The sequence below is a fragment of the Oncorhynchus mykiss genome, chromosome 32, assembly GCF_013265735.2.
Source record: "Oncorhynchus mykiss isolate Arlee chromosome 32, USDA_OmykA_1.1, whole genome shotgun sequence".
NCBI lineage: Eukaryota > Metazoa > Chordata > Actinopteri > Salmoniformes > Salmonidae > Oncorhynchus > Oncorhynchus mykiss.
The window spans coordinates 33,412,956-33,668,730 of NC_050572.1; the positions used below are offsets into that span (position 1 = coordinate 33,412,956).

Sequence of the window (255,775 nt, forward strand, 5' to 3'; positions counted from 1 at the left end):
AGCACTTTGAGATATCAGCTGATGTACGAAGGGCTATATAAATAAATTTGATTTGATTTGAAATTTGATTCATGATGCTCTCTGCGCTTTTAACGGACCCCTGAGACTATCACAGTGCAGGTGCATTTATACGGAGACTTGATTACACACAGGTGGATTGTATTTATCATCATTAGTCATTTAGGTCAACATTGGATCATTCAGAGATCCTCACTGAACTTCTGGAGAGAGTTTGCTGCACTGAAAGTGAAGGGGCTGAATAATTTTGCACGCCCAATTTTTCAGTTTTTGATTTGTTAAAAAAGTTTGAAATATCCAATAAATGTCGTTCCACTTCATGATTGTGTCCCACTTGTTGTTGATTCTTCACAAAAAAATAGTTTTATATCTTTATGTTTGAAGCCTGAAATGTGGCAAAAGGTTGCAAAGTTCAAGGGGGCCGAATACTTTCGCAAGGCACTGTAAATTACAGTAACACTTACTGAAAACATTTAAAACCTGTTAAGGATATGGCAGACAATCTCTCTTTGGAGAGATTGGGTACCCCTAGTAAACTGAAAAAAAAATCTGTCAAAAATTGCTAATATATGCAAATAAAAATTATTATTGGATAGAAAACACTCTAAAGATTCTAAAACCGTTGGAATTATGTCTGTAAGTATAGCAGAACTCACAGGGCAGGCATTCTTCCAAACTAGTTTTTGTGGCCATGAAAGTTGGAGCAACTTTGACGTCATGGCCCCCACCCTTCCCAACCAGTTATGATTCTGGGGACACTTTCTATCTCTTCCGCTAGATGTCCTCTTTCAGTAGAGCTTTGAATCGTTCAAATCCCGCGAGAATTGACCCTATGGGAGTGAAATTAGTGCGTGCCACGAGAGAATAGGCTGTGCATATGGGCGCGAATTGGTCCCAGCCATTCCTTTGTTCCAGCACTCAAGAGAAGGGCAGACGATGACCGATTGAATTGAAGTTTGTTTTGCGTGTCTAAAACATAAAGCTTGCTTCTGCACTTAGTTTGACCTGTTTAGTCGACATATAATATGTAATTTTGAAGTTTTGATGCGCAACTTTTCCGGACCAGAGGACGTTTTGGGTGCATTTCAGCTGATGTTATTAGCAGTAGCTAATACAAAGACGCAAGACTTGAAACCAAACGATGTATTGGGTAAGTATGAAGCCTTCCAGAACATTCTGAACGAAGACCATCGAAGGTAAGGGAATATTTATGCTTAAATCTGTGTTTCTGTTGACTCCAACATTACGTAGAAATGTAGCTTGGAACTGAGCGCTGTCTCAGCATATGGAATAGTGTGCGATTTCTGTAACGTTAAAAATAAATCTAACAAAGCGGTTGCATAAAGAAGCAGTGTATCTTTCTAACTATATGTAGAACATGTATATTTAGTCAAAGTTTATGATGTCTATTTACGTTATCTTGCCGCGCTACATAGATTTCCTGCGGGCATTTTTGAGTAATTTCTGAACGTGAACTCACTGTAAATGGACATTTATGGATATAAATGGCATATTATTGAAAAAAAAAAATATGTACTGTGTAACATGTCATATTACTGTCATCTGATGAAGATTTTCAAAAGGTTAGTGAGCGATTTATTTTTTAATCCTGCGTTTGTTGATTGCATGTTTTGGCTATTCAAATGAGCTGTGTCTGGTGGTGGTTTTACATATATATGTGCTATGTTTTCGCCATAAAACATTTTAGAAATCTGACTTGCTGGCTAGATGAACAAGGTGTTTATCTTTCATTTGAGCTATTGGACTTGTTAATGTGTGGAGGTTAAATATTTGTAAGAATATTTTTGCGTTCCACGCGCCACCGTTTCAGCTGAACGTGGGAGGGTTGATCCCCAATTGGGAACCAATATCTTAGACAGGTTAAAAAAGGCCCAGTATGGCACTTTCCTTCAAATGTGTAGAGCATTCATAAAGTACAAAGTAGAAACAAAACACTTACAATACATGTTGACTTGCCCCATCACCAACTACAGAAGGTACAGTCAAAAATGTGTTATGCCACATCGGGAGTGGTTCTATGCCCTCCCAGGCCCACCCCTTCCCAGTCATATGAAATCCATAGATTAGGCCCTAATGAATTCATTTCAAATTGATCAATTTCCTTATATGAACTTCAATTCAGCAAAATCTTTTAAACTGTTGCGTTTATATTTTTGTTCAATATATATGGAGTGTGTTATGTTATATGTGTTATATGTTATGTTTTTGAGAAGTTTGTTGCTTCCTAAAACACATGAGAAAAGAGAGGTTACATACATAAACACATTCCAAACAGTAGCAGTATGTTCCAGTGTGGTAGTAGTTGTATCTCTAGTTTGGTCATTAATATGAGGACATCTTAAGTGACTTACTCTGATGTTACAGAAGTGCAAAGGTTTCTCAAATCTTCAGGAGACCTTTCCCAGAGTTGTCAGTGTCAGAAGCTAAAACAGAAATAAAACACCAATGTTAGATAGAGACTGATTGAAAGATATGAGTTCAGGTTAATTTACAACTTCCTAATGCATGGTTCACAGTAAATAAAACCATCCATATTAACTAAGTAGCTACATCAATTAACATCCAAGTTTGAACCCGCATCACAATCTACAAGGAAAAGAGAACCACAAATGGATACAGTCAAACACAAAACAAAAATATGTGATATTTTCAGAATAGTGAACAATATGAACTGAGACACTTACTGCTGGCTGGAACAAACCCTGAAACCGAGATAAACATGACGTTATTATTGACTCTGATAACTTGCTTTATTGGAATACAACAAGAGAACATATTTGACAGTATCCTGAATCCTGTATTTCTTCTGCAGACCTGACATAAGCCTACAGTACGTGACAAGATTGATATGAAACAGATTCAAATCAAACAGACTGTACTTCTACCATCACTACTATACTAATGATTTTAAACCAGTACTATGACCTGTCTACTACTTCTAAACTACTAAGTGAATCACTGCTGATACTATCTTTCCTTCTTTCCTCATTCACCTTTCTTCTTCTTCTTCTTCCAAATGACGACCACAACAACAACAACAACAACAACAACAACCAGGAGGAGAGCTACCATCCCTCCAATGATGGGGACAATGTTGGGGGCTGGGTCACCTGTAATCATCAGAACAGAGCAGTCAGACTACAGTGCAAGATAACACATTTCCATCTCAAATGAAATCCAAGCAGCATTCCCCTACATGTAAAAAACAAATTATAATAACAATTCAGGAGGTCAATGAGAACATGCAGTCAGACAGGTAGCTTTACTGAGCACATGAGGGAACTTAAATGAGGAATATTGGGTACATTTAGTAAGAGGGTTAGGTATAGTGTGTATTTTAATCTCTCCCTCTTACTCCAGTTGGTCTGGATCTCAGACTCAGTCAGAACCTTGATGAAGTCCTCCTTGATACCAGTGACCTGAACCACACACTGATAATTTTTGTTCTTCCTCTCCTCGTGCATCACTGTGAGGTGGGTGCTTTTCTGGAAGGTTCCATCATCGTTGAAGAGAATCTCTCCATGCTCCACATCTTCATGGTGATCTTGTCCGTCTTTCTGCCAGGACACCATGACTCCACTGGGGTAGAAACCTGTAGCGTGGCAGGTCACTGGAGAGGAGGGGGTCTTCTGGAGCAGAGACACTGAGGGAGGGACTGGAGGGAATGAGAGTTCAGACATTTCAGTGGTGATATTTTGAAATGAGCGCAGACTAAAAGCATCTACATTTATCCAAATGATACCATAAATGGTGATTTCTGTAGATAACACAGAATCAGTAAAGATAAAGGATGTTGGTGGTACAGATGATGTCACACCAATATGGTGCATTCTGGATCATTAACCAGACATATTTCACTGTTGTTCCAGAACCACTCAATGTTCCTAAGTGACACATCTACAATTATGTAGTACTGGACTGAATTCACAAATCAAAAGATATATGTCAAGTGTTGCATAAACACAAGGACAAAAGAAAAATAAGTGACATTTCTGAATGTTTACCTGTCCTCCTCAGAGTGCGCTTCCCATTGTCCACCTGCTTCTTCAGACACTCAATGCAGGTCTGGGAGAAGTAGATCTTCCAGAAGCCCAGTCTACTGATGTCACTGTTCCACTCATCCTGCATGAAATTAGCTTGCTGTTTACGAGATTTCCAAGTTAATGTCTTCATGTCGTACTCAAGGAAGTTCTCCCCATTATAACCCAGCTGTCCAAACCCCTCTGTCTGTTCAGTCTCATCATCCCGTGAGCAGCCATACATGTACTGGAGAATGTGGACTCCTGAAACAGAGAAAGACACTGTGCAATCTGTTCTCCAGATTCAGTCTGCCAGTGGGATCTCCATCATCATGTATTAGTTGTTCAACCAGACAGGAATAAAACAGATCAGCTCAGACTCTATAGTGTGATGATGTCACACCTTCACCACAGAGACAGAGGTGATGAGGAGACTCAGAGTGTGGCTCTATTCTACACCAGCTGATGTTGGCTTGGTTCTATCTACTGTGTTGAAGATAAACATTGTGTTCAGTATAGTAGTGTTATTCTAACAAATGGATGTTGTGTAGAACTGTAGTTCAGTGAGGTGTGTAAATGAATAAAACACCGTTGACAAATGAAGACTGTCCTCTAGTGATGATGTCAGAGATAAATAGAGGACGTGAGAGAGGATCCTCTGTTCAGTCAGGAACAACAGGAGAGAGATGGAGACTAACATGAGGAAGATTATCTCTCAATAACATAAGACTACTGGAGCTGTGTGTGATCCCCAGATCATGAGGGTGACAGGTGAGTGAGTGTCTGTAGAGAGTAGAGGTCGACCGATTTAAATCGGAATGGCCATTAAATTAGGGCCGATTTCAAGTTTAATCGGAAATCGGTATTTTTGGCTGCCGATCTGCAGATTATTTTATATATGTTTTATATACCTTTGTTTAACTAGGCAAGTCAGTTAAGAACACATTCTTATTTTCAATGACGGCCTAGGAACGGTGGGTTAACTGCCTCGTTCAGGGGCAGGACGACAGATTTTCACCTTGACAGCTCGGGGGATCCAATCTTGCAACCTTACAGTTAACTAGTCCAACGCAATAACGACCTGCCTCTCTCTCGTTGCACTCCACAAGGAGACTGCCTGTTACGCGAATGCAGGAAGCCAAGGTAAGTTGCTAGCTAGCATTAAACTTATCTTATTAAAAACAATCATAATCACTAGTTAACTACACATGGTTGATGATATTACTAGATATTATCTAGCGTGTCCTGCGTTGCATATAATCTGACTGAGCATACAAGTATCTAAGTATCTGACGGAGCGGTGGTAGGCAGAAGCAGGCGCGTAAACATTCCTTCAAACAGCACTTTTGTGCGTTTTGCCAGCAGCTCTTCGTTGTGCGTCAAGCATTGCGCTGTTTATGACTTCAAGCCTATCAACTCCCGAGATGAGGCTGGTGTAACCGAAGTGAAATGGCTAGCTAGTTAGCGCGTGCTAATAGCGTTTCAAACGTCACTCGCTCTGAGCCTTCTAGTAGTTGTTCCCCTTGCTCTGCATGGGTAACGCTGCTTCGATGGTGGCTGCTGTCGTTGTGTTGCTGGTTCGAGCCCAGGGAGGAGCGAGCAGAGAGACAGAAGCTATACTGTTACACTGGCAATACTAAAGTGCCTATAAGAACATCTAATAGTCAAAGGTTAATGAAGTACAAATGGTATAGATGGAAATAGTCCTATAATTCCTATAATTACAACGTAAAACTTCTTACCTGGGAATATTGAAGACTCATGTTAAAAGGAACCACCAGCTTTCATATGTTCTCATGTTCTGAGCAAGGAACTGAAACGTTAGCTTTCTTACATAGCACATATTGCACTTTTACTTTCTTCTCCAACACTTTGTTTTTGCATTATTTAAACCAAATTGAACATGTTTCATTATTTATTTGAGGTTAAATTGATTATATTATATTAAGTTAAAATGAGTGTTCATTCAGTATTGTTGTAATTGTCATTATTACAAATACATTTTTAAAAATCGGCCGATTAAATCGGTATCTGCTATTTTGGTCCTCCAATAATCGGTATTGGTATCGGCGTTGAAAAATCCTAATCGGTCGACCTCTAGTAGAGAGTTCTCATGAGAGGCCTGATCAGCTCATGCAGCAGAGCCCAAAGGGAGTCACTGGGAGCTTTGGTCCAGAGCAGAGAAGCCAAACACATCATCATCACTAACATCATCATCACCATGTTCTGCTCCTCTGCTTCTCTCACTGTCCCATCAGATTAGAGAGACACTCAGAGACTGAGGAGACTACAGCTCTACTGTGGGGGACAGCTGGGCACACACACACACAGCATGAAAGCCCAGGGAGCAGACTAGAAGGACTGACTGAGGTATTGACTGACAAATTAAACTAGCACATGCATCTCAAGCAGAGATCTGACATTCACCAACCTGCCATTCGGGTAATTGGAGATTGACCGTACCAATGCATAAAGATGCTTATAGTTTTATTCCATTTACAGTAGTGGTTTGGTCAGTCATCTGTCCTTCACACACTTAAAGCAGCACACAGTAGTTTTTAAAATGAATGCTGTGCTGGTGTCCAGGAGTGGGACCATACATACAGTAAACATAAGCTGAAAAACAAAGGAGTCCATGCTAGATGCTTTCTAATACTGAAGTCAGCTAATGATGCTGTGTGGTAAGTGTGTGAAGGAAACAGAAAGGAGGAGCAGATCTGTACATCCCTGATATTCTAGATCTGTAACTTTACTGATCACTTCTCTAATCCTGATTCATTATGGTCTCCTAGAATAAGGGATTTTGACAGTTTATACAAACACAACTGATCAGATGAGGTAAAGATGAAGGACTTACCTCCACTTTGGTTAAAATGCTGCTTTAGAGTAGCGACTTCAGCTTTGAATGACTGCTGGGAATAAAAGAAATTCTCTCTCTCCTTCTCCCAGAACTCTGCGTCTGTCTGCTTCATCCAGTCCTGTTCGGGCACCGCTTTCTGGCTGTTGCTGTCATAGTGAACCATCTGAACACCATCCACCATCCCCACAACCATAAACTCTGGGAAGTTATAAACTTCAGAAGATGCGGTGTAGAAATGCGTCAGGGAATGAGTCACTAGAGGAAAGAAAGTACATGTTTATGTTGAATTCTGAACAGATCATCGTTTTCCAAAGTCATGTAGACTAGACAGAGGTTTACATTTTCTCTATATTTCACTTTTTAGTTTCTCCACACTACTCTTTAATAAACTGGTTGTTTATTGAATATTACTTCGAACAAAATAGGTGTTTTTGTTCAACTGCAGGATGACAGTTACAAAGAGTTTCAAAGACAAAATGCAACCCCTCGTTATTACACATTTTGTGTATCAGGCATGGAGAACCAATTTTCTTGATTATTGTAGGAATAACACTGCAGAGTCCATGTGCAAAACCTGTCATTGTTCACAGTCCTCTGGGGTGTTGCTGACATCATATTCAGAGAGGAAGGTAAATGGTCAATTCTGTTTCTCAAAGGTGGCAGAATGGACTTTTAGCCTCTTTTATGAATGTCAGTAGCGCTCCAGTGCTGTTACTGAGAAAGCTATAGGCCGATGTAAGACTTTTAAACAGGTTTACACTTGCAAGGCCGCTAGGCCAGACGGAATACAAAGGTACATTCTCAGAGCATGCGCAGGCCAGCTGGCAAGCGTCTTCACTGACATTTTCAACCTCTGCATGTCCCAGTCTGTAATCACAACATGTTTTAAGCTGACCATTGTTCCTGTTCCCAAGAACTTCAAGGTAACCTGCCTAAATGACTATCGTCCCGTAGCATGAAGTGCTTTAAAAGGCTGGTCATCAGTACATCGCTGGGGCCGAGCCCCCTGCCAATCAGGTTCTAACCTGCTATATTAATTATCCTAACATGCTATTGTAACAGTATAACTTTAGACCGTCCCCTCGCCCAAACCTGGGCGCGAACCAGGGACCCTCTGCACATATCCACAACAGTCACCCACGAAGCCTCGTTACCCATCGCTCCACAAAAGCCGCAGCCCTTGCAGAGCAAGGGGAACTACTACTAAGGTCTCAGAGCAAGTGACGTCACCGATTGAAACGCTATTTAGCGCGTACCACCACTAACTAAGCTAGCCGTTTCACATCCGTTACACTATGAAAAAGTCATAACTGTATCAAAGTGCTGAGTTTTTAGGGAATCTCTTCAACTAATGACAGGGCTGTAGCTGGAAATGCATGTTGAAGATGGGAGATTGTGTGGTCTATTCATTCTTGAGGTTGACCGGTTATGATTTTTCAATGCCGATACCGATTATTGGAGGACCAAAAAAAGACGATACCGATAAATCGGCCGATTTTATACACACACACACACACAGTGGGGCAAAAAAATATTTAGTCAGCCACCAATTGTGCAAATTCTCTCACTTAAAAAGATGAGGCCTGTAATTTATCATAGGTACACTTCAACTATGACAGACAAAATCAGAAGAAAAAAAAATCCAGAAAATCACATTGTAGGATTTTTTATGAATTTATTTGCAAATTATGGTGGAAAATAACCTTTGACTATTGGATGTTCTAATAGGTACTTTAGTATTGCCAGCCTAATCTCGTGAGTTGATAGGCTTCAGGTCAAACAGCGCAATGCTTGAAGCATTGCAAAGAGTTGCTGGCAAACACAGTAAAGTGCTGTTTGAATGAATGCTTACGAGCCTGCTGCTGCCTACCATTGCTCAGGCAGACTTCTACCAAATCATAGACTTAATTATAATAAACACACAGAAATACGAGCCTTAGGTCATTAATATGGTCAAATCCGGGAAACTATCATTTCGAAAACAAAACATTTATTCTTTCAGTGAAATACGGAACCGTTCCGTATATTTTCCGTCTTTGTTAGGAAGAAATAGTCTCCACACAGTTCGCAACGAGCCAGGCAGCCCAAACTGCTGCATATACCCTGACACTGTTGCACAGAACGCAAGGGAAGTGACACAATTTCCCAAGTTAAAAGAAATTCATGTTAGCAGGCAAAATTAACTAAATATGCAGGTTTAAAAATATATACTTGTGTATTGGCGTTGATGTTTATGGTTAGGTTGACATTGGTGCAACAAGTGCTTTTTTCACAAATGTGCTTGTTAAATAACCTGTTTGGCGAAGTAGGCTATGATTCAATGATAAATTAACAGGAACCGCACCGATTATATGCAATGCAGGAGAAACTAAATAAACTAGTAATGTTAAGATGGATTGTTTTTTTATAAGATAGGTTTAATGCTAGCTAGCACCTTACCTTGGCTCCTTGCTGCACTGGCATAACAGGTAGTCAGCCTGCCACGCAGTCTCCCTGTGGAGTGCAATGTAATCGGCCATGATCGGTGTCCAAAAATGCAGATTACCGATTGTTATGAAAACTTGAAATTGGCCCGAATTAATCGGCCATTCCATTTAAATCGGTCGACCTCTAATTAATTTTATACTATTCCAATCTGACAGTCATATTTGATCTACACAATGCATTTCTACCTGAACATTTTGTAAATATCCATTCCCCTGAATGGCCGTTGCCCCAAATGTACATAATCAAGTCAAACCAATTAACCAATTATATTTTGTACAGAGAAGTATAAATAAGTTGAGATGCTCAACTACTGTATGACTCTTTCAACATGCCACTGAAAAGCTTGAAAGCTGCAATTCATTTGATGATACGTGTAAAATACTGTAGAGTAATTCAAAGCCATTTGCAAACACCAAATTGGATTCTTAGCATAAATAACTTTGAACCTCATTGTCCATCTGAGCACAAGTGTTTTTGTTTCAAAACACACACTATACCACTTGGGCTCCGGGCTGTATCACAACCGGCTGTGTTCAAGAGTCCCATAGTCACACTAGTTGCCCAGCGTCGTCCGGGTTAGTGGACAGTTTGGCTGGGGTAGGCTGTCATTGTAAAATAAGAATTTGTTCTTAACCGATTTGCCTAGTTAAATAAAAGGTTCAATATTATTTATTATTATTAAAAAATGTAAAAAATTATCTTAAATACCAAAGGGATCATTTACTCAGAATACAAACTACATTGATCATTACTAGGCATGCACAATATATATTGTTTGAGTCCAGTAGGTCACATGACCAAGGAGCTATTGAAATGAGAAAGTTTGAAAAATTCATATAAAAACGTGTGAGATGATAATGGACAATCTAAAGGGTGTGCAATGTGTAGGGCCACTGAGTGGACATTCCGAACCTTGTTTGAAGTCAGGAGGTCACATGACCAAGGAGTTATTGAAATTCGAATGTAAAAAAGTTTGTTCTTTGTTTATGCTCCCTAACTAACTCAACTAGGAATACAAAATGCTGCTTCACATTTCCACACGTTTATTAGCTTTGGAAAGCAAAGTATTGTCCAAATCGTGAAAATAAGACCCGTGCAATGTTGTGCACAATTTTTCCAACATGACACTGATTTGGAGTCTGTGGCTCAAGTAGTTTGAAAGCTATTGAGGTTTGAAAGCGTGAATATCTGTAAAATATCCAACTTGAAACTGTCTTTACCTCAGTCCTTTGATAAACATTTACTGCAATTCTACTACACTTTATATTACTGGAGACATTAGCAGAATATGATTTAATACGATGGTAGCCTAGGCCGACTCTACTGACAACAAAAACGACATTGTCTTGAATGCGACCATGTAGTCTAGGCCTATGTAAATGAGCCCAGGCAAAAAGGGATCCAGCTTTAGTAGGGATCCAGCTTTAGTCAATATCAAAAGTTATTTTTTTGCATTTTAGCTAAGACTTACCCTTTTCCTATCCTTAACCTAATTATATTAACCTGCTGCCTAAATTCTCATCTGCTACTAAATGTCAAATATGATGTAAATTTGATAAGAGCTGGATCCCTTCTAGCCATGACCATGAAATTGTACAATGACGTCCATTTAGCCTGGAGGACATTTTTGTCCAAAAAAACTCCAATGATTATCATACATTCATATGATAACCAATTGATAATTTGTTGAGAACTTTATTCATAAGAGGATGGAAAATGTTACATTACTGCCTAGGACAAAGGACTTAATGGGATAGTTAACACAGCAAGTTGTCTAATTGGTTGTTCCAGCCCAACAATAGATAAAGATTACATGACACTAAAACACCTGAATTAAACACAACCAAACAATTAAGCTATCAAAGTGTCACCAACAAAAAAGGTAAACAATAGGCCTATAGAAAATGGCATTCATTTTTCACATGTAAAATAGCACTTTTCAGTAGTACTTCAGTGACCGAAAGGTTGTTTGTTTGAATCCCAGAGCTGACAAGGTAAAAAATAAAAAGGTCATTCTGCCCCTGAACAAGGCAGTCAACCCACTGCACTGTAAACTGTCATTGTAAATAAGATTTATCTCTTAACTGACTTGCCTAGTTAAATAAAAGGTAAACAAATTCTCTAGCTGCTCTTTTAAATAACTGTCAGTAAATATTTCAGAGGCGTTTATCCTCATTCAACTGCCCATGTGTAGTTTATTTCCTGTGATTGGTCCGGACCTCTGCCGAGCAGTGTTCTCATTAGTAATAAAACGCACCATGGCACACTTGGGAAAGGACAGACACCACCCTTTTGGAGCGAACCACGGTACGGTGTTTGGTGAGCACTCGAGCGCGGAGTGTTCACAACAGTCCAAACGAACCGAACTAAATTGTTAAACGCACCAGAATTCGGAAAATAATCGCACCAAATATTGGTGTGAAAACCCCCTAAGAAACAGTAGATATGTTCCATGTGCGCTATTGCTATGCTTTACGGCTCAATATTAGTTTCTGCGTCATTTACTTTCGGTTTTGGTTGTACACCAGTTTCAAACAGATCAAAGTACATTATTTTTGATTATAGAAAATATATTTCACAGCGGTTTAGATGGTACAATGATTCTATACACTATAACGTTACTTGCTTGTTTTGCCACGAACTAAAATTGGGTGAACTATTCGAATTTTTGAAACCAGGAAATGGCGTAACGTTAGCGATTTATGCATTGTGCATCTTTAAATTATAATTGTTTTATCCGTCATTGATTCGGAAGAAAAAGCTTGTGAAGTTTGTAAAAGTAGAAAGCCTAATTTGACGATAAGTAATTGCATAGGCCTATTTGGCCTTATAACAACTAACGTTAAATAGTCCAGCTAAGAAAAAAAAATATCTTCCTAAATCTATAAAACTTTACACTTACCAGCAAATGCTTCATAAAGGTGGCCTATTCCCATGAACATAAGCATAAAACCCTTCATGTTGACGTTGGTCTGTCAATTACGGATGTGTTTGTTGTCTCTCCCGATGTTTCCATCTGCGGTGTCCTTGAACAAATGACCTGAAAATAACGTTGTTGAGCCAATGAGAATTTAGACAGCCCAAGCATCAGTAAAATATGGGTGGAACCAAGCAGCAGAGGTTGAAACTAAAGGAAGCCTAAATGGTATCAATTCTGATTGGGCCTGGAGCTGGGGGTTGAGATATAGGGGTGTCACTTAGGGGTGTTCTCACTTTTGTTGCCAGCGGTTTAGACATTAATGGCTGTGTGTTGAGTTATTTTGAGGGGACAGCAAATTTACACAAATTTACACTGTTAAACAAGCTATACACTCATTACTTTACATTGTAGCAACGTGTCATTTCTTCAGTGTTGTCACATGAAAAGATATACTCAAATATTTACACAAATGTGAGGGGTGTACTCACTTTTGTGATATACTGTACATAAGTATTCAGACTTTGCTAAATTGAGCTCAGATGCATCCTGTTTCCATTGATTATCCTTGAGATGTTTCTACAACTTCATTGGAGTCCACCTGTGGTACATTCAATTGATTGGACATGATTTGGAAAGGCACACACCTGTCTATTGTATGTAAGGTCCCACCGTTGACACTGCATGTCAGAGCAAAATCCAAGCCATGAGGTTGAAGGAATTGTCTGTAGAGCTCTGAGAAAGAATTGTGTCGAGGCACAGATCTGGAGTACGGTACAAAAAAATGTCTGCAACATTGAAGGTCCCCAAGAACACAGTGGCCTCCATCATTCTTAAATGGAAGAAGTTTGGAACCACCAAGACTCTTCCTAGAGATGGCCACCCAGCCAAAATGAGCAATCGGGGGAGAAAGGCCTTGGCTAGGGAGGTGACCAAGAACCCGATGGTCACTTTGACAGAGCTCTAGAGTTCCTCTGTAAAATGGAAGAAACTTCCAGAAGGACAACCATCTCTGTAACACTCCACCAATCAGGCCTTTATGGTAGAGTGGCCAGATGGAGGCCACTCCTCAGTAAAAGGCACATGACAGCATGCCCCTTGAACGTCTACATTAGAGTATGCTGATTCATTTTCATGGTCATTAGCACCAGAGTTTGAGGCTGTTGTTCATCTCTGTTCTATTCCTCCTTCTGTTACACTGAGATCATGTATCTAAACAGAGCAGCGTCCCAACCAGCATCACCCCAGAACGGATATGAGTTTGTAGGTTTCAGTATCAATACGTCATGAAACACAGCACATGTTGCAGGGGCAAATGAGAACGGACAGACAGAAGATTGAGACACGCAGACAAGCAAACTAATTGAAAACTGCATTTGATCTGAAACAGAAGAACATGGTCTATAACAGTCATACTGTAATTATACCAAGTCTATGATAGACACATGGTCTTAAAACAGAAACATACAGTAAGGGTCCACCACCTCACTGAGAGGTCCTTACACCCTATAGAAAGACCCTGTATTATAACCAGACTTGTGAATGAGAAGCCATATCTTCATTTTTGCTGAGTACATGTAATTGCATTTTCCCCATCACTGAAATTCACCACCAAGTGTTGAAAGGTCATTGTTTGGCATATACCAAATTTATTGGGATAACGGAAACAAGCCAGTTTAGATAACCTGCAAGTGTATTGTGGTAGACCTAAATACAGGGAGGTCTTTATTTATTTATACTTAACCAGGCAAGTCATAAGAACACATTCTTATTTACAATGACAGCCTACCCTGGCCAAACCCAGACAATACTGGGCCAATTGTGTGCTGCCCTATGGGACTCCCAATCACAGCCAGATGTGATTCAGCCTGGATTTGAACCAGGGACTGTAGTATCACCTCTTATACTGAGATGCAGAGCTTTAGACCGCTGCACCACTCGGGAACCAACTAGGTCTTGTAGGCCTAGTTCTTACAATGGCCTTGACTCAAATTAGGAGGGTGATTACTTTGACATGAAAGAGGAGAAAAAATGTATTATTTCTATAGTATTCCCAGAGGGCTTGTGGTTTGGGAGGATGACACAATTGAGCTATCTCAGGCTAGGGTCTATGGAGCTTGATTTGAGGTACTCTATATTACCCATTGAAGGACGTGCATCATGTTGGATCTAGCTCCATGTGATATTAAATTGTTTTATATCATCACACTGAAAAACACAGCAACAAAATAATACAGCATAGAAATGCAATGGAAAGTACAGTGCACACACACACACACACATATAGAGGAAGGTGGAGTCAAACACTGTTGAGGTAAATCCTACACCCTTTCCTGTAAGAGCGTCAGGATGCAGCCATCTTGTGTCTATCTGCCCTCAATCGTGACATGTCCGACACACTGGCACATCATCTAGTTCTAGGAGCCTGTACAGTACATGGTTTTTCATACCCAAACTGCTGTGTGGGATGTTGGACTATTACATTGACACATTATTTGTTTGTTAGCCTACATTATTTTCTGTATTTTTGTGTCACAACGACTTCAGGTTACTGAAAGAACTAGAACAGAGCCAGTGCATACTAGCTGAAACTCTTTGACCATAACTACAGTAACAGGCCTACAAGTAATCTATGGTCATATTTTCTCATTTTTTTCTCCCCAATTAAAATGTGTTCTGGAATTGTTGCCACTCCCACAGTGTGTTCTGGTATGTGAAGGGGATAAACAAATCAGGTTCAGTTAGTATATAGCACTTGGGTGGACTTTTGGTTGTCTTTGTAACTCCGTGGAAAAGTTCCCTCAAGGTACTAGGATCAGGTTCTCCTCCCCCTAATCTTAACCATTGTGGGGAAGATTCTAAACTGACCTAAGATCAGCGTTTTTAAGACAACTTCACCATACTCCGTCACGTAGAAGCTGCCTGTCATCACAAATCTGGGTGTGCATGCGTGACATGAAATAGCTCTCTTGAGCTATGTACTCTTCCGTTTGTTGTCCTCAGATTACCTAAATCCTTGTTTCTAAGAAATCATGTGATCTTGACCATTCTGGTGAGCGGTGTAGTGTTGGAGCGCCATCTTGTGTTCATTGTGCACTCTGCAATGTGTGCACAAGCTCTCTGAGTTTGGAACTCAATTTATTTTTCACGTTTTTGCATTTGTCCCTCATAAAATCAGTGTGCTGACTTAGTTTTACCACGGAGTTTCTTTATTTCTTCACAACTTCTTCCAGGTCCTAATAGGCCTACTTATAATCATATGGTTATTATGTGCTAAAAGAGACAACCTCATGCATTTCAACGGTGACGCGCACAGCAAAAGGCAGCCAGGGAGACATGCATTTAACCAAATACCCTGTGCTAATATTGAAATAGAACTGCGACTTTATTCTAAACATTTTGACTTTATTCACGAAATTAAATGTCGAGTTTATGCTTGAAATATTGCCACTTTATTTATGAAATGTAATTTCGATTTTATTCTCGAACTTGAAATATTGCCACTTTATTCTAGAAATATTTCCAGTTTTTTAAAGTACTATATTGCAAAAAATAATAATCCAAGTACCACCTGTCACTGATTTTTTTTCTCTTCACTTGGCCCTAATACTCTTCCGTAGTTTCTAAACCGTACATACTGTACTATTTTTGGTTTTACTGTATACCATGGTGCTTTGTCTCTGCCTCGTCTGGCTATGCGCATGTCAGTGTCTGTCTGCAAAATGAAAGTGAAAGTAGAGTTTGCTGTGGGGAGTTACAATGGAACTCTGAAGACATATTTCTCCATATTTGTTCTCATCCATCAGACTACAGAATAGTCGAGGACACTGTCGAAAACTAACATGACCAATATATCAATAATATTGCAATCCTTTCTTGCCTTTAGTTACGTTATGCACGGTAAATTGGTCAGCTTTTCTTACTGCACATTTTATTTGGTGGTGGATGTGTTACTGGTGGCACAGTTACTGTGTCTTCTGTATACTCAATTAACCTTAGGTTGTAGCTAATTACAACAAAAACACTTTGTTGAGTTAAAGGGGCAATCAGAAGATGCTACGTCCATTTCTGGACTTATAAGTTAATGACTATGATCTAATGACTACTACTCATTGACTCTTGAAGAGTGTCATTTATAAATGGATCGTGAGCTTAGTTCAACTGTCTTATCCCATCAGAACACAAAATATAATCTTGTTTTACTCCAATGTTTGTAAACAAAATTAATGTAAGCAAACACTGTATAGCCTAAAAAACATGTACAACTATAATTTTTGTTATCATGGATGGTCAGTCCTTGCATCCATAACTCTGTCTTTGAATTTGAGTGGTCGCATTTCTCCAGGCCCATTCCCCTGAAACAGTGGTGGGGAGGTCCCTTTGTTATTGGTTTAACTGCTGATATAAGAATATATACTTTGCATAATAGTATATACCTTGTAAAAAATGCACACGGGGAAAACAGCCCTACATAAAGCTATAGAGATTTAGAGTCATTTCCACAGTCTTAATGCTAAGCGTGTATCATTGTTCAAGAACTAGTTTCTATTCTGATTGCCTTTTCATACCCATCCTTATTCTACAGTAGTCTACATCACTTCACTCATGGAGCTACCGTTTTGTTCTATTTCATTCTGTTTTTTCACATACCCACGTTGGTTGGCTTCACGTTCACACAGCTCCCTCATCCTTCTCTCTTCCAGTCTATGGAACAAGTTGTCCAGTTCTGGAGTGCTGGTTTGTCCAGGAGAAGCCAGGTGGGGGCTTCCATGCTGCTATGAGCCAGGAGAAGTCACTACTTTACATCAATACAGACCCAGACAGTGAAGAAACCAGGTCAAAGCAGGGACCACCTACAGACCATGATAGAGTCTACTACGTCACTGGTCAGTACTTATTGTTATATATTAAATAGAACAATCTCTTTAGAAATTATGCCTGATTTGAGTGACAAACCAGTGGCTGTTACAGGTGCAGTCAGTCAATTTGGTGTGACACCAAGCCTGTCATTTAAATTATACAAGGCTACAAGAGCGTTGCCATTTTAGGCAGAGCTTTTCAGAAAAATAAATGTTATTTAATCGAAAAGATAACTTTGATAGACAAATCTCCCCCTCTCTCCTCAGACCCAGCAGCTACCCTCTGCAGTTCTTCTCTGCACCCACCAGAAGGCTCAGTCCAGAAGTCACAGTGTGAGATCAACCCCTTCATGCCTCAGCCATCCACTGTCCAATGGACAGTCCCACTCACGGACTCTGCCCACAGTCCGATCTACCTGCAAGCCGACTGGTACACTGCTGCCTTGCAGGGCTTTGACGGACAGCTGCGCCTCTCCAATGTCTTGCGTGCTCCCACGGCAACCAAGGAACCCAAGGGTATGATTGAAAAAGGAATGACGTTCTTCTTGAGCAAGGGTTGTAAACGTCAGACAGATTGTCATATATAACCATTACAAGTGATGACCAACACCACAGTGATAATGAATTATTATTAACCATAATTGAAATGAATGTCATACACCATGAGGAAGTATAGCAACCTGTGATGTTTATTACCACGTAATGTCACAGGTAATGTAGTGTTAAAAGTGTAACGTCTCTCTCCTACCCCTCTCTCCCAGTGGTGCTCAGTGTGTCCAGTAGAACCTTCATGATCCGTTCCAGACTCGGGGAACCAGTTGTTCTAGACTGTGGGTTCTGGGTGGATGCCTCTTCTCCTCTCTCTGGCTCTGGCTTCGCCGTGGAGTGGCGCTACCAGTTCAGGGGCGATGGCCGTCTGGTCCTGGCCTACGACGGCAAGAGTGACCGATTTGCAGAGACCCAGGAAGAGGGAGTGGGGCTAGACTTCACGGCTCTGCACGAGACAGGAGATGCATCACTGATCCTGCAGGAAGCTCAAGTGCGCCACTCAGGAACCTACATCTGCACGGTGTACTTGCCCTATCTCTTGGCTCAGGTGGCAGTGGAGCTGGAGATTGTAGGTGAGGAGAGATGAAAACGCTTTTTTAGTCGGCCAATACTAAACCATTGCAATGTTTAGAATCTCAACCCCTTTGTCTTTACATATTTATTCACTGAAATAACTACTGCAACTCCTTATACAGTAGAGTCTTATAATGGTATGTCATGGTCAACTTAATGTCATTAGATTACATGCCATAAGTGTGTTGTCGTGTCTTTGGCTATGTCGGATTAAGTGATATGACATGCTATTCTATAAAATAATTTCTCCGTAATTAATATTACCTTATTGAGCTAATCATGTAAATGTAATTAACTAGAGAGTCGGGGCACCACAAAATAATATTTATAGAGCTGTATCTTCTGAATAAACTCTTAAAGACCTAGTAATATTTTACATCAATAGCAGCCAATATTAATCGTCATCCTAATTCAGTCTCATCTGAAAGTTGTAAATTCTTGGTTATCTGCACGAACCCTGGCTAACAAGTTGAATCAGCAATACAAAATTGGGTTTAATTATTTATTTACTAAATACCTAACTAATCACACAGAATTACACATAATTAAATCGTAACTTGATTATAAATGATTTCATAAAGGAAAACGTCCCTAGCGGGTGGAACCGATATGACAGCTTGTTACACAAAAGAAAAGGGCTGGGTTTGTTGTGAAAGAGCGGGAAGACTGAGGAACAAAGGGCGAAGCTGTGCTATCGTGAATACAGTATCTTATGCATTCTAAATTACCGCCCATTTGGAAAAGGAAACTGCAATAAATATTTACTCTGAGCTGCGCTTCAGTAGGTTGGTGGTAGATGGAAGACCGTGTTGCCAAACCGAGTCCTCTGTCCTTTGAAGAATGTCTCTGGTGGTCAATTGGATAAGTTGTAGTAACGTCGTTGTGTGAAAGACAGGATACTCTGTCTGTTCCTTCCTAACCCTCGTTTGCAGCAGCTGTTGCTAACTCAACGGCTAGGAGGTATCACTTCTGTAGTGAATAAGAGTTCAAAGTTCATACCATTCTCAACCAAAGCTCACGCTGATGTTGGCTTCGTTCTGTAGTTATTATCTGAACCATTCTGACATCGGACCGTCGTCCTCACGTCCTCGGAACAGGAGGTTACATTGTCGTCAAGGCTTTATATAGGAAGGGAGAGGAGGGCGTGTTTGAAAAGTTTTATAGCCCATGTCCCTTCACAGGGGCGGGCCACTGATTGAGCAGAGCCCTACCTTATGAAATCTCAAATTTTAGAAGCTAAAATTACATTTCATCCCATCACGAATAATTTTATATTCAAACATTTAAATTGAACAACAATTCCATGTGAATCCGATAACTCTGATGTGTAGACTTTCCACTGTAGAGTTTATGTCATCTGAGAATGTCTCAGATGACAACCAAACTGACATCATATTCATTAAGTACCACCGCATATGTTCAATTGGTCGGATTACCAGAATATAGTTCATTTCCCACCACCTTCTGATGTTTCCAGAATCTCTATGTTAACCAAGGGTTTTGCAAATGTAACATCAGTAGGGTAGATAGAGGAAAGGGGGGGGGGGGGGGGGGGGGGGGGGAAGAGGTATTTATGACTGTCATAAACCTACAGGCCAACGTCACCCTCTGAATGGCACACATACACAATCCATGTCTCAATTGTCTCAAGGCATAAAAATCATTATCTGTCTCCTCCCTTTCCTCTACACCCAAAGGACATCCAGCCAACTTGACACAACTGTGTGAAGCATTGGTCATCATGGGCCAGCATCCCTGTGGAACGGTTTCGACACCTTGTAGAGTCCATGCCCGACAACCTGATGCTGTTCTGAGGGCAAAAGGGGGTGCAACTCAATATTAGGAAGGGGTTCCTAATATTGTGTACACTCCGTTCCCAGCTAACACTGTCTTGCCCAAATATTTGTTTATCTCAATCTGTGTCCCTCTAGTTAAAACTCCAGCCCTTGGATACTATATAATATGATGACATGTTTTATGTATTAGTGAATTTTGAATCAGGTATTTATATTTCTCCCTGTGTCTGTTCTTGTTAGTTACACACATTGGGCTCATCCTCATCCTCTCTCAGTTACAGGAAGTGAAGTAAATATGGTAACACCTGGGATTTCCAGGTGAAAGTGTAATGGAACAAAACTGGAATTTCAGGAATAAAATGTTACCATTGTGGAAGGTGGTACATGTACAGTATATCCTGAAAGAAGATATTGAATGTCTGACAGCAGTTGACAATTAATCATCTGACAAAGGATATATGAATATGAGACCGATTCAAATATTGACTAATTAAAACACTTGTCTGTTTGAGAATTCATCTCTAGAGGAACTCAAAGGATGTGTACATGAGCGTGTGTATACTGTAGGTAGACACAGATCATTTTGTGTTGCGTAATTAATGATTATATTGGGTTAATTGACAGTGTAACTAAAGATTGAACCCTGTCATTACATGTGAGTATAAGACAAAATTCAATTGGAATATAATTGTTTTCATCAGAAAATGTGTTGTATTTATAGAAATTCCATGGACATACAGTATGTGTATATACACTGCTCAAAAAAATAAAGGGAACACTTAAACAACACAATGTAACTCCAAGTCAATCACACTTCTGTGAAATCAAACTGTCCACTTAGGAAGCAACACTGATTGACAATAAATTTCACATGCTGTTGTGCAAATGGAATAGACAACAGGTGGAAATTATAGGCAATTAGCAAGACACCCCCAATAAAGGAGTGGTTCTACAGGTGGTGACCACAGACCACTTCTCAGTTCCTATGCTTTCTGGCTGATGTTTTGGTCACTTTTGAATGCTGGCTGTGCTTTCACTCTAGTGGTAGCATGAGACGGAGTCTACAACCCACACAAGTGGCTCAGGTAGTGCAGCTCATCCAGGATGGCACATCAATGCGAGCTGTGGCAAGAAGGTTTGCTGTGTCTGTCAGCGTAGTGTCCAGAGCATGGAGGCGCTACCAGGAGACGGGCCAGTACATCAGGAGACGTGGAGGAGGCCGTAGGAGGGCAACAACCCAGCAGCAGGACTGCTACCTCCGCCTTTGTGCAAGGAGGAGCAGGAGGAGCACTGCCAGAGCCCTGCAAAATGACCTCCTGCAGGCCTCAAATGTGCATGTGTCTGCTCAAACGGTCAGAAACAGACTCCATGAGGGCGGTATGAGGGCCCGACGTCCACAGGTGGGGGTTGTGCTTACAGCCCGACACCGCGCTGGACGTTTGGCATTTGCCAGAGAACACCAAGATTGGCAAATTCGCCACTGGCGCCCTGTGCTCTTCACAGATGAAAGCAGGTTCACACTGAGCACATGTGACAGACGTGACAGTCTGGAGACGCCGTGGAGAACGTTTTGCTGCCTGCAACATCGTCCAGCATGACCGGTTTGGCGGTGGGTCAGTCATGGTGTGGGGTGGCATTTCTTTGGGGGGTCAAACAGCCCTCCATGTGCTCGCCAGAGGTAGCCTGACTGCCATTAGGTACCGAGATGAGATCCTCAGACCCCTTGTGAGACCATATGCTGGTGCGGTTGGCCCTGGGTTCCTCCTAATGCAAGACAATGCTAGACCTCATGTGGCTGGAGTGTGTCAGCAGTTCCTGCAAGAGGAAGGCATTGATGCTATGGACTGGCCCGCCCGTTCCCCAGACCTGAATCCAATTGAGCACATCTGGGATATCATGTCTCGCTCCATCCACCAACGCCACGTTGCACCACAGACTGTCCAGGAGTTGGCGGATGCTTTAGTCCAGGTCTGGGAGGAGATCCCTCAGGAGACCATCCGCCACCTCATCAGGAGCATGCCCAGGCGTTGTAGGGAGGTCATACAGGCACGTGGAGGCCACACACACTACTGAGCCTCATTTTGACTTGTTTTAAGGACATTACATCAAAGTTGGATCAGCATGTAGTGTGGTTTTCCACATAAATTTTGAGTGTGACTCCAAATCCAGACCTCCATGGGTTGATACATTTGATTTCCATTGATAATTTTTGTGTGATTTTGTTGTCAGCACATTCAACTATGTAAAGAAAAAACTATTTAATAAGAATATTTCATTCATTCAGATCTAGGATGTTATTTTAGTGTTCCCTTAATTTTTTTGAGCAGTGTATATAGAGAGGCTCATCAGCTTCAAGGTCCTTGTGTCCACATCACTGAGGACTTCACATAATAGTCTCACATCAGCAGTCATGAAGAAGGCACTGCAGTGCCTCTTCTCCCTCAGGAGACGAAAACGATTGGCATGGCCCCTTTGATCCTTGGGTTGTTTTACAGCCGCTCCATGGAGAGCATCCTGACTGGTTGTATCACCATCTGGTATGGCAACTGCTCCACACTTGACCGTGAGTCCATACAGAGCGTGGTGCGGACGGCCCAGCTTCCAGGACGTACATGCCAGGCAGTGTCTGAGAAAGGCCCCAAAAATTGCAAAAGGTTCCACCCATCAGAGACATGGACTGTTCTCAACGCTACCATCCGGTAGACGACACCTGTGAACCAAGGCTCAGACCAAGACTCCTAAACAGCTTTTATCCACTGGCCATAAGACTTGTTAAATGACTAACAACTACTGCTCCCCCTCACACCTACACTGCTGCTAAATGTATTATTGATTACCTTTATTATTACAACTACACAGCTGTTCATTGATTGCCATTACCATAAGTATCTATTTATTCTGCTACTGGTCAATATTACTCCTGTTGATATGTATATATTACCTCTAGTATTCAATCAGTTAATCCTGCTACCTGTCACTTTTCTGCCCTGTTTACATGCATATCTGCCTATCACGACTACACAGACACCTAAATTATTGGAATGAATTTGCCATAAAACCTGAAGAAGCCTATTCTCCCATATTATGTTAATTTTCTCAGGTTGATAAATGAGTCACTGTGGATATGAATAGCGTGGCAGTAGTTACATGGGAGGTATTCTACAGTTCCCAGTGGGTTATTATAAAAGAGAATGACATCCCCAGAAACTACATTACATAAAATAGTCTTCAGCATCAACAGTAGCCTAACATGTATGTCATCGGTGGCATGGCAGGATTCAGGTTTGGATAGCACTGTTCATTTCATCCCTAGAGGGCCAAAGTACTGCTAGTGCCATTTTCTGCCTGGCTGTTTATGATTATGTTTAGAGTACTGAAGAGACAGTGCAGAGATTATCCCTCGAACTTAAGAAGCATTTTATTCAAACAGTTACATTCGGCTTTTAGTAGACAGTCTCAAGAGCAATTTGTGTTAAGTGCCTTGCTCAAAGGCAGATTTCGCACCTAGTCGCCTCTGCAGTCAATAGTGCAGTATAACCGCAGCACACTTAAAAAAAATACTAAATGCAGTGTAACTGCAGTCACAGTGCAGTTCAACTGTTCTGAAATGACTGCATCCAAAATCTAAGTCAACTGCAGTTGCAGTGTTAAAAAATACCTAAGGCTGGGATTCAAACCAGCAACCTTTTAGTTACTTGCTCAAAGCTCTTAACCACTAGGGGACCTGCCGCCCCATCAACTTCATACAGGTCATCAAAATAAATACCTTCTGAATATTGAGTTGCAACCCCCTTTGCCCTCAGAACAGCCTCAATTCGTCAGGGCATGGACTCTGGCCCATGTTGATTCCAACGCGTCCAACAGTTGTGTCAAGTCGGCTGGATGTCCTTTGGGTGGTGTACCACTCTTGATACACACGGTAAAGTGTTGAGCATGAAAAACCCAGCAGCATTGCAGCTCTTGACACACTCAAACCAGTACACCTGGCGTCTACTACCATACCCTGTTCTAAGGCACTTAAATATGTTGTCCATTCACCCTCTGAATGGCACACATCCCTCTCTCAATGATCCATGTCTAAAAAACCCTCTTTAACCTGTCTCCTCCCCTCCCCTCCCCTTCACACTGATTGAAGTGGATTTAACAGGTGACATCAATAAGGAATCATAGCTTTCACCTGGTCAGTATATCATGGAAAGAGCAGTATATTATATTATTTCTTAAACCCATATACAAACGTATTGTTTCACTTCAAATCCTTTGCTGTTTAGAACAGATCTTACTGAAAACAAAATAAAGGTCCAATATGGCACTTTCCTTCAAATGTGTAAGGCATCAATAAAGGTACAAAGTAGAAAACACTTACAATACATGTTGACTTGCCCCATCACCAACTACAGAAGGTACAGTCAAAAATGTGTTATGCCCCCATCGTAATCAAACGTCTCATAAAATCAAAACCGCTAGAAAAATACCACCACTGTCGGTAAGAGAAAAATGTACAAACGGAACGTGGACAGGCCTTGTCTGACTTATAGCCATGCAATTAAACAAGTTAGTGTGAGCAAAGTTATAACACCACCTGCGCTGCTACACATTCAAACAAAACAATGTCGTTTTTCCCAGTTTAAATAAATATATTTTAAAATGTGATTGTTTTGATGACTTCAGTTAGAATAACAGATGTTCAAATCTTAATTCAACATCTCACAACAATCTAATGCTTTCCAGAAACACACTTTCATGGTGTTCCATTGATTATAACGGTAAGACTGAGATAAGTCTATCACACAGTGGCATTATAACATTTTATAACTTAAAAAAATGACAGTACAGCACAACTTTTAAAAAGACAAACCAAGGATTAAATGAAAGTAAAACTGTTCACCGAAGAATATTTTTGAAACCAGATTTTTTGACATTCATATACACAACAAAAATATGAACACAACATGTAAAGTGTTGGTCCCATGTTTCATGAGGTGAAATAAAAGATCTCAGAAATGTTCCATGAGCACACAAAGCATATTTCTCTCAAAATGTTGTGCTCAATTTGTTTACACCCATTAGTAGGGAGTATTTTTGTTCTGTAATAAAGCCCTTTGTGGGGGAAAATTCATTCTGATTGGCTGGGCCTGGCTCCCCAGTGGGTGATTCTATGCCCTCCCAGGCCCACCCCTTCACAGTCATATGAAATCCATAGATTATATTTCAAATTGACTGATTTCCTTACATGAACTGTAATTCAGAAAAATCTTTGAAATGGTTGTATTTATATTTCTGTTCAGTATATATGGAGTGTGTGTGACTGATGTGTGTAAGTATATGTTATGTTTTTGAGAAGTTCAGCATTTGGTGTTTTTATTTCGTTACTGTCTTCAGCTGCTTCCTAAAACACATGAGAAGAGAGAGGTTACACACATACAGTGGCAAGAAAAAGTATGTGAACCCTTTGGAATTACCTGGATTTCTGCATAAATTGATCCAATTTAATCTGATCTTCATCTAAGTCACAACAATAGACGAACATAGTGTGCTTAAACTAATAAAACACACAAATGATTGTATTTTTCTTGTCTATATTGAATACATAATTTAAACATTCACAGAGTAGGATGGAAAAGTATGTGAACCCCTAGGCTAATGACTTCTCCAAAAGCTAATTGGAGTCAGGAGTCAGCTAACCTGGAGTCCAATCAATGAGACTGGAGATTGGTTAGAGTTGCCTTGCCCTATAAAACAACTCAAAAAATTTGACTTTGCTGTTCACAAGAAGCATTGCCTGATGTGAACCATGCTTTGAACAAGAGATCTCAGAAGACCTAAGATTAGGAATTGTTGACTTGCAAAAAGCTGGAAAGAACTTTTGCTACTCTCCCTAGGAGTGGCCGTCTTGCAAAGATGACTGCAAGAGCACAGCGCAGAACACTCAATGAGGTTAAGAAGAATCCTAGTGCCAGCTAAAGACTTACAGAAATCTCTGGAACATGCTAACATCTTTGTTGATGAGTCTACGATACATGAAATAACCACGGAAGAAGCCACTGCTGTCCAAAAAAACATTGCTGTATATCTGAAGTTTGCAAAAGTGCACCCGGATGTTCCGTAGTCCTACTGCCAAAATATTCTGTGGACAAATGAAACTACAGTTGAGTTGTTTGGAAGGTACACACAACACTATGTGTGGAGAAAAAAAAGGCACAACACAACAACATCAAAACCTCATCCCAACTAAAGTACCGTGCTGCTTTGCTGCCTCAGGGCCTGGACAGCTTGCTATCATCAACGGAAAAACGAATTCAAGTTTATCAAGACATTTTGCAGGAGATTGTTAGGCTGTCTGTCTGTAAATTGAAGCTCAACAGAAGTTGGGTGATGCAACAGGACAACGACCCAAAACACAGAAGTAAATCAACAACAGAATGGCTTCAACAGAAGAAAATACACCTTCTGGAGTGGCCCAGTCAGAGTCCTGATCTCAACCCGATTGAGATGCAGTGGCATGACCTCAAGAGACATCCCAAGAGTATTTCTGAACTAAAACAGTTTTGTAAAGAGGAATGGTCCAAAATTCCTCCTGGCCGTTGTGCAGGTCTGATCTGCAACTACAGAAAATGTTTGGTTGAGGTTATTGCTGCCAAAGGAGGGTCAACCAGTTAAAGGGTTCACATACTTTTCCCACTCTGCACTGTGAATGTTTACACGGGATGTTCAATAAAATACATGAAAACATAATTGTTTGTGTGTTATTAGTTTAAGCAGACTGTTTGTCTATTGTTTTGACCTAGATGAAGATCAGATCACATTTTATGACCAATTTATGCAGAAATTCAGGTATTTCTACAGGGTTCACATACTTTTTCTTGCCACTGTAAACACATTCCAACCAGTAGCAGTGGTTGTTTCTCTAGTTTGCTCACTGACATGAGGACACCTTCAGTGACTTAATCTGATGTTACTTACAGAAGTGCAGAGAGGACTCAAGTCTTCAGGAGACCTTCCCCAGAGTACGCAGAGTCAGTGTCATTAGCTAAAACAGAAACAAAACCCCAATGTTAGAAAAACAAGGTTTTCAGGTTCATTACCAAGTTCCTAATATATGGTTCACAGTAAATAAAACCTTCCATATTAATTAAGCAGATACATCAATTCACATTAAGTTTGAACCAGCATTACAATCTACAAGGAAAAGAGACAACCACATTCTAAAATGGATACAGTCAAACACAAAACAAAAATATGTGATATTTTCAGAATAGTGAACAATATGAACTGAGGTACTTACTGCTGGCTGGAACAAACCCTGAAACCGAGATAAACATGACGTTATTATTGACTCTGAAAGCTTGCTTTATTGGAATACAAGAGAATATAATGTTTGAGATGATGCTGAATCCTGTATTCCTTCTGCATATCCTACTGCAGACTTGACATAAAGCCTTCGTGACAAGAGTCTTTATTTACATGAAACAGATTCAAATCAAACAGACTGTACTTCTACCATCACTACTATACTAATGCTTTTAAACCAGTACTATGACCTGTCTACTACTTCTAAACTACTAAGTGAATCACTGCTGATACTATCTTTCCTTCTTTCCTCATTCACCTTTCTTCTTCTTCTTCTTCCAAATGACGACCCCAACAACAACAACAACAACCAGGAGGAGAGCTACCACCCCTCCAATGTGGAGGACAATGTTGGGGGCTGGGTCCTCTGTAATCATCAGAACAGAGCATTCAGACTACAGTGCAAGATAACACATTTCCATCTCAAATGAAATCCAAGCAGCATTCCCCTACATGTAAAAAACAAATTATAATAACAATTCAGGAGGTCAATGAGAACATGCAGTCAGACAGGTAGCTTTACTGAGCACATGAGGGAACTTAAATGAGGAATATTGGGTACATTTAGTAAGAGGGTTAGGTATAGTGTGTATTTTAATATCTCCCTCTTACTCCAGTTGGTCTGAATCTCAGACTCAGTCAGAACCTTGATGAAGACCTCCTTGATACCAGTGACCTGAACCACACACTGATACTTGTTGTTCTTCCACTCCTTAGGCGTCACTGTGAGGTGGGTGCTTTTCTGGAAGGTTCCATCATCGTTTGGGAGAGTCTCTCCATTCTCCACATCTTCATGCTGTTCTTGCCCATCTTTCTGCCAGAACACCATGACTCCACTGGGGTAGAAACCTGTAGCGTGGCAGGTCACTGGAGAAGAGGGGGTCTTCTGGAGCAGAGACACTGAGGGAGGGACTGGAGGGAATGAGAGAATTCAGACATTTCAGTGGTGATATTTTGAAATGAGCGCAGACTAAAAGCATCTACATTTATCCAAATGATACCATAAATGGTGATTTCTGTAGATAACACAGAATCAGTAAAGATAAAGGATGTTGGTGGTATAGATGAATGTCACAACAATATGGTGCATTCTGGATCATTAACCAGACATATTTCACTGTTGTTCCAGAACCACTCAATGTTCCTAAGTGACACATCTACAATTATGTAGTACTGGACTGAATTCACAAATCAAAAGATAGATGTTGCATAAACACAAGGACAAAAGAAAAATAAGTGACATTTCTGAATGTTTACCTGTCCTCCTCAGAGTGCTCTTCCTATTGTCCACCTGCTTCTTCAGGCAATCAATGCAGGTCTGGGTGAAGTAGTTCTTCCAGAATAACAGTCTACTGGTGTCACTGTTCCACTCATCCTGCATGAAATTAGGTTGCTGTTTTAGAGATTTCCAAGTTAATGTCTTCATGTCATACTCAAGGAAGTTCTCCCCATTATAACCCAGCTGTCCAAACCGCTCTGTCTGTTCAGTCTCATCATCCCGTGAGCAGCCATACATGTACTGGAGAATGTGGACTCCTGAAACAGAGAAAGAGGGTCAACAACACTGTGCAATCTGTTCTCCAGATTCAGTCTGCCAGTGGGATCTCCATCATCATGTATTAGTTGTTCAACCAGACAGGAATAAAACAGATCAGCTCAGACTCTATAGTGTGATGATGTCACACCTTCACCACAGAGACAGAGAGGTGATGAGGAGACTCAGAGTGTGGCTCTATTCTACACCAGCTGATGTTGGCTTGGTTCTATCTACTGTGTTGAAGATAAACATTGTGTTCAGTACCGTAGTGTTATTCTAACAAATGGATGTTGTGTAGAACTGTAGTTCAGTGAGGTGTGTAAATGAATAAAACACCGTTGACAAATGAAGACTGTCCTCTAGTGATGATGTCAGAGATAAATAGAGGACGTGAGAGAGGATCCTCTGTTCAGTCAGGAACAACAGGAGAGAGATGGAGACTAACATGAGGAAGATTATCTCTCAATAATGTGAGCATACTGGAGCTATGTGTGTGTGTGTTCCCCAGATTCTGAGGGTGAAGGGTGAGTGTGTAGAGAGTTCCCCTGAGGCCTGATCAGCTCCAGCAGCAGAGCCCACAAGGAGTCACTGGGCACTATGGTCCATTAGAGCAGAGAAGCCAAACATATCATCATCACTAACATCATCATCAACATCATGTTCTGTTCCTCTGCTTCTCTCTACTGTCCCATCAGATCAGAGATTTACTCAGAGAAGCTGAGAAGACTGCAGCTCTACTGCGGGGGACAGAGGGCAGCACACAGCTGGGCAGTGTGGATAACACACACACACCATGAAAGCTCCACAGAGCAGACTGGAGGGACTGACTGAGGTCTTGACTGACAAATTAAACATGCAAGTGTATTCCGAGCAGAGATCTTTTTATTTTTATTTCACCTTTATTTAACCAGGTAGGCTAGTTGAGAACAAGTTCTCATTTACAACTGCGACCTGACATTCACCAACCTGCCATTCAAAGTAATTGGAGAGTGACCGTACCAATGATATTCGTCCATAAAGATGCTTATAGTTTGATGCCATTTACAGTAGTGGTCATCATCATCTGTCCTTCACACACTTAAAACAGTACACAGTTTTAAAATGAATGCTGTGCTGGTGTCCAGGAGTGGGACCATACATACAGTAAACATAAGCAGAGAAACAAAGGAGGCCATGTTAGAGGCTTTCTAATACTGAAGTCAGCTAATGATGCTGTGTGGTAAGTGTGTGAAGGAAACAGAAACAGGAAGGAGGAGCAGATCTGTACATCCCTGATATTCTAGATCTGTAACTTTACTGATCACTTCTCTAATCCTAATTAATTATTGTCTCCTAGAATAAGGGATTTTGACAGTTTATACAAACACAAATGATCAGATGAGGTAAAGATGAAGGACTTACCTCCACTTTGGTTAAAATGCTGCTTTAGAGTAGCGACTTCAGCTTTGAATGACTGCTTGGAATAAAATAAATTCTCTCTCTCCTTCTCACAGAACTCTGCGTCTGTCTGCTTCATCCAGTCCTGTTCGGGCACCACTTTCTGGATGTTGCTGTCATAGTGAACCATCTGAACACCATCCACCATCCCCACAAACACAAACTCTGGGAAGTTGGGAATGTCAGAAGATGCGGTGTAGAAATGCGTCAGGGAGTGAGTCACTAGAGGAAAGAAAGTACATGTTTATGTTGAATTCTGAACAGATCATCGTTTTCCAAAGTCATGTAGACTAGACAGAGGTTTACATTTTCTCTATATTCACTTTTTAGTTTCTCCACACTACTGTTTAATAAACTGGTTGTTTATATAATATTACTTTGAACATTTCCAAGACGGTATGTAACCCCTAGATATTACACATGTTGTGTATCAGACATGGAGAACCAAGAATGCTTTATCAAGAGAATGATCTGGAATCAGTGTCTGATATATAGATGGTCTGATATATAGATGGACACACTGAACACTAAGAACAGTATTGTGAAATGGAACTGTGATATTCCTAGACAGATATTTCAGTAAATATATTACATGTGATAAACACAAGTGAAAACATTGCATTCCTTCCAAATGTACATGACATGGTCCCGTGTGGCTTAGTTGGTAGAACATGGTGCTTGCCACGCCTGGGTTTGGGGTTGGAATCTCACTGGGGACCAGTACAAAAACATATGCACTCACTACTGTAAGTCGCTCTGGATAAGAGCGTCTGATAAATTATGTAAGTTCATCGATAACAAGAAGCCCAAGACCACTCTCACTGTAAGACTGATAGATGACACTAATCTTTAGCAACTTTACATTTGACCTTATACTGTATTTATCCTGATAGGAACTACCAAGTGGTTTATATTGATTCAGTTCACACTCAGCTAAAGGTAATATGGCATCCAAATAGACTTTTATGAAAGTCTATTAGTGGATTATATTTCATTCAGGGGAGAAAAATCCAAAAAACACAAACATTTTCTCGATTTTTGTAGGAATAACACTGCAGTGTCCAGGTGCAAAACATGTCATTGTTCACAGTCCTCTGGGGTGTTACTGACATCATATTCAGAGAGGAATGGTCAATTCTGTTTCTCAAAGGTGGCATGTTTTGCCTCTTTTCTGAATGTCAGTAGCACCCCAGTGCTGTTACTGAGAAAGCTATAGGCCGATGTGAGTGAGACTTTTAAACAGGTTTACACTTGCAAGGCCGCTAGGCCAGACAGAATACAAAGGTACATTCTCAGAGCATGCGCAGGCCAGCGTCTTCACTGACATTTTCAACCTCTCCTTGTCCCAGTCTGTAATCAACATTTCAAGCTGACCACCATTGTGCCTGTGCCCAAGAACTCAAAAGGTAACCTGCCTAAATGACTACTGTCCCGTAGCACTCACATCTGTAATCATGAAGTGCTTTGAAAGGCTGGTCATCAGTACATCGCTGGGGCCGAGCTCCCTGCCATCCAGGACTTCTATATCAGGCAGTGTCAGAGGAACGGATGAAAAATTGCCAAAGACATCTGCCACCCAAGCCATAGATTGTTCTCTCTACCACCGTCTGTCAAGCGGTACCAGAGCATCGGCTAGCAGACCAACCTACTCCGAGACAGCTTCTATCCCTAAGCCATCAGACTGATATATATATATATAGTTAATCAAATGATTACCTGGACTATCTGCATTGAACCTATTTTGCACTGACTCTAGGCACATACTCACACCAACACTCACATACACTACATCCCCCCTACAAGCACTGTCCCCACACACACCAGATCTGGGACTATAGTTTTAACTCTAATTTATGGAAAGTAACTATTTTTTCAGGGGAACAAATTGTTTGTATGGAGGTGACTTCAACTATTTGAATACAGACCCCTCAAAATTACTACTTTTTTAAAAACTATTTGAATACAACTCTCATAAAGTGACAATTTTTAAAAACTATTTGAAAAACGATCTCATAAAGAAACTACATTTTTAAACTATTTGAATACAGATCTCAGGAAGTGACTACTTTTCTGAAACATCGGATTGACTGCCCACACCTAATAGGTCATCTTAAAAACATGCCACTTTGATACAAGTGACTTTCCATAGCAGATTAGGAGAGCATTTTCACTAACCCTATCCTAGCATTTTCATAACCTTACCCAATTTATTCTAACCTGCTATATTAATTATCCTAACAAAGTCATAGCTGTATCAAAGTGCTGTGTTTTTAGGGAATCACTTCAACTAATGACAGGGCTGTATCTGGAACTGCATGTTGAAGATAGGAGATTGTGCGGTCTATTCATTCTATATTATTCCAATCTATCTGACAGTCATATTTGATCTACACAATATATTTTTTTATCTTAAGATTTTGTAAATATCCATTCTCCTGAATATCAGTTGCCCCATGTGTACATAATCAATTTAAACCAATTAACCAATTATATTTTATACAGATAAGTATAAATAAGTTGAGATGCTCAACAGCATGCCACTGAAAAGTTTGAAAGATGCAATACATTTTTTCATACTTGAAAATACTGCAGAGTAATTCAAAGCCATTTGCAAACATTGGAAACAGCAAATTGGAAGCGTAGCATAAATAACTTCGAACCTCTTTGTCCATCTGAGCACAAGTGTTCTTGTTTCAAACACACACACAGCAGTATAAGGCACTGCATCTCAGTGCTAGAGGCGTCACTACAGATCCTGGTTCAATTCTGGGCTGTATCACAACCAGCCATGCTTGGGAGTCCCATAGGTTGGCGCACAAGTTTCCCAGCGTCGTTCCAGGTTAGGGGAGGGTTTGGCTGGGGTAGGCCATCATTGAAAATAAGAATTTGTTCTTAACTGACTTGTCTAGTTAAATATTATTTGTTATTGTTTTTTTAAACACCATCTTTAAAGGGATAATTTACTAAGAATACACTGAAAAAATAAACAAACACAACATGTAAAGTGTTGGTCCCATGTTTCATGTGCACAAATTTGTTTATATCCTTGTTAGTGAACATTTCTCCTTTGCCAAGATAATCCATTCACAGGACAAGTGGGGCATATCAAGAAGCTATTTAAACAGCTAACAACGGCTAGTAGCGTTTCAAATCGGTGACATCACTCGCTCTGAGACCTTGAAGTTGTTCCCCTTGCCATGCAAGGGCTGCGGCTTTTGTGGAGCGATGGCTAAAGGTACTTTGAGGGTGACTGTTGTCGATGTGTACAGAGGGACCCTGGTTCGAGCCCAGGTAGGGGCGAGGAGATGGACGGAAGCAACACTGTTACAGATGCACAACCAAATTTCGAACTTGCACGTTCGACTATTCTAACTCTCAACAGTAAGTTGAGACCCAGACGGAAGAGTTTGTGCATTTATTATGACGACATTTTGTTTTTGTTCGTTTTGCACTTTGATTCTTGAAGCAAGCCGAAGCCGGTAGCGGAAGTCTACTCCCCTTCATCGGTGATACGTCAACAGTAGGGATTCTTCAATAAAGTCTGTTGTCATTCAACAATAGACGTCGTGTTTTCATACACATTTTTAAATTGAGAAATAGCAATCAAAACATCTTAATTCGATGCAAAATTGTGCGACTAAGATGTCCTCTGCAAAAACGTCAAAATGATTGACAGACTAAAGATATCTTAGATGACTTCTGACTATTTGGAGGTTCCTATATACACACAACTTGAACCCCTTTTCATTCTTGCTAATTGGAGTCTCAGAGGCTGATTTAACAATTCGATGTACATCATTACTATGAGGCAAGACACCTAGTACACCTAGTAAAAAACTGCGACACAGTGGTAGGAACGTTAACGTTATATCGGCGATAACAACTAGACTGACTTCCGTTCTATAGGATACGCCGGTAGGAAGCATGTTCAGAACGTACGATCATGGAATGTGCATAAGGGCTACTATTTTATCCGTTACTGATTCGGAAGAAAACGTTTGTAAAAAGCCTAATGTGAAGATAAGTAAATGCATAGGCCTATTCGGCCTTATAATAACTAAAGTTAAATAGTCTTGCTACGGGGAAAAAATACATATCTTCCTAAAACTACAATACATAAAACTTTATACTGACCACCAAATGCTTCATGAAGGTGCACTATTCCCAGGACCATGAGGATAAAACCCTTCATGTCGACGTTGGTCTGTCCAACTACCCATGTGTTTGTTGTCTCTCCCAATGTTTCCGTCTTGGGGTATCCTGAACTAATTACCTGAAAATATGGCTAATACAGTATGAAGATAGGCTTAGACTGCTTATCCAATAGAAATCCCCAATCACATTTGTAGGAGATAACATGGCGACGTTTGCTCGTTAAACTCATGCGCAGAAATACGTCATCGGCTGTCTCGCATCGAACTGCGCACGTGCAGGTCGTCAACTCAACGGCACTCCTTCAATATAAAGTTGTTTTTCACGTAAATAAAAACGTCTCAGTTTGTCACTTTAGCGAAGACAGAGTAATAACATGTTCAAATACGTAAGAAATGGTCTCGAATATAGGTTGAGCCTTTGGATTTTGAGAAAACTCACAACTAAGGAAGAAATGTTCACTTCTCTAATTGACTTCTCAAACGCCAAACCCCGGCCTGGTCTACTTAGTATGTTTCCCCAAGCGTTCCCGGAAGTCTCGTGCTGTTGCATCTCTGGGTTGAGAAACTCTGAATATAGTTCGCACCAAGATATAATGTTTGTATAACTTCGTTGAGCCAATGAGAATTTAGGCAGCTCAAGCATCGGGAAAATCTAGGTGAAACCAAGCAGCAGAGGTTGAAACTAAAGGAAGCCTAAATGGTATCAATTCTGATTGGGCCTGGAGCTGGGGATTGAGATATTTTAACTAACTTGGATGGGTTAGTCATTGCAACACTACTATTTGACTGAAATTATGCAATCAACAAAATTCAAGTGCAAATTGGGGCGGCAAGTAGCCTAGGGGTTAGAACGTTGGGCTAGTAACCGAAAGGTTGCTAAATCAAAGTCCAGAGCTGAACAAGGCAGTTAACCCACTGTTCCTAGGCCGTCATTGTAAATAAGAATTTGATCTTAACTGACTTGCCTTATTAAACAAAACAAAAATGGACAGCAAAGATGTGCATTCAGAAAGTATTCAGACTTTTTCCACATTTTTTTACATGTTGACTTATTCTAAAATTGATTAAATAAATAAAACAATCCTAATCAAAGCTAGAACAGGTTTTAGATTTTTTTTGCAAATGTATAAAAAAAATTAAAATAGAGATAACTTATAAGTATTCAGACTCTTTGCTATGAGACTTGAAATTGAGCTCAGGTGCATCCTGTTTCCATTGATTATCCTTGAGATGTTTCTACAACTTCATTGGAGTCCACCTGTGGAATATTCAATTGATTGGACATGATTTGGAAAGGCACACACCTGTCTACTGTATGTAAGGTCCCACAGTTGACACTGCATGTTAGAATTGTCCATAGAGCTCTGAGAGAGAATTGTGTCGAGGCACAGATCTGGGGAACGGTACCAAAAAATTTCTGCAACATTGAAAGTCCCCAAGAACACAGTGGCCTCCATCATTCTTAAATGGAAGAAGTTTGGAACCACCAAGACTCTTCCTAGAGATGGCCGCCCAGCCAAAATGAGCAATCAGGGGAGAAGGGCCTTGGTCAGGGAGGTGACCAAGAACCTGATGGTCACTCTGTCAGAGCTCTCTCTATAAAATGGGGGAAACTTCCCAAAGGACAACCATCTCTGCAGCACTCCACCAAACAGGAATTTATGGTAAAGTGGACAGACGGAGGCACTTCTCGGTTTAAGGCCCATGAAATCCCACTTGGAGTTTGCCAAAAGGCACTTAAAGACGCTCAGACCATGAGAAACAAGATTCTCTGATCTGATGGAACGAAGATTGAACTCTTTGGCCTGAATGCCAACCATCACGTCTGGAGGAAACCTGGCACCATCCCTTCAGTGAAGCATGGTGGTGACAGCATGCTTCACCGCATGTTTCTTGTGGAGATGTTTTTCAATGGCAGGGAGACTAGTCAGGATCAAGGGAAAGATGAATGGGGCAAAGTACAGAGAGATCCTTTGTCATTATGGGGTATTGTGTGTAGATTTATGAGGACATTTTTGTTTTAACCCATTTTAGATTAAGGATGTAACATAACAAAATATGGAAAAAGTGAATACTTTACGAATGCACTGTACAGTGCATTGCGAAAGTATTCGGCCCCCTTGAACTTTGCAACCTTTTTCCACATTTCAGGCTTCAAACATAAAGATATAAAACTGTATTTTTTTGTGAAGAATCAACAACAAGTGGGACACAATCATGAAGTGGAACGACATTTATTGGATATTTCAAACTTTTTTAACAAATCAAAAACTGAAAAATTGGGCGTGCAAAATTATTCAGCCCCCTTAAGTTAATACTTTGTAGCGCCACCTTTTGCTGCGATTACAGCTGTAAGTCGCTTGGGGTATGTCTCTATCAGTTTTGCACATCGAGAGACTGAAATTTTTTCCCATTCCTCCTTGCAAAACAGCTCGAGCTCAGTGAGGTTGGATGGAGAGCATTTGTGAACAGCAGTTTTCAGTTCTTTCCACAGATTCTCGATTGGATTCAGGTCTGGACTTTGACTTGGCCATTCTAACACCTGGATATGTTTATTTTTGAACCATTCCATTGTAGATTTTGCTTTGTTTTGGATCATTGTCTTGTTGGAAGACAAATCTCCGTCCCAGTCTCAGGTCTTTTGCAGACTCCATCAGGTTTTCTTCCAGAATGGTCCTGTATTTGGCTCCATCCATCTTCCCATCAATTTTAACCATCTTCCCTGTCCCTGCTGAAGAAAAGCAGGCCCAAACCATGATGCTGCCACCACCATGTTTGACAGTGGGGATGGTGTGTTCAGGGTGATGAGCTGTGTTGCTTTTACGCCAAACATAACGTTTTGCATTGTTGCCAAAAAGTTCAATTTTGGTTTCATCTGACCAGAGCACCTTCTTCCACATGTTTGGTGTGTCTCCCAGGTGGCTTGTGGCAAACTTTAAACGACACTTTTTATGGATATCTTTAAGAAATGGCTTTCTTCTTGCCACTCTTCCATAAAGGCCAGATTTGTGCAATATACGACTGATTGTTGTCCTATGGACAGAGTCTCCCACCTCAGCTGTAGATCTCTGCAGTTCATCCAGAGTGATCATGGGCCTCTTGGCTGCATCTCTGATCAGTCTTCTCCTTGTATGAGCTGAAAGTTTAGAGGGACGGCCAGGTCTTGGTAGATTTGCAGTGGTCTGATACTCCTTCCATTTCAATATTATCGCTTGCACAGTGCACTTGTTCTTCATGATGCTCTCTGCGCTTTTAACGGACCTCTGAGACTATCACAGTGCAGGTGCATTTATACAGAGACTTGATTACACACAGGTGGATTGTATTTATCATCATTAGTCATTTAGGTCAACATTGGATCATTCAGAGATCCTCACTGAACTTCTGGAGAGAGTTTGCTGCACTGAAAGTAAAGGGGCTGAATAATTTTGCACGCCCAATTTTTCAGTTTTTGGTTTGTTAAAAAAGTTTGAAATATCCAATAAATGTCGTTCCACTTCATGATTGTGTCCCACTTGTTGTTGATTCTTCACAAAAAAATACAGTTTTATATTTTTATGTTTGAAGCCTGAAATGTGGCAAAAGGTTGCAAAGTTCAAGGGGGCCGAATACTTTCGCAATGCACTGTATATGCTGTTAAGATGGTGCTGACATTGGATCTAAGGTCGACCCAAAACAACATCGCAGCAGAAGAGGTAGACGGAGCGGCCTCCTGGTCAGACTTCGAAGGCGTGCACAACAACCACCACTTCCTAGTATACTACTCACCAATGTCCAGTCTCCAGACAACAAGGTGGATGAAATTAGGGCAATGGTTGCCTTCCAGAGAGACATCAGAGATTGTAACATTCTCTGTTTCACAGAAACATGGCTCTCAGCGGGTTTCTTCATGCGTTGCGCCAACAGAAATAAGTATGCTTAATGATTAACGACTCATGGTGTAATCATAACATAAAGGAGCTCAAGTCCTTCTGTTCACCTGACCTAGAATTCCTTACAATCAAATGCCAACCATATTATCTCCCAAGATAATTCTCATCAGTTATCATCACAGCTGTGTATATACCCCCTCAAGCAGATACCACGACGGCCCTCAAGGAACTTAACTGGACTCTATGTAAACTGGAAACCATATATCCTGAAGCTGCATTTATTGTAGCTGGGGATTTTAACAAAGCAAATTTGAGAACAAGGCTACCTAAATTCTATCAGCATATTGAATGCAGCACTCACGCAGGCAATACACTGGACCACTGCTACTCTAACTTCTGCGATGCATACAAGGCCCTCCCACGCCCTCCCTTCCGCAAAGCTGACCATGACTCCATCTTTAGTTGATAAGGAAGGACATTGGAGATGTTGTACCCACTGTGACTATTAAAACCTACCCTAAACAGAAACCGTGGATGGATGGCGGCATTCGCGCAAAACTGTAAGCACGCACCACCGCATTCAACCATTTAAAGTATAGTTATTCCCTCTGCAAGGCAATCAAACAAGCGCAATGTCAGTATTGGGACAAAGTGGAGTCGAAATTCAACGGCTCAGACACAAGACGTATGTGGCAGCGTCTACAGGCAATTATGGACTACGAAAAGAAAATCAGCCACATCACAACACCAGCATATTCAATCGCTCCCTATACCAGTTTGCTGTCCCCATATGCTTCAAGATGACCACCATTGTTCCTGTACCCAAGAAGGCAAAGATAACTGAACTAAATGACTATCGCCCCATAGCACTCACTTCTGTCATCATGATGTGCTTTAAGAGATTAGTCAAGGATCATATCACCTCCACCTTATTTGCCACCCTAGACCCACTTCAGTTTGCATACCGCCCCAGCAGGTCCACAGACGATGCAATCGCCATCACACTGCACACTGCCTTATCCCATCTGGACAAGAGGAATACCTATGTAAGAATGCTACTCATTGATTACAGCTCAGCATTCAACACCATAGTACCCTCCAAGCTCATCATTAAGCTTGAGGCCCTGGGTCTCAAACCCGCCCTGTGCAATTGGGTCCTGGACTTTCCGGCGGGCCGTCCCCAGGTGGTGAAGGTAGGAAAGATCTCCACTTCGCTGACCCTCAACACTTTGGCCCCACAAGGATGTGTGCTCATCCCCCTCCTGTACTCCCTGTTCACCCATGACTGCATGGCCATCCATGCCTCCAACTCAATCATCAAGTTTGCAGATGACCCAGGGAGGAGGTGAGGGCACTCGGAGTGTGGTGTCAGGAAAACAACCTCTCACTCAATGTCAACAACACAATACGGATGAGTGATTCTGTAAGGTTCTGGGTGTAGCTGATGCAGAGGAGTCAGGCACAGGACAGCAGAGATGAGTAACACAAGGAACTTTGCTCAAAATTTCCAAATACATGAAGTAATACCAAGCCCACAAATATCGGACCGAACTTACAAAAACAATCACAAAAAACCATGGGGAAAACAGAGGGTTAAATAATGAACATGTAATTGGGGAATTGAAACCAGGGACGACCTGGAGGATGAGGTGCAGGGCGATCCGGATGGAGACAGTGGAACTCCCGCAGCAACGAAGGGTCCAAAACGTCCTCCACCGGCACCCAGCATCTCTCCTCCGGACCGTACCCCTCCCACTCCACGAGGTACTGAAGGCCCCTCGCCCGACGCCTCGAGTCCAGTATGGCTCGAACAGCATACGCTGGGGCCCCCTCGAAGGGGCGTAGGAACCTCCCGCACCTCAGACTCCTGGAGTGGACCAGCCTCCACCGGCCTGAGGAGAGACACATGGAACGAGGTGTTAATACGGTAATCTGGGGTAAGCTGTAACCTGTAGCAAACCTCGTTCAGTCTCCTCGGGACTTTGAATGGCCCCACAAACCGCGGGCCCAGCTTCCGGCAGGGCAGGTGGAGGGGCAGGTTTCGGGTCGAGAGCCAGACCCGGTCCCCTGGTGCGAACACCGGAGTCCCACTGCGGTAGCGATCGGCCCTCGCCTTCTGATGCCTTATGGCCCGTTGCAGGTGCACATGCGCGGTGTCCCCGGTCTCCTCCGAGCGCTTAAATCAGTCATCCACTGCAGGAGCCTCGATCTGGCTCTGATGCCAAGGTGCCAGAATTTGCTGATACCCCAGTACACACTGGAAGAGGGAGAGGTTAGTGGAGGAGTGGCGTAGCGAGTTTTGGGCCATCTCTGCCCAGGGGATGAACACTGCCCACTCCCCCGGCCGGTCCTGGCAATAAGACTGCAGAAACCTACCCACATCCTGGTTTACTCTCTCCACCTGCCCGTTACTCTCAGGGTGAAAGCCCGAGATGAGGCTGACCGAGACCCCCAGACGGTCCATGAACGCCCTCCAGATCCTTGACATGAACTGTGGACCTTGATCAGAGACTATATCCTCAGGAACCCTGTAGTGCCGGAAGACGTGTGTAAACAGGGCCTCCACAGTCTGTAGGGCCGTAGGGAGATCCGGAAAAGGAAGGAGATGGCAGGACTTAGAGAACTGATCCACAACGACCAGGATCGTGGTGTTACTCTGTGAGGGAGGAAGATCCGTGAGGAAATCCACAGACAGGTGCGATCATGGCCGTTGTGTAATGGGTAAGGGCTGTAACTTCCCTCTGGGCAGGTGCCTAGGGGCCTTGCACTGGGCGCACACCGAGCAGGAGGAAACATAAACCCTCACGTCCTTGGCCAAGGTGGAACACCAGTACTTCCCACTAAGACAGCGCACCGTCCGACCAATGCCAGGATGACCAGAGGAGGGTGACGTGTGGGCCCAATTGATCAAACTATCACGGACAGAATATGGAACGTACAGATGCCCAGCTGGACACTGGGGGGGAGTGGGCTTCATACGTAACGCCCGCTCGATATCCGCGTCCAGCTCCCACACCACCGTTGCCACCAGACAAGAGGCCAGAAGTATGGGAGTGTGATCTATGGACCGCTCCTCTGTGTCACACATCCGGGACAGTACATCTGCCCTAGCGTTCTGGGAACCTGGTCTGTAGGACAAAGTGAAAGAACATGGCCCACCTTGCCTGGCAAGGGTTCAGTCTCCTCGCCGCCCAGATGTACTCCAGATTGCGGTGGTCAGTCCAGATGAGAAAAGGGTGTTTAGCCCCCTCAAGTCAATGTCTCCAATCCTTCAGAGCCTTGACAACAGCCAACAGCTCCCGGTCCCCCACATCATAGTTTCGCTCCACCGGGTTGAGCTTCTTCAAAAAGAAAGCACAGGGGCTGAGCTTTGGAGGCGTACCCGTGCGCTGACAGAGCATGGTTCCTATCCCAGCCTCGGACGTGTCCACCTCCACTATGAAGCCAAAGAGGTATCCGGATGAGCCAGCACGGGAGCCGAGGTAAACAGAGCCTTCAAGTGACCAAAAGCCCTGTCCGCCCCAGCCGACCACTGCAGTCGCACCGGTCCCCCCTTCAGCAGTGAAGTTATGGGAGCCGCTACCTGACCAAAGCCCCGGATAAACCTCCGGTAGTAGTTGGCAAACCATAGAAACCGCTGCACTTCCTTTACCGTGGTGGGAGTCGGCCAATTACGCACGGCTGAATTGTGGTCACTCTCCATCTCCACCCCTGAAGTGGAAATGCGGTACCCTAGGAAGGAGACAGACTGTGCCTGGTGTGTTCCTTGTTCTTCATGATGCTCTCTGCGCTTTTAACGGACCTCTGAGACTATCACAGTGCAGGTGCATTTATACGGAGACTTGATTACACACAGGTGGATTGTATTTATCATCATTAGTCATTTAGGTCAGCATTGGATCATTCAGAGATCCTCACTGAACTTCTGGAGAGAGTTTGCTGCACTGAAAGTAAAGGGGCTGAATAATTTTGCACGCCCAATTTTTCTGTTTTTGATTTGTTAAAAAAGTTTGAAATATCCAATAAATGTCGTTCCACTTCATGATTGTGTCCCACTTGTTGTTGATTCTTCACAAAAAAATACAGTTTTATATCTTTATGTTTGAAGCCTGAAATGTGGCAAAAGGTCGCAAAGTTCAAGGGGGCCGAATACTTTCGCAAGGCACTGTACAAAGCATGTAGAAGTCTGTCATTTTTATAATAGGTACATTTCAACTGTGAGAGACGGAATCTAAAACAAAAATCCAGAAAATCTCTCACAGTTGAAGTGTACCTATGATGACAATTACAGACCTCTACATGCTTTGTAAGTAGGAAAACCTGCAAAATCAGCAGTATATCAAATACTTGTTCTCCCCACTGTATATGCCAAATCGGCATATTCAGAGGTGATGCGCACGGTGGAGACCTGGTCTGGACTTTCCACCGTAGTAGCACCGACGGAAACTCCTAAACACCTCCCTAGCACTTTCGTGACCACCCCTTGAGAGCCCTCTGTTGCCACGAAATAGCGGGGTCATGACAGGCCCACCAGGGTAGGCCCAGCACCACGGGAAACGCAGGAGAATCAATAAGGAAAAAACAAATTCTCTCCTTGTGACCCTCCTGCGTAACCATGCCCAGTGGAGCGGTGGCCTCCCCAACTATCAAGGGCGTGCACAGGGATGGGCATATCCACAGGAACAATGGGGATCCCTAAACTATGGGCAAATGCTCTGTCAATAAAATTCCCAGCTGCACCTGAATCTACGAGCGCCTTATGCTGGGAATGCGGGGAAAACACAGGAAAATGTATAAACAAAAACGTGCGCAACAGGGGGCTCTGAGTGAGCCTGGTGCTGACTCACCTGGGGTGACATGATAGTGCCCTGTCTGCCGTCTCCACTCCCAGAAGAACCTCCACAGCACCGACCAGCAGTGTGCCCTCTGCGGCCACAGATGGTACAGGGAATGGCCCTTCCTCCGGTCGCCCTAAGCACAGCTCCTCCCAGCTCCATGGGCGTTGGAGCGGTGTTGCTGGGGGATGGAATTGACAGACCCCGATCCGGACGTCCGCGGGTAGCCAGCAGGTTATCCAGTCGGATGGACAAGTCCACCAGCTGGTCAAACGTAAGAGTGGTGTCCCTGCAGGCCAACTCCTGACGGACGTCCTTGCGCAGACTGCACCGGTAGTGATCGATCAGGGCCCTGTCGTTCCATCCTGCGCTGGTGGCCAGGATCCGGAAGTCCAAGGTGAACTCCTGTGCGCTCCTCGTCCCCTGTCTCAAGTGGAACAGACGTTCACCCGCTGCTCTACCCTCAGGTGGGTTGTCGGGGTGAACTCTGCGTAATTGTCCAACACCGCTTTTCCTTCCCCCCATACGGTGTTGGCCCACTCCAGGGCTTTCCCTGAGAGACAGGAGATGAGGGCAGACACACTCTCACATCCAAAAGGAGCCGGGTGGATGGTTGCCAGGTATAGTTCCAGCTGGAGTAGGAACCCCTGGCATCCGGCAGCTGTCCCATCATTCTCCCTCGGGAGCGCGAGCCGAATCCCACTGGGACCGGGTGAAGGAGGGATGAACTGTGGTGCTTGTTGTAGTGGTGGAGGCGCTGGCAGAACTCCTACTCTCTCCCATTGGTCCCTCGTCTGCAGCACGCGATCCATGGCGGTGCCAAGATGTCGCAACATGGTCGCATGCTGCTGGATGCGATCCTTGACCGCAAAAGGGGGGTTGTCTGCCATTTACCGACCCCTCCTGTCTCAGCCTCCAGTATTTATGCTGCAGTAGTTTATATGTCAGGGGGCTAAGATCAGTCTGTTATATCTGGAGTATTTCTCCTGTCTTACCTGGTGTCCTGTGTGAATTTAAGTATGCTCTCTCTAATTCTCTCTCTCTTTCTCTCTTTTTCTCTCTTTCATTCTCTCTTTCACTCTTTCTTTCTCTCTCTTTCTTTCATTATTTCTTTCTTTCTCTTTCTTTCTCTTTCTTTCCCTGACCTGTTCACCGGACATGCTACCTGTCCCATACCTGCTGTTTTCAACTCTCTAGAGACAGCAAGAGCGGTAGAGATACTCTGAATGATCGGCTATGAAAAGCCAACTGACATTTACCCCTGAGGTGCTGACCTGTTGCACCCTCAACAACCACTGTGATTATTATTATTTGACCCTGCTGGTCATCTATGAACATTTGAACATCTTGGCCATGTTCTGTTATAATCACCACCTGTCACAGCCAGAAGAGGACTGGCCACACCTCATAGCCTGGTTCCTCTCTAGGTTTCTTCCTAGGTTCTGGCCTTTCTAGGTAGTTTTTCCTAGCCACCGTGCTTCTACACCTGCATTGCTTGCTGTTTGGGGTTTTAGGCTGGGTATCTCAAATCAAATCAAATCAAATGTATTTGTCACATACACATGGTTAGCAGATGTTAATGCGAGTGTAGCGAAATGCTTGTGCTTCTAGTTCCGACAATGCAGTAATAACCAACGAGTAATCTAACCTAACAATTCCAAAACTACTACCTTATACACACAAGTGTAAAGGGATAAAGAATATGTACATAAAGATATGAATGAGTGATGGTACAGAACGGCATGGGCAAGATGCAGTAGATGGTATCGAGTACAGTATATACATATGAGATGAGTAATGTAGGGTATGTAAACAAAGTGGCATAGTTTAAAGTGGCTAGTGATACATGTATTACATAAAGATGCAGTGGATTATATAGAGTACAGTATATACATATACATATGAGATGAATAATGTAGGGTATGTAAACATTATATTAAGTAGCATTGTTTAAAGTGGCTAGTGATATATTTTACATCAATTTCCATCAATTCCCATTATTAAAGTGGCTGGAGTTGAGTCAGTGTGTTGGCAGCAGCCACTCAATGTTAGCGGTGGCTGTTAAACAGTCTGATGGCCTTGAGATAGAAGCTGTTTTTCAGTCTCTCGGTCCCTGCTTTGATGCACCTGTACTGACCTAGCCTTCTGGATGATAGCGGGGTGAATAGGCAGTGGCTCGGGTGGTTGTTGTCCTTGATGATCTTTATGGCCTTCCTGTGACATCGGGTGGTGTAGGTGTCCTAGAGGGCAGGTAGTTTGCCCCCGGTGATGCGTTGTGCAGACCTCACTACCCTCTGGAGAGCCTTACGGTTGTGGGCGTAGCAGTTGCCGTACCAGGCGCTGATACAGCCCGACAGGATGCTCTCGATTGTGCATCTGTAGAAGTTTGTGAGTGCTTTTGGTGACAAGCCGAATTTCTTCAGCCTCCTGAGGTTGAAGAGGCGCTGCTGCGCCTTCTTCACGATGCTGTCTGTGTGGGTGGACCAATTCAGTTTGTCTGTGATGTGTACGCAGAGGAACTTAAAACTTACTACCCTCTCCACTACTGTCCCATCGATGTGGATAGGGGGGTGCTCCCTCTGCTGTTTCCTGAAGTCCACAATCATCTCCTTAGTTTTGTTGACGTTGAGTGTGAGGTTATTTTCCTGACACCACACTCCGAGGGCCCTCACCTCCTCCCTGTAGGCCGTCTCGTCGTTGTTGGTAATCAAGCCTACCACTGTAGTGTCGTCCGCAAACTTGATGATTGAGTTGGAGGCGTGCATGGCCACGCAGTCGTGGGTGAACAGGGAGTATAGGAGAGGGCTCAGAACGCACCCTTGTGGGGCCCCAGTGTTGAGGATCAGCGGGGTGGAGATGTTGTTACCTACCCTCACCACCTGGGGGCGGCCCGTCAGGAAGGACGATATGTACAGCGCTTTGTGACATCAGCTGATGTTAGAAGGGCTTTATAAATACATTTGATTGATTGATCACGAGTCACTTTAAACAATGCCACTTTAATAATGTCAACATATCTTACAGTATATACATATGAGATGAGTAATGTATGTATCTTATACCATCTACTGCATCTTGCCTATGTGTTAAAGGAATTAAATTTCTCTATGTTTTAATACCTAATTCAAATTAAACACTCTGTCAATTCATAAAGATTTGTAATTCCCTTATTTTATAGTAATAGACAGAGCCCAGTCTTAAAGTCAAACAGCAGAGTTTATTCACGAGAGTACTCCCTACGATACAGTTTACCACAGGTTATAAACTTAAAATAACGTCATTAGTTCCAACACCAACCCGTGCCATCTCCGTTTCTAGTACAAAGGCTGTATCTCAAGCTTTCCCACATCCGCCTCCCTACCAATTTAATATAATTTACGAGTCAAGGTTTTCTTGTGTAGATAAGCATTCTAGCCGGTCTGAAGATATAGTTAATTCATTTCTACCAAGGAACAGACAGTCATTGTTCTAAACTCTTGACCACATTCACACACATTATATTCAGTACTGGGATCAAGAAAGAAAACTCATACACATACAGAATAGTATTCTGATTAGTACATATACAGTAACATAATAGTATTCGGATTAGTACATATACAGTAACATAATAGTATTCTGATTAGTCAGTCCTGATTGAAATGTATACATAATTAGTCATCATTGATAAAAGTTCCCTTAACACTATGCTGCTTGGCCATTGCTCATCCATATACTGTATTTATATGTACATATTCTTATTCCATCTCTTTAGATTTGTGTGTATTAGGTAGTTGTTGTGGAATTGTTAGATTACTTGTTAGATATTACTGCACTGTCAGAACTAGAAGCACAAGTATTTCGCTACACTCACATTAACATCTGCTAATGTCTAGATAGTGATGCAAATCATTTTTCATGGTCAGATTAGTCATCACTCGGTTTGAGGCTGTTCTCCATCTTTACTCTGTTGCTGCTGTCTCTCTGTTACATTATATGAGTGTATCTAAACAGAGCAGCGTCAGGCAGAATAGAAACATACAGTAAGTGTACAAGCATGTGAAATATGAGTTTGACCTGTATAATCAGTTTTGGAGTTGCAAAAAATAATTGCCAACATAATTATTTTGAGAATAAATGCAACAACACTTGCAAGGACATAATGGGATGTGTGAATAAATTAAACACTTGCAAACATGTAACTTGATGTGTGAATAAATTCAATAAGATTTTCAAGAATGCAACTAAATTGTATAATGAATGCAAGTCAAATTTGACTAAACTTGTGAGTGTTGAATGTTCTTTTGTGAATCAAAACAACATTTGCCGATGTTGACGCTTTCAATTTTGTCACTAATTTTAAGTTGCAGGAAGATGGCGGTGAGTGCAGACGCAATTAAAGCTTGTTCCGAGTAACCTTAACTTTTATCCCTGTCCAACTTACTTAAATGTAACAAAACTCAGTTTATAGTAAATACAACAGTTAAAAAACACCTTATGGAACAGCGGGGACTGTGAAGCCGCACAAACATAGGCACAGACAGATGCATACACACGATAACATGCGCACTATACACACACGTACACATGGATGTTGTACTGTAGATATGTGGTAGTGGTGACTCCTGGAGAAGAAATGGAGGAATCTGGACATTTGGTTGATTCAGAAACTCCAGTCCTGCACCCAAAAAGACACAGAAATAATTTTCTTTGCGCGAACTCCAGTTCAACATAATCAGTGCTGTCTCTGCAAAGATAAATGAAACTGCTTGTTCTGCGTGATTTCCTGCGAGGCAGGAATGTCAGTGTCCGGCCATGGCCAGCGAAGAGCCCGGATCTCAAACCCATTGAGCACGTCTGGGACCTGTTGGATCGGAGGGTAAGGTCTAGGACTGTTCCTCTCAGAAATGTCTGGGAACTTGCAGGTGCCTTGGTGGAAGAGTGGAGTATCATCTCACAGCAAGACCTGGCAAATCTGGTGCAGTTCATGAGGAGGAGATGCACTGCAGTACTTAATGCAGCTGGTGGCCACACCAGATACTGACTGTTAGTTTTGATTTTGACCCCCCCATTGTTCAGGGACACATTATTCCATTTATGTTAGTCACGTCTGTGGAACTTGTTCAGTTTATGTCTCAGTTGTTGAATCTTGTTATGTTCATACAAATATTTGCACATTAAGTTTGCTGAAAAAAATGCAGTTGACAGTGAGAGGACATTTCTTTTTTGCTGAGGTTACATCTCAATTGTCAGTAGAAACCACATTTGTTTAAGCAAGTCAGCCATATCAGCTATGTTTTTTATAAAGGCAGTAAATGAGGCGGTAAATCCAGATTTTTTTATATTTTAAAACATTTTTTATTTCACCTTTATTTAACGAGGTAGGCTAGTTGAGAACAAGTTCTAATTTGCAACTGCGACCTGGCCAAGATAAAGCAAAGCAGTGTGACACAGACAACAACACAGTTACACATGGAGTAAACAATAAACAAGCCAATAACACAAACAAGTCAATGACACAGTAGAGAAAAGAAAGTCTATATACAGTGTGTGCAAAAGGCATGAGGAGGTAGGCAATAAATAGGCCAGAAGAGCGAATAATTACTATTTAGCAGATTAACACTGGAGTGATACATGAGCAGATGATGATGTGCAAGTAGAGATACTGGTGTGCAAAAGAGCAGAAAAGTAAATAAAATAAAACCATTATGGAGATGAGGTAGGTAGATTGGGTGGGCTATTTACAGATGGACTATGTACAGCTGCAGTGATCGGTTAGCTGCTCAGATAGTTGATGTTAAAAGTTGGTGAGGGAAATAAAAGTCTCCAAATTCAGCGATTTTTGCAATTCGTTCCAGTCACTGGTAGCAGAGAACTGGAAGGAAAGGCGGCCAAATGAGGTGTTGGCTTTGGGGATGATCAGTGAGATATACCTGCTGGAACGGTGTGCTACGGGTGGGTGTTGTTATCGTGACCAGTGAACTGAGATAAGGCGGAGCTTTACCAAGCATAGACTTATAGATGACCTGGATGACCTTTATTTAAAGTATTGACAGAAACAAGGCCACAGCACAAGAGTGCACTAAACAAAACATAAGGCAACCAGGTGCACAGAGAAGGTAATCAAAACCAAGTAGAACCAATAAGTAATAATTTGGGCAACCTGGAAACTAGAAAACATGGCAAAGGTGCCTTCCAGTGGTCACCCAAGGGAACAACAATCAAACAAACAGAACCTGTGACAGGCCCTAACAATTTGTGGGCACCTCTTGTCACCCTTATAGTGCAATTAATTTATTGTTTATTGTTGTGTTGTGTAATGTCTTTGCTGGTATGCATCTCAAACATTTTTGAGGAGTTTGCCCCACCAAGATGTACATGCTAAAATCACCACTGCTATTTTGTATATATGGGCATTGGTCTAGTAACCGGAAGGTTGCAAGTTCAAATCCCCGAGCTGACTAGGTACAAATCTGTCGTTCTGCCCCTGAACAGGCAGTTAACCCACTGTTCCTAGGCCGTCATTGTAAATAAGAATTTGTTCTTAACTGACTTGCCTAGTTAAATAAAGGTTAAATAAAAAAAATTGTCCTCCAAATGACTTAGTTCTGGAGGAAATTCTTAAAACTCTTCTGAGAAAATATACATCCAGTCAGATTATAGTTGGGGATTGGAATATGGTTTATTATAATGAGACTGATAGATTGCCACATAGGCAAAACAAATCAGTGAATTTCTGCCAAAGCCTGGACTTAATTGACATATGGAGAGTTGAAAACCCTGGAGAGAAACAGTACACATAGAGTAACAGAGATTGTTCACTACAATGAAGAATTGACTTGTGGGTGATAACCTCTCGTCTTGAGTCCAACACAGTAATACTTCCTCCAGTCCTGATGGATCATAAAGTCATATGGCTGACTAAGAATGTGCAGTAATGATAAGAAATACTCAGGTGGTTAACTCATTGCATAACTGTTATTGCATGATGATTTAAAAAATGTGATTAAGAATCAAATTTCTGTTTACTGGAATTTAGCTACCTCTAATGCAGAATATGGTAAATACTGGGAACTGCTGAAATGTAAAATCGCTCAGCCTATATTACTTATGGGATACGGCTTTCTTTAAGAAGGATATGTGAGGCAGCTCTCTAAGAAAATTGCGGATATCACAGAGATGGAGCATCTTTATCTTAATGAGAAAGCTAAATTGAATGATTTACAGGATCAACTAGATACATTTTATGAGGGAAGGGCTAGAGGAGCCTTCACAAGATCCAGAAAACAATGGCTTGAAAAAGGCAGAAAAGAACAGTAGATACTTTTTTAATTTGGAAAAGAGGTGAGGGGAAACTACAATGAAATTGTAGTGAAATTGGCAGCTTTTCACAAGCAGGCTTTAATATGGTGGGCTTTGCTGTATAAACACAACTTTTCACCTCATAAATGTTTTATATGGAATAATGGGTCAATATTGCATAGAGACAAGATGTTATTTTACTGTAACTGGTTTTCAAAAATGTTGTCCCTGTCAGCCAATTAGTTAGTATTAGTGGGAATCGTAGAGATAATTTATGGAAGGTTTCAAGCAAAGAATGACAACTTCTTAGGGCTACAATTTCCAGTGAAATTGGAGGGCAGGCAATTCAAATAAATAATCATAACAATTATGGATATTAAACATGTAGGTACACACAAGTGTCTTATATCGGTTAAAAGCTTAAATTCGTGTTAATCTAACACGGAACCAAAACCAGTTGCGCGCATGCTCCATTGTGCATACATTTATTTTGTCCCCCCCACACCAAATGTGATCACGACACGCAGGTTAAAATATCAAAACAAACTCTGAACCAATTACATTAATTTGAGGACAGGTCAAAAAACATTAAACATTTATGGCAATTTAGCTAGCTTGCACTTAATAGCTAATTTGTCCTATTTAGCTAGCTTGCTGTTGCTAGCTAATTTGTCCTGGGATATAAACATTTAGCTGTTATTTTACCAGAAATGCACAAGGTCCTCTACTCCGACAATTAATCCATACATAAAACGGTCAACCGTTTCTAGTCATCTCTCCTCCTTCCAGGATTTTTCTTCTTTTGACTTTATATTGCGATTGGCAACTTTCATAAATTAGGTGCATTACCGCCACCGATGGGCGCTCAAGATGGCGGCATGAGAGGGTGTAACATTTCTAGCTGAGGAACAATTTTATGGTTTTCTCACAAAGTTTATAGTTTAATACTGCAGTTGCAATTTGTTTAAAAAAAAAGATAACTATACAATGTAGCTATTTTGAATAATTTTGTATATACACAAATATTTTTTTTAAGTGACCGGGATTACACAATAAAGTTGGGGATTTATTTCCATTGTTAGCCCTATTTTTCACATAAATAAATATACAATTACATAGATAAAGTACCTTTATAGAGATAGAGACAAAAAATGCTCAATCTCCAGATGAATATGAGGGGGGAGTTTAAGTACAATTTTTACGAGCTTGTTAGAATGGTAGTTTATTCTTTAGATGTTTGGGACTGCTGGTGAACCATGACGTGCAGGCATAATCTGTAACGGTCGTCGTGGCTGGAAGAAGGTGAGGGCCAATGCGCAGCGTGGTAAGTGTCCATATTTTTAATAACAAAATAGAACACTGAACAAAAACAACAAAGTGAACGAACGAAACAGTTCTGTCTGGTGCAGATACAAACACTCAACAGAAAACAAATCACCCACAACCCAAGGTGAAAACAGGCTACCTAAGTATGGTTCTCAATCAGGGACAATGATAGACAGCTGCCTCTGATTGAGAACCATACCAGGCCAAACACAGAAATCCCAAATCATAGAAAAAGGAACATAGACTGCCCATCCCAACTCACGCCCTGACCGTACTCAAACAAAGACAAAAACAAAGGAACTAAGGTCAGAACGTGACATAATGAAAGTAACACTGGACTAGCGCACTTGCCAGAGTCTTTTGGGTGTCTATAGCTAGGTTTTCATCCAGTTGGTGACAGATTTTCATGTGAATATTCTAAAATCTTTATAAAAACAATATGCCACTTCAGAGTGTCCTTTAGGAAAATTTGGTGCCGGACAACATGACCGGTTAGATTTTAATTTAATGAACATTTGAGAAATTCTATGGACATCCATATGCAAACGTTTGTAGCCTAGTTCTTAGGGGGGGGGGGGGGGGGGGGGGGGGTTAGGCTAAATTCCAACCACAGTAATTTATAAAGCTATACCAATTTAACAAATCACAAAAATCATTAAAATAAACAAAAATGCTATTTCTTCATGTGGAATAAGTTAGTACACCGCTACCTTTGCCATCACATTAAACATAAAAAATGTGAATCCAAACAGGTGCAAATGATTAGAAAATTATTAGAGAGAAACTTGGGGAGGATCCAGCCTTCCATAAAGATTAGAAACTTGTTCTGGTTTGGTCTTAACCATATGGATGTGTGGTAACACATCATGACAAACTCAAAAGACCTATCCGAGGCCCTCTGAGGAAAGATTATTGATGCCCGTGAGTCTGAAAGGGGTCACAAATCCATTTCCAAGAAATTCGAAGTACATCCTTCCACTGTCCGACAGATCATCTACAAATGGAGAAAATTCCAGACCACTGGCAATCTACCTAGGACAGGTTGATCCCACCAAATTCAGCCCAAGAGCTGATCGAAAGATGCTCATAGAAGTCTCTAAGAACCCCTGGGTAACATCAAGGGATCTTACAGGCCTCTCTGGCCACAATCAATGTCAAAGTGCACGAGTCAACTGTCAGAAAGAGACATGGGAGCAGGGGCGTACATGGGAGCATACATGGGAGCAGGGGCGTCTATTTATAGATGCCAAGGTAAGCCAATTTACATTGTAGGATTTTTAATGAATTTATTTGCAAATTATGGTGGAAAATAAGTATTTGGTCAATAACAAAAGTTTATCTCAATACTTTGTTATATACCCTTTGTTGGCAATGACAGAGGTCAAACGTTTTCTGTAAGTCTTCACAAGGTTTTCACACCCTGTTGCTGGTATTTTGGCCCATTCCTCCATGCAGATCTCCTCTAGAGCAGTGATGTTTTGTGGCTGTTGCTGGGCAACATGGACTTTCAACTCCCTCCAAAGATTTTCTATGGGGTTGAGATCTGGAGACTGGCTAGGCCACTCCAGGACCTTGAAATGTTTCTTACGAAGCCACTCCTTCGTTGCCCAGGCGGTGTGTTTGGGATCATTGTCATGCTGAAAGACCCAGCCACATTTCATCTTCAATGCCCTTGCTGATGGAAGGAGGTTTTCACTCAAAATCTCACGATACATGGCCCCATTCATTCTTTCCTTTACACGGATCAGTCGTCCTGGTCCCTTTGCAGAAAAACAGCCCCAAAGCATGATGTTTCCACCCCCATGCTTCACAGTAGGTATGGTGTTCTTTGGATGCAACTCAGCATTCTTTGTCCTCCAAACACGACGAGTTGAGTTTTTACCAAAAAGTTATATTTTGGTTTCATCTGACCACATGACATTCTCCCACTATTCTTCTGGATCATCCAAATGCTCTCTAGCAAACTTCAGACGGGCCTGGACATGTACTGGCTTAAGCAGGGGGCCACGTCTGGCACTGCAGGATTTGAGTCCCTGGCGGCGTAGTGTGTTACTGATGGTAGCCTTTGTTACTTTGGTCCCAGCTCTCTGCAGGTCATTCACTAGGTCCCCCCCGTGTGGTTCTAGGATTTTTGCTCACCGTTCTTGTGATCATTTTGACCCCACGGAGTGAGATCTTGCGTGGAGCCCCAGATCGAGGAAGATTATCAGTGGTCTTGTATGTCTTCCATTTCCTAATAATCGCTCCCACAGTTGATTTCTTCAAACCAAGCTGCTTACCTATTGCAGATTCAGTCTTCCCAGCCTGGTGCAGATCTACAATTTTGTTTCTGGTGTCCTTTGACAGCTCTTTGGTCTTTACCATAGTGGAGTTTGGAGTGTGACTGTTTGAGGTTGTTGACAGGTGTCTTTTATACTGATAACAAGTTCAAACAGGTGCCATTAATACAGGTAACGAGTGGAGGACAGAGGAGCCTCTTAAAGAAGAAGTTACAGGTCTGTGAGAGCCAGAAATCTTGCTTGTTTGTAGGTGACCAAATACTTATTTTCCACCTTCTTGGTAAAATAGCCCTTACACCACCTGGAGATGTGTTGGGTCATTGTCCTGTTGAAAAACAAATGATAGTCCCACTAAGCCCAAACCAGATAGGATGGCGTATCGCTGCAGAATGCTGTGGTTGCCATGCTGGTTAAGTGTGCCTTGCATTCTAAATAAATCAGACAGTGTTACCAGCAAAGCATCCTCACACCATAACACCTCCTTCTCCATGCTTTACGGTGGAAAATATACATGCAGAGATAATCTGTTCACCCACACCGTGTTTCACAAAGACAGTTGGATCCAAAAATCTCCAATTTGAACTCCAGACCAAAGAACCACATTTCCACCGGTCTAATGTCCATTGCTCGTGTTTATTGGCCCAAGCAAGTCTCTTCTTATTATTGGTGTCCTTTAGAAGTGGTTTCGTTGCAGCAATTTGACCATGAAGGCCTGATTCACATAGTCTCCTCTGAATAGTTGCTGTTGAGATGTGTCTGTTACTTGAACACTGTGAAGCATTTATTTGGGCTGCAATTTCTGAGGCTGGTAACTCTAATGAACTTATTCTCTGCAGCAGAGGTAACTCTGGGTCTTCCATTCCAATGGTGGTCATCACGAGAGCCAGTTTCACCATAGCGGTTGATGGTTTTTGCATCTGCACTTTAAGAAACGTTCAAAGTTCTTGAAATGTTCTGTTTTGACTGACCTTCATGTCTTAAAGGGATGATTGACTGTAGTGTCTCTTTGCTTATTTGAGCTGTTCTTGCCATAATATGGACTTGGTCTTTTGCCAATCAGGGCTATCTTCTGTATACCCCCCATACCTTGTCACAGCACAACTGAATGGCACAAAAGCATTAAGAAGGAAAGAAATTCCACAATTCACTTTTAAAAAGGCACACCTGTTAATTGAAATGCATTCCAGGTTTTACTTTTTTGGTTACTACATGATTCCATATGTGTTATTTCATAGTTTTGATGTCTTCACTATTATTCTACATGGTAGAAAATAGTAAAAATAAAGAAAAACCCTTGAATTAGTAGGTGTTCTAAAACTTTTGACCGGTAGTTTATATATAAATATATAGGAATATATATATATATATATATATATATGTATATATATATATATGTGTTATTATAATATTTTATGTTAATGCTATTAATATGCATCTTGTCAGTCTCAGAAACATAAAAAGCTGACCGGCAAATGGAGACACTTTGGACAAAACACAAGTGAATAGCCAATGATCGACGACGTTACTGAATGACAACCAACCAATGGTAGGCATGAATGTTCTCGCGCTGGGAGAAATTTCGGTGTCGAGCGCGTAAGTTGACTATCATTGTTTTGTCCATAGCTAACCGTATAACCACTGTCTGAAAACAGTAGCTGTATTATATACATCTGCATTTCATACATAAAGATAGTCAAAGTATTTGTTTACATGTTGTCTTTGTCACACCGATACCATATTACCCAGAGATGTTGGCGCTTTCCTGACCAGCCAGCTAAAGTTAGCTTGTTGCTAACTAACGTTAGCACGCTAGCTAGCTAGTCAACAGCACACACAACAATGGTTTTTGGAGTGTTGCTGCAGTTGAGGTTGACAGTAAACAATCTGGTAAATGTGGTATTTTCCTGATAGGTTTCAATCAGCGCCTTCTCGTTTAATCACATAATACTTCTCCACTTTAGCTGTTAACGTTACGCGCTAAGTAATTAAGTTAGCTAGCAAGAGTTCCTTACGTTTAGCTAGCTAAGTTAGCTAGTTCACGTTACTGACTGAGCTGATGGTCCGTGTACAGTCTATTTTCGTTGTAGATAACGTAAGCGTACAAACAATGTTTGTTATATTTGTTGTGATTCGGGCGTGTGAAAAAAAGAAAGGGGTGGAGATTGCATTGGATAATGTGTAGCAAGCCCTGGCCTAGCCAGAGCTATCCAGGGGTGTTTGTGACTGCGCCTGATCCTGTGTCATTCTCATATTGTAAAAATGGTTGACCATAAATGTAACAAAACGTTGAAGGGCGTATGCCTTGCATTAGATAGACTCACTAAACCAACACCTTGTTATTTGAACTACAGTAGGAATCACTGAACAGAGCAGGATATAGGCCTAGGTTTCAGATAGCACTGTTATCACTGTCATGCAATGTTACTTTTGAATTTGCCTGAGGCATCATTTTAACACCATTGTTTTTGCCTTTCCTCAGCAAATAATAGTCCCTATCTGATGGCGGTTGCCTCAGCAGCAGTGATGGACAGTATTGTAATCCTTGATGATGATGAAGAGGAGGAGAGGCCTCAGCCTTCTTCCTCCACCACCTCCTCTAAACTCTCAGCCAATCAGCGCACTCCCCCCAAAATCCAGCAGCCCGCTCCTACTCACATCACCCAATCTCCTTTCGCCATGGTGAAGAAAGAGAGCCATGTTCTTCAAGCAGAGAACCAGAAGCTCTTTACTGAGGTAAGAGGGTACATTAATGGATGGATAGTGGGGATGATTGGTACGGTCACACTACAAATACATGAGTTGCGCTGCAACATTGGCAAGCAACACTGCTAATGTGACTGAGTCTTTGCTGGCTATTAGTTAATCACAATGTTGTCAGATCACTGAAATCATAACGTGATTGTGCGTGATACTCTCGAATTTGGAACTTCTTAATCAGTGTTTTTCGAATCCCATCGTGGGTGCAAGCTTCTTTTCCAGCCCAGCACTAACACACCTGATTTATAACTTATCCACTAACCTTAAGCCCTTGTATTGAGCTGGAACAGAAGTCTGCACCCACTCTGTGGGTCCATCCTGGAGCCCCCCGCTCCGGCCCCGCCCCCTGTCCCAACCAGTGCAAAGATTGAAGAACACTCCTCTAAACCTCTCTCCCTCGTTCACTCCCCTGCCTCCATTTGTTCAGTTTGTAGATTACTGCTCGGCCCAAACGCAGGACTGCCCCGAGGTCATGACCTTCCTGCACGCAAAGCACTCCAAGGCGTCACCGGACTTTCTGTCCTCGGTGGAGTTCCGCAACACGCTGGGCCGCTGCCTGACGCGCGCCCAGGCCAGCCGCACCAAGACCTTTGTCTACATCAACGAGCTGTGTACCGTCCTCAAACAGCACTCGGACAAGAGGAGGCAGAGTGTTGTGAAGTTGGGGCCTACCGCTGGGGAGAAGAAGGAGGAGATGGAAGAGGAAGCACCGACAGAGGAGCTACCGTCTACCTCAGGGCAGCAGGAAGAGAAGGAGGAGGAGGCGTTGGAGGACGAGAAGGAGAAGAAGACGAAGAAGGCTTCCCGGAGACAGGTCAGCAGTACCATAGATGGACAGTGTCCATGAGTTCTCTATAGCTTTATCCCCATTCCTTTTCTTTTGAAAGTGTGCACTTGATCACCCTCAAGGGTTTAAAAGCATTGTATTGGTCTAGATGAAATATACCAGGCATACCTCCATCACTCTCGGTCTCTCAGATTGCGTACCTGGAGAACCTGCTGAAGATGTACAATGATGAGATCCGGCGGCTGCAGGAGAAGGAGCTGAGCGTCAACGAGCTGGAGGAGGAGGACTCCAGCTATATCCAGGAGCACAAGCTAAAACGAAAGGTCAGATCACCAAGGCCAATCGCTCAGTTGGTTGGAGTGTGGTGCTTGTAAAACCAGAGGTTTGTTTGATTCCTGCATGAGCCACATAGTAATGCATGTGTTAACTGTACGTGGCTTTGATAGAAGTATCTGCGAAACAACTGTTTTTTGAGTCACTGAAAATCTCTCTCTCTGTCGTATAGATGATGAAGATCTATGATAAGCTCTGTGAGCTGAAGGGCTGCAGCAGTCTGACAGGCCGAGTGATCGAGCAGAGGATCCAATACAAAGGGACACGCTACCCTGAGGTCAACAGAAAGGTAACCAACACGTGACATAATCAACTGACTCATTGTTTGACAACCCAATGCTTTTTGACCACTGTTCATTTAGTTAAATAGACTACGGGTGAAAATTAGCTTTAGAACTAACCAAGTAGGAGAGAAATCAAGGAAATAAGTATAACTAGGAAATAAATGCATGAAAACATAACGATATACTCTGACCCTTTCCCACCTCCAGATTGAGCGTTTCATCAATAGTCCCGAGGCTCAGCTGAATCCCCCCGACTACACGGACATCCTGCAGCATGTCCGTCGGGCCAACGAGCGCCACGGCCTCAACCTCAGCAGAAAGCAGCTGACCCAGATCTCCCAGGATGCCTTCCGCGAGACTGGAAACCGACTGCAGGAGAGACGCCACCTCGACATGGTCTACAACTTCGGCTCGCACCTTACAGACCTCTACAAACCCGGTAAGAGAATGTAGTATACACACATCTCTACATTCCTGGTTGGGTGTGTGTGTGTGTGTGTTATTCTGTCTTTCTGTGTCAAAGAATAAAGAGAATTACACACTAGGGCTAGGAATTGCCAGGGACCTCACGATACGATGTCAAATCAAAGTTTATTTGTCACGTGCGCCGAAATACTACAGTGAAACGCTTACTTACAGGCTCTAACCAATAGTGCAAAAAATTTATTTGGTGAACAATAGGTAAGTAAATAAATAAAAACAACAGTAAAAAGACAGTGAAAAATAACAGTAGCGACGCTATATACAGTAGCGAGGCTATATATAGTTCGAGGCTACATACAGACACCGGTTAGTCAGGAAGATTGAGGTAGTATGTACATGTAGATATGGTTAAAGTGACTATGCATATATGATGAACAGAATAGCAGTACTGTAAAAGAGGGGGTGGTGGGTGGCGGGACACAATGCAGATAGCCCGGTTAGCCAATGTGCGGGAGCACTGGTTGGTCGGGCCAATTGAGGTAGTATGTACATGAATGTATAGTTAAAGTGACTGTGCATATATGATAAACAGAGAGTAGCAGCAGACAAAAGAGGGGTTGGGGGGCACACAATGCAAATAGTCCGGGTAGCCATTTGATTACCTGTTCAGGGGTCTTATGGCTTGGGGGTAAAAACTGTTGAGAAGCCTTTTTGTCCTAGGCTTGGCACTCCGGTACCACTTGCCATGCGTTAGTAGAGAGAACCGTCTTTGACAATTTTTAGGGCCTTCCTCTGACACCGCCTGGTGTAGAGGTCCTGGATGGCAGGCAGCTTAGCCCCAATGATGTACTGGGCTGTACGCACTACCCTCTGTAGTGCCTTGCGGTCAGAGGCCGAGCAATTGCCACACCAGGCAGTGATGCAACCGGTCAGGATGCTCTCGATGTTGCAGCTGTAGAACCTTTTGAGGATCTCAGGACCCATACCAAATCTTTTTAGTTTCCTGAGGGGGAATAGGCTTTGTCGTGCCTTCTTCACGACCGTCTTGGTGTATTTGGACCATTCTAGTTTGTTGGTGATGTGGACACCAAGGAACTTGAAGCTCTCAACCTGCTCCACTACAGCCCCATCAATGAGAATGGGGACGTGCTCGGTCCTCCTTTTCCTGTAGTCCACAATCATCTCCTAAGTCTTGGTTACGTTGAGGTATAGGTTGTTATTCTGGCACCACCCGGCCAGGTCTCTGACCTCCCTATAGGCTGTCTCATCGTTGTCGGTGATCAGGCCTACCACTGTTGTCGTCTGCATACGTAATGATAGTGTTGGACTCGTGCCTGGCCATGCAATCGTGGGTGAACAGTGAGTACAGGAGGGGACTGAGTACGTACCCCTGGGGGGCTCCAGTGTTGAGGATCAGCATGGCAGATGTGCTGTTACCTACCATCAGCACCTGGGGGTGGCCCGTCAGGAAGTCCAGGATCCAGTTGCAGAGGTGAGCTTTGATGGTGTTGAACGCTGAGCTGTAGTCAATGATTAGCATTCTCACATAAGTGTTAGTTTTGTCCAGGTGTGAAAGGGCAGTGTGGAGTGCAATAGAGATTGCATCATCTGTGGATCTGTTTGGGCGGTATGCAAATTGGAGCGCGTCTAGGGTTTCTGGGATAATGGTGTTGATGTGAGCCGTTACCAGCCTTTCAAAGCACTTCATGGCTACGGACGTGAGTGCTCCGGGTCTGTAGTCATTTAGGCAGGTTGCCTTTGTGTTCTTGGGCACAGGGGCCATGGTGGTCTGCTTGAAACATGTTGGTAGTACAGACTCAATCAGGGACATGTTGTTAATGTCAGTGAAGACAACTGCCAGTTGGTCAGCACATGCCCAGAGCACACGTCCTGGTAATTCATCTGGCCCTGCAGCCTTGTGTATGTTGACCTGTTTAAAGGTCTTACTCACTTTGGCTACAGAGAGTGTGATCGCACAGTCGTCCGGAACAGCTGATGCTCTCATGCATGCCTCAGTGCAGCTTGCCCCAAAGCGAGTATAGAAGTGATTTAGCTCGTCTGGTAGGCTCGTGTCATTGTGCAGCTCGCGGCTGGGCTTCCCTTTGTAGTCTGTAATAGTTTGCAAGCCCTGCCACATAAGACAAGCGTCGGAACCGGTGTAGTATGATTCGATCTTTGCCCTACATTGACGCTTTGCCTGTTTAATGGTTCGTCGCAGGGCATATCAGGATTTCTTGCAAGCTTCCGGGTTAGAGTCCCGCACCTTGAAAGCGGCACCTCTACCCTTTAGCTCAGTGCGAATGTTGCCTGTAATCCATGGCTTCTGGTTGGGGTATGTACGTACAGTCACTGGGGACGGCGTCCTCGATGCACTTATTGATAAAGCCGGTGACTGATGTGGTGTACTCCTCAATGCTGTCGGAAGAATCTCGGAACATGTTCCAGTCTGTGATAGCAAAACAGTCCTGTAGTTTAGCATCTGCTTCATCTGACCACTTTTTTATAGACCGAGTCACTGTTGCTTCATGCTTTAATATTTGCTTTTAAGCAGGAATCAGGAGGATAGAGTTGTGGTCGGATTTACCAAATGGAGGGCGAGGGAGAGCTTTGTACGCGTCTCTGTGTGTGGAGTAGAGGTTATCTAGAATTTTTTTCCCCCTCTGGTTGCACATTTAACATGTTGATAGAAATTTGGTAGAACTGATTTAAATTTCCCTGCAATAAAGTCTCCGGCCACTAGGAGCGCCGCCTCTGCGAGTGGTTTCCTGTTTGCTTATTTCCTTATACAGCTGACTGAGTGTGGTCTTAGTGCCAGCATATGTCTGTGGTGGTAAATATACAGCCACGAAAAGTATAGCTGAGAACTCTCTAGGCAAGTAGTGTGGCCTGCAATTTATCACAATATACTCTGCTTCAGGCGAGCAAAATCTAGAGACTTCCTTAGATTTCGTGCACCAGCTGTTGTTTACAAATATGCACAGCCCCCCCCCCCCCCTCGTCTTACTGTGCTGTTCTATCTTGCCGGTGCAGCATATATCCCGCTAGCTGAATATCCCTGTCGTCATTCAGCCACAATTTCGTAAAACATAGGATATTACAGTTTTTGATGTCCCGTTGGTAGGATATTCGTGATCGTACCTCATCTAATTTATTGTCCAATGATTGCACGTTAGCGAGTAATATTGACGGTAATGGCAGCTTTCCCACTCGCCTCCTGCGGGTCCTCACGAGGCATCCCGCTCTGTGTCCTCTATCTACGTCTCCTCCTCTTGCAAATAACGGGGATGTTGGCCCTGTCGGGTGTTTGGAGAAGGTCCATTGCTTCCTGCTTGTTGAAGAAAAAATCTTTGTCTAATCCGAGGTGAATGATCGCTGTCTTGATATCCAGAAGCTCTTTTTTTCCGTAATATACGGTTGCAGAAACATGTACAAAATAAGTTACAAATAACGTGATAAACTCCCACATAATAGCACAATTGGTTGGGCATAAAACTGCTGCCATTTCTTCCGGCGCCATTTTCTTTTTCTTCCGGCGCCATTTATGTATTGCAAGAAGATACTGTGTAATAAAATCAATCTGATTTTCCAAACATATTGTTCACCATCTGTCTGCAGCAGAGGGACAAGAGAGAGCCACGAGAGAGTTTTGATCAGTCATGGAAATAAGTGCTGAAAACCAATTGGCTATTTAAAAATGAGATTGAGAACCAGCTAGGATGGAAAAATACTGGAGTTTTAGTGCAGGTACAGCCAACTAGTGCAAAAATAATATTGTGATATTGCCAAAACTATACGATATAACGTTAAAAAAAAATGGTAATATCCCGATATGTTGCTGTATCGATTTTATTATTTAAAAATAGCTGTAACACTCTTCATTCACCAAGCTGTGAAAACCTGGTAGTTGATACAGTGACAGCAGTATGCACCAGTACGTTGTCTCTACCTTCTTGCCCTTTGTGCTGTTGACTGTGCCCAATCATGTTTCTACCATGTTTTGTGCTGCTAACATACTGTGTTGTCATGTGTTGCTGCCTTGCTATGGTGTTGTCTTTAGGTCTCTCTTTATGTAGTGTTGTGATGTGTTTTTTTTGTCCTACATTTATTTGAATAAAAAATAAATAAAGATCCCAGGCCCCCGTCCCTGCAGGAGGCCTTTTGGTAGGCCATCATTGTAAATAAGAATTTGTTCTTAACTGACTTGCCTAGTTAAATAAAAGTAAAAAACAAAAATGCATTTCGGGTCGAACGTGGGAAAACTATTTAGGAAGATTTGATTACAAAGTTACTAACTCCCACCATTTTTTGTCCCTCTTTCATTTTGCCCACTCTTACCAGCTACTGACCCTGCCCTGTTGGACCCCACGTTGGCCCGTAAGCTGCGCTCTAACCGGGAGGTGGCTCTCTCCAGCCTGGAGCAGGTCATCTCCAAATACGCCTTGAAGCAGGATGACACGGAGGAGGAGGAGAGGAGTAAACGGATAGAGAGAGACAGGCAGAAGAAAGAGGTAAGAGATGTAGAAGGAGAAGTGTGGTGTCAATTCTGTAGTGGTCACCTGTTATTATCAGCCAAAGCTTTTCCACATCTGCTTTAAAAATGATTTTTCCAACAATTGATTAGACACATTGAGTTATAAGTGAAATAATCTATCACAATTCCAGTGGGTCAGAAGTTTACATACACTAAGTTGACTGTGCCTTTAAACAGCTTTGAAAATTCCAGAAATGTATGTCATGGCTTCAGAAGCTTCTGATAGGCCAATTGACATCATTTGAGTCAATTGGAGGTGTACCTGTGGATGTATTTCAAGGCCTACCTTCAAACCAGGAAGTTGAAGCTTGGTCGCAAATGGGTCTTCCAAATGGACAATGACCCCAAGAAAAGTTGTGGCAAAATGGCTTAAGGACAACAAAGTCAAGGTATTGGAGTGGCCATCACAAAGCCCTGACCTCAATCCTGTAGAACATTTGTGGGCAGAACTGAAAAAGTGTGTGTGAGCAAGGAGGCCTACAAACCTGACTCAGTTACACCAGCTCTGTCAGGAGGAATGGGCCAAAATTCACCCAACATATTGTGGGAAGCTTGTGGAAGGCTACCCAAAATGTTTGACCCAAGTTAAACAATTTAAAGGCAATGCTACCAAATACTAATTGAGTGTGTGTAAACTTCTGACCCACGAATGTGATGAAAGAAATAAAAGCTGAAATAAATAATTCTCTACTATTATTCTGACATTTCACATTCTTAAAATAAAGTGGTGATCCTAACTGACCTAAGACAGGGAATTTGTACTCAGGTTAAATGGCAGGAATTGTGAAACGCTGGGTTTTAATGTATTTGGCAAAGGAGTATGTAAACTTCCAACTTCAACTGTAAATAAATGACTTGTGTCACCCCTCGGCACCACTCACTGTCTGTTCTGTGTGTCAGTCATTGGCGCAGGAGGCCACCACAGCCGATGACAATCCCTTGACGAAGGGAGAGGATGATTGTGAGGAACAAGCTGAGGAAGAGGATGATGAAGACGATGAGTCGTCTGATCCAGACATCGAGGAGGAGATCCAGGCCAGCAAAGCACAAGCAGGGCCAGGTGATGATGATCATTTGCATTTACATAGCACCTTTCTCAAATTGTTTTAACACGGTTTGGCCTGGGTTTTGGCGACAACATAGATAAAATAAAAATCTAGTTTCAACTGATTTGAGTTTTATTTTTTTCAGAGGAGGAGGAGGACAACAAGGTAGAGGCAGCAATCGAGAGTGAAACCGAGGTGGATGGGGGGAGTGACGGAGACCAGGATGGAGGAGAGAAAGAAGAGAACGCTGAGGAGGACACAGACTCTGTGACGAGAGGAATCAGCCCCGTCTCCCGGGGTGACACCCCGCGGGTATCCTCCTTAGTCGACCAATCCCCCACAGACAGCCCCAGCCAATCGGAGGCGATGGAGGCCGACAAGGGGAACGAATCATCCGATACCAACTTGAGAAAGGAAGACGTTGTTTCCTCCAATCACATTTCGGCTGTCTCTGTAAGCACTAGTGTGGAAACTAAGGACTCCTCAGCCTCCCCCATGGTGGCGAATCAGGTCTCTTTGCCTCCGTCACCAGTGCTGATTTCGACCAATGAGGACTCCTGCACGGTCATCACTGAGACGAGGTCAGCAAATTGCAGCCCCAGGCCACCCAGTCCCAAAGACACCTCCAGAGGCAGGAAGAGAAGGAGGAAAGAAGAGGTGGAATCCAGGAAGCTTCACAACGGGGATCTAAGGCACCACAATGGGAGGTGAGTCTAGCACCCACATTTAATTATGTTTAAATAAAGTCCATGGACGATATCTATCCATCTTCAACTGTAGAGACTTGAATGAATGAATGAATGAATTATCTCTCTCTCCATCTGCAGTCAGAGTGACATCCCTCTGGACATGGGCGTGGTGACCAGTAGCCTCCTGCAGGCAGACTCCACCAGGGCAGACACTCCCACCCAGGAGATGGTCACCAGCTCCCAGTCCACCCCGCCACCGAAGAAAAACAAGGTGAGAGTAAATTATATCACTACACATTTTTCCCCACGTATGCTCAGCACATCGTACCCTTGCACTGAAACACGTCTCGCCCCTCTAAAAAAAAAAAATACATCTGTCACCTCTGTGTGTCATGCACATGCTCCGCAGCCATGACATGTCACTAAAAACCTTTGTTTGTACAGTATGCAGACCTCTTACCAACGTCCATTTTGTGTCATTTTCAGGTCAACGTGGCCACCCAGTGTGACCCGGACGAAGTGATCGTCCTATCGGACTCGGAATAACCTCTGCCCCCATCGTTCTGGGTGTTCACGCTTCCCATTACTAGTCTGAAACCAGGTCTGTTTATGCTGCACAAACAGATCTGAGACCCGGCTATCCCACTTGACTTCCAAACTAGTGCCTGCTAATGTGAACTCTTGAAAATGTACGCATTTTCAGACGGGAGAGGGCAAACCTTTCACTACAGATTTTAAACTGGCGACGGACGTGGTAGTTTACCGCCAATGTTTACATTCATATTTATATGCCAATTTTATTTCCCAGTGTCTGGATTGAGCAGGGAGGGAGCAGCATCACGTCAGGTATTTTTTTTTATTTTAGCTGTAAAAATGAGTTCAATTAGATATTATTTTACCTGTTTTCTTTGATTTTTTTTTTTGTGTCTATTATTTTAGATGGGTGAATGAATGGGTGTCTGGGGTTAGTATGCTAGAATGCTGGCAATAGAAGATGAACGAGTTGAACACAGGAGTACTGTAAACTTAGATTTATACAAGGCCAATACAGGATCTACATCAACTTTGTCATGGATCATTTGTTGTACATTTGTTGTTGCTGTGTCCACATAGTGACACCTAGTGGCCTGAATGCCGCTATTTCACCCAAGTAATATGCAATCGCAATATGTTGTCAGACTGGCCGTCAGTTTAATCGTGTTCAAGATGCCAAACGAATACAATTAAGCAGATGCGTTGCCCTAAATGACCAGGTACAGCTTTGCATTAACGTGAACTGTAGAGCGGTGTCCTACTTAATGCAGACATAACCCCCACATTGACTTTGCAGAAATAGTTGTGTTCAGGGTGATGGACTACACCTCCAACAATGCCCATCTCAGCATGTAGTAAGGTGGTGTTTGGGTTGGTTTGCATCCAAGGAACGTTCAGAATCGCTCTTGCTTGAGACTGCAAACAGTGGTAATGATTAATCAAACTCAATATTTTTCAAATCTCCCTAAGCTGCTTTGGTTTGATTCCCTTGTTTTTACCAATTCAAATAAGATTACGGGGGAAGACCGCTTAATTGTTATCCATTTTTCCTTTTAGTACACTGAGAAGCAAAGGGCACATTTCCTTTTAAATAAACTTTGATAACGCTCACCAGGTGCTTTGTGGGTAAAGGCATAAGGTAAAGAAAAACATGAATTGTACATTTGGAAAACAAGAAGAGTGACATGCTAATACAGATTACAGAAATGAACTTTGAAGACAATTTTTTTATTGAACCTTTATTTAACAAGGCAAGTTAATTAAGAACAAATTCTTATTTACAGTGACGGCCTACCGAGAGCCAAAAGGCCCCCTTGTGAGGACGGGGATAAAAAATGTAGGACACATCACGACAAAAGTGACACTACATAAAGAGAGGCCTAAGACAACACAACATGGTAGCAGCACAAACATTGTTAGGCACAGACGACAGCACGAAGGACAAAAAGGTAGAGAACGCATCACGGGAAGCAGCCACAAGTGTCAGTAAGTGTCCATGATTTGAATGTAGCAATGGAGATAACTGTCCAGTTTGAGTTTTTTTTGCAGCTCGTTCCAGTCGCTAGCTGCAGCGAACTGAAAAGAGGAGCGACCCAGGGATGTGTATGCTTTGAGGACCTTTAACAGAATGTCACTGTTGGAATAAGCATCAACCAGCGGGGTCTTGTGATGGGTATACGGAGATGGCCAGTTTAGAGTGCAGTGATGTGTCCTATAAGGAGCATTGGTGGTAAATCTGATGGCTGAATGGTAAACATTACATCTCTGTAATCTAGCATGGGTAGGATGGTCATCTGAATCGGAGTTGGTTTGTCAGCTGGGGTGAAAGCGATTTATTATAGAGTAAACAGTCTACATTTAGCAGCTTTTGGTATTTTATTAGGATTCCCATTAGCGGTTGCAAAAGCAGCAGCTACTCTTTCTGGGGTCCACACAAAACATGACATAATACAAAACATTAATAGACAAGAACAGATTGGATATGTGCTGAGGGGACAGTACCGTCTAGCCATACTCCCAAGTACTTGTCAAGCTTTACACCCTCAGAGGTAGTCATCACACCAGTGGGGAGAGGAGCATTCTGACCAAACCACATTACCTTTTGTTTTGGAGGTGTTTAGAACAAGGTTAAGGGCAGCGAAAGCTTGCTGGAGACTAAGACAGCTTTGTTGTAGATCTGAGGGGCCAGCTGAATATAAGACTGTATCAAGACAACTGAAGGGCTTTAAGAGAAGTTGAGATGTTTTTTTCTGAAATAGATCACACAAGCACAGCTTGCTAAATTACACCAGTTTTATTTTTGCCTTTTGATACAGATTAGTAAAGATAACATTGATGTACTTAGACATTGTTACCGTAGGCCAAGAAAGACAACTCCGGCTCTATAAGCATATGCAACAACAATCGTGTTCAATATCAAATAAAATGTAACCCAAAATATGCACTATTCAGAAGATGCAAAGAACAGTAGCGTTGTGTCAGACCTAGTGTGCAGCAGCTACAAGCTTCCCTTGATGAAAAAGGTATTTGTCCTGCCATAAAGATGACAACTGAATAACGGCTGCTAAGCCTCAAACAATGGTACGAACTTTGAGATTTGATGAAAAGGTGCTACAGTACATGAAGTTGAATTCCTTGTGTGGTGTAAATGCTATGAAATGCAGCCAGGCAAGTTATTGAACAGTCAATGGAATTCCCTTTCAGTCCCACACAAATAGCAGCCAACTTGACTATTAACAGGGAGTCTAGACTTCTTTCTTTTGAGCCTGGGACTCACACCTGTCAATATAATACTCACTATTGACCAGAAGCACTTTATATCTATATACAGTGAAGTCTGAAATTAGACAACCTTGATAAAGATCAGCAAAAATTACAATTAAAATACTGAGCTATATTGTATGTAACAAGAAATGGAAATTATTATTTTATACTAATACAATTGCTCAGAGAAATTGCTTTTTGTTTAATACATTTTTTACCCTTACTTAGAGAAAATAAAGTATACCTGTTTTCAATACCTCACCTTGTGGGGATAATGGCACTGAGCTGTTATCAAAAAAAATGCTATGAGTTGGAGAACACATTGGGAGGGATCTTAGACCATTCCACCTTCCAGATCCTTTGTCTGCATTTATGGACTGCCCTCTTCAATACAAACCACAGGTTTTCAATGGTTTAAGTTTGGAGACAGATGGCTGTTGAAATTTTTAAAAATAAATTAACCCTTACTTTGTGGATTTTGATGTGTGCTTGGGGTTATTGTTTTGCTGGAAGAGCCACTTGTGGATAAGTTTTATATTCCTGGCAGAGGCAACCAGTGGTGGAAAATATCCCCAATACTCATACTTTAGTCAAATTAAAAATACCTGAAATATGAAAATGACTAAAGTGAAAGTCACCCAGTAAAATACTACTTGAGTAAAAGTATTTTGTTTTAAATATAAAGTAAATGTAATTGCAAAAATATACTAAGTATCAAAAGTAAAAGCAATTTAAAATTCATTATAATAAGCAAACCTGACAGCACCATTTTCTTAAACAAAAAAATGTATGAATAGCCAGGAGCACACTCCAACATAATTTACAAATGAAGCATTTGTGTTTCGTGAGTCCGCCAGATTGAGGCAGTAGGGATGTTCTCTTGATAAGTGTGTGAATTTAACAATTTCTATGTCCTGCTAAGCATTCCAAATGTAATGTACCTTTGGGTGTCAGGGAAAATTTATGGAGGTAAAAGTACATTCTCTTTAGGAATGTAGTGAAGTAAAAGTTGTCATTGTAAAGTACAGATATTCACAAAAAAAATACTAAAGTACTTTACATCACTGGAGGTAACCAGGTTTTTGGCATACATTTCCTGGTTCTGGGTAAAGTTCATGATGCCGTGTTACCTTAAAGTCTGTCTCCGGACTTGACATAAGCACAGACAACGGATATCAAGGATTTGTATGGAGGAATGGTCCAAGATCCCTCGTAACGTGTTCTCCAACTCATAAACCATTTTAGAGAAAGGTTCAGTGCTGTTGTCCTCGCAAGGTACTGAAAACAGGGGTGTCAATAAGTTTGAGCCCTACCTTTTGAGAACGAATACTACTTGTTAAACAAAATCTCTCTCTGAACAATTGTATCAGTATGAAATCATTTCCCAATTATTTGTGGGGGATACAATATAGCTCAGTATTTCAATTACTTTATACAGTCATTTGTTGCTCATCTTTATCAAGGGTGTCAATTTCTAACCTTACGCCCACTGTATGCTATAGTAAGGCAGTCAAATGACATAAATTAGAGTTAAATAGTTCTATATTCCCTATTTGATAAATCTAAACATAAATATCTTTATATACACCTAGTTTAAGCTCACTTCAAATCAAATTTCATCCATCAAACTGCTGCAAACACGAGCTACATCTTTCATACATTTTACCAATCCTGACCTAACAGATAAGTATACACTGAAAACAACACGTCTTTCTCTTGGATCCAGACCAGTTTTTTTCTCCTGCAGAAAAATACATCCAGAGCCTTCATAGAAGGTAAAACCTGGGTTAAAAACATACAGAATCACAGTGGATACTGCTTTGTTTAGCCACCCTACTGTTAATAGTAGTCATTGTCTCAAGGCAAGCGTTGGAATTTGGCAGTTTGAGTGAGGAAAGATCTGTAAGAAACCTAATCTCCAGACTAATGCTTTTGTCTACCATCAATACTTATGAGGATTACTTGTAAAAACGCACTATACACTGTATAGTTTTGCACCTATCGTAATGGTAACAGATTAGTAACTGATAATAGGATTATATTTACAGTAATACTGTACCACAACACTGAAATTGGATAGTGGACACATCACCAGTGTGAAACAAGATGGCAGTACTGCAAGTGTCTTCTTCAGACACTTTTACTTGAAATGCACATTCTCTGGCAGAAAAGGCGTATAATATCATAGGACACATCACTTACAACAGCAACTTTCCTCTCGAACTCTAGTTAACATTTTGCCAAAGCTGTCATTGGTGAGTTATTATCTCTTGATTTTTGGTTTTCTTGACATAGAATGTGCCACTAAACAGTCATACAGAGAATAAACTTGAAATGTAAGAGTATACTGAACTAACTGTACAATGGTCCCAAGCCATTTGCCAAAGGGGGCACTTTCCAATGGTCATTGGAATGCCTCTTCAAAGCCTCTTGTCTTAACCAAACGGGTGAACAACACGAGTGTTTAAGTGACACTATCATTAGCACCAACTTCACACACTTCCTCCTCACACCCACCTCGGCTGACCCCCAGACCAAACACAGATGAACCTTGACCCTGCATCACGCTCTGAGAGTTGACCCCTAAGAGCACTCCAGAACTGGCCATGGTAAGGCAAGAGACCGCATTACTGCTGCTACCTGTACTGGAATGATGTGGGGACAAGACAGAGTTCCCATTCCTGCCACCAACGACACCGTGACCGGCCTCGCCGGTCGAGAGAGGGAGATGAGGGAGATGCTGTGGGGAGATCCCATCAGCGCGGTCGGACCCTCCCCCATCCTCGCTCCTGCCAGCCGCTCCGCTCCGTCCCTCGCAGTGGGAGCGGTGCCGCATGAAGCTGTCACGCCACATGAACTTCTTGCCGCAGCCGTGGCAGTCGTAGGGCTTGAGCCCCGTGTGGGTCTTCATGTGCTCCGTCAGGTGGTGCTTCATCTTGAACTTCTTGGCGCAAACCGGGCAGTTGAAAGGCCGCAGGTCCAGGTGCATGTTGATGTGACGGTCGCGCATGCTCTTGTGGGTGAAGGTCTTTCCACAGTGGCACATGAACACCTTCCCTGAACTCCCGCCACCACCCCCGTCCAGTCCATCTAAGCCACCGCCCAAACCCCCCTGTGCTGACAAATGGACTGCTCCATGCTCCAGGTTTGGCCCTTTAAATGGTGCCCCAGCCATACCACCTCCCATTCCTATGGGTTGAGAGGAATCTAGAGAGGATTGTCTGTACATGAGGATCTGGTTGCCTTGCATGTCTATGGGAAAGAGCTGAGCTCTAGCAGCAGCAGCAGACTGGACTTGGCCTAGTAGGGCTGAGACGGTTCTGCCACCACCCTGACCAGCGCTGTCATGAAGGTGCTGTGGGGGAGTCTGGTCCATCAAACCACTATCAAACTTGAGGTAGTCTTCAGAAGACTGGCAGTAATCCATCTATGAGAGAAAGGGATTCAGTTTGGTAACGATACAAAAATACAGAAACTGACACTCATTCCAAATGCACCAACCAAATACAGTTGTCCTCCTGATAAGTTAGAATGGTAATTAGCCACGTCCACTGACAAACATATTTTGCATCAAGGGTTTGACTAACCTGTGTCTCCATCTCATGGTCCGCTTTGCTGCTCAACTCTCCAGACAGAGTCCTAATGTTGGATATGTTGAACGTCCTCTCCCTCTCCCTCAGCATCTCCAACTCTCTCTCCTCTTCCTCATCTGGTCCTTCCTCACCCGACACCACGATCAGGTCATCGTCCTGGGGCCTCTCCGTTTTTACCACCACCCACTGCTTCCGGGGCATGATGCTGGGCTGGCTGTATGTGGGCCGCTTCTGGAGAGGGGAGGCGTCCCCGTCTTGGTAGGACGACACCCCGAAGCTGTCGCTGACTCCAACCTCTTGGTCTGAGACAGAGGCCGTCGGCTTCCTCCTGCTGCTCCCTCGCTTCCTATGGTATAGGAGCTCTTCTTCCTCTTCTTCATCCTCTTCTTCGATGAGGAAAGCCTCTTCGCCCCCAGAAGGGGTGCAGTAGCTGGGGGTGGAGTTCACGCCTCCCTCCCCTGCAGCTCCAGCGGCCGCCGCTCCCCCTCCGAAGTTAGTGTCTCTGGGGCTGAAGTAGTTGGTGCTGCTGGGAGACTGGCTCTCACTCAGGGACGGGCGGCTGGGAGGGGGAGGGGCTGGCTGGGTGTTGCTTCCCCCAGCTTGGGCACTCCCAGCCCCTAGGGAGCTTTCACTGCTACTGCATCCAGGGTTCCCCTGCGCTCCCCCAATGACACCCTGGATTGCACTACCACTCCCCGTCACCCGCCCCTCTTTGAGGAGCTCTGTGCACTTGTCCACGATGTGCCACATCTGCAGCACGCTGCCCACGGTGAGGTAGTTGACGATGTCTTCGCGGAGCATGCGCAGCTGGCCCGTGTAGGCACAGCTCAGGACGCTCTCGAACGCCAGTGGGTCCATGACGGCAGGGATGGAGACAGTGGACATGTTCTTCAAGAGCACCTGGGGGGAGGGGGTTGATGAGACCGTTAATGATGGTTGGCAACATCAATGCACAGGATCAAAGTTATTGATGTAAACTCTCACGTCAGTGTAGCAAGTTGCAATCGGCCTTGGATGAAAACCATCTAGATGAGACACAATCAGTGGCTGTTAGAGTTCAACTATACTGAACAAAAATATGCAATATGCAACTATTTTACTGAGTTACAGTTCATATAAGGAAATCAGTCAATTGAAAGCCTGGCTCCCAAGTGGGTGGGCCTGGGAGGGTATATCAGAGTTTGGCACCCCTCCTCAGCTCATAAAACATGGGACCAGCACTTTGCATGTTGCATTTATATTTTTGTTCAGTCCAGCTATGCAACGTCCCAGCAAACAAAACGACACACACCTGGTCGTGAAAGTAGGGTGAGGATGCAGCTAGCACACAGCGGTGGGCCTTGAACACCTGCCCCTGGACCTGGATGGAGAGGTCACAGAGCTGGCCCTCCTCACGCTGCCTGTTCAGGCTGTCCAGTACAGACGCCTGGGAGCTGGGGAAGCACACCTGTACCACCGAGCCAGAGGGGGCACCTGAGCTGCTACTGCTACAGCCCTGCCCCATGGACAGAGAATGCATCTAGGCTTTTGAAGAGATGGAAAATGTAGTTTGTGAAGGAATAATTCATTACAAGACGTGGTGGATGAATAGTGTATATCCTTTCATTTACTTACACAAGTAGCTAACCGTTTTCCCGAGATTAACCCTTAGTGCTTATTACTGCCTACAAAAACAAAAAAAAGTCAACCACATTCCCAAAACAGTCATATGAAATTGCTCTAGTTGGTCAATCAACCAATCAAGACCCCTTTTATGTAAGCTTTAAAAATCACTACTGATGCTTTCTTATAATGCACTGACTCAAATGTATCTGAATGACAGACACCACCTTGCTTGAGACTCAAAAACATTTACGAACACTGGGGGAAAAAACAATATTGTTGATAAATAATGCAACAGCCTACAGCAACTGGCAGTAGACAATTAAAACGTGATGCAGTAGTCTTTATTTTGCCACATGCATAGCATATTGTAATGCAATTAGTTAACGTTAGGTAGCTTAGCACATTCTTGCAGTCAATCAATTCTGCTAACCAGCCAGCATTTGTAGCTAAATATAGCGAATAACAAAGCAAGCTGGTTTGTCAGCAGTCTGCGACGGTGGACATGCATTGAAAAGGCAGTGTTGTGAGTTTCTCTCATGACAAAGCATAGATAAGTAGCTTCAAGCTCTCTATCATGAGAGCATAATTTAGCTACAACTAAAAACTGCCTTAAATGTCTCTCTGGCTAGCTAACGTTAGCCTGCTAAAACGTATCTAGCTAGCAAGCTAAACACCACTTACCGTTTTAGAATGTGCACCTTTGAAACAATTACGTAAAGCCAGACTCTCTCTCTATCCCGACAAGCTATCGTCTCTCCGTTGATTACATATACATTTCCAATGATATGATTTGTTTCCCATCATATTTGGCAGACAACCCGTCATGCACCGCCTTTGACGAAATGTCAGACATACTGACCAGCCGACTAAAACCAAGCTATGACAAATACGACCTCTTGTGGCGTTTAGTCAAATTGGTAAAATGTTTATTAAACCATAGAGGTGTATATAATGACGAGATGCTCATGTCTCCACCATAGACGGGAAGGTAGGAGACAAGTTTAGGACTGCATATTAAACCCAAAGAAATGTATTGGGCTTATTCTAGACATAATTTGGCGAGAGCGAGCGCTCTCGCTTCGACTTTTCCACTAGGGCGGCTCACAATTGGCCCAGCGTCGTCAGGGTTTGGCCGGAGTAGGCGGTCATTAAAATAAGCATTTGGGATCGGCGTTCTGCTTGGCGGGACGCATAAACTAACATAGGCTACTGTGATTAGCATGAGGTTGTAAATAACAAGAACATTTCCCAGACTTATTTGGTATGGGCATAAAATGTCAATTATTGTTAAACTACACTGTCCAATTTACAGTCACTATTACAGTGATAGATTACCATGCTGTTGTTTGAGGAGCATGCAAATGTATGAATTTGAAAATGTATCAATAAACCAATTAGGCACATTTGGGCAGACTTGATACAACATTTTGAACAGAAATGCAGTGGTTTATTGGATCAGTCTAAAATGCTGCATACAGTAGATGGCAGCAGTGTACAAAATCTAAATTGCGCCTAAACTACTATGTGATTTAAATGGCCGTTCTCTTGCCTTTCAAAGATGGAACAAAAAAAAGGTATGCTTTTTTTTCTTTGTATATTTTACCAGATCTAATGTGTTATATTCTCCTACATTAATTTCACATTTCCACAAACTTCAATGTGTTTCCTTTCAAATGATTTCAAGAACATGCATATCCTTGCTTCAGGTCCTGAGCTACAGGCAGTTAGATTTGGGTAACTTTCAGAGAATATATTTTTTAAAGGGTCTGATCCTTATTAACCGACTTACCTAGTCATTTAAAAAAAAAAATGTAATGAAGTATTTCAGTTTAACAGCTTAACATCTGCAACAGATCTGGAATGCAACATTATCAGGGGTGGCAGGGTAGCCTAGTGGTTCTAGTGGTAGCCTAGTTCAAACCCCCGAGCTGACAAGGTACAAATCTGTTGTTCTGCCCCTGAACAGGCAGTTAACCCATTACACAGGCTGTCATTGAAAAGCTGTCAAAGGACATCAGAAACAAAATTGTAGACCTGCACCAGGCTGGGAAGACTGAATCTGCAATAGCTAATAGCAGCTTGGTTTGAAGAAATCAACTGTGGGAGCAATTATTAGGAAATGGAAGACATACAAGACCACTGATAATCTCCCTTGATCTGGGGCTCCACATGATCACAAGAACGGTGAGCAAAAATCCCAGAACCACACTAGTGCTAGTGAATGACCTGCAGAGAGCTGGGACCAAAGTAACAAAGCCTACCACCAGTAACACACTACACCGCCAGGGACTCAAAATCCTGCAGTGCCAGACATGTCCCCCTGCTTAAGCTGTCAAAGGACATGTCCAGGCCTGTCTGAAGAGCATTTGGATGAGAGCATTTGGATGATCCAGAAGATTGGGAGAATGTCATATGGTTAGATGAAACCAAAAAATAACTTTTTGGTAAAAACTCAACTCGTCGTGTTTGGAGGTCAAAGAATGCTGAGTTGTATCCAAAGAACATACCTACTGATGTTTCCACCCCCATGCTTTTGGGCTGTTTTTCTGCAAAGGGACCAGGACGACTCATCCGTGTAAAGGAAAGAATTAATGGGGCCATGTATCGTGAGATTTTGAGTGAAAACCTCTTTCTATCAGCAAGGGCATTGAAGATGAAACGTGGCTGGGTCTTTCAGCATGACAATGATCCCAAACACACCGCCCGGGCAACGAAGGAGTGGCTTCATAAGAAGCATTTCAAGTTCCTGGAGTGGCCTAGCCAGTCTCCAGATCTCAACCCCATAGAAAATCTTTGGAGGGGGTTGAAAGTCCGTGTTGCCCAGCAACAGCCCCAAAACGTCACTGCTCTAGAGGAGATCTGCATGGAGGAATGGGCCAAAATACCAGCAAAAGTGTGTGAAAACCTTGTGAAGACTTACAGAAAACGTTTGACCTCTGTCATTGCCAACAAAGGGTATATAAAGTATTGAGAAACTTTTGTTATTGACCAAATACTTATTTTCCACCATAATTTGCAAATAAATTCATAAAAAATCCTACAATGTGATTTTCTGGAAATTTTTTTCTCATTTTGTCTGTCATAGTTGAAGTGTACCTATGATAAATTACAGGCCTCATCTTTTCTTGCACATCTCAACTTGCACAATTGGTGGCTGACTAAATACTTTTTTGCCCCACTGTGTGTGTGTGTGTGTGTGTGTGTGTATATATATATATATATAAATAAATTACCTCAATAGTGGTTAAGTGTCCTACATGTCAAACACGGGAGGTAGAGCAGTTCTCTGATAAACCTGTAGTGGAGGTTTAAATCACTTTGCAATATATGTTTTCTTGTCCCATACACCAGATACGTGCAGTGAAATGTGTGTTTTTTTACAGGGTTAGCCATGGTATATAGTACAGCAATACTGGTATGCATTTGTACACACTAGTGATGTGCAGTTTTAACTACTTTTCACAGACTTGAGTCATGATTCATTTTTTCTGACTGACTCGTTCATTTTAGTCGGTCGTTTGACCTGCTAGTGCTGGCTGCAGCGACTCCAACAGCAGGGTTGATACACCCTCCCCCAGCTCAGAGGCTCAAGACGTGCTCCGACCACCAACTAACAGTCTGTCATATGCACGCAGGAAAATACATCATGAGCGTAGAGAAGAAAAAAATACATGTTTAGAACTGGTAATGCGCCGAATGGTGTAAGGATGACTGCAATTAATTGATTATTGAATGTTATAATGGACACAACTCCGTTCAACAAACTCAAAACAAATCCCTGGAGGGGCTGCAGTTCGCAAATGACTGTGTCCGTCACCTTGCATGGCTGCCCAGACTCCTTGAGCCAGCCAAATGCTACGCCACGCCCACAGACGCTAGTTTCTTTTCGGCATCATGAGAAGCATGTTGAGAACGACAGAGCGGCAGAATAATTTAGTGCGAGTCGTGAGATTACTTTTCACAAGCAATGCATTCTGCCAAGAGTGGTTTACAATATAGTCCGGCTGCGGCCAAAACTAGACCTCGTTTCAAATGTACCAAGAAATAATCATATTTGTATGCCTAGCAATCAAAAAATCTACATTGTTTAAAGCACACATTTACAAGTCAGTCACAAATGACAGCTCCAATAAGCTCCCTATGGTGAAAGACATATTGAACGAGAATCTCGTGGAATCATGACTCATGTTCAGGTCATCATTCGCCATTCGTTATTTTACGGAACATTTCGAAATGATCCAGTCGTGAAAACATCACTAGTACATACCTATACATTAATTCTAGACAATTATCCATGTCTCTCTGGATAAATCCCATCTAAATGAGGTAGACTCAGCAAAATTACATTGCCACAAGCAGCACCGCAGATATTGTGATGAGTGAGATGCACAACTTCGCTTTCACACAGCATCTGCGCATGTGCATGGGCTCGCTTCACGCTTTTACAACATGGTAGCCACAAGACCAAAACAATTGACCCCCTAGGAGGGTTTTTTTCTGCATCATATTGCTGAGTCTACCTTTAAATCTAAAATGTACAAATACAATACATCTAACAGTCAAATGTAGGCTAATATGAGTGTTGAAATGACCACATGTTCAGAGTTGACCTTCTGGTAGGTCAGATTGGTGACAGTGACCTCGTTGTAGGCACTTTTGCGAATCTCATGCTCCGGTCTCTTGTCAGCCTTGCCAGTGTAGAGGAGATCACGCAGAGTTCCATTGAAGATCAATGAAACTGGCACTAAATGTAAACTGGAAAAAATGAACAAGAATCCAGTCAAAAAAGTGAAATGTTGCAAGTACCATGCATTCACACCAGCATCAACTCATTCCACTTCAATGGGAAATACATCATCTGAAAAACAGAAACGCATTGATACAGTAAATGTCAAATGAACAAGTTCAAATTCCGTGCTCAGTGTAATAGAACTGTTTCAGCTGAAGAGACAGCTACCACGCATACTGATGAAAACCAACGGTATCATCACTACCTGCCATCCCTGCTCCCGTAATTTCTTGGAGGCCTGGAAGATCTGCTGCACGGCCCGGGGGATGACCTCACGCATGTCCTCCATGGTGTAGGTTTTGTCACTGCCCGTCTGGCCGTAGGCGAAGCAGCAGACGTAGCCGTCCAGGGCTGTCTGCACCAGGAGGTAAATCTCCTCAAATACATCCTGTTGCTGTGTGGAGGGCCCAAACGCCCGGTGTGAAGTTGTTGCTCTTCTGGGTGTCTCCAGAGCGCCCTATGTGAGACTACATGGAAATGGGGGAGTGATAAGGAAAATAAATTCTGCCGTCTTTGACACTTGCAAAATAAGATTAGAGGACCACACTGAAAAACATACCATACCAAAAAACTATATTATATAGTGACTTATTTCAAGATTGTGCTTCAGGTGTGTCATTGTTACCTCCACAGTCCTGGCCAGTGTGAGGGCCTTGTTGTCGTGGGACGGGAGCTGAATATGGTCAATCTGCCCACCGGTCTGCAGGGGGCGCACTCTGCAGAACACTGATGTTTCCCTATAGAAATAATAGAGTGGTTTTGTTCCTATTTAGAGCTGAAATGGACAGGGGCCTATCCAACGAGAACATACAGTATGTTTGAAGCAGAAATATAAGAGAAAAAAAACTAATTCAATAGGCTCGGGAGATTTACAATTTCATTGTATGCAATCCTATATTCAGGGCATTGAGCATTCACCCTACTGTATGACCCACTTGCCTTGCCTTGAGCTCTTGGATTGCGTTGTGGAGCTCCCTGCGATCCATCTCTCCACAGTGAATCACCCCTGTTTGGCGGGTCACAGTCTCCTCCAAGTTGCAGACCGTGTCCTGGGTCTCCCTCAGGGTTGTCTGGCAACGGGAAAGAGTGGAGCCCTGCAGAGAGCTGGGTCTGGTACGAAGAGAGAAGTCAGACATTGATCCAACAGATGCACATAAAATATATATATATATATATAGGGCTGCAAAGGGGGTTCTGGCAAAGAGACGTAATGGCAGTGGGTTTGAATGAGGCTGGACAAAATGATTATGCCAGACTTCCTTCCTATTTCTGACCAAGGAGCAGAGGCAAGACTGCCTCATCCAATACAGCTATACACCATTCATCTCATGTCACAGCAGTCAAGGTGACCAGTTGTCACAATGAGTAGGCCTGCGTGCTATTTCCCTTCTTGTGTGGGAGAACAAGTTCTGTCAATGTGTTTTTTGATAGCTTTATTTTGGCTGGATTAAGTATGTTTATCCTGTCACGTACGGGATTTATAAATATATTTTTCCCCCCCTTGTCCAGTTGGTCGGGGCATTACACCTTTTTGGGTTGTAGTCTGCCATAATATTCCACCGAAGAAGATGTTCTACCTGCACATTGTGAAGCTCGGCCTTCAGGCTCTTTCTCAAGCCCAGAAGAACATTGTGCTCCTCAGTGAGGTTGTATAAGGGTCTTCTCCAGGGAGGCCTTCTCACTGGCTACAATGGTCAGCTGCTCTTTGACACCAGACAGGGTAGCCAGCTCCTGCTCATAGTGGCTGCAACACAGACCAAAACTGGCTAAGATTGGCAAACACACCAAAGGGACCAAAAGTGTAACATGTAGTGATACTATCATGTTATTATTACTTCACTACTGGCTAAATGTATGCATAAAGTTATGACTGGTATAGGACTCAAGAAAGGTGAGAAATCATGTCAGCTATTCGCCCACTTGTTTTGCTAAATCAACGCTTGCCTCTGACGTTCCTTACGCAAAATAAGTCACTCTTTCCTATGTGGTTACAATGCCCTTTCCCATGCCACTACACCCATTTTCACATAATGGTCCACCCTATGCATGCTCCATGGTACTGCTCCATGTACCCGAGCTGAGTGTGGAGTTCTTGTAGCTCTGAAGTCATCTGTACTTCCTTCCGTCTGCTTTTAGCTACAGACTCCTTCAGACTCTCGTTCTCCTGGTCTACCGTTTTGACTTTGCTCTGGTAGTAGGACATCTTGCCCGCCCTGTCAGTAACTTTTCCCTTGAGGTCCCATGCAGGCCGCCGTGAACAGCTGCTGTTGGTGCTAAGTAAACACATTCAACACCCTCATGTCTTAAGATATGGAAGGGAATGTTTGTGGATACAAGATACAGAAAATGTTAAGGACTATGTGGAAAAAACAGAGACTAGGGTAGTTAGTTACCTGTTATAGTGGCGGATGCAATGGGCGGCTTCTGAAAACCTTTTTATGGTATAGGAAAAAAAATATATATATAAATCTCTCACACACACACACACACACACACACACACGAAATGATAGCAAATACGTAGAGCTGTCCCAGACTAAAAAAAATCTTGGTCGACCTAGAGTCGTCTGTTATTTCTACCAATCATGTGGTGTATTTTTCCATATATAGACATCCTATGTGTTTTAATCAAGTCAACTATATTCACTGAGTTTGTCTGATGCTTTAAGCAAACAGGTGGATTAAATCATTCAAAAAGACACACAAATGACTAGCTGGAGTCCGGCCTGCAATTTATTTGATTGTGCTGGGCCAGGCATAGACTTACTGCGCTGTATTGAAATGTAAAAAGACACAGCGAGTGTCAGTGACTAGCACCTGTTGTCTCTCTCTGTGCTGCAGCGACCACCACAGAACATCAAAGTGTTTATCACTCGCTGTCCATTTTGCTGAAGCTGCAACATAATTGCAGCCATTTCTGACTGGAAAGTTCTGTTTCCTAAATCCCTCATTTGTTTAGAAAAAAACATGCCCTATTCCCTCAACACTTGCTCTCTTTACGTGACACCTGTATGCATCGTATGCACCAGACCAAAGCCCTAGTCACACGGGACTAGTGTTAATAGAGAACGTTGGTTGTCATTATTACTCCAGAATGTCCGTTATTCCAGAGGACAATTTGGACGGGATTCGTTTTTTTTTTTTCCTTCTCCAAAACTGCCCCATGTAATCCTTTATTTTCCCCCAATAAATTGACAGTAATGACGGAAGCCTGGAGGTTTTTATTCTAGGCGTGAAGATACAGTATTTCAACATTTTCAGGTGATGGGGCCACACTGATAACTCCAGCTTGAATCCCAAGTGTCTAATCTAAACCATACCAAACCATCTTTCCTATAGTGTCGCCATAATATTTGAATTGATGAAGTGTGATCATAATCATTGGGATATTGTAGCGATCTACAGTGCGTCCTAAATGCCCCCCCCCCCCCCCCCCAGCCTTCAGATGTGAGCTAAAAGGTACGTCCTAAATATCCCCCCCACAGCCTTCAGATGTGAGCTAAACAGTGTAATTACACTTGTGATGAGCCAAGGTAAGGTGCTTGCTAGCATTAATCTTATAAAAACAATCAATCTTAACATAATCACTAGTTAGATACACATGGTGGATGATATTACTAGTTTATCTAGCTTGTCCTGCATTGCATATAATCGATGTGGTGCCTGTTAATTTATCATTGAATCACAGCCCACTTCGCCAAACGGGTGATTTAAAAAGCACTGTTGTTGCACCAATGTGTACCTAACCATAAACATCAGTGCCTTTCTTAAAATCAATACACAAGTGTATATTTTTAAACCTGCATATTTAGTTATTATTGCCTGCTAACATTAATTTATTTTAACTATGGAAATTGTGTCACTTCTCTTGCGTTCTACGCAAGCAGAGTCAGGGTATAGGCAGCAGTTTGGGCCGCCTGGCTCGTTGCGAACTGTGTGAAGACCATTTTTTTATATTTAAAAATCGACCGATTAATCGGTATCAGCTTTTTTTGGTCCACCAATAATCAGTATCGGTGTTGAAAAATCATAAATTGGTCGACCTCTACCAGATACTGATTGTTACTTTGATTTTGACCTCCCCTTTGTTCAGGGACACATTATTCCATTCTGTTGGTCACATCTGTGGAACTTGTTCAGTTTATGTCTCAGTTGTTGAATCTTGTTATGTTCATGTTATGTTCAAATATTCACACACATTAAGTTTGCTGAAAATAAACGCAGTTGACAGCGAGAGGACGTTTATTGTTTTGCTGAGTTTACAATTTCAGTAGCACATCTTAGACAGATGGCCTGTGCCACCCCCACAGCCTCCACAGTGATTTTTTCTCTACTGCTCGACTAAAGAAATCTCGGTCGACCAAACAATCACCAGTCGACTAAATTGGGTCAGCCCTACAAACAAGACAGTAGACTGGTACGGCTAGCTATAAATATATTTATATCTTTCTCAATACACAGCACCTCACCTCTAGACGGAGCAGCAGCTATAGTGGCTGCTCTTGTGAGGCGAATCAGTTTGACTGCTAAGAGAGGAAGGGAAGGAGCAAGAGACCTAATATTTTTTTTTAAATTAAACCACATACAGGAATTACAGAAAGACTGTGCTAAAACTATAATAAACAAGAGGTGATGACATTGACCAAGCCAGTCAATTAAGTGTTTGAGAGGACCAGTCACTAACAGCTCGCTTGAGTGGAGGGGGCCTCTTTGTTCCCATCGCATTAACGGCCTGTCTCCTCTTTGGGTCAGAATCAACCCTTCGCATCTTTTTCTAAAGGAGGCATTTTTTTTTTACTGGTAAATAAGGACACATTGGAAACCGGACACATCTAACTGTTTGAACTGTATAAAGTATTTTAACATGTTTGTCATCAGTGCCTGTATTACAGTTTTGCAGAAGATAGCCACACCTGAACAGGTTGTTGGTCAGAGTTCATGCTTTCACTGCTGTTGCTAGAGGAGGACTCTTTTACCAGACATGACTGGTAGGCAGCAGAGGGAGGAATATTTGTTAGTGAAATATATATATATATATATTTTTTAATCTAATGTTACAACGTGATAACAGATTGCAGAAGGCACTCCATTTAGCTACATGTTTTTCTGTAGTTGTCAACAGAGAAAGAGAGAGTAAACTGACTAGTTCCTGGCCTAAGCTTGATGATATCCAAAATCACCCAATTCACCCAACGTTAGGTTGATAGCTAGCTAGTTATATCAGAGTCCCACTCACCTCTTTATTCATATGACTTGGATTTGTATGTACCTAAACAGAGGGGTCAACATGTAACGTTAACCATAATGGAATCAATGGCATGACATATGGCTAGTTAAAAAGAAACCATTGGCTCGTTAACGTTAGCAAGCCAAGTAGAATGGTGGGTTGAATTACGAACTGCAACTTCGTATAGATTCATGTAGCTAGAGATCCATGTTTTATTTGTGTGAAAATAGCAAGCTAGCAGGAGTGTAGTTTACTATAATAATATGTGGTTAGAGTAACTAAAATTAACTGGCTTACTTTACAATAGCTAACTAAATAGCCAACCTTAGTTGGCTAACTTTACACACCCAGCAAGTCGTGATAAAGCTGAGGGAACGGCAAAGCCATAACAGACATACAAAATTCAACAGCCTTACAAACATATAAACAAGACATTTCACAAATTTGAATTGAGCAATATTTACTTACCAATCAGCGCGTTCACACTGGTTTCGCTACAGACACCACACCCGTTTGAATTTACACCGTCCAATGTAATTGGTTGACTCTATAACATCCCGTTACAGGAAACACAATCCCGCCTTCATTTTGCTTTACTACCCAATCCAACGTAAATGATAGTCGTTCAAGGGATGGGCAATTTTTCGCCAATTCCATTCCCAATACAGAAAATCCATTGATCAGATCAGTCGTTGGATCAATGAAATGTATTCTGATATCGAATATAAAATACAAATATAGCTCTGAATCATCAGCTTGTCTCTATAAAATTAAATGTGGACATATGAGCAAAATTAATATGGAACTTCGGTCAGATACAGTCAAGAAGGAATTGAGAGAAAACAAAAACAAAGATGGATTCACACAATCACTTTCTAGTCTACATTTGAATTATTACGTAAACCAGTTTTCATTATCTGTTTGAACTCATTAAAATCTAGCTTTTTTACCCACAATATTTCCACAACACATTGGCAAACTTTTTGGGGGGGAATGAATTATGATTATTATGTTATGGATATAAAATACTATACATTTTCACAATGATCAAAACCTACTGGACCTAAAATGCATTGTTCTCTCATCATGTACTGTTCCCTAGCAAATACTGTTCACCCATTATGTTCCCCCATCAGATAGGCTACTATTGTTTAAGATACCTGTATACTCAATAACAACTTTTCACTTCCTATCACATTATGTTAGAGCTGTTGTTAGGGAGCTATAACAGGGATCAAAGACCAGCTGGGGCTGCATATGTACTGTTTGGGTTGCATCGGGTGGATGCACCCAGAGTAGTATTGGTGAGATCCTCCCTGGAAACTCCTAGTCTTTTGAGCCATCAGAGGAAAACATTTTGGAGTTGGTTTCCTATAGATTGCCAGCAGCCATGCCATCCCACCCGCTGGGTTGCCCCTGAAGCTAAGCAGGGTTGCTCCTTGGGTGGGTGATCTGGGGCACGTATTCTATACACAGTAAGGTTATTATGGGTTGAGGTCTTTTGGTGAAGGTGGTTTTGCATTTGGATGGTTTTAGTGATATTTTGCTGACTTGGACCCATGTATCCCAGGCTATTTAGGGTTGCCTGGTGCGTGGTAATGTCTCAGCAGGAATGAAGCAGGTTAAGGCCATCATGTTCAGCTGTTGTTCATTTCACATGCAGCAATGTCAATTATGGCCATGATGGGGGAACAACAGTAGGCCTTTATGATGGGAAAGCAGTATCTGATAGAGAACAGTATATTGTAGCGATCCTCGCTATATGAGCCATGGTACAATTTACACCAAGTGGGTTAACCATATTGGGGCGATGCTTAGAGTGTTTGACTTTCATGCCAGAGACCAGGATTTGTTTCCTGCTCTTTGCGTTCGCTACATTGGTGTCAGAAGTGGGATGGTGGCCATTGGGTCATCGTAACACACAGTCCGGGACATGAGGGGGCTGAGTCTAGTCGAATTAAGGGGACGTGGCTTCCCATTCAGAGAGGGCAGTGTAGCAATCCTCGCTATATGAGCCACATTACATTTCCCATCAAGTGGGTTAAACCTATAGACTTGATGGAGAGACCAGGGTATTCACGCCGGAGACCAGGGTGCACTTCCCGCTCCCTCTGTTCGCTGCAATATAGTGGGGGAACAATATCTGATGGGGGAGCTTCTTTTTTTTTCTTGCACCTTGTTGGAAACTGGACCAGGATTCCAGTTTGGGGACCAGTGTCTTTGCCTGTACTGTGGCATACCTGTATTAGCCATCATTGATAGTGGAAGGCTACCGACAGTAAATTCCATATAGTCATAAATTAAACTAAATATTCATACAATATATGATTATATACATTTTAAGAGTTCTGTACAGGACTCCAAGGACCGGAAATCAATGTATCGGCACCGGAAGTGTAGAGCGGAGCAGACCCACAAGAGGGAAAAAGAAAAAAAATCTAGTGGAAAAAAATCGGCGAATCTGAGGGTTCGGGCGGATTTGGACTGAGTTTCCGAACTGTCCCGACCCGCGGGACCCCCGGGGTTGAGAGGGAATCGACAACACCGGTAATTAACATCGAGTTATTACTCAATCGTTAATTATTTCTGTGTGACAGAGCAGCTCATACGAGCTGCTGCTTTCCTCTATCTGGACAGCCGGAAGTCTGCATGAAGCTGCGTCTCGCACAGGGGCATTGGCGTCGACGTTTTTTTCTGTGTTTTTTTTATTCGTGAGGTTTTTTTTGTTTTTTTATTTTCTCAGTGTGATGAACAGGGAGAGGGATGGAGGCTTAAGGGGTTGTGGCATTGTTGTTTTCAAGCGGGAGTGCATTTGTTTATTGTCGACTTTAAAAATAGGCCGCATAGTAGCAAGCTAGCTAACAAAAGCTGAAATTAATGGAGGCAAGTTAGCTAGTCAGCTAACCTCAAGGAGCTATCTAGCTTCTACGTTAACTAACTAGCTCAGATTTCACTCCTGTTGTTGCTAGATAATTAACTCGCTAGTTAACATCAATAGCAGTCTATCAAGCTTGCCACCAGACATTTAGCTGAAAGAAAGGGTAGGCGAGTGTTTTATTGTAACGTTAGGTGACGGTCGGCGGCTATCCCGTTGGCTGGCAAGCTGTCTTGTGTGTGTGTGCCCTGGCCTGGGATAGGACTTACTATAACTTGACAGAACTCAATGTTCCACTTCAGAATGGTTAGCAGACACCTCTCTGTTGCTGGTGTATTGAGTTACAAATCTACAATAAATAACTTCCACTGTTCTACACCTACTAGCTGGATGATTTTCAATGACAGACTTGACTTTCATTATTCCTTAATATTTATAGTGCCCACTCCATGCATGGCATATTTAAATATTTCTGTTAAATATTCTATTATGTATGCAATATAATGTATCCCTAATTTTTTGTTATCTGTAGACTGTTATAAGTTTTAAGTAGCCATTGATGAAACATACTTTCTTGTACACCCCCACTACTGCGCTCTGCATGCATTTACTTGTATGTGAATAATAACATGCCATTTACAATCCTGACCAACAGCAACACTCTGTCTGGGGGCCACGGACTCTTACATACAATATGGCTCCATACAATATGGTTCACACTTTTTTTAAAATCTTAGTTAAATTATTGGCAGTGGGAAAAATGCATACCAGTGAAGAAAAAACATTTGTATCATTCAACGTTCCCCATTCCCTTGAGAAAAACTCTTTCTTTTACTCAACTTCTTGGATATGCTTAGCAGTTGCAAGAGACCAAGAACTTTTGCCAGACATCAGTTGAGATGGGCATGGTCTCATTTTAATTGACGACAACGAGCGAGCAGGTGTTTATAAGTCATGTTGCTTTTCAATTACAGAAATAATGGAAGATTCCCATTTCAACTCATCATACTTTTGGTCTCCCGTTCCTACAGTACAAGGACAGGTAGAAACCTTATTACTGGACCTTATCTTGAATTGTACATAATACATTTTAGTTGGCACTAATAATGAGCTTACACCTTAGGTGAGGATGGAAAAACATACAATTCACTGTAATTCATGTGTAAGTAACAAAACAATGAGCCTCCCTAAATGATAACTTCTACCCCTCCTCTCTCCCACTTCCCTTATCAACCTCTACCACCTCTACTTATTTCCCATTGGCATCTCACCCATTCTCTCTATTGCCTGTCTTTCTCTTTCCCTCCTCTCCTTTCCTATCCACCTTCCACCTCCACTATAGATTGAAAATGCCATGTTCCTGAACAAGATGAAGGAGCAGTTGAGTCCAGACAATAAGGGTTCTCCATCGTTCCCTCACTCCTCGCACTATCCCACCGCCGTGCTCACCATGGACGCTGGAGGCCGGGTGGTGCCCAAACAGGAAGGTGGAGGCGTCCAATTGAACGCCATAGGTGGGCACCTGCACCAGCCGCACACCTCACAGAATATCACGGTGGTGCCCGTCCAGTCCGCGGGCATCATGACGGCAGGTGAGAAGACGAAACACCAGTGTCCGTTTGTCTGGCGATCCTCTGTGGTTGTTCTATGTGTATCTCTTCCCTGTTTCTGTCTGGCTTAATCATGTTATAGTGATGTCTGTCAAACGTTCTCTGTATTTCATTGGGTGTCTAGTGTGTGCCTCAGCTCTCTCTTGGAGGGGCGTGGTGCAGTCAGGTCACAGTCTCTCTCTCCCTCTTAGCGGGGCTAGTGATAACCACTCCCCAAGGCACCCTGGTCTCTCAACCCACCTCCACACAATCTTTTGTGTCCGGACCCCCTGCCACCACCATGATAGTGTCCTCACTGCACCCCACAAACACAGGTAAAACCTCCACCCCGTCCCCCCAAACCTGTTTACCTTTCCCCCCCACATTATGATAGGTTGTGTGCCTGAGCAGCTTGCAAACCTGTCCTGGCTTATCAACAACCGTAGCAGACTCACTGGCACATACACACATACTGTACATTCATTGGAGCATTAAAAAAATATGGTTGATATGGGCTTGCCCAGCAAGGGGGGCACCACGTTCTAAAGTCTTTTAGACTCAACACTCACACACAGTAACACACTCATTGCTGCTTGAGCTAACCCCTGCAACGCGTTGCCAGCAGCCAACCACTAACCCATGACCTGATCCAGCCCCCCCCCCCCCCACCCTCTGCGGTGTGAGCGAGAGGGAGCGAGCCGGGTAGTGAGCTCCGTGTGTTGAGTGTGTTCTCTTCTCTCGGTTTCTGTCAGAGAGCAGCCAGCACTCCTCTCTCTACTTCTACAGCCACAGTGAGTACCCACCTCCATCTCCCCTCCACCCTGCCCCAACTAGCTGACTACTCCCTCCCCATATGCCATCAACCATCCCTACTGCTTAGCAGCAAAGCCCTGCAACCGTAGCCCAGGTTCAGTCTTGTGGTTGTGTTGTGTTTACTTGCACTCTGAACTGTTTGATTGCTGGTTTGGATGTGCAGTTGAGTTGCTTTCTAAATGACTTGTCTGCGTGGAGGGTACTGTACTAAACCACAAATTACCTTTAAGTCCCGCGGTGTAAGCTCGCAACTTTTAATGGAGGAACCACTGTACGTCTTATGTTTCAGTGATGGGGTCATATGTTGTAGCTTAAATCCTTTAAAAGATAGCGCCACAATTGTAGTGAGAAAACAGAAACCACTCTGTTTATTACAACCGCATCTAGCGGCTATCGGAGGTTACTGACGTAACCCCAGTTCTATGAACCAAGTGCAGTTGTTTATTTCAGAGTTTCTTTCGCCACACCATTTTCAAATCAGGCGACCCCCTAGTTTGAGAAACGCTGCTGAAAGGCCTGTTATAAGCTGCAAAGAAAATGTCTTGGATGTAATGTTTTACTGGACTTAAGCTCACACTATAAATCTCACAACATATTATGAAGATGATCAGATCTGCGACCTATTGATGGTCTAGTAGAGTTATCTGAGTTATCTGAGACTCCAAAAATGATATCTGAAAGTCTAGGAATATGATCTGATGCACATCCACTAATGGTCCAAGCAAGTTATCTGGAGGACCAATGGAGTGATCTGGAGTACACCGCCATGTTCTCTGGTGGTGCTATTCCATTCATGAATGTGATCATCCAAAGATTGATCAAAACCATTGTCTTGGATTAATGTCCAAAATATAAAAAACGACAACATCTGGCCCATTCAAAAAGCAAAATCAATTTTGGTTAGTTGTGTAACTGTGCAATGCTGTCGAAATAGGCAGTTGAGTGTAAACTATTATTTTTGCAGCGATGAAGTCTGTCAGGTATTTCAATATATGGGTGTTGTGACATTACTTTCATTAATCTGTTGACTGTTATTTATCGAATCAACTAACTATGTTTAATTGTTACCCGATTTTAAATTAATCATGTAACAATTAACTCATTAGGAATTTGGGGCACCACAAGAGCGGTTGTTTAAAGAGTTACCATCTCCCGAATTAAACTCTAAAGGTCTTTACCTATCAAAACCATAAAACAGTCAACGTATTAATCATAACCTCATATCATATCATCATTCTTCTTTGAAGACAAGCTAGCCAGGGGTGGCAGTTAGCCTAGTGGTTAGAGCGTTGGGACAGTAAGTTTGCTGGATCGAATCTCCGAGCTGACAAGGTAAGAATCTGTCATTCGGCCCCTGAACAAGGCAGTTAACCCACTCTTCCCCGGTAGGCCATCATTGTAAATAAGTATTTGTTCTTAACTGACTTGCCTAGTTAAATAAAGGTTAAATAAGAAAGTAATTCTGAACAGTCGTAACCTCCTGCATCTGCAAAACCCCAGCCTTATGATTTGGTACTACACAAATTGGTTTAATTATCATTAAGTTAGCTGGTAAATAAATAACACAGGATAAACATACACACTTACTACATTAGGAAAAGGTCCCTAGCGGACTGACACAACCTATGGTGGCTTGTTACAAAGGAGATGGAATGGAGGGGGAGAGAGAGAAAGAGACACTTATCGTTAATACGTTTTAGGAACTACTCTCACAGTAATCATATACTTTGCACACGAACTGCCGCCCGTTTGGAGTAAGAAATCATGAATGTATTTACAAGTGAATGCCTTCGTTTGCCGTTTATCTCTCTGTCTGAACCAGGCCTCCTTAGGAAGGGTGTTGGGCTTTTCCTCGGCACGCTTGTAAGGCTCTGATTGTCCAAAAGGTGTTTCTCTGTTCTCTCATTTTCTCCTGAAGCTTCTTTGAAGATAGGCTAGCCAGCCGTGTCGATGGTTCCAGTGCTGTGATGAGAGTAGCGCACTATGGTGATTTGAAAGAATAGTCCAACTTAAATTCACTTTCAAAGAGATTTTACTCCGGACAGCTAATCAGCCGTACCAGTGATTGTCCGGAAGGTGACGTTATTGTTTCAACCTCGTGTTGAGATTCAGGGTTCAAACCACGCTAGACGTGGGTTGCAACTCCTGGTCTTTCCTGGACTAAATGTTAATTTCTTTACCAATCCTTTTATGAACTCATGTCAAAAGGGATGGTTATGTCAAGCTGACATGCTATCTGACCTCACTCGGTGCGTGGCTACTTACTGTGCAATGTTTATTCAAGATAAATTATCTCTTATGGCTCCTAAAATCACATTCCTATCTTAACAAAAATACATGAATCGTTTTTCATATTTCATATACAAAGTAGAGGATGGAGACTTCGTACATGTAGTGTATATACTTTTCAAGTTACAGTATTTCCTTTATAACCTTTTTAATGACATCACAAAATAACAACCCATATGACATTATTATTCTTTAGATCATCTCTGACCATTCCACACGTTCTATGTTAGTTATATGTTAACATGTTAAGAGTTTCAGCGGGAAAACGGTCTCTGGAGACAAATTAACATTCCTGTGTGAATTTTGGAGAGGGAGACTCTAGATCTCCTCTCCTTTAATATACAACAGGGTGTGAGGTGTCAACCACCCACCAGCTCCCTTCTCCCCCCTCTGTGGTTACTGTTATCCCTTGCCAAGCTGATATGACCCATTCGGATCCTCACAGGATAGTCATGACATGGGTGAAGAGATTAAAATGCCTCAGTGTTATGGGGTTATACAGTGCCTTGCGAAAGTATTCGGCCCCCTTGAACTTTGCGACCTTTTGCCACATTTCAGGCTTCAAACATAAAGATATAAAACTGTATTTTTTGTGAAGAATCAACAACAAGTGGGACACAATCATGAAGTGGAACGACATTTATTGGATATTTCAAACTTTTTTAACAAATCAAAAACTGAAAAATTGGGCGTGCAAAATTATTCAGCCCCCTTAAGTTAATACTTTGTAGCGCCACCTTTTGCTGCGATTACAGCTGTAAGTCGCTTGGGGTATGTCTCTATCAGTTTTGCACATCAAGAGACTGAAATTTTTTCCCATTCCTCCTTGCAAAACAGCTCGAGCTCAGTGAGGTTGGATGGAGAGCATTTGTAAACAGCAGTTTTCAGTTCTTTCCACAGATTCTCGATTGGATTCAGGTCTGGACTTTGACTTGGCCATTCTAACACCTGGATATGTTTATTTTTGAACCATTCCATTGTAGATTTTGCTTTATGTTTTGGATCATTGTCTTGTTGGAAGACAAATCTCCGTCCCAGTCTCAGGTCTTTTGCAGACTCCATCAGGTTTTCTTCCAGAATGGTCCTGTATTTGGCTCCATCCATCTTCCCATCAATTTTAACCATCTTCCCTGTCCCTGCTGAAGAAAAGCAGGCCCAAACCATGATGCTGCCACCACCATGTTTGACAGTGGAGATGGTGTGTTCAGGGTGATGAGCTGTGTTGCTTTTACGCCAAACATAACGTTTTGCATTGTTGCCAAAAATATCAATTTTGGTTTCATCTGACCAGAGCACCTTCTTCCACATGTTTGGTGTGTCTCCCAGGTGGCTTGTGGCAAACTTTAAACGACACTTTGTATGGATATCTTTAAGAAATGGCTTTCTTCTTGCCACTCTTCCATAAAGGCCAGATTTGTGCAATATACGACTGATTGTTGTCCTATGGACAGAGTCTCCCACCTCAGCTGTAGATCTCTGCAGTTCATCCAGAGTGATCATGGGCCTCTTGGCTGCATCTCTGATCAGACTTTTCCTTGTATGAGCTGAAAGTTCAGAGGGACGGCCAGGTCTTAGTAGATTTGCAGTGGTCTGATACTCCTTCCATTTCAATATTATCGCTTGCACAGTGCTCCTTGGGATGTTTAAAGCTTGGGAAATCTTTTTGTATCCAAATCCGGCTTTAAACTTCTTCACAACAGTATCTCGGACCTGCCTGGTGTGTTTCTTGTTCTTCATGATGCTCTCTGCGCTTTTAACGGACCTTTGAGACTATCACAGTGCAGGTGCATTTATACGGAGACTTGATTACACACAGGTGGATTGTATTTATCATCATTAGTCATTTAGGTCAACATTGGATCATTCAGAGATCCTCACTGAACTTCTGGAGAGAGTTTGCTGCACTGAAAGTAAAGGGGCTGAATCATTTTGCACGCCCAAATTTTCAGTTTTTGATTTGTTCAAAAAGTTTGAAATATCCAATAAATGTCGTTCCACTTCATGATTGTGTCCCACTTGTTGTTGATTCTTCACAAAAAAATACAGTTTTATATCTTTGTTTGAAGCCTGAAATGTGGCAAAAGGTCGCAAAGTTCAAGGGGGCCGAATACTTTCGCAAGGCACTGTATACCACTTACACGTTGTTGCTTTCACCATTGCATACCTGGAGACACCGTTTTGGATGATACTCACCAAGAAGAGGCCCAAGGGATATGTAGTGTGGTGTTTGGTGTCTTTTAATCAAAGCTGTATCCCCCCCGTTCTCTCCCCTTCCCTCCATCCCTCCTTTCCCCATCCCGTTTTTTTGTACCTGTTTCAGGCAAGAAAGAGGATTTGGTCATCCCTCCTGCTGTCATGCCAACGCCCGGGAAGCGGGGCAGGAAGAAGAAGTCAATGATGTCGAGGGCGGGCGCCACCCTCCCCCCAGGAAGTGATGCGTTGATTCTGGCACACCTGGCTGCTGGGGGACAGGTGATTGAGAGTCGCTAAGGGATGTCACATAAGAACTAAGCCTCTACAGAAGTTATGTTGAGTATTATGTTGTGTTTAGATCAACTCCCCAGTCAATCCAATCCATAGTGATAAAATATGTTAAGGCTACGTAATGTAGTGTCATTATTTCAGGATTAGTGAAGCAAAGTGTTGTTTATAAAAACAAATATTGTTTGTTTACAGCACCACACTGCCGACCATTATGACTTATCAAATGATGAGGATGAGCATGGGAACAAAGATGGGACCAAATCATACAGGTAGATTAGAGGCTTTGTGCTTACATACTTTTTACCCCTTAACTCTCACAATTTGTTACCCAAGTTGAACCTGTAATGTATTCCCCATTCAACGTATCCCCGTGTCTATACAGTATCTCTGTTCTTCTTGTTTTCTCTCCATTTCCACCACCTGCCACTCTCTCATACCCATATTCCAGGTGCCGGATGTGTGCGGTGACGTTCTTCAGTAAGTCGGACATGCAGATCCACGCCAAGTCTCACACGGAGGCCAAGCCGCACAAGTGCCCCCACTGCTCCAAGTCGTTCGCCAACTCCAGCTACCTGTCCCAGCACATCCGCATCCACAGCGGGGCCAAGCCCTACACCTGCTCCTACTGCCAGAAAACATTCAGGCAGCTCAGTCACTTACAGCAGCACACACGGTACTGCTGCCTCCCTGGCGTGTGTGAGTGTGTGTGATGATTGATTTCAGGGAATAGGTGTGTGACTGCAGAGTATAGGCCGTCACACAAGAATGAAGGGCTGGTAGTAAAGACTATCATTACAAATTCAGGGATATTGATACCAATGTACCTTTCCACATTTGGCTTTGAATTTGACCATTACAATATGAGTAACTACTCTGCATTAGATACATGGGTTTTTATTTTGACAATGCAAATAATACATTGTTACCCCCAAGAATACTGATTTAAAAACGTCTTATTGTACTTCATCTATGACTGCAGATTTAGAATAAACAAGCCCAATAGTGATGTTTCTGGTGACGTGTGACAAAGCAGCACCACCTCTTTCCTCTCTTGTCGAAATGTCACCACTTTTCTAAGCAGAGTGTGTGCTGTTTGACATGTTTTTTCTTGCCAAATTGCTTTTTGTGAAATTTGATGAATTTGTTCAGTTATATCCTTGCTTCTGTTGATTTCTTTGCGTGTGCCCTCTTCATTTTGTGGTATCCATCTCATCCTTATCCCTCATTTGACTTTTCTGACTGTCTGCTTCCTCGCTCTCGGTTCCACACGTTCACTTACAGTACCAGTCAAAAGTTTGGATACACCTCATTCCAGGGGTTTTCTTTATTTTTACTATTTTCTACATTGTAGAATAATAGTGAAGATATCAAAATGATGAAATAACACATATGGATTAATTTAGCCTAACTTTTAGCCTAACTTTGCCTTGATGACAGCTTTGCATACTCTTGGCATTCTCTAAACCAGCTTGAGGTAGGGGTGATATACATAAGATATTTGGTAAAAGACCAAGTCTATATTATGGCAAGAACAGCTCAAATAAACAAAGAGAAACGACAGTCCATCATTACTTTAAGACAAGGGCAGTCAATCTGGAAAATGTCAAGAACTTTGAACGTTTCTTCAAGTGCAGTCGCAAAAATCATCAAGCGCTATGATGAAACTGGCTCTCATGAGGACCGCCACAGGAAAGGAAGACCCAGAGTTACCTCTGCTGCAGAGGATAAGGTCATTAGAGTTACCAGCCTCAGATTGTAGCCCAAATAAATGCTTCACAGAGTTCAAGTAACAAGCACATCTCAACATCACCTATTCAGAGAGACTGTGTGAATCAGGTCCTCATGGTCAAACTGCTGCAAAGAAACCACTACTAAAGGACACCAATAAGTAGAAGAGACTTGCTTGGGCCAAGAACTGGGAGCAATGGACATTAGACCGGTGGAAATGTGGTCCTTTGGTTTGGAGTCCAAATTGGAGATTTTTGTTTCCAACCGCTGTGTCTTTGTGAAACGCGGTGTGGGTGAAAGGATGATCTCTGCATGTGTATTTTCCACCATAAAGCATGGAGGATGTGTTATAGTATGGGGATGCTTTGCTGGTGACACTGTCTGTGATTTATTTAGAATTCAAGGCACACTTAACCAGCATGGCAACCACAGCATTCTGCAGCGATATGCCATCCCATCTGGTTTGGGCTTAGTGGGACTATGATTTGTTTTTCAACAGGGCAATGACCCAACACACCTACAGGCTGTGTAAGGGCTATTTGACCAAGAAGGAGAGTGGTGGAGTGCTGCATCAGATGACCTGGCCTCCACAATCCCCCGACCTCAACCAAATTGTGATGGTTTGGGATGAGTCGGACCGCAGAGTGAAGGAAAAGCAGCCAACAAGTGCTCAGCATATGTGGGAACTCCTTCAAGACTGTTGGAAAAGCATTCCAGGTGAAGCTGGTTGAGAGAATGCCAAGAGTGTGCAAAGCAGTCATCAATGCTAAATATTTTTTGAATCATTTAACACTTTTTTGGTTACTACCATATGTGTTATTTCATAGTTTTGATGACTTCACTATTATTTTACAATGTAGGAAATAGTCAAAATAAATAAAAACCCTAGATTGAGTAGGTGTGACCAAATTTTTGACTGGTACTGTACATACAAGCAGGAACATATGGAAGGCAGTGATACCGTATATAACCATTACCAGAGACATAGACAAAGATTTTTGACACAACATTCAGTGCTAGGTTAAAAACAAAATGTGTAGGGGAGGTCAAAAAAGCACAGTTCAGGCTTCAAGTGTAGTACAGATTGAGTGCCGTGGTTTTATTCAAGGGAGATCACAATACGTGTATGCGTTGTTTGCTATCTTGGAGGCTATAGTTTTTATGTGTATTTTTCAGATTTTGGGGGGAATTAAAGTTGCTTATGTTATTGACAAACACAATCTGAAAAAGTAGTTTTTATGCGTTTGGTAAACTAGAAATAATAGAGGTCCAAGCATCGATCCCTGTGGAACACCACATTTGATCTGAAGAGGGGTTAACTTCTTTGAAAGTGACAGATTGCATTCTTCCTTTTAGATGGCTGGAGAACCATAGCAAAGACTAATAAGTCACGTCCATCTTTGGGGAAATGATGTCATTTTGGGTAAACTATCCCTGAAAGAGCATCATAACGTAAATGTTTTTATTTCAGACAAATAATATGGCTCTATCTGTACATTTAGATATCCAAAGACTACATCTTTCCATATTGAGTTCTTCATTTTATTTGGATGCCTTTCCCTGACACTTTCAGTTCTATCTGTGCACCATCTCTACAACCAGTCTTTGGTTTCTTGAATGTTTGAGGAATTAAATAAATTGCTTTTCCCTTCCTCCCACCCTCACTGTTCTGTTAGAATAAAGTGCTCCCCTTGCCTTCTCTATTGCATTTCCTCCCTCACATGCCCCTCACAGTTTTTTGCCTTATGTTTCAAGAGAAAGGCGAGCACATGCCTTCACTCAAATGTCTAAGTTGTAGGCCTGTAGAATTACCATACAATATCGTTAGCATACCATAGGTGGAGAGAGAGAGAGAAAGGAAAGGGGGACTGCCTGCTGTCTGTTTTCGTACTGTGTTTTGCAGCTCAGACACAGCAACAACAAAAAAGTGCACACTGTCAATCAAACTGCTCTAAACTTGATTTGGGGTGATTTGATTATGATTTGATCTCAGGATAATTTGTCGCTGATTTGATACATTATAAATCTCTCTCTTTTTTCTCTCTCCATCTCCCCATCCCCTTGTTAGAAACCACACTGAGGGCAAACCGCACAAGTGTCCCCACTGCTCCAAATCGTTCTCCAACTCCAGCTACCTTGCCCAGCATATCCGCATCCACAGCGGGTCCAAGCCCTACACCTGCTCCTTCTGCCAGAAAACATTCAGGCAGCTCAGTCACTTACAGCAACACCACAGGTAAACACTACTAAACAGGGACAGTGGGCAGTCATGTCATCACACACCCTCTCTAGTTCCATCTACTCCTCTTTTTTTGCTTTTTTCTCTCTTTCCTTCTCAATCGTTGTCTCTCATTCTTTTATCTTCTTGCTCAATTTCAAAACAACCCACAGAGTTATTTAATAAAGCGTTTAGGATAAATTGATGTGATTACAAGTCTCATTAGAGTTTGCTACATTTTCTAGCTCCTCCCTCATGTCAGCATCAGTTTGGACATGAGGCTGTTGCCAATATACCTATCCCTTACACTTTGACATCTGAATGGACTGGTTGGATTTACCAGTGAGTATTATGGTGGAAACTCTATCTATGAGGGGCCGTCAAGACAGACCATTGGATAGTGTGGTTGATTTGGGATTGGATCTCTCTCTTTCCATCTTTCCTGTCAGTTCCTTGGAGTGAGTGACACTGTAATGAAAGTAGTCAGGCTACTGGGGTTTTCGGGGAGCTGTAGTTCATTACAGACTGTGTTTCACTTCCATAGGATCCACACGGGGGATCGACCTTACAAGTGTATCCATCCTGGCTGTGAGAAAGCATTCACTCAGCTGTCCAACTTACAGGTAGGCAGGACTTCTACATCCAATTCACAAGTCCAATAGATCTCAAATTTGGACAATAATCATCTCAAGTTCAATTTATTTGGTTGTAAGTTTCTCATAGCAAAAATTAACTTATCTTTAAATGAATTATGTACAGTTAATAACATAAGCATAATGATATGATGTAGGCATGATAACGTTATAGTCACAATAATCATAATGTATTAACTCTTACATTGCTGCTTACCCCAGTCTCACCGCCGGCAGCACAACAAAGACAAGCCGTATAAGTGCCACAACTGTAACCGCGGTTACACAGATGCGGCCAGTCTGGAGGTGCACCTGACCACTCACACGGTCAAACACGCCAAGCTTTACTCCTGTGGCCTGTGCAACCGCGCCTACACCTCGGTACGCCTGCCAATCACCCTAAAACCTCTACCTCCTCAACTACATGAAGTCCAACCCCTTTTAAAAGAGTCACACCCACTTTTGCTTTCTAGATGCGGGGCCTCCCCACTTGTGAGGGGCCTGGTGAATGAAAGTGGTGTTCAGCAATGTCATATTTTAGGGGAGGGGCTAGAGCATTGTGGAGATTAATTCATTGTATGTACTTCTTTCAGTAACTGCAATATTAGATTACTTGAAGGACTACAGTACTTCAGGTTACTGTAAGTTGGTTGGTAGTGAAAACAGTTGAACAACCAGTAGAAGAGTAGATGAACAAGTACACGCAGTAGTTTGGCTTGATGGTAACCTATAGTGTTGTATAGGACTGTACAGATTGGCGTTTGGCTATGTAGTTAAAAACACTGCTCCCCCCTCTACTGTAGTTTATATACGCTTGGCCCATATTTCCTTCCAGTAATTTGCATAGACTACAAATGACTGAGTTTGTATGTACAGTTGAAGTCGAAGTTTACATACACCTTAGCCAAATACATTTAAACTCAGTTTTCACAATTCCTGACATTTAATCCTAGTAACAATTCCCTGTCTTAGGTCAGTTGGGATCACCACTTTATTTTAAGAATGTGAAATGTCAGAATAATAGTAGAGAGAATGATTTATTTCAGCTTTTATTTCTTTCATCACATTCCCAGTGGGTCAGAAGTTTACATACACTCAATTATGTATTTGGTAGCATTGCTTTTAAATTGTTTAACTTGGGTCAAATGTTTTGGGTAGCCTTCCACAAGCTTCGCACATTAGGTTGGGTGAGTTTTGTCCCATTCCTCCTGACAGAGCTGGTGTAACGGAGTCAGGTTTGTAGGCCTCCTTGCTCGCACACGCTTTTTCAGTTCTGCCCACAAATTTTCTATAGGATTGAGGTCAGGGCTTTGTGACGGCCACTCCAATACCTTGACTTTGTTGTCCATTTTGCCACAACTTTGGAAGTATGCTTTGGGTCATTGTCCATTTGGAAGACCCATTTGCGACCAAGCTTCAACTTCCTGACTGATGTCTTGAGATGTTGCTTCAATATATCCACATAATTTTCGTTCCTTATGATGTCATCTATTTTGTGAAGTGCACCAGTCCCTCCTGCAGCAAAGCACCCCCACAACATGATGCTGCCACCCCCGTGCTTCACGATTGGGATGGTGTTATTTGGCTTGCAAGCCTCCCCCTTTTTGCTCTAAACATAACGATGGTCATTATGTCTAAACAGTTATATTTTTGTTTCATCAGACCAGAGGACATTTCTCCAAAAAGTACGATCTTTGTCCCCATGTGCAGTTGCAAACCGTAGTCTGGCTTTTTTATGGCAGTTTTGGAGCAGTGGCTTATTTCTTGCTCAGCGGCCTTTCAGGTTATATCGATATAGGACTCGTTTTACTGTGGATATAGATACTTTTGTACCTGTTTCCTCCGTAGCATCTTCACAAGATCCTTTGCTGTTGTTCTGGGATTGATTTGCACTTTTTGCACTGAAGTACGTTCATCTCTAGGAGACAGAAAGCATCTCCTTCCTGAGCTGTATGACGGCTGCGTGGTCCCATGGTGTTTATACTTGCGTGCTATTGCTTATACAGATGAATGTGGTACGTTTAGGTGTTTGGAAATTGCTACCAAGGATGAACCAGATTTGTGGAGGTCACAATTTTCTTCCTGAGGTCTTGGCTGAGTTCTTTTGATTTTCCCATGATGTCAAGCAAAGAGGCACTGAGTTTGAAGGTAGGCCTTGAAATACATCCACAGGTACACCTCCAATTGACTCAAATTATGTAAATTAGCCCATTAGAAGCTTCTAAACCCATGACATCATTTTCTTTGAATATTCCAAGCTGTTTAAAGGCACAGTCAACTTAGTGTATGTAAACTTCTGACCCACTGGAATTGTGAATTATAAGTGAAGTAATCTGTCTGTAAACAATTGTTGGAAAAATGACTTGTCATGCACAAAGTAGATGTCCTAACCGACTTGACAAACAATAGTTTGTTAACAAGAAATTTGTGGAGTGGTTGAGAAACGAGTTTTAATGACTCCAACTTAAGTGTATGTAAACTTCCGACTTCAGCTGTAGGTGCTGCCAATCCCTTGCATTTTGTCCCCAAGACCCGCTGCATAGTAAGAGTTCACTGCACTGTCCACCTCCCTCACCATCTTTCTCCCCACTCCTCTTCTCCAGGAGACCTACCTGATGAAACACATGCGGAAGCACAACCCTGACCCCCTCACGGTGGCGGCAGCCATCGCCGCCCAGCAGGCTCAGGGCCACACCCCCGGAGGAGGGGGCAGGGGGAGGGGCCGTGGGAGAGGAGGAGGCGGGGCAAATGTAGTGGGTGGTCCTGGAGGGGCGGGCCAGAACCCGGGGCAGAACCAGTCCCAGAACCCCAACAACCCTCAGCAGGGCAGCTACCCACAGACGGAGGGCGTGCCATGCTCCTTCGACCTGCACCAGTACAAGACGGTGTCGGCCGGCGAGATCCAGTACAAGCCAGTCAGCGTGGCTGATCTATCGGCCCATAAGGACCTCTGCTTGACCGTGTCCACCTCAGCCATCCAGGTGGAGCACATGAACTCATAGAGCGGGAGGATGGACAGAGGGGAGGAGAGGAGTTTGAACAGAGCAGAAGATAGACAGAATGGAGAGGGAGGGAGGGAGTTGGAGGCTGGGGTCACTTTAAATGGGAGGATAGGCTCATTGTAATGGCTGGAATGGAATAAATGGAACTGTGTCAAACACAATCAATGTGTTTGATTCCAGCTATTTCAATGAGGCCGTTCTCCGATTTTTCCTCCCACCAGCCTACACTGACAGGGAGAAAGGACTAAGTAAAAGCGACACTGCCTTGTGGTTGGCGAAGGAATGGATGGAAGAATGAGGTTTGGCGATGCAAGACCCAATCAGAGAAGGAAAGGAGGGCGTGAAGAGGAAACCTGAGATGAAGAGGAAGTATGGGATATGTAGTCCAGTATTGAATGAAGAGATGATCTATGAATGGTTCAAAGAAGGCACTTAAAGGAGAAGACATCGAAAAGAGATGGGGGGGGGGGGGGGGGGGGGGGGGGGGGGGCTGATATAAAGAAGGCACTTGATCAATCTTGTATTTTTACCCTCATGGTTTCTCATTGTTTCACTTATTAGTTGTATGTATATTATCATATGTATGTATTTTTCTACCAACGACGTGGGGAAGTAAAAAGATTGTGCAAGGAAAGTGAGTGAGAAGAAACATCAAGAAACAGAGCAGATTTTGTATTTAAGAATGATCATTTTCTATATTCCCAACTCATTCTTGCAAAGCAAGGGGTATGGGGGAGAAAGGCAGATTGTGTTGAAACAATGAGGTACTTTTAACAGGTTTTTTTTTTTTTTTTTTTAACCTTTCATACAGAGTATTAGTACCTTCGTTATTCTTATTGTACGCAACTATCAATGTTATCCTCATTATTATCCATTGGAAGATACTGTAATCTATGTAGATATGCAGTACCACTCAAAAGTTTGGACATGCCTACTCATTCCAGGGTTTTACATGGGTACTACATGAGTCCATGTGTGTTATTTCATAGTGTTGATGTCTTCACTATCATTCTACAATATAGAAAATAGTCAAAATAAAGACAATCCCTGGAATGAGTATGTGTCCAAACTTTTGACTGGTACTGTATATAGAAGTGACTTTTTTTTCATTCAAAAAAGGGAATGATGTACTGCCTCTGTAAAGAAAAAACAGCGATCTAAATACATATGAAAAAGAAAACAAAATAACTTCAAAAGTATGAATCGTTGACATGTATTTGTAACCCGTCCAATCACAGAGCTCTATTCTGCTCTGTGTATTTATTGAGCTGGCTTGTGATTGGCCGGTGATCTTACGTATACTCCTTGTACTTCATTATGTGTCTTTTGAAATAACACAGTTCTCATTATTCTTATTGTTATCGCTCCTAATGCCGTTATTAACTACCCTTATGCTACACTCGCTGTATATGCACAGTACACATTCATATGAACAGACTGTTTCTCCTCGTAAGGACAATAAATTGAGACAGTCGAGATGACGATCTTTCTGTCCGATTCACCTTTTCCTGCATGCCGTGGCCAGTCAGTTTGAAGGTATTGTATCAATGTACAGTACACAGGTAAATTATACATTGAAATAGTGTGGAATATTGTGTATGCTGGGTTATTGTGTTAGGGACCCTAATTTGCCATTAGTGTCCCCTGTGCCATGCCCATTTCACAACCTTCATACACACAAGCACCAAAGAAGACGAGGGTTGTGGTTAATAGAATCAAAGGAATTCTGTATTTGATATCATTTAAGGGTATATGTTTCCTACAAAATACAAATGTCTGAGGTTCCTCATGACACTAGTGCACAGCCATTTGAAAACAATACAGAGACACATTACAATTTTGGCAAGTCTTCAAAAACAAAGTAAACAACACACTATTCTAATATAACTCAAAGAAAACGACATGAAACCAGTCCATGGAATTCATCTCATTATTTTCATTAAATGTATAGTATGTAACTTTTTCCCAAGCTTGGTTTGGTTTTCACTGAAACATGCCATTTAAGAATATATAATACAGCAACTGTTGGTATTATTTCTTGGTAAAACAAGAGGCAACCATGAAAGTAGATTGTGTCCTGGTTATAGTAAGATGCAACACAGAAACAGGGTAACATTGTGTTAGTCAGGATAAGGAGGTTTGATTACTCTTGTCTTGTGATGCAACTGAAGGTAAACGCTTTTTGACAAAGCCAGACCAAGACGCTGAGCTCAGAAGGTTCTTTAAGAAAGTATGATAAATGTGACAACTTGACAGAAACAGCTGATTTTAGATATGATTTTCTTATCTTTGAGTACAGTACAACATGTTTTAAGCTAAATTGAACAGACATTTTAACATACTTCACTAAAACAGGTACTGTAGAGGCAGTTCTACAGTAATTACAACATCCAAAATATCCCTTATTTTGATGCTTTGGACATATTTTGAACCTCTGGTTCAGTCCCTGGTTTGGTTACTTATCCATAGCGGGAGTACCTGTTATGGGTCATGCCTTCAGGCTCCTGACAAATTACATAGAAAAAACCCATAAATAAATACAACAACAAAAAAAATCTATGAAATTAAATATACAATTCAATACATTACAGACTATTCTGTGTAACATCATCAGTACATAAGATGCGATCTTGTGTGGTGATGATGAGGTCAAGGGTGACAGTGTGTGGGGGATAAGGCAAGTTGGTTGTCGGCCTCACTTCCTATACTGAATCAGTCATCTCACTAGACCCGACAATGCCATGAGACACACAGGGCTAGCACGCTGTGCTATCTGGAGGATTTCCATTGAACATACTGATCTGAGACATTGATTGGACGATAAGATAAGATAGTACTTTATTAATCCCCCAGAGGTGAAACTTGATTGCACCAGCCAATGCATACGGGGATGAGGAATGACCACTTGCCTTTCCTCTGGTGAAATGCAGTGTCATGAAATACAGTGAGTATACAAAACATTAGGAACACCTGCTCTTTCCATGACATAGACTGACCAGGTGAATCCAGGTGAAAGCTATGATCCCTTATTGATGTCACTTGTTAAATCCACTTCAATCAGTGTAGATGAAGGGGAGGAGACATGTTAAAGAAGGATTTTTAAGCCTTGAGACAATTGAGACATGGATTGTGTATGTGTGCCATTCAGAGGGTGAATGGGCAAGACAAAAAATGTAAGTGCATTTGAACGAGGTATGGTGGTAGGTGCCAGGTGCACTGGTTTGTGTCAAGAACTGCAACGCTGCTGGGTTTTTCACACTCAACAGTTTCCCGTGTGTATCAAGAATGGTCCACCAGCCAACTTGACACAACTGTGGTAAACATTGGAGTCAACATGGGCCAGCATCCCTGTGGAACACTTTCAACAACTTGTGGAGTTGATGCCCCAATGAAATTAGGCTGTTCTGAGGGCAACAATGGATGTATATTCTGTATGTGCCATGTACTCAATGCTTGTATATCATGCTGTTATGTCCATTAGTAGTTATTTCTATTAGTAGTACAATACGACACAGCAAGCTTTAGTTTGGGCTTCAAAAGGTTCCCAAAAAGAGAGTACATGCTTTCCGAATTTCTTCTTTTTACATGACACCTCCTCTCTTTCTACTTCTGACGACAATCAACATTTTTCTAACTGAAAATCGCTCCCTTTATTATTCATTATCACAGCTACTATTTCCGTTGATCTGAGGACCACCTTAAGAATAATGTAGCTTCAATGCTAACAGTACATCTCAATTAACATAAATAGTACAGCTTGACATTACAGTACGTAGCGTTAGGCAGAAGTGCAATAATTCCAAGATTATAACGTCATATTACATTTTGACAGCTATAACAGAGCAGTAAACCAGTCCCCTAGCACTCTGGACAAAAGTAATGCAAGTCACATTTGTGAGAACTGCTACATAATCTGCTTGACTAGAAGGTCCTTTCTGACGAATATTGATTAAATAGGATAATTCAGTGTGAGAAAGTACAACGAAAACAACATCAAAAACACGCACGTTACGTGTCGTAACAGTGACTGTAGACACACATCAATGGGAAAGCACACATTTCACAGATAGAAATCCATAGAAAATAATAATATATTGAGAAACAAGTTGACTGGCCTATTCAGACTACTTCTCCCAAGAGCCTTTGCAGGTATAGATTAGAATATTGGATACTTTGAATGGTGAATATTTTTTACATTCATTGTTCATTGTTACTCAAACTTAGTGCCCACAGAGCCATGACATTTTCTCTTAACCAATTACATTTTGTCAGACTAAAACGACAACCAGTAACATTAAAAACAATGAAAGACTGAAACATGGATTTGGTCAGGTCCCCTTTTCTTCTGATGAGTAAGACCGAGCGCTGAGAATGAAAATACTGGATGGACGAGTTGATTGCGCGCTTGCATTGAACTCGCCAGTTAAGATGCACTTAGGGCTTGGCAGCAAGGCAGTGGACACAGGCAGTTAGGAGGAGGAATCCAGGGCCAAATAGAAAACGGGTTAGAGGTGAAAGGTGAGACAGGCAGAGAAAAGGGGCACTAAGACACATGGAAAGAAGAGGGGATCGATAGAAAGGGTTGACCATAGAAACAGATATGTCGTTGGCATAACGTACTTGAGGAGAGAAGGTAAGGCTGTGACAGTAGACACATACGCAGACACTACAGCCAGGCAGGGGTATGATGATAGGTCTACCTGAGCACCCGGAGCCTCTCCTCAGCCCATACGAGTCGCCACCTAGAGGATGCAGGGACAGGTTGAGAGAGAGGGAGATGGAGAGACAGAGAGCGAGAGGGTGGGGTTGGGGGGGGGGATTTGGAGAGAGAGAGAAAATGAAGGAGTAAGGACTCACAAAGTAGGAGCTAGCCAACTAGGTTTACCAACAATACAAACATTACTAACCTGCAGTCGGCATGCTATGCTATCTTGTACATGGTACTTACGATGACACATACTAACCTTTAGCATTCTTCATAAACCGTCAAATGAAGAGTTATACATGTACATGCGTGTTTGTCACAGTTATCTGGCAAGTTATTCATATATCCTGTCCTGTGAAATATAACTCTAGAGCGTTGGGCTAGTAGCTGAAAGGTCGCTAGTTTGAATACCCGATCTGTTGATATATCCTTGAGTTAGCCACTTAACCCTAATTTGCTCCGAGGGCGCTGTGCTACCATGACTGACCTTGTAAAACAACACATTTCTCTGCACCTCTCCGGTGTATGTGACAATAAAACATTATTATTATCATTTTGGGGGGTAACAACTGGTATAATTAATTGGAGACCGACTGAGAATGTTGTTACGCAGACAAATAGAAGTCATCTTGTAATATAATACATCACGCACATCGTTGGTTAGGCCGTCTCACCTGCGAGATGTTGATTCCGGTCAGTTTCTCCACCGCCGCTGGTAGGCGGGTCATGATGTCTAGCACCTCCCCTGTGAGCTGGGCCGCGCCCACCTCGCCGCCGCCGCTGGATATCATGGTGATCTTCTGAGCCTGCGCCAGAGGCCTGCTGATCTCTTCCGCCATCTAGAGGAGGACAGAGGCACATACGAGAGGTGTCCGTCCAGTTTCTATGCCCGGTGATCGGATTTTGGGCTCTACAACTATGTGCACGAACTAACTTTCTATCAGTGTTATGACTTTTTCATGCAAATCTTCGATTCCATGCAGGATTTTACGCGATCGTTAAACGTCCACATCTCATATGTGTATTTGAGCTCTGTCTCTTCAAAGGTTTGTTTCTCACTAGTGGTAGTTGCTCCAGCAGCATGTCCACCATGGCTCCCTCCTTGTACTGCTGGAAGGCTTCGGCCTTCTTGGCCATCTGCTCCGCCTCGGCTCTCCCCTTCGCCTCCACAGCAAAGGCCTCCGCATCTCCCTTAATCTGAGAGAGAGAGAGAAAGAGAGAAGAACATTTTGTTATGACGATCAAACTATGTTGTTCCAGCCTCCTTGGGTGTAACTTATCTTAAGTTGACTGCAATATTTAGTAGTATTGATTTGAGCAAGCAAAATGGCTTGAGTGTGGTGAACGTGGACTTCTCCTATTACCATTAAAGTTCTCTCTGCTTATACGAGTCACAGACACAAGAATGAGCTGCTTTTAGGGGTAAAACAAGCTTGAAACAGTAACAGTCCTATACTAACAATGTCGTTTTCAGAATCTATCTCGAACAATGTGATGCTCACTCACCCTAATGGACTCTGCTTCAGCCTCTGCCTCCATGATGAGCTGTGCACTGTGGGAAGAGAAACATTTATTTGATCTCATACACCTTGGTTGGCCAGTGAGGTATACATTACGGATATAGTACATATTCAGTATAGTATAGTATATAGTATCAGTATAGTTTGTATATGTGTTTTTTTTTGTCTGTCTCATACTCCATAGAACGCATTAATTATCTAGTATATTTTCATTGTCTATGCAATACATCTTTCACAAACTAAAATATATAATTTGTGAAAGGTCTTTTGGAGACCCTGTGGCCGTTACTCACCGCTGGGCCTCGGCCAGCTTCTCCAGGCGGTATCTCTCAGCCTCAGCGGGCTTCTTGACCTTGGCCTCCAGCTCCTTCTCCCTGCGGGTGATCTCTTGCTCCTGGAGCATGATCTGCTGAGAGCGCTCCACCACCTTCACCTGCATCTTCTCCTCCTCGATGCGCTGCTTGGTCTTGGCCACCTGACAGGGAGGGTTCAAACGGTAAGACCAAGATCTCAGTGGCGCTCTTTGTGACCATTTTTAAGAGGTTATGTTTGACCTCTATGTGGTTTTTGTTGTTGTTGCGTATTCCGTGTTTTACTTTTGTGTTGTTTTGTTTCAATTGGTTTGGTGAGCTGCTTTCCATTTTGAGAACAAACAAATAACGAGATTGGGTGTGCAGTACAATACATCCGTGTCTTAGCATAATATCATGGACATACCTGTAGCTGGTAGGCCATCTCGGACTCCGCCTTCTTGGTATTGACTTCGATGTCATAGGATGCTTTCTTCAGCTCATAGTCCCTCTGAGCCTTGGCCATCTGGATCTCATTTACATACTGGGCTGAGATCTTCTCCTGCATGGCATGGGCCTCCTACAGCGAGAGACACAGAGAGAGGGGCAAAAGAAACAAGAGGAGTTTGGACAAGGAAAGGTTGAGATGGAGTACCAGGAAAGAGAAAAGTAATGTATCTATTTATTTCACCTTTATTTAACCAGGTAGGCTAGTTGAGAACAAGTTCTCATTTACAACTGCGACCTGGCCAAGATAAAGCAAAGCAGTGCGACACATACAACAACACAGAATTACACATGGGATAAACAAACATACAGTCAATAATACAATAGAAAAAGTCTATATACAGTGTGTGCAAATGAGGTAGGATAAGGGAGGTAAAGGCAATAAATAGGCTATAGTGGTAAAATAATTACAATTTATCAATTAAACACTGGAGTGATATATGTGCAGAAGATGAGTGTGCAAGTAGAGATACTGGGGTGCAAAGGAGCAAAATAAATAAAATAAATAACCGTATGGGGATGAGGTAGTTGGATGGGCTGTTTACAGATTGGCTATGTAAAGGTGCAGTGATCTGTGAGAGCTGCTCTGACAGCTGGTGCTTAAAGCTAGTGAGGGAGGTATGAGTCTCCAGCTTCATTGATTTTTGCAGTTCTTCCAGTCATTGGCAGCAGAGAACTGGAAGGAAAGGCGGCCAAGGTAGGAATTGGCTTTGGGTGTGACCAGTGAAATATACCTGCTGGAGTGCGTGCTATGAGTGGGTTCTGCTATGGTGACCAGTGTGCTGAGATAAGTCGGGGCTTTACCTAGCAAAGACTTATAGATGACCTGGAGCCAGTGGGTTTGGCGACGAATATGAAGCGAGGGCCAGCCAACGAGAGCATACAGGTCGCAGTGGTGGGTAGTATATGGGGCTTTGGTGACAAAACAGATGGCACTGTGATAGACTGCATCCAATTTGCTGAGTAGAGTGTTGGAGGCTATTTTGTAAATGACATCGCCGAAGTCAAGGATCGGTAGGATAGTCAGTTTTACGAGAGTATGTTTGGCAGCATGTATATATATATATATATTTCTATATATATATGTACGGGGGATTGTAAATGATGCAGACAATTACATTGATTACATTGATGGAAACTACAATCTATCTGCAATATTCAAGTTGGTCTACCCCCCCCCCCCCCCCCAAAAAAAATCAAGTAAGAATGGTTAAGGAAAACCAAGCAAAAGAAAATATGATGGTGAATTCCGAAATAAACAAGAGCAAGGTAAAGGATAACGGGTTGAGGGAGAGAAGGTAGAAAGAATGAGAGACTAGAGATAAGGGAGAGGTGGCTCACCCTGATCACAGCATCCCTCTTGAACTGGGCCTCTCCGATGCGGGCGTCTTTCTGCACCTGGGCGGTCCTGGACTTCCCCAGGGAGTGGAGGTAGTCCTGAACCACAGAGAGGAAGACAGCATGCTTTTAGTTTAGGGTCGATTATTTACCTGGCATCCATCTAGTGTCCATTATTTACCTTTTATTGGAGCATCTGCGGAAAAATGGAGTCTCCATTGAAAGTAGAGAGAGAAAGCACACCTGGTCATCGTGAACGTCTTTGAGCGTGTAGCTGACCACGCTGATGCCCATGTTGACCAGGTCAGACGAGGCCACCTTGAACACCTCCTCCGAGAACTTCTTGCGGTCCCTATAGATCTCCTGATGGGGGAAATAACAGAGTTAGGGCCTATGTTGATATACAGTGCCTTGCGAAAGTATTCGGCCCCCTTGAACTTTGCGACCTTTTGCCACATTTCAGGCTTCAAACATAAAGATATAAAACTGTATTTTTTTGTGAAGAATCAACAACAAGTGGGACACAATCATGAAGTGGAACAACATTTATTGGATATTTCAAACTTTTTTAACAAATCAAAAACTGAAAAATTGGGCGTGCAAAATTATTCAGCCCCCTTAAGTTAATACTTTGTAGCGCCACCTTTTGCTGCGATTACAGCTGTAAGTCGCTTGGGGTATGTCTCTATCAGTTTTGCACATCGAGAGACTGAATTTTTTTATCCATTCCTCCTTGCAAAACAGCTCGAGCTCAGTAAGGTTGGATGGAGAGCATTTGTGAACAGCAGTTTTCAGTTCTTTCCACAGATTCTCGATTGGATTCAGGTCTGGACTTTGACTTGGCCATTCTAACACCTGGATATGTTTATTTTTGAACCATTCCATTGTAGATTTTGCTTTATGTTTTGGATCATTGTCTTGTTGGAAGACAAATCTCCGTCCCAGTCTCAGGTCTTTTGCAGACTCCATCAGGTTTTCTTCCAGAATGGTCCTGTATTTGGCTCCATCCATCTTCCCATCAATTTTAACCATCTTCCCTGTCCCTGCTGAAGAAAAGCAGGCCCAAACCATGATGCTGCCACCACCATGTTTGACAGTGGGGATGGTGTGTTCAGGGTGATGAGCTGTGTTGCTTTTACGCCAAACATAACGTCTTGCATTGTTGCCAAAAAGTTCAATTTTGGTTTCATCTGACCAGAGCACCTTCTTCCACATTTTTGGTGTGTCTCCCAGGTGGCTTGTGGCAAACTTTAAATGACACTTTTTATGGATATCTTTAAGAAATGGCTTTCTTCTTGCCACTCTTCCATAAAGGCCAGATTTGTGCAATATACGACTGATTGTTGTCCTATGGACAGAGTCTCCCACCTCAGCTGTAGATCTCTGCAGTTCATCCAGAGTGATCATGGGCCTCTTGGCTGCATCTCTGATCAGTCTTCTCCTTGTATGAGCTGAAAGTTTAGAGGGACGGCCAGGTCTTGGTAGATTTGCAGTGGTCTGATACTCCTTCCATTTCAATATTATCGCTTGCACAGTGCTCCTTGGGATGTTTAAAGCTTGGGAAATCTTTTTGTATCCAAATCCGGCTTTAAACTTCTTCACAACAGTATCTCGGACCTGCCTGGTGTGTTCCTTGTTCTTCATGATGCTCTCTGCGCTTTTAACGGACCTCTGAGACTATCACAGTGCAGGTGCATTTATACGGAGACTTGATTACACACAGGTGGATTGTATTTATCATCATTAGTCATTTAGGTCAACATTGGATCATTCAGAGATCCTCACTGAACTTCTGGAGAGAGTTTGCTGCACTGAAAGTAAAGGGGCTGAATAATTTTGCACGCCCAATTTTTCAGTTTTTGATTTGTTCAAAAAGTTTGAAATATCCAATAAATGTCGTTCTACTTCATGATTGTGTCCCACTTGTTGTTGATTCTTCACAAACAAATACAGTTTTATATCTTTATGTTTGAAGCCTGATATGTGGCAAAAGGTCGCAAAGTTCAAGGGGGCCGAATACTTTCGCAAGGCACTGTACTTTCTTTTGACAATGAAAAGATGCAGTGCTCCCTCTCCATCATGCTACTATGTAGTTGAACACATAGCCAGAAATAGATTTTCATATGACTATGGCTCGACTGTAAATATATAATATGGTTTGATTTGTTGTTTGTTATGGTTTGTTTGTTATGGTCTGTTTGTTATGGTCTGTTTATGGTCTGTTTGTTATGGTCTGTTTGTTATGGTATGTTTGTTATGGTCTGTTTATGGTCTGTTTGTTATGGTCTGTTTGTTACGGTCTGTTTGTTATGATATGTTTGTTATGGTCTGTTTATGGTCTGTTTGTTTTGGTCTGTTTGTTATGGTCTGTTTGTTATGATATGTTTGTTATGGTCTGTTTGTTACGGTCTGTTTGTTATGATCTGTTTGTTACGGTCTGTTTGTTATGATATGTTTGTTATGGTCTGTTTATGGTCTGTTTGTTATGGTCTGTTTGTTATGATATGTTTGTTATGGTCTGTTTGTTACGGTCTGTTTGTTATGATCTGTTTGTTACGGTCTGTTTGTTATGATATGTTTGTTATGGTCTGTTTATGGTCTGTTTGTTATGGTCTGTTTGTTATGATATGTTTGTTATGGTCTGTTTGTTACGGTCTGTTTGTTATGATATGTTTGTTATGGTCTGTTTATGGTCTGTTTGTTTTGGTCTGTTTGTTATGGTCTGTTTGTTATGGTATGTCACAAGCCATTTCTAGTATGCAATGTGCTGTTTTGCGTATGGTACATATACTACCGTTCAAAAGTTTGGGGTCACTTAGAAATGTCCTTATTTTTTAAAGAAAATCACATTTTTTGTCCATTAAAATAACATCAAATTGATCAGAAATACAGTGTAGACATTGTTAATGTTGTAAATTACTATTGTAGCTGGAAACGGATTATTTCTTATGGAATATCTACATAGGTGTACAGAGGCCCTTTATCATCAAACATCACTCCTGTGTTCCAATGGCACGTTGTGTTAGCTAATCCAAGTTTATCATTTTAAAAGGCTAATTGATCATTAGAAAACCCATTTGCAATTATGTTAGTACAACTGCATACTGTTGTTCTGATTAAAGAAGCAATAGAATTGGCCTTCTTTAGACTAGTTGAGTATCTGGAGCATCAGCATTTGTGTGTTCGATTACAGGATCAAAATGGCTAGAAACAAAGAACTTTATTCTGAAACTCATCAGTCTATTCTTGTTCTGAGAAATGAAGGCTGTTCTATGCGAGAAATTGTCAAGAAACTGAAGATCTCATACATGCTGTGTACTACTCCCTTCACAGAACAGCGCAAACTGGCCCTAACCAGAATAGAAAGAGGAGTAGGAGGCCCCGGTGCACAACTGAGCAAGAGGACAAGTACATTAGAGTGTCTAGTTTGAGAAACAGACGCCTCACAAGTCCTCAACTGGCAGCTTCAATAAATAGTACACGTAAAACACCAGTCTAAATGTCAACAGTGAAGAGGCGACTCCGGGATGCTGGCCTTCGAGGCAGAGTTGCAAAGAAAAAGCCATATCTCAGACTGGCCAATAAAAAGAAAAGATTAAGATGGGCAAAAGAACACAGACACTGGACAGAGGAACTCTGCGTAGAAGGCCAGCATCCCGGAGTCGCTTCTTCACTGTTGACGTTGAGACTGGTGTTTTGTGGGTGGGCCTCTGTACGTCTATGTAGATATTCCATTAGAAATCAGCCTTTTCCAGCTACAATAGTAATTTACAACATTAACAATGTCTCCACTGTATTTCTGAACAATTTGATGTTATTTTAACGGACAAAAAATTTGCTTTTCTTTCAAAAACAAGGACATTTCTAAGTGACCCCAAACTTTTGAACGGTGGTGTACATAAAGAAATACCCTCTAATAAAAGGTGACATTATGTACAGTCGCCTCATATTAAACAATTGATCTCAAATCCAAAATGCTGGAGTATGGGGCCAAATTAAAAGTTTTAGCTTCCCTGTCCAAATAAATGGGTAGGGGAGTGTATCTCTAGCCATAGCTCTTGGGTTTGGTCATGGCTTTAAAGCATTGAAATCAGTGATATGCTATAATGTGCTGTTTGTTTATCTGTAACTGCAGATGTGGCCAGTAAGAGTGCTATCCAGTTAACCTCATGCAACCGTGAAGAAGGCAAATGGTGCCAAAATGTTTCTATATTGCACTAAAATGGGTGAGCTGCTATAATGTAGCCTGATCCCAGATCTGTTTGTGACATCTTGCAAAACAGATGTTCTACAACAGGTTGGTCAAAACAAGCATTGTGATTGGGTACTCGGCAGGTACTCGACTTCGCCTTGGACCAACGACCGCAGCACGGCTGTGCTAAAAAGGTCAAGTTTACCTCCACAGTCAGGTGGGCAATAATGGCCCTCTGGTGACCCTCCAGCGTCTCCAGGGCGATTTGGGCGATCTCGCCCTCCGACTTCCCCATGAACATCTGACAGGCTGCGGCCAGCATCTGCTTGTTCTGCCCCTGGATCTTCATCTGGAGGGAGGAGAGCACACAGGTTAATAGTTCATTAGGGCACGCAACCGAAAACATTTTGAAATGTTTTGAAACAGAAAATGTGCATTTTATGAGCAAGTTCAGGTAGTCCCTCCCTGTTTCCCTGTTTTAGTCTGTTGTTGGTGATTAATGAGCATGACTCAGGTGTGCACATTGCTAAACAAACAGAAGCATCTGCTGTATACTACCCGACTACACAGCAGTAGTAGTAGTACTAACACTCCCAACAGGCAAGGTTACTCAGTTCTGTCCAAAGCACAAGCGAGTGAGGTATTTAATCATTTAAGACCTGTGTATAAATGAATGATATAAGCAAAACAGTTGGCGTGTTTTAATTAGCTACTTGATACCTACTTACTTAAAGAGAGCCTTTACGTTTGTGTTCAAAACTGGGGCCATTATTGCCCACCTGACTGTGGAGGTAAACTTTTGAGCACAGCTCTGCTGCGGTCGTTGACACAAGGCTTAAAGGTGATGTAACAGAATAGTGCCGTTACATTGGCTCAGGAAGAAATGGAGACAGAGAAAGATGGAGAGACAAACCTGGGCAATACCAGTGACCGAGATGGGAACCCCATGCCGGGTGTAGACTTTATCACTCTTCACGTTCAGCGTCAGAGTGTTCAGGGAGATCCTGGGAGAGAGGAGGGGAAATGAGAGAGAGAGATAGTCATTCCACAATGCTGTAGTATGATATCCCAAAACAATGGCAAATGGCAACGCACGGCCAATATATGTGTTTGCAGACGTGAACAGGAAAAGAGACCACACCTCTGGATCTTCTGAACACAGGGAAGCACAAACACTCTGCCTCCAGAAATCATTACTGGAGGAGAACGGCAGAGCCCTGAGAAACAGAGAGCGAGAGCGAGAGAGGGAGAGCGAGAGAGAGAGAGCGAGAGAGGGAGAGCAAGAGAGCGAGAGAGAGAGGGAGAGCGAGAGAGAGCGAGAGAGCGAAAGAGCAAGAGAAGGAGAGCGAGAGAGCGAGAGGATGGTGAGATACGCATGCGAGTATTACTACCATCTTAGAGCTCTTCAATGTAATATGTTTAGAAATGGATAATAGAATTGTATTGATTAGAGAATGGACCTGACACCACCATAGCCTCATTTGGACCACATGTGTAGAACATGTTTTTTTCTCCCTCAGATTCTAGAAATACAAAAAAATACACACACAAAATGTAATTAAACTATTTCATATACAAAGCTTCAATGCTTGGCAATGGGCCAGACAGTGGTCTACTTAAGAGTCGTACATTGGCATATTGCTCAAGCTTTTATAGCTTCATTCATCAGTCATACTTGACAGCTTTGACTGAAATCTATACAGTAGGCCTAATAATAATTTCATATAGCTACTGTAAGTAACAAATGTGACTAAACGTTTTCTATATTTCAATTCAGATTTAATCCGAATTTGAGCTGGTAGTCAGTATTAGAACTATTGTGATCTTCTCCATGAAAATCCAAGAGGAGCCTTGAGAAAGTTCTCGAGACAACACTGACTGCTAATTTAATTTGCGTAAATGTTGCGCATCATCACTCGGGACATTTTGCTGATAAAGAGCATAGAAAGACAAGCTAATATATGTATCAACAAATGTATCAACACACATGCAAATATGATATAAATAAAACATGCAAGGGTGTAGCAACTCGTTACCAAATGATACAAATGTGTCCAATTCCACTATCCTTTTTGCCAGACCCCACTGCTGTTTACATTCATTGCAATCCGAGATGCTTCAAATCAATCGAATGATTAGGCGAAGTATGTCCAATCACTTACCAATTTGACAGAATGAACTAATGCAGAATGCAAATGTATAGATAATTGTTTTTGCTCTCAAAATACAGAAGCGTTATTCTTGCTATCGTCTGTCCAATGACTGTATGTATATATGAAGCGTTTGTCCCGTTATAGCCCTTCCCGTCAAAAGAGTCTATCCATCGTCTCACGCCCATTACAAAATGTGCTGTCGCCATCTGGTGTTGCGGTGGTGAATTTAATTTCATTCAGTGATCAGTGTGAAATACTTCAGTATTTAGGATACAATATCGAATTACTTAGCTAGATCAACAAAAGTATTGCATTTCTGCTCTTTAGTTGCACTTTTTTATTTGTTGTTTATTTGATGTGACCCCGCCCCTCTGCTATGAAAAGCCAACTGACATTTACTCCTGGGGTGCTGACCTGTTGCACCCTCTATAACCATTATTATTATTATTATTTGACCCTGCTGGTCGTCTATGAACATTTTAACATCTTGAAGAGCGATCTGGCCTTAAGGACCATGTACTCTTATAATCTTCACCGCCACAGCCAGAAGAGGACTGACAACACCTCTGAGCCTGGTTCCTCTCTAGGTTTCCTCCTAGGTTCCTGCCTTTCTAGGGAGTTTTTTTTCTAGCCACCGCGTTTCTACATCTGCATTGCTTGCTGTTTGGGGTTTTAGGCGTGGTTTCTGTATAAGCCCTTTGTGACATCTGCTTATGTAAAAAAAAAAAAGGCTTTATATATACATTTGATTGGTGTGGAGCTTAAATGTGTTGCTTCATACAACCACCCCGTTGAATATTTGTCTTATTAAGGCCTCAGACGCAGTGACCGGGGTAATCAGCACAGCACGTAGCATGGTTACATATATATATATATATTTGGCCATTGGATGTTATAACCAAACAGCAGAAGATAGTATTCTGCATGATCATTATATCTGTTTTCAACTCAAAATGTAGGATGATGAACATCATTTTGGACTTATTGTAGTAAGGTTATCAATATGTACGTCATTTGTCTTGGCTGATCTGATTTAAGGGAATCAATTGCTGTACATAATATCACTGTTTTATTGATTTATTCTAGGAACTATTTTCACATCTAATCGGGGGGGGGGGATTATTTTCCAACAATACCTTTTTGCATTAATAGACTATTTTATATGAGTCTTACAGGATTCGAGGCAAGTCATACAGTTCATGATCATCTAGATTAGAACATATTTGATAGCGAGTGCGCTGACTCCATGTCCTGCCAGCTAAAACAGGGCAGTAACAGGACGGGACGCGGCACTCCCTCTCTACTTCCGGCCCCTTTCTTTACGGTAGAGAAACCCCGTTGATTTTCTTTCCTCAGCCAATCAAGATTGGGTTTCCGAAGTCCTTGTCCAATCATTAGCGCAAACTTCGGGTTGGCCACTGTCCAGACTTTTACATTTGTTGTCCCGCCTTACTCAAAGGTGGCATCCACATATTTCACAGTAGTGAGTGTGTCAACAGCGTCGACATAACAGCACTTCAATTTATTCTCTTGTATTTTCTATTACTACACGCTTACAGAATGAGGGAAATTGTACACATTCAGGCCGGGCAGTGCGGTAACCAGATTGGGGCCAAGGTAAGAATCTTAAAAACTTAAACGAACAATGTCTAGGCTTACATTTGGGAATTAATAAATAATGCATTGTAAAAACTATTTGTTGCTTCTCAAAAAGTTGTATTCTAGGCTATGGGTATTTTAAGTTTTTAAAAATCCACTTAGCCTAAATGTTGAACATTCAATGCAGTATATTCCGTTATGGTCTCTTTTTTCTAACATGAGGCCATTTAAAGTTCCCAATGGATGAAGAGTGCCGGAATGAATATGCCTTTTGTTGTCTGTTTTTCAGTCCACTTGTAAAGCTTTTACGTCGTTTTTGTTCTTTATGGGAAATACATTTATCTTTTGCCAATGTAAACTAGTCTTAGAAGAAAGCACAACTGGAAAAACGCTGACAGTTATTTTATTATGGTAAGATATCCCCGGGGCTATTGAGACGTGATTTCGCTGGGCGTCTGTCTGCTTTTTCTGCCACGCTCATTGTTTCGTGTCTGGAATAGCCTTTTCTTCAATAGACTACGAAAAAGAGATGTCTAAAATGAAGACTTTAAAACACAGATGAAAAAACAACTAGACATTTATACACAAGACACTTAGTTCTAAAGTTATGACACGGTAGAAAAACTATAGCTTCACAAAGGCTAGTTCACCCCCCGCGGTTTACAGATGTTGACGCGCAAAGAGTTTACACAAGTTTACATTTCCTATACTTTTAGTCTCAGTAGACTATATGTATTCCCTTGCATTACACATTTAGTTAATTAGGCTATGTCTCTAGATAGCCTCCTATAATACTATTGAGTCATCTTTAGGCAGTGGCACGAGTCAAACTTTAAACATAACTTGTAAAAGAGTAATGGGCTTTTTACAACAAAAACGCATGCCCTGTTGCGCATTGACACGTCGCATCTTGGCTGACTACACATAATAGACCAGTAAAATAAACCATTATTAACGTGATGGTGATTTAAAGAGAATAGCTGGGACACTACAGCTGTCTTATTGGGGCTGAATCAACGTCCTTTAATTTAAGGGGGAAAAAGGGGAAAGTTGCTGAAGCAGGCAAGGGAGAGATTAATGATCGGGCTCCCGAGTGGCGCAGCGGTCTAAGGCACAACATCTCAGTGCAAGAGGCGTCACTACAGTCACTAGTTCGAATCCAGGCTGTATTACATCCGGCTGTGATTGTAAGTTCCATAGGGCGGTGCACAATTGGTCCAGCGTCGTTCAGGTTTGGTCGAGGTAGGCCGTGATTGTAAATAATATTTTTTTTTTTGTAAATAAGATTTTTTTTTGTAACTGACTTGCCTAGTTAAATAATAAATATATAACGCCAACAACTGTGAAGGGGACTTCTGGGGAGGGATATGAGCAGGCTGTGGACTATGAGAGCACATGACATCGTTTAAATGACTCATGCTTGTGATAAGGAGTCGAGTACACACTTAAGTGTAGCCTATATGTTTTTATCCACAACTTTAGTTATTTTACACAACACCATTTGGCAACACCAGCCATGTCCAGTGGGCCAGTGAAACGTCATCAACATAATGTAATATCCACAAGGCCTCATTAACTCTCTTTAAATATGCTGTCTATAGCAAATAGCTACATAAGTCTATTCAGACCTACCCTTTGTGGTGAATGGAATTCTGATGGGAAACAGAGTGTGTCAATAGGCTGACTTGGTAGCCCTAACTTGTTGATGTGTTAAATGCGAATGTGTATTACCAGACAGCACGGTGAACAAGAATGGGCCATTTCACTAATATTTCTTGATAATCAGAGGGTCAAGAATAGATGGTAAAGTGGGGTGAAATCTCAAAGAGGTGTTTCATATAGAACTAGGTTCTCGCTCTCTCTATTTCAGATTAGGGTCAGTTGAGTTCGCATCAATCTGTCCCAGTGGGCTAATTCCTCTGGGATGGTTCCACTTTGCCCGCTCACGTGGTAGCCTACAGAGTATTGCTTCTCTCCCTCTCTCTCTTGTTCAGCCGTTTATAACACGTCTTCATGGACGGTAGATATTCTAACGTAAGTATAGAGTTGTTTGAAGCAGCTCTTTACGCCCATCTCTTGAGCTGGTCTTCCACTCCAAGACTAGATGTTTCTCCACATTACTCCCTTGTTGTTGCTGCAGCCCTCCCAGGTCAGAAAAGTGACATCAGTAGTAGTGACACGACCATGCACGCATGGATGTGTGCAGGCATCACATCCACACTCATGCATCTACACACACTTCTCAGACTTCGCAATACCGCACACACACTATAGCTTTGCAGTGTGACTGCGAAGCTGAACTAACGAATACACCGAGCACACCACAACTGTCCTTGCACTGTACGTTGCACAAGGGGGGGGGGGGGGGGGGAATCTGTAGCCTAGCTTGAAAAGCACCAATTCAGCTATAGAAATGCGATTTTGAACGTGCTGCTCAATGCCTTGTGACTGCGAAGGCAATTATTTCTTGGATTTGCCTCTATACTCCCTGAGAGAATTCTCAGGGAGTGTTTTTCTCCACCTGTGGTAGCTGGGTGGTCAGGAGCACACATCTGTGCCAGGATAGACAACCCAACTGGATAACATTTTGAATAGTTTGGGAATTATGTTGTGTATTGAATATCCATATGGTATATGTTTCAACTTAACATAATAGAGTGTCTTGCATGATGTTTTGTATGTTTTGTGTTGTAGAGGATACCTTGTATGGTATAGGGTCTTGTTCACCTTTACAGCAATAGTCATTTTTTCATGACATTTCTAATGTAATAATATAGTAACAACAATAACCAAATGTACTACCACTAGCTTCCCAACCACTTGACCTCACACCACTCCACATTCTGTTGGTAGTTCAGCCACTGAGCGCAACCAGCACTTTAGCAGTGCTGGCCTGTGTCAATTCAAGCCTCTCGGTTGACATGTCTCAACCTTTTTAGTTCTGGGAGGTGATCAGCGATGAACATGGCATTGACCCCACAGGCACCTACCATGGAGACAGTGACCTGCAGCTGGACAGGATCAGTGTCTACTACAACGAGGCTTCAGGTAGCACATCTCTACCCTCTACAGTTACAAATAACTTTTCAACCGAAGAACATCTTTGGTGCTTACACAGACATGTACATATAGGCATTTATTCTATTGAAATTGAGATTCATTTAAATTCTATCCTTAATGTAACGTAATGGGTGAACATCACAATGTGGCAGGAGATACTGGATAGGGTCACACAATTCGTGGACTAGTGGTGGTGTACAGGACGTGATGTATTTTGTCCTCCCCCTGGTGGACAGACAGGAGCTCCTCTCCCCTTGACATCAAATAACCCATTGTTCCCTGCAGTATTGAGCTGGTGTGTGTCTCTCTATCGTTGTCTCTCATGGAGGTGGCAAGTATGTACCCAGAGCGGTCTTAGTGGACCTGGAGCCCGGCACCATGGACTCTGTCAGATCCGGACCGTTCGGGCAGATCTTCAGACCAGACAACTTTGTGTTTGGTAAGGAACTAGAGGGGTTTGGGTTTAGCACTGCTTGGACATTGAAGGGACATATCACGTTTAGTTGGCATATAGGATAATGAAACACAAGGGAAAAAGTCATTATGAAACAGTCCTGTCATTTCAGGTGTTTGAGGTCTTTATGTCCCTCCTTTCCTCTGATGTTTCTAGGTCAGAGCGGTGCAGGAAACAACTGGGCAAAGGGCCACTACACTGAGGGAGCAGAGCTGGTGGACTCAGTCCTGGATGTGGTGAGGAAAGAGGCTGAGAGCTGTGACTGCCTCCAGGGTTTCCAGCTCACCCACTCCCTGGGTGGGGGCACTGGCTCGGGCATGGGCACCCTGCTCATCAGCAAGATCCGTGAAGAGTATCCCGACCGCATCATGAACACCTTCAGCGTGGTGCCCTCCCCTAAAGTGTCAGACACTGTGGTGGAGCCCTACAATGCCACCCTGTCAGTCCACCAGCTAGTGGAGAACACAGACGAGACCTTCTGCATTGACAACGAGGCTCTCTACGACATCTGCTTCCGGACCCTCAAACTCACCACGCCGACTTACGGAGACCTCAACCACCTGGTGTCGGCCACCATGAGCGGAGTCACCACTTGCCTGCGTTTCCCCGGTCAGCTCAACGCCGACCTCCGTAAACTGGCCGTCAACATGGTGCCTTTCCCCCGTCTCCACTTCTTCATCCCCGGCTTTGCCCCCCTCACCAGCAGGGGGAGCCAGCAGTACCGTGCCCTCACCGTGCCTGAGCTCACTCAGCAAGTGTTCGACGCCAAGAACATGATGGCCGCATGTGACCCGCGCCACGGTCGCTACCTCACTGTCGCCGCTGTCTTCCGTGGCCGCATGTCCATGAAGGAGGTGGACGAGCAGATGCTCAACGTCCAGAACAAGAACAGCAGCTACTTCGTTGAATGGATCCCCAACAACGTCAAGACCGCCGTCTGCGACATTCCTCCAAGAGGCCTCAAAATGGCCGTCACCTTCATCGGCAACAGCACGGCCATCCAGGAGCTGTTCAAGCGTATCTCTGAGCAGTTCACCGCCATGTTCCGCCGCAAGGCCTTCCTCCATTGGTACACCGGAGAGGGCATGGACGAGATGGAGTTCACTGAGGCAGAGAGCAACATGAACGACCTGGTGTCTGAGTACCAGCAGTACCAGGACGCCACCGCCGAGGAGGAGGGAGAGTTTGAGGAGGAGGCTGAGGAAGATGCTTAAAGACGGAGTGAAGCAACACGAGCAAGGAGGAAGAATGACGAAAAGTCCTACAAAAAGTCTGAAAAAAAATTCAAAATACCACAAAAAAAGTGAAAAACAAGAAAAGTACGAAAAGAAAATCGGAGGAATACTATACGTAGCTGAGAAGAGGAGGAGCCCAACTGCACACCCATAAATGGAGGATCATATCAGAAAATGACCTGGAACACAATATGGAGTTGTCTAGGAATTTAATTCCATTAGACAATAGCAAGGTTTTGAAACAAGATTATCTGAAAGAACATCAGCAAATTTGTGTGTACAGAACATTTTAGTAAATGTTTACACATTGAACTAATTTTCAAAGAGAAGCCATTGTTATTTTAGGTCAAGCCAGTTCGTCTATATGTCCAAACCCTGCTATAGTGTCAGGTATTGTTGACATCTGTACTGCACTATGAAGGACTGAAACTGCAACCTTCTTGCATGTTTAAAAAAAAAAAAAAAGTATTATAATTGTTTTGATCCTTGAGAAAGTGAAAAGCAAGGTGCCTCCGGGGAGAAATAAAAAGGCATTTTTAGAAAACCTCTCTCTGTTGTTATTATTGGAAGGAAAATATTCATATTAGTGTGGTATAATGAAGGAAAAATACACTCACAAGGAATCTATAAGAAACACTTACTGTAACACCGTTGCATTGCAACATTTTGAAAATCAGGTCAATAGAAACAAATAATAAATCAATAAACTGTTGGGCAAAGAAAATAGTCAAATATAATTATAGAAGAGTGTGAATATGAATAAGCACTTGAAAAAAGCAGACAACCCCAAATGCTCTTCCAAAAATATTGCTACCTTGTCCAGCACTAGATTAGAATATGTGGATTCCTCAACCTGGATCTGTGATGGGGCCCAAAAAGAGGCATAAGCAGTGACAGACAAATCAGATTGTATTTGTCACATTGTACTTCTTAAACAACAGGTATGGAATTGGAGTATCCCTTGGCTCCAATGATGCTAGTACAAACAGTTCACCACCAGCGGGGAAAGAACTCAGGAGGAGGAGAAGGGGGGGAAAGAGTCAAAACGGATAAAATAAAAACTAATTAGGTCGTGAATGGAGGGTCATTTTGAATTTGTTTAATTCATCAGTCACCACTGTAACTCACCCACCTATACGTGAGATATTGTAGCCTACAGGATATCTAAAGTTGTAAAATTATATTTATATATATATATTCAATTTGTTGGTACTTTCCTGGAATAAATGTGTTATATTTGTTGTTATTTCATCAAACATCAAGGCAAACAAGATGTGAAGTCATAATACCATATCATAATCCCACATGAATATGAGTGGCGGCATTCCAGAGCCGAACATCCGGATTCGAACGAAATGGCACGAGCTCCACCGATCATTAACAGACCACAAGCCGATAGCTACCGAAGCTCTCCAGATAATCCCGATTCGTAACACCATTGAAGTCCCTTTCTTTGACGGGTTGGGGGTGAGGGAGAGGGGGAAGATATTAAGAAGAAGAAAACAAACATTCTGTAGAAAACCTTACTTTTTGTACCCCGTAAATCCCATCTGCTGTTTTCGGATCCAAACCTGTCTGAAAGGTAATTACCAGCAATTATGATGCATCTATATATATTCAGTTCACTGGTTTTTTATTTCATCGAGAAATTTATGGGTTAAATTTTGCAGTTTTTTCGTTTGCTGGCAGGTTATCTGGTTGTTTTTTATGCATGTCTAACAGCTATATCTAATATGGGTCATTTAGGGCGTGATACCGGTAATGCAGCAGAGACGGGTAGGAGGACAGTAATTACCTTCATCTTCACCTACAAAACATAAAATCTCATGATTATTTTACATGTAGAGAATAGCACTTCCCATAAACAAAGGCTAATAATAGAACATTTGAAACGGGGACAATGACTATTGTTGGGCACCAGGCAGCATTTCATAGGCTATTTATGCTATTTCGAAAGCTTAAACGGCGTCTCTGCACCTTCAGATTCTAGCCTGTATCCTTACAATGAACACCAGAACAGACAATATGAGGAGGGTTCGTTTTTTCTAGGCTATTCTTCTCCCCATCAAAGGTGCAGTTTATTATAGGTCTGGGAATAAAAAAGACAAATCATAAGCCTATTACATTTGATCCACCCTCCCCCTCAATCGTTTATATAATTGATGAACGAATGGTAAGTAGTTGAATGTGAAATTGGTTATTCTTCAATATTTGTTTGACGTCCTGCCCAATGCGTTCATGCGTGGACACCCTGCCAGGACACCCAATCGTTAGGCTACGTAATTAATGGGAACGACAGATGGCAAATTTTGCATAGTCGCTAAGTAAGTGTTTGGTCTGGTCACATACTTAATGTACTGAAGAGAGAATACAGGTTTTTCAATGGCACTTGGTCTTGTGCGAAGGGGTGAACGGGGGACGCGAGAAAGGGAGCCTTTGTGCGCGTGTGATGCGCGCAGAAAAAGAGAGTGCGAGCGTTGCCAAAATCCACATGGATGACAGAAATCGTAGCTGGAACGAGAAGGGGTCTCCCCAGGTCTTCCAAATTCCTCAGTGCAGTATATTCCTCATCATTACCAAAGCTGTGTTTTATCATGTTGGGATAGCCCATACAGCGAAGCGTGACACGCCCTTGTCGCACCACGGGTGTACAGACTGCACACTGTTTTACCGCCGAGCGATAGAAATTGAAAAAAAGATGCCGCGCGCGCGAGTATGTGAGGAAGAGAGACACGGGATGTGAAACTGAAGAGATACAGTTGAAGTCGGAAGTTTACATACACTTTGGTTTGAGTCATTAAAACTCGTTTTTCAACCAACCCACACATTTCGTGTTAACAAACTATAGTTTTGGCAAGTCGGTTAGAACATTTACTTTGTGCATGACACAAGTCATTTTTCCAACAATTGTTTACAGACAGATTATTTCACTTATAATAATTCACTGTATCACAGTTCCAGCGGGTCAGAAGTTTACATATACTAAATTGACTGTGCCTTTAAACAGCTTCGACAATTCCAGAAAATGATGTCATGGCTTTAGAAGCTTCTGACAGGCTAATTGACATCATTTGAGTCAATTGGAGGTGTACCTGTGGATGTATTTCAAGGCCTACCTTCAATCTCAGTGCCTCTTTGCTTGACATCATGGGAAAATCAAAAGAACTCAGCCAAGACCTCAGAAAGAAAATTGTAGACCTCCACAAGTCTGGTTCATCCTTGGGAGCTATTTCCAAACATCTGAAGGTACCACGTTCATCTGTACAAACAATAGTACGCAAGTATAAACACCAAGGGACCAGGCAGCCGTCATACCGCTCAGGAAGGAGAAGTGTTCTGTCTCCTAGAGATGAACGTACTTTAGTGCAAAAAGTGCAAATCAATCCCAGAAACAACAGCAAAAGACCTTGTGAAGATGCTGGAGGAAACAGGTACAAAAGTATCTATAGCCACAGTAAAATTAGTCCTATATCAACATAACCTGAAAGGCCGCTCAGCAAGGAAGAAGCCACTGCTCCAAAAGCACCATAAAAAAGCCAGACTATGGTTCGCAACTGCACATGGGGACAAATATTGTACTTTTTTAAGAAATGTCCTCTGGTCTGATGAAACAAAATAGAACTGTTTGGCCATAATGACCATCATTATGTTTGGAGGAAAAAGGGGGAGGCTTGCAAGCCGAAGAACACTATCCCAACCGTGAAGCACGGGTGTGGCAGCATCATGCTGTGGAGGTGCTTTGCTGCAGGAGGGACTGGTGCACTTCACAAAATAGATGGCATCATGAGGAGGGCAAAATTATGTGGATATATTGAAGCAACATCTCAAGACATCAGTCAGGAAGTTAAAGCTTGGTCGCAAATGGGTCTTCCAAATGGACAATGACCCCAAGCATACTTCCAAAGTTGTGGCAAAATGGCTTAAGGACAACAAAGTCGAGGTATTGGAGTGGCCATCACAAAGCCCTGACCTCAATCCCATAGAACATTTGTGGGTGTAACGGATGTGAAACGGCTAGCTTAGTTAGCGGTGCGCGCTGAATAGCGTTTCAATCGGTGACGTCACTTGCTCTGAGACATTGAAGTAGTAGTTCCCCTTGCTCTGCAAGGGCCGCAGCTTTTGTGGAGCGATGGGTAACGATGCTTCGTGGGTGACTGTTGTTGATGTGTGCAGAGGATCCCTAGTTTGTGCCCGTGTATGGGCGAGGGGACGGTCTAAAGTTATACTGTTACATGGGCAGAACTGAAAAAACGTGTGCGAGCAAGGAGGCCTACAAACCTGACTCAGTTACACCAGCTCTGTCAGGAGGAATGGGCCAAAATTCACCCAACTTATTGTGGGAAGCTTGTGGAAGGCTACCCAAAAAGTTTGAAAGGGTTCTTCAAAGAACCCCTTTTAATGGATCCTCGAATAACCATTTGAGAACCTTTTGGGGTTCATTTTGAGAACCTTTTGGGGTTCAAAATAACCTTTTGGGGTTCATTTCTGAACTACTTCCCCTCACCTATTATTATAATTAACAATAATAATATGCATAACAATAACAACAATAACACAATATTTTAGTTGTCAGTGTTAATTATGATTTTAGAGGCAAGGCAAAATAAAAAATGTTCAATATGAGGTAAACTCCCAGTAGAGTCCCAAGTCCAATGGGTATATCCTCTGGCGTGTTGATGTTAATGTGTTGATGTTCTCCGTATCCATAGCCAGAATGATTTTGCTGTGCATGGCGATCTAACAGGTAGCCTGTTATATTCATCAGAGGTGTAGGGAGGGTGAAGTCTGTGAATCCCAAAAATAGTAATTATACAGATGATTAACAAAACATGCATACGACAGTGTTCATACCTTGGTTTTTGTGGTAGATGTGAATGAAAAAACTGTTTTGATAATGGTATTCATATGCACATCTTGTCCATAATGTAGAGGCCTATGGGATATTTAATGAAGAGGTAAGGGAGGAAGCTGGTGCATGTGATCTGCATAACATACCAATACCAATTGACATACCTTTGTGTGCCTCCTCCTCTATATACCTGAAGACACAGACACAAAAGTGAGCAGTTCAGTCATCTGCACCCAATACAGCTAGCAGTCAATATATTCTTATAGCATACATATTCTTACCTCTTTGTTGATATCCATTGAATTGTGTCCTTTTTCTGTTTTACAAATATTTGCACAAATATGAATAGATAGATGGTATCATCATAAAACAATATGAATTTAGATCATACGAGGGACAGACCTTACCTTAAATTGAGTACCTGTGCCTGCTGTCCTTTCAACCTTGAATCCAAATGTTTCATCTGGGCTGTTAGGTTCCTGCAAGAACCCCCACCAACTAAGGAGGTTCCTCAATGAACCCCACCTCCTCATTTGGGCCATTTTCAATCCCAAGAACCCTAAGGTTCTTCAAAGAACTTTGAGGATCTTAGAAGAACCCTTGTTGAACCCCTAGTTTTTAGTGTACTAAATATTACCCATTGGAAACAACATTGCCTTTTCAGCCTGTGTCCCGAATATGAGATGCAAATAGACAGTTCTGTAATTTCTTCATTTATGCCACTGAAAGAGGCAATGCTTATTAAACAGCACTCTGTGTTCTTTCATGGTTGTACACTAGGATCCTTGGAGCCACTTAGATCCTCCCCCTCTCCTACTCCCCATCTCCTGTCGCTGTAGGCAGAATGGTGGCTCAAGCCTAGGCTCATGTCCACTCTAGTCTAATAGTGGTCAGCCTCATCACACAAAAGAGCTGACTAATGCCCTGAGGAACTACACACCACTCCTGTTAATTAACCTCAGGAAATGATGTCATTACCATGGCAGACTCCCAGTTACAGTAGAATTTACTAGGAGTAGATTATTACATTTGAGCTCTGCATGTCCAGATTTAAACTATTCCTTTTAAATGTTTTGTTAATCTCCATACTGTATCTCTACAATTTAGTTAGAAAGGTATTTGTATACTGTGCATGCATGTACAATAATTAAATCCATATTGTGTTTTCAGAGATTCAATCAAGATGAAAACAATTGGTGTTGCCGTGTTTGGAGCCGTGTTCTGCACTGGTAAGCATATTGGCGGGTTAGTCACCAGTGATTTAGGTTGAGAGGCTGAAAGAGCATAAAGAATGTTTGACACAGTCACATGATTATATCAGATTTGATTCAAATGAGTACAAAATGGTTCGAGTCATTTAGTATCTGCTACTTTTTTTTTTCTTTTTTCCCCTCACTAATTTATGGAGGGTTTGATGTTGACAGCAGTTCTATTTTTGCAGTGAGAATGTAGGCCGTTTACATTGCAAACGTTTTGTGATATTTGCCAAGTTTAGTAGTTTCTCATCCAGTAGTACAAATGATTTCTAACTTCTTGAAGGATCTTTGTAAACATTGACAAAGAACGTAAAGAAATGCTAAAATAAACCTATCTTCTACTTTACAGTTCTGACTGCATCCCTGAAAGGTAAAGTCACGCATGATCTACTGATTTTTTTCAGTGACTGTCAAAACCTAAAGATGAAGTGTGAATACCATCAGTAACTTTACCCTGATTCTGACATATTGTTCCTTAAACTCTGCATACCCTTGTCAATCTCTACCTCTTTTACATTCTCTCTCTTCAGTCAAAGAAGAACACAAGATTGCTTTTTTCGGCGAGGATGTGCACATCCCACTCCCATCCCTAGTCAGCACTGATGTTCTGTTCAAGCCCGCCTCCAACCGGACCGCCGAGGTGGTCCTGATGAGGGACGGGCGGGTGGTGGGCCACCGGGCCCAGCTCAACTCCCTCAAGCACCTCATCCTGGAGGATGTGGGGGAGGAGCACGAGGGCATGTACGTGATCAAGAACACCGAGGCGCCTGCCGATGTCAAACACATCATCCTCATCGTCAGGGGTACTGTTCTTCTTCTTGCTGCACAGTTCATTCATCTTCAGCTCTTCTAATTCTTCAAACTTTTCTTCTCAACGTTGCAAATCGACTTGTTTCTATACTTCTTAAAACCACTGTTTATCCAACACATTCACTGTCTAAGGTTGTATCCTAACTCTGCGCCAACTGTGTAACCCTCAGAGGCAGACGTCAATCGAAATGAACGTTTCTTTGCATTATTGACGTAGTTGCATTTGGTCTGCAATCGATTACGATCATTGTTCTGATGCGAATGCAACTGTATAGGAAGAAAATACTCCCAAAGAGCCCTGAGTGATAGTGCTGTGCTGTTGTGTGCTCTCTGGCAGATTGCGCGCTGGAGCAGGTGGTCAAGTACGGTGAGACATACCACATCCCACTCAGTGACATCTTGGGCCCTATCACCCTGGAGTTCAGGTCCAGTCAAGCTCAGGCCAATCAGACCACGGAGCCCCCGGCAGTGGTATTGCTCAACCAGACTTCCACCCCCCCAGAGGAGTACAAGGGTCGTCTGAGTGTGTCCGAGAAAAGGGTGACTCTAGGCATGGTGCGGGGGACAGACGAGGGAAGCTTCACAGTACTGGACCGCGATGGGAAAGTCAGGGGGAGGTCATGCCTGAACGTGAAAGGTGAGATGAGGAAGACCACAGTCCGAGAGGCAGTGGTCAATGTCCGAGAGGCAGTGGGCAATGTCAGAGGGAGATAATGCTTGATCTAGGGGGTTTGAAATTGTGGTTAGTGGTGTGGGTAAAATAGGATTGACAAAGCTTGAAGACACAAGTCAAAATAAGAGCAACCAGAATTATTTGACAACCTTTTCTCTTTCCACTTTGTTCCAAAGAGCACCAGAACTTCATCCACCTATCATATGGCAGTACTTTGAAGATCAACCTGTTTGTGGACCACACCAAAGTCAACCTCATGTACACTCCAGACTGGGACCGGAAGGACCGGGTCATACTAGAGCAAGGAGAGCTGGTGGTGCCGTTGGACCCTTCACTGGACGGCAGGCTGACTGTAGAAGGCTCCGTGTGCATTCTGGAGAGGGTCCGGGTTAGTGACATGGGCCTCTTCAGAGTGACAGACCTGTTGGGGTTCCCTGTGACCAACATCTACCTGGAGGTGGAAGGTAAACCGTGGGTCAGGGAGGAGACTAGGGCTTTAACATATAGATCCATCTATCACCTCTATTAATGTTCTTTCCTTTCCCTTTCTTCTTCTTGTCATCGATGGCACTGTATATTTCACTCTCTTGTTTTGATGTTGTAACGCTCCACATTCGCCTCTCATCCATCTTTCCTCTTTTCTTTGTGTTCCTTTCTGCCTGCTTGTCTTTCTCATATCTTCCTTATCATATTCCTGTCAATCCTCTACCCTTATGTCTTTCCTTTCTCCATCCTCTCTCTCTTCTTTCCTCTCTCTTTTAGCCTATAAGTTACCCACGCTGTATGTTGCAATCCTCTCCTTACTGGGCTTCCTGGTCCTCCTCTTGCTGGTGTGTCTGCTCTCCTGCCTGATAAATGTGCGCCGTCGGGCGGAGAAGGCGCGGCAAATTGCCCTCATCGCCCAGCAGGCGGGCAAGGGGGATGGAGATGCATTCGTCAAGGTAACTCACCCTAACGCCTCCTCAACGGGGGGGAAAACGTTAAGACACCATGATCCAACCCCTGTACTATAGTTAAACAGCATCTGCTTTATCATATATGTATGCTATTCTCACGTCGAAACACTTCATTTACGAACAATTATCGGCCATTTTCATGTATTTTGGAACCCTGTTACAATGATTCCAGGCCTAATATACTCGTAGACCATCGCACACTGCGACAATGGCTCAGTATGATTCCAAAATGATAACGCCATATTCCTATTACACAAGTCGCAGATTGCAAAGTGATTGTAAGAGAAATAATGGTGATGGTAAGACCTCTTAAAGGGATAGTGAGACATTTTACAAAATGATCTATTGGCTTCCTTACCCTGTATGCAGTCTATGGACAAGGTATGACAGCAATTCATGCTTTTGTTTTGTTTACCTGGCCACTGTTTCAACTGCCAACCCTTTAGCGTCAGTGGCACAAACCCAATGCAAGTCAATGGGAACAACATTAGTATTTTCCGCTCTTCATGTCCCATCCATCCTAAAGTATCTTCAAATTGGTTTTGAAAATGAATGTAGTTACTCAGAGATGATTTGGACATGAAGCGGGAAAATTGTAATGTTGTACCCATTGACTTGCATTGGATTTGTGCCACAAATGCTAAAAAAGTTCAACCAAACCAAAGCATGGGTTGCTGTCATACCTTGTCCATAGACTGCTTACAGGGTAAGGTAACCAGTACGGGGTTTTGTAAAATGTTGCACTATCCTTTTAAGTATGGTCAACGAAAGATGCCAGTGTACATCTAACTGTATTTGTGTGTGTTTGTGTGCACCTTTGCCTGTCCCGCTCTCTTTTCCTCCAGCAGTGTGCGTTCCTGTGTTCGTCTTTAGTCTTGACCTATAAACCTCCGATAATTAGCTTTAATTAGACTTCAGGTCCTAATTTACTTTGATTAATTTGCTGGAATTCACCAAGGAACGAAACCGGTCTGCCCAATGTCGGCTTCCTGCATGTGTGGTGCTTTGAATCACACAAAATGAGATCACCCATATATCATCAGTCATCACTCTCTCCTTATGGCAGATTCCATCATAGTTGTACTTTCAAGTGTTTTGTCTGCAGCCCACAGTGTTGCCATTGTCCACCCGTCATCTCAATCTCAATTGGTCCACACAATAGATGTCGGCCTAATTACAAATTGGGGGTAAAATCTAGTTAACGTTTTGCCTTTGCGTTACGTTTCTCCCTCTTAAAGGAGCCTCCGACGGAGCCTCTGCTTGGTGAGAGAACTGTGTTCTGGCTTCATTCCGTAGTGTTAAGTGGATGAATCTGTATTGGTGTTTGTACTAACGCTCAGGGGATGGTCATAGCGTCACTACGCTGTGTGGGCCTCCTACCACCGTCAGTGATTATTTGTCTGTGCCATCCATTCCTCACCCCTCCCTCCTTTCGCCAAATCTCCAAACGGACAAATAACTGCAGCAGTTACTTATTCATGATAACTGCAGTCCTAGCCTCAGTGCAAATGAGCATACAGATGCAGCCGTCCAATACGATTCAGCTATTCTCAAGCACACATGCACATGTATTGTTGTTGGAGGCGGAGTTACAAGGTAAACATGTATTTATGTGTATGTGTGAGTATGTGCTGATGTGTGTGTGTGTGTGTATTTATTTGCTGTGCATTTGTCTAAGATCGGGGCAGTAGCGATTAACATATTAATTGGGATGGTGATACTGGACTAGATCTACCACTTGTTTTCTTGATTATATGCTGTGGTACGTTGTGAATTGCAGGATTTTTACACGTAGTTAGTAGCACACATACAGCACATGCAGAGTACACAGACATAATGTGGGATTAGGCTGTATAGTACACTGGATTAAGTTGCCACCTGGACTAAGATTATCACAGCCGTACACTCTGGTATAATAGCAATTAGTGTTCTCTAGTATTGGAATACTGTGGAGTGAGTGTATAGACCTACACATTAATTACTGCATCAAGAGCATCGTGCATTGGATGGGTTTCCTGGACACAGATTACTCCTGGTCTAAAATGCATGCTCAATGGAGAATCTCTGTTGAGGGTGATTTTTAGTCCAGTTACTGTCTTAATCTGGGTTTGGGAAGCCGGGCCAATTCAAGCACTGTAGTAATTATTCAAAGTTCGCGGCACTGTACATCCATGTAAGATCTTATTCTTGATTACAATTATTATTATTATTATTATTATTATTGCTTAATCAGCTACTAGCCCAACATAATTTGTGTCAAAGGTGTGCCGTTTCTATGTTTGTTCGTCTTTGTCTGTGTCTATGTGTGTGTCGGTGTAATTTGTGTACACCTGATGCTATACATTTTTGTGTTTGAGCGTGGTGTACCGTAGATAATTGACATGTATTGAATATATTGTGACATGATGTGAGGGGCCTCTACTGTTCTAAGGTGTTCCCTCTGGAGGTTTAGACAAAACTATTCAAATGCAGCGAGGCTTCATGTCCCACTTCATTATGGATTTAGCCATAGATTTCTGGAGACTAAGCGACAAACCTGGACAGCTTGTCTGATTGGCTTTGCGGTCGCAACAGCAGTTTCCGGCGTGTTCCGACATGAAAATCGATTGATCTACCTCAATCTGTCTCCTGACGCACTCTAGTATGCGATTCCCTGTCCCTCAAGAACGATGGTTCCCTGAAGCCTTTCCCTCTAAACTTCCAGGGTGTTATTTTCGAGCCAACAACTCCAGTCTCTCAATGTGTCACTATATATACACCCGATGATCTTATAAATCCATATAAGAGCTTTGCGTGCAGTACATGTGCTTTTTGTGTGCCAACTCCTATTTACCCGTATGTATTCGTTATGACTCGCAGCGTACATGGTGAAGTGAACCTGTGATTGCTACTGTAATGTGCTTGCCGCGGCTTCCTGCTAAAATACGACCCTCGTGTGTTGTCGTCGGTAGGTTGTTCAAGAGGCCTATACACGGTTCGCTGAGGAATCCACTTTGACGTCTACGTGGGACAACAGCAATGCTACAGAGAGCACGGAGGTCACCATTAAGGTAAGCAGGGCTCAGGGACACATAATGTGGTGGGAAGTGGTCTATCGGTGAGCATGTTAAGGTGCAAGAGGAAAACACATCCCACCATTATAATTGCAGATGTTCTAACTGTAGATGAACAAACAGAAATGCTGGGGTAATGTGTCTATAAGAGTCTGAAAATAACCAGTCTCCACGCCAAGCAGTACCTAGACTACATTTGCAGACACATACGAAATGAATTATTCATGTTCCACGTTACTTTCCTCCCACAGGGTCTGGAGGTATCCAAAGCAGGTCGCTACCACACTCTCTCCTCGGACAAGAACTTCCTGGAGATGAGCGACTCGGGGGTAGAGTTCAACTCCTCCACCCTCCCGTTGGACAGCGAATGTGAGACGGACGTGCCCCAGACCTTCACCTCCCACAAGCTGCTCCTCAACAACTCTGACAGCGTGGCCGCCACCATCATCCCCGAGGGAGACCAGAGTGCCAACCGGACCCCCGACTCGGCCATGAGCCCCAGCTACGTGACCCAGGCCCGGTCTGAGGCCGACGCCCCTGAAGAAGACCTGATGGGTGTCACCACGCCAGAAAGGGCATCTAGTGGCGCCGAGCTGTCTGCAGCACTTGAGGCAGCCGATAACGCTATCAGCCCGTCAGTTCCCAATGCCACTGCAGAGAGCACCACCACCTGAGCACAAAACCACCGGACACCCTGACAATCTTTACTCTTCAGCCTCAATTACTCCCCCCCCCCCCCCCTCACGCAGACATAACCCAAATCCCGATCACTGCTTTTATAAACTAAAACTACACAAAAATGCTTGGTGTAAAAATTGCCAGTCTAAATGCACTCGACTTAATCTCTAAAGAAAAAATACAAGACCCTAGCTCATTAGAATATATTGATTCTGTGCATACAGGAAATGCATGTGTAACAGAGTTAAGAACGTACCGTAAGCTCACTCCACAGCTAGCTTGAAATGTCGCGGATGGAGCCATCCAATTGATACCTTTTGGGAGGCTCAACACGTTGGAACGATGTCACGCAGGGCGGTCACGTGTGTTGCGAAGCAGAGGATCACTGGTTCGAGCCCAGTATGGGGTAGTCGGACAGTGGAGGAAGCTAAGCTGTTAGCAGCAGACTGACCCCTGTTACACGTGCATTTAAATTAGACTTAAAAGCCAGGATTTAGCCTTAGCTGGCCCAAGAGGCAATTTATAGTATTGATGACTGCATAGTGCATGCATGCCTCTTTGGCCTAAGAACCAGAGACAAAGATAATATCTAAGATAACTTGGTGGACTAAGGGAAAAGGCATTATGATGATTCATGAAAATACATTAAGAGTACCATGCAGCCCAAAAGGAATGAGTGCACACTGATATCTGAGTAACTTTTTTTTATACCCCTGTAAAAATGAATCCCAGAATTCTTCTAATGACAAAAATGTAAACATTTTTGACAGAGCGAAAATATATTTGATCTATATTTCTTATTAGCATTGAATGCTCTTACCACCAGTACTGTATGTGGGGACATAGACATAGCAGCTGTATGTGGGGACATAGACATAGCAGCTGTATGTGGGGACATAGACATAGCAGCTGTATGTGGGGACATAGACATAGCAGCTGTATGTGGGGACATAGACATAGCAGCTGTATGTGGGGACATAGACATAGCAGCTGTATGTGGGGACATAGACATAGCAGCTGTATGTGGGGACATAGACATAGCAGCAAATTATATGATATATGGTAATAGACCAAATTCATTCTACAAATAGCATTGTAATACTAGATTAACAAGACCAATAAAGACAACTTTATTTTTTAATACATCTCGGTAAAAAAAATGCTTCTGACAAACATAAACCCAGAGTATCTGACATAGGCCTATACCGCTACAATTTCATTACATCCAGAGAGACACTATTAACAGAAAGTACAGGCATGGCATTAGGCTTTGGCACCAACTCAGAGAAAGCGCTTGTCTCAGCATATAGCCTCTATAGAATAGCAGAGTTGGAGAGCTAAAACCCCCAAGATCTTCTTACATCATTCTTGCTAACTGACACAAGCTAGTAGATTGAATAACACCATGCTATGCAAGAAAGCTAGTAGTGTCCCTGAGCATGTAACAAGGTGTCCAATCTCTGCCACTTTTGATGACATAATCCCAGCACAGTAAATGTTTACTACATCCCCCATCTTGCAAAACAAATGACCTGGAACTAATACAACGGGAACTTCACATCAGGTCATTCTAAACCCCTCCACATCACGTTTCTCATTAGAACCCCAGCCACTGCAGAACAAGCCTTGGAACAGAGACTTCTAGAACTTCTCTGACAGATGGGACATGACAATGATCCCTTTGGAAGGGACCTGAACGTTTGGATCGCTGCCCTTTAATAAAGGCAAGTAAGTAAGGCAGACCTATGGAGAAGGAATTACATGCATGATGTCCTTTTTTCCTTCCTATTTTGCCTGACTCCATGGCCCTGTTAGCCAAAAGGAACTGAACGCTGAATAGATAAATGCTAACAATTAAGCCAACTTACTTTCCTGACAGACTGAAAACACTGCTTACTGAGTGAGACTGGAGCGCCAACAAAGCCAGCAAGTTATTAAGATTCAATGTATTTGCTGCTGCATTCATCACTGTCTTTATGGGGGAAGGTTTTTATGCATTCTCTTTTAACACAATATACATTGCCAGAGTCACTTATTTGAACCACACATCCCACCCAGAACCTCTAAACGAAGAACAGTAGCTGCTTCATCTCAATTCAGTGCAGCATCTTTTGCAAACGCGTTGTATTCCAGATAGGCGAGGATGAATGACTAGACTACAATGACGCGCAAAGTCACAATGCAGAATAGAACATCATTCTTATCCAGCATCGTGATTGCCGAACTGCTTAAATTTCGTGATGATTGTATTGTCTTAAGTTCTATTCGAGTTGTAACCCAGATCTATTCGATCTGTTCAGTCTGAACAGGAAAAACACAGAACCGTTCGCCGACCATTCAGATAACATCAGTCCATTTGCTGCAAATATACATTACAAAGACATCCACCCTCAGTCCATTTGCTTCAGAAACAGTATATTATTACATCCATTACAACATCTGACAAACCATTCCACTAAGGCCTCCCATTGGTTTCAACTCTAGTCCAATCAGGTTCTGCATACTATTAACGAAGGCATTCTGTATGTCGATAATAGGTGGGTGTATAGCGGACCATGTTAAAAATGTCAAAGCAAAGGTAATGAAGGGGTGTAACAGTCCCAGGCATTATGGGACATGGTGTAGTTGTTGGTGGGGGACAGCATCTGCTAGCAATATCGCTGCCTCGTGTTGTAACTGATTTAGGATGTCCGTGAGAGGAACTCAAGAGAGTAAGTCAAACATGATTGGTGTCAGAAAGAAAAAGCACAAATATAATTACATGAGAAAAAGTCCCCGTGTAACAAACATTTTTTAAAATGTTTTTTTTATTTTATTGCAGCTGTTGTAAATAATAATACCTGCAAAATACAAGTATAATTCTACTTTGCTTTTTTGTTTAAAATGAAGGTTTAATTGTTTTGCAACATAAGAATACTGGACAGCATACATATCTTATGTATAAATGAATCATATCTGATGTAGCTACTTGATCGTTGATATTCTATCGGCTATTATCTTGGTTTTGTGGAGTATTACAATTTTATAGATGTGTGTTAAATTGGTGCTGAATTTGCACTGATTAGATTAGGATGGATAACAACGTTGACTAAAGACAATGTAAAAGCCACCTAATCTTTAAAGCTATCCCTTCCATATCAGGTAACAAGCTACTGAATCCATGGTCTGGGGAGGTATATTTGACCCATTCCTATTTTAGCTAATTGACTTCTGATTGGATCTTGAGCAATATCCGTGCTGTAGCACCAACATTATTATTATATTTTTTAACTGGGTAAAAAAAAAAGTATATCTACAATTCATTCACACATACTATACCTTACAAACATTACCCAAAGCTCACTTTCAAGCACCCTTGTATATAGCCTAGATATATTGCATGTGCATCGCCAATACTGTTTCTTACTGCAAAGTTATGCAACATTTTATATCCCTGAATTGCGTCTTTTATCCTTTCACTAAGTTCACAGTAGATAGATACTGATACACATAATATATGAGATGCCTTAGACTGAGTGGCTGAGAAGACGTAATAGCAGTAAAATGCCTATTTTTCTGTCTCCCGTTCTCTTCCGCTCTCTGTTGCATCACATATCATCTACCTATCACGCGATAGTATCAGCACCTGAGAATGTTTTTGGAAAAATGCTTGACGCGCTTGAACATTTCGTCAGAACTCGTAGTATCACGACTATAACTAATATTTTTGTTCTTCTTATGCAGATAACTGCTGTCATAGCTGTAGTATTCCCAAGAGCTACTGCTGCATGCTGACCTGTATATTGCCTGTGAGACAGCAGGAATACTGTACCATTTAAATTGCACTGTAGGTCCTATCCTGTTGGTGTCTGTTCATGCAGTCAATGAGGTATTCTCAAATGTCAATATTACTATGGCTAAGACTGGAATAATGTACACCTCGACCCGCAAAAGCCATGACAAAATCAGCTCTGCAATTTTCAAGTGTACCAGTTTCTTTCTTTTTTTTAGGTTCATTTGAATGGGTAGTTTATTACTATGATGTGACGACGTAGGAAAGGTTTCTCTTGAAAAAACATTAAGAAGAAAGGGAGAAAACTCGTCGGAATGCTAGAAAGAGAGGTCAAGTTTTTTGTAGACCTGCACCTGCATTAAATTCTATTTTCTTAATATTGATGTCAGCCTACATGGTATGCAAGCAAATGGTCACCCAGTAAAGTCTTGGGGTGACTTTATGCTATATACAGGAAAAGAATGTGTGATTTTGACGACAAAGTTTGACCATTCATTATTGAGCCTACCATGTATGTGCATCCTTTAAACAAGACTCAGTAGTATTTAGTATTCAGCAATATATGTCCAGTTTACCTACTTCAGGGTTGAGTTCACTAGCCCGAAGTACATAGTTGAAATCAGCTGAATGATTTACCTACCTGGCAGGTTTATTTCAGATCCCTTGGTGGGAAAATGTCAGATATATTCAGGAAAACTGCTTCTGCAAATTAAACAATGCATGCTAACCTTGGTTGTTATTATTGCATTTGATTGTTTTGTTTAATTTAAAATGAATGACTTTCCAAACTTGTCTGTTAGGTTTAAGTCCAGAATTCTTACTGTTGGTTCCCTAGCTATATTATCATTGACTTTTATAATACTTCGCTATCATGTAGAAACAACTATGCCCTTGTATGCTATAATTAACAATTTATAAAATGTAATACTTTTGGCATCATGCACATAATTGTTTTTATACGTTGTTTTTTTCTGTAATGAATGAGCAATATCCATTAAAGGATTTTGAAGAGATAGCAATGGAAAAGGATGCCATTATCGTGTCTTGTGTCAGTGCCTTGTCTGCAATATACTCTTCCAATATAAGGACCAAAAATATTAAGCTGAGGTAAACTCACTAGGGAACCTTGGTGTAGCAGGATTGGGAAAGTCATTTCCATAATGAAGTCAAATTCTGGAAGTGAATCGAGTTTCCTCCTGTAATGTGCAGACATATGGCCTACTGCAGGTGTAGCTACAGATTGTAACACCAGATGATTTTTGTTGTCTATTACTGGACGTTACAGGTTTGCCTACATACAAAACTATACCAACAATTTTTTCGATTAACCTGCATTTGGCGATACTGTCTTCATTCTCGATTCAGGAAAACAGGTATCTTATAAATGTCAGTGTCCAGTTGCAGGTGGTTCTACAAACACCAGAGAAAACTCAAATAGTAAATCCATGATTTGTATCGAGTGAGATATGCCTCTTGCATGTATCTTTATTTTACTTGCACTGTCGCCTAGAAACTACTAGTTCCGGCAAAGATGCGTGGCAGCTAAGATGGTGAGGAACCTTTCTTAGTTTTCTTTTATTTTTTGTAGAACCACCTGCAACTGGACAGGGACATTTATTTTTTTCAGAATAGAGAACGACGAGAGTGGGCCTATCGCCAAATGCAGGTTAGTTGAAAGATCTATGGAGCAGTTTTGTATAGGAAAACCAGTAACATTTAGTAATGGAAACCAAAAATCTTTGGTTATATAACATTATCTGGTGTAGTAGGCCTACAATCTGTAGTTACAGCAGGTGCTGCAGTGCACTGTTCTAACTAACTAAACTAACTAACTAAACTAACTAAAAGTTTCATATGAAGTAGCAGGGCAGGTAGCTAGCTACCTCTGTGCAGTGACTGAGTTTCATTAAACTGTGCCATAGCTGTGAGTGACAGCACGGAGGCGGGCGGAAGTGGCGTGGAATCTCGCGCAAGAAAGCCCGGCTGGCGCGCCAAATTTCAAAGGACTTCCTGGGGAAAAGAACGCGAAAACCTCTGTTTAGCAAAGAACGACGATTAAATTGGACATAAGTCAAAAGTGATCAAAATACAAAAGTATATCCACAGTTTTAAACAATCGGCACCGTTAGCATCATATTTAGGCAGTGGAAGATAATTCAAGTGCACCAGATTCGACCCACGTTTGTGGAGGTAACGTTATGACTTTCAATGTGGATTACAGGAACTATCCAGCTGTATACGCCTCGATTGTGAAATAACTTTTCCTAGTAGTGTATTTTGAGTTCCTAATGATATGCGCCTCTTAATCGGTGTAACGATATATTACAGTTTGTTCACATTTGTAGAGTCATCTTTGCAAAAATAGTCGTTGTAATTTAGCTAGCTAACAAAAGTGATTCACTTGCTGTCCCCTGCTTTGTCCCTGTGCCATAGCATGGCACGAGCTTTGGGCTACACGAGCAAATCACGAGCACTGTCTGTCAGGCATCCAGTACCGTTAGCTATTAGCTACCTACATGCAATTTGAGTTTATCATATAACAATGTGCATCATATTTGTGAGTGATCATAACGCCAAGGTAGCACCTACTACTGTTCAACTACATGTAAAAGTCTATTTTGATGCATATTTTTCATTTATGTGACTTCTCTCAGATCCAGATGAATGCACTAGATGGGGCAGGGGTGGGCAACTTTGATGGGGGTGGGGGCCACAATCTGAACTCATCATGAGGGGGCCACAGTGGCTCATACCCACGTATACCAATCCATGCAGTCAGAGCTGGCCCTAGCCTTTTGGGGTCCCTAAGTGACATTTTGTTGTAGACCTGGAGTTGCCATCCAGACCTGGAGTTTTCCCGGTAATTTAGCCTTCACACGAGTCTTTCTGTACAACTGTTAATTTTCCATTATTAATAGAAAAAGGATCCTTACAAATAACTTCGGTTAGGAGAGATGGAGGAGACTGAAATGAACAAATATGCTTAAATTACCTTGCTTCGGCTTTAAATATATAGTTTGGTGAATCATGGGCATGCTGTCTTAGAATTTCCCTCTTCTTTTCAGATTGAACTACCTCAAGCTGCCAGTTCTAGCCCCCAGCCTTTTAGTGTCCATTTCTGAACTAGTTAGCTTAGTCAACTGTAACCATTAGCATTTACAACTGATATTTAGAGGACGTTACTCAGCAACTAACCGTGCAGGTTATAGATTGTATACAATATAGGTTTTAACTTTCACTTTTAAAACAAGAGTTTTAATGTTTACTCTGTTCAAATTCATTCAACACCACATACTAAGAACAAAGCCTTTACCAGCATTACAAACGGCTTTTTTATCACATTTACTGACTTAAGTGCTATTTAAGCCATGGATAGCTCTATGTAAGAAAGTAGCTGTTACTGACTGGGGTGGGGATCGGTGAGTCGTGGCCATGCTGTCCGGAGTCCAGCCGTGTTTCCAGCTGCTGAGAATCGGCTCGTCCTCCACAGATTTGGCCCAGGACCTGTACACGTTCCGGCCGGCGCTGACCCACTCAGTGTTTCGGCTGGGCCGTGCGGCAGAGCTGTGTGATGTCACCCTGGACTCGACGTCCGTGTCCCGGATCCATGCCGAGCTGCATGCTGAGAGGGAGGTGGAGGGGGCGGCCGAGGGGGGCTGGAAGGTGCAGCTGAAGGACCGGAGCAGCCATGGTGAGTTCCACACCATCCCACATGATTATAGTGCACTTTTTAATTTATTTATAAAGAAATATCTACATGTTCTAGAACTACACACACTTGTGTTTAGTTTCCTTAGGTCTCATTCATCTCTATTCTACAAACCTTTCATCTAATGAGCTCTCTCCCCCACCTTCCCATGCCAGGTACCTGGGTGAATGAGGTCCGTCTGCAGCCCAGTGTCCAATGGGAGCTCTCAGATGGCGACACACTCACCTTCGGCTGCCAATCAGAGCGAGGGAGCCCAGAGTTCTACTTTCTCTTCCAGAAGGTTAGCGTGCGGCCGTTGGACTTTGACGCCATCACCATCCCCAAGGCCGGCACCTTCTCCTCCGACCTGAAGAACCGAATCAGAACGAGCCTGGACCGCAAGGCGGTGGCCAACTTGGATCTCTCCACTTGGTCAATCAACAGGGCGACTGTCATTCTGAATTCCATTGGAAGCCTGAGCAAGATCAATGGGAGTCCTTGGACATTTAAGAGGAGTGACGGCAGTATCACAGACCCAAACTCCACCTCCCCGCCTTTCACATCCTTGGTCCCGCCCTCCACCCCTCCTCCCTTCCCGCCCACTACCTCTGTGGTCTCATCCAAGTCACTCCCGGCATCATCCAAGAGCAGGCGCAAGTCAGCCCACACTGTACTTCTGGAGGATGACAGCTCGGACGAGGCCAGGAACCACCGAAGCGTGAAGGACAGCCAGAGAGGGACGAAGAGAAGACGCCTCTACAAGTCTGAGTCTGAGGGTTTCCACGCTTCTTTAGCCAAAACGGACCAGGATGTACGACGCCAGTTCGAACTGAAGCCTGTGCCTAAACCGATTGCAAACGGTCACGCAATCGTTGCTAACGGCAAACTCAACCACGTATCTTTCAACATCAATCAGAGGCGGGAGATCGACCCAAACCATCAGAGGACTGGCCCAAATATGAACGTCTCTGTGTTTCGCCAGCAGAATATTTTTCCGCCGCCATCTTCTGGGAGGGGAAGGCGACGGGCTCACAGCTCCCCAGTGTACTCCCCTATGGTGGTGGGAGGAGAGAGCTACTCGCTGGTGTCCCCGTCCCTTAGGATCTGCAAAGAGGAGAGAGCACGGCCAGGGCAGTTTGCCAGATTTCATGTCACCACTGGGTGAGAATGCCCTCATGTGACAGCATCCAAACTACAGTGATATTTCTCTATCGTATCATAGTCATTTTTTTTCATTTGACATTTTCCTTCTCTGTAAATATATATGCTCCATTCTCTCTTCACATTCTCAAATTATATATTTTTTTGTGAAATCGAGTTAATATATTGAAAGTCAAGTGACACTCACACCTTGCTTTTCTCCTCTCTCCAGCAAGCGGCGGGGCCGACCAAGGAAGCACCCTCCTCCGCGGCCCTCCCTTCCCCCTCCTTCCTCTTCCTCCTCTTCCTCCACATCCTCCTCGTCCTCCTCTTCGAGCTCCTCCTCGTCCTCCTCAGAAGACGAAGAGGAGGGGGTGGTATCCCAGGGGGTGGAGCCCTGTGCCGCGCCTCGCTGCCGCCTGCCCCAGCAGGACACGGTGCAGTGGGTCCAGTGTGACGACTGCGATGCCTGGTACCACCTGGACTGCCTGCACTGCGACCGCAAGAACCTCCTGCTGGACCCCAACGCAGACTTCCACTGTGGCTGCTGCTGATACAGCGGGAGTGGGTCACAGCCCCTAAACTAGAACACACTTAAATGCCTTAATCATACCACAGGGAATTTGGGGCTTGTTTATGGAGAGAGGAAAAAAGACGATTGTTGTATAATGGGGATTGTATGAATTTAAAAAAAAAAGTAGATGTTGTACAGTGTTTGTGGAGGTTTTTAGCTGCGACTTCAGGCTGTCATGGACAGTGGGGTGGGTCTCATCTACGTGATAGTTAGAGGCGGTCCTAAACTTGACATTTTTCAAAGTGTTCATCCACGTTCGCTCTGTTTGCGCAGCTGTTTGACAAATAGAGTGACAGCTAGGACTCGGGTTAACAGTGGAGACCCTGGGGACTGATATGAACTGTGTTGGAACTATTTCAGCCACACGAGCTACTCTCTGGTGTACAGTATAAGTCTGGGAAACAAGTAGATGCACAGTGACAGACAGCAGGTTTATAACTTCATGTGCTAAGTACTTCGATATCGGGTTGTGAATAACCCGCTGTTGATTGGGGCAAATGGAGGTGGTATTGGAGAATTCACCGAATTCGTACCTGCAGTTACACAATATGCATTGCAATACTCTCATCACACACCAAAAATAATCGCGCAAGGATATGCTTAGCTTGGTTCTATCCTGTTGAGTAAAGATGTTTACGCAAGGAGGAGCATGGGTTTTCTGTGTTCCTACCGTCTAGTAGTTGTTTTAATCTTCTCTTAAAGACTTTTGATATGAGAATTCAGATCTATAACACACGGACTTGTTTTTTTCGTCTTCCAATTAACGTAAGCTTTCTGGTGACATTGATTTACGTCTCTTAACAGTGTACCGTATGTATGTCTGTCCATAACACACGTCGATTTAGAGAAACTCCACCCAGAAACTAGTTTGGTATTTGTCCATTGTTGACATAGTCTCAACCATATTTTGCTCGTCAGCAATCCCGTTTTCAAGATATGTCACTTCTAAATGACAGATCATCCCCATATGATGCATTCTGCTTTTTTCCAAGATGAATCATACAGGGAGGATTTCTGTATTTTGAAAGTTACATATCTTGGAATCTTTATTCAACTAGGTAAGTCAGTTAAGAACAAATTCTTATTTACAACGACAGCCTACCGGGGAACAGTGGGTGAACTGCCTTGTTCAGGTGCAGAATAACAGACCTTGTCAGCTTGGAGATTTGATCCAGCAACCTTTCAGTTACTGGCCCAACACTAACCACTAGGCTACCTGCCGCCCCTTGATTTCTGGTCAGGAAAACATGTCAACAATGGACTAATTAAACAAATACCAGAAGATTTGTGGGTGGAGTTTTCCTTCATCAAGTTGTAGAGCAGGCATGACCGACACTCTTGAGGAGCTTCCCTTGTGCAGGGTTTTGTTCAAGCCCTATAACTCACCTGATTGTAGTAATCAGCTGCTCCTTAGGCCCTTGATCGGCTGAAACAGGTGAGATATAATAGGGCTGGAGCAAAAGCCTGCTCACCCATTTCATCTCCAGGAGTAGGGTTTGCTCACTTGGATGTCTCTCCGATTATTGGTATTTGTCTTGAAAGTTAACCAGGGAAGAAATAAAAGGTATTTCAAAAATGTATTGATGGAATATATTGTATTGATATATTTTTCAATCTGTAGTTCGCAAGTCCGTTCTGTTCACCATGATGCTTATTTGTGAATGTATAACATCTATTGGCTATTGAGTTACCAAGTGCCTGGATAAAAACTACTATATTGAAAAGAAACTAGCACAGCGGGGATCTCGACGCAACAGCTTCACAGATTTCATGGAGCATCAAGATCGCCCGTGTGTGCTGAAGCTTCTTTTCAATTCACCATGATATTACCATGACTCAGACTTCGGCCCTCTGGGGGTACACATCCATCTATGGCTCTGGGTCGTGATAACATTCTCTGGTCTTTTATAATAGGTTTTCATCCAGATTTTTTTTCTCCAATTGGAGCATGTCTGCTCTCAGGTTAGTGAGGTGTGCCCTAGAGCCCTGGTTAACATGATACCAAGTCAGATATGTGCAGACAGACTCACAGACGGCCAAGGAAACAGATTACAGAGGGGGGAAACGCCGCCAGACCCTCATGGGCGAAAATTACATTGTCCGTGTTTCCATGGCAACACTTTTTTTTGGGCCAGCCAAAGCGGCAGACAAGTGTTACTTCTGGAACCTTGGAGGGGATTGGAAATGGGACAGTAGTGAGAAGAAAATCTATTTGACTCAAATAATTGTAGTCTGAGGGAAAATACCATACTGTTATTGGGAGGGTGTTAATGAGAATATTGAGCTAAAAAGCTATTTTGCGTTTTTATTTTTTTACCAGCAGAGGGCAGTGTTGTTCCGTTATATGACTGTTGACATCACTTATAAGTGCCTGGTATAAAACTACCCAAGTCGATACATTTATGAAGTCATTCCCAATTATTTTCACTGAAAATCATATGTTTTCATTACACAATTCAAAGAGAATTCAAAATTGATATAAGTTACTGCGAGGGACAAAATAGGCTGGCTTGGGATGGATGGATTACAGTACACTTATTGGCACAGAATATTATCAGACACCCCAGCCAAACAGGTCCAGATGCGAGAGTTTGACCCATACGTGCTCTGGTGCCTGAGAGGTGTGGTGTGGCTGACACACAGGCTTACTGAGGCCTAATGGGATCACTCTGGAGCAGCTGCCACTTCCCCCAAGATCCTGTCTGCTTACTATTTCCTCCTGACCCCATCCTGACCCCATCCTGACCCTGATTCGGTGGGCCTCCAGCACCAGTCAGAAGAGGAGGGAAAACCCTATTACGCAATAGTACAGCCTGAGAGGTAAGTGCCTGGAACACAATGAGCCCACCGTTCGTAAGCCTTGTGTTCAATTTAATGAGTGTATCAATTACAGTCAAACAATATTAATGGGCCATGAAAATAAATGTCTGATAGCATTATAGAACTCTTGGCGCTATAATGCTTCCAGTTAAAAGTTGTAACTCTTTCTCAATAATTAATCAAACACGGCCAGTGAAAACAGGTTCTAAGAGTACGGTTCTAAAAAGTTTAAATAAATTACGTTTAGCAGAACCGAGGGGAGAATAATTGTTTTACTTATCACCACAGGCGGGCAATGGGATAGAGATATTTCATTCATACATTCATGGCCATGTTTCATGGTCACAAAATTGTTGTCAAATTCTTAACTTGGGTTAAAATCAGCCTGAAACACATATTACACGTTTTTAATTGGCCCGTTGTAGAGGGATGATCATTCCACATGACCAGGCTTTATGTCACAGATAACCAACTTTGATGGACGGCCCTGATGTCAGAGGGAGGGGAGAGGAAATGTGGCAGTAATTGGACATGACATTTTAATGGCGGCCAATCTGTCGTTCGGCTCATCAGAGAGGCTTTAACATGCTGCCTGAGCATACAACACATACTGTACTGGTATCACAACATGCAATGAAATGACCAGTCACACACACACACACACACACACACACACACACACACACACACACACACACACACACACACACACACACACACACACACACACACACACAAAGGCCATCACTCACACAGCAGCATCTCACAGTGGGTGGCATGCTTCATTCTCTGAACTCAGTCCACAGGTGGTGAACAGAACAGCCATCAGTCTCCAGTCCATCTGAATCTCAAAGCAAGTGGGCTTGTATCTGCACTGTAACATCTTGATTGATCTAGGGGTCGTGAGGTTAACATCACAAAGAGCAGGCCTCCCGGGTGGCGCAGTGGTCTAGGGCACTGCATCGCAGCGCTAGCTGTGCCACCAGAGACTCGCTGCCGGCCGCGACCGGGAGGTCCGTGGGGCGACGCACAATTGGCCTAGCGTCGTCCGTCTCTCCCGAGCCCGTACGGGAGTTGTAGCGATGAGACAAGATAGTAACTACTAACAATTGGATACCACGAAATTGGGGAGAAAAGGGGGTAAAAAAACATCACAAAGAGCAGTGGATTATAATTCAAAACAATTTGGCTGTATCAAACCTCTAGCGTTTGAGTGATCTGGGGTTGTGAGGTTAACGCCCCTAGAATAGTTATTATCGTGAATCTTAATATGAAAACAAGATTGTGTTTAACTGCACCCATGGGGTCAATGCAAAACAAATGTATGTTTGTTGTCATCAACAGGCTCCCATCTCACTTTCCCCACATGGCTATTTCTGAGTCATAACAATTGAGTTGAGACTCCGTGGATAAAAGTAAATGGTAGCAATGGCAAAGTTGCTTTATTGCAGGCTGTGAAGGAGTGCCCACTTAGTCTTCTTCCACAAGGGTAAACCGCTGTTGAACTGCCAATTATGTGATACACTTGCTCAGCATCCGCTCTGCTGCTTACATAAATGAGTATTCGTGTCTCAATCCATTCTCAGTAATTGTTTTAGCTAAGTCTATATGTGATGGGAGTAAAATGCCTACTATTTAAAATGGCAGAGGGGCCAAGCAGCGGACATGTGTCAAGTACAAGGGATGTAAAACCCACAGGCTCTCTCACACTGGGAGAGAATGTGAGGAAATTAAACCGGACTGGCAATCTCGCCAGACTCACACATCTAGCCAGCCAGCCCCTGCCTCAATGAGCTCTCCCCCCTTTAATCTGTCCTCCAAACATTGTTTTCTCCCCCTGGGGAGCCGGCTTTCTATTTATGGAGGAGTGTTGAGCGGATGTGAGACGATCAGAGCGCCTGCCTGCCATTGTGTTTGCGTGTGAGCTGTGCATTGTGGATGAGGAGTGGATGAGCGGACACACAAACAGGGGCCAGCGACACCGTACGGAGAACAGAACAGATGCAAATGAAACGTGGGGAAAAAAATGGCAAAACGTGGAGAAACAAGACGCACCAGATGCAACACCGACTTCTAGGAGAGGCTCTCTCAGCACGAGGACAAAAGCCTCTCTGTGTGTGTCACATGAATGTATACACTTCAGGTGAGACAAATGATACACACACACAAGGGCCTCAGTATATATTCACAAAAACACAGCTACCACCCTTGTGCCTGAAACTCAAACCCACACAACGTCTTAAATCCGGCAACAAGCGTACTGGAAATAAAAGAGCAGGGAAAACACTAATTAACTGTAAACAAAGTCCACGGTACTAAACTAATGAAGGTATTCATGAGTCGGAGAACACCAGGGATGAGGTGGCGGAGACACCGAGAGAGAAACAGATAGCAGAAGAAGACTAGAAAAGAGTGGGAGAGAGAGAGAGAGAGAGACGGGAGAGAATGAAAGATAGAATGAGAGCGGGAGGGGAGGAAAGAGAGAGTACTTCAGGAGGGGTGAGAACCCTTCCTCCCCGGGGCTCCATGTCTCTCCAGCCCTTTAATGTCTTTAATTAAAGCGAACAGAACTATCTGCTGCTCCTTTGGAGTACCATTACTGAAGCAACACTTAGCTACAGCTCAGCTAATAGGGGAGGGGAAAGGGAGAGGGTTCAACTCTAATGATGGCATGAAAAGAAAGGGGGACGAAGGAAGTCATCACGGGGAGGGAAACGATGGCGGGAGGAAGAGGGAGATGTGAGATCAACACTTCAACAAAATTAAGCAGGCCGCCACGGCTAAGACTTACGGCGGGCAAACGTGTCGCTCCGCCTGACACACGATCGCATTAAGCGACAGCTTGTTTAATCAATCGGGTTCCTCTGGGCCAATCTCTGGCCACAGGGGCAATTTCTCAAATGGCACAGACATGGTCGGGCCGAGAGAGGGGGGGACGGAAGAGGCTACCAAACATCATGTGCATTTACTATAGTCGTCTCTTTTGATGACATGGTTTTACCAAATGAGATTTTAGATGGGGAGTTTGTTTTCCAGAGGTACTATAGGCATGGTCTTTCTGTTGGTCTGCATGTCACAGTGGCCTTCTTCCAGAATGTTGGGTTGAGCCATCAGTGGTGCCATTCAGACAATTGGCAGAGTTTTGGGGACAGAAAGGCACATTTTATTAGTTGAAACAATGCATTACTTCCGTGTTTAAAGTTCACCAGCACATCTAAGACAATATCTAGCGGTAGTTGGAGGTAATAACTTTGTTGCTCCACCCACTTGGTCTCTATGGAGATGACCTTAACAGAAACCCTAATAAAGCCCCAATAAACCCCAGGGCTAAAGTTAAGGATCATTTTTGACTAAGACCCTTTAAACCTACATTTGTGTCGGCTAGATGTTGCAGATGACATGACGAGCCCAATCCACCCTTGGTTGAGTGATGGTGAACATTGCCTCCATTTTGCCCAGGCACAATGATGGCATCCAGCTCAGCTCTGGTCTCCTGCTGTTTGTTGTGTTCAACCTCCAATCTCAGCCATGTCAGCAGGCTCCTTATCGTGATGGACAGCCACCTCTCGCCCACCGCTCCACATGTTTGTAGATTGAAAGATTATCTGGCAACCTGCGGGTTCGCTTCCCTCTTAGAAAAACATACAAATCTATATCCACACAAATCAGATGGCAACCATATGGGCCTTGGGGCTTGTTGGAATGGGAGTGAAAACGGAGGACCACATATACAATTCATGGACTCCTGTACAAAGGAAACAATGAGGGAGAGAGCACTTTGCTAGCTTGCCTAGCTCCAGTGGTGGAACAAAGCATCTTGGGTAAATAACACAATAGGTGTCTGAGCTGACAGCCAGATAGGGGGTGGTAGTTGATTTATATTCCTGCCTGGAAGGAGATTGAGGAGCCAAGGCCAGGACGACCTGAACGCAAGGCGATGGATGTGGCCGCAATTGCATCAAATTGACAACAGATGGCACACTGTAGTTGGTAATTTGTATGCTGTGTACACCCACACACGGGGTGGTCACTAGTTTAGAGGACAGAAGGTTTTCGATGCTCCACCACTATTAATGATTTGATTGAGAGTATTGCTAAGACAGTGAGTCAGCTGGTGAACACTATGATAATGAGCTGCTAATAGCAGAGTATCTCACAGCTTGTGGCCGTACCAATCACAGGGCCATATTCGGAGGCAACATTCTCCTCTGAGCGACATGTATACACATACATACATAAGGAGGTTATGACGGTGTGTTTATGCATAGATATTTAAATAGGTGACATCTCGGATACAAGTTGAGAAATTACGTTAGGACGAACAACACCAGTCTATAATCATCAATAGACTGAATACCACATGTTGTGCAGCTTGTTGATGATGAAAATCAAGCAACTAATTGTCAACTGCTCCTTATTTTTTTTGGACTAGTTGCCCTTATTGATATTATTGGTGAGTGCCTTTGATCAACAGAGGATTTAAATGAATATATGTATGCACTCAATTCTGTAAATCGCTCTGGATAAGAACGCCTGCTAAATGACTAAAATTGTTTACTTTTATTTTATTTTAATGAAAGACAAAATCTTATGAAACAGCTGGTCAGCTTAATATTTGTTCTGCAGATATTATTTTGAGGACGTTCCTGAATTGCATAGTAATGAGTGTTGGTGGTGATCAATTTAACGGAAGCATTTTGATATCTATCTATGCTGCCTTTTCAACCTGTGGTCTCAGCATATACAGTACATATTAATCATTTGTTGCCGCTCACTCAAAATAGCCCAATTATCCACTGTGTAGCCCACTACTGTGATATCATTCATGTCATATCATACAGGGGAAAATGTATATAAAAGACAGCGAAAATGGATCTCTATGGAGACCTATATTTATCCACAAACCATATAGGTCAGTGGAATAAGAAAGAATGTTCTCTATTGGAATAATACAACAAAAATATTTTATATGCTTTCCTATGTTGAAGTTTTACAGACACATTTATGTTCTTAACTTCTCAGATCGCTTTGGTGGTTTATTGTGACGATTTTGTGACATCACAATCAATCTCCCAGAATGCGTGGGAATGCTGAGTGGAACACTATTGTGACTTTCTTCCCGTTCAGCAGTAACAAACACCGTAGACCTCTACCTGTACGCGATACGTCCGCACCACATCGGGAGGGGTTTTGAATGCTGTTGTGCGACTGTCAAGAGGCACTGTAATTTGAAATCGAGGAAATAAGACGTCGGACTGAAGAGCAAACGGTCCGTACCCGTAACTTACCGACTCCGGTCTGTTTTGCGGTTTATTTCTATTAGATTTCCCCCCTGAGAAATCAGTCAAGGAATATTCATTGCGTTCTGGTGTGGTGGTGGAGATTTCATGTCCACCCCGTCTTTTTAGAATGGCGAGAGAATACGCTAAACATTGCCCCGCATCACCAATGAAAAACAGTTTGTTGGTGACAGCAGCGATCCTTCTGATTATTCAAGGTAAGAAACATGAACATTTACTTATATTCTGTCATCTCAGGTTATTTTATTAGCCTACCGCTCTCTGCGTGTTCTTTCTCTGTTACTATGGGTCACGTTCATTCAAAGGTTCGGTATCGGCAACCGACGTGTGCCATATAGAGGCATCCACCGTCCCATGTGAAAAGCATGCACATTGTGTGGTTCACCCACACGGTCATACACGATTTCAGGGGTGACGGTGGTGGATTTCTCAAGACCTGTTGTGGAAGTTGACTTGTACACAATACCGCCTGGTTCCTTTTGTCCCGAGTTTTGGTACACCATGTTATGCGTGCAAGGTGTGGCCTCCCGGGATATTTATTTCTCAGAGCGCTTAGACAGCAGGTGTGATTGTTCTGAATCACCTTGCCGGTGTGCATGTTCCGTTTCTATCCCCCCGGTTGATTTCTTCTGGTCTGTTTTGGTTTCCTCAGATCTGTTCAGGTAACAAGTTTCATTCAGACAATAGTGATCTAGCTGATCATTTACACGAGCAGAAATGAAGTCAGAAAATGAGAAACAGGGTGTTGCTGTACAACAACAGTCAGCCAATACGAATGGTTGATGGTCGTTTTGTGTGGTGTCCTCTATCGTAGCCCCAAATCTTCAATGTCAAAACTGTACAATTTAAGATGGTAACTGGATGAAATACAAAGGAAGATGGCAACTACATATACCCTCAACACTTCTTTGTTTTAGCCTTATAACAATGGCAATTGTCATGTATCCAAGAACTCACCTGCATACAGCACAATTAAAGAGTGCATTGACTGCAAGCCTAACTATCAAAACCTGAGAATGGATATGAAGAAAAAAAAAAGCATGAGGTCACATACGGTTGGACTGGTGTTTGACCTGAGAGAGTACAGCTGTCGTGTTTGTAGCCTGTTAGGGTTTAGGGCTATTTGACTTTTGAGGGATTTGATGGTTGATCACACAGTGCATGCACAGTGTTGCGTAGCCCTAGTCTATTTGTGTTTACATTTACTGCAGCCGGATTCTTTTAATCGTTATTATGAGTTTCTGGGTAGAGGTTTGCATGGGTTTACAGGTCAAATAGATTTGATTGATACTCCTTTACTGCCAGGCATGAATTTGGGGGATTGAGGTGTCCCATCGTGTCTGTTGCTTGTGTTCTATTTGATAAGTGTTGAATTCAGGCCAGGGCTGTGAGAAAAAAAAAAAAACGTTGTGTGCTGTCGTGTATTTTTTTTGGAACCCAAAGCATATTCCAGTTCTCTAGGAATTCTTCTTGCTCTTTTTATGCCCATACAAATCCTTACAAACAGGTGTCAGTATAGTAAGACCTGACGGTATGAATTGAAGCGAAACCATTTCTGAATGTTTACTATTTCAGAGCTCAAGCAACATGTTTTAAAGCATCACGAATAGACTTAATTTAACAAACACTCCCCCGTCCTATACCCACACCCACATAAAACAATTCCAGCCCTTTCACAGCATGCCCATTCTCTCTCTCTAGCCTATTTTCAGACTGTGCTCCAGCTCCCGTCCGGGCCCTTTGTTGGAGAGGCTTTAGTCATTGGTGAATTAAAAGGCCCAAATACCCCCTCCATCTCCCCACTGAGTTCTGGGCCCCATTGTTTATAGATGTCTGGTTTGTCAGAGACTCTGGCAGAGGGGGTGGGGAACTCAAACTGCGAAAAAGTCCCTGCACGTCCTCAGCTCAACCAAATCATGCCTCTCGCTGTAGGGGAATTGTATCCACCGTTTCCTTCTTGCATGTAGAGGTTTTCAGGTGTGTTCAAAGACAATAACCAACTCTATTATAACAGCATTATCAAAAGAAAATAATTGTAATTAATTTTTAAACCGTCTCCAAGGATTACTGTGGAATAACCCAGATAATCTTACAGGGAAATGGAATAGATTTGCACCCGCATAAATGGGTGAAGAAATGCCGTGACTTAACGAATGCAAATAGAATCATACATGAGTAGTCTTACGGAGGAGTAATGAGATGTGTACGCCATAAATACCCTCTCCACCATTGAGTAACTTCTAAATCGTTTGCAGAAAGTTGGTTAGGTCAATACCTCTTGCTGATGCAACCGAGATGGTGGCGGATAAGCTACAGATTTTTTTTCCCAGTCTTCAAAAACCTCTCCACCCACCTGCAGTTTGAGATAAAACGGAGGCTAAAGAGATGGATTTCTGAGTGGGCTAGGAAAACACCTCTTCTCTCGCCCGTCCATGTGCCCTCTGCCTAAATCAGAATGTCTGACTTGGCTCCATGCGACTCTCCTGCGTTAAACATGTCATTCTCATTCTGAACACCAACATCTCTCTCAGCCAGGGTCGGGGTGAAAATGTATTCGCGGCACTTCTCTATTTAAAACAGACAGAGTATAATTATTATTTTTTTCTTTCCGCTGGGCCAGTGCAAGCCTTATTAATTACTTTTATATCCCTCAGCAATTCCGGGGGTTGATTTGAAAATTGTGCCTGACAGCTGCAGCACAATGCTTGTCCTCGCCACTTCAGTGTGCTTTCCTTCGAGCACTTCATCACGACATTTAGTCTCTGCAGACCTGGGGACCGCTCTGTCTGGCTGTTGAAAGGCATGACAAAAACACATGCGGATTTGTCTTCACGGTCGAGGTCGTAACCCCTCTATGATGTGGAATAAACGGTCTCTGGTCCGGATCAAACAGGAGCTGAGCACCGTCACGTTTCCCCACCGCTTTTGTATCAGTTCCTTTTTGTTGAGTCTATAGGCAACTTGAACTTGAGGACTAAACACAAATGGATCTAGTTGCTTCCTGTCGAGAGATCTTATTACCACTTCCTTCGCCTTCTGATTTTCATTTGTGCAGCTCCCTCAACCCCAGGCATCCAAGCAAAAAATGGAATGGAATAAAATGACATGCATGGAAAAACGAAAATATGCATTTTTTGCCAGGATGCATTTTTATGACTCTGAGCGAAAAATATATATATATAATTTTTTTACTCAACTAGTGGCAAATGCCCCATGTTGTCTTTGGTAACAAACAAAAACATAAAATGTTGCTTCCATTTTCCAGTGGGTTTGGCAAATGAAACTGACATGCATGTCTAGGCCCGGCAGTCTTAACCCTAGAGTCTATTTCCAGTGCAGACAGAGGCTTTTAGAAATGTGACGAGAGCCTAAACGCTCGGGAGGTTTCTATGGTGATCACTTTCGGGGGGGGGGGGGGGGGGTGACTTATATTCGCACAGTTTTCACACTGAGTGAGTGATTGCCGCAGAGGTTGCTAATAAGATGCATTCTCTTTTCAAGTATGCTCCGTTACATTTTTTTTGCATGCCATTTCTTGTAGGCCCAATCCGATGTACCTGGCGTATAAAATCCAGGCCTACACAAATGTTTAAATAGTTAAGACCGTTTAAACGGGTGGGAAATGTGAGCACATGCTAAGGTGACTTACTGTTTGCAGCATCACACATTCGTACACAGGTGGCTGGCAGAATCATCCAAGCACATGGCACTGAACACAGTTAATCAGACACGGGCATGATCTGATCCAACTGGAACACAGAATGATCAGAATAACACCATCTAGCCTCCATATTGAACTCGACACGTTTGGGGGAATTGCCAACCTCTCACTATTCCTGGAACTTTTTATAGCTTCTGGGTTTATTGCGCTGTGAACACTGCCACTCCCCGTTGAGTGTCAGAATGCTTCTGGTTTTCTCGGAATCATCCGCTCCGAGCGTGTCAGAGGGAGCGGGAGGCCTCCTCCTTGGACTGTGCCCACTGGAGACTATGAAGGAAGACACGGGTCCGAGGCTTATGACGGCACGGTAGAGGGAAAACGGTTAAGGCGTTTTAGTGTGTACCATTTCACCGACCCTAGAACACGTGGTAATGGCAGCGACCCTCCACTGACTCTGGTTGTTTTCACCCACTGATATGCAGTACATAACCCACCGCCAGTGGCGCATTCTGGGGAGCACCACAACAAGCCAAGGTGACTGCATGCTATGTAAGGCATGGCAGTAACGCCGTCGTTGGCGCGCCTGCTTCCCCACAGCGCGTTACGCCTCCTTATCCAAGCCCCCCCTGGCCGGCTTGTTTGTTTGGGTGGATTACAGAAGGGGATGGCATGAATTCCTCCGCTCAGGTTTTTGTCTGTCTGTGACTCACGGATGATGCAGGCTGGACTCTGCCAAAGGGAAGACATGGCAGGCCTCCCACCTCCATCATTATCAGTCGCTATCGCTCAGTCGGTGTGTGTCACATGGTGTGGCGCTCATCGCATCGCCCCTGGTGATCAGAATGCAAGCTTCGCCACTGCTGGGGGTCATCTGCCTTTCTGTCTGAATTTGAAGAATTTCCAGATTAGCTTCGCAGCAAGGTTCACAAGTTCATTGGCAGCTGTTTGTGTGTATTTGTGTATGCGGTGGTTTCCGTCCACAGCAGATATACTGTTTGTCTGGAAAGCACTGTAGCAAGGGTTTTGAATCAATGCAGGTTAAGGTTACCCATTCGCTCACTCATCCCATTGCCTTACATGGCCAGTGGAGCGAGACGGCACAATTACGGTGGTTCGCGGGGTTGTTTAACATAATCGCTCTCTCAGCCTCTCTCCTCACTGTTGTCTTTCTCCACTCTTGCATTTATGCTCATCATCCCTCCCTTCCTTCCTCTTTGTCTTCCATCTTCTCGCCCTCTCAAAATCAAATTGTATTTGTCACATGCGCCAAATACAACAGGTGTCGTAGACCTTACAGTGAAATGCTTACTTACAAGTATATATATATGTATATATGTGTGTGTGTGTGTATATATATATATATATATATATATATATATATATATATATATATATATATATATTACTATAAAAGTAACAAATTAATAAAGAGCAGCAGTAAATAACAATAGCGTGTGCTCAATCTTTTCTCTTTCACGTCTCCTACTCTCTGTTCAAAGTGCGACCAGGTAATCAGTGAGTAACGGGAAGGTGTTAACTTGTGCCTTTCAGGCATGCAACAGATTCCTTGGCCCGCTCAAAGGTGAATGATAAAGGTTTCATCCAACATTTTCCCAGGAATTTATGCTCCAGCCAGGCATAATGTGCCTCGATAGCAGGAATTGGTTTCTATTGATTGGTTTATTGTTGATGTGCAGCAAGCCCCACAGTCTGCCGAGTGTCTGCTCAGTGCTGAGAAATGCTGTCTGGAATGACACTGTCCTAAAAAAAAACTTTAAAAAAAAACGTCTCGCTCTCTTTTCCTGTAAAAGGCTTACCAGCGTGATTACTTGTGAAAAGCGAAATTGGCTTTCTGCCCTCTGTCTTTCTCCAACTCCCGTTCTGTCTCTCCCTCACACATTAAAGCCCGTCCTCTAAGATGAAACCCTGGCACCCTCCATGGCTCTCTCTGTTGCGTTGATCCTTTCTCTCTCTCATATTTTCCCCCTGAAATCCCTCCATCTCTCGCTGACTCGGTGGCTGAGCGGGTCAGGCATGGTCATGTTTATTTGAGTGCTTATCTGTAATGGTGACCCTCAGACCGAGGCCACAAGCCTCCATCTATTGCCGTGTCTCTCTCTCCACCTCTCGCCACGTCCAATCTTTCTCTCTTTGTGCTCGGCCTCTCCAGCCACCATTTCCTTATCCATCCCTTCTCTCTCTCTCTTATCTTTTCACGCCATTCCTCTGCACACCTTCCCCCCCCCCCCCAAGTTCAGACAGCAGAGCAGATTAGTTGGACCATCTCACTTCCTCTTCCTCTCCCCCTGCTCAATTCAATCGAGTTTACCGTCTTGATCAATATGCCCTGATTTTGCCAAACTATGTACATAGATATTATCGCACTAAGAGAAGGTGCTACTCGCCCTCCATATCTCGTTCTCGACTTTCCCAGTTCTGCCATAGATTATTTGTCTGCTCCTTTCCTTCTGACACATGATTTTCAGCCTGAGTTGTTGAACCCAGATATCATAGTACAAATGGCTGGAAGAAGTGCTTATTTCAACTATCTTCCCCTAAGGACTTCCCCCCCATCTGTGATGTTGCAGCTGTCTCGCTCTACATTGTCCTCGCTGTTCCCTCTCAATGCTGTGTTTGTGTGTGCTCAGGGAGAGAGAGTTCACTGAGAAAAGGCCCCTGCAGTTGACACCCCATAACGACCAAAGATGATTACAGTTAGTATTGTTTGTTCATTCGCTGTTCTCACTGGTCTGTGTGTGCTAATCTAATTTATTTCCTCGTACAATTAATATTTATTTTAAACAACACAAAAAAGGATTTTCAATAGCGTGCCTCTTTTCAGCACTTAGACCCGTAGCCAAGATGACGCGTCTCCCCATTCATAATGAATGAAGATATATATATTAAAAAAAAAAAAAAAAAGTATTTCTTCTGCCTGAAAACGTATGCCAGCTCAAACATTGTCTTTGCACCATAAATCAGAACAATGTAGCACAGACTAATTGCAGTGTCGCGTTTGATGATTAATTAACGTGGCGTGTCAGAGCTTCTCAGAACCCCTACTGCTGCCTGACTCAGACTGCAGACTTTAGTAGGGGGGAGGGGTATATTGCACTGTGCATATAGGGTGTGTCTGCACTGAGCGGACATTTTTAAAAGATGACCCGGCGGACCTAGACTGACCTGTCCTGCAGGTACGACTTCCTGCCTGGTGCCCTTTGCCCTCCTGCCTTCAGAAGTCCACAAAGCCCTGCGCCGTGGACTGTGTGACAGGTCATCTGCTGTCCTATTCATCATGTAGTCTATCTGGAAAAATGGAGCCCTGGCCTCTCCAGACGGAATAGATTGCGAATGTTCTCCCTCCCACCATCACTGTGACAGAGCATTGAGAGAGAGAGAGTCGCTTTTGAAGCCTGAGTGTTGAACCTGTACGAGACGAGCTCTCCTGCTGTTCTGGGATCTGTTCTCCTCTGCCCCGAACTGTAGCCCGTGGGATTCATTGATGATGAATACAAAAAAACAAATCTGGATCCAGATCAACCTTTAAGTGGCTCTCTTTTGTGTTTTATCCTGCGAAACGGCACTCCAGAGAGGAGGCGCCTGTTTTTTGTTGTTTTTTTTGTTCCCGCTCATGAATGGAGGTGAATAGCTACTTTGCTGGGGTTTTGACCCCATTAGACAGTCGCTGTTTGTTGCGTGCCCCCCCCCCACCCCCCCCACACACACAGCCTGTCGCCGCCATCATTAGACCTTGTTTAAATGTTCTTCCATTATGGCGTGAAAGACAAGTGGGCTTCACTCCGATGAGATTCAGTTTCCAACAATGGTCCTTGTGGCACGGAACATCTATATCTAGAATGTACTGTAGCGACAGGAGCTCGGGCTGGACCTGGTTTAGTAGAAACCATGTTTGTGAAGCGGTATCGTCAATAGGTAAGAGAGACAGGATGCGTAGTACTTCACTTTCTTTTTATAAGGACAGTTCTGTAAGAGCAACGTAGCACTAATTGAACTCTCAAGGCCAGCACGACTGTGGAGAATGAAATGTTATTCATCTGGGTGGGAGGAAAAAAACCATATTTAAGCCGCCCTGTTAATGTATGGAAATAACAATGCTGCTAATGATAGCGCACCGACGAAGTCGAGGCCGACAACGCAATCCCCAGGGACTTCCCAAACCCGCGCAGTCGTCCAACTATCGTTGGTTTTATTTCCTTGCGTCTGGTAAAAGGCCCTGAATTTCGTGACCTTTTCCACTCAGTTGCTAATTATATACCCAGGATGAGAATTGCCACCAGATTAGAAGAGCCGACCATGTTTTTTTTCTCTCCTCTCTGTGAGGAACCTGGTGCTAAATCCGAATGGTTTCCAGTCTTAATGGAGCCTTGACAGTATTGAGCTGTGGGGTCGAATCAGACCGCTCTCCATGTGTGGGAAGAGAAGACGGTGACACATACCAGATAGAGGTCAGACAGGATAAGGTAACGGTGGAGTGGGCGCCGGTATCTCCCTTGGACAGAGAAAGGACGATGACAGGAGAAACCTGAGGAGAATGTGATGCAGAAGACTCTGAGGGGGTTTGTGCCTTGGAGTTGTCGCTGAAGAAACCGGATGAGTGAAGACCTATGGAAAAAAAAAAAAAAATTCTGTCCAGCTTTGCTATTTGCCGTATCGCTGCACATTCTGCCTGTGGAGAGCATTAGTGCGTGTTGCTGAAGACCTCCCCTGAACTAAAAACCACCCCGCGGGCCCCCGAGGGCCTTTTCCTTCCCCGGTTCCCCCCTTTATTGGGGCCTCGCGGTGCAACCGAGCTGTGTTTATGATTACTCTGTGTGCATGGGTGCAGCGCGTGCCAGTATTTTGGGGAGCTGAAGGGGGAGTATTCTGGGCATGCGTCCACGTTCTGCCTCTGGAATCATCTCCCCGGAGTATCCCCCAAACCCCCTCAGGCGCCGCCCGGTTGGCTGCGGCCCAACTCTATTCATTCCTATATCCAGACGCAATGCTTTTTGCTTTTTTTGCCCTTCGTCACGTCCCCTCTGCGTGTGCTTACTCTCGTTTGCAGCCCAAGAGTTTGTCAGCGATTTTCATTAATTCATCATCATCACTAGGCCCGACGCTCCGGGGCAGAGGGACTACTTTATTCCCACTCTGTTCTCCCTCTCTTTTCTCCTGCTCTCTCCCAGAGACGGGCTAAACATGCTGCAGGCTGTGAGCAGACAGAGGGATGAGGAGAGTGAGGGGAAGAGGAGACTGTGACGCCAGCCGCGATTAGAGCTATGACACTCCCCGATTTAAATAGACACCGCCTTGGGAGGGAGCAGAAGAGTAAAGGAGGAGGGGGACGGTGCCTGCATGTCATGCCCACAGGAATGTTTTTGCCCTCAAATGAATTACTTAAGCCGGCATAGATTAATGTACTTTGTGGAAATGTGGCCCTTCTGTACCCCCTGTCTTCATGTCGAAACGCTCCCCTTCCGCTTTCTCTCTCTCGCCCCCCACCTCCCCTGTTCTCTCTCTCGCCCCCCACCTCCCCTGTTCTCTCTCTCTCCCTCTCTCTCTACACCTCCCCTGTTCTCTCCCTCGCTCTCTCTCTACACCTCCCGTGTTCTCTCTGTCTCTACACCTCCCCTCTCAGGGCACCTCTTCACTTCCCTTGACTCAGTGACTGTCAGTTTACCTCTTAAACCCAGCCCTCCATGTCTTATGTTATATTGTATTCTTTAGCTCACTCTAGCACAGACTGCCGGATTATTTGCCTTTTTCAAACCATTCCCCTCTTTAGCAGACATGCTCTCAATCTCTCCTTCCCCCTGTGTTGAAGCCTCTCCTGCACCTCAGTAGGTAATTAGTGTTCACATAGTTGCTCCAATTCGCAGTAACACCTCTCTCTCTGTCTCTCTCTGTCTCTCTCTCTCTCTCTGTGTGTACGTACACTGTCTTTCCTTGTCCTCTCTCTGCAAATGAGAGAGGCTGGTACATCACATCCAGGTTGAAGTGCCCTACTTTCCCACACCTCCACCCCATGTTTATTTATTCAGATGTGAACGGGAGGGAAGTGAAGGAGAGCAAATGTGAGGGAGGGAATGCAATGGGCCCTCCATCAGCGCGACCAACATGAAGTGACCATTTCTGGCATTCCATTCTTCGTTAGTGCGGTCAGCCTGCAGATAAAATGGTTAAGAGATTACAGATTAAGTTCAACGTAAAGTCAACAATGAGTTAAACCTCAGTGAATGGCACACCGCCTCCGCCAAGCTCATTGCCATTGGGGTAGTAGTGGAACAAGGGAGCCAATTTGGCGTCTCGGGGCAGACACTTTGAATGACTGTGAATGGAACAGTCACTCTATCCTGGGCCACCGTCTCAGTGCTAGTGTAGTATTGCTCAGCGGACACTCCTTCCTTCCAGAACAAATGTGGGCTAATGTGTCATCATATCGCTACGAATCTCCTGTGACACCGCTGCCATTGACCCCGACAGACACACTCGCACACAGACTGTCACTCTGGATCTTTGTCACTCTAGTCGTCTGCCAGATAAGCTGTGCCGCGGTGCCGCCTCCCATCGGCTAAGGCAGCGAATGCTGGAGAGGGTCCATGCTCCGGCACTGTTGGAATAAGCATTGTGACGGCTCCATTAGCCGTGATGGCTACAGGACTTCATTAGACAGTACCTACACTCCGGGGACACTGTAGGGGGGGACCGTGCTGGAGTTAACAGGAACAGGAACAGGCTGACGCTGGCGTGCGCCTAATTAGCAATCACACCGGGAGCCCGAGCGGAGGCCTTGTTTCGCCACGCAGGCATCCTCCTGACGAGGTGTCCATAACAGCTGACCCGGAATCAGAAGTACGGCGCTTCATACTGGGGTGCAGGTTTGGCTCGGAGGATGCTCGGCTGAATTCGAAACTGTGCATAGGGAAAACAGTCGGGCAATCTGCCTCTTTTTACCCACTGGGATAACGACACACAGGTGTTGATGAATAGGGAGATCTGACAGGAAGAAATCAGAGGAGAGGAAATGGAGGGAAAAGAAAGAGGTGGAGGGAGCTGTGTGAAGAACCAGAATGGGGTGAATGCTAACAGCGAGTAAGAACAGCAGGAAAGAGCGAAACGACCGCAGCAGACGGAAGGAAGTAGTCGGAGAAGGGAGAGATAATGGAGGGAATTGTACTGCCTTAACAGAGGAGATGATCTGTCACTGAGACGGAGGACGGAACAGAAGGCAGAGAGGTGGGGTGGCCTCATAAGTAATGTAATCGAAGACCGGGGGAGGGGGGAGTGCTAAGCTGACAGGGAAGGTGTCTTCGGTTCTCCTTAATGAGCTGAAGTGATGAAGGTCTGTACTCTGGGAGAGCACATCAGAGAGGGGCGAGACTGGGGTGATGATGAATGGGGAGGCCTGGCGTGGGAGATTTCCACAGAAGCCAGTGGGGAGAGTCGGAGGCTGTTTCGCATCGTCGGAACTGAGCGGCAATCTGTTCAGATGTACTGATCTGACACTGAAACGGATGGACTCAAACGCCCTGTGAATCGACATCAGTAAATTAAAATGATGCAAGGGTTCTTCTACAGCCCTCATTGGTTAGAATTGAATTGAGCTGTATCGGTGCAGAGCTACTGATCCAGCTGACAGTGAAATGGATAGACTCCACACACCCTGTGCATCTCTATCCGTGAGTCAGGTGACGCAAGGATTCTGTGCAGCTGCCCATTGAGTTAGGGTAGAGTGCTGAGTGGGTAGAGGGACGGCTCAGTTGTTCGGCGTGGACCTCGGTTACCAAATAAACACACCAAGATAAAACCGGGAGAATAACAAAACACTATTTTTCGTTTCAGGGGCATTTCCTCTGGTGAAGACCACCCCGCGGCGTGCGGCCATTTGCTCAGCTCACAGACCTTGGCCAGACTAGCATGTTAGACCACACAGAAAATAGACCCGCCTGAGTTTCCTGACCAGTTTGTTTTAGTGGTCTTTTTCTTTCTGCCCGGGTTTTTGATGAATGTGAGGAATCAGTCCCACCGTCATAGTGGTGAAACATGCTGCTTCATGAAAAGGGGTCAAGTTCCATTGACTCTGTAAACTGATACCCACGCAGGGCGCATTTACCCAAAAAAAGGTGGGTGAATGTGGAGAGCACCGCTTCACCGGTATTTTTATAGGAGGATGTTTATGTTTAAAATCAGACAGGGTAAAGACCTTGGTAGACCACAGTGACTGAGTACACTCACCGGCCAGTTTATTAGGTACACCCATCTAGTGCCGGGTACGGGGAATGTATTATAGGTCGGAAACGATCCACAGGGATGTTGGTCCATGCTGACGTGATGGCATCACGCAGTTGCTGCAGATTGGACGGCGCTACACCACCGCCGACCGCCTGTACTGTTGACACCAGGCAGGATGGGGCCATGGACTCATGCTGCTTACGCCAAATCCTGACTCTGCCATCAGCATGACGCAACATGGACTGGGATTTGTTGGACCAGGCAACGTTTTCCTACTCCTCAGTTGTCCAGTGTTGGTGATTGCGTGCCCACTGGAGCCGCTTCTTCTTGTTTTGTAGCTGATAGGAGTGGAACCCGGTGTTGTCTGCTGCAATAGCCTATCCGTGACAAGGACCGACGAGTTGTGCGTTCTGAGATGCCGTTCTGCACACCACTGTTGTACTGTGCCGTTATTTGTCTGTCTGTGGCCTGCCTCTTATCTAGCACAATTCTTGCCATTCTCCCTCGACCTCTCATCAACGAGCTGTTTTTGCCCACAGGACTGCCATTGACTGGATGTTCTGTTTGTCCCATCATTCTCTGTAAACCCTAGACACTGTCGTGCGTAAAAAACCCAGGAGGGTTGTCCGTTTCGGAGGTACTGGATCCTGCATGCCTGGCACCAACGATCATACCACATTCAGTCGTTTAGGTCACTTGTTTTGCCCATTCTAACGTTAAAGTTAAACAGTAAACAGGCCTGTCTGCCTGCTTTATATAGCAAGCCACAGCCACGTGACTCACTGTCTGTAGGAGCGATTCATTTTCGTTGAACGGGGTGTACCTAATAAACTGTCCAGTGAGTATATGGTTTGAGCAACCATATAACCTTGTTATTCTGTTTGTGTGTGCGTCTGTCACGTTTATGATCGCTTTGCATGCCTTATCTGTGCTGTGACAGAGGCTTGGCAAGGTGTTAAAGGAAATGCAGATGGATGGCTATTCTCCAGACTTGGCGGGGTATTTCCTGTTTTGTCTTTTGAGGTGGAGACTGATGTGGTGTCGAGAGAGGGGGAAACACGAAAGCAAGTGACCGAGAGGAAGGACAGACTGAAAGACGCAGTGGATGGGACTGAAGGGAGGCGGAGTGAAGAGAGACGGGAGGGCTTAGCAAGTGATAAGGTTTCCTGGGGAGAAGCCTGTTTAGAATTAGAATGTTGTCGAAGCATACCTACCAGCTCTCCATTCAAACCTGTAGTCTTGTACATTTTAAGAGTCGTTCTTCATCCTCGTACGCTAGTTTCACTGGTCGGCATATCGACACTGTCAAACTGCCCTACCTCGGATTCTGTACTCACACGTGATCATCTGTATGTGAAGGCATATCTTCGTCATTGCTGTTGAGGATAGAATAATAGCTTTGCAAATATGTTAAATTTAATATGCGATTATCCATCCTTGTATAGGCCTACATGCCTAGAGTCTGTCCCCCCCCATCCACCCACCCATGGCAGTCTGTCTGCTCTGTGATGAGCGGGCTGTCACCAGATGTGTGACTGAGAAAGAACAGCTGTTGTTCAGCTTCACAGCTGCTTCTCCTCGTCCACACTGACTCCATCACATCTCCCTGACGACCACGGGTTCCTGGAAATCAGGATCTGGGTTGGGGATCCAATTACCTTCTGTTTACGACTTGTTTACGGTTGGCTTGATTGAGTCATGAAAATATTGATATTGTTGCCGAGAGAGGGGAGGGATTTGAACAGTCTCTCGTCCAGACTAATCTCCCCCAAGGACATTTTGATATGTTTTGATTGAAGGGCACTGGTACAATATCTCGTCTGTGTGTGTGTGTGTGTGAGAGAGAGATAGTTTAGGATTGCTATACAGATGGAACTGAGACGAAAGTTAAGACGTTTGTTGTGGCCAGAGAGTCACCAGAAACCAAAACTGAATTTATGGACTATTGACGCCCCACCTCATTTAGGTGCATAGTGTGATCAGCTGGACTGTGACATCCAGGGACCTTGGCCACGGTGATCTAAGCAATCGTATCTGTCCTTTTATTGAGGAAGAAGTGACTGCAGCTTTATGACCTGCCAGTCGCGTCTGTTTTATTGGAGTCGAGGTGAAAAGGACACTTCTACCGTCTCGTTCACAGGTGCTCGACACGAGGAGTATATTTTAGCCCAAGGAACTGATGCTATTTAATTAGATTTCTCCTGTTATGTTTTTTTTCCCCAACCTGACAGATTGTGCCCCCGATCCGGGAAATCCAGGGATCAGAGCATAGCCAGATATGAATGTCATCAACGGGAGAGAGAGCAGCCCGGCCCCAGCCCAGGAGCCAGAGGATTTTTTTTTATTTTATTTTTTTAATCGGTGTGAATCGCCAAATAGGGCTAAAAGCAGTAAGACCCCTAATTTGAGGACTTAAATCACAAAGCCGGCATTATTTCACGGCCCGCGTGTTTGTGATTTACCGGCCCAGAGTGAAAACTCCTGACACGCGGCCGAGAGAAACCTCTACCAGGTTGGCTCTGACGCAACTGAACTCCTGAACCGCTGTTTTACCCTCACAACAATGTCCTTGCTGCGGTTCTAAATATCTAACGTCACCAAATCTATACCTAAGGCGCGTGGATGAAAACACTGGGCAGTGCATGTCAGGTTTGCTGTATTGGCAGAAAATGGTGTGCGGCCGTTGACTGCCGTCTGGAGTTGAAACGGAGGTCGTTTCCGTTGAGTAGTGCACTCGCTGCATGTTGCCTCCCATTCAGGGTCGTAGTGTGCCAATACAGTAGTTTCCTGGTGTTCAGCTAGCTAACCGATGGTATCATCATCATTTCAAGCAGTTGAGGGTTGACTGGAGCAAAACAGGGAAAGTATCTTCATTAGGGCTAGCCCAGTGCCTGGAGTGAATCAGCTGCTATTTGAATCCACATCGTTTACAAGCCGTTGATGGCCTACCACCCACTACTATGCTAGGTTGGGGTGGGGTGGGGGGAGGAGAAAGAAAGCAATTGCGCAATATTTGAGCTGCATTTTGTGCCCGCTTACCTAAAAGAAAACGCAACCGACGTAGGCCAACATCTGCGGTGCGGGGTATTCTGTCCTCGGTGGTTCACGCTGTTATTCCTCGCTGTTATTGGGGTGGCAGGGTAGCCTAGTGGTTAGAGTGTTGGACTAGTAACCGGAAGGTTGCAAGTTCAAACCCCCGAGCTGACAAGGCACAAATCTGTCATTCTGCCCCTGAACTGTTTCTAGTTCACTGTTTCTAGGCCGTCATTGAAAATAAGAATTTGTTCTTAACTGACTTGCCTAGTTAAATAAAGGTAAAATAAATAAAGGTAAAATAAGACCCCCCCCCCGATGGAGTACTACAGGAGTACTAGAGGCTATCAGATAAGACCACTGTACAAAATCAATAACCAGGCAATTGAGCGGATGAGTCTAGAACAACCCGCAGTATGTTAATCACCCGTTTTTAATGGCTTACTGGCTGAACTGTAACAATGCAGTATGAAATAAACCCAGTCTGAGCAGGACTAATTATTCCTCCATTATTCCTCAAATGTATTTACATGAACCTTTCCCAGGATCTTTTCATCTGTGTTCAGAAGAGTGATCGGTCTGTAATATATACAGTTGAAGTCGGAAGTTTACATACATTTAGGTTGGAGTCATTAAAACTCATTTTTCTACCACTCCACAAATTTCTTGTTAACAAACTAACCGACTTGCCAAACTTTTGGCAAGTCGGTTACTTTGTGCATGACGCAAGTAATTGTTCCAATAATTGTTTACAAACAGATTATTTCATTTATCACAATTTCAGTGAGTCAGAAGTTTACATACATAAGTTGACTGTGCCTTTAAACAGCTTGGAAAATGACAGAAAATGATGTCATGGCTTTAGAAGCTTCTGATAGGCTAATTGACATAATTTGAGTCAATTGGAGGGGGTGGCAGCATCATGTTGTGGGGCTGCTTTGCTGCAGAAGGGATTGGTGCACATCACAAAATAGATGGCATCACGAGGCTGGAAATTGTGGATATATTGAAGCAACATCTCAAAACAGGAAGATAAAGCTTGGTCACAAATGGGTCTTCCAAATGGACGATGACCCCAAGCATACTTCCAAAATTGTGGCAAAATGGCTTAAGGACAACAAAGTCAAGGTGTTGGAGTGGCCATCACAAAGCCCTGACCTCAATCCTATAGAAAATGTGTGGGCAGAACTGAAAAAGCGTGTGTGAGCAAGGGGGCCTTCAAGCCTGACTCCGTTACACCAGCTCTGTTAGGAGGAATGGGCCAAAATTCACCCAGCTTATTGTGGGAAGCTTGTGGAAGGCTACCTGAAACATTTGACCCAAGTTAAACAATTTAAAAGCAATGCTACCAAATACATAATTGAGTGTATTTAAACTTCTGACCCACTGGGAATGTGATGAAAGAAATAAAAGCTGAAATAAATAATCTCTACTATTATTATTCTGACATTTCACTTTCTTACAATAAAGTGGTGATCCTAACTGACCTAAAACAGGGAATTTTTACCTGGATTAAATGTCAGGAATTGTGGTAAAACTGAGTTTAAATGTATTTGGCTAAGGTGTATGTAAACTTCCAACTTCAACTGTACTTGGGTTAAGCTGCCTATTTTCATTCTAGTGGATAAGTCTCTTGCCCTTAATGTAGTTCAACGTTTCTCCTCCTGGGTGGTTTTCTTAATGTGATGATTGACTGTAAATGGAGCCCAACCCCCACCCAACCTTCCCCTACCCTGTTCTATTTCTCACCCTCGCAAAGCGAGTTTATTATTCACCATATTTCTAGTTATAAGATTAAATGTAGATTCAGGAATAAATGCCCTTCTGAAACGCTGACTTTAATCCCTATCCAGATAGTTCTTTGCTCCGGCACGTGACAGATATACATTTCACGTATACATAGACAGATATACATTACACGTATACATACACAGATATACATACACAGATATACATTTCACGTATACATACAAGTATACATACACAGATATACATTTCACGTATACATACAAGTATACATACACAGATATACATTTCACGTATACATACACGTATACATACACAGATATACATTACACGTATACATACACAGATATACATTACACGTATACATACACAGATATACATACACAGATATATATTTCACGGCAGCCTTGTAGAGAAACATGTCGTAAACTCGGTCCCCAAGGGGTACAGGTTTTTGTTTTTGCCCTAGAGCTACACGGCTGATTTTCAAATCATCAACGCTTGATGAGAACCCAAAACGTGCACCCTTTGGGGTCCCCAGGACCGAGTTTGGGAAACACTGCCGTAGTTGACAAACACTCGTTAAAACAACACATTTCACTGCACCTATCCAGTGTATGTGACAATACAATGTCTTTTTTTCTCTCTTCTTTTTCTTAATTGAAAATCATGTAAAGCCAAGGTGGAATTCTGGGAAGTGTCATTTTTGGATGGATTGTGGGACTTGGAGCCCATAGTCTGGGATTTCTGGCAAAGGAACCGGTGTGGGTGCCCTGTAATTGTGGTGGTGTGGCTTTTGTTTATGGCTTTGCCATGTGGTAATAGGGAATATCTGGGTTCATCCCACCACAGGGGAAAAAAGGCATTGTCCAAACAATGTCAAATGTGCACAAAGGACTTCTCCCTTCCCATTTCTCCAGCTCCTACATATCTTTTCCCTTTCGTATTTGTTGCAAGGACATAAGGAAGGCGTGACGTCCATTCTTTCAACAGACCTCGATCAAAGACATTTACGTGGGCGGGGTCGGGCTTGTCGTTGACCACTCTTAATAGAGACGATCGTTGACGTGTGACAAAGTCACCTGGCGCAACGCTGTGCAACTGGACTTAATTCGCCTTAAGTGCTTTTCTCTGTCAGCTGACGTTCACCCTGCGCTGCCTCTGTTCCATTCACTCATTAACTTCCAGTGCGGTGTGCCGGCAGACAAGCCACTGACTCTAATGGCTCTCAAATTAATATTGCGGCCCCCGGTGACCGAAGCAGTGGAGTCCGTGGCAACAAGGCATCGACGAGGCTTTGAAATAATAGGGAAACTCGGCATACTCCCCCCCCCCCCCCCCCCCCCCCTCTCTCATTTCATTCCTGCCGCACCCTCACCCTCTCCTCCTCCCCATCTGTTTAGTCCTCCTCCCCTTGGTCAGGTGCAGTGTAGATGTTGCTTGTCAATAATTTAAGAGGGAGCGCTCTCTCCTCTTAACCAGACAGATGAATTATTAACTGGGCAGAATGGAGCGCCAAGGCTGCAGGGCTGTGTTTTGGGCTTTTGTGAAGAGGAATGATCAAATAATTGTATATAGAAGTACGAAGACGTACATATCCTACGTCCACATTCATGCATGTTTGATAAGCGTGTCTCTCTAGCCAAATGACTATCTCTTGTTTCCTGTCTGTATGTAGATAGGCTGTGTTTGGGGGGGGTATGTTAGCAGGTTTGTGAGAGGGAGCGCTGAGGGCCCACATACATTTATCACAGGAGGGCTGGGGAGTAGAGCTGTAGCCGTGTTGGTTGGAGAGACGTTCCACAGACGTGATGCATGGCTACTGAACCACTCTGGGTCCTCTGGGAGGAGGATTGACTCCGAGTGGAACACACTGTATGCTATGCAGATCTTGCAATCGCCAGTTCTCTCTCTCACACACACACACACACACACACACACACACACACACATTGAATCTTTTTCATTTTCTCTTTATATAGCTTGTGCACACACTCCATACATATCACCATCCTCCCTTTTACAAGGACAGTCGGGCGGAATAAAACAATTAACAAGGTAGCAGAACGCCACAAAGAGAGGGGAGAAAGTGAGTCGGTGTGTACAAGCAGGAGAGAGGCTTAAGAGGGAATGAACGACTTGACGGGGCATTGGAGGTAAAGGGAGACGACTTGAGACCCTGGGAGATAAAAGGAAGAAACGCGGAGGATGAAGAGGGGCACACTGACATGGAGCAAAGTGGTGGAGATGAGAGAGAGAGAGAGATGGGGACTGAGGGATTGGGGAATGCAAAGAAGAGAGCGCTACTTTGACCTTGAGATGAAGAGAGAACGAGGGGGAGCGGAGGGGCTGAACAGAAGGGAGGTAGAGCGGGAGAGAAAGGGAGAATTGGAGAGCGAGAGAGCTCGCCGGCAGTAGAGTTGAGAGGATCAGTCTGCTTAGTGTCTGTCCGATCGACAGGAGAGTCCGGGGGAAACAGCTGGAGGCACTCTGAGTGCGTGTCCCTCTGAGTGCGTGCGTGTCCGTGTCTATCTTTGCGAGGTGTGTCTTTGTCCCTGCACGTTGTGTGTTGAGTTTGTGCTCTGCCCATGTTAAGGTGTGCCTTGTGTGTTTGTATAGAAGAGAGGGATACCAAGGTGAGTGGCAGAGAGTGAGGGAGACCCTAGCTGCCAGGGCCTAATCCTCTAGCGTGGCCCATTTGGCTGTGATCAGTGTACCTGCAAAGCTAATGGTTTCAGATGGGGGGGTGAATGGGGGCCGGCTCACCGGAGGTCTGCTTTAATATGGCAGAGATGGCATCACTGCACCAATGCTCATCACAGGGGTCAGTCACATAAAGAGTGGCGGGTGGGAAAAGTGCCTTTGCTTTCGACTCATTTCGTGTTCGACATATTCTGGGCTAAAGTACACAGCAGCACTCTATCCTCTTTCCTGCTTTCTTTTTTCATCTATTTTGGTGTTTAAAAAAAAAAAAAAAAGAGAAGAAAAATAACAGTGCCCACATGCAACTCACCCATTCTCTCAGCTCACTCTGTAGTTTATCTGCGCCTATGCCCTCCACCCTCCTCTAGTACCGCCTCTGCAGGCCTTGGCTGTCTCTCTCTCCTCATCTCCATTTCTTTCTCTCTCTCCCCCACCCCCTCTCTCCCCTCTCCCCCTCCTCTCTCCCCCTCCTCTCTCTCCCCCTCTCCCTCTCCCCTCCTCTCTCCCCCCCTCTCTCTCTCTTACCCCCTCTCTCTCTTACCCCCTCTCTCTCTCCCCCTCTCTCTCTTACCCCCTCTCTCTCTCCCCCTCTCTCTCTTACCCCCCCTCTCTCTCCCCCCCTCTCTCTCTCTCCTCCCCCCCTCTCTCTCCTCCCCCTCTCTCTCTCCCCCCTCTCTCTCTCTCCTCCCCCCCTCTCTCTCTCTCTCCTCCCCCCCTCTCTCTCTCCTCCCCCCCTTCTCTCTCTCCTCCCCCCCTCTCTCTTTCCCTCCCTCAATCTCTATTTCTCTCTCTCTCTCTCCCTCATTCTGTTGCTCCCTCCCTCCCTCCCTCCCTTTGTCTTTCTTCCCCTTTCCCTCGTTCTCCCTCTTTCCCTCGTTCTCCCTCCCTTTCCATCTTTCTTCTCTTCTTCTCTCTCTCTCTCTCTCCCTCTTCATTTTGGCTGCCTGACAACTCAGCCAGAACCCGTACCTGTTCTTCTGTCTCCAATCCAGCCTGAAATAACACGGCTCTTCAAGTGCTTCCAGCAGAGCGCCTCCTCCCTGAACCCTTGTTATTAATTTGTATGCATTTCCCACTTGCCATTTTCACATCGTTCTGGCAGAAATATCGGTAATTACGCCTATGCGCTTGACTAACTATATTTTTGCTTGTTCGGGTTGTTAAATGTCAAGGGTGCTCCGCGTACAGAACCGACCAAGCCTTTTAAATGAGGCGGACTCCAGGTCGTGAAGCTTCCTCTAATAATTTCTCATTTCCACAGCCTTTTCTCTTAACCACATTTCACTTTGGCCAACATTGCCAAATACTGTACATACGAGGTGAGCGTTAGTAAAAGCCATCAGGCAGCAGGGGAGACATACATGCGTGAAATCTGTAATTGGCCCAGTGTGGATAACACGACTGATTATGGTTGAGGTGGTAATTATTTTTTCTTTCCTGCTCACTGCTGCTTTACAAGCCGGAAGATGCATGTGACGTTGGCTCTGCGTGTATTCCATAGGCTCAAGTCTGCCTGTTAAATGAACCATGTGACAATAGGCTATCGCTCACTCCCGTTTGCCTAGTGATGTTAATGATCCCTAATGATTCCTGACTAATGCAGGAATGATCAAGGAATATTTCTGAGAAAGAATGTCTACATGAACGCAGTAGACTTGATAACAGGACTATAGAATAACACCTTTTCCATGATATGACGGTCAATACTGCCCAGTAAGAAGCCGGGCCTAATGATTTGGGGTTTCTCTGGTCTTCTACATATGTCTGTCAGCCCGTATTGAACTGAAGCACAGCTCTCCTTCGTGACAGTGCGCTCACTCAGATCTAATACCCGCTTTCTGTTGACGCTGGAAGTCATTGTTTTTCAAAGGAACTCCTGTGGTTGCCATCTCCAAGCTCACACTGAAGTGCTTTTGAACGAAAGACGTAGAGAATCTTAACCTGCCTCCACGTATTCATCTTAGCTTAGCCTGCAGAAGGCACCGGTTCAAGGCGATGCCCATGCCGGGTCTTTCATGCACAGCACCGCTGAGCATGCTCAAAGGTAGACTCGGCGAGATGACGTTGCAACGAGCGGCACCGCAGATATTGAGATGAGCACAATGCAAGACTTGGCTCTCACACTGTCGCACAGAGTATCTGCGCACGTACACGGCTGCACTCCACGCTGCTACAGTGTGGTAGCTACAGGATCAAAACGGCTGAGAAGTTGAGCCTCGCACTTCAACGCTCGTAGTCGTTGTCGAAATGGACCCACTGTGTTTACTTGCCTGCAACGTCATCTCGCTGGGTTGACCTTTTTTAATTTTTTTTATATATATATTTTTAAAGATTCACAGTAGTTATACCTTGTTTATCTAAAAGGCTGACGTACAAGGACATCAGTTTACTGGAAATCATAGAAAGCCATTAACAGGAAATGAGCTGGGTGGTAATTGTGTGAGTCAGAGGCTTCTATTTCGATACTTATAAACAATAGTCTGGTGTGATGATGCAGGTATACAGTGCGTTCGGTGCATCTTGTTTCTCGTGGTCAGAGTCCTTTAGGTGCCTTTTGGCAAACTCCAAGCGGGCTGTCATGTGCCTTTTTTTTACTGAGGAGTGGCTTCATAAAGGCCTGATTGGTGGAGTGCTGCAGAGAAGGTTGTCCTTCTGGAAGTTTCTCACATCTCTACAGAGGAACTCTGGAGCTCTGTCAGAGTGACCATCGGGTTCTTGGTCACCTCCCTAACCAAGGCCCTTCTCCCCAGATTGCTCAGTTTGGCCGCGCGGCCAGGTCTAGGAAGAGTCTTGGTGTTTCCAAACTTCTTTCATTTAAGAATGATGGAGACCACTGTGTTCATGCACCTTCAATGCTGCAGAAATGTTTTGGTACACTTCCCCAGATCTGTGCCTCGACACAATCCTGTCTCGGAGCTCTACGGACAATTTGTTCAACCTCATGGCTTGGTTTTTTGCTCTGACATGCACTGTCAACTTTGACATTTTATATAGACAGGTGTGTGCCTTTCCAAATCATGTCCAATCAATTTAATTTACCACAGGTGGTCTCCAATCAAGTTGTAGAAACATCTTAAAGACGATCAATGGAAACAGAATTTTTTAAATTTATTTTTAATCAATTTCAGAATACGGCTGTAACGTAACAAAATGCGGAAAAAGTCAAGGGGTTTGAATACTTTGTGAATGCACTGTAAGTGCCAAACTGGAAAGGCTGTTTCTCGTTCAGCAATGTGGCCAGTTTGGCACTTATACCTGCGACAGAGAGAGCTTTTCACCACTGTGAATAATATCCTGAAACTGGATGGTTCATTTTGATCCCAGTGATTTAAGATGTCGATGGGGAGGGGGGCGGCGATGAGGTGCAATCCAAATAGATCCTGAGAAAGAAAGTCTCTAAATTGAGCTGATTGCTGTTTTTTTCTCTCGGTCCAGACGAATCAGTTTGACAGCCCCGGCCCCATTGTCTCCCTGCGGGAGGGGGGGTGGGGGGCGGGCGGACAGGCAGGCAGGCAGGCATAGTCACTTACGTATGCATTGCTCAATCACTCTACACTCAGTATTAGTATGAGTTGTTCCCAGCCACTCCTCACAATCACAGCGCTGGCACAGTTAGATGCACACCCGCTAAGACTCAGTCACCCTATTTGCCCACCCTTGTCGAGCTGACTGGCGACATACTGTACTGATCAATCTGTACTATACACTGGTAGTGAAAGGGGAGGTGGTTCTGTAAACCTGTAAACCAGAAAATGAGAGGCTGATAATGCTTATTTCTCTCTCTCTGTCTCTCTCTCTCTCTCTATCTCTCTCTCTATCCATCCACAGCTGCTTCGTGTCAGCGGGTGAGGGTGGAGACGGAGGTGGAGGCGTACCCCACCGAGTCGGTCGACCTCCGCTGTCAGTTTGTCGACGGAGGAAACACCAAGCTCACACAGGTAGCCAGATCTCACTTGATGAGAGAGCCCGCCGCGCACGTCAGCCTTGGCGCGGAGAAAGACAAACATTGCCCTCCGAAATTTCCTCAAAGGGAGAACAGTACTGTGAAGATGTTGTCTAGAGTTTTTTTTTTTTAATGTTGCAACAATGTTGAACACATTTCTGCATTGAAATTGTTGTCAGTGTGTCCTTTCTCTTTGTATGCTATATCATACCTCTGGATATGTGAAATCGACTGGACATGTGGATAGACACAATGTGCATTGACTGCCGTCCTGCAACCCTCTAATTCCTTGTCATTCCTCTTGGATGCAGGTGTCGTGGATATGGGAGCCCACGGAAGGCCAGCGGGACAACATTGCCGTCTTTCACCCCACATACGGCGAGAGCTTCCCCGAATCTCCCTTCACTGGGCGTGTCCGCTTCATCAAAGGCACCTTGACAAGCCCCTCCATTACCATTACCAGCCTGAAGATGGCCGACGCCGGGCGGTACACCTGCGAGTACGCCACCTACCCCAGCGGCAATGAGCAAGGCACCACCAATCTGGTCATGCTTGGTGAGCAGCTGGTGTTTGTTTTCTGTCAGTCTGTGCCCTAATTGCACTCGGCGAAGAGAGGGCTCCGGTGCGATGACTAATGGTGTCCTCAAATGAATGCGGTGTCACGAAACGCATCAGTTCCAATGCGCCCACCTTGTTAAGCCGCCGCATCGATCGCCCCGCTTTCCATCCTCGCCAGCTGAATCGCCCCTGCCTTTCTCTTGCACTCTGTCTTCTATCCAACTCTCAGAGGGATCACACTTCCTGTATGTGCACAACAAATAAAAACTCACTCATGCATTCGCTCCCCATCTCTCCTCTCTCCTCTCTCTCTCTCTCTCTCTCTCTCAGCTAAACCCAAGAATTCGGCATCTCCCGTTGTCGTCCAAGCCAGCACCAGCGGTGAACCAGTGGTCGTGGCCCAGTGCGAGGCTGCCGACAGCAAGCCAGCGGCCACCATCAAGTGGATGGGAGCGGTCGGTGGCACTGAAAACACCACCTCCGTAAAAGGGCCGGACGGCACGGTGACGGTGAGGAGCAAGTACCTCATAGTGCCCACGCCAGAGGACAACGGCAAGGAGGTCACCTGCATAATCAGCCAGCGCACCCAGGACAAGCCCCAGACCTTCCCCATGAAGTTGGCCGTCGAGTGTAAGCGTGAACGACTGGTTTTCGAAACCCACGGCACAAGAGTGTTAACCCTCTGAGCCGAAGCCTAGGCATTACTCAAATAACTGTTTGAATAACCATCTTATAAAAAAAAAAACACTTAAAAAAATATAGGCAGTAGGTTTCAGGTCTCAGACAAGGTTGGGTTATTCATCACACAAGCATGGTTCACAACCTGCATTTCAGAAGCACGTTAGGGCTGGTCTGTGTTTGTTTTAACCTAGCGTGAGACATCAGTCCCTAGTCATCTCAACTCTTGTTGTGAGAACCTCTTCCACTCCTGCACCCCAGTAGGTAATCAGTGTTCACTTGCAGTAACCGCTTTCTCTCCCCTCTCTCTCCCCTCTCTCTCTCCCCTTTCTCAGATCCCCCGACTGTGTCCATAGTGGGCTATGATAACAACTGGTACGTCGGCCGAACCGACGCTGTCCTGACCTGCCAGGCCACTGGCAACCCTGCCCCCACCACCGTCACTTGGACAGTGTGAGTATCCCTTCCCATAGCTGTCCCAGACCTTTGGAGTATCCATCTTATGACTGTCCCAGATTTACGAAGTAGCCGTCTTATGACTGTCCCAGACTTTTGGAGTATCCGTCTAATGACTGTCCCAGACTTTTGGAGTATCCTTCCCCATTTTGGTCTTAATTCACCCGGAGATGGAAGAGTGACTTGAGACAAAGTCTCCCCTGTCTATCCCAGACAACAGGAGGAGTCAGTCGGGCATAAACAATCAATTAACAATTCTATTCTGATCTGCTAGATTACCAATATTGCTTGTCCTCTGGGGCCCAGCAGCTTGCTTTTATCTCTTAATGGGGAACACAAGTATCTCTGCAGCAGTTAAATGGAAAAGAAAACCATATTTAATTTGTTTTTCTCCTCTTGTTGATTATTACCACATGGTCTTTGTTTCGTCTCGTGGCGCTAGACAGATGGCTGTTAGATAGATAGACTGTTGTTGCAGCCGACAGCCTGCTCCTCCAGTAGAAGTTCTGAGTTAGGAAGGGAAATATGGAACAGGAATGGGTTATATGGCTGTGGTTCTTCCAAAATGGTTTATCTCTCTCCTCTCTCTCTCTCTCTCTCACTCCCCCTCTCCCTCCCACACACAGCATGTCAGGTCCTATGCCTGACACGGTGCAGATCAACGCCAACAAGCTGATCGTGCGGAAGGTGGACGAGGCTGTGAACACCACCTTCGTCTGCGAGGTGAAGAACCGGCTGGGAGTGAGCAAGCACCAGGTCACCACAGCGGTCATCGGTGAGTCAAACCCACTGAGCATGTGACAGCTGCCTCCCTACTCCTACTTAATGATACATACACACAATGATACAATCCCACCCACGAGCATATGTGCAACACAGACAAACATTTGTGGACACACACACACACACACACTGGGATCAGAGCTAAACTCCTGCAGGCTGGTCTTTTCCATCATTTACACTGTCAGAGATGAACGTTTACTCTGTCATCTGCTGGGCAGGTAACTGGGTGAAGGTGTGGCTCGTAGGGGTTCTGAGAAGGGTTATTTTATTCATGCGGGGAAATCAGTTGGTGTGAGCCAGTTTGTCGGGTATTCTTTTCTCCCCCCTAACATCCTGAGTGTAGGTCTTTCCCCCCTTCAATTAAAGAGTCCGCTCTTCCTCTGCATGCACTTTCAACAGATCTTTCCTCCTTTTCAAATGGATGTATTCTGAGAGATGCTGCGGTTTCTCCTCTCTCTGTGCCCATGCGTTCCCACATTGATCCAATTAACACGGAGCAGCCTTCCGTTGGCGAGCTTTGACTTTGTTACATTGTGGATTCTGCCTGGTCAAAATGGGCGCCGCCTTTTTAGATCAGTGGAACCAACGCAGTTAGAGCTTGTTCTCGCCAAAGACGACGCGAAAGCTACATTTAGAATCCGTGGGAATTCTTTTAGAGATTTTGAATTGTCTGCCTTTGAGAACAAAGGTGCTTTGTAGGCGCACTCTGCTGAAACGTGTGGGAGGTGGGGTAGAAGTAAGGCTCTGATGCTGGCAGCGTTGCCTTGTGACTACGGTATCAGGACTGGCTGGCACTCCCACCAGCCCCACATCTTTGCAAGTACCCAGGAAAACAACCTGGTCCAACCTCCATTGACTTTGTCCTTGGCTTTGAACCCTGTTTCATCCCATGGCAGGATGAGTTTTGTGCGCAGGAACACAGTTGAAACGAAGCAACTTTGAAATGAAACCACTTTGTAGCACACACACAATCAGTTACCTTTTTTGTAAATGTTGACTCATGAATCCTGTTAAAAGCTCTCTCTGTGTTCCCTTTAACTTCTGATGGGGGGGGGGGGGGGGGGCTTTTATAACACCCCTTTAAGGTTCGGTTTGTAACGAGGGTGGCGAGCACAAAGTCCCTTCTCTGCGTTTTTAAAGAGGCGCGCTCGGTCACGTGACCCACGTCCTCCGAGTGAACACAATAACTAGAGTTCTGCTGATGAAAGGAAAAAGCACCACTCTCTCGCTTGACACTTGCTCAGCGGGCACGTGTCAGAGATTGGCGCGTTAGTGTCGACAAGGCGCCAGCTGGATCTGTCCGTGTAGGGAGGGAGAGCCGGGGAAAACAATAACAGAAAAGTCCCATAGAACTCTGAGATGACTCCTGCTAAACTTTCAATGGCCTGGCAGGGTGTCGCGACCTCTTTTCTCTCCAAGTCCCCCCCCCCCCCCCCCCTCCCCCTCCTTAGTGGGTGGTCCAGCTGACTCGGTGCATGGCGTTATTGTCGTTGTTCACTGGGAACGCTTCTGAAGGGATCAGAAGAACACACACACCACTTCCTCAGGCAAGCCATCCGCTGGACCCACACACAAGCCTCCGCAGGGACAGAATAATAAACGAAGCTAGACCGAGGATATCCTGGCACTGAAATGTCTGCTTACATAAACCCGGGGCTAGTAGCCTACTGTATTGTAGCCTTCGTTCCGGTGACGTCCTCCTCGGGGCTGGGCTGGCTGGAGGCCACTGTTCCCCTTTTAATAAATTGTCATATCTAGATTAATCCATCTCCATTGAGCAGATTTTGTTTCCCACCTCAGTTGTGGCCAAGAACCTCTTTGGGATCGTACGGGACGCTAGCGTCCTACCTCGCCAACAGCCAGTGAAAGTGCAGGGCGCCAAATTCAAAATAGAAATCTCATAATTAAAATTCCTCAACAATATAAGTATTTTACAGCATTTTAAAGATACGATTCTCATGAATCCAACCACAGTGTCCGATTTCAGAAAGGCTTTTCGGCGAAAGCAGAACATATCATTATGTTAGGTCAGCAACTAGTCACAGAAAGCATTGCCATTGTCCAACCGACGAGAGGTGTCACAAAAAGCAGAAATTTAGATCAAATTAATCACTAACCTTTGACGATCTTCATCAGATGACACTCCCAGGACTCAATGTTACACAATACATGTATGTTTTGTTCGATCAAGTTCATATTTATTTCCAAAAACCTTAGTTTACATTGGCGCCATGTTCAGAAATGCCTCCAAAACATCCGGAGAAATTGCAGAGAGCCACATCAAATAACAGAAATACTCATCATAAACTTTGATGAAAGATACATGTTTTTTCATAGAATTAAAGATAAACTTGTTCTTAATGCAACCGCTGTGTCAGATTTCCAAAAAGCTTTTACTACTAATAATAAGCATATATTAGCATCTGGGACCGAGTAGCAGGCAGTTTACTCTGGGCACCCTATTCATCCAAGCTACTCAATACCCCTGTCACCAAGAACAGTGCAGGGGGTGCAGTGAGAATTGCCAGACCGTGAGGTTTCATCTCTGTGAGGGAGATAAGGAGAGAGCAGGCACATGGCCACGGTGGCTTATCAGAGACTGCCTCGTGGCACCAAGAGAGAGGCTAAGTCTGCCCCCATGGAGAACCTGGCGGGAAGGTACAAATGAACAAGTTGGAGAATATCTACCATGAACATCTGCCCATTTGCAGAGCTAGTCCAATGTGACCCAGTAACCTTGCCTGAAGACGTGTGTTACAAAGAACTAACCCCAAAGAACTAGCCCCAAATAACTTGCAAAATGTACAAACCTTGGACACCAGCCCTCCAGCTGCCTGGGTTATCTTGCAGAGCTTAAAGGGATAGTGTGAGTTTTTTTTATTTTTTTGCGATTCGAGGAAAAGCCCTTGTTTAACCTAACCAGAGTCAGATGAACTCATGGATGCCATTTTTATATGTCTGCGTGCAGAGGAAGTTGAAGGTAGTTTAGCTAACTAGCACAATGACTAGAAGTATATTGGAACAGCTAGCATGCACATCAAGTTTATGTGACTCTGGGTAAGTAGAAAAAGGGCTTCGTCGCCAAAATGTTGCACTATCCCTTTTAAGCTCTGCAAGTTAACCCAGTCAGGTGGAGTGCTGAGGTCCAAGGTTGGTCAATTTTAAAGATGTATATAAAAAATATATATTTTACCTCCTTGCCAAAACACAATGAATGATTGAATGAAGCCTGAGGCGTGGAGCATCTGACTAAGAATCTGAGTATATATTTCTGATAGCAATGTGTGTGGTTCAGTGCATTACTTACTTGTCAGGAAGACTTTGTTTGACTTTCATTCAAATGTCAACAACCACCCTGTGCTTCCTTCTGAACTGGGGCCATGTTCTCAATCAGGTCCTCCACCAACCCTACCTCCAGTAGCAACCTGACTCTCAGGAGAGACCCCCTCCCCAATTCCACTCTGCCTCAGCCGTTTGACGTCGAAGGACGACCGAACGATACGCCTGCTTTGGCATTCTCGTGCCAGGCGTCTAAAGACCCAAGCAAAGGGCAATGATTGCCTTGCCTGTGAGCGGCTGCATTTCAATTTGAATGATAAAGTCTAATCCCGAATGCTTTGCCGTTGCCGTAACCGCTCACACGCTGCCATTTTGTGCCTTTGTCATTTTCCTCATTTTTCCTGGCTTATAAATGCAACTGCCCTGACCCAGCACAAACAAGCTCCCCTATCTGCATAGCCTCAGGCTGGAGGAGCGCAGCTCTGTAATCCTCCAGGGTCATGAAGCTACCTTTCAATTAGCCAGAGGGTTAGCTCTATGGCACAGCAGATGACTATCTGTCTCAATAATCCCCCATCATTAATCAATGGGAAGCCAATGGAAGATAGAGTGCCCTAAATCCTTCAGGACTAGTACTGGGGATTGCTTTTCCCCCTCTACCCCAGCTTTGCTGCCTCTTCACTCTGTTCTGAGAGAATGAAGTTGAAACCACACACTTATTTCTCTACCTTCCTTCCTTCCTTCCTTCCTTCCTTCCTTCCTTCCTTCCTTCCTTCCTTCCTTCCTTCCTTCCTTCCTTCCTCTCTCTCTCTCTCGCTCTCTCTCTCGCTCTTCAGCTTCCCCATGAATGACTCACGGAAACACAGAATACCTCATTTTGAGGCAGATTGCTACATTGCTATTAACTGTGTCTGTTTGTTGATCTCTATCAACAGCCGAGGTCTGGATTCAATCATCGCAGCAGATTTGTCCAACTTAAAATGGGTCTCAAAATAAATGTGCCTGTGTTATAGTGCAGTCTTAGCACAGTAGTCACAGAGCTGATTGAGAATCAGTCCTTTATCTAAAAATAGAGACGTTCATGTTATGAATTTATTGAGTCTTAAGACAAGCAGATGCTAACATGTGTACATTATGTATGCGCTGTGGAATTGGTGTCTAAATAAGCCTGGTGGGGGGCTCCCGAGTGGCACAGCAGTCTAAGGCACTGCAACTCAGTGCTAGAGGTGTTACTCCAGACACCCTGGTTCGAATCCAGGTTGTATCACAACCGGCTGTGATTGGGGGTCCCATAGGGCGACTCACAATTGGCCAAGCGGTGTCCGGTTTTGGCCAGTGTAGTCCGTCATTGTAAATAAGAATTTGTTCTTAACTGACTTGCCTAGTTAAATAAATGTTCAAATTAAATGTCAAAAAATAAGCTTTAAGCTAAACCAATCAGATGTGTTTAGACGGTAACCCCATAATATTTGACGGACTGCTGAAGGTTTATATTATCCAGTATGCAGAGTATACACATCAACAGGGTGTTTTAGCCTTTTGCGGTGCGTTTACATCTAGCCACATACCACCAGGCACGGTGAGAATCAATACCCGATCCAGATTCACCCATCTCTGCTCACAGCATCTCTTTGTTTTTACGATGCAGTCATTTCTTTTCAGTAACTCCTAGCAGAGGCTCATTTCCTCCGAGCTGACGTTGTGGTGGTGTGTCTGAGTGGGAGGGGCCCTCTCGGAGCTACACTAGTTCACCCTTCCCTTGTTGTGTGTATCGACACATCCTAAAATCAGCCAGCAAGTCCATTTAAGAGTACTTGCCAACTGGGTGAATACAGTCTTACTGCTGCATAGAGACTGCAGCTGGTAAGAAGGCGTGGTGGATGAGGAAGCAGAGTGACTAAGGGGGGATGTCACCGAGGGGGGGGATACCTCCTAGCGTTCCTCACCTCTGTAGGGGGGCGAGGGAGCAGCTCAATTAAATTCAGAGAAGAGACAGCTGTGTGTGTGTGTGGTGTGAGAAAGAGAATTAAAGAGACAACACAGTGTGTGTGTGAGCGAGGCAGAGACTGCTGTGTGTGTGTGTGCGTGAGCGAGGCAGAGACGTGTGTGTGTGTGTGTGTGTGTGAGAGAGAGAGAATTAAAGAGACAACACAGTGTGTGTGTGAGAGCGAGGCAGAGACGTGTGTGTGTGTGTGTGTGTGAGAGAGAGAGAATGTACTACTGAAAGGACACGTAAAGGTTCCAGATGAAACGAGGGTGAGGTAGTGGCTGTCATTCAGTAAGGCATCTTTTCTCTGCTTTAGTTTCAGCACATCTGCCTGGCGTTCTCAGAAATAAATCATTTAGAAACTCAATATCCGAAGAGAGACCGGGGATTAAATTGGCTGTGGACTAAAATGGAGGAGTAAAAAATACATTTTGCGTGTGAGAGACTTTGTGTCCGCTCCCGTATGGCTGAAAAGAAAGCGAGGGAATTGGAGTGATTGAGGAAATGCCTGGCGCGCTTCCGAGTCGTCTCCTTGAATGTGAAATGATTGAGATTGTCATGGAAACACAGGAGACTTTCAGCGAAAGGGAGAATTTGGGGTTGATGGGACAGGAGATTTGAGGTGAATGTGCATGCAGAGGTTGGAAGGTGCTCTGACCCCCCCCCCCCCCCCCCCCCCCCCATTGACAGAGTTCACACTGGCAGCACGACTCTGTACATTCACGCTCCACACATTACCTGGAGGGATTTTAATAGACAAGAGTTAAGTGCACCAAGAGTGTGTCAACCGTAGGTTATTATTGGATATATACAATTCTATACATATGGGTACTTTACCTGTACTGTACAGCTAGAACCTGAAATCGTACTCATCATTATTTTCAATATCATCCCACATCCATGCTATTTTCCCTGCCTCTTTCCTGTTCGGAGAATCTCTTTCCTGTTTGACTTTTTGTGATTCTCCTAAACAGGAAAATATTGTTCAGGTGGTATCTGCTGTTGTGCTCCTCTTCCCCTAATCTCTCTGTCGCGACAGTAATATAGGCGGTGATATAAGCTCGATGTGATCATTTTGACCCCTTTCCGGTTGATTTAGTCCCGACTCCCAACTACCCCTGTCCTATTTCTCCCTGTGCCATGGCTTTGATGCTTTCGCCTCCCCATACCCAGAATTAGATATAGACATCAAGGCCAAGCATCTCCTAAGCCCTCTGTCTTGGCAGGGCATTCCAAGCTGCCCTGTATGAGGTCGGAGTTTGGAATGGATCAAACTGCAGGTGGGCTTCAGCCTCTTATAGCGTTATGTGGCTCTGAGTTGACTTCCTCCATTGGACTGGTTCCTGGTTTACAGTGGGGGAGCGCTCATAGCCTGGGGTTAAACTAACTGACCCATTTGGTGCTGGGGGGGGGGCAGCAGTATGTTGATGTATTTCATCATGCATGACCACAGTGCCAGTCATTACCACTTCTGTACTCCCTTTTCACTTCCCTATCTCTGTCCCTGTCCCTCTCTCTTGTCCCTGCGTTGTTGTGCCCGATGTACGCCTCGGTCAAAATCTCAGACCCGGGATTCGTCACATCGTGTGTCACAAAATGTGTTCCTCATTTTTTTGTTTCTCTACCGAAACAAGAGTTGGACCGGCTCAAACTTGGCTCACACCAACCGTAGGACCGTAGAAATGGGCAACGGGGGGCTGCAAAAAAACTGCAGCTAAAGGGGAGGAATCAATCCCAGTCAAATCGCTACAGCACTGATCGAGACACCACCACCTCACTGACCGCATCTCACCAGGAGAGCACCAGAACAACAGTACTACTCCTACGGAAAGAGGCCCATTTAAAAACCAACCAACCCCCCTCCCTTTCCTCCCTCCATTTCTTTCTCTCCCTCTACCTTTTGCTCCCCTCCTCCCCCCTCTGCAGAGGCCATAGTGGACCCGTCCAACGCGGGCGTGGTGGCGGGGGCTATCATCGGCAGCCTGCTGGCCCTTCTGCTGGTCAGCGCGCTGATTGCCGTCCTGGTGACCCGCAGTCGCCGGCAACGGCGCGGCTACCCCGGCAACGGAGAGCCAGGGGCCTACGGGAACAAAGCCCGCCTCTTCGGCGGAGCTGGCAACAAGAATGGAGGCACTGGGCTCAACATCAATGGGCCCATCTATACGTACCGCGAGAGTGACCCCGGAGCACTGGCCAAGGTTAACGACTTCCACAGCCCGCCAGGCTCCAACCCCACCGCCCACGACATCCTGCTGAGCAGCGAAATGGATGAGGCGGAGCGCAGGAAGTTCGACGCACTCGACGGCAGCCTGGAGGAGGAAGAGGAGCGCTACGACAGCTTCAGCGTGGGCATGGCGCCAGCCTATCACATCCACCGGCGCGACGACGAGATGGGAGGGGTCAGCATTTACCTGGATGACGACATGGAGTCACAGCGGGACGGGTCGGTCATCTCCCGGACTGCCATCTACGTCTAGAGAGGGACGGTCAACCAACAGGGTCCAGGAGGGAGAGCTGAGGACAGGGAGGAGAGTTCACCACCAACCTCCAACCACCTGTCTGGAATGATCCCATCAACCACCCTTCCCCTGCTTACTCTAGAGACATGCTTCGCTTATGATTATTTTCTATTAAAAGAAACCACCACAGAAACAAAACAAGGAGTCGAAACTGTTCTGTAACTGATGGACAAGCAGTGATGACTTGAGGGCGCTGCTGAATGACTAGACGTCTTGAAGTCAGTCAGTCAGTCTACCCCAAAAATCAAACGCTGTATCTCCTCTTCAATGCTGCTTACCACTCCATTTCAGCTTAGCAAGTGAAACGTGACCGGGTGACCGCATTTAGTAGCCAACTAATCCACGGAACTGCGAACACCGTAAAGACTTTTTCTTGGTAAGGAAACGTACCGTTCAATGTCACCTTCATGGGAAAACTTTAGACGCATTCGTAGATGGTCACACTAGTTCTATAACCACTGCTACAGCTTCAAGATGTTCTCCGGTGAACCGCGGTGTGGAGGGCAAGGAACAAAGCTGTGTCTTGCTTAATGTGCATCATCACAGGCATTCATACACAGCGTTATGTAATGGTCTTTGTATTGTCAAGATGTTTGGGCCTTAAGGGCCTCGTTGAAGCACGTTTGGTTTTAATGACTATTAGGCAGAGGTTCGTCTCACCAACTTAGTTTCCAACTTTATTTTCAATGCACTTTTCCTTCTTTCTAATGGCTTTGTGATTCTTTTCTTTTACATTTGGGAGACCAGCGACATGGTAGACAAAGCTGGGGGTGGGGTTTGAACGAGAGAAGTGGAGCGACCAGATCCGTAAAAAAAAAAAATTCCACCTGAATGTTGGCTCTGTTCATGTTGGTGGAATTTCACCGCTAAGCAGGGGTCAGCGGGTCAGCTGGCACCGTCCGAGGTGTGCTAGCCTACCATGCTTAGGGTCCAAAACCAGCTTGTCTAGTTTGCCTAGGGACAGATAACAGACCCACTGACAGATGGACAGGCACACCCATCTCTAACTGGGCCTCCTGCTCTGCCTGTCAGTTTGACCAATTAGACGGGAGCACCCTCCATTTCCCCGGCAAGTCGATCAATGCGCCGTTTTTTTAATGGCAACGAGATATTTCGCTGCCGACGCTCGAGGATCAGAGGCAGAGGCGGAATATTTCCCTCTCTGTTTTTACCAGAACAAGCTGTTCCTTCCCCGCATGTTTAATTCAGGAGTGGAAGAAGCATAAAAGTGTTGCGCGTTACCTTGTGCGGAGGGATAGAGAGAGAGGCTGGTATTGAGTACTTGTGCGATTTAATCCAGTTAAACCAAGCTGCACATAAGGCTGAAATTACAATATTTTGCTCCCGAATACAGTAGGAATTATGAGGTGGTATGAGGTAGACTGTCTATGATCAATTATCTACTTAGTCTTAGAAATATTCTCTCTTTTTTTTTTAGCAGGGCGGAATACTTAGTAGAGTATTTATATTTGTCATTTTTTTGCTGCGTCTCTGTGTAATCTCTTCTGGCCTTCTAAGGGGGCAGTAACACATTAAATATGCCTGTGACTGTGTGTGGGGGTATTTCTGACCATGTGCAAGGCCCATTAGTTCTAAGCCTGACCGGCATATGTGTTTTCGAGTTCTGAGTGGACTGAATTTGATTCTCTGCCAGACCTGGAACGAGGGTAAGGAGCTAACCCCACCCGCAGTATGTTCCACTGTCGGATTAGCGGCGTACACGTTAAAGCAGCGGCCGCGCGTGGGTATGCTGACGAGTGTGTCAATTGTGCAAGGGTGTGTGTAGCGTGATTGAACAGATTTGTGTCGGCGAGTATATTTTGAGTTGTGTGTGTGTGTATATCCCACACGCTGATTCACCGCGTAATAGCTCAATATTATGCAGGAGTTGTTTTTGCATAATTTCATACATATGGATTGCTAAGCCTATCCTGATTTTATCTCGGAGTCATTCATCACTCATTTCATGCACAGTAACCTCACTGATGAAGGGGTTGGGGGACGGTGATAGGAAACTGCTTAGCACGAGGACCCGCATGGACATGAATATTTCACTGGCGGAGTTGGAGTGACTCAAAGGGCCTTTGGAGTGGTCTCCTGTGCCACCCCTTGACAGATGAAAACTTGATTGGGTATTGGTATCCGGGCCGCTGCTCTGAAAATATTGTGTTCGACGACTCCTCCTTTGCCTTTTTTTTATCACAGATTCATATCACATAATCAGATCCTCACCACTGTGTCCAAATTAACGGTTTGTTTTCCTGATGATGTTTTGTGCGAATGGATATAAGCATTTTAACAGTCTTATGTGAAGTGTTTGGTTGTGTATTTGTTGATGTAAAAAAATCAATTTAATGAAGTAAGTGTGTATTTATCTTCGAGGCTTCCGATAAGAAATGTTATTGGTCCATTAACACAGACTACTATTATGGGAATTGGTTGCAAAATAACCAATGAAAACAAATGACCTTACATGCATTGACACACATGTAATTACAGTATCTTGTAGCCTACTGGTACATAGAGGTACATTATATTATCGAGGGCCTTGAACTCTAAGCTGCTCTCACCATCTTCTCCACACAAACACTCTCTCTCTCTCTCTCTTTCTTCCACAGATAAACTCACATGAGAGCATATAATCACCCTCTCTCAAGATCTGTTTCACCCATAGAATGCGCACACACACACACACAAATATCTTTCCCTGACCTGACACACACCTTGAGTGCAATGCCTCCCATTAGCAGGGGCAAGATTGTTCCTCGTTGGGCTCCATCATCATTCTCCATCTTGCTATTAAGATGAACAGAGAGAGAGAACATCTCTCTCTACAGAGGCTTAAAACCTTTAATTCCCCATTTCCCTGTTTTTAAGAAGTAAACCCAGCACCAATTTCACCAATTTCACATGGAATAAAAAGCTACGTTTCTGGGATGAAATTACTCTCCCTGTCTAAGGGCAGTGGTGGTGGTCATTTTAAAAAGCCTAATGGGTCACGACAGCCTACAATTCACGCTCGACTCTAATCTCAAGACAACCAAACAAAGCCTTAAATTCACAATTCCACCACATGCAGTATTCCCCGTGTCCCTCGTGTACATAGCATAAATAAATCGTACATAACGTGCAACAAGCATGACTAATTGATGTGGTCATGTTAGCCCAGTTGCTAGCATAATAAGATATTCCATTTTTTCGGCTAAATTCTACAGTGGGGTTTTTTTTTCATTTTCTTTTTTTTTTACTTGAGCACAATATTGACAGGATTATGACCTGGAGAATATGACTAATATTAAAATGCTCCTATATTCCCAGATGTTTGTCTCTCACTACAAGCTGCTAGTATAACGATGTTCTCTGTATCGCCATCTGACATTGTGGGTGTTTCGTTCCAGTTTGTCCTGTCACATTTATTTTTGTATTCTGGTGTTATTAAAGTATGATGGATTTCTAAATATGATTTGAGTCTTGTGTGTGACGTTCCGACAGCGTAGTGGTCCGTCTGTGAATTTGATTGTGTATGTAGCATGCATATCGACAATGTTTTGCTTTAGCCCTTGCGGTTATTAGGTCTGCCTCGATATAGAACTGAAACGATTCTCATTACTACACTGGTGGAGGGTCCTCGGAGGAAGGAGAGAAGGATCATCCTCAGTGAATTTCAGAAAAACAAAATAGTGAAACAAAAAGTTTTCCTTTTTAGATTAAACTAAATATATTCACGTGACCAAATAATTTATTAAAACACACAGTTTTGCAATGAAGCTCTACAGTAGCCTCAGCAGCACTCTGCAGGGTAGCACCATGGTTTAGCCAGAGGACAGCTAGCTTCCGTCCTCCTCTGGGTACATGGACTTCAATACAAAACCTAGGAGGCTCATGGTTCTCACCTCCTTCCATAGACTTACACAGTAAATATGACGACTTCCAGAGGACGTCCTCCAACCGATCAGACCTCTTGCTGTATGAACTGGCATGTTGTCCACCCAATCAAAGGATCAGAGAATGAATCGAGTACTGAAAGCTACAGCTAACTAGCACTGCAGTGCATTACATGTGGTGAGTAGTCGACTCCGAGAGAAATACTAGTTGAACAGTTTTGAACAAGGGAGGGAGAGAGAGCTAGCTATATTTCATAGTATATATTCTTTTCACTTTCACTTACTTAGCTAGTGTCAAATGCAGCTAGATCGTTTAGCCTACTCAAACACCCGGCTCTAACCGAGAGGGATGCTGTGTTAGCTAGCTGGCTATGGCTGTTCGACACTGGAACTCTCCCAAGTAAAGGTAAGCTTTTGGCTTTATTCATTTATAGCCACCTGGGCTCGCTGGTGTAACTGCTAAACTGATTGTTGCTGACCACACTGTTCTGCATGATTGTAGCGGGTTTACTAACGCCTTAGTTCTAGTAGCTATGCCTATGTTGACTATAACCCGACAACGATGTAGGCTGTGTGTAGCAGTCATGGTATGAAGATTTGGCTTAAAAGCTTAATTTTTGCCTGGTCACAGACCAGTGGATGTGTTCTGCACTGAAGTCCACAAGCGAAGGGAAAAGGTGAGAGGAGGAGAGCACAGATGAGAGAAGGAATTATCTATAGATATTACACAATGAGCTGTTTGTGTGTGTCTGGTATGAAAGTGAACTGTTTGTGTGTGATCAGCGGTGTATTCATTGTGCTGATTCTGTTGGGAAAAAAAAAAGTTTCTTAAACGGTAGCGAACAAAACGGGGATAAACATACCTGAATTTGTCCAATAGAAACTCTTGTTTGCAACCGTTGGACTAATGAATACACCCTAGATCAGCTAGATGCAGGCAAGACTGTGCAAGGTGGTATTGAATGTGTCACTGTCACCATTATTACTCAAAATTCTCTCGACCTGAGCACCTACGTTGGGCTAGTTTGTAGCGACCTCATGATTGGCACAGGGAAAATGAGAGTCATGTAATAGCCTAAACCTATCAATGTTACATTGAGCTGGGTGAATGGAGTATGAAAAGTCATCCAATATGCTGTAATAGTAATAAGGCCATGTTCATAAAAAAATAATCATCCTCCCTCATCTTAAACGGCACCAACCGCCACTGTATTACACAGAGAACTGTCTGTTCTTTATGTTACATTTATCACATTGTTCCACAACATCCCTATCTAGACCAGTGTAATTACCCAGAGTGCTAGAGATACCATAGGGTTATTGATGTGTAACGATGCTATAATAAACGTAGCGTAACCATCATGCCAAGACTACTGATGACAACGAGCAGTTTCTCAAGTAGATGCATTGATGGGTTCCCTGAATGAGTTGTTTACAACAAGTGGGCTGGATGGTGTTATTTTTAATGTTGGCTACAGTTCCAAATGATATTGATGGACTTAAATAATGTGTCTTATTCAGACAAACCTGTGGTACTACATTGCCACAACATCCTTGACTGTAGTCTGAGAGAGATCGTTTATGGTCCTCCTGAGGCCACTTTAGGTCCTCGTCTGTCGCCTTGACTACGCCTCTTTGCGGGACTCTGTCAAACCCTTTCTTCATTCGGACCTTTTAACCTTGTTGATCTAATGCAGGCGATTGTGACATGAATGGCATAGTTTCAGTTAAGGGAACGGTAGTGAAAAAAATAACCTTTTTGAAGATCTCTGGACATCAGGGTTCTCCAACTTGCCCCAGGGTTCTCCAATTTGGCCCCAAAATAGAAAGACTCATGTGATCATATGCAAACGTAAGCAAGGTTTTAGAATATTTGACTATAACATAATTGTTCTCTTTGGGCTTTTTGCAGTCTGCAAATGATTTGTAATTAATTATGGTCTGGCCCACGACCATCCGCTCAACAAAAAATCGCCCCGTGGCTGAATCTAGCTGATGATCCCTGCTGTACATGGTGTGGAATAATAGTTTCCGAAAGTCAACCTACCTCAAGTCTGCTGGCATGTAAAGGCTTTGAAAGGTTAGACATTGTGAATGACAAGCAACAAACAATTACCTCAGACAATCTACAATCTTTGGGTGTCAACTGACAAGGTGGAAGGATAGCAATTGTTTTTGGCGGGGCACACAGGCTGAATGTTAAATAATGCACCAGGGCGCATAACGATTGAACTAGACCTCGTTTTATTTTTTTAAAGTAATGGAATGTAGTTTTTCAAAATTGTGTAATCAGGTAGAGCTGACACGCACAAAAAAAATTGTTTGCATATTATTCGATTAGTTCCAGGTTGTTTTGAACAGTGACTGAGATTGAACTTCTTTCCTCACGAGACCTGTGTGTTAGAGAATGTGAATTGTTATGGATTTTGTAGGTCACTGTCTATGCTAATTATTTTCTTCATTAGAAAAGGCCCTTTATCCCCCGGTATGAATGGAAGACAGGCATGTCTGAATTCCCAGGCATGTAAAAATTCCATGCCAAATTAGAAATGAATTATAAATTAAATTGAAACTGAGATACAAAAACTGTAAAATAAACAGCCTAACACATTCTCCCATGGCATTACTTGTGGAATGTCATTGTTTATACTAAGTAGACCATAAAATTGCACTGGAATGCCGGGAATATTTGAAATAATTTTCCTTGACTCGCCAATAAGTGTCTCGCCCACATGACCTGTAGCTCGTTGTTTACCTTTGGGTTTGGGACCTTAGCCAGAGGATGGCAGGGCTAGCAGAAACGCTTGACAGTCTACTAAGTTCGGGTCTGCCGGCAGCTTGCCTGCCTACAATATATCGACAGGCCACTAATGACTCTGGCTGGCCAGTATTAATGGACCGGCAGGGCTGTGGACGGCCGCAGGGGGCCTTTCATTGAGCCCTGTGTGGACCGCCCTGGAGCCTAGCTGCTCTGCTCTCTTACCTTTCCCGCGCCACTCAGGCTGAATGGATTGACATAGATTGTCAGATAAATGGCCTAAAGCGTCTTTTCTCCAGGTCAGTCTCTCAGCGGGACGGACAGATGGACAGGATTTGCTCACTGGTTGACTAGTTCGCCGCCTCCTGAATGTTCTCTCAGTTTCTCATAAGAAACGGTCACATTTGTGTCTGTCTGGCAAGTTTTGCTGTCAGATGTCACAGCACCTGAGAGCTCAAATCAAAATCAAGTAACATTTTATTTGTAACATGCTTTGTAACATGCTACAACAGGTGTAGACGAACAGTGAAATGCTTACTTTCGGGTCCTTTTCCAACAATGCAGTAAATATATGGTGACACGAGGAATAAATACACAGTGAAAACCAATAACGAGTAAAAATAACATGGCTATATACACTGAGTGTACAAAACATTAGGAACACCTTCCTAATATTGAGTTGCACCCCTTTGGCCCTTAGAACAGCCTCAATTCGTCGGGGCACGGTCTCCACAAGGTGTCAAGAGTTCCTGGCCCATGGTGACTCCAATGCTTCCCACAGTTGTCAAGTTGTCCTTTGGGTGGTGGACTTTTCTAGATACACGGGGGAAACTGTGGAGCGGGAAAAACCCAGCAGACACACTAACCGGTGCGCCTGGCACCTACTACCATACCCCGTTCAAAAGCACTTAAATACTTTGTCTTCCCCATTCACCCTTGGAATGGTACACATGGTACACATTTCGCAATCCATGTCTCAATTGTTTCAAGGCTTGAAAAATCTACACTGATTTGAAGTGGATTTAACTGGTGACATGAATAAGGGCTCATAGCTTTCACCTGGTCAGTGTCATGGAAAGTGTTCCTAATGTTTTGTACACTCAGTATTTTTTGCAGAAGTTTTATCCAAATCGACTTACAGAGGCGCAAGTAAGGTTACGGTCCTTGATCAAGGGCACATCGGCAGATTTTTTTCACCTAGTTGGCTTGGGGATTCAAACCAGCGACCTTTTGGGTTACTGGCCCAACATTCTTAACCGCTAGGCTTCCTGCTGCCCTATACAGGGAGTACCAGTACCAAGTCGATGTGCAGGGGTACGAGGTAATTCTAAAAACAGCAGCTGCCAGGAAAAGCCTACAGTAATGTGTGATACCTGTGTGAAAGATCACATGTCCCTCGCTGTTTTTGTGAAATTAGAACATGTGTTACTTAAAATAAGACTTGTGACTTCATCAGCAGTGGATTTCACATTTCGCAGGTGTGGCATCTTACGCGTGAACCTGCGCATGAGGGAAAACTCAGAGGGAGCTTACCTCGGTGAAGCACCTTTTGATAAGGCAAATGTAGCAACAGGATTCAATGTGTTTTCTGAGGTGCTATGGCTTACCATCTGACCTGGAATCAGCCTCCACTAACCTCTCACAGTGGTTACCTGTCAGTATCTGAGGTGATGTGGGTGAAGCTAATTGATCCTAGGACCGTGGGTAATGGACAGTCCAGTGATAGCTTTCCAGCTGATCTGGAATCAGCATTTACCAACCACCCACAAAGTGGTCACCTGTCGGTATGTGGTGTTATGCGGTCTACAGTAGCTAATCCTAACTGATCCCAAGGCAGTGGGTAATGGGTAGCACTGGCTCGCTAGCTACAATGACATGGTTCGGAACAGAGAAGCAAGGAAGTGACACTGAGACAGGGAGAGGAAGTTGACCGTGGGCACTTGGAGACTGGACATGTCATTTTTGGTTCGGCTCTCTGCACAGCGGTGACAAAAGCCAAAGGGTGAGAGATACCAAACGGCTGCTCTCTTTCTCTTCCCTCTCTGGCTTGAAAAGATAAGACCGACACCCCTGAAACGCACCACTGCACCATCGCTTCTCTGGTGCCCATCGTTCCCTGCGAAATGATGGTCAGAGCACCAGTTATCGAAACCTTTTTATGTTGGCTGCGAAGTGATAGTCATGCTCAGTGCTGCACCAATGCTCACAGCAATATAATGTCTAGAGGGCTTTAAACTCACTACCATTTCATATATGTTTTCTCCTCCGTCCAGTACACTATCTTAAGCTCACGATTCAATTTTATATTATTTTAAGGGGGCAATCTGCTTTTGCGGATATCTTCAGAAAGTATTCATACCTTATTCCACATGTTGTGCTGCGGCCGGAATTCAAAATGTAATTTTTTTTGTTTTTTTTTGTCATGTTTATTGAAAATGCCGACTTGATTGGACTCTGGCCAATTTCAATTGTTTGGACATGATTTTTAGAAAGAAACACACCTGTCTATATAAGGTCCCACAGTTGACAGTGTACAGTATGTCAGAGCAGAATCTATACCATGAATTCCAAGGAACGGTCTGTAGATCGCTGAGAGAGAATTGTGATGAGGCGTTTACAGTGCCTTCGGAACGTATTCAGACGCCGTCACCTTTTCCACATTTTGTTACCTTAGTCTTATTCTAGAATTGTTTAAATATTTTTGTTCTAAACACAATACCCCATAATGACAAAGCAAAACCAGTTTTTTTTTTTATACATTTTTGGTAATTTATTAAAATAAAAGATGCAGCACTCCATCGCTCTCCTTCTTGGTCAAATAGTGCTTACACAGCCTGGAGGTGTGTTGGGTCATTGTCCTGTTGAAAAACAAATGATAGTCCCACTAAGCCCAAACCAGATGGGATGGTGTATCACTGCAGAATGCTGTGGTAGCCATGCTGGTTAAGTGTGCCTTGAATTCTAAATAAATCACAGACGGTGTCGCCAGCAAATCACCCCCACACCATCACACCTCCTCCTCCATGCTTTACAGTGGGAAATACACATGCGGAGATCATCCGTTCACCCACACCGCGTCTCAAAAAACACTGCGGTTGGAACCAAAAATGTCCAATTTAGACTACAGACCAATGGACACATTTCCACCGGTCTAATGTCCATGTGTTTCTTGGCCCAAGTCTCTCTTCTTCTTATTGGTGTCCTTTAGTAGTGTCATCAAGGCAAAGGGTGGCTATTTGAAGACTGTGAGGTTACAGTCCTTTTTAGCCCATTTATTTGGGCTGCAATTTCTGAGGCTGGTAACTAATGAACTTATCCTCTGCAGCAGAGAACTCTGGGTCTTCCATTCCTGTGGTGGTCCTCATGAGAGCCAGTTTCATCGTAGCGCTTGATGGTTTTTGCGACTGCACTTGAAAAAAAAGTTACAGTTCTTGACATGTTCTGTATTGACTGACCTTCATATCTTAAAGTAATGATGGACTGTTGTTTCTCTTTCTTATTTGAGCTGTTCTTGCCATGATATGGACTTGGTCTTTTACCAAATAGGGTTATCTTCTGTATACCCCTTACCTTGTCACAACACAACTGATTGGATCCAACACATTAAGAAGGAAAGACATGCCACAAATGAACTTTTAACAAGGCACACCTGTTAATTGAAATGCATTCCAGGTGACTACCGCATGAAGATGGTTGAGAGAATTCCAAGCGTGTGCAAAACTGTCATCAAGGCAAAGGGTGGCTATTTGAAGACTCTAAAATATATTGATTTGTTTAACACTTTGTTTTGGTAACTACATGATTCCATATGTGTTATTTCATAGTTTTGATGTCTTCACTATTATTCTACAATGTAGAAAATAGTAAAAGTAAAGAAAAACCCTTGAATGAGTAGGTGTTCTAAAACGTTTGACTGGTAGTGTACGCTAAAAGTTTGGGGTCACTTAGAAATGTACTTGTTTTTTAAAGAAAACTCTAGGCAGCGTTGCAAAGAAAAAGCCATATCTCAGACTGTTCAATAAAAAGAAGATGAGCAAAATAACACAGACACTGGACAGAGAATGGCCTCGAACGCCATTATCCTGGAGTCGCCTCTTCACTGTTGACGTTGAGACTGATGTTTTGCGGGTACTATTTATTAATGAAGCTGCCTGTTGAGGAATTGTGAGGCGTCTGTTTCTCAAACTAGACACCAATGTACTTGTCCTCTTGCTCAGTTGTGCCCCGGGGCCTCCCACTCCTCTTTCTATTCTGCTTAGAGCCCGTTTGCGCTGTTCTGTGAAGGGAGTACTACACAGCGTTGTACGAGATCTTCAGTTTCTTGGCAATTTCTCGCATGGAATAGCCTTCATTTGTCAGAACAAGAATAGACTGATGAGTTTCAGAAGAAAGGTCTTTGTTTTTGGCCATTTTGAGCCTGTAATCAAACCCACAAATGCTGATGCTCCAGATACTCAATTAGTCTAAAGAAGGACAGTTTTATTACTTTTTAATCAGAACAACAGTTTTCAGCTGTGCTAACATAATTGCAAAAGGGTTTTCTAATGATCAATTAGCCTTTTTTTAAATGATAATCTTGGATTAGCTAACACAACGTGCAATTGGAACACAGGAGTGATGGATGCTGAAAATGGGCCTCTGTACGCCAATGTAGATATTCCATTAAAAACCTGCCGTTCCCAGCTACAATAGTCATTTACAACAACAGCAATGTCTACACTGTATTTCTGATCCATTTGAATGTTATTTTAATGGACAAAAGGACGTTTCTAAGTGACCCCAAACTTTTGAACGGTGGGTGTATGTAAATTTAGATATTTCAGTATTTCATTTTCAATACATATGCAAAAAGTTCAAAAAATACATTTTAATACATTTGGAATTCAGGCTGTAACAACAATGTGGAATAAGTCAATGGGTATGAATACTTTCTGAAGGCACCGTTTATCCAGTTTTGTACTTTGAAATGGATGATACATACAGTGAGGGGAAAAAAGTATTTGATCCCCTGCTGATTTTGTACGTTTGCCCACTGACAAAGAAATCCAGAAAAACGCATGTCAAAAATGTTATAAATTGATTTGCATTTGAATGAGGGAAATAAGTATTTTACCCCTTTGCAAAACATGACTTAGTACTTGGTGGCAAAACCCTTGTTGGCAATCAGAGGTCAGATGTTTCTTGTAGTTGGCCACCAGGTTTGCACACATCTCAGGAGGGATTTTGTCCCACTCCTCTTTGCAGATCTTCTCCAAGCCATTAAGGTTTCGAGGCTGACATTTGGCAACTTGAACCTTCAGTTCCCTCCACAGATTTTCTATGGTATTAAGGTCTGGAGACTGGCTAGGACACTCCAGGACCTTATTGTGCTTCTTCTTGAGCCATTCCTTTGTTGCCTTGGCTGTGTGTTTTGGGTCATTGTCATGCTGGAATACCCATCCATGACCCATTTCAATGCCCTGGCTGAGGGAAAGAGGTTCTCACCCAAGATTTGATGGTACATGGCCCTGTCCATCATCCCTTTGATGCGGTGAAGTTGTACCCCATTGACAAGATCCTCCCGTGTAGTTCAGGGCTGATTCCTCACCGTTCTCATGATCATTGCAACTCCACGAGGTGAGATCTTGCATGGAGCCCCAGGCCGAGGGAGATTGACAGTTCTTGTGTTTCTTCCATTTGCGAATAATCACACCAACTGTTGTCACCTTCTCACCAAGCTGCTTGGCGATGGTCTTGTAGCCCATTCCATCCTTGTGTAGGTCTACAATCTTGTCCCTGACATCCTTGGAGAGCTCTTTGGTCTTGGCCATGGTGGAGAGTTTGGAATCTGATTGATTGATTGCTTCTGTGGACCGGTGTCTTTTATACAGGTAACAAGCTGAGATTAGGAGCACTTCCTTTAAAAGTGTGCTCCTTATCTCAGCTCGTTACCTGTATAAAAGACACCTCGGAGCCAGAAATCTTTCTGATTGAGGGGGGGGGTCAAATAATTATTTCCCTCATTAAAATGCAAATCAATTTATAACATTTTTGACATGTGTTTTTCTGGATGTTTTGTTGTTATACTGTCTCTCACTGTTCAAATAAATCTACCATCACAATTACTGATCATTGATTGATCATTTCTTTGTCAGTGGGCAAACGTACAAAATCAGCAGGGGATCAAGTACTTTTTTCCCTCACTGTATATCCATTTATTTTTGAAGAACATAACTTTATTAGGATCCACATTAGCTGATGCCATAATGTCAGCAAATCTTCCTGGGGTCCCAACACAGAACTAAAAAGAGATTGCAAACGATTACCATTTACAAAAAAGACATAACAATCGTTTAACAAGTAGACATTAGAGAATTAAAAAGCTGACAGGTAATACATTTAATATTCAGTAGAATTTCGAGTAACACTAGTATCTTCCCAGTCATATGGTTGATCCAGTAGATGTACTTTTATTGTTTTCTTGAAGGTGGATTTACTTTGTGCCTAAGAAATGTGAGTTCAGTGATGGCTCTGTATAAAACTGTAGATGTGTCCTTGGTGGTATCAGATGCCTTGAATTTGCCTGTCTGGTTTGGTGGTTATGCTTGTTGCTAGTATACTGAGAAATACTGTAGTTTCTCTGAAAAATATAACACTCCTAAAGAAAACTGGATAGTAAATGTTAAACGGAAAGCTATGAGAGGTTCTGGTGCATTTTTGGTTGACGCTAATTCGTGTAGAGCAATGAAGAGCTTGTCTGGCAGCCCTGTTTTGAGCGAGGCAGAGATTTTTAGTATTTTTTTTATTTTTATATATGCCTCATGAGATTAGTTCAACTGTCTTAACCAATCAGAACTTGAATTATAAGCTTGTTATACTCTCCTGTTTGTTAACAATGTCATTGTAAACCCACCCTATCCCTTAGCTGTTTCCCAAAACGGTGGTGAGGTGCCACTTTATTGTTAGAACTGTTGAGTGCCCCTTTAAATCCACCGCCATGATGTTTTCTCCCCCATCCAGAACACTATATTTAGAGTACCATTACATTTATATTCTGTCCCCCAATTAACTTTCATTATTTATTCACCAAGCTATGTACAGAGTTTAGTTTCAAACCGATTCTCCAGAGGCACAATAGTGCCGAACTCCATTCCCTCCACTTAAGTTTATGTCCCTCGCAAGCCTCCTGGGTCATCAGCCCATTGCTCCATCCGACAGACCACAATAACCCTGTTTCCGTGGCGTCTCTTCAATCCAGTCATGGATTAATTGGTGTTCTTAGAGTGGTTGGTAACAGAGATTGGCGCCTCGCTCCACGGAAGGAGCGCTATACAACAGCGCCACTGGTTCTCCAACATTCCGCTAGTCCTGTATGAGTTTTAGTATGTGTGAGGAAGGGGATATTCTTGCGCCTAAGAATAGATCTGTGAGACGGAAATGATTTTGATGCGAAGTGGAGGGTGTGTGCGCGATTGTGTGTGTGTGTGGCTCCAGGCATTCTGCAGATAATTCCGTGTTTAATCCAGCACTTTCCCCGCCAGCAATGATTCCCAACAGGCAGCTCCCACTCCAGAGTTGCGCTAGATCATAACCAGGAGGAGAGATGGAGAGGAAAAAAATGACTCGCTTCTGTACGTTCTGGGTTGATTTTCCATTGTAGGTTTTTTTCTTCTAATCATCATCTCTGCAGAGGGAATCAAAGATGGGTTGACTAGGGAGTGTGTGTGTGTGGAGGGGGGGTTGCTGATTGATGTGTGTAGGTCTGTTTGTAGATTTGTGTGTGTTTGTGTGCGTGGGTGGATGATTGGGCGTGTGTGTATAGGGTGTGTGTTTTGTCTCATTCTATGTATGCGTTGTACTGAACAGAACGTTTCTACAGTTTTGTGGGAATGCCTTTGAATTTGTTTGTTCAACATCTTATCAGCTTCTAGAGAATGTGAGGACGAGTTTGAACAAAAACAGCTTGGATTGTTTATCCTATACCTTTCCATCAGAGAGAGCATCAAGAGAGAGAGGGAGAGCTTTTCCATTCCTTAAATATGTACCTACCAATTCAGTGCGTGGTGAAGAGCCACTCAACCCCTCTGTCCATTCTCATCTCTCATCTCTCTCTATCATCCATCTTTTCACCTGTCTTTCTCTCGCTCCCTTCACCGCCTCTCCCTGTCACCTTTCTCTGCGTTATCAGTCACTCTCACACTCGTCATTGTGCAGATCACCGTATTGCTTCATATCTTGTCTTGCTCTCTCTCATTTTCTCCATCCATCCATCCGTCGACCTCTTGAACACGCTCACTCACGTTCTCATCTTGAAGACTGGGGAAATTTAGGTATTGTCATGTCAGTCTATCCCCTCTCCATCTCTCATCCAGCCGACGGATCATATCTCGTTGTCAGGATCTTCACCCGGGAGATCAGTTTAATTTGTCTTTCATCCCTCCCTTCATCTTCGTCTAGCCACTGCCTCTGCCCGACAAATGTCAGGGTGATATAATGGAGTCTCGTATCCGCTTTCACATCACTCAATCCACATCGTCTATCTTTATGTGGTTAACTCACGGTACACGTGATTGTTGGAGTGTACACGCACGTATGTACAGTAAAACACATAAATATTCATACACACATTCCCTCTTACTCTTCCCCTTCTCCATTTCATTACCTTTCTTCCTCTGTTTTCCCCATCGCTCTGTCTCGCGGACACATACGCCCACGCTGTCTCCCCCTCTCACACAGCAGCATCACTAACAGAATCCAGTTCATCATGTCTACGCTTCTCAAGGCCTCTTCCCTCAGCACACATGGAGACATCTTGCCACTACCTCTCACCGTCTTTACCATCTTAGTAAACGAGTCCATCCTATGACTCCCATCTCTCTATTCTTCCCTCCCTGCCGTTGACCCAGCTGTCACTCCTTCATTCTATCACCCGTCCAAGACTCCATCCATCCATCCATCCATCCATCCATCCATCCATCCATCCGCTTGCGTTAGCCTGACGAGTAGAGACGGCGAGCCGAGCGTGGCTCACCTGCTCGGCCTGATTACACACGAAATCCTGAGTGGGCGGGTTCGGCCCCGCGGTCTCAAAGCACTGACTGCTGGGTAATGGGCACCCATGTGGAGCCGCGCACCCAGGCGAATATCCATTAGAAGAATTGTCGGACCTTTTGTATCTCGGTTTCATTGTCAATTCCTTTGAGGAGGAATGGGGTTATTGCTTTGTCTTTGTTTTAGGTACACAAACGCACATACATTGTATCTCTCTTACATCTTTTTCTGTCTCTCTATCATTCTTCACCCTCTCTCTCTCTCTCTCACCCCGCCACTGATCTATATGTCATGACAGTTGTTACTGAGAGCAACAGCAGACTATACAGTCTCCCCCACGGAAACAGTAACTAATAGGGAAGTCAAACCATGCCTCTATCCACAATTAATGACCTGTTGTCCCCATCACTGGGTGGCAGCACTGTAAAACCCCTATATTTTACTGTCATTTCTACCCTTTCCGTTGTGCCTGCCTTGTACCCTCGTTATTACGCCCCACGACCCATTTCCCGCTGTACTGGCGTCAGTGTTGTGATATGTGCCCTGGCTTCTGTCTGTCGTGGGAATGCCATCTGAACGGGCTGGCAGTCTGGTTGTCTCTCTCCCACTGGGTCGGCACTCGCCTGGCAGAGCGCGTCTCGCCGTTTGCTGTGTGTCACCCATAAAGAGGAGGCGGGAGAACGACCTTCAGGCCAGAGGGAATTTTAAATGGTGCGACGAGTGCAACGGGGGATCTTTATCACTATGTTAATGCTATACTCAGTTAAAGCTATACAATATCGTACAAAATGCTTTAATTCAATTCGAGGCCCAATCTATTCAATATGACTAGGGAGTGTGATCAGGATCTGGTTAATACGAAGTGTGCTGTCCCATAGTTAGAATAGCAGTACTATACAATACTAGCTTTAATTAAATTCAAAGCTCATCAATCTATTCAATCAAATTCAATGTAGCCTGCAGTGCATGAATCCTATACAGTAGAATAACACGATTTCTGTAGCATAGAACATGAGAAAAGGGCTCAACTCAAAATGGACTATTGTCAATGTTCACTGTTTAACAGGTGACTCTTTTTTTAATTTTTTTTAAGTACTGTGGAAAATCATCGAGATCAGCACAATAATACAGATCAGTGTCAAACTCATTTCCCTGAGGGCCGAGCGTCTGCAGGTTTGTGCTGCTCCCCTGGACTTGATTGAGGAATTAAGGTCACTGATTACAAAGAACTCCCCTCACCTGGTTGTCTAGGGCCTAATTGAAAGGGGAAACCCCAAAACCAGCGGACACTCCTTGTAATGAGTTTGACACTCTACCCTGGGGCTGCATACTGAAGAAAACAGACCTTGTGCAGAAATTACGACATTTAAAAAGTCTTAACGTTATCACCAGTTCATATTTTTTTCTAGTTACATTGTTTTGGCAGCACAGTAAAAATGTAGTTTTCTCGCACAGACTGACTGATTTGAGCGTTGTCTGCAAGGCCATATGAGGCGACACGTTACCCAATGGGCAAGTCAGTGAATTACCACACATATTCAAACTGCCATGTGGGTCTATGGGTCTCTGTATCCTCTGCCCCCTGGGTTTCCCTATGTCATACCCGTTGTTGTAAAGGAAGTACACCTTTATTTAGCTGTGTGTTGCTGTATTCCGTGGAGTGCTTGTTTGTCCGGATCATGTCTTGGACCAAGAAGATTCGCCTTCGGGTCATTGGCGTCTTGCCCTATGCACTTAACGGCACGGAGATGATTACTGTAGTGCCTGCTGGGATTCGCATCACTGTGTGTGTGTGTGAGAGAGTGTTTGTTCTGGGGGAAAGCAGAGTCCACAACGGTCAATCCTAGCGCTCTGTATATAGCTTATGTGACATTTGGAACTCCCCCAATTCTGTTTATTTAACACGGGTCCTCTGTGCATTCGGGTATGTTCACAACACACGCCTGAACTTGCGTTGTGTGCTCAGAGCGTCTTCAGTTTGTTCAGCGCATAAAGGCATTTCCATACGCAGTGTGTGAGCACGTTTTATTAACGCGCATATGCTCTCCATGCCGACGATAATCATTTGCGGTGTGTGCTCAGTGTTTGTTGCGTGTTGTGCACATTAAAGCTCTTACGTTTATTCAACGGGGCGCGCCGCCGCCGTGTGTGTTGGTTTGGATTTCCCATGTGTTCAGGCACTTTAGCCAAATGCAATGTGCCGCATATGATTATAGGCCCAGAATTCAAAAAGCCCGTTTCAGTGTTTTCCCATTCTCTTGCGCGCTCTCTCTCTTTCTCCTTCTGTCCTCCCCCTCTCTCGGTGTCTCTCCCACTCCTCTTCATTCTTTCTCTCTCCTACTATGAATAATAGAACAACCTGCTGCTTGCCATGAAATAGCAAAAAGCCCAAGAGTGTTAATGCTTTTGGGAGCCTGGTTCAGTCAGTGTGTTGATGTGCCGTGTTCACTGGGAGGACGGAGGAGGCTGTGAGCTCCAGCTCGCTTTATTCTGTGTACGTGTCTGCTGCTGTATGTACAGTAAGCAACGTGCGCTGTCGTGTCTGCGTGCTGCCGAACAACCAACTTCATTTGTATGTTGCGTGCGCCCCTGTGTGCGCGTTTTTGACAGTTGAACAGCACTGTGTCTGTTTCTGCTGTGTGTTGAGGATTCAGGATGGACTAGTTTTATTTTCATGCAGAGGCTGTGTGTGTCTACAGCGTGTAATAATTCTGTGTGCGCTCTGCTGTGTGAGGAATGACCAATGCAACCCCTTGCTGTGTGCATGGGATCTATTGTACATTCTGCATCCATGCCTACGTCTGTCCGTGTGTGTCCCACGGTTCTGCATGCATCTCACACACCTTGCCATGTTAATCAGAATCCATGTTAATATTCAGTGGTGGGGGGGGGGGGACTGAGTGACTGAGTGTCATGGGGTGTAAAGATGGGGGTGTAACCAGTCCCCCCCCCCCCCCCCAGTGCACCATGCCAGTACCCCATCATCATCTGTGTGGAAGGAGACCGACATGACATTGGTGGAATATACACACAGATCCACACACATTCCACACACGGCAGATGGGAAAGAGAGACATAGATCGGAGGAGAGTGAGAAAAAGAGGAGGATGGAGACGTCTGAAGCACCCGTACAGCTGAGAAGGCCAGATGGAGAGAGTAAGAGAAATGGAGAGAGATCGGTGGAGGACTACAGAGCGCTTGGTGTGACCTGAGGGGCCATTGGGGTCCGGTGTGGGCTGCTGCTCACATTTCCCCAGTTGGTGAGTTATCAACCCCCCCCCCCCCCCATCCCTCTCCACATTTCTCCTGATTCCCCTCCCTCTCCACCCCCCTCTGTGCTCCTGACTGAGTAGCCCTCTCTCCTGTAGTCACTTTCTAGCAGTGGAAACATGCTCCGTCTCTGGGGAGGCTTCCTACCCTCTGCCCAAGGGCTGTGGAGGAAGAAGGGGATGTGTATATTTCAACTCTGTTGAAGGGCTGTGGAGCTGCAGAGTTATGCTCTGTTGAATAGGGCTTGTGTGTCTGTGTGTAAACTGTAGATATTTAATTGTTTTTGTGTCTATTCCATCTCCCCTCTGCTTTGTTGAGTAGAGGTGGAGATGGTGTGCTTGTGTGTGTAGCCGTATCTCTCTCTCTCACTGTGTGTGTGTGTGTGTTCCATCTCACCTCCGTCAAAGGGTTTCTGGTGTCCGCTCCTCTCCCTCCTCTCCTCCCGCCATTGGCTGCCCCTGAAAGGCTCCAGTCTCCTCCTAGGCCTTAGCGTTAGCGTTAGCTTAGCTAGGCTGCCTGAGCACGGAGGCTACCGCTAACATGGCCTTGAATATAAATCACTGTTTGTTTCATGTCGGATGCCTTAACATCACATTCCTTCTAAGCCCAGTTGTCATACGGCCGCTTGACACCAGCTCACATTCCTCCAACCAGGCAATAAAACTTGTTTTATTTGGCACATTAGCCACATGGTAGAAAATCAATAGTATTTTTATTATGTAGAGAGGACCATTTTATTCAAGAAGACCTCGGTTGTGTTTGTTGTAAGGGTGTTGGAGCACATTGTATTACCATTGAGCTGGGAAGAGAGCGATGGTGAGAGGAATGTGCAGGATTCTTTCATGACTTTTGGCCCCAATTATGCTAAGGCACAGAAATTGCATACAGAGATTATTCTATAAAGACTGTATGACTCATTATACAGCACTTGTGCCAGATTTTATTTCACAAACTGTAAAAGAGGGCTATGAAGAGCCTGTGATCGTTTACGTGGGTTAAAACCCATTCAAACGTAGCAGTTATGCACTATATATGCAAGGCACGCAATGCAAATGCCATCTGGTGCATTCCAAATTCATTCCTATTTAAGTGCAGTGCACTTAAGTATTGTCATTTTTTTGGTAATATCCCCATGTTTTTTTAGTGTTTTTTTTTTTGCACTGTCAGAATGTAAGCTACAGTAATGTGTTTGTTACACACAACCAGTCAAACTATTTAGGTCAACGGTATTACAGTGTATGGTAGGAAACGTGAGGTTTCCCTGCGCCAGTGTGTTTTTTGTTGTTGTAAATGTATGATACTCACTGGAGAAGTGTGCTGTGTATGGTCCTGTATGGGTCTTCTGTTGCAGTCTTGATGTTTAGGGCTGCAGCCCAGTGGCTGGCATTGCACGCTTGTTACCAACGTGCTACGTAGCCCCGAGGCTGTGTATCTGAGCGTATGTTTGTGTGGGTGTGTGCACCTGTGTAGGTGTTTGTGTGTCGTCTCCCCAGCGTTAGCACTCCGCTTGCCTCCAGGTATCCACAGGTAACCGGGTTTGACATGCTTCAAAATCCTCGCTTTGGAATGCCAGGGTTGCGCTAACCTGCCAAGATGTCAGGGAGATAGTTTTGCGCCCCCTTATGCATAATCTCCCCCCCCCCCCCCCCCCCCCAAATGACAAGACCCATTAAAATGCGTTGTGTGTTTTCCCATGTGCATAGACAGGAGAGGATTGCAATTTCTAGATTTTTAGCACACAAGGCTTGGCAGTTGAGGCAGGTTCTACGTTAAAGGTGTATTTCCAGTGAATTACACCTACACACACAGGATGTCTTCCTTTTCCTCTTTGGAACCCCCCCCTGCTGTTTTGAGCAACATCTTTGTCTTTGCAGTCTTGAATGCTTTTATCTTCCTACTTTAGTGACACGAGAAGGTGACGGTGTATAAAGCTACTTTAATTAGGCACGGTGACACTGGACAGCACAGTTTATTGTGTTAATGACCCTGTTGATTTAAGGTGTGTGTGTGTGTGTGTGTGCACCATATGCATAGGTGTGTGTGGCAGACCTGGGAAGAAAATAGTTGTATTTTGTAGTTTATTTGAAAGAAAATGAAAAAAGGATCATACTCGAGGTAGTGAATATAGTTTATATAGAGTTTCAACTCAAATACACACATGTTCTTTGATATTCAAATACAGGTCTCAGAAAACCAAATAATACTTGAAGGTATTTGAATATATGCAAGTTATTTGAAAACAAAATACATATATTTGATGGCTGACAAAATATTTTATGAAGAACCAAACACTACAGTAGTTACATAAATTAGTGTAAATATATGACCAATAGCACTTGGTTTGGAGGGCTCTCTCAGAAATGAATCGTAATCGCCTATAGCCTAGAATGAAATGCATGAGGAACATGGAATCACCAAAACGTTAGAGTGAACCACTGTTGCAGCTTCCAAATGACTAACAAATATATTTTCCGAATGAGTGAGACACAACGTAATACACTGACACGTGACATCAAATTCTTGTGTCGTAATTTTGTGATTATTACAATAGCAACATTGTTGTTACATAGGACTTTGGAAATTGCTTTTATAATTGTTGAATAAGGAAGTGGAATAAGGAAGTCACATCCTCTTGTGTACAGTACTTATAAAAACTCTCATTAAGCAATTAATATGCATTTACCAAGTGTTATATATTATTTTATTACACAGGCACAAGAACAGTTTAATGTTAAATGTTACTGAGAATGCTAACACATACAAAATACTGCTTTTAAGTGTCTAAAGGAAACTAAAAATCCCAAAACAGTGTTCTTTACCACAGCCAAGGGTTGGAGGAAAATCATGTTAGTTGTGGTTTGAGTAAGCTATCCCTTTAAAGATGGTATAGTGTGTGTTTGAAACACTTTCCCTACCATGGACAGAAGTTTGCAGTTGTTTTTCCTAAGCATCCAACTTGCTGTTTGCAAATGGCTTTGGAATTTCTCTGCAGTATTTTCAGGTATCATTAAATGAATTGCTGCTTTCAACATCTTCAGTGGCGTACAGTCGTTGAGCATCACAACTTTTTACTGTATCTGTAAAAAATATAATTGGTTATTTCGTTTGACTTGATTATGTAAACCTGGGACAATGAACATTCAGAAGAATGGATATTTACAGAATGTTCAGATAGAAATGTATAGTGTAGATCAGAAATGACTGTCAGATTGGAATAGTATAGGAGATATGGCGTTTGCTATTCATTATATTTCTACCTTCAACAGAGTTCCAGATACAGCCCTGCCATTCGTTGAAAGCAGAAAATCTAATGGTTTCTGAAAATAGTCACTTCCTGAGATCTGTATTCAAATAGTTTTAAAGGAGTATTAATTTTGGGGGGAATGTATTGAAATAGTTGCTGTCACCTCCAAAGTAAATATTTGTCCCCCCACCCAAAATACACTGCTCCAAAAAATAAAGGGAACACTTAAACAACACAACGTAATTCTAAGTCAATCACACTTCTGTGAAATCAAACTGTCCACTTAGGAAGCAACACTGATTGACAATAAATTCCACATGCTGTTGTGCAAATGGAATAGACAACAGGTGGAAATTATAGGCAATTAGCAAGACACCCCCAATAAAGGAGTGGTTCTGCAGGTGGTGACTACAGACCACTTCTCAGTTCCTATGCTTCCTGGCTGATGTTTTGGTCACTTTTGAATGCTGGCGGTGCTTTCACTCTAGTGGTAGCATGAGACGGAGTCTACAACCCACACAAGTGGCTCAGGTAGTGCAGCTCATCCAGGATGGCACATCAATGCGAGCTGTGGCAAGAAGGTTTGCTGTGTCTGTCAGCGTAGTATCCAGAGCATGGAGACGCTACCAGGAGACAGGCTAGTACATCAGGAGACGTGGAGGAGGCCGTAGGAGGACAACAACCTCAGCTGCAGGACCGCTACCTCCGCCTTTGTGCATGGAGGAGCAGGAGGAGCACTGCCAGAGCCCTGCAAAATGACCTCCAGCAGGCCACAAATGTGCATGTGTCTGCTCAAACGGTCAGAAACAGACTCCATGAGGGTGGTATGAGGGCCCGACGTCCACAGGTGGGGGTTGTGCTTACAGCCCAACACCGTGCAGGACGTTTGGCATTTGCCAGAGAACACCAAGATTGGCAAATTCGCCACTGGCGCCCTGTGCTCTTCACAGATGAAAGCAGGTTCACACTGAGCACATGTGAAAGACGTGACAGTCTGGAGAGGCCGTGGGGAACGTTCTGCTGGCTGCAACATTCTCCAGCATGACCGGTTTGGCGGGGGTCAGTCATGGTGTGGGGTGGCATTTCTTTGGGGGGCCGCACAGCCCTCCATGTGCTCGCCAGAGGTAGCCTGACTGCCATTAGGTACCGAGATGAGATCCTCAGACCCCTTGTGAGACTATATGCTGGTGTGGTTGGCCCTGGGTTCCTCCTAATGCAAGACAATGCTAGACCTCATGTGGCTGGAGTGTGTCAGCAGTTCCTGCAAGAGGAAGGCATTGATGCTATGGACTGGCCCGCCCGTTCCCCAGACCTGAATCCAATTAAGCACGTCTGGGACATCATGTCTCGCTCCATCCACCAATGCCACGTTGCACCACAGACTGTCCAGGAGTTGGCGGATGCTTTAGTCCAGGTCTGGGAGGAGATCCCTCAGGAGACCATCCGCCACCTCATCAGGAGCATGCCCAAGTGTTGAAGGGAGGTCATAGAGGCACATGGAGGCCACACACACTACTGAGCCTCATTTTGACTTGTTTTAAGGACATTACATCAAAGTTGGATCAGCCTGTAGTGTGGTTTTCCACTTTAATTTTGAGTGTGACTCCAAATCCAGACCTCCATGGGTTGATAAATTTGATTTCCATTGATAATTTTTGTGTAATTTTGTTGTCAGCACATTCAACTATGTAAAGAAAAAAGTATTTAATAAAAATATTTCATTCATTCAGATCTAGGATGTGTTATTTTAGTGTTCCATTTATTTTTTTGAGCAGTGTAGTTACTTTCCATAAAGCATAGTTAAAACTATAGTTATCCCAGATCTGGTGTGTGGCCTGCAAGTGCTCTGTGACAGATACCATGTGCTTGAATGCATAATTAGGTGCGACAATGATTGCATGTGGCCTGAATTTTTTTGTTGATTAACAGAATTGTCTGTGTGTGTGTGTGGTATACTCCTGGTTGTGTGTGATAGCGAGAGCAGCCTCTAAGTATCTGTCAGAGCCCATAGACGTCCACGTGTTACTTCCACTAGTGTAACTATCTCTGACTCCGACTAGAGTATTTCAAACGGCTTCCATTTTACCACGCCAGTAGTGTTTGTGTGTTTCTGTCTGGGGCTCATCTTCCTTCACGCTAGCCTAGCCACCACAGTAATTAGGCCGTATCATTAGTAACCATTAGCATCAAGCACTGCTCATAAACCAAGCGTCAGCGCTCCGATTAACAAGAGCTGTGACCTTTGACCCCAAGACTCTGATGACGACGAACGTTGTACATACAGTAGTAGATTTTTAAATGGCCCAATGATTCCATGGTTTACTGCTCTCCGGAGAGACTTCTGACAGAACTAGTGTGTCTGAATGAATTGGATGGCTTCCTCAGAAACGCTCATCCTTCGTATCCATTGCTCTTAGTCAGACCGAGAGTGCCAAACGGTATGAGGAGCGCTGTGAAATGTCCAACGGCAGTGTTAGCTAGTCTGCAGATGTGTTCCAGAATCCATCCATCAAATGTATTTTAGAAAGCCGTTTTTACATCAGCAATTGCCACAAAGTGCTATACAGATACCCAGCCTCAAACCTCAAAGAGCAAGCAATGCAGAGGCAGCAGCAGCAGAGTGGCTAGGAAAAACTGTCTAGAAGGAAGCAACCTATTTTATTTATTTCACCTATTTATTTCACCTTTTTATTTAACCAGGTAGGCCAGTTGAGAACAAGTTCTCATTTACATCTGCAACCTGGCCAAGATAAAGCAAAGCAGTGCGACAAAAACAACAGCACAGAGTTACACATAAACAAACGTACAGTCAATAACACAATAGAAAAATAAATCTATGTACAGTGTGTGCAAATGTAGAAGAGTAGGGGAGGTAAGGCAATAAATAGGCCATAGAGGCAGAATAATTACAATGTAGCATTAACACGAGTGATAGGTGTGCAGATGATGTGCAAGTAGAGATACTGGGGGTGCAAAAGAGCAAGAAGATAAATAACAATATGGGGATGAGGTAGTTGGGTGTGCTGTTTACAGATTGGCTGTGTACAGGTACAGTGATCGGTAAGATGCTTAGAGAGGGGAACCAGGCTCCGAGGGCTGGACAGTCCTCTTCTGTCTGTACCGACCATGTATTTCACTTTTAAAAAAAATTAACGTTTTACCTTTATTTTGTCCGGCGGGTCAATTAACAAATGATCATTTACGCTGATGGCAGTACGTGAACGAAGTACATGTTCTTCTCGAGAATCCTCGTCTTAATGCAGTTTGATCGGGGCTAATGGGTGGCTACTGTTTACTCTCTGAGGCACTCAGTGTTTCTACCGAGTCTTTCTCCTCCGCTGCTTAGTCTGCAGCCCAACATAATGCCTGCTGCGGTGCCCACTTAAAGAAGTTAATGCTTCTGGCTGCCGCCTGGGCTTGTGTACAGTAACATTATATTATGAGTGTGTGTTTTGATTTATGTGTCTATATAGAGGTGTGTGTGTGTGTTTGTGTAGAAATAACAGCGTTACTCCTACCCTGACGCCTGCCCCATTCATTAACACTACTCCTGAACATCAGTGTTCAGTTACGTTAAGCCACCAGAAACCCGAGCTGAGATGATCTGCAGTATATAAAGAGAGAAACCCATTCAGCAAACGCAATGGAGTCTCCGCTATTGGTTACTGCCTTTTTAGATATGGCTTCTGATTCATTAGTATGCAGTCGTTGTCATACGTGTATAATTACCACAAAGAAAGGGAAAAAAACACTTATTCTTCACACAGGAGAATAGGTGTGGCTTTCACCGAATGTGTTGTGATGAAAACGAAATGCTTGTATGAAATTATGCACAGTATGAAAAGACTTGGATGAAATTATTTGGACGAGTTCCTTCTATTCAGTAGAACCTTCCACAACATGCGCCGTGGCAAAATAGTGTAATATATTTTCCAGTATTGTTTTGATGCTGTAAACCGCCATTCAGATTGCTGCATGCTTGCTGGTAATTAACAATAACCTAGTAAGTCCTCCTTACCCCAGCCTTCACCATAGACAATGTGGTGAACCATTAAGATACAGTATAAAGGTAGATAAAAAAAAAAATAATAATAATAAAATAAAATGGATTGGCATTGACAGTTCTATATACATTTGATACACTATATTCTATAATTCAGTGATAACTCACTTCCTCTGTGTATAACAGTCATTGTTGTCAGAAAAAATGGTGGTGTTGTACAGGTACTGTACATCAGCTCAAAGCCATAGACCTGCACAGATCCTGTACCTGTGTCCCATGTGTAGGCTATGACTGTTGGTCTTTTCCCGTCTACACGATAACAGCTTCTCACTGCTACTATAACAACAGACTCACAATATAAGTACTTCCACCAGACATTAACTTTTTTTTTAAATACAAAAAAAGATTTGTTGGTTTCGCAGAAGTCATGAATACAGTTCTTTCTCGTTTTCTCTCTCCTGTTCCTTACGCTTCTCTCTCTCAATTCAATTTAAGGGACTTTATTGGCATGGGAAATATATGTTAACATTGCCAAAGCAAGTGAAGTTGATAATATACAAAAGTGAAAAACAATAAAAATGAACAGTAAACATTACATCTACTGAAGTTCCAAAATAATAAAGACATTACAAATGTCATATTATGTGTGTATATATATATATATATATATATATATATATATATATATACACAGTGTTGTAACAATCTGCAAATGGTTAAAGTACAAAAGGGAAAATAAATAAACATAAATATGGGTTCTATTTACAATGGTGTTTGTTCTTCACTGGTTGCCTTTTTCTTGTGGCAACAGGTCACAAATCTTGCTGCTGTGATGGCACACTGTGGTATTTCACCCAGTAGATATGGGAGTTTATCAAAATCGGGTTTGATTTCGAATTCTTTGTGTATCTGTGTAATCTGAGGGAAATATGTGTCTCTAATATGGTCATACACTTGGCAGGAGGTTAGGAAGTGCAGCTCGGTTTCCACCTCATTTTGTGGGCAGTGTGCACATAGCTTGTCTTCTCTTGAGAGCCAGGTCTGCCTACGGTGGCCTTTCTCAATAGCAAGGCAATGCTCACTGAGTCTGTACATAGTCAAAGCTTTCCTTAAGGTTGGGTCAGTCACAGTGGTCAGGTATTCTCTGTTTAGGGCCAAATAGCATTTGCTCTTTTTTTTTTTTATTCTTTCCAATGTGTCAAGGAATTATCTTTTTGTTTTCGCATGATTTGGTTGGGTAGAATGCCCTTCTTGCCTTGTCTCTCAGATCATTCACAGCTTTGTGGAAGTTACCTGTGGCGCTGATGTTTAGGCCAAGGTATGTATCGTTTTTTGTGTGCTGACCCAAACCGCTCTAGGGCAATGGTGTCTAGATGGAATTTGTATTTGTGGTCCTGGCGACTGGACATTTTTGGAACACCATTATTTTGGTCTTACTGAGATTACTGTTAGGGACCGGGTCTGGAAGAATCGGTGCAGAAGCTCTAGGTGCTGCTGTAGGCCTTCCTTGGTTGGTGACAGAAGCACCAGATCATCAGCAAACAGTAGACATTTGACTTCAGATTCTATTAGGGTGAGGCCAGGTTCTGCAGACTGTTCTAGTGCTCTCGCCAATTCGTTGATATATTTGTTGAAGAAGGTGGGGCTTAAGCTGCATCCTTGTCTCACCCCACGGCCCTGTGGGAAGAAATGTGTTTTTGCTTATTTTAACCTCACTTGTTGTTAGTGTACATGGATTTTATAATGTTGTATGTTTTTCCCCCAACACCACTTTACATCAATTTGTATAGCAGACCCTCATGCCAAATTGAGTCGTAGGCTTTTTTGAAATCAACAAAGCATGAGAAGACTTTGCCTTTGTTTTGGTTTGTTTGTCAATTAGGGTGTGCAGGGTGAATATGTGGTCTGTCATACGATAATTTGGTAAAAAGCCAATTTGACATTTGCTCAGTACATTGTCTACACTGAGGGAATGTACGTGTCTGCTGTTAATGATAATACAGAGGATTTTCCCAAGGTTGCTGTTGATGCATATCACACGGTAGTTATTGGGGTCAAATTTATCTCCACTTTTGTGGATTAGGGTGACCAGTCCTTGGTTCCATATATTGGGGAAGATGCCAGAGCTAAAAATGATATTAAAGAGTTTTAATATAGCCAATTGGAATTTGTTGTCTGTATATTTTATCATTTCATTGAGGATACCATCAACACCACAGGCCTTTTTTGGGTTGGAGGGTTTTTATTTTGTCCTGTAGTTCATTCAAAGTAATTGGAGAATCCAGTGTGTTCTTGTAGTCTTTAATTGTTGATTCTAAGATTTGTATTTGATCATGTATCTGTTTTTGCTGTTCTTTGTTATAGAGCCAAAAAGATTGGCGAAGTGGTTTACCCATACATCTCCATTTTGGATAGATCATTCTTCATTTTTGTTTGTTTAGGGTTTTCCAATTTCCCCATAATTGTTTAGTCTATGGATTATTAAATTATAATGAGCTGATTTGACATGCTGTTCCTTGGTGTGTTTCTGTGTTTTAGTCATTCTCAATTTCTAATAGGTTTTTGCATTCTTCATCAAACCATTTGTCATTGTCACTCATTTTCTTTAGTTTTCTGTTTGTAATGTTTTAGATTTGATAGGAAAGCCGAGAGGTCAAATATACTGTTAAGATTTTCTACTGCCAAGTTTACACCTTCACTATTACAGTGGAACGTTTTGTCCAGGAAGTTGTCTAAAGGGATTGAATTTGTTTTTTTTGGGTAGGTTTCCACACCACATTCCTTCCATCTATAGCATTTCTTAATATTACTCCGTTCCTTTGGCTATGATGCCTCATGATTGAGTATTGCTCTGTTCAAGTAGACTGTGATTTTGATGTGATCTTATAGGGGTGTCAGTGGGCTGACTGCAGAAGCTCTGAGAGACTTTGGGTTGAGGTCAGTGATAAAATAGTCTACAGTACTATTGACGAGATGAGCTATAGGTGTACCTACAATAGGAGTTCCCTCAAAGCCTACCATTGGCTCTGTACATACTCGTCGTGTGACAGAGCTGCAGGAGTTGTGACCCGTTTTTGTTGGTTATGTTGTCATAGTTGTGCCTAGGGGGGCATATGGGGGAGGGAATGCTGTCACCTCCAGGCAGGTGTTTGTCCCCCTGTGTGCTGAGGGTGTCAGGTTCTTGTCCGGTTCTGGCATTTAGGTCGCCACAGACTAATACATGTCCCTGGGCCTGGAAATTATTGATTTCCCCCTCCAGGATGGAGAAGCTCCATTAAACACACTCCAGCCGTGGCCTCGCAGGACCTGCCCTTTAGTTCCGCCGTGGCTAGCCATCCCAGAGACCTTTACCGTCGTTAGCGTAGCAAAACTTTGTGGCTTGCTACACTATTAGTGGTTAGCGGCTAACAGCTAACAGACCGTCTCAGACCGATGCACTCAAGGGAGCTCATTTTTCTCTCTCTCCATAAGACCATTTTGCCCTTTTCTTTCTCTTGCTCTTTCTGATCTCTCTTTCTCTCGCTCTTTCTGATCTCTCTCTTTCTCTCGCTTTCATTCTTTCAATCCCACTCTCCCCTCCAAACCACAGTCCGGGAAAAGCAAATTAGATGCTAAAAGACACAAATGGGGGTTAAGTGCACTCTGGGCTTCTTCCTTGGAGTCAGCACATTCTGATCTGTCCATTCTCTGAAAAACTCTGTTGTGGTTTGTTGGAGAAGGGGGGGGGGGGGGGGACTTACAACAATAGTTTTTACAATACTGGAACAGAGAGGAGATGGATGAGTGTGTAGGGTAGAGAGGAAGGGATGGGGGGAGGCGTTTTTGGAGGATGATGAAGCGCCTGGTTCCCGACAGTCAGACTAAGAAAAATCAGATGTTAGTCCTGCAGGGGGTGTGTGTGTGTGTGTGTGTGTGTGTGTGTGGGTCTGTCCAATGATAACATCTCCAGCTGCAACAAATCAGTCACACATAAACAAGCTGCAATTGTATTTTGTGGGAAGAAAGCGGTGGCCATTATTTTTACTGTTAGCGGAAATACCTGCATACCTGAGGTGTCTACACACAATCCATGGCATGTTGTTAAACCCCCCCTGAAACAGTTCCTAAACACAGAGAGGCTCTCAAAGTATAAAGTAAAGGGGAAAAGGCTTGTAATCAGGAGAGTTTCAGCCTATTAAACCATGTTTAGCTTCGCATATGTTCCCTGTGTCATTGTAACTGGCAATGTTTATATCAGGGACTGATACTGCATATAAAAGCAGCGAGAGGAGAAGACTTTGGAAGTGTGTGTGTGTGTCGACCATCTTTGTGTGTTTCTGCTATCCTTGTGTCCCTTTGTGTCTGATTGTGTGTGAGGGGGAAGGTCACTCAGTGAGGGACAGATGACCGATAGTGACCCAAGGACAGCCGGGGGACGTGGTGGAGCCCTTAGGCTGAGAGAAGGGTAAGACTGTCTGCCCAGGGCCAGAGGGCCAGCAGTGTCTGGATAAGAGTGTGGGCTGTGTTTCGCTGTGGCACTGGATGGCAGGAAGCATACTGCTCCCTGCGGAGGGGGTGTGGATGGATGGATGGATGGAGGGAGGGAGGGTGCTGAAGGGAATAGTGTCAGTCAGCGGGGCACACAACCGCATAGATATATCTATATAGATAGGTGTGATAGGTGTGTGATATATATGTGTGTGATATATATCACACACCTATCACACCTATCTATATAGATATATCTATGCGGTTGTGTGCCCCGCTGACTGACACTATTCCCTTCAGCACCCTCCCTCCCTCCATCCATCCATCCATCCATCCATCCATATATATATATATATATATATCACACACCTATCACACACACACACATCTATCTATGAATGACACAGGGGACAGTAGCATGTACTGACACATACAGACAGATGGATATAGCTGCACAATCTGACAAACACACACGCATGCAGTGTCACTGACTGACCTCAGCTTAATCTCCAGATAGTTATTCAAATGCACTGGGACCAACTGGGGCGAGATCTCAGTAGATTAGCTGTGGCTCTGCTTGATGCTACTTGGCACCAGCAGCAGTGGCCACTAAGACACGCTAGTATAAATGCCTGTTGGTCTGGAGACACCCAGCTCAGTGGAGCTTAAACCTTCTGCTTCATGCCCTTCTGAGCCCCCCCCCCCCCCCCCCCCCCCCACACACACACACACTGCTCTCTTGACCCGGCAAGAGCCCTCCGTGGCTCCGCAAACACCCAGTCCTCATTACGTATGCGGAAGGTTACCAGGTAATAAGCGCCATGGCGGCAGCCACGGCCCCGAAGCCCAGCCCTGGTCTACTTGACCCAGATGAGTGGCAGTCGCTCGATACGTGACCTGTTTTAAGGCAAAGATCAGGGGACGTGGGCTACGCTGGAGCCGAAATGAAGCCTCTGAAGTGGGTGTTGCTGTCTCGCGCCTCTTTGACCTAGTTTAATCCCTGGGAATGGAATGGTTGGAGGCGTTTGCAACGATGATAAACTCATTTCGGCATCATTTTCGTAGAGAAACACAATTTTCTGGTCCAGTCATGCTATTTGAGGAGGTGAACTAGGAGAGTGTTTTTAATCCACTAAGTGGCAGACCGAAACACGGGGAGAATTGACCGGCCTGGAAAAAAAGAGGGCATCGATGGCATTTGATAGTTTTGTATAAAAGCTACACTTTTAAACCCTAAGAGAGAGACACACAAACTTACACATGCAGAAAAGGGGGATACTTAGTCAGTTGTACAACTGAATGCATTCAACCTAAATGTGTCTTGTGTATTTAACCCAACACCTCTGAATCAGAGAGGTGCGGGGGGGCTGCCTTAATCGACATCCACGTCTTCGGCGCCCAGGGAACAGCGGGTTAACTGCCTTGCTCAGGGGCAGAACGACAGCTCTTTATCTTGTCAGCTCGGGACTTCGATTCAGCAACCTTTCGGTTACTAGCCCAACGCTCCTACCCGCCAGGCTACCTGCCGCACGGGTGTGTTTGTGTGTGTTACCATGAGGTGTCACGATCCAATGACTTTTGGATCAACTGTCATCCCTGGCGGTGCTAAAGGTCTCCGTGAGTGTGTGTTGCGTTGTACAGTTCACTGGTGAGCAATGGGGTAAGATAAGATGTATGCTTGTGGGATGCTAACGAACCCATCAGTGAAGCACTCCTGCAAGACTGTCCTCCAATCAAAGATGGCCCTGCAAAGTGGATTGTGTGTGTGTGTGTAAGAAGGAGGGAGGGCTTGGCTCGATGGTGCAGGCGAGAAGCCGGGAACACACTAGGTCACTAAGATGGTTGGGGAGAGAGGAAGAGGGAGGGACGGAGAGTTGGATGAAGAAAGAGAAAGGGAGGGGTAAAGAAAACACTTAGAGGAGGTGGAGGTTGCTGTCAGTGGTAATCCTCTTTTGGCCTCTAAGCACAAGGCAGTAAGGAGCCGAATAATGTTTCCCCCTGTCGACAGATTTTCAACTTCATATCTCCATTATCGTTATCTTTGTGAAGCTTTTAGTCTTCTCTCTCTCTCCCTCCCTCTCCCCCTCTCCATTCTTTGTCCTTTCCTTCACTCATTCGCTCCCCGTCTAGCTCCAGCACTTACTGTACACGTTTTTAATGGTTAGTTATTAAACTAAAGGGTAATTATGTAGTATTTGAATGTATCCATTTTTGAATGTATCAGTTTTCAGTCAGCTAGAGGAGGCACAATGGTCCTAAAAGGGCTCTGTCTGCCTGTGTGTGTGTGTACCTCTGTGTCTGACTAAGAGCGAACATTTCAGAGCTTTACTTGCCAGTGAAGGGAAAGTGAGCAATGGAGCGCGAGAGAGAGAGATGGAGAACGAGCGATAGAGAGAGATGTTCCAGTTGGGAGTTTTGCGGAGGAGTGTAGCAGCAGAATGCCAATGGCGATGAAGGCCCGGCCGACTGTGAGTGGTTGTTTCACTAGTTGTTCCTCCCTGTCACTTAAACCGTATCCCATGGAGACGGAGGACCTTTAAAGTCTGCCTCTTGGCCCCACTGCAGGGCCTTCGCACCCCTATCACTCTCTTCTGCCCTCCCTCCTAGCACCATCTTTACCTCTCTTCCCTTCCATCTCTCTATCCCTCCATCCTCCTACATCTATTTATATGTGAGACACATTAATATGTGACTGTGTAGCATGTGATGGAGGTTCGGGAGAGTCTCATTCTTTCAATCTGGGCTGACAGGATAGCATCACACACTCGATGCCTCCCCCCTTTTGATTCAGTTGGTAAAAGCTAGCTATTCTGTGTGTGGTAAGTGACTCAACTGAAAGAGAGATGCTGTAGAATATGTTAGGATGACTGGCTAGGTGTACGTCTTAGTGTGTATGTATGTGTGTGTGTGTGTGTGTGTGTGTGTGTGTGTGTGTGTGTTTGCGAGTGCTAAGAGGTTTGTCTATTCTCACCACATCTGTTATGTGAGCTAATAAGTCTTCATTGAGATCCTCTCCACTCTCCACTCCACCACACCCCATTCTTGTATCCAGCCTGAAAAAAATCTGTTCTCATTCCTTTCTCTTTCTTCCCCCTCTCTTCTTACCCCCCACCCTGTCTTGGCCCTTGTTCTCTGCCAAGCCAAACCTGTGAGCATCGGGGTGGGTGTGTATCTTTACCCTCCTTTTTCCAGCCATTCCAATCCTCTGTTTCTCTACGTCCTTCCCTCAGCCCACCCCATCCTTCAAACAGGGTTATATTCATTAGGCACTGAACATAAGAAACAGGGATGGGACTATCTGGACTTGAGCAATAACAACAGCTTGTTTTTAGTTTTTCGTCAATGCTTTTAAGGAGTTCTACTGCTGTTTGCCCTAATGAATACAACCCAGTTAATTTCCTCCATGTTAGACTGCTTGTTTTTGATGCAGTAACTAACATGACTCATTATTTATTGAAAATACAGTTTATCAGTGGAGAACATCAATGGTAAACGCTGCGAATGTAAACTTTGATATCCAGCACATCAGATAAACGGCTAGGATACCCACAGAGGGATGCCAATAGGCTGGGGGGGTGGGGGGGGGGGGGGCTTCTGTCTGTATAGATTTCTGTGTGTGTGTGTCCACGTATCCAGCTGTGAGAATGAGAGAGAACAATTTAGGACCGAGACAGCCCTGGCCACCACTCCATCTTTCTCTCTCTCTCTCCCTCCCTCCATTTAATGTTTTCGTGATAATGATTGGAGCTGGCCGGTCTCTTTTCAGTTGTGACTGGCGTTGTTTGTATGAGGGTGCGTCTCTGGATGTGTCCCCGGTCGTAGATTCAGCAGACTCCTCTACACACACACACACACACACACCTAACAGATGCGTGGGACTGCACCACTCCCAGTGGAATCACCCATATTTGGAATCTTTGATATGGATGCAAGCCTAGCTGGAGGGAGAATCGACAAAGTAATGTATGTTCTCACTCACAATCAGCAGTGAGACTTTAGCTTGGCAACTGCACACCATGTGGCCGCAAAGAGAAAGTACACCATTATTATCCTCAATGGGATCTTGTCGCCCCCAGTGGCCATCTGTGGAAACTGCAAGCTGGTTAAAACCAACATAATGAGAGGCTTTTACATTCAATTTAGACGCCTCACTCAGCCTCAGTGCCCTCTGGAAATCACAAACACAGACATAATTGAGCAAGGAGGCGGAGGTCTACTTGGAACATCGTCGGATGATAAGATGTCTGGCAAGGATTAAATGCCTAACAGAGCTGATTTCCTGGGGTGTATTCAGTGATGAGAAAACATTCTGGATGTTGCAGATAGAAATAGAATGACCAATCATATCTGTTCTCTGCGATACATATCTATCCGAATGTTCTAGAACATCCTCCTGAACAGGCCCCTGTTCTTCAGTTCAGCTGTTTTTATTTAGAACTTCTGATTTGGATTCTGATTCGAACACATTTTCCCAGCCCTTATCCCCAATTCAAATGACACATTCATTTGAATTGGACTAAATCCTAAGTCCTCCGCGTCGTCTTCTCTTTCAGAGCAGCGTAAGATTACAGCAGGGCCGTCAACGGCTGGCATCATCGGAGGCATCATTGGTGTGGTCCTCTTCTTGCTGGCGATCGCCTTCGCTGTCATCATTCTGGTCCGCAAACGCAAGCAGAACGCCATGAATGGGGAGTGAGTATTCCGCTCCCAGCAATTGTTTCTTTCAATATATGACTTAACAAATACCTATCTTTCCTCCAATCAATTAGGTTTTATTCAGTCCAAAATGAATCTGTTAGGTATGGACAAAGTTTGAGTTTGAGTTTATTTTTATTTTTACAGGGACAGTGCACATTAATCAACGTTTCAGTAAACGTGCCGGTTTTAGCCAGCCGGCTAATTTTCAACCGCAGTCCCTGGGCAGGTTATTAAAAACAATTACAATATAGACAATAGCAACATAGAACAAGCAAGACATAGCAACATAGGACAAGCAAGACATAGCATACAGACAGAGCAACATAGGACAAGCAAGACGTAGCATACAGACAGAGCAACATAAAACAAAAAGCAGCAAGACAAAATTCATAAAAGTAACAAAGTGTTTCCACACCTCACAAGTGAGCAGCACTAACCTCTTCTCCTGCCCCCTCTTCTCTCATCCAATCAGTGGTCCTCCCAAGCACAAGCCCCCTCCCCCTGTGAAGGCCGGCAGTTCCACTGAAATGGTGAGGGGTCCACGTCCCTGTCATTCAGGGCTCATTATTAGTGAAGGCCATAAACAAAGATTACGTATGTAACCACGGTTATGTGAGCTATTGGATCACTCCAATATGGTATTCTTCTGCTATGCAGGATACATTCTGAGTAAGAATTTCAGATTAGTCCCGGATACCGAGTAGTGCTGCGGCCGACCCCCTTAAATAGCTGCTGCCACAGTACTCCCACCTCGTGTCCTCTTCAAATGGCGCAGTATATCACCGAAAAGAGGATTGGAGTGATCCAATAGCTGACATAACCGTGGTTACATACATAACCTTCGTTCTGTAGCACTATATTGGATCACTCCAATATGGTATCACAATAACAGATTCATCTGTGAACTAGGCATGGCCAGACAAGAGTAAAATTGCATAGGACTGAAATCAGGGCAGTCATGGTTACTGTGTCCCTCCTTCCCCCTCCAGGGAAGTGGAGGCAACACACAACACGGCCGTCCCGACCTGGTTGGTGGCAGCAACATTGACTCGATAGTATCTAGCAAAAGTTCTAGATGACGCCCAACTGGCCGAGGCGCAAATGTCATCAAGGGGAAATCCTCAGCGCAAGGCCCACGATGTAGCTGCTACTCTAGTGGAATGCGCCACTACAGCAGACGGCAGAAGCCGTCCGAACGGCTGATATCCTGTAGTAATAGTGTCCACATCCAATGTGAGAGTCTCTGTATCGTTAGGCTCTTCCCCAGAACTCTCTGACCATAGCACACGAACAGCTAATCCAACTGTTGTATTGTCTTAGTCCGTGTAATGTAAGTTTCCAGTGGCCTCATTGGGCACAACACACTTGGGGAAAATCTTAGCCCACCCGCAGCCGTCGGAGGTACGTATGTGGACAAATGTAAGGGCCGATTCACTTGCCTGTCAGACTGGACCATCGGCAAGAAGGAGAGCTGGGCCGGATGGCAACATTCCCCTTGTCTGCAAACATTTGGAAACATTCAGCACTCACTAACTCTCTTAGTGGAGGTAATAGCCAACAGGAATGACACCATCATGGATGGGTGCTTCAAAGACGCTGACCTGGGGGCGCAAGTGCTGACACCACCACATCAAGGTCTGTTTGGCACCGAACAGGCCTTCGCTGGACGCAGACGTCTAGCTCCCTTCATAAACTTGGAGAGCAATGGGTGGCCGTGGGTCCCTCCAGGCGATCGTCATAACATGCCAAAATTGCGGCCAAATACACTCTCAAATTGGATGACTCTCGGCCTGCATCAAGCAGTGATTGTAAAAAGTATAAAACCTTTTGAATATCACACGACTCTGGGGCAACATTATGACCCCCACACCAGAATATGTCCCACCGCATTTGATATAATACGTTGGTCAAGGAAACCCTGGCGTTCTGCAACGTGCTCACCACATTGTCCTGAATGCCTAAACTTGCACATTTACTTCTCTCGGGCCAAGCCCAAAGCTGGAGGCAGCGCGGATGCCACGGTATCCCCCAAGCCTGAGTGAGCAGGTCGGGTCTCAGTGGTAGTTGCCATGGGGTCCCAGAGAGGAGTGACAACAGGAGGCTGAACCATGGTCGTTTCAGACAGGATCAGGAGCAGCCGGTGGCCCTTCAAGCTGACCCTGTCTAGCGTAGCTATGATTAGTGGAAATGTTGGGAACGCATAAAGTGTCGTTGCCGGCCAATCGTGAGCGAGGGCGTCCAAACCCAGAGGGCCTGACATGAACCAGCTGGGACAGTGAGTGTTCTTCTGAAATGCAAACAGGTCCACCTGTGTTCTCCCGAACAGCTGTAGCACCACCTGAGCATTTAGACTCCACTCCCCTTCCGCTGGGCCATTTCTCGAAAGCATGTCCGCTGCCCGCAGTGACACTTAGCGGGTCGGAGCCCACAGTAAGAGCTCCAGAGCCATTTCGTGGAGGTGCCGTCATCTCAGTCCCCCCTGTTGATTGATATAAGCCACTACCGTGGTCTTGTCTGATCTGACCAGGGCATGCTTCCCCTCCATGCAGGGCAGGAACTGTTGGAGAGCCAGGCGAACTGCCCTGAGCTCCAGCACATTGATGTGCTCGCCACTCCACTGGGGGCTCCTGCGTCTGCTCGCTGCCATGCCTGTGAACACTGCCCCCCAACCCGCTAGCGAGGCATCGGTGCACACTAGCTCCCTGCGGTGGACTCTGTTTAGTGTCACACCCTCCAACAGAAAGGAGTGAGTACTATTTCAACAGAGTCCTCCCTTACACATGCATTCGTCACCGATGGCTGACAATGTCTGTGTTGTCTAGTGTAGATGGTTAGAGTTTAACCATCTCTGGAGTGGCCTGAGGTGAAGGCCCAGAGAAGCCGACATGAGTAGGACGAGTAACTTCTGGCACTCTGATATGGACATGGCTTGTACAAGCTGGAAACGGTCTAGGTAGGCATGTATCTTCCCCAATCTCGCCCGAGGGAGACGTGCTCTCATAAGAGTTGAGTCGATCAACATCACCAGGAAGATAATCATCTTTGAGGGTGTCAGGTTTCTCTTCTCCCTTTTTCTGGTGAAGCCCAGGTCTTGAATGTGCTTTAAGATTATCCTTGTCTGCTGTGGCACGCTCCAGCCAGTCATCCAGGTAGTTCAGCACTAGAATTCCCTGGGACATGATAGGCGCTAGGATGTACTTTGTGAACGTACGAGGCGCCAGTGATAGGCCTAACGGGAGGACTTTGAATTCGTAAGCCAATCCTTTAAAAGCAAACCGGATTTACTTCCAGTGATATTGATGAACAGGAACATGGAAGTATGCATCCTTCAGGTTGAGTGTGGTGAACCATTAGCCACTCAAGATTGCCTGCAACGCCTGTGCTGGCATGAGCATTTTGAACTTGAGCTCCTTTAAACATTTGTTGAGGCCGCTTAGGTCCAGGATCGGCCGAAAGCTGCCGTCCTTTTTCGGAACTGAAAGATGTGGAGTAAAACCCACTTAGCCGTTCTAGCGGCTCTACCTTCCTGATTTGCGTCCTTGCTCATGATCGAGGCTATCTCCAGCCGGAGTGCCTCCTACCTCACCTCATCTGCCGTAAAATGCCAGTTCCCATTTTCCTGCCCCTGTTGTCTAGGCTTTGGGAGGAGGGGAACCAAGACGTTGCTGGAGCATCCTCGAGACATCCTGCCCTGCCTTCCAGCTCCTTCAAGTGGCGGCAGTAGGGCGCACAGTTGCCAAGAACTCCTGCAAAGTCTCTGTCTTTGAGCAGTTTTGTAGTCTGCTGTATGATGTTGCCAATCCTTGGCCCAAAGGTGGAACCTGGCATGAAGGGGAACTCCAATAATGTTTTCTGAACTGGCAGTGGCTGTTTAGACTGTGCCAGCCAAAGATGGTGGTGTGAAGTCACCACTGAAGCCAAATTCTTGCCGTTGGCATGTGTCAAGTCTGTCTGGAGCATAATGAGTAGCCTTGACACCTCTGTGGCCTCCTTAAGAAGCTTGTGACCACCCCCTGGGAGGCATAACATGATGAAGAGGGTGCTGAAAATGCTTTGCAGCCATTTATTGCTTACTCTTTCAGGTCCTGGTTTGAGGCGATGCACCTTGCCAATGATCTCCTTGTCAGGGAAGATCATGGCAGCCACTATGTCATCGATCACAGGATAGTGTTCTAGCCCCAAGGAATCTGCATCCCTTAGGTTAGTCCACGGCCTGGTCTGGTTGTCGAAACAGAAGCGCCCTCCAATCTTATTCCTGTATTCGCGGAGAGCAAAAGCGAACTTGGGGCAGATGGGGATAAGGAGTTGCTCAGATGGTGCTTCTTCCAGCTTGATATCAAGGGTGTTAGCCACTCTACCTAAAAGCTCCCATGTTTCTTCCTTCACCACCGGAGGTGCCTCCGTAACAGCGCTCCCAGCTACAGATGGCGCTGTGAACTGGGTCGATCCCTGAAGCACTGAAGCACTGTCACCCAACTCGTCTCCAGGGTGGAGAGGTTTGTCGCCATCATCCCATCGTAAAGCGTCCACTTCCTCCCGCAGACTTTGCACCTTACGTTCAAGGCAGATCAACTCCTCAGCCGTACTGAGTTTGGTGGTGGGGGGGCGGCCAATAGGGTGCTTCTGCGACTAAGCATTACCCCAGAAGGGGGGAATACGGTCATCAGATGGGGAGGACTGGACTGTACATCCCCTCCAGGCGCGCTAAGCGCATGCGTTTTCCAAAGGCGGCACAGACCTGTCTACTATTGGGTTCACCATCTGCTCTCTGTGGGTGTTCGAGCTAGCTGCTCCAAGCTATTGAATAGCTGTGGGTATACTTCTGCGCTTATACACTCTAACATAGAGTTCCTACCAAGCAAATCCTCCCTGGAATGAGCCGCGAAAAGGAAGTGGTGGGAGTAGTGTGGCGGCAGTTATTTAACCTCACTAGGGTACGTGGGACGCTTACGCTCCCATTTACGCAATAAATGTTTGTTTTGTTCGATAAAGTCCCTGTTTATATCCCAAAACCTCTGTTTTGTTCGCCCGTTTTGTTCAGTAATCCACAGGCTCAAACGCAGTCACAACAGGCAAACAAAAAATCCAATTAGTATCCGTAAAGTTCGTAGAAACATTTCAAACTATGTTTATAATCAATCCTCAATCCTCAATCCTGCCGAGCAGAAGGATACTTTATTAGAGTGATCCAATATAGTGCTTCATAACCACATGCGGTAGTGCAGTTCTTAATTGGGAGAATGTCTATTGATCGGAGATGAGTGGCCCAGTTAACCCGACTTTGACCTCTCCACTACCCCACAGCTGAACAAGCCTGTCACTGACTCAGTGCTGACGGAGTTGACGGAGACCCAGCCTTTCAGTAACGTCTACTACGAGACCAGCGGAGAGCCTGTCACGGTAAGGGGACATCCCCCAAACTCTAGGTCGTGATCATTAGGTCACACCAGAAAACAAAAATGAATGTTTCTTGTTGTATTTAAGTCCAGGTAGTTACTCCATGTTTTAGTCTGTTGCCTGCCATTGGATGCCTAATGAACACAACCCTGGACTCTCTCATTTTTCACATAGTGCTGCTTAAAGTCATTGATTTACTACCTGTAGGCTACTGTATATTGACATGTCCTTTACACCTGTCCTTTACACCTGGCTGCTTTCTAGACTCTACAATCAGTCTCAATCTACTTTATCGTCAGATCACTCACCCTTTTTAACTATATTATAACATTCTCTCTCCACGCTACCTCAACAGCTTGACTATTTAGAAAAAATTTAACCTATTGTGAAACTATTGCGAAATGCATGGTCCAGGAGTGGATTTTGCCTACCATATCACATCTTCAGAGTTGTTGTTGCTGGTTCAACCGAGGATCTGTTGATGTTACAGGATCTGGATGCGTGTGACGATGACGATGATAACACCGTTGGCGGTGGGGCTGCTAATGGCGGCGGCCCTGCTGTCCTGGAGGACTCGATACAGTATGCTGATGTCGACGACACGCTAAATGACGAAGCCCTGCCGCCGTACTCTGACGCGGACGATCACCATGTCGACGAGCCGCCGTCGGCCACTGTGGCCCGCGGAGAAAGCTTTGTGTCGGCAGCCATGTATGTTTAGCAGGTGACGTTTAGGTCTCCATAATGACACAACAACAACACCGTGCCTCTACTCGGTTACATTGAACAGCACAGAGTCCGAGCAAGGCTCTGGAAAGATCGGCACAACTCCAGCCTCCCGATGTGGTCAAATCCTAAATGCAGTGTTTCCTACTGTTGTGATTCGGGCAAGGTAATATCACTGGAAACATCATTCAAAAAATCACCAGAAAATATCACCCGAAACTGGTTGTTTGAAAGTTGCAATGTTACACCGTCCAGTAAGCATCCTCAGACCAAAATGCCATTTTATGGCAGTATGAACAAAATGAGGTTGTCACTGTTTTATAACATTGCAACATGACTCACGTTTTGGGTTCAGTCTAAATTGCAAGAGCTGGTAATACTGCATTATTAGGGTAATGAAATGTGACATCTTGGTTTACAGCAAAGCACACAATGCACACACAATTATCAATGCGCTCGTAATTCCCCCCCCACAGGAAAGATTACTGCTTACATTTAAGTCAAATTAAGTTCAAATTATAAGGATTGTATTTTCAGAGTGTCAAAATACACGGCCTGTATTGGAGAATACTGCCATTAGTACCATTTTATGTAGATGAAGTGGTTAATATGCTCTCTAATATATGCTGTATATTTTACACATAGCAAAATATGTATTTTAATATTTTATATTTTAGTCTTATTCTAAAGCCTTTTATGTACTGAAACACAAATGTGCAAAACCTCATCGATGAACAATTATGTGAGACCGTGTCATGTTGGTCAACGATGTCAAGGTGAACCAAATTATCAATGAACACTGTAAATAATATTATATTGATGCTTAATATATTGCCGGTTAAATGTGTGCACAAAAAATAACTAGTGTAGTTGGTTCCAGAGCCTCTATGTATAGGGGTGTCAGTTTCCGTGTGAAATTGAAAGAAAAAAAAACTACATTTTACTTTAACGGGTATTGAAGTTGTCAGTCAATGAATATAAAAAACGGTTTTGTGGATTTTAGTCCTTATAACTCTGCATGGCATGATCGTGGCTCGTTTCAAAACAGTTGGCTCACTTTTCCCAAGGCTACTTGCAGACACCAGGCTTTATACTTTTTCAATGTTGTCGATGTCTTTGCAGTCCTCCATTGTATCGTCTACTTCAGGCACAACACATCGATGTAGAGCAGCGGGGTGGTTTAGGCCGTACAGAAGGCGCACAGCACGACTTGAGATATCTTTTGGCTGATACATAAGTCAGTCAGCATACGACTACGTTCTTTCCACAGAGTGCTTACTGCAGGGTGCAATAAACAGAAAGTTGAGTCGAACTCTTGCTGAGTAATGGGAACAAATCATTGGTTCTGCGTGTTCCAAAGAGCTTGAGTCGCAAAATTCCACGAAGGCGTTGATCTGTCAGTGTCACCTCGACAGACACCGAGAGAAGCAAGCCTGTACTAAGTACATTAACTTGTTAGATAAAAAGACACAAAGAAAAAGACAGAAACATGAACAAAAAGCACATGTACTAATGTAGATATGTATGTAAATAAATAGATGCTATAGACACTAATGATTGATAGACAGATATAGAAAAATAGATGGCTAAACGTAGACGGACGGGGTAGACAGACAGATATACGGACACATGGAGAAATTGATCACAGTAACTGCCTACCCCACTGTTCTATACTCCATCACAGTCAGTGCATTACTTAAATATTATTGTTTTTTTTGATGTGACAATCACTTTGAAAGCAACTGTCATTGGCTTTTGGTGGTGATTTGGTCTCTATGGTTTCTTTTGAAGGGAATGTCTGCATGCTGCATGGAACTATGGGTAGCTCAACTTCTTCTCTGTGCAAAAAGAGTCACGCTGCCATTTTGAAAACATATGGCTGTGGGCGGCGGGCTCGCATAAAGTGCTGCAGTATCAGACAATCACATCTGTATTTTATAGCCCTTACGCAGGTCAGAGTTCAAAGGGAAATTAATTGTTCATTGTTTGGTTTTATAAACTGTGATTCCATTTATTTCATTTTTTTTGTGTATTTTATGTATTTCATATTGTCATCAAATATATTATACTGTTTTGTGTATTGCCTATAAAGAAGAAGACTCAAAATTGAAGATGTGTTGATATATTGAGCTTAAAAAAGACAATCATTGGGACCCCTGGGTTTGTTATTATCAAAGACCAATGAGTCAGCAGTCTGTTTAGTTTAGTTCTGTTGTTTCATGCTCAAGGCATCTGCTAACTACTTCTCGCTGCAGCAGGAGATGCTGTGTGTGTTTGCCAATAAATTAGCCTCCTCCCCAATAGGTTTGATGCCAAAAATACAAACCGTGAAGGTTAGCGATAACACTCATCTGAATCCAGTCTTTTTCCTTCTCTGCTTGTTCGGTTATCTCACATTCGTTGTTGCTTTTTTTTCATCACCAAGCCAGACGTGCCTTCGTTACTTTATTTTTAGCTTGTTCATTTACACATTTGTTCCTCTTAGAAAATAAAGACGAGATGAAAAAGAAACATGGGGTAACCTCTGATTGTGGAAAGCCAAACACTTGATATTGTGTTTTATTTATTTTTCTTCTCTTTGCTTTCTTTCCCTTTAACTGATTTTTTTTTCTTCTGATGCTTTTTGGGAAACGTGTTATATGTTTTACGGATCATTGTCTTGTTCAATAAAATGTAAACTAAAGGCCCTGAACTTCTCGCTGTATTCTCTTCAACTTATGAGTCACAATGACCTCCAGGCTTGAGCCCTTTAAGGCTCCTAAATGACCAACCAACATCAATCAATCAATCAATCAATCGAATGTATTTATAAAGCCCTTCTTACATCAGCTGATGTCACAAAGTGCTGTAATTAAACCCAGCCTAAAACCCCAAACAGCAAGCAATGCAGGTGTAGAAGCACGGTGGCTAGGAAAAACTCCCTAGAAAAGCCAGAACCTAGGAAGAAACCTAGAGAGGAACCAGGCTATGAGGGGTGGCCAGTCCTCTTCTGGCTGTGCCGGGTGGAGATTATAATGGAACATGGCCAAGATGTAGATGTTCAAATGTTCATAAATGACCAGCAGGGTCAAATAATAATAATCACAGTGGTTGTCGAGGGTGCAACAGGTCAGCACCTCAGGAGTGAATGTCAGTTGGCTTTTCATAGTCGATCATTCGGAGTATCTCTACCGCTCCTGCTGTCACTAGAGAGTTGAAAACAGCAGGTCTGGGACAGGTAGCACGTCCGGTGAATAGGTCAGGGTTCCATAGCCGCAGGCAGAACAGCTGAAACAGGAGCAGCAGCACAGCCAGGTGGACTAGGGACAGCAAGGAGTCATCAGGCCAGGTAGTTCTGAGGCATGGTCCTAGGGATCAGGTCCTCCGAGAGAGAGAAAGAGAATTAGAGAGAGCATACTTAAACTCACACAGGACACTGGATAAGACAGGAGAAATACTCCAGGTATAACAGACTGACCCTAGCCCACAGACACAAACTACTGCAGGCTGAGACAGGAGGGGTCAGGAGACACTGTGGCCCTATCCGACGATACCCCCGGACAGGGCCAAACAGGCAGGATATAACCCCACCCACTTTGCCAAAGCACAGCCCCCACACCTCTGGAGGGATATCTTCAACCACCAACTTAACATGTGCTGTTGACAGCATTACATCCTGTGGCACTATAATGTCCAGTGGTAACTTACACTGATTGCCCTTCGTTGCCCTGGACATGTATGTGCCTGTTTCCATTCTATGTCCAGCACCCAAGTGATATAGCCTAGCCTGAGATCTAGCACCACCCATTTGTTAACCTCTGTCTTAATTAGTGATATACCTGCGCATCTGACGAGATGCATTCAGAGTGCAGAGATTGCCCCATGTTAAGAGTAATTAGCTCAAGTAAAGGAAAATAACATGCTTGAATGGATTGTGATGGAAGATTATTAAATGTTACTAGCAGCAGCTACTCTTCCTGGGGTCCACACAAAACATGAAACAGAATTACATAATACAGAATGACATAATACAGATCATTAGACAAGAACAGCTCAAGGACATAACTACATACAATGGGCTTTTCCTGGTTAAATAAAGGTTAAATAAATACGAGGTAGAAAGTGAAAGAGGGACAGAAGGAGAATGGAAGATGGCGTCCTCTGCTGGTTCACACTTGGATCAGCACCACAGATAACATTTTGTAAGCTCCTTTCATCTTTAGCTCATTAATGAAACCGCTCACGACTTTCAAAATTTGATTCCCTGTCTTGCCTAAATTACTCCTAGTTTTGCCGAAGAGTTTAATTAGTCTGCTGACACCAGTTAATCAATGCTATCATGACTGAGGATACCACAGGAGGTTGGTGGCACCTTAATTGGGGAGAACGGGCTCGTGGTAATGGCTGGAGCGGATTCAGTGGAATGGTATCAAACACGTGGAAGAGAAATGAACATTCAATTATCTGGCAACAGCTCTGGTGGACATTCCCTGTAGTCAGCATGTCAATTACTCCCTCAAAACTTGAGACGTCTGCGGCATTGTTTTGTGTGAGACAACTGCACATGTTAGAGTGGCCTTTTATTGTCCACAGCATAAGGTGGACTAATCATGCTGTTTAATCAACTTGTTGATATGCCACACCTGTAAAGTGGATGGACTATCTTGGCAAAGGATAAATGCTCCCTAACAGGCATGTAAACAAATTTGTGCCCAACATTTTAGAAAAATACGCTTTTTGTGCGTGTGGGGACATTTCTGCAAACTTTTATTTTATCTCATGAAATATGCCAGCAACACTTCACATGTTGCATTTATATTTTTGTTCAATATATTTCTGCTTTCAGTAATCTGATGAAATGTGATCATTTTCAGCTAGTACAATGTCCAAAATATCAGCCCCCAGTGCACGATTCAAAGCGGCAGCCACTGTCACAGTTTATTTTACTCTCGCCATGGCAAATTACAGTATATCTGAGGGTTACGTGTGTAAACAGATCCTCTGGAGGCTCAAGCACAGACAAATTCAGGAGGATTTAGCCGGTAAAAGTGTTAGGAATCGCTAGGCATGCTGCTTGTGGAAATTGTTGTCATTTTTGAGCTGCTGAGGCAGGCATGCATTCACGTGTTGAAACGCATAAACACATCAATCACAGTCATTCCTGCAGGGGGTGGTCGGGTAAACAAAGAACTAGTAACAAACCTCTACACGATGGCCTTTAAATAGATTAGTAAGCGTTAAAGGTGCAGTCTGTCAGCCTTGTTTTGGTCGACAGGTGAGGGTTGAGGCTGGGGAAAATGTAACCACTCCAACGCATCTGCAAATTCATAGACGGCCGCTCTTGCTGCAAGAACTAAGAGCCCATGACATCCTCATAATAATTGTAAACCTACTTTAAAGCTAGAAATGGTTTACAAAGGCAGTTTACAATGGAGTAAAACAACCGTACATGTTTGGGACTTGATAGAAGACAGCTGTGCTAAGCTCACGAGGCAGCGTAGCCTAGTGGTTAGACGATGGCCGAAAGATTGCATGATCGAATCCCTGAGCTGACAAGGTACAAAATCTGTTGTTCTGCCCCTGAACAAGGCAGTTAATCCACTGTTCCTAGGCCATCATTGAAAATAAGGATTTCTCTTGTCTAGTTAAATAAAGGTAAAAAAAATGTTTTTAAAATGTACAAATTATATTTGACAATCAAAGGGTAATTAATTAAAATAATGGATAACAGCTATACATATCACAGATTGTAGATTTGAATGAGAAGGGAACCAATAGGCAGCTAATGCTACATCATATCCCTTGTGGTGGAGATGAAGAAGAAAGTGTCTGACATCAAAGCACCACCAATTATGGTTAGAGCGCTTAGTGATGGAGATTAAATATATTCTCCCAAATACTACCAGTGGATGTATCAGTAAGTAGGCCATGAGTCAAACAACGCCTCTTCCTTCTCTGATCCACAGGTCAACAAGTTGACAACAAAGTTGACAACTACGATCAAACTTATTCCTGCAGATAAAAAAAAAAATACTTTGCTTTGGGCTTTAGCTTACTGCTATTCCAGATCATAGTTGTGCCTGGTCTTCCTTTTACCTTAACATCTGCCTTCCATTAAACTTCACACATTATATATAAAATAATGCATTGATTTAGTAATTAGGGGATTAAAACACTGTCTGAAATGGTTTGTCTGGTGTGTTGAAGTGATATATGGGGGCAAAATATTATTCATTTGATATTCTCACTGTCAATATTTTTCAGTCAAATCGTTCTTGTTTGTGACACCAAATAAACTCTTCGTTAACATATTTTGGCATGACATTTAAAAAAAAATGCTAAAAGGGAGACAATGATTGATCGTTTTTGGTATGGAAATTGCAATATTAGCTATTTGTGGCAGTGGTTAATTTAACTAAAACAAAGATTTCTGTCTTTCCTTGTCCATAGCTCTCAAGGTACGGAAAGTATTCAGACCCCTTGACTTTTTCAATTTTTTGTTACGTTAGAGCCTTATTCTGAAATGTATTTCATATTTTTTCCCTCATCAATCTACACACAATACCCCATCATGACAAAGCGATAACAGGCTTAAAAAAAATAAAAAACAGAAATACCTCATTTACATAAGTATTCAGACCCTTTGCTATGAGACTCGAAATTGAATTCAGGTGCATCCTGTTTCCATTGATCATCCTTGAGATGTTTCTACAACTTGATTGAAGTTCACCTGTAGTAAATTCAATTGATTGGACATGATTTGGAAAGGCACACCCCTGTCTATATAAGGTCCCACAGTTGACAGTGCATACCTGAGCAAAAACCAAGCCATGAGGTCGAAATAATTGTCCGTAGAGCGCCGAGGCAGGATTGTGTGGAGGCACAGATCTGGGGAAGGGTAACCAAAACATTTCTGCAGCATTGAAGATCCCCAAGAACACAGTGGCCTCCATCATTCTTAAATGGAAGAAGTTTGGAACCACCAAAACACTTCCTTGGTCAGGGCCTTGATCTCGAGACTTATTGGGTACAGAGATCCTTGATCAGGGAGGTGACCAAGAACCCAATGGTCACTCTGACAGAGCTCCAGAGTTCCTCTATGGAGATGGGAGAACCTTCCAGAAGGACAACCATCTCAGGCCTGAATGCCAAGCGTCGCGTCTGGAGGAAACCTGGCACCATCCCTACGGTGAAGCATCGTGGTGGTGGCAGCATGCTGTGGGGATGTTGCAGAATGGGACAAACTCCCCAAATACAGGTGTGCCAAGCTTGTGGCGTCCTACCCAAGAAGACTCGAGGCTGTATTCCCCAAAGGTGGTTCAACAAAGTACTGAGTAATGGGTCTGAATGCTTATGTAAATGTGATCCTTTTGTACTTTTAATAAATTTGCTAAAATTTCTAAACTTTTTTGCTTTGTCATTATTGGGTATTGTGTGTAGATTGATGAGGGGAATAAACAATGTAATCAATTTTAGAATAAGGCTGTAATGTAACAAAATGTGGAAAAAGTCAAGGGGTCTGAATACTTTCCAAATTCACCGTATACATAAGTACTTTTGCTGCACCATCCTTTTAATAAATACAACTTTTTAACTGATTTTGTATTTTTTTACAAATACATGTCATCTTATAATGACTTTGCCATTATACTGAATTCCAGATCAGAGGAGAAACGTGTTACCCAGACAGGTCACCAGGGGGAGCAGTTAAGTTGCAGTGATCAGCACAATGTTGGGCGCATGTAAACCGTTAACCATTAAGAGGGTGGTGACTGGTTCATCTTCATACCTCATTCTGTAAATGAAAATGTCTGTATGGAAACAACTGAAGGTCATACAAGGCCGAAAAGTTTTTATTTCAAGACTGTCAAACACTCTTAAGAATCATTCTGGCGATTCACAGCGTACTGAGCTATGAGAGGTCCAGGGTTCAAATCCAGATGAGCCCCCAAATAGTAGTTTCTTGCAGAAAAACAAATGTCTACAATGTGTTATTGCACTATTGGTACACTGTGTTCTGTGGGGAGTAGAGCTGAGACTGGCCCACCATCTCAAGGGATTAACTACTGGCATTAAATCAGAGTTACCTTGACATTTGTATATTGCTTGTGCAGTGGGAACTAAGGGGCTTCACTCGCCCCCCCCCCCCCCCCCCCCCCCCCTCTCTCTCTCTCTCTCTCCCCCTGTCTCTCTCTCTCGCTCTCTCTTTCTCTGCCTCTCTGTCTCTGTCTCTCCCAGATTTATGGAATTCTTTATGTGGTCTATTTCAAAGGGCATATTCAATATTGGTGCACAATTTCTACTTAAAATATCAAAGAGCACTTATTTTGTGGACCCAGTTGTACTAATTATGAGCAAATTAACACAACTGATACTTGATCAGTGCTAACTACCTGCTGAGCCCCTTGGGTCTCTCACCTAAATCAGCCATTTTAACTGCCTAACACAATCCCAGAATTATCTCTCTCTGTCTCTCTCTCTTAATTGAACCAGGTGTCTGTCTCTCCCTCTCTTGCCCACCAGTTCCTCTTTCCATTCATTCCCTGGTGCCCAATGTGGGGCAGAAACGCCGATTGCGATCCCCAATGGACACAGCCCAGCAACAGGCTGGCCCATAACATCCAATCAGAGCGCTTGGTGGCTCTGACTCACCTCCAATGGGAGTGGTGGGCCTGATTTCAGCCTGTGAAGGTGAATGCTCAGAGGTGTGATCGTTCACCTCCTCGTTGGTCCATCTAGCCGACTGAGCCGAGCTCACCGGGACTGGGCCTCATGCCTTAACATCGCATTGAACGTACCAAATGACACTTGTCTGGTAAAATGCCACTCTTCTTTGAGTAACCTATTCTGTGGTGACAATATCCCAGGTGGAGAGAGAAGAGAGAGCGAGAGAGAGGAGAGATGCTGGATAGTGTGACTAAAGCCATTCCCACAAACCCACTTGCGACCTACATGCGAACCACTCCACCGAACTATTCTACCACCAAACACTTCTTCCCGCTCCTCGCTCATCTACATATCAGCTCTGCTGCTCATCAACCATTTTCTGTCATCCAGAATGACGTCCCTAATTTCCCTCGGCTTCCATTTCCTTCCATTTTCAATTGTAAGGGTTTAAGCAATAGTTATGGAATGTTGCATCTAACATTCAGTCTACAGTAATAGTTTACAATCGTTGACAAGACACTTCTTTGTCACCCCATGGTAAACGGATGTGAGGAGACTATCTTCTTTTTCGTATCCGTGTGTGTGTTTCTGATGTGGGGCCTGCTGCCTGCAACTTTGCCAAGCTTTGTGTACCAGTGTTACTAACCCTGAAGTCAGTGCCAGTAAACCCACGTCACGTGACCCCGCAAGACAGGGTGTGGTTGCCAAGCAACCGCCATCCCTCGCCCCTTCCCAGTACATGGACGGATGGATCCCAGTACATGGCGGGATTGAGTGATGGGGGTGGGGGTGAGACAGAGGTGTATTTATAGAAGCAATGGCAATAGAGGGAATTATGTGTGGATGCTAAAAGGAAACTCACCATCTATCTCTTTCCTTTATCCCACTCACTCCGTTTCATTCATAGGTTGGAGAAAGGAGAGAGGGGGTGAGAAGGGAGGAAAGAGTGATGAGCACAGAAATCCGACAATAACAATGATCGCGTGAAGGTAACATTACCACAGAAATCAGACAATGACAATGAACGTGTGAACGTAACATTACCACAGAAATCCGACAATGACAATGAACGTGTGAACGTAACATTACCACAGAAATCCGACAATGACAATGAACGTGAGAACGTAACATTACCACAGAAATCAGACAATGACAATGAACGAGTGAACATAACATTACCACAGAAATCATACAATGACAATGAACGTGTGAACGTAACATTACCACGGAAATCCGACAATAACAATGAACGTGTGAACGTAACATTACCACAGAAATCCGACAATAACAATGAACGTGTGAACGTAACATTACCACAGAAATCAGACAATGACAATGAACGTGAGAACGTAACATTACCACAGAAATCAGACAATGACAATGAACGTGTGAATGTAACATTACCACAGAAATCCGACAATAACAATGAACGTGTGAACGTAACATTACCACAGAAATCCGACAATGACAATGAACGTGTGAACGTAACATTACCACAGAAATCCAACAATGACAATGAACGTGTGAACGCAACATTACCCCAGAAATCCAACAATGACAATGAACGTGTGAACGTAACATTACCACAGAAATCGCAAAGTAGCACAATTCTGAAAGGTATGGCAGAGGTGTTTTCCCATTAAAGGTCCTGCCATATAGTGTGATTTGCACCACGGCTCTTGGTTCCTCTACTGTTAAATTAATTCTGTGAGGGGAAACCATTTTAGATAGGGTTTTAAAATGAAGTGCCAGAGGGTACAAATGCGTATCCTGTTGTAATTAGAGCTGGTCTTATCTGGTATGGGAGTAATAGATTGATAGTGCGGCTCTGCAAGCTGAGCTGGGTTGTCAGGGTGATTGACTGGTGCTTGTCACCCATTTCTCTGCTTAAGCTGGACCCATCGGGCTACAGTGAAACATGCAAAGTACAGTCCTCGGTAGTGTTAAAGATACACTACGGAAGTTAATTGTTGGCACATTTTGGCTTGAAGGTTTGCTGTGTGGTTTATATGCATAATCCATGTCTTATCTCATGAAAACACACAAATCCTTAAGCATGGGTGGAGCGACGTGTGCCTTTTTCTCTCCAATGAGGACAATTTTGCCCGGACAATATTTCTGTCCATTTAGAGGACCCCTTTAAGCTCTAGAGCATCCCCAAAGGCAAAAGTACAGTATTGCCTCTAGAACAGTTTCCCAAACGACGGTGGAAGGTTAATCCTTGATCGTGGCAGGAGATTGGGTCGTGGCTACCGATATTGGCGTTCTTGATTCGGTCGGTGGCAGGAAGATTCCAGAAGCTTTTGATGGGTCAGAGCACAAAGCATTTTGCGAACCACAGTGTGACAAATGTCACCACGATGAAAATAGAGAGGGCCATCATCATGGATGGAATGACAAACTCGCAACAGAGGAAGTCAAACCCCGTGTGTGGATATACTTGACAAAAAAAAGGGGCGAAGCATAACAGGGATGGCACAAAAAATGAGAGATAGATATGTTGAAGAAAGACAAGTCTGAAAGACTGTAGACTGATATAGGCAGACTCTTATAAACAAGAATCACACCCCATAGTAGGGAGACCTACTTCACACAGGAGACAGACAGACAGTTAGACACACACTACCAATACCCTGATAACGCCCTTACACAAGACAAATCTCCAAACATTGTTTTCCAAGTACAGCTAGTGTTTCATCCCCATTAGCTCAGGGAGCCATGGTTCATCTCAAGGTTTTGACCCAACAACACTCCGCTGCTCGCTCCAATGGAGCTCCACATTGACGGATGGGTGTCTTCCTGAGGAAGGTCGTCCCATGTCTTCACGAAGCGTGTCCCTGAGCGCATAAAATACATATTTTTTTAGAGCAGGAGAGACAGGAGAGTGTGATTTTGATATTCTTGTAAAAAAATACCAAGTTGATGATTTTATCCCCACTACAGAATCGGAAGAGTGCGTTGGTGTTTTTTTTGTGATACTTTCTACTGTACCTTTTTATTGACGTTCTAGTACATGATCCCAACTGGCGCAGCGGTCTAAGGCACTGCACGTGGCATCACTACAGACCCTGGTTCAATCCCGGGCTCTATCACAACCGGCTGTGATCAGGAGTCCTATAGGGTGGCGCACAATTGGCTCAGCGCTGTTAGGGGTGGGATTGTCCGGGGTAGGCCGTCATTGTAAAATAAGAATTTATTCTGAACTGGCTTGCCTTGTTAAATAAAGGTACAATTTTAAAAAATGATGTATTTGTTATTTCAGGGTATTGCATCTTTCAGATACCCTGAAAGGGCTTATAATGGGCTTATAAGACACTAGATATTCAACACGTACAGAATAGTTCTAGCTCTATTATACAGTGTGAACACTATCTCCTGGTGTCTCTGTCACTCCCCATGGTGAGTGTTATGCAACATTGTCATGGAGGCAGGCGAGGCTTTCAAGAGAGTGGAAGATAATGGAGAGGGGGGGGATGGATCGAGGAGAGAGGGAGTGGCAGGGGGAGACCATAGCTGTTAGCTGTCACACTTTCCAGCTGCATCCCACTTGTCCTTTCTTATCTATATTTATCTCTCTCTCCCTCCTAATCTCTCTCTCTTTCTAACTCCATCATTCATCACTGGCTCCCTGGTCTCTCTCATTCTCACACATCCTGCCTTTCTCCTCTCCATCAATGTAGTTGGCAAGGATGACCCTCATCACAGGAGACCCTCGCGATTGGCTGATGCTGCCAACTGGGCCTTAAAGAGACAGTGATGCTCTTTTATTAGATGGCGGACATGTGGAATTGTGTTGGGATCCTCAGATTCAAGGTTCTCAATGGCTACAAGGTTCGGGGGCAGCTCCTCACTGTCAGAACCTGATTCCTGACTTTCATACTCAGACTCATAGTCAGAATTTTAAAAAATCTCTTGAATTTCCACATCTGTGAGTTGTCTCCTTTTGAAAGACATTGCTAATGCTACAGCTTAGCTCACTAGCTACATACATGAACAACAACACTGAATGGCTCAGAGTGGGAGTGAGAGGTTATGTGATTGACTGCCGGCACTCGCCACTTGTATCAATAAATCACTGTCAGAAAGTGTTTTGTGTGGTAATTATTTATATATTTACTGTTTTATTCACGTTTTCAATTAGGATGACAAATCATGCATTCCGATTCTTGCATAGATTGTAATGGGCACAATATTATGTGTTTAAAATACTTTTTTGAAGGTTGTACTGATTATGAGCTAAGCTAATTCCAGCTGTGGAATTGTTTGTTGCCATACAATGCATTTTGGGTTTCACGTAAGCATCTGTTGGACCAAAGATGTTATAACAAAATGAGGTGAGTAAGGGTTCACTCATTTTTTAGGTCTTGCGGAAATGAATGGTGGGATGTGAACGATGGTAGATGACACCCTCCTTTGAACATGCTATAAACAGATCAAGCTCATCTTGTCTCCTCTTATTATCTTTGGTTTCTGTGAGAGAAGAAATCCTGGCAGGGCGAAGTAACTACCCATCATTGGATTACTTTTGATTTCTAGAGAGTGTTTTACTCAATTATTTCGATCAATGGTGAGCTCACCCGTGATATTATAGATAGTAATTTCTATTAGCTAATTCATATTGTAGTTGGCAGCATACCTCAATCTTTCCTCAGTTAGCACTAGGACAAATGTAGGCTACATTTTTCCAGTTTGGATGATTGTGTTATATACTTCTGTCAAAGTCTGAATATTGCATCCAAAAATAAAGTGCTCACATTCTGGACATAACTTTGTAAGGACTGTGTTAGTGCAAAATGTTTCTGAAAAAAGTCTGGCCAGCTGGCCGTTCTAAATAATCGTTCTAAATAATCGTTCTAAATAAGCGTTCTAAATAATCGTTCTAAATAATCGTTCTAAATAATCGTTCTAAATAAGCGTTCTAAATAAGCGTTCTAAATAATCGTTCTAAATAATCGTTCTAAATAAGCGTTCTAAATAAGCGTTCTAAATAATCGTTCTAAATAATCGTTCTAAATAATCGTTCTAAATAAGCGTTCTAATCTCACCGGTTTGATTGTACGCTCACAGGGACCACTGTAGAATGATCACACCCATGTGTTGGTACGTGTGAAAAGGTTAAGTGTCCACAGACTATTTCAACTGCTTGGAATACAGAAATACTGTTCAATTACTCTAACTTTTGATGTCCAAGTGTCTCTCTGTGTTCCACAGTTACATTCCAACCTCGAACACTACAGAGCATAGAGGCCGCTGTTTTTATGACCGCCTTAAAGTGGCCCCCTCCCCCTCTGCGGGAGAGAGAGAGAGGGCACTGTAGAGCGGACCCACTGCAACCTGATCCTTCAGATCTTCACAGGAGAGTTATGACACTGATACTCTGCTTTGTTAGAGATGATCCAGTGACTGATGACTTTGTTTTGTACAACGCCCCTCGTGCCCCTCTTCACCACAAACAACTTCAGTGATGGCAGTCTCAGAATAAAGTATGTAGCGAACGGCAGTGCAGCGGAATCATTTAGTGTGAGTCGTCAGACTACCTTTAACATACACAATATATACAAAAGTATGTGGACACCCCTTCAAGTTAGTAGATTTGGATAGTTCAGCCACACCTGTTGCAACATCCATAGAAAAACATTGGCAGTAGAATGGCCTTACTGAAGAGCTCCGTGACTTTCAACGTGGCACCGTCATAGGATGCCAACTTTCCAACAAGTCAGTTTGTCAAATTTCTGCCCTGCTAGAGCTGCCCCGGTCAACTGTAAGTGCTGTTATGTGAAGTGGAAACGTCTAGGAGCAACAAAGGCTCAGCCGCGAAGTGATAAGCCACACAAGCTCACAGAACGGGACCGCCGAGCGCTGAACACTCCCTACCTAGTTCCAAACTGCCTCTGGAAGCAACGTCAACACAAGAACTGTTTGTTGGGAGCTTCAGGAAATGGGTTTCCATGGCCAAGCAGCCGCACACAAGCTTAAGATCACCATGCGCAATGCCAAGCATCGGCTGGAGTGGTGTAAAGCTCGCCGCCATTTGACTCGGAGCTGTAGAAATGCGTTCTCTGGAGTGATGAATCACTCTTCACCATCTGGCAGTCAGATGGATGAATCTGGGTTTGGCGGATGCCAGGAGAAGGCTCCCTGTCCGAATGCATAGTGCCAAATGTAAAGTTTGCTGGAGGATGAATAATGGTCTGAGGCTGTTTTTCATGGTTCGGGCAAGGTCCCTTAGTTTCAGTGAAGGGAAATGTTAACGCTACAGCATACAATGACATTCTAGACAATTCTGTGCTTCCAAGTTTGTGGCAACAGTTTGAAGAAGGCCCTTTCCTGTTTCAGCAGGACAATGCCCCTTGCACAAAGCGAGGTCCATACAAAAATGATTTGTCGAGATTGGTGTGGAAGAACTTGACTGGCCTGCACAGAGCCCCGACCTGAACCCCATAGAACACTTTTGGAATGAATTGGAACACCGACTGCGAGCCAGGCCTAGTCACCAAACATCAGTGCCAGACCTCACTAATGTGTGGCTGAATGGAAGCAAGTCCTCGCAGCAATGTTCCAACATCTAGTGGAAAGCGTTCCCAGAAGAGTGGAGGTTGTTATAGCAGCAAAGGGGGACCAACTCCATATTAATGCCCATGATCTTGGAATGAGATGTTTGATGAGGTGTTTTTTTTTTAATGTAAACTTTATTTAACTGGGCAAGTCAGTTGAGAACATATTCTTGTTTATAATGACAGCCTAACAGGGAACAGTGGGTTAATTTTTACCTTGTCAGCTGGGGATTTGATTCTGAAACTTTTCGGTTACTGGCCCAACGCTCCAACCTTTAGGCTACCTGCTGGTAGCAGGTGGCCACATACGTTTGTTAAATGTATTCTATGTCTATAAGCTTTCTGACAAAGAGGGTGGAAGGAAAGAGAGCGAAAAGGAGACAGGAAGGTGGAGCGTTAGGGCCGTTCTTGAATTACTGTGGCATTTGGGCATGGAATTCTATTTAAATGTCTTTGGGTAGATCTTCCCATTCTAAATAAACTAATATGGTAGCTTAAAGGGCAATTCCACCACTTTACAACCTCATTTTTTATTATCTCCAGCACAATACCAGTGTCTTTGCCCGCTTTGAGGACAATACAGTGCGAACTCTCCTTCACTGCAGCCGACGTGAGGAAAACATTTAAACGTGTCAACCCTCGCAAGGCTGCAGGCCCAGACGGCATCCCCAGCCGCGCACTCAGAGCATGCGCAGACCAGCTGGCTGGTGTGTTTACGGACATATTCAATCAATCCTTATCCCAGTCTGCTGTTCCCACATGCTTCAAGAGGGCCACCATTGTTCCTGTTCCCAAGAAAGTTAAGGTAACTGAGCTAAACGGCCCCGTAGCACTCACTTCCGTGATCATGAAGTGCTTTGAGAGACTAGTCAAGGACCATATCACCTCCACCCTACATGACACCCTAGACCCACTCCAAATTTCTTACCGCCCCAATAGGTCCACAGACGACGCAATCGCAACCATACTGCACACTGCCCTAACCCATCTGGACAAGAGGAATACCTATGTGAGAATGCTGTTCATCGACTACAGCTCAGCATTTAACACCATAGTGCCCTCCAAGCTCGTCATCAAGCTCGAGACCCTGGGTCTCGACCCCGCCCTGTGCAACTGGGTACTGGACTTCCTGACGGGCCGCCCCCAGGTGGTGAGGGGGGAGGTAACAACATCTCCACCCCGCTGATCCTCAACACTGGGGCCCCACAAGGGTGCGTTCTGAGCCCTCTCCTGTACTCCCTGTTCACCCATGATTGCGTGGCCACGCCTCCAACTCAATCATCAAGTTTGCAGACGACACTGCAGTGGTAGGCTTGATTACCAACAACGATGAGACGGCCTACAGGGAGGAGGTGAGGACGCTCGGAGTGTGGTGTCAGGAAAATAACCTCACACTCAACGTCAACAAAACAAAGGTAGACTTCAGGAAACGGCAGAGGGAGCACCCCCCTATCCACATCGATGGGACAGTAGTGGAGAGGGTAGTAACACATCACGGACAAACTGAATTGGTCCACCCACACAGACAGCGTGGTGAAGAAGGCGCAGCAGCGCCTCTTCAACCTCAGGAGGCTGAAGAAATTTGGCACAATACATAGCTTCAGGCTTTTTTTTTGAAAAATGAGCCTGAACGTCAACATTGCGTCAGTGGTCAGCTGAAGTCTCTCAGAGTGTTTGGTGCGTAAAGGACAAATGCGGCCATTGTTTCTCTCTTTCCTACTAAGAAGCCACCAGTCCCGGTTGATATATTATCGAATAGATATTTGAAAAACACCTAGAGGATTGATTATAAACAACGTTTGCCATGTTTCTGTCGATATTATGTAGCTAATTAGGAATCTTTTTTGGCGTTGTAGTGACTGCAATTTCCAGTCGATTTCTCAGCCAAACATGAAGAACAAACGGAGCTATTTCGCCTACAAAAATAATATTTTTGGAAAAAAGGAACATTTGCTATCTAACTGGGAGTCTCGTGAGTGAAAACATCCGAAGCTCATCAAAGGTAAACGATTTAATTTGATTGCTTTTCTGATTTTCGTGACCAGGTTGCCTGCTGCTAGCGAGTCATAATGCTATGCTAGGCTATCGATAAACTTACACAAATGTTTGTCTTGCTTTGGCTGTAAAGCATATTTTCAAAATCTGAGATGACAGGGTGATTAACAAAAGGCTAAGCTGTGTTTCAATATATTTCACTTGTGATTTCATTAATAGGAATATTTTCTAGTAATATTTATGTTAATTGCGTTATGCTAATTAGTGTCAGTTGATGATTACGCTCCCGGACTCGGGATGGGTAGTATCTTAACATGCAGGATCGTCTGAGACCAGCCACCCAGACAGCTGATTAAACTCAGGAGTAGTTTTGTCTGTAATAAATAATCGTTTTGCCTGTTTGTGGAGAAAAACATATTATGATTTGCTGTACCTGACTCCCCAGTGAGTGGACCTGGCTCCCAAGTGGGTGGGCCTATGCCTTCCCAGGCCCAACCATGGCTGTGCCCCTGCCAGTCGTGTGACATTCATAAAATAGGGTCTAATTTATTTATTTCAATTGACTGATTTTCTTATATGACTGTAACTGAGTAAAATTGTTGAAATTGTTGTGTTTATATTTTTGTTACAGTGCCTTGCGAAAGTATTCGGCCCCCTTGAACTTTGCGACCTTTTGCCACATTTCAGGCTTCAAACATAAAGATATAAAACTGTATTTTTTTGTGAAGAATCAACAACAAGTGGGACACAATCATGAAGTGGAACGACATTTATTAGATATTTCAAACTTTTTTAACAAATCAAAAACTGAAAAATTGGGCGTGCAAAATTATTCAGCCCCTTTACTTTCAGTGCAGCAAACTCTCTCCAGAAGTTCAGTGAGGATCTCTGAATGATCCAATGTTGACCTAAATGACTAATGATGATAAATACAATCCACCTGTGTGTAATCAAGTCTCCGTATATATGCACCTGCACTGTGATAGTCTCAGAGGTCCGTTAAAAGCGCAGAGAGCATCATGAAGAACAAGGAACACACCAGGCAGGTCCGAGATACTGTTGTGAAGAAGTTTAAAGCCGGATTTGGATACAAAAAGATTTCCCAAGCTTTAAACATCCCAAGGAGCACTGTGCAAGCGATAATATTGAAATGGAAGGAGTATCAGACCACTGCAAATCTACCAAGACCTGGCCGTCCCTCTAAACTTTCAGCTCATACAAGGAGAAGACTGATCAGAGATGCAGCCAAGAGGCCCATGATCACTCTGGATGAACTGCAGAGATCTACAGCTGAGGTGGGAGACTCTGTCCATAGGACAACAATTAGTTGTATATTGCACAAATCTGGCCTTTATGGAAGAGTGGCAAGAAGAAAGCCATTTCTCAAAGATATCCATAAAAAGTGTTGTTTAAAGTTTGCCACAAGCCACCTGGGAGACACACCAAACATGTGGAAGAAGGTGCTCTGGTCAGATGAAACCAAAATTGAACTTTTTGGCAACAATGCAAAACGTTATGTTGGGCGTAAAAGCAACACAGCTCATCACCCTGAACACACCATCCCCACTGTCAAACATGGTGGTGGCAGCATCATGGTTTGGGCCTGCTTTTCTTCAGCAGGGACAGGGAAGATGGTTAAAATTTATGGGAAGATGGATGGAGCCAAATACAAGACCATTCTGGAAGAAAACCTGATGGAGTCTGCAAAAGACCTGAGACTGGGACGGAGATTTGTCTTCCAACAAGACAATGATCCAAAACATAAAGCAAAATCTACAATGGAATGGTTCAAAAATAAACATATCCAGGTGTTAGAATGGCCAAGTCAAAGTCCAGACCTGAATCCAATCGAGAATCTGTGGAAAGAACTGAAAACTGCTGTTCACAAATGCTCTCCATCCAACCTCACTGAGCTCGAGCTGTTTTGCAAGGAGGAATGGGAAAAATGTTCAGTCTCTCGATGTGCAAAACTGATAGAGACATACCCCAAGCGACTTACAGCTGTAATCGCAGCAAAGGGGGCTGAATAATTTTGCACGCCCAATTTTTCAGTTTTTGATTTGTTAAAAAAGTTTGAAATATCCAATAAATGTCGTTCCACTTCATGATTGTGTCCCACTTGTTGTTGAATCTTCACAAAAAAATACAGTTTTATATCTTTATGTTTGAAGCCTGAAATGTGGCAAAAGGTCGCAAAGTTCAAGGGGGCTGAATACTTTCGCAAGGCACTGTAAGTATAAATTAACTAATACAAAGTGACACTTTGGATTTAGACACACCAAATTACGTATGACATACTAAAAGGGTGTGATTAGCTAATAATTGTATTTAAAATAGATCCCTACCCCGGTAACAGTTTGCCACTGGAGAGAATGCTCAAGGTCCTTGAATATCGTTGTTTATCAGTGATTATCAAGGTGGTGACACCAATGATAAAACTTACTCATTATAAAAGTAACAAACATTTTGTTTTTATAGCCTTCTTTGTTTTTATTGATTTATACAATATATTAAAAACTTTTTTTCACTGTCTAGCATTCAAGATAATAGATATCTATAAATCCCCAAAACACTACACCTCTACACATCACCAGTGGGACAAGCCAATTTGTTAGCCCCAGTAGTTTCTACAATGAATACACATATATGTTTTGCAGTTTAAAGGACTTACACATGTTTTCTTATTAAATAACAGTTAAATAATTTTGTCATACATTTTTTTGTCATTTTAAAGTGATTTTAGGGACAGCATTTAACACCACATTTCAAGATTTACCCATTAGTGATTGAGCCGAGACTCATTGCAAATCAAATCACCCATTTCCTGGCTGCTTAATGAAAAGTTGTTTGCGTAGTTCGTCATCAGAAACCTCTTTGTTTACTTAGCAGTGGATACGATTACCTGCAACTTCAAATGCAGCTCATGCAAGTTAACAAAAATCATATGGTAATCATCTTCTACAAAACAACACAGGTGTCATCAGAGGCTTGATTACCTAGCAAGCTAGCTAGCCAGCGATGCAAGGTAAAAACATCCCAAATATAGCTAGATAAAGCCAGAAGAATAATATACTTGTTGAACATAGCTATAGCTACCAGTCTTGCATGTTTTCATGGTCATCATTCACTCACTGTTAAGTTTGTTCAGACTATAGATTCAGCTATCCTGCTACAGGACTTTCTGGGGCCGGGATGCGCGAACGTGACGTTTGCTTGCAACAACAACAAAAAAACTCTTTACAATTGCTCTAATTATCTCTAATAATGTTCTAGACGGTATAAGAAAAAGTAATTCATTAAGAAAATTGAAAACGGTCAATTACAGCAGTATTACATACAATACAAATCAAAACTGACTGGCCAATGAAGAAAGAAATCTAAGTCTACATCATCTCCTCTACCGTCTTGTGGTCACTTAGTGTTTTAGTCATTACATTTTAGCACACTCTTATCCTGAGCGACTAACAGGCACAATTAAGGTTAAGTATCTTGCTCAAGGGCACATCAACAGAATTTTCGCTTAGTCGGCTCAGGGATTCAAACCAGCAACCTGTTGGTTACTGGCTCAAGGCTCTTAATCACTAGCCTACCTGCCACCCCATTACAGAACCCGAAACTAAGGTAACTCAACCTCTGCTGAAACTGAGCCGAACAGACTACACTGGAAAGGTGCCCATGAATCTCCTGGACCAAACTCAACTGCCCAGTTGGAGGAAGAGTCTATTACAGCTCAAGTCAAGTGTGAGAATCGAATGCTGGAATGTCAGAACATTACACCAGACAGGTAAGCTGTCACAACTAGCCAGAGAGATGACAAGTTTGTGAAAGCAGATAGTCCACTTTTGGGGAAAAAACAACCACCACGGGTGAAACCTTCCTTTACTCCGGAAACCCAAATGAAGAAAACCCACACACACGGAGTTGGACTATATCTGTCAAAAGATGCAGCAAAGAGCCTCATTGAGTGGGAGCCAATATCTGCAAGAGTCATCACAGCCAGATTTATATCTAAAGGGTGGAACATTACAAGCATACAGTGGGTATGCTCCAACCAACTCAGCTGACTTTGAAGAGAAAGACGCCTACCATCAACAGCTACAGGCAGTAATTAAAAAAGCACCAAAGCGACATGAATGCAAACATCGGAAAAGACCATGAAAATTGGAAAGGCACAATGTGGAGAAAGGGGGTCTAGGACAGATGAACGAGAATGGTCTTCTGTTCGCAGAATTCTGTGCTCTCGACGAGCTGGCAATCGGAGGATGTCTTTCCCACACAAACCCAACAGGAGCCGAAGCCACCCCCATCAGAGACAAACGAGGGAAACCTTCTTAGCAAAGAATCCCAACAACTGTAACGCACACTTTGAGGAAATCCTAAACAGGCCTCCACCTGACTTAAGCCCAGACATTGTGGAAGCAACAGAAGACCTAAACATCAACTGTAGTTGGATATCTGAGGAGGAGGTCAAGCAAGCCACCAAAAAGCTGAAGCGCTCCATGGTACCAGGAAATGTACCAACATGGAAGACAGGTTTGATTATTACAATCCCCAAGAAAGGCAACATCAGTGAGTGCAAGTACTAGAGAGTAATCATGCTCCTCTCAATCCCTAGCAAAATCTTATTTCGGATAATCTTGGATAGGATTCTAGATACACTCAACAAGAGGCTCAGAGAGGAACAAGCTGACTTTATGAAAGACAACTCATGTACAGACCATATTGCAACACTCAGGATAATCGGTGAAAAGTGCACTGAATGACAGACACCATTTCACATCAACATTGTAGACCTCGAAAAAGCTTTCGATAATCTAGACAGAAATAGTCTATAGAACTATGACACTATGGCGTCCCTCAAAAATATGTAAATCTGTGAATCTGATCAGGAGTATGTATGAAGGGCTCACTGGCCAGGTCATCTCCAACAGAAAACGTTTAGACTCACTTCACATCAAAACTAGAGTACGCCAAAGCTGCTTACTATCCCTTCTGCTTTTATTTTTAACCCCCTTTTCTCCCTCAGTTTCGATCTTGTCTCATCACTGCAACTCCCCAACTGTCATGGTTTCTCCTGGCACCAGAGGGCGGCAGAGACCGTCCTAGAGACTATTATTGGACTCGGTGTGTCTTGTTATTTCACGATTGTGTCCCTGTTAAAAGAGGTGTGTTTTCTGTCGCTCTTTGCAGAAGCTGGAGTTGTTTACGGCGTGCGTTACGTTCCTGACTGAGTTTTCGAGACTTAGTGAGTTTGTTTTTTTAAGTGTACTGTGATCCTCCGGCTACTGTATCTCAGTCAAGTATTATGTTTATCCTTACCCACTGATTCCTCGTCTGGTCTCTTCTCTGCACCTGAGTCCAACCTCACCACGTCACACCAACGGGCTTTGGAGAGGCGAAGGTCGAGTTATGTGCCCTCCGAAACATGACCTGCCAAACCACGCTTATTAACCCGTGTGTTGGAGGAAACACTGTTCAACTGACGACCGAAGTCAGCCTGCAGGCATCCAGCCCACCAAAAGCAGCGTGATAAGCCAAGTAAAGCCCCCCAGCCAAACCCTCCCCTAACCCAGTTGACGCTGAGTCAATTGTGCGCCGCCCTATGGAACTCCCGGTCAGAGCTGGATGGAACCCCAGGCTGTAGTGACGCCACAACACTGCGATGCAGTGCCTTAGATAGCTGAGCCCCCCGGGAGGCCTCCCTTCTGCTGTTTCTAATAGCCATCAACTGGACCATGGAGAGAACCACAGCCCACCAAAAAAAAGGGATCCATTGGAGCCCATTCACTCAACTGGAGGACCTGGTTTTGCAGAAGACCTGGCTCTGGTCTCTGAAAGTCACAAGCAAATGCAACATAAAACAGATCGACTACAGGAAAACAGCAGACAACTTGGCCTCAAAATAAATGTGGGAAAGACCAAGATACTGACAATAAACACCAAATCCCCTGAATAACTCACCATAGATTGAGAAACTATTGAAAATGTTCCTGACTTTCTATGTTGGAAGCAATCTCAGCTTGGCATGCCTTCAGGACTAGGTATCCCCCTTTCCCTTTTCCCAAAAGCAATATAATATACTATAATATACATTTACTGCTTTATATCTTAGCCTGGGGCCTGGTTTCTACTTATCTTATTACAAAGCAAGGAAAGAATGTAGTTTGTTGCTAAATGCAGAAGTCTAGCACACTAATGGCTGAATTAGATGACATCATTGAGATAGACTGTTGATGATGTCCTATTTTTAGCTCAAAGACTGAGGTTATGAATGATTTTCACTTTAGGTATCCTCTGTCATTTCCATAGAAAGATTCCTGCTATTTTTGTGCTCCCCAAGATATCAAAATGACAATGTCTAATAGTAATTTAAGGGGTATATGTGGCAGTAGTAGTAGTACTGGTGTTGATCTTAACAGTAGTGGTATGGCACTGGTAGTGTTGTAGTGTTCAGTAATAGTAGTAGCAGTAGTTGCTGCAAGCACACAAGAACAAAGAGAGAGAACATGTTTCCCATGCCAATAAAGCCCCTTGAATTGAATTGATAACTTTAGCTGTAGCAGTAGTAGTAGTCATAGTAGTAGTACTGGTAGTAGTAGTAGTAATAGTAGCACTGGTAGTAGTATTAGTAGTAATAGTAGCACTGGTAGTAGTATTAGTAGTATAGTAGTAGTGGTAGTAGTAGTAGTAGTAGTACTGGTGTTGATCTTAACGGTAGTAGTATGGCACTGGTAGTGTTGTTGTGCTCAGTAATAGTAGTAGCAGTAGTTCCTGTGTTAAGTTGTGGCACTCGTCTCCAAAACTGAGCATCATTCTACTGCACTGTCAGTCTCATGTGGGTGAGCTGGCCAGAGCATATTTTTCTTCCTCCTCATCCCCTCGTCTTCTGTGTGATCTTCCCATACTGATCAGCCACTTCACCCTGAACAGTACCATATGCAGCCCTCATTCTCACATCTCAAGGAGCCTATGCAACACAACACGTGTGTGTGTGTGTGTCTGTGTTCTCCCTTGCCTTCCCTGGAGGATATGTCAGTGCTCTGTGGACAAACGATAATGATATTCAGAGGATGCATGATGTCTCTCCTAACCTTAACCTTAACCTTAACCCCAAACCCCTAACCCTAACCCTACTGTAACTCCTAGCCCCAAACCTCTAATCTTAATTCTAACCCTAACCCCTAATCCTAAAATTGCTTATTTCGTTGTGGGGATCAGCAAAATGTCCTTTTGGTCCCCACAAGGATAGTAAAAACACACACACCTTATCCTCAGTCAGACACCTGCAATTGACTGCAAAAATATATGCATTCCCTGTCTTCCTCCAAATCCCTCGCTTCTCATCCTCTCCTCCCTCATTCCTATCACCTTCTGTCACAGTTTTCACATTCACTCCAATCCCCCCCCCACCTCGTTCCCACTTTTCTTTTTTCTCCCCTATCTCTCTGTTCTCTGAGTCATCATTAATGTGGCTTTCCTGCTCCATTCACAGCCTCCCTTCTCCCTGTCCTCCCTTGTTTTTCTCTCTTCCGTCCCCATTTTGTTTGATGACAGCATATGTGATCTCATCTGAGATTGAGTCAGGCATGCAGCACCCTGGATTACAGTGTTCATATTAAAGCCCCCCCCCCCCCCCCCCCGAGCCACATACAATTAAAGATAACCCACAGCTATGTTCTAGTAGAGTCACATGTATCGACACAGTCACGTACATTGTCTTAGACATAACATGTCAATACCCACTGACAAGTCATGAAACATGTGTGTGCATACTTTGCCTACTCAAAAATGTCTGTGGTTATGCTTACTATACTGTACTATATTCTACTGTCCTACTATTGTTTGACACTCTTGTGCTATGTACAGTGCATGGAATGGTTGTCTACTAGAGGTCGACCGATTATGATTTTTCAATGCCGATACCGATTATTGGAGGGCCCAAAAAAGGCCGATACCGATTAATTGGACGATTTTTATTTATTTATTTGTAATAATGACAATTACAACGATACTGAATGAACACTTATTTTAACTTAATATAATACATCAATAAAAATCCATTTAGCCTCAAGTAAATAATGAAACATGTTCAATTTGGTTTAAATAATGCAAAAACAAAGTGTTGGAGAAGTAAATGTGCAATATGTTCCATGTAAAAAAGCTAACGTTTGAGTTCATTGCTCAGAACATGAGAACATATGAAAGCTGGTGGTTCCTTTTAACATGAGACTTCAATATTCCAAGGTATGAGGTTTAATTTTGTTGTTAATCTAGTATTTATAGGACTATTTCTCTCTATACCATTTGTATTTCATATACCTTTTGACTATTGGATGTTCTTATAGGTACTATAGTATTGCCAGTGTAACAGTATAGCTTCCGTCCCTCTCCTCGCCCCTACCTGGGCTCGAACCAGGAACACAACGACAACAGCCACCCTCGAAGCAGCGTTACCCATGCAGAGCAAGGTGGCAGCTGGTGGCAAAACGCACTAAAGTGCTGTTTGAATCAATGCTTACGAGCCTGCTGCTGCCTACCATCGCTCAGTCAGACTGCTCTATCAAATCATAGACTTTATTATAACATAACACACAGAAATACGAGCCTTTGGTCATTAATATGGTCGAATCCGGAAACTATAATTTCGAAAACAAAACGTTTATTATTTCAGTGAAATACGGAACCTTTTGGTATTTTATCTAATGGGTGGCATCCCTAAGTCTAAATATTCTTGTTACATTGCACAACCTTCAATGTTATGTCATAATTACATAACATTCTGGCAAATTAGTTCGCAATGAGCCAGGCTGCCCAAACTGTTGCAAATACCCTGACTCTGTGTGCAATGAATGCAAGAGAAGTGACACAATTTCACCTGGTTAATATTGCCTGCTAACCTGGATTTATTTTAGCTAAATATGCTGGTTTAAAAATATATACTTCTGTGTATTGATTTTAAGAAAGGCATTGGTGTTTATGGTTAGGTACAGTGGTCCAACGATTGTGCTTTTTACGCAAATGCGCTTTTGTTAAATCATCCCCCAGTGTTGCATCGATTATATGCAACGCAGGACACGCAAGATAAACTAGTAACCATGTGTAGTTTTAACTAGTGATTATGATTGATTGATTGTTTTTTATAAGATAAGTTTAATGCTAGCTAGCAACTTACCTTGGCATTCGCGTAACAGGCAGGCTCCTCGTGGAGTGCAATGAGAGGCAGGTGGTTAGAGCGTTGAACTAGTTAACTGAAAGGTTACAAGATTGGATCCTCCGAGCTGACAAGGTGAAAATCTGTCGTTCTGCCCCTGAACAAGGCAGTCAACCCACCATTCCTAGGCCGTCACTGAAAATAAGAATGTGTTCTTAACTGACTTGCCTAGTTAAATAAAGGTATAAAATTATTATGATTTGTTTTTAAATATTAATAAAAAAATCGGCAAAATCGGCACCCAAAAATACAGTTATGAAAACTTGAAATCGGACGTAATTAATCGGCCATTCCGATTAATCGGTCGACGTCTATTGTCTACCATCATGTATGTGAATGGTTAGGGTTGTGGTTTAGGCTAGAGATAGGATTGAACCAGGACGTGGACATGAAGCTAGGGTTAAGTTAAGGGTTACGGTTGAACCAGGATATAGACATGAAGCTAGGGTTTGGGTTAAGGGTTGAACCATGATGTAGACATGAAGCTAGGGTTAGGGTTAAGGGTTAGGGTTGAACCAGGATCTAGACATGAAGCTAGGATTAGGGTTAAGGATTGAACCAGGATGTGGACATGAATCTAGGGTTAGGGTTAAGAGTTAGGGTTGAACCAGAATCTGGACATGATGCTAGGGTTAGGGTTAAGGGTTAGGGTTGAACCAGGATCTGGACATGAAGCTAGGGTTAGGGTTAAGGGTTAGGGTTGAACCAGGGTCTGGACATGAAGCTAGGGTTAGGGTTAAGGGTTAGGGTTGAACCAGGATGGAGACATGCAGCTAGGGTTAGGGTTAATGGTTAGGGTTAAACCAGGATGTAGACATGAAGCTAGGGTTAGGGTTAGGATTGAACCAGGATCTGGACATGAAGCTAGGGTTAGGGTTAAGGGTTAGGGTTGAACCAGGATCTGGACATGAAGCTAGGGTTAGGGTTAAGGGTTAAACCAGGATGTAGACATGAAGCTAGGGTTAGGGTTAAGGGTTAAACCAGGATGTAGACATGAAGCTAGGGTTAGGGTTAAGGGTTAGGGTTGAACCAGGATCTAGACATGAAGCTAGGGTTAGGGTTAAGGGTTAGAGTTGAACCAGGATCTGGACTTGAAGCTAGGGTTAGGGTTAAGGGTTAGGGTTGAACCAGGATCTGGACATGAAGCTAGGGTTAGGGTTAAGGGTTATGTTTGAACCAGGATCTGGACATGAAGCTAGGGTTTGGGTTAAGTGTTAGGGTTGAACCAGGATCTGGACATGAAGCTAGGGTTAGGGTTAAGGGTTAGGGTTGAACCGTGATGTAGATATGAAGCTAGGGTTAGGGTTAAGGTTAAGGGTTAAGGTTGAACCAGGATCTGGACATGAAGCTAGAGTTAGGGTTAAGGGTAACAGTTGAACCAGGATGTGGACCTGAAGCTAGGGTTAGGGTTAGGGTTAAGGGTTAGGGTTGAACCATGATGTAGACATGAAGCTAGGGTTAGGGTTAGGGTTAAGGGTTAGGGTTGAACCAGGATCTGGACATGAAGCTAGGGTCAGGGTTAGGGTTAAGGGTTAGGGTTGAACCAGGATCTGGACATGAAGCTAGGGTTAGGGTTAAGGGTTAGGGTTGAACCAGGATGTAGACATGAAATTAGGGTTAGGGTTGAACCAGGATGTGGACATGAAGTTAGGGTTAGGGTTGATCCAGGATGCAGACATGAAGCTAGGGTTAGGGTTAAGGTTGAACCAGGATGTAGACATGAAGCTAGGGTTATAGGGTTAAGGGTTAGGGTTGAACCAGGATGTAGACATGAAGCTAGGGTTAGGGTTAAGGGTTAGGGTTGAACCAGGATGTAGACATGAAGTTAGGGTTAGGGTTGAACCAGGATGTAGACATGAAACGTCATGTAGATCCTTTGAGATGGGGATCATGACTGAACATGTTTTCCACCAGATGAGTTCTATTCATATCTCCCTGTCTTCCTACTGGGACTGATTATAAAACATACTCTTGTGGATGGAGGTTTAATTGCCTTTGTTCCATAAAGAAGACGCCTTTCAAAAAACAGTGCAGCGGAGGATAGGAGATAATTACACTTTCAATGGATCTCTCCTTCACTCTCGGGCTCACTCACTCTATTTCATTCTCTCCCTCCCAACACCTCTCAAGACCCCTCCTTTTTCCCTCCTTCCACTGTCTCATCTGTTCCATTTCCTTTCATTTAGTCAGCAGTCTGATTAGGAGGCAAAGTCACCTGACAGTCATTGCCATAGCGACCAGGTTAAGTTTTTCCTCTCCTCTCATACTTTCACTATAGATCAAGTCAAAGAAAGAGATGAAGAGAGATGATAAGGATCATGTGCTCTGGGATTTGTTTTGCTTCTACACAATCTAATATGACTCTTGGAACCTCTAGCATGGTATTTCACAATTTCCCTAGTGGAAATTCCGCACATAGAAATGTGGGGGCTTTGTGTGTTGGGAAGATGGCCGTTATAGCAGCCCTCTATCGCTCTACTACCTTTTGAAACAGTATTTACGTGGGTTATTGCTTTGTAGTTACCATAGTGT

General features: G+C 43.6%; 11 protein-coding genes and 1 pseudogene across 25 annotated transcripts; 7 read left to right on the forward strand and 5 right to left on the reverse strand.

Annotated features, from left to right (window-relative positions):
* Positions 1-1,911: 1,911 nt before the first annotated feature.
* On the reverse strand, positions 1,912-12,507 carry LOC110488353 (saoe class I histocompatibility antigen, A alpha chain). Its single transcript, XM_021560574.2, has 8 exons — positions 12,308-12,507; positions 6,916-7,173; positions 4,044-4,322; positions 3,395-3,694; positions 3,033-3,149; positions 2,724-2,741; positions 2,391-2,462; positions 1,912-2,263 (listed from the first exon to the last, which is right to left on the reverse strand). The coding sequence occupies exons 1-7, from the start codon at positions 12,363-12,365 to the stop codon at positions 2,419-2,421; spliced, it is 1,074 nt and encodes a 357-aa protein (XP_021416249.2). The 5' UTR covers positions 12,366-12,507; the 3' UTR covers positions 1,912-2,263; positions 2,391-2,418.
* A 3,535-nt stretch (positions 12,508-16,042) lies between these two features.
* On the forward strand, positions 16,043-20,921 carry LOC100136325 (tapasin). The gene is made up of 5 exons (XM_021560576.2): positions 16,043-16,222; positions 17,026-17,208; positions 17,449-17,697; positions 17,943-18,302; positions 20,001-20,921. Exons 1-5 carry the CDS (start codon positions 16,165-16,167, stop codon positions 20,144-20,146), a joined length of 996 nt encoding a protein of 331 aa, XP_021416251.1. The 5' UTR covers positions 16,043-16,164; the 3' UTR covers positions 20,147-20,921.
* A 2,578-nt stretch (positions 20,922-23,499) lies between these two features.
* LOC110488354 (BOLA class I histocompatibility antigen, alpha chain BL3-7) lies at positions 23,500-34,807 on the reverse strand. Of its 2 annotated transcripts, XR_005041339.1 has the most exons (9): positions 34,558-34,807; positions 30,388-30,645; positions 28,707-28,985; positions 28,062-28,361; positions 27,709-27,816; positions 27,385-27,402; positions 27,063-27,129; positions 24,939-25,488; positions 23,500-24,212 (listed from the first exon to the last, which is right to left on the reverse strand). XR_005041339.1 is itself a non-coding variant. In XM_036971398.1 (8 exons), the coding sequence occupies exons 1-7, from the start codon at positions 34,613-34,615 to the stop codon at positions 27,080-27,082; spliced, it is 1,071 nt and encodes a 356-aa protein (XP_036827293.1). In that variant the 5' UTR covers positions 34,616-34,807; the 3' UTR covers positions 23,500-25,488; positions 27,063-27,079. The 2 variants fall into 2 exon arrangements, 1 of the variants encoding a protein (XP_036827293.1); XM_036971398.1 differs by having other exon boundaries at positions 23,500-25,488.
* A 20,851-nt stretch (positions 34,808-55,658) lies between these two features.
* LOC110488355 (death domain-associated protein 6) lies at positions 55,659-66,517 on the forward strand. Of its 2 annotated transcripts, none has more exons than XM_021560578.2 (11): positions 55,659-55,763; positions 56,650-56,903; positions 57,355-57,741; positions 57,906-58,037; positions 58,220-58,336; positions 58,539-58,770; positions 63,093-63,262; positions 64,186-64,345; positions 64,477-65,038; positions 65,159-65,291; positions 65,507-66,517. In XM_021560578.2, the coding sequence occupies exons 1-11, from the start codon at positions 55,727-55,729 to the stop codon at positions 65,564-65,566; spliced, it is 2,244 nt and encodes a 747-aa protein (XP_021416253.2). In that variant the 5' UTR covers positions 55,659-55,726; the 3' UTR covers positions 65,567-66,517. The 2 variants fall into 2 exon arrangements, with proteins under 2 accessions (XP_021416253.2, XP_021416254.2); XM_021560579.2 differs by having other exon boundaries at positions 55,664-55,716.
* A 1,315-nt stretch (positions 66,518-67,832) lies between these two features.
* LOC110488357 (zinc finger and BTB domain-containing protein 22) lies at positions 67,833-75,511 on the reverse strand. Of its 3 annotated transcripts, XM_021560580.2 has the most exons (5): positions 74,197-75,511; positions 73,525-73,574; positions 73,202-73,434; positions 71,905-72,810; positions 67,833-71,744 (listed from the first exon to the last, which is right to left on the reverse strand). In XM_021560580.2, exons 3-5 carry the CDS (start codon positions 73,427-73,429, stop codon positions 70,782-70,784), a joined length of 2,097 nt encoding a protein of 698 aa, XP_021416255.1. In that variant the 5' UTR covers positions 73,430-73,434; positions 73,525-73,574; positions 74,197-75,511; the 3' UTR covers positions 67,833-70,781. The 3 variants fall into 3 exon arrangements, with proteins under 3 accessions (XP_021416255.1, XP_021416257.1, XP_021416256.1); XM_021560582.2 differs by lacking the exon at positions 73,525-73,574 and having other exon boundaries at positions 73,202-73,429; XM_021560581.2 differs by lacking the exon at positions 73,525-73,574.
* A 1,117-nt stretch (positions 75,512-76,628) lies between these two features.
* LOC110488358 lies at positions 76,629-81,952 on the reverse strand (annotated as a pseudogene).
* A 3,972-nt stretch (positions 81,953-85,924) lies between these two features.
* Positions 85,925-103,715, forward strand: LOC110488359 (zinc finger protein 384). 10 transcript variants are annotated; one of them, XM_036970899.1, is made up of 12 exons: positions 85,925-86,077; positions 87,380-87,447; positions 87,748-87,997; positions 88,207-88,329; positions 88,747-88,785; positions 93,417-93,568; positions 93,773-93,849; positions 94,029-94,253; positions 97,377-97,544; positions 98,071-98,149; positions 98,381-98,539; positions 100,762-103,715. In XM_036970899.1, the coding sequence occupies exons 2-12, from the start codon at positions 87,385-87,387 to the stop codon at positions 101,158-101,160; spliced, it is 1,734 nt and encodes a 577-aa protein (XP_036826794.1). In that variant the 5' UTR covers positions 85,925-86,077; positions 87,380-87,384; the 3' UTR covers positions 101,161-103,715. The 10 variants fall into 10 exon arrangements, with proteins under 10 accessions (XP_036826794.1, XP_036826797.1, XP_036826799.1 ...); XM_036970902.1 differs by having other exon boundaries at positions 87,748-87,919; XM_036970900.1 differs by lacking the exon at positions 85,925-86,077 and adding an exon at positions 86,189-86,711.
* Positions 103,716-104,595: 880 nt separating this feature from the next.
* On the reverse strand, positions 104,596-116,296 carry LOC110488361 (flotillin-1). Its single transcript, XM_021560588.2, has 13 exons — positions 115,875-116,296; positions 115,173-115,235; positions 114,854-114,929; positions 114,626-114,716; positions 113,918-114,061; positions 109,764-109,883; positions 109,524-109,619; positions 108,103-108,255; positions 107,679-107,860; positions 107,372-107,417; positions 106,925-107,062; positions 106,540-106,704; positions 104,596-105,902 (listed from the first exon to the last, which is right to left on the reverse strand). Exons 2-13 carry the CDS (start codon positions 115,213-115,215, stop codon positions 105,882-105,884), a joined length of 1,275 nt encoding a protein of 424 aa, XP_021416263.1. The 5' UTR covers positions 115,216-115,235; positions 115,875-116,296; the 3' UTR covers positions 104,596-105,881.
* Positions 116,297-117,279: 983 nt separating this feature from the next.
* Positions 117,280-122,757, forward strand: LOC110488363 (tubulin beta chain). The gene is made up of 4 exons (XM_021560590.2): positions 117,280-117,482; positions 120,404-120,512; positions 120,853-120,963; positions 121,135-122,757. Exons 1-4 carry the CDS (start codon positions 117,426-117,428, stop codon positions 122,190-122,192), a joined length of 1,335 nt encoding a protein of 444 aa, XP_021416265.1. The 5' UTR covers positions 117,280-117,425; the 3' UTR covers positions 122,193-122,757.
* An 832-nt stretch (positions 122,758-123,589) lies between these two features.
* Positions 123,590-139,289, forward strand: LOC110488362. The gene is made up of 9 exons (XM_036970907.1): positions 123,590-123,795; positions 128,233-128,291; positions 128,668-128,688; positions 128,849-129,121; positions 129,466-129,765; positions 129,978-130,265; positions 130,564-130,742; positions 133,709-133,807; positions 134,062-139,289. The coding sequence occupies exons 2-9, from the start codon at positions 128,246-128,248 to the stop codon at positions 134,482-134,484; spliced, it is 1,629 nt and encodes a 542-aa protein (XP_036826802.1). The 5' UTR covers positions 123,590-123,795; positions 128,233-128,245; the 3' UTR covers positions 134,485-139,289.
* Positions 139,290-140,219: 930 nt separating this feature from the next.
* Positions 140,220-145,473, forward strand: LOC110488364 (transcription factor 19). The gene is made up of 4 exons (XM_021560592.2): positions 140,220-140,450; positions 141,326-141,951; positions 142,125-143,109; positions 143,321-145,473. The coding sequence occupies exons 2-4, from the start codon at positions 141,693-141,695 to the stop codon at positions 143,640-143,642; spliced, it is 1,566 nt and encodes a 521-aa protein (XP_021416267.1). The 5' UTR covers positions 140,220-140,450; positions 141,326-141,692; the 3' UTR covers positions 143,643-145,473.
* Positions 145,474-151,530: 6,057 nt separating this feature from the next.
* On the forward strand, positions 151,531-229,523 carry LOC110488365 (poliovirus receptor). Of its 2 annotated transcripts, XM_021560594.2 has the most exons (10): positions 151,533-151,979; positions 174,986-175,095; positions 175,412-175,655; positions 175,989-176,288; positions 176,672-176,789; positions 177,419-177,567; positions 220,570-220,708; positions 221,187-221,244; positions 226,019-226,114; positions 226,602-229,523. In XM_021560594.2, the coding sequence occupies exons 1-10, from the start codon at positions 151,892-151,894 to the stop codon at positions 226,830-226,832; spliced, it is 1,533 nt and encodes a 510-aa protein (XP_021416269.2). In that variant the 5' UTR covers positions 151,533-151,891; the 3' UTR covers positions 226,833-229,523. The 2 variants fall into 2 exon arrangements, with proteins under 2 accessions (XP_036826577.1, XP_021416269.2); XM_036970682.1 differs by lacking the exons at positions 220,570-220,708; positions 221,187-221,244; positions 226,019-226,114; positions 226,602-229,523 and adding an exon at positions 184,768-188,820 and having other exon boundaries at positions 151,531-151,751; positions 151,891-151,979.
* Positions 229,524-255,775: the final 26,252 nt, after the last annotated feature.

Bases quoted from the DNA above. Each gene is read 5' to 3' on its own strand.
- LOC110488355 (XM_021560578.2), top strand. From the start codon at position 55,727: ATGTTCTCGCGCTGGGAGAAATTTCGGTGTCGAGCGC. The intron at 58,337-58,538 runs GTAACCAACACG...TCCCACCTCCAG, and splicing joins ACCCTGAGGTCAACAGAAAG to ATTGAGCGTTTCATCAATAG. The intron at 63,263-64,185 runs GTAAGAGATGTA...TCTGTGTGTCAG, and splicing joins GAGACAGGCAGAAGAAAGAG to TCATTGGCGCAGGAGGCCAC.
- LOC110488359 (XM_036970899.1), top strand. From the start codon at position 87,385: ATGGAAGATTCCCATTTCAACTCATCATACTTTTGGTCTCCCGTTCCT. The intron at 93,569-93,772 runs GTGATTGAGAGT...GTTTGTTTACAG, and splicing joins ACCTGGCTGCTGGGGGACAG to CACCACACTGCCGACCATTA. The intron at 98,540-100,761 runs GTACGCCTGCCA...CCTCTTCTCCAG, and splicing joins GCAACCGCGCCTACACCTCG to GAGACCTACCTGATGAAACA.
- LOC110488354 (XM_036971398.1), bottom strand. From the start codon at position 34,615: ATGAAGGGTTTTATCCTCATGGTCCTGGGAATAGTGCACCTTCATGAA. The intron at 28,362-28,706 runs GTAAACATTCAG...CATTCCCTCCAG, and splicing joins GAGCACTCTGAGGAGGACAG to TCCCTCCCTCAGTGTCTCTG. The intron at 27,817-28,061 runs GTAAGAGGGAGA...TGATGATTACAG, and splicing joins TGAGATTCAGACCAACTGGA to AGGACCCAGCCCCCAACATT.
- LOC110488362 (XM_036970907.1), top strand. From the start codon at position 128,246: ATGAAAACAATTGGTGTTGCCGTGTTTGGAGCCGTGTTCTGCACTG. The intron at 128,292-128,667 runs GTAAGCATATTG...TCTACTTTACAG, and splicing joins TGGAGCCGTGTTCTGCACTG to TTCTGACTGCATCCCTGAAA. The intron at 128,689-128,848 runs GTAAAGTCACGC...CTCTCTCTTCAG, and splicing joins TCTGACTGCATCCCTGAAAG to TCAAAGAAGAACACAAGATT.
- LOC110488364 (XM_021560592.2), top strand. From the start codon at position 141,693: ATGCTGTCCGGAGTCCAGCCGTGTTTCCAGCTGCTGAGAATCGGCTCG. The intron at 141,952-142,124 runs GTGAGTTCCACA...TTCCCATGCCAG, and splicing joins GAAGGACCGGAGCAGCCATG to GTACCTGGGTGAATGAGGTC. The intron at 143,110-143,320 runs GTGAGAATGCCC...TCCTCTCTCCAG, and splicing joins AGATTTCATGTCACCACTGG to CAAGCGGCGGGGCCGACCAA.
- LOC110488353 (XM_021560574.2), bottom strand. From the start codon at position 12,365: ATGAAGGGTTTTATGCTTATGTTCATGGGAATAGGCCACCTTTATGAA. The intron at 4,323-6,915 runs GTAAGTCCTTCA...TCTCTGTTTCAG, and splicing joins GCATTTTAACCAAAGTGGAG to GAGTCCACATTCTCCAGTAC. The intron at 3,150-3,394 runs GTAAGAGGGAGA...TGATGATTACAG, and splicing joins TGAGATCCAGACCAACTGGA to GTGACCCAGCCCCCAACATT.
- LOC110488365 (XM_036970682.1), top strand. From the start codon at position 151,892: ATGGCGAGAGAATACGCTAAACATTGCCCCGCATCACCAATGAAAAAC. The intron at 151,980-174,985 runs GTAAGAAACATG...ATCCATCCACAG, and splicing joins GATCCTTCTGATTATTCAAG to CTGCTTCGTGTCAGCGGGTG. The intron at 176,790-177,418 runs GTGAGTATCCCT...TCCCACACACAG, and splicing joins ACCACCGTCACTTGGACAGT to CATGTCAGGTCCTATGCCTG.
- LOC110488363 (XM_021560590.2), top strand. From the start codon at position 117,426: ATGAGGGAAATTGTACACATTCAGGCCGGGCAGTGCGGTAACCAGATT. The intron at 120,513-120,852 runs GTAGCACATCTC...TCTCTCATGGAG, and splicing joins CTACTACAACGAGGCTTCAG to GTGGCAAGTATGTACCCAGA. The intron at 120,964-121,134 runs GTAAGGAACTAG...TGATGTTTCTAG, and splicing joins ACCAGACAACTTTGTGTTTG to GTCAGAGCGGTGCAGGAAAC.
- LOC110488357 (XM_021560582.2), bottom strand. From the start codon at position 73,429: ATGCATTCTCTGTCCATGGGGCAGGGCTGTAGCAGTAGCAGCTCAGGT. The intron at 72,811-73,201 runs GTGTGTGTCGTT...CCCTCCCCCCAG, and splicing joins CACCCTACTTTCACGACCAG to GTGCTCTTGAAGAACATGTC. The intron at 71,745-71,904 runs GTTAGTCAAACC...TTTCTCTCATAG, and splicing joins ACCATGAGATGGAGACACAG to ATGGATTACTGCCAGTCTTC.
- LOC110488361 (XM_021560588.2), bottom strand. From the start codon at position 115,215: ATGTTCTACACATGTGGTCCAAATGAGGCTATGGTGGTGTCAG. The intron at 109,620-109,763 runs GTGTGCTTTCTC...TCTGTGGTTCAG, and splicing joins AAGACGTTCACGATGACCAG to GACTACCTCCACTCCCTGGG. The intron at 107,063-107,371 runs GTGAGTGAGCAT...TCTCTCTCTCAG, and splicing joins CTGAAGCAGAGTCCATTAGG to ATTAAGGGAGATGCGGAGGC.
- LOC100136325 (XM_021560576.2), top strand. From the start codon at position 16,165: ATGACCAATATATCAATAATATTGCAATCCTTTCTTGCCTTTAGTTAC. The intron at 17,209-17,448 runs GTCAGTACTTAT...CTCTCTCCTCAG, and splicing joins TAGAGTCTACTACGTCACTG to ACCCAGCAGCTACCCTCTGC. The intron at 17,698-17,942 runs GTATGATTGAAA...CCTCTCTCCCAG, and splicing joins GGCAACCAAGGAACCCAAGG to TGGTGCTCAGTGTGTCCAGT.